This window comes from Heloderma suspectum, chromosome 2, assembly GCF_057233095.1.
Source record: "Heloderma suspectum isolate Gila_16-S chromosome 2, 16-S_ref, whole genome shotgun sequence".
Classification (NCBI taxonomy): domain Eukaryota; kingdom Metazoa; phylum Chordata; class Lepidosauria; order Squamata; family Helodermatidae; genus Heloderma; species Heloderma suspectum.
Window position 1 is genome coordinate 45,772,432 of NC_139459.1, and position 227,884 is coordinate 46,000,315.

The following is a 227,884-nucleotide window of genomic DNA, read 5'->3' on the forward strand; positions in this document are numbered from 1 at the left end:
CAGTTCCTTGTCTGTTTGAAAAATTGGAGAAATGATTAGTGCTCTTTAGCTTCTTTCAATTTCCCTTTGTTTAAGCTCTTATGGCTGCCTGATTTGTATTATCAGACTCTGACATATGGCATGTATGTACATTAATCATACACTTCAGACACTGTGCCCAGTCCCTGGGATCTAGCATCAGTTCTATGCATTCTGGGGATTAACAGAGGCCTCACTCATTTACTTACATATGTTCTGAGGCCTTTAAATCCTTTCAGCCACACTGGCTCTAACTTTTCCTGGAATCTCAACCCTTATTCAGAAGTTATTACTCACATGTAGACAAATGTGTGAGCGGGGATGCACTGACTAGCCCAGCCTCTGACACTTGGGCATAGCCTTGCCCCCTGCCATCCAGGCCTTGTGCAAATGCTCACGGGGAGGCTGCCTACATGACTGGGCTTTGTGCATACAGCTGTACATGCATAGGCTCTATCCCTGCAGACTTCAGTGCCGTACACACAGATGCCAGACGGTAGGGCTAGTCAGCCCGTGTGATGACGGGTGAGATTAGTCAGTGTATTCTTGCTCACACATTGGTCTACATATTTGTAATAACTTCTGAATAGGGCTTCAGTGTCTCTGATTATTATAGTACTTGCCTCTCTTTATTGCTTCCCATCAGATGCCATACCTTGTTGACAGGAAATGTCAGCAGGAACTAAGGAACTCTGGAGCTTGTAGTTCTTTGGAGAGCATCAAGCAGAGTGGTACAATTCTCTGTATCGCTCAAACCAGAGTTCTAGTGTTTCCTGTACAAGCTCTCTTCCCCACACCCTCTCTCTTTGTTCTAGATGAACATCAGAGCTACTTCGGATTGATTCTAGCATGGATCACAAGATCTAGATACCCCATGCAGGTACAAAGCTACAGGGAAATACACTTGCATAAATATCCTTAAGCGTGATCTACAATTCGGCCTGATTTTCCACCCGTATAGTAGCAGGCTTGTAGTCCAGGCCAGGGTCCCCTGCCCCCAGTAAAGTGTACCTATTCCATCCATGCTTGGGCCCTGTGGTCATCTGAGTCGCAAGGCACCTGTAGTGTAAGTAAACACGCTTCCTTTTCTACCCAGAAACTAGAAACGTTCAGAGAATGAAACAGATACATCTATATTTTGGTATTAGGCCTCTTTGCAAAAACCCCAATGCTTCCCACGTGAAATAGCAACTGCTGTACACCTACTAACTGGATGACGGTAAGCTACAGAAAGCTGGTCTTTTTATGTTTCCGCAAGTAGCTTTGGGTTGCTAAGCTGGCTGCTCAGGTAACTATGTGGGCAAAAGGCATACAAAATTCCTGAGTTTGGTTTAACCAAAACACTACAGTACATCTGTGATGATTCAGCCAGTTGTTGTTGTTTTGTTTGCAGTGATTTGGGAAACATTAAAAATAAAATAAAAATTGTTATGTGCTTGGAGACTGCACACTGAAACTTCAACTTTGTTCCGCAGCAAGGAGAAGGGAGGCAATCAGTGTCTTTCCCAGCCACAGGCAAAGGCCTTGGAACAACAACAGTGGCCCTCGCTATCGCACTGACTTGGAGGACCTCTGGCTATATGGAGATGAGTAGGATCTTCTGTATGACTCACAAAGCATCACAGCATTTTCTTTGATGTCCCAACCTGGAAATTTGTTGTTGTTGTTCGGTCGTTAAGTCATGTCCGATTCTTTGTGACCCCATGGACCATAGCACACCAGGCCTTCCTGTCCTCCACTCTCTCCCGGAGTATGCTCAGGTTCATATTCATTGCATTGGTGATGCTATCTAGCCATCTCATCCTCTGCCATCCCCTTTTCCTTTTGCCTTCAATCTTTCCCAGCATCAGAGTCTTTTCCAGTGAGTTTTCTCTTCGCATTTGGTGGCCACAATATTTGAGCTTCAGCTTCAGTATCTGTCCTTCCAATGAGCACTCAGGTTTGATTTCCTTTAGGATTGACTGATTTAGGATTGACTGATTAGTAGCCAGCAAGGTTATGCTCAAAATCCTACAAGCTAGGCTTCAGCAGTATGTGAAGCTGCTAGGCTTAAGCAGTATGCTACTTTCTAGCAGAACAGTGCCCTGAAATGACAGTTCAAGGAGTAAAGTGAAAGACAGTGATACTAATTAATTAACTCCAATCAGTGTTCAGTCTTATTCTCCCTTGATGCGTCAATCCTAAACAAACTGTTGTTGTAGTATGTTGCCTCACATGTGGGTAGATCTGGCTCACTGTATCCTTCTTGGAGTACTTACAATACCTTAGAGGACAAACAGAAAGTGGAGGAAGAAACTAGAAGATCGGCTATCCTTGACTTGATCCTAACTAACAGAGATGACTTAGTAGATAAAGTAGCAGTTACGGGAATTCTGGGGGAAAGTGACCATGTTATACTTGAGTTCTTGGTTCTAAAGGAAGCAAAAACCGAGTGTAGCCAAACGCATACCCTGGATTTTAGGAAAGCCAATTTTAATAAACTCAGAAAAATGATAAGTAAGGTCCCATGGCAAGTGACTCTAATGAGAAAAGGAGTCCAAGATGGATGGGAGTTTTTTAAAAAGGAAATTCTAAAGGCACAATTACAAACAATTCCAACAAGAAAAAAAGGTAGAAGACAATAGAAGAAGGCTTCACAAAAAGCTTAGAGATGACCTAAAAACAAAAAAGGACACATACAGGAAGTGGAAGGAAGGCCAAGCTACAAAGGAAGAGTACAGGCAGGTAGCACAGAATTTTAGGGATGGCGTCAGGAAGGCTAAAGGCTGAGAATGAGCTGAGGTTAGCAAGGGATGCTAAAAGCAACAAAAAGGCTTTCTTCAGATACGTGCATAGTAAAAGACAGAGGAAATGGTGGTTCAACTATTCAATGAGGATGGCAAAATGATAACAGATGACAAAGAAAAGGCAGAAGTTCCTACTTTGGCTCAGTCTTCTCCCAAAAGAGGGTCTATGAGCCCCCTGGCAAAGGCAAAGTACAGGCTGAAGGGGCAGGATTGCAGCTTGAGATCGACAGGCATATGGTCAAGGAACACCTAATTAATTTGAATGAGTTCAAATCTCCAGGGCCAGACGAACTGCATCCTAGAGTAATAAAGGAAAGGGCAGAAGAACTCTCAGAACCACTGTCTGTTATCTTTGAGAAATCATGGCAGACAGGTGAAGTGCCAGATGACTGGAGGAAGGTTAATGTTGTCCCTATCTTCAAAAAGGGCAAAAAGGAGGAACCTGGGAACTACAGACCAGTCAGTCAGACATCAATCCCTGGGAAAATTCTGGAGCACATTATAAAGCAATCAGTCTGTAAGCACCTTGAAAACAATGCAGTGATTACTCGAAGCCAACATGGATTTGTCAAGAACAAGTCCTGCCAGACTAAACTGATCTCATTTTTTGATCAGGTAACCTCCCTTGTGGACTGTGGGAATGCTGTGGACATAATATACCTCGACTTCAGCAAAGCTTTCGACAAAGTGCCCCATGATATCCTGATGAGCAAACTAGCTCAAAGTGGGCTAGATGAAATAAGTATCAGGTGGATCCACAGTTGGCTACAGAATCGGACTCAAACACTGCTTATCAATGGGATCTCCTCAAACTGGGGAGAGGTAACGAGGTAATGAGTAGGGGTACCGCAGGGCTCAGTCCTGGGCCCAGTGCTCTTCAACATTTTTATGAATGTTTCCCGCCTCCCAGTCTGTTTCCCGCCTCCCAGCTGAGCAGAGCAGAGCAGAGCAAGCTGCTCCAGCTGGTCCAGGGACTACAGAAGCAGGCAAGCTCCCAGAGAGCGAGCGAACAGAGCGAGCGAACAGGGGGAGCAAACAGGAGTTGGCCAGGGGAGTTGCAGTGGTTGAAGAGACAAAGGAGACAAAGGAGACAGAGGCTAAGAGGTAAGTGGGTTGCAGGAAGCCCAGGGCGCTGCCCTTTATCCTTCTGACTGGCTGTGAGCTCACCAGGAGCTTCTGAGAGCTCCAACTGAATTGGAGGGGTGTGGCCTGAGTACTCCCAGCAGCTGACTGGGCGGGAAGCTTCAGTCTGTTTCCCGCCTCCCAGCTGAGCAGAGCAGAGCAAGCTGTTCCAGCTAGTCCAGGGACTACAGAAGCAGGCAAGCTCCCAGAGAGCGAGTGAACAGAGCGAGCGAACAGGGGGAGCAAACAGGAGTTGGCCAGGGGAGTTGCAGTGGTTGAAGAGACAAAGGAGACAAAGGAGACAGAGGCTAAGAGGTAAGTGGGTTGCAGGAAGCCCAGGGCGCTGCCCTTTATCCTTCTGACTGGCTGTGAGCTCACCAGGAGCTTCTGAGAGCTCCAACTGAATTGGAGGGGTGTGGCCTGAGTACTCCCAGCAGCTGACTGGGCGGGAAGCTTCAGTCTGTTTCCCGCCTCCCAGCTGAGCAGAGCAGAGCAGAGCAAGCTGCTCCAGCTGGTCCAGGGACTACAGAAGCAGGCAAGCTCCCAGAGAGCGAGCGAACAGAGCGAGCGAACAGGGGGAGCAAACAGGAGTTGGCCAGGGGAGCTGCAGTGGCTGAAGAGACAAAGGAGACAAAGGAGACAGAGGCTAAGAGGTAAGTGGGTTGCAGGAAGCCCAGGGCGCTGCCCTTTATCCTTCTGACTGGCTGTGAGCTCACCAGGAGCTTCTGAGAGCTCCAACTGAATTGGAGGGGTGTGGCCTGAGTACTCCCAGCAGCTGACTGGGCGGGAAGCTTCAGTCTGTTTCCCGCCTCCCAGCTGAGCAGAGCAGAGCAGAGCAAGCTGCTCCAGCTGGTCCAGGGACTACAGAAGCAGGCAAGCTCCCAGAGAGCGAGCGAACAGAGCGAGCGAACAGGGGGAGCAAACAGGAGTTGGCCAGGGGAGTTGCAGTGGTTGAAGAGACAAAGGAGACAAAGGAGACAGAGGCTAAGAGGTAAGTGGGCTGCAGGAAGCCCAGGGCGCTGCCCTTTATCCTTCTGACTGGCTGTGAGCTCACCAGGAGCTTCTGAGAGCTCCAACTGAATTGGAGGGGTGTGGCCTGAGTACTCCCAGCAGCTGACTGGGCGGGAAGCTTCAGTCTGTTTCCCGCCTCCCAGCTGAGCAGAGCAGAGCAAGCTGCTCCAGCTGGTCCAGGGACTACAGAAGCAGGCAAGCTCCCAGAGAGCGAGTGAACAGAGCGAGCGAACAGGGGGAGCAAACAGGAGTTGGCCAGGGGAGTTCGGCAGGGGAGGTCAAGGGGGAGGCCCCTAACATTTTTTTTTAAATAACTTTTTCCCATTTATTTGTCTTGTAACACACACTTCCACACCAGTGGGACTCTGCTTTTAACCTCTACTGAGTAGAGGAGCAGGCACAGGCTAGTCTAGAACAATCACAAAGCTAGACACAAAAAGGGAAAAGGGGCTATGGAAGGACAAGACTCTCCAGTGGTGGTGACCTGCAAGGTGTGTGCCATGTTTGTTTTCTTGCCTGAGAACAACATGGCCTACACCTGCAACAAGTGCAAGTTGATCACGCTGCTGGAGGAAAAAGTAAGTGGACTGGAGCGGCGACTGTCAACCCTCCGGGGAATAAGAGAACACGAAGAGTTCTTGGACAGAATGGGGGAACTACAGCAGCAAAGGGCAGACCAGAAGCTTGAAGAGCAACAGCAAGATGAGGCAGAAGTGGGAAATGCTGAGGAGAAGAAAAATGGAGTAGAGGATACTCCTTGGAAAACGGTGACAGTTAGGAGAAGAAGAACTAGACGCCACTCTGCACCAGTGGAAGCGGTGGAGCTGTGGAACCGATTCCAGGTACTTGCAGATGAGACTGGAGGACAGCCTGCAGAGGACGAATCACAGGGGAACCTGCATGAGAGTGAGCAAGAGGCTAAAGGTCAGTCAAACAGAGGCGATGAAACCCAGGCCTACAAGAAGAAGAAGAGAAGAGTGGTAGTAGTGGGAGACTCCTTGCTGCGTGGGATCGAGACCCAAGTATGTCGCGAAGACCCGTGGACTCGCCAGGTATGTTGTCTCCCGGGAGGACAGATTAGAGACGTGACTGAAAGGTTGCCTGCACTCATAAAGCCCACTGACAGGTATCCCTTTCTTCTCATCCATGTGGGAACAAATGATACCGCCAAGCGGAGCTACGAAGAGATCACGTCAGACTTTGAAGCTTTGGGAAGGAAACTCAAGAACTTTGGGGCCCAGATAGTTTTCTCATCCATCCTTCCAGTAGTTAGAAGAGGGATAGAAAGGGAACGAAAAATACTCCGGGTGAATGACTGGCTACGAAGGTGGTGCCGACGAGAGAGATTTGGATTCTGGGACCACGGGCTATACTTCCTGGAAGATGGGCTGTTGGCTAGGGATGGGTTGCACCTCACAAAGGCTGGGAAGAATGTGTTTGGCCACAGCATGAAGAACTTCATCAGGAGGGCTTTAAACTGAATCCTACGGGGAAGGGAGATGTAATGTTGGGGGTAACAATGGACGTAGGCGCATGCACTCCAATGGAGAGAACAGCGCTGATAGCGCCCAATAATAGTCTTCAGACACATGTAGGAAGAAAGCCAGACTATGAAGCACATGGTCTTCGATGTCTATATACTAATGCCCAGAGTATGGGAAACAAACAGAACGAACTTGAACTCTTAATACAGGAGGGAAATTATGACTTGATAGGTATAACTGAGACTTGGTGGGATGACTCTCATGACTGGAATACAGCAGTTGAAGGATATAACTTGTTCAAAAAGAACAGGAGGAACAGAAAGGGAGGCGGGGTTGCACTGTATGTGAAAAATACATATCTCTGCACAGAAATACAGGAGGAGGAGCTTGGTAGCCCCATCGAGAGCATCTGGGTTGAAATAAATGGAGCAAAGACTAAAAGGAACCTGGTGGTCGGAGTCTACTACCGGCCACCCAATCAAGGAGAAGCCAAGGATGAAACTTTTGAAAAGCAAATAGCCAATGTTTTAAGGAAGCATGATGTAGTAGTAATGGGGGACTTCAATTTCCCCGATATTTGTTGGGAGACAAATTCTGCAAAACATGGCCCCTCCAGGAAATTCCTGACTTGTGTGGCGGATAACTTCCTCCTACAGAAAGTAGAGGAAGGAACTAGAGGATCGGCTATCCTTGACTTGATCCTAACCAACAGAGATGACTTAGTGGATAAAGTAGCAGTTACAGGAACTCTGGGGGAAAGCGACCATGTTGTACTTGAGTTCTTGGTTCTAAGGGAAGCAAAAGCCGAGTGTACTCAAACGCGTACCCTGGATTTTAGGAAAGCTGATTTTAATAAACTCAGAACAATGATCAGTAAGGTCCCATGGCAAACAATGCTAGCGAGAAAAGGAGTCCAAGATGGGTGGGAACTTTTAAAAAAGGAAATTCTCAAGGCACAATCACAAACAATTCCAACAAGAAGAAAAGGTGGAAGACAACAGAAGAAGCCAATGTGGCTTCACAAAAAGCTTAGGGATGACCTGAAAACAAAAAAGGACACATATAGGAAGTGGAAAGAAGGCCAAGTAACAAAGGAAGAGTACAGGCAGGTAGCACAGAATTGCAGGGATGGCGTCAGGAAGGCTAAAGCGGAGAACGAGGTGAGGTTAGCGAGGGATGCTAAAAACAACAAAAAGGCTTTCTTCAGCTACGTGCATAGTAAAAGGCAGAGGAAAGAAATGGTTGTTCAGCTATTAAATAAGGATGGCAAAATGATAACAGATGACAAAGAAAAGGCGGAGGTGCTCAATTCCTACTTTGGCTCAGTCTTCTCCCAAAAGAGGGTCTATGACCCCCCTGGCAAAGGCGAAGTACAGGCTGAAGGGGCAGGATTGCAGCTTGAGATCGACAGGCATATGGTCAAGGAACACCTCATTACTTTGAATGAGTTCAAATCTCCAGGGCCAGATGAACTGCATCCTAGAGTAATAAAGGAACTGGCAGAAGAACTCTCAGAACCGCTGTCTATTCTCTTTGAGAAATCATGGAGGACCGGGGAAGTGCCAGATGACTGGAGGAGGGCTAACGTTGTCCCTATCTTCAAAAAGGGTAAAAAGGAGGAACCTGGGAACTACAGACCAGTCAGTCTGACATCAATCCCTGGGAAAATTCTGGAGCAGATCATAAAGCAATCCATCTGGAAGCACCTTGACAACAATGCCGTGATTACTCGAAGCCAACATGGATTTGTCAAAAACAAGTCCTGCCAGACAAATCTGATCTCATTTTTTGATCAAGTCACCTCCCTTGTAGACCGTGGGAATGCTGTAGACATCATATACCTCGACTTCAGCAAAGCTTTCGACAAAGTGCCCCATGATATCCTGATGAGCAAACTAGCTCGAAGTGGGCTAGATGAAACAACGATCCGGTGGATCCACAGTTGGCTACAGAATCGGACTCAAAGAGTGCTTATCAATGGGACCTTCTCAAGCTGGGGAGAGGTAACGAGTGGGGTACCGCAGGGCTCAGTCCTGGGCCCAGTGCTCTTCAACATTTTTATTAATGACTTGGAGGAGGAGGTGCAGGGAATGCTGATCAAATTTGCAGATGACACAAAATTGGGAGGGATAGCTAATACTTTGGAAGACAGAAACAAAATTTAAAGTGATCTGGATAGACTGGAGTGCTGGGCAGAAAACAACAGAATGGCATTTAATAGGGACAAATGCCAAGTTCTGCACCTAGGAAAAAGAAACCAAATGCACAGTTACAAGATGGGGGATACGTGGCTCAACCACACTACGAGCGAGAAGGATCTTGGAATTGTCGTCGATCACAAGCTGAATATGAGCCAACAATGTGATGTGGCTGCAAAAAAGGCAAATGCTATTTTGGGCTACATTCATAGAAGCATCGCTTCCAAATCCCGGGAAGTACTAGTTCCCCTCTACTCAGCACTGGTTAGGCCTCATCTGGAGTACTGTGTCCAGTTCTGGGCACCACACTTTAAGAAGGATGCAGACAAGCTGGAGAGGGTTCAAAGGAGGGCAACAAAGATGATCAGGGGACTGGAAACAAAGCCCTATGAAGAGAGACTGAAAGAACTGGGCATGTTTAGCCTTGAGAAGAGAAGACTGAGGGGAGATATGATAGCACTCTTCAAGTACTTGAAAGGTTGTCACAGAGAAGAAGGCCAGGATCTCTTCTTGATCATCCCAGAGTGCAGGACACGGAATAATGGGCTCAAGTTACAGGAAGCCAGATTCCGGCTGAACATCAGGAAAAACTTCCTGAGTGTCAGAGCAATACGGCAATGGAACCAATTACCTGGGGAGGTGGTGGGCTCTCCCACACTGGAGGCCTTTAAGACGAGGCTGGACAGCCATTTGTCAGGGATGCTCTGACTTGGATTCCTGCATTGAGCAGGGGGTTGGACTCGATGGCCTTGTAGGCCCCTTCCAACCCTACTATTCTATGATTCTATGAATGACATGGAGGAGGAGGTGCAGGGAATGCTGATCAGATTTGCAGATGACACAAAATTGGGCGGGATAGCTAATACTTGGGAAGACAGAAACAAAATTCAAAGTGATCTTGATAGACTGGAGCGCTGGGCAGAAAACAACAGAATGAAATTTAATAGGGATAAATGCCAAGTTCTGCACCTAGAAAAAGAAACCAAATTCAGTTACAAGGTGGGGGATACTTGGCTCAACAATACTACAAGCGAGAAGGATCTTGGAATTGTTGTAAATCACAAGCTGAATATGAACCAACAATATGATGTGGCTGCAAAAAAAGCAAACGCTACTCTGGGCTGCATTAATAGAAGTATAGCTTCCAAATCCCATGAAGTACTGGTTCCTCTATACTCAGCACTGGTTAGGCCTCATCTGGAGTACTGTGTCCAGTTCTGGGCACCACAATTTAAGAAGGATGCAGACATACTAGAGAAGGTTCAGAGGAGGGCAATGAAGATGATCGGGAGACTGGAAACAAAGCCCTATGAGGAGAGACTGAAAGAACTGGGCATGTTTAGCCTTGAGAATAGAAGACTGAGGGGAGATATGATAGTGCTCTTCAAGTACTTGAAAGGTTGTCATGGAGAGGAAGGCCAGGATCTCTTCTCAATCATCCCAGAGTGCAGGACACGGAATAATGGGCTCAAATTACAGGAAGCCAGATTCTGGCTGAACATCAGGAAAAACATCCTGACTGTTAGAGCAATACGACAGTGGAACCAATTACCTAGGGAAGTAGTGGGCTTTCCCACACTGGAGGCATTCAAGATGAAGCTGGACAGCCATCTGTCAGGGATGCTTTGACTTGGATTCCTGCATTGAGCAGGGGGCTGGACTTGATGGTCTTATAGGCTGCTTCCAATCCTCCTGTTCTATGATTCTATGAAATATGCCACACCTATGCCCAAGACTTGAACCTGCAATAGCTCTGGCCAAAGAGGGGACCTTCAGGGAGACCCACTACAACAGCAAAGGACATCTCCTTGTATCCATAGGCCAGAACTGGTGAGATGATGTTTCCTAAAAGCTTCCAGGGCATGTCTGCTTTCTGATTTGAGCAATTAGGAGTCTTGCTCTTGCTGGTTGTAGACCACTCTCACCTGGTCTGACACACGCTGGCACTCTGTGTGTGTGTCAATAGCTCTATTCATACGACTACCTGGGTGCAAATGAATGCATGGAGGGTGAGAGAGTGGGATCACGGCAGCAGGCTCCTTCCCAATTTCCTTACATTCATTGGATCTATTGCACTCAGCCTATGTGCACAGAACCATGAAGGTTCCCAACTGCATGGATGGAGTCTGTGTCTACAAGTGAGCAAAAGAGCCAGTAACACATGGAAGTAGGGGATGGAGCCTACCACCGTCATTCTACATCCCTGCCCTCCTTGCATTCAGTGTAGCCAGTTGATTGTGTAAACAGGTTCCTGTTGATGCATATTTTATTTATTTATTTATTTATTTATTTCTATACCGCCCAATAGCCGAAGCTCTCTGGGCGTATGCGATGGAAAAGAAGGGTAGGCTCCCTTAAAGGGATGCAGGAGAAATTACCTTGGTTTGTCTTTTAATGCAAACTTACTTTATTTTGCACTTTCAAACTAACACATGAACTGACACTCAGTTATCCTTCAGAATTTACTTTTCCGAATTTTGCAGTGGAGTTCTCCAATCCAAAAATGTGTACAAAATGTGTATATTAGGAAAAATAACATTCAAAACACCTAATTATATTAGGAATATTGCTTCAAAGATGTGTCTATTAGGCAAAGATGCATACAAAAATGCATGTGTCAGGACACATGTGAATAAAAATGCTTATGAATTCTCATGCAAACTTAAAAAAAAAAAAAGCTCAACATTTGGGACAAACTGAACTTAAATTCTCAAAGTTCGAGAGCAACCAAAGTAAGATTGGAAAAATTAGAAACTTACAGAAACTGAAATTGACAAATTTATCCATCCCTATTATAATAAATAACAGACCAGTTATAATTTGTTCAATGAGCAATGCTATATAAACAATTGTAACTCTCATTCTCTCTCTATGTGTATGTGCATATATAAACAGTTCACTGTTGTCAAATACAAAAAGTCACATTGTATATCCAGAAATATACTGTACTCCTCCAAGGTCTATCCATAAGACCATATCAGACTTGCTGAACTCCAGATCCGCTGTGTATACTCTTGGCTCTGATTTTTGTTTAATCTCTTAATTCACAAAACATGTTATGCTTGTACTGAATACCTCATTACATATAGTAATCCATACTTCTAGTAGAAAGTCAAAATGGCTGACAAAATGGTTGTTTCCCAAATCAACAGGAGAAGATCCTGCACACAGAGCAATTGAAGATCAACTGCTTTGCATGGTCATGTTCTCATGTTCTCTTGTTGAAAGGACATGGGTTAGCTCTATGAAATCAGCACGTATTCTCCTGCCTTTGCACTTCTTTTTTAAACGTCTAAATATATTGCATGGCTATTTCACTAATTGTCAGCAGATGGGGCTAGTACTTTACTGAAGTTTTAGGGATGGCCTGCCTTGAATCTTGCATGGTCTACTTTTTATTGTACAAGAATCCCTGTTTTCCACCAATCATGTGGTTCAAGTATATGACACTGCATATTCAGGATAACTAATCTGCTATGTGACCCTGACTATGCACTCTTGCTTAGAGCCTCATGTGGCACAGAGTGGTGGGTGGCAGTATTGCAATCGAAACTCTCCCCACGACCTGAGTTCGATCCCAGTGGAAGCTGGGTCTCGGGTAGCCGGCTCAGGTCGACTCAGCCCTCCATCCTTCCGAGGTTGGTAAAATGAGTACCCAGCTTACTGGGGGCAAGGTAGTCACAACTGGGGAAGGCAACGGCAAACCACCCCACTATAGTCTGCCATGAAAAGGCCAGCGTAAGCAGGCATTCCTCTAGGGGTCAGTAATGACCCACTGCTTGCACAGGAGGAACCTTTCCTTTTTTAGGAACATAAGAAGCAGTGCCGGGTCCAGGTTTTTAAGGTTCCTTGGTCAAGACACCCTCAACGGGCCCCTTCCTTGCTTAGTGAGTCTACCTTCTTATCGCTGTTGCCACCTGCTGCTATTGCTCCTCACCCTCTTTCTTATCATTGCTGCCACTTGCTTGCTTATCAGGCAGAGAGCCAGTGAGCAAGTTGGCAGCAGCATCTACCTCTCCTTCTTCTCACCACCATGACTGTCTGGGCCAGAGCGAGAGGCAGGTGAACAAGCAGGTTTCAATGGTGAAGAGGAGTAGCAACTCCAGGGGGCAACTTGCCATTGCTGGGGTGTTGGTCCTTGAGAGGTGCCCAACCGTGCCCACCCTTGATGCTGACCCCAATAAGAAGTTTCAGCAATCTTTGCAAGAATCCCAGGAACCAGCAGGTGCTAGATGGTCCATCAATAGCCAGTGCTCAGCCTTCTTCCCACCACTACTTTAAGGAAGGCTGGGATGAGATAAGTACCAACCCTACCCAGGGCTTGTAGGCATGTTCTTGACATTATCATACATTGAGGGGTTAATATGTGGCTGCACATCCATGTTGTTACAAAAATTGTGTTCTATCCCTGGTAGACTCATCCAACTTGTTTACCAAGAACGAGAGGAGGTAGAGATCTGGTCCAACATGATTTTATTCTGCAGAATAAGGCAACCTTTGGGGCTAATGCACCAACAAAGACGGCAACCAAGTAATGTGATTCAGAAGCTTATATACACAAAGTCTTTGGGGGTTGTCTTATGCCTGCTCTCTACTAACTTCTTTGTCTAGCTGGCACAAACCACACCCCTCAACACTCAAGCATGCGTAGAGAGACAGCAGAGAGAGAGTCACGTACTCTTGCATACTACATTCTTGACATTCCTGAGTCTCTGATAAAGCACTATATCTTTGCTAGCATGGCAGTTTTATACAGAGGTAGAACACACACACAAATCTAGCTACATAGAACAGCTTAAGCTAAGCTAAACATATTAAAGCTGAAATTTCTATAACAATAGGATCAAAATAAGCGTATTATGGGTAGCTCTCATGGTGCTTACGACTTTGCCTGCAACAGACCAAGGTATGTCCTGTGCAATAATGTGTGCTAGCATTTCCCCGCTTATGTATCCAGATGGGAACACAAAGGTTTGGATCCAACTTTGATGTGCCTATGAAACAGATACCACTGGTGGAACAGAGGTTGTGCCTCCTCTCCTCCCCCCGTAGCCCCCCATGCACCCTCCAAATCTCATCCAGAAGGCTCCCCAACCCTCCGGAGTAGATCTGGAGGGCAAGCGGGAGAACTGCAGAGAGGAGGAGAACATCCCATTGCACCAGTTATATCTGTTCCACAGGCATAATGATGAAGTTGGATCCAACCCAAAGCGTGGATTTCCCAGGGTGCTCCCACCCTTGTGTCTAAAACCATCTTCTATATTCCCTTTTTCCAAGATGTCATGGTTATTTTTAGTTTTTAAAACACTACATGTGAAGTTGCCATATAAAGGCCTGGTTCAGACCTATGAAACAAGCTACAGGCTTGTATACTGTCTCTTCCTTTCACCTTGTGCATAACTTCACTTTGTTTCCTATTTTCTCTAACCCTATTTTGCTGTCACTTCTGAATTACACATTGGTTTACAGTTGCCCTCTCTAATCTAGAACTGGAAACCTGGATCATCTAAACTAGGCCCCTGGGAGCATCCAGACAAGGCTTTTATCCTGCAATCATCCTGCTTCATTCATGGATGAATGAAACCTGGGGTCCAGACAACACTGTCTTCAGTTTCCAACCCTCCTGTATTTTCCTACTGTGTCTTTTCGCACAGGCAATCATTAAGGAGGGAAAGATGAAATGCCTGCACACTTGTTTGCTATCGCTAGGAGTCCTCTATCTGAGTCAGACCATTGGTACTGCTGTTTCCTCCAACTGACAGTAGCTCTTTGGGATTTCATAGAAGTCTTCCCAATTCTGCTATCTGAGATACTTTTCAACTGGAAATGTCGCGACTTGAAGTTGGAACCTCCTGCATCCAAAACATGCGTGCTACTATTGAGCATATTGTTGTTGCTGTTGTTGTTGTTCAGTCGTTCAGTCATGTCCGACTCTTCGTGACCCCATAGACCATAGCATGCCAGGCCTTCCTGTCCTGCGCTGTCTCCCGGAGTGTGCTCAAGTTCATATTCATTACATTGGTGATGCTATCTAGCCATCTCATCCTCTGCCGTCCCCTTCTCCTTTTGCCTTCAGTCTTTCCCAGAATCAGGGTCTTTTCCAGTGACTTTTCTCTTCATATTAGGTGGCCAAAATATTTCAGCTTCAGCTTCAGTATCTGTCCTTCCAATGAGCAGTCAGGGTTGATTTCCTTTAGGATTGACTGATTTGACCTCCTTGCAGTCCAGGGGACTCGTAAGAGTCTTCTCCAGTACCACAGTTTGAAAGCATCAATTCTTTGGCGCTCAGCCTTCCTTATAGTCCAGCTCTCACAGCCATACATTACTACTGGGAAAACCATAGCTTTGATTAGATGGACCTTTGTCGGCAAGGTGATGTCTCTGCTTCTTACTATGCTGTCTAGGTTGGCCATAGCTTTCCTCCCAAGGAGCAAGCGTCTTTTAATTTCATGGCTACAGTCACCGTCTGCAGTCATCTTGGAGCCCAAGAAAGTAAAATCTGTCACGGCTTCCATTTCTTCCCCTTCTATATGCCAGGAAGTGATGGGGCCAGATGCCATGATCTTAGTTTTTTTAATGTAGGGTTTCAAACCAGCTTTTGCACTCTTCTCTTTCACCCTCAACAAGAGGCTCTTGAGATCCTCTTCGCTTTCTGCCATTAGGGTGGTATCGTCTGCATATCGGAGGTTGTTGATAATTCTCCCAGCAATCTTAATTCCGACCTGTGATTCTCATGATGTACTCTGCATATAAGTTAAATAAGCAGGGTGACAATATGCAGCCTTGTCGTACTCCTTTCCCAATTTTGAACCACTCAGTTTTGCCATGTCTGATTCTTACTGTTGCTTCTTGACCCTCGTACAGGTTTCTCAGGAGACAGGTAAGGTAGTCTGGTACTCCCATCACTTTAAGAATTTGCCACAGTTTGTTGTGATCCACACAATCAAAGGCTTTAGCGTAGTCAATGAAGCAGAAATAGACGTTTTTCTGGAATTCTCTTGCTTTCTGCATGATCCAGCGAATGTTGGCGATTTGATCTCTAGTTCCTCTGCCTCTTCGAAACCCAGCTTGTACTTCCGGTAGTTCTCGGTTCGCTTACTGCTGAAGGATTTTGTAGGATTTTGAGCATAACCTTGCTGGCATGTGAAATAAGCGCAATTGTGCGGTAGTTTGAACACTCTTTGGCATTGCCCTTCTTTGGAATTGGAATGTAAACTGACCTTTTCCAGTCTTGCGGCCATTGTTGAGTGTTCCAAATTTGTTGGCATATTGAATGCAGCACTTTAACAGCATCATCTTTTAGGATTTTAAATAGCTCAGCTGGAAGACTGTCATCTCCGCTAGCTTTGTTGTTACTAATGCTTCCTAAGGCCCACTTGACTTCACTCTCTAGGATGTCCGGCTCAAGTTCCGTGACCACACTATCATGGCTATCAGGGACATTCAGATCTTTCCTGTATAGTTCTTCTGTGTATTCTTTCCACCTCTTCTTAATCTCATCTGCTTCTGTTAGGTCCCTGCCTTCATTGTCCTTTATCATGCCCGTCTTTGCACAAAACATTCCCTTGAGATCTCCGATTTTCTTGAAGAGATCTCTAGTCTTTCCCATTCTGTTGTTTTCCTCGATTTCTTTGCATTGTTCATTTAAGAAGGCCTTCTTGTCTCTCCTTGCTATTCTCTGGAACTCTGCATTCAGTTGGCTATATCTTCCCCTTTCTCCCTTGCTTTTCGCTTCCCTTCTTTCCTCAGCTACTTGCAAAGCCTCATCAGACAGCCACTTGGCTTTCTTGCATTTCTTTGTCTTTGGGATGGATTTCGTTGCTGCCTCCTGAACAATGTTACGGACCTCCGTCCATAGTTCCTCAGGCACTCTGTCTATCAGGTCTAATCCCTTAAATCTATTCCTCACCTCCACTGTATATTCATAAGGGATATGATTTAGGTCATACCTGAATGGTTTAGTGGTTTTCCCTATGTTCTTAAATTTCAGCCGAAATTTTGCAAGAAGCAGCTCATGATCTCAGCCACAGTCAGCTCCAGGTCTTGTTTTTACTGACTGTATAGAGCTTCTCCATCTTTGGCTGCAAAGGACATAATCAATCTGATTTCGATATTGACCATTTGGTGATGTCCATGTGTAGAGTCGCCTCTTGTGCTGTTGGAAAAGAGTGTTTGCTATGATCAGCGTGTTCTCTTGGCAAAACTCTTATTAGCCTTTGTCCTGCTTCATTTTGTACACCAAGGCCATGCCTGCCTGTTATCCCGGTGATTTCTTGACTTCCTACTTTAGCATTCCAATCCCCTATGATGAAGAGGACATCTTTTTTTGGTGTTAGTTCTAGAAGGTGTTGTAGGTCTTCATAGAACTGATCAACCTCAGCTTCTTCGACATCAGTGGTTGGGGCATAGACTTGAATTACTGTGATGTTGAATGGTTTGCCTTGGATTCATACTGAGATCATTCTATCGTTTTTAAGATTGTACCCCAGTACTGCTTTTCCCACCCTTTTGTTGACTATGAGTGTTACTCCATTTCTTCTAAGGGATTCTTGCCCACAGTAGTAGATATGATAGTCACCTGAATTAAATTCGCCCATGCCTGTCCATTTTAGTTGGCTGATTCCCAAGATGTTGATGTTCAATCTTGCCATCTCATGTTTGACCCCCTCCAACTTACCTTGATTCGTTGATCTGACATTCCAGGTTCCTAAACAATATTGTTCTTTACAGCATCGGATTTTCTTTTCACCACCAGACACATCCAAAGCTGAGTATCCTTTCGGCTTTGGCCCAGCCGCTTCACTCTTTCTGGCGCTACCTGGAAATACCCTCTGCTCTTCCCCAGTAGTATATTGGACACCTTCCGACCTGAGGGGCTCATCTTCCGGCGTCATCTCTTTTAGCCTTGTGATACGTTCCATGGGGTTTTCTTGGGAAGAATACTGGAGTGGGTTGCCATTTCCTTCTCCAGTGGACCACATTTTGTCAGAACTCTCTGCCATGACCTGTCCGTCTTGGGTGGCCCTGCACGGCATAGCTTATGGCTTCACTGAGTTACGCAAGCCCCTTCGCCACAACAAGGCAGTGATCCATGATTGAGCATATATGTTCCTCCAAAAAAGGAAAACACCCACCTGGGGGAAAGTGGCATCTGAACCCATAGCCCGATGTTATATGCTAAAGGCAATTATTGCAACTTAGCAGCTGGTTACTCTTGTATGCTGGGCACCCCAAATATTTTCAAAAAGTTCAAAGCCATTTATTTTTCCTCCTTCCAAATGTCCTCCTTGTGAAAATTAAAACAAACTTGTTCTATTTAATTTATTGCAACGTTTTATACATTTTTGGCCCCAAAAGACCTCCCACCGTTCCTATCCTGAGTTACCTTACAAAAATTAAAACTATAAAAACAATCATCAAACATACAACATAACCTCCAAAAACTAGCAGCATCCGCCATAAAAGAAAGCACTACTATCAGACCTAAACTACATGCCAGTCTAGCAGCAGGTCCCATATTAACCCAAAGACCTACCTTACTACAAGCCCAATGTTCATTGCTCGACAAATGTTCATTGCTGGGAGGCCTTTCACAGTCACGGCGATGTGACTGAAAAGGTCCTGTCTCTTGTGCCCAACAACGTAACCTCTGAAGGGGTGCGGGGGACTCAGAGCAGGTTCTCGGATGTTCATCTGTGTATTGGCAGCAGCTGGAGGCCTTCATGTTGCTTTGAAGTGATCCCAGCTGTGTTATTTATTTTTTTGTTTTACAGGTAGGGTACCTTGGCAGGTGCCAAGAAAGGTGTTTGGGGCCACCCTGCTGCCTACCCCTGCCCTAACCTGAGCCGCTCCACTGCCTGCTTGCCGTTCCTGCCGCACAAACGCCCACTTCCCTTCCGACTGGTGGCAGCAGCAGAACTTTGGATTGATTGGAGAGGAGAGAGAAGGAGGCCTGGTGGCTAAGGTGTGCGTTTGCTGAGCTGCTGCATCAGGGGTTTGAAGGAGGGAAGGCCGGAAACATGAGGTAAAAGGGAAGGCCATGGAGAAAACAGAGCAGATGGATCTGTGGGGAGTGGAAAGAGAGAGGCTACAGCCATGTGCGGAAAGCCAAGGAAAGGGGGAAGCCAAAGCCATGGCAGGGAGGGCAGAAAATAGGGCAGATGGGGCTTGGGGTGTGTGTAAAAAGAACGGATGGGGCCATGTTAGGGGGGTTAGGAAAGGGGCAGGGCAGACAGGGCCAAAGGGAGAGTGGAACTGTCTGTCTGCGTATGTGTTTTCCCTCCCTATGGGTCTCTGTGTGTGTGTTTTCCCCTCCCTCTGGATCTCTGTGTATCAAGTTTTGCCCCGCTCTTTCTGTCTGTGCGTGTGCGCATATGCGCGCGCGCATGTGTAACTGGGCAAAGATTGCCAAGGGTAGACGTGGTTGGGCTCCTGCCGAGTGCCTACACCCCAGCTGGGGCCCACCAACAAGAGCCCCCTGGAGCTGTTCTTTCACCATTGAACTTGTTTGCTTGCCTCTCACTGTGGCCCAGACAATGGTGGTAGTGAGAAGGACGAGGAACAGATGCTGCTTGCTTGCTCGCTGGCTCTCTGCCTGCCAAGCATGCAGGTGATGGCAATGATGAAAAAGAGGAGGCGGAGCATGAGCAGCTGGTGACAAGGGTCGTGAGAAGGTAGACGCACTGAGGGAGGGGGGCCACTGGAGGTGTCTAGGCTAAGGGCCCTCAAAAACCTGGAGCTGGCACTATTGTATGACCTGAGAGAAAGAGACATGGGGGGGGGGATGTTGGATGGCAGAAAGAGAGCAAAGAGGAAGTTTATCTCCTGTGAAATGGGTGTTCTGCTGGAGCAGAAAACTGGGTTTAAACAAATCAGTGATTTTTTGTTTTGGGGCTCAGACCCTACTTGTTTTGTAATCAGATTCTTGGGAAAGTTACTCATCTCTTAGCCTCACCAGTTTGCCATCTGTGAAATGTGTGTTTTGTGACTGGCCATGTATACCACAGCAGCCATTTGGTGAACGGGCATGGCTCCCACGGCAGCCATTTTGTGATAGCATCCACAAAATTCTTTCAAAATTCCAAATGTGCCCATGCATCCAAAAAGGCTGGGAACCTCTGTTCTAAAAGATGTTTGGTCTTCACTTTTCTAAACAACTGAAACTGTCTTTTGGCCAGGGTGCGGCAGCAACATAAACATATTTAACACGTAATATCTGGGACTGGGAGAAAGGATTCCAGGACAAAAGGTGTCAGGCAGGCTTGAGGCCTGGCACAACTCCTTGGGAGAGCAATCCTATGGCCCCTAGACAGAGTCTGGGGGGCCCACAGGATAGTTCAGATTCCTACATCCGAGGTTGGAGACAGCGCTCCAACCTCGGACCCAGGAGTCCAAGCTCCTCTCCCCTTCACAGCTGGTGTGGAGAGAACTTTGCTGGCTGCCTCTCTGAGCTTGCAAAAGCAACCTCTGAGAGGAGGGAAAGGGGGCGGTTCTGTGGGCAGGGAGGGGAAGGGACTGGGGAGGCCAGCTTACAAAGAATCTTCTGGCCCCCCAGACTCCTTCTTTCCCCCTCCCCAACTGCTCAGCTAGATGGGCAAAAAAGGCCATCTAGCTGAAATGCAGAGCAGGCGGAGTACGGAGATGAAGAGCGCCTCTCCTGCTCCTCCCGCTCTGCATTCCCTGGCCTTAAGCCTCCAAGTTTGAAGGCTTACAGCCATCCCCATAGGATTGCGTCCGTAAATATTCTGCTTTGTCTGGAAAGGTTTAAAAAAATAACACCAGCAACCAAGGGTAAGCATGACATAATACAATTGATAAAAACTCAGCTGGCAACAAGGAAACGAAGAACAAGTTTATGTAAATTTGTAATATAATATGAGCAGTAAGCTAAAAACAGAAATTATTTTAGAAACTGGAATATGTTTCACAAAAACTTATTTTTGTATAGTTACATATATGTAACTATAACATGCTAAGCTGAATTTTTCATTCCTTCCATGCTACTCTTTTAAAAACAGAATGACATAGAGATGGCAACGCTAGGTAGGAAAATGGAGTTTCCCTTGGGAATTGGCATGGCTGTTTAAAGCCATTGTTTCCCAGTAAGGCCAGGGGTGCAGTGGTGGGGGGTCCCATCGGGATGAAAACCCGGGACTTTTTTTAGATCCAGGCCTCAGCCGGGTCCCTCCCACTCCCAGCTTACCGCTGTGGGGCAGGCGGCTGGAAGAGCCTGAGATACTGTCGTGAGCGGGTGCTGCTACTGCTACAGCAGCTACTCTCCCCAAAGCTCCAGGCCTGGGGCAAATTCCCCCCTCCCCTGTCCTGAGAGGCCTCATGGACAAGGCAGCCTCCCCTGGCAAAGGGTTAATTTACCCTTTCTTGCAGCCTGCCTTCTCTTGCTCCAAGGGGGAGGAGCTGCTGCCATGCCTGTGCCTGAGACTGCTCCTTCGCCATCTGGTTTCAGGGAAGGACAGGAGCACATGGGCCAGGCTAAGTTGCTTGCTGGAGACGCTGAACCTGATCGTCAATCCCGTGCCCCCAGCAAGCCCAGCCAGTTGTAGAGCGATGGCAACCCAGTGCGCAAACACAACACGGCGTCCGAGAATACGCTGGCCAACGCCAGACTCAATTGGTCAGCTTGGTCAGTTTGTTGGGTGGTGGCGGTGGCGACATCCAAAGGCAGTGGGGTGTGGGGTCGGGGCATGGGGAGGGCAGAGAGAAGGAGGAGGAAGTCTCTATGAGTGAAAAATAAATTAAATTTTAAAAATTAAATTAAAATGATAAGAAATACCTGGGAATAAACCCCATTGAAATCTATGTCCGAAAAGACATGCACATGGATAATTGGGAGACCTGATGCAGCAGCCGCCTCACCAGTCTCTGCACAGCTCTGGGCAGGGGCTGCAGAACTTCTCCATCACATCTCTCACCCAGCCTTTCCCAACCTTGTGTCCTCCAGATGTGTTGGATTGCAAATCCTATCATCCCCCCTCCCAGCCAGCATAGCTAATATGCTGCCTGGAGCCAATGGGAGTTGTCATCCAGCAAATCTGGAGGGCGCCAGGTTGGGGAAGGCTGCAGCCTGCTGCATTTCTTCTTGGCTGTTACTGCAGAGGATGAGGGCCTAAAGTGCACATTACCAGCAACCCTGATGGTCTTTAAATACATTTGTTAAGTAAAGCAGCTTTTCTCTTGTTCTCCCTCCCCCCATACACACAGTCATTTCCTCCATATATGTGCTTTGCGCTTACTTGAGAGTAAGCCCCATGTCCATGAGGCTTTATTCTATCCAGATGATAGGGTTACTATTTTATCTGAGGTAGAAAAAAATACACCATTACTGTGGTCCATATCTGATGTATTATTTATTTAATTAATTGATTGCTCACATAAAGCTGAACTGAGGTTTGTTTATGGTGGGGGACCTCATTACTGCATCACCCTTAAAACTCCTGATGGGGACGATCCCCTCCATGCTTCTCCTGCCCTGCATTGGATAGGTGGTCCAAATAGGCCTCTGAGTTTGGAGGCGGCTGCCTATCCCCATAGGATTGCGCCCTAAGTGAGTTTAGGATTGGTGCCTTTTTGTGCTTTACAATGGGGGTGGGGGGGTGGAGAAATGTTATGGAAAAGTTTCTTTCCCATCTTGATGAACATGAAAAAGAGGAAGGCAGATGGGTGGTGAAAATGAGAAGCAAGATGATGTCTTGTTCAACTATTGAATTATTAATATTCATTGTAAGTGTTGGTTTGTTTTTAGGATTTATCACACAATCCTATGCGAGTTTACTCAGAAGTCAGTCCCACTATGTTCAATTGCCAATTGGGCTTTCTCCCAGGTAAGTGTGCATAGGACTGCAGCTTTCGCTGCCTTCCCAAGATCTCTGTAAATGTAATTCGAAATAAACACTAATTGGATTGCACTGTTAGTTCTTGAACGTTAATTTCTACAGTAAGTGGAATTGCCAGATGCAGCCTGCTCTGTCAGCTACAATTTTTGGTACAAGGTTGGCATGTACCTGGGCTAACAAACCCTGGTGGAGAGGAGGGATGAGCAAAGGGCTGGATGCGCCTGATCTTGTCTGATCTTGGAAGCTAAGCAGGGTCAGCCCTGGTTAGTTCTTGGATGGGATTCCACCTGGGAATCAGGCTTCCTGCACTGAGCAGGGGGTTGGACTTGATGGTCTTGTAGGCCCTTTCCAACCCTATGATTCTATGATTCTATTCTATGAAACAGAAACAAATCACTTGCGGGGAGAGAAGAAAGAATGTGTATGTGTAGTTCAATCCAGCTGGGTGTGTGGACGTTTCTGTTGGAGGGGGAGGGGAGAGATATAATGAAGGAGCTTAGGGAAGGCTAATGGGTAATGTTGGGGCGCTAAGGGAGTGTGCAAGGGGGCTGTTTAAATGAGAAGGGATCTGTCCATGAGGGCTGAGTTGAGAGGGTGAAGCTTCCATAGAGTATCATATTTTGAAAACCTAAAATGTTTGTGTTTGAGTGAGTGTGTGAGTGAGTGAGTGAAAAAGTTTTTGACACCCCCGCATTTTTTTCTCAGACATCCAATTGAAATACCACTACCTTACTCTCAGCTGCACTGTTTTTGGATCCCAGTTGAAGGCTGTATATCTTACAAGGTTGTACAATCTTAGAAGGGGGCGTGGCCATGAGGGGGCGTGGCTGTGACTGTCACGGAGGGACCCTGCACTTCTGAATTTGCCACTACACTACTGAGTAAGGCGGTCTTTCCTTAGTTAAAATGTTTGAGGAAAATATGGCAGGGATTCAGAACCAGAGTGTACAATTTTGCATTTCTTATATGTATTGTTTATTGGCAACTTTCCATTACACATTCTCATTAAAGACTGTAGTAAATAATCTGAAAACTAACATCTTTATTTACCTTCCATTTCATTATGTTTGTTCCTTATGAACCTCCCAGTCCATAACTTCTGTGTATCCTATTTATTTTCGCTTGCCTCCTTATTAACATCTCATTAAGATAGGTGCTTCTCTGCGGTGACTTTTCCTTAGCCTGTTTCACTGCAGCCATTAATCCTTTCCATTACCCCTGCACTGCAGCTGAGAGGCCTTTGAAGCAGATTACAGTACGCAATTTTGGCCTCACACAAAAGGCGCTATCTTTAAAATGTAGAGAGCCAGTTAGTTCTGCTATGTATCTACCATAGGATTTTACTCTTTTGCCATGGTCCATGGGGTCACGAAGAGTCGGACACGACTTAATGACTGAACAACAACAACAGGTGCATAAGATTACCGGGGTATGTCAATATCTATACAAAAAAGAAAATCTGAAGGAGTTGGGCTTCATTACATTCCATAATACAGATAATTGAGTCGCATCAACCGGCTTCCTTTTATTTTTTGTTAAAACTTAGCAATCAGTCCTTAGCCCAGTTGCTAAGAGATGAGTTTACTTCTATTTTAAACTGCACAAGTTCATATCAAGCTTCTTAACACAAAATCATACGGTATTTATTAAAGGAGAAGTGTACTAATTTGTAGGACTTCCCCAATTAATTGCAGACCAACCGCTGCCTTGAAGCAATAACTTTGCATTCCTCTTATTTGATTTCTGTCAGTTTATATAAAGGCAGAAGAAATGTTGTCAAGGAGAATGAAAACAGAGCTGCCACTTTTTTCTGCAAAGGATCTATATATTTAGCAGTTTCCTGAAGGCAGAAATTCAGTAGGTGAAGTAGTTGCTGGCATAGAGGTGTAGTGATGGGATAGCTGGACTGTTGAGAAACAGACCATCAGTTAGGATCCCTAATGACAGATCTTTCCCCCCACTCCATCTCCCCAAACCCCTACATAGCTGAAGTTAGCAATGGCTAAGGGCCAAACCCTAGTGAGTGTAGTTACGCTTGTAGCCTTGTAGAGGATCCTTCCTGTCTGTTCAGAAGTACCATTATGTTCAATGGGATTTACTCCCAAATAAGTGTGTATACGATTACAGCCTTAAAGGAGTTGTGGGTCACCGCAGACTAAGTTCCATTTATTTTAATGGGGCATTGCTTCACTTCTGGTTGCCATGGCTCTTCATAATATTAATAATAAATATACTATGATTATATTACATTATTATTATTACTACATGTTTCTTGAATTAAAAGGACTAACCAAATAATATTTTCTAGCCAGTTGCTGGACATGAAGTGCGTGTGTGTCTGTGTTTTCTTTTCAAATGGGCCTTTTAATAATTCAAAATTAGGGTGACCAGATACTCCAAACAAAGTAAGTGATGGAAAGCTCATTTTATTGTATAATCTTACAAGGTGGTATAATTTTAGAAAGGGGTGTGGCTGTGAGGGGGCATGGCTGTGACTATCATGAAGGGACCCTGCACTCCTGAATTTGCCACTACACTACTGGTCTGAGGGTCTGCCTCTGCATGAGGCATTTATTGTGCATTCCTCTTTACTTATTCACAGTTATTTACAGATTCTTTAGACAATGTTGTGACTCTCCAGTTTTGCTTCTGTGTCTAACCAGGAGCCAATCTACGTGGAAACAGGTTTTGAGGCAGTTCTCTTTAGATACAAATTTTCATGAAATAGGGTTAACTCCTCCTGGGGCAAATGGTAGCCAGTAATGCGATGTATACATTATAAAAATCTATTTGCATGGGGCAAATGAGTAGAACTGAGCATCATCAAATGGGTAGGTGTGGGAAGCAAGGATGCTTGCTCTCCACCCCCACAATCAGTGAAGCTTTTAAAATCAGTAAGGGACAGGCAGCAGTTGAGCACAACAAGGCTGAAACAGCATCCTTTTAAAGCAGCTCCCCACTCCTGTGCTCAGTGAATATTTAAAGGGACAGGCAGGATTGAGTGCATGATTTTTTAATTTTTGTGAACTGCCCAGAGAACTTCGGCTATTGGGCGGTATAGAAATGAAATGAATGAATGAATGAATGAATGAATGAAGTCCTTTCAAAGCAGCAGGGCTGACTCCCATTCCCAAGGCAATGAAGTACTTCCTGGTAGGCATAAGCCCCACCCCGTACAACTCAGCACTGCTTCCACCAGCCCGCACTGAAGCCAGCTAAGGTTAGACGGACTCCCAAATGGCACTGAAGCCACTGTGACTGGGAAACCCACCACAAATAGTTTAGGGGGGAAAAACAGATTTAGAGCAAGAAACGCTGCATTAGCTAAGGGGAGAGGTGTGTGTCATCTGGCCTGATCGACTTGGGGTGGAGCAGAACTGGAGTAAAAGCCCAGGGTAGATGAGCTCCAGCACTTTTGGTGAGGTTTTTTTTTTTTTAAGCAGGGAAAATGCAGCATTTAATTGTAAAACTGCAATTTCCTCATGTGTATTTGCACTATTTTGCTGTACCATAGTGCCACCTAGACTTTATGTAGTGGAAAAGCAGGAAAGGAAACATTCTGTGTAGTGCTCAGAACTCAATTCTACAATGAAACTGATACAGTGGATTAACAGCAGCTTAACAGCATCACGTAGAAAAGCTCTTAGGGTGGCCATGTATCCTGTTTTGCAGAGGAGAGACCTCTGTTTGAAGGGCTGCCAGAGGACTATCCTTCGTTTAAAGGCATTCTCTATTTGAAAAGCTGTCCTGTCCAATTCTGGTTTAAAGATAAAGAACCGTAAGAACTGTTGCCCTCTCAACAGTTAGTACCTGGACAGCAGACTGAACAGGTAGGCACACAGGTCACCTACCACAATATGATCACTATGGTGAGATGTACTGTATTTCTATTTAAATTATACATTTGCATCTATTTATGCAAATTACTGCCCCTTTCGTCCTCTTCTTTGGTGATGCATTTCCTATTTTTTTGGCAGTTCATAAGTGGCCACCCTAAATAGCAGCCACAGAGCCCACTGAGGATTGGGACCACAGCATGTGGGGCAATTTTGGCATAAGGAGAAGGATTAAGCCCCCTCCTGCATGCCTGCAGTCCCAATGAGCATCCCTCACAGCTATTTTCAAAAACAACAACACATATGCTACATGTGATCACACATTTAACTCAATATGTAGTTTCACCCTAAGCCCCATGCAAAACAATTGGAGTAAATTAATTGCAACTAACTTGGTTTCTGCAAGAGTAGGAGGAGAAAAAACTATCAGGGCTGAAGCCTTTAAAGACTTTTAAAGAAGATGAACAATCATCGGTCAAACAGAAACAGGGGTTCGCGTGAAGTATTGGGCTACGTTCAACATCAGGCAAATGAATTTCTGCTTGCACAACAGGACTTCGCCTTCCTCTTCTCCCCCACAACACCCTCTCTGTGTGCCCCCAGATCTGCTCTGGAGGCTACCCCAATCTTCCAGAGCAAAATGGGGGGGGGGCGCAGGGAGAAGGGGAATTTGTTCCCCCAAGAGTGTCTGTTTTACTGGCAGATGGATACCATTGGATACAACGCTGTATTTATAATCTAATGTGGCATCAATGGCCAGAATCCAAACCCATGCAAGAGGCTCCCCCGTCAAGCGGCAGCCCCCACATCACCTGAAAAGCCCCCTCCTAAGGTGGGGCTCTCTGGAGCAACATTTCATATGGCACGTTCCATAAGGCTTTTAGAAGGAAATTTGCGCACCCCCCCCCCCGTGTGTGTGTGTGCTGAATCCTATCCCGTGTGCTGAAGTTGAAATTACATGCACTGTACCATATCAAGAATGTAAGATACAAAATGTAAAACTCTCATGAAGTTCAGTAGAAATAATAGTTCTTTTAAAATAGGGCTGAGAAATAAAGGCCTCACTGACTCTCTCCCCATCCAACTTGGACTTCTTAGGGGGGTCGGTGAGGCTGGGTGGGCCCGCCTCCACCACCAACCTTGGCAACCACATCCTCACCACCTGCAGGGAGTGTATGTGTGTGCAGCATGAGAAGGAGCTCTCTGCACATTCCCACTACAACTCTTCCATGGGCATCTCTACACCAGCCAAAATCCCGCATTTAAAATGGGGCTTTCTGCTTCCATTTTAATTGCAGGATCACAACGACTCCCTTTTTCACCCGCTTCCTTTTCCCCCTCCCCTTTCCCCCTCCTTCTCCCTGTATCTGAGTCTTCCATTAACTTTCATTGATCTCACTCCTCTTCTTGCTGCTTTTCCTCTTTTCACGGAAGGAACGCAAGCGGAACACAACAGGGTAATTTGATAGCTCATTATCTGCGATCTATTTAAAAACGGAACAAAGGGCATTTAGTGCAGGAGACGCCTTGGAGGTTCACAGCATCATGTAAAGAGCCTGCAAACTTCCGTGAAGGAGCAATCTCAATCGCAGAATAAAAGCTCTGTGTGAGTAAGATCCTGATTGGTTCACGATCCCAAGCTCTATATGCGTAGAGCACCTTCTCAAAGTAATCACACAAAGAGTTGGGTGTGTTTAGCAGCCACGCACAGCCCTTCCCCACACATTTTTGGAATGTGGATGGGGGAGTGGGGTCATGGGAAGCTCTCTCCTTTGTCTTGAACTCCATAAGAAAGCAGGAAGCACATGGTAGGACTGCCTGGTTAGACATGGGGGAAGTGGAGAGTGGTCCTTTCCTGCAAGGGAAACAGATCCTTCCTGATCACAGAGCACAAGTGAGCCTCCAAACTCTTTAAAAGTCACTCACAACATGGTTAAACATATCTGAGCAAACAAAGGAATGCTGTTGAGCAATGGGGGGGGGCAGAGGTGGGAGGAAGAGACTTTCACCTTCAAAACATCACAAACCTTGCCCACAAAGTACCAATGACACTTGCATAGCCACAAGCCACCTGCAATTCATATATTTTCTAGAAGATACACCATATTTTCCCCAGGTACAAAATACTTGGCTAAAACAAAAGCAAGCAAGACGGTAGTGCTGTGTAGTGGATACAGCATTGACCTTGGCAACCTGGAATGCTTCCAGACAGAAGACTCCTAGCGCTAACAATCAGATAGCATTGTGCAGTTATTCCATGTTTTCTTAATGGATTCTCCATGGTAAGAAAAAAGATGGGGGAAGCAGTGGGAAAACACAGGAGGGTTATAAGTGGAAGGGGACCTTGTTTGGACTCCCCATAAAATTTTGTGACTGAGGCAGGGTGATGGCTCCATAAAACCCTCATCTGGAAGCAGCCCTGCTTTCAAAAGTCCCCGCTCACCCATGAAACTCACCGAGGGGCCTTGAGCAAATCATTATCTCCCTCGATCTAATCTGTGTCACAGTGTTGTGAAGGTAAAATGGGACTTATGCTGTCCTGAGTTCCTTCAAGGAAAGGGTCATTTTATTTATTTACTTATTACATCGATTACTTGCTTGCACAGCCAGCAATGATCCAAGCACACCATACTAAAGTACAGATAAATTACAGTTTTTAAATTAATGGTGGGAAACAAATGTGACAAAGGAAATAAGGCCCATATAACAGAAATGCTTCTTCACCTGAGCAAAGTGTGTGCTACAAAAGTGAAACAAATTAGTCCTGACATTTTAAATTATCATGCGGAAACATCCTTGTCCTGACATGTCAAGCAGAAGCTGTTTAAGTATGTGGACAATGGGTAGGAATGGGTAGGTAATGCTCTTGTTTTAAATCTATCATCTGACTAGGGATGTCAGAGAATTTCGCCATGAATCTCAGGGAGGCCGAATGCCAGCGCATTCAGCCCCCTGAAATTGGTGGCGAAACGGTCTGCCACCCCCCTGCCCCCCCCGGGACGGGACTTACCTTTGGTGAATCTCCCTGGCGGCGGCGGCTCCGGCAGTGGTTCGGCGGCGGCAGCAGCTGCAGCGGCTGGTCTTCCGACCGGCCGCCACTGCCGCCATTTCCAGTAAAAAAAAAAAATAGTGATAGGCTACGTAAATGTTTACGTAGCCTATCACGGCTGAGTGGGGGGGGAAACCACGCGTACGCAAATGGCGGCGCCCATGGGCCCATTTGCATTCCTTATTTTGGCACGTGTAGTCTACGTAAACATTTACGTAGACTACGGCGAAAATAAGGGGAACACAAATAGCGTAGCATCTATGCTATTTGCGTTCCCCTTATTTTTGCCGTAGTCTACGTAAATGTTTACGTAGACTACATGTGCCAAAATAAGGAACGTAAATGGCGGCGCCCATGGGCGCCGCCATTTGCGTACGCGCGGGGTTTTTTTCCCACTCTGACGGGATAGGCTACGTAAACATTTATGTAGCCTATCACGGCTGACTGCAGGGACGCAAAGGGCAGCGGCTACGGCTGCCGCCATTTGCGTTCCCGGCCGGCCGGGATTCACAGTGGGAGGGACAGGGCGCCTCCCCCCCGGCCAGAATTTGGGGGGGGAGGGACAGGGCACCTCCCCCCCAGCCAGAATTTCGGGGGGAGGGACGGAGCGCCTCCCCCCCACCGCAAAGCAAATTTCGTCAAAGGTAAGTGACTTTCGTACATCCCTACATCTGACTATCTGTAAGGAAACAGACAAACTCTTGTGTCAACACTTGCTTGTGCACACGCAGACACCATTCCCACTACCAGGCTGCACTTGATACAGAGTGTGCAAAGCTGACATTGACCTAAAGCATTAACCTCTTCTTTTTTCTGGAATAGAAAAGTCTACATGTGATTTGTGGATCAACAGCATCTGTACTGCTAAGATTCTGGTTCCGCACTCTCTTGATGGCAGAAAGTAATGCTTCTGTCTTATCGTCAGCCATACATTTTCCATCTCAGGACCTAAGGATTATCGAGGCCAATCCACACCTATTGAAGTTTTGGCTTTCCGCTGACTTCAGTAGGCTTCAAATCCAGCCATGCTTGCCTGCTGTGGCAACTAGAAGAAGTATTTATGTGGAGTAAAAAAATGGCACTATAGGAAACAAAAAAGTGAGGCCAGAGGTACATCCTTAAAAGGGTGTTTTACAAATATCTAGGAATCTAGCCTCTGGCTGGAGTCAGGTGTTTCTAGTGTCAAGCTAGAGCAGAATTCCCCAAACTGGTGCCCTCCAAATGTTTTGGATCACAAGTCCGCCATTCCTGATATTTGGCTATCCTGGCTGGGGCTGATGGGAGTTGAAGACAACCTAGAGAGCACCTCATTAGGGGAAGGCTGATCTAGAGCCAGGGAGACCTCATGTTCAAATCCCTGCTCAGCTGTAATACTCACTGGTTGATCTTGGGCCAGTCACTCACTCGCAGCCTAACATAGGAAGCTGCCCTATGCCATGTCAGGCTACGAATCCACCTGGCCCCGAATATGAAAAGCTTGGTGAAAATGAAACCCCAGAAACATTCCTGAATACTGACAAAGGATTCAACAAAAGTGATTTCAGAAGATTACTTATTCACAAAGAAGAAATGTTACCCACTCGTTTAAAAAGTACTGTGTTTAATTTGATCATTTGTTTTTCTGGGCTATGACACAGAAAATAACATCCGATTATCATTTTTTTTTAATCCCATGTAAAACTATTAAAGGAGTACAAGAATTATTTTCATATTAACAACTTCCCTGGTTCAGTGAGAGCAGTGCCCATAAGGAGGGAAACTTGTACGCACACAACCCCTAGCAGATTGGGAACCCTGAGTGTTAAAATGTGCCACCCATGGGGTGCCCAGCTGTGCTTGCAGTTCAAGAGTAATGAGTGTAAGTGAAGTCGAGCTGGCCAGTGCTGTTAGTGACAATAGGTGTGTTGACCCTGCTGGAAGCAGGGGGCACTGAATCCAGCCTCCTCTTCTGGCAGCACCAACCATCTTGATCAGATTTAGGCCTGTGCAGGTCAATCCTTGAATAGCTGGACTGGGGCCTATAGGTGCATGCAATCCATTAATTTCTCCTTGGCGAGCCCTATTAAAATGCAGGGGAACTGTGCAAGAACACACTGGCGCTCTTGGGAGAATGGCGTTCATTTCATTTGTGCAGGAAACGTTCCTGGTACCTTTCACCCAGTGAATGTAGCATGAGCTTATCATTCCTTTGTTCTTTGCTTCAGAAAATACTTTGATATACTTTACAAAGTGCATGCAAAGTAGTAAGTGGTGAGGATTTATTTATGGTTTTGTTTGTATGCACATGACTCCAATGAACAGAAATAGCTAGTCCTTGGAGGTTGGTGGATAGGTTGTGATGGCCCTATCGGCTTTTCATTTTTGCTCCTAAGAAGAGCTTTTGATCTGCTTTTGAAACTTCCTCCAAGTAGAAAAAGGACTTTGTGATGGAGAGCAGGCTATGTATTGGGGGCAGGGGGGAGGAAAGTCCTATTGAGGCCACTGAGCTGTATGAGCATTTATCTGGATTATGGCTCTTATATATGAACATTGTTAGGAGGTTAAAAAACACCATCCCAATTTTGAACAAATCCCACTATTATTATTAATATTAATATTATCATCTTGCAGTTGGCTTGAAATAAAACTTCTAGCTTTGCTCCACAAACTCTGGTAGCTCCATGCCTGTATGCAGGTTAAGGACCCCTGGTTGTTCCAGCACAAAGGCAGGGTGTGCAGCTTCGGTGAATTTCTTCCTGATGGCAGACAGCACTTGCCCTCGTTCTGCGTTGAAAAATAAGAGTCTTCCAGTGTCATAGTCCAGCAGAATGCCAATCCGGGGTGGCTGTTCTGTCACAATCACATTACTGATCTCACCGTTGTGAAGGACTTTGTATGTCAAACTACAAAGAAAGTGGAAAATTTAATGTAAACAACAACCCATTGCACAGTCTATCATAGAATATTCCAGCGCCAGGCTCCCTACCCCTCCTGATTTTTATTTCTTTATGTATTTATTATTATTAAACTGGGAGGCTGGCATGTTGCAAAGAAGAGTACTGGCTTCTGGGAAATGAGTGTTTTGAGACTGCGCTCTCCCTCTCTCTCGCTCTCTCTCTCACTCACTCACACACACACACACACACACACACACCCATGACAGCCATTTTGTCACGTTCTCAAAATTCCAAATATTCCCACCAACCGAAAATGTTTGGGGACCTCTGTTCTACTGTATTCTATTTGCCAACCAAAAAATAATCTATTTTCACTCATCCCCTGAAAAAATGGTCAAAATTGTTCCCCACTTTCACAGCCTGCAAATATGGCCATTCAGATGGGCAATACTCTAATATGACTTGAACCAAGACTCAGCTTCCTCATTGAAATCTCAAAATTTCAATAGCCATTCTGAGTGACAAGCCTTTTTGTATAGCTTTATCATGAGGCCTGCAGGATCCCAAAGCATTCCAATGGCTATTTAGAAAGAGAATTCGTAGTATGGCTTTTCTTTTAGGCCTGCATTTCAGAATGCAGAATCATGGCTCATGTCAATGCAAGTCCATGGCTATTCAGGAAGACAATTATTTGTGGTGTACAAACCACCATACAAGATCATAACCTATCTTAATGCAGTCCTATAGCCATTCAGAAAGGCAAGCATTTATCTTGATTTATTTCCAGAACATTATACAATGAAAACAATACTAGCCTGCCTTCCATGGTTGTTGTAAGTTCTTTTGGATAGCCAATCTAGTGCCTTCCAAATGTTTTGGACTACAGCTTCCATCAGCCTCAGCCAGCATGGCCAATGGTCAAGAATTATGGGAGCTGTTGTCCAAAACATCTGCAGGTCACCAGGTTGCTTACCCTGGAGAATGCTAAATGTAACTATACGGTGACAAAAGGAAGCGAGGATGAGATTATAAGGATTCCACTGTCTTTGGGGGTGCCTTGTGTGTGCCTGTTACTGACAGTGGGACTCCTGATATTCTATACTGATCTTTGCTCAGTCTCCCCACAAGCCACATCAATGGGTTCCTATGGCCAGCTGGAAACACAATTCATTGACATAGCAACTGGCAAAGCTCGCAGGCACTTTAGCAGGATCCTTACTTCAATGCAGGCTTATGGCCCAATGTCCATGTGCAAACCCCTTTGATTTTTATGAGTATGAGAATGGAATGATGGGTTGCGGAGGAGGGACAGTTTAGTCAGATCCAATCTATCACAATACGTTTCAACAGACATTTGAGGGACAATATTTTTCCTAAGGATTTGTCCATTTGGAGGCAGTCCCTAAAACCTACCATGTACACAATCAATCACCCTCTGTTTAATGCATTCTAATGGCCATTTGGCCAATTCAGTGTATCTGTATCATCATTTGGAAGGAGCCCATGCATCCCAAGGGCCGTTTTCTGCCACTTGCTTTAGTATGCCATGCCTACCACCACCAGCGGAGCCACTTCTGCCAAATTTGATGAAAAAGAAGCCAAGGGTGCAATCTTATGCATGGTTAGGCAGGAAAAAGTCCTACAACTCCCAGCATTCCTCCAAGCAGACATGCTGGCTGGGGTATGCTGGGAATTGTAGGTCATTTTTCTGTCTAAACCTATATAGGCTTGCGTCCTAAGATGTCTTTTATCAACAATTTCTCTCCAAAGGCAGCAGATATTTTTGCATTTCAGGATAAATATTAGAGAGCTGTTAGTACTTAGCTTAGCTGATAGGTCTTTTAAATCTGGATCCTCCACAGTACTGATGGAATTTGCCATGATTCATTTGGAAGCCATTTTGGCTCCGGTGTGTTAATCTATAATAGGGAATATTCTGCATTCCATAATCTCAAATTATGGAAATAGCAAGAACGGCCTTTCCTTTGAACACTGAGTGGAGGCTTTTACTTAGTAAATTGTACACTTTCACACTGAATGGACAACCCTGCTTTTCCTTTAGCATCCTCAAAGAGGCCTCTATTGTAAATGGGTTTTAAAAAATAATGTGCACATTTATACACTGTTTTAGTGCAATCTGTTGAAATCCGAAATGATGAATCAACTGACATCAGCCAGCAGCCCTAGAAGAAGCAGAACAAGGATTTGGCCATTCTCGACAGCCGCCGCCTATTCCAGCTCCTACTTCCTGAGTGGGCAGGCTACTGTTCTCTCAGCCTCAGGTCTTCCCAGGGCCCTGACTCCTGCACTCGGCCTGAAACAGGAAGGTAATAGCCCTGTGCAGACATAAAAATAAGGAGGAAGAACTGGGCATTGCCTGCTGGTCCCATCCTCAGCCCCCACAGCAGGGGAGGGGAACCTCAGGCCCAAGGGCCAAATCCAGCCCTCCAAGGGTCCCAAGCCAGAGTTCCTCAGATGGCAATGCCTCTTTCCCCTGGCCCCACCCACTTTCCCCTGACCACCAATTGATTGGTGGTTTCCTGGCTTTTGTGCAATTTCCCCCATTCTAAAAGGTTGAAACTAACATAAGAAGTGAACACCAAGGGCCCATCTAGTTCAGCATTCTGTTCACAGAGGGGCCAATCAGCTGCCTATGGGAAGGACATGAGTGCAATAGCATCCTCCCCACCCAAGTTCCCCAGCAACTGGTGTACATAGGCAAACTACCTCTGATACTGGAGGTAGCGTATCAGGACTAGTAGCCATTGATAGCCTTATCCTCCATTAATTTGTCCAATACCCTTTAAGGCCATCCAAATTGATGGAGATCACTGCATCTTGTGGAAGTGAATTCCATAGTTTAACTGTGTGCCATGCAAAGAAATACTGCCCTTTTATCTGTCCTGAATCTCCCACCAATCAGCTTCATTGGACCACCCCAGGTTCTAGTATTATGAGAGAGGGAGAAAAATGTCTCCCTATCCACTTCTCCACACCATGCATAATTTTGTATGCCTCTATCATGTCTCCCCTTACTAGCCTTTTTTAGAAGCCCAAATGCCTCTCTTTAAGGCTTAGTTCTGGGCAGTAGGGATGTCAGAGAATTCCGCCACGGACTCCAGTGAGGCCCAGAATCCGTGGCGGAACAGCCTCCTCCGCCCCCTGGGATGGAGCTTACCTGGCGGCGGCGGCGGTGGTGGTGGTGGTGGCGGTGGCTCCGGCAGCAGTGGATCTGGCTGGTCTCCTGGCCGGCCGTTGCCAGGCTGCTGCGGCTGCAAATGGAGACCATTGTAACGGCCGCCATTTGTGTGCTTGCAGTCAGCCGTGATAGGCTACGTAAGTATTTACGTAGCCTATCATGGCAAAGAGCAGGGACACAAATGGCGGCCGCTATGTCATTTGCATGCTTGCAGTCAGCCGTGATGGGCTACGTAAGTATTTACGTAGCCCATCACGGTAAAGGCAGCCACGCGAATTTGCGTAAATACTTACATAGCCTATCACGGCAAAGAGCGGTGATTTGATTGCAGTCAGCCGTGATAGGCTACATAAGTATTTATGTAGCCTATCACGGCAAAGAGCAGGGACACAAATGGTGACCGCTATGCCATTTGCGTCCCTGCTCTTTGTTGCGATAGGCTACGTAAATACTTACGTAGCCTATCACGGCTGACTGCAAGCACGCAAATGGCGGCTGCTGTGGCAGCCACCCTTTGTGGCCACAGCAGCCCAGCTGTGGCCGGCCCTGGCCAGCAGCTCTGCAGAGCTGCAGCGGAGCAGAGCCAGCTGGGGAGGATTCCAGGGGGAGGGACAGAGCGCCTCCCCCCCCCCCGCGGATTGCCCGGCGTGGAGCAAGGTAAGTGTTTCATACATCCTTACTGGCAGTAAGAGCTTTATATTAAAATATCCTGGTATTTTTCACTCCACCCTTTTGCCTTTGGCACCACCCACTACTGGAACGTGTTCCTGAAAGCATCTCTAAAATTGAATCCAGCTCTCAGGCTGAAAGAGGTTCCCTACCCCTGATCCATAGTTTCAAAATGCCATTTGACTATACACAGGCTATCTATGCACAATCCATACCCTGCAAACTGGATGAACACAGATTGTGAGCTGGACGTCTGTGCACATTTGGGTATATGCTCATAGGTGCCTGTGCAAACCCAGTAGCTCCGCTACAGATGGATTTTGGAGCACAAGTCCTGCATCCTAGGGGCCCCTCAAACAACTGCCAGAGGACACAGTAGTGGTTCATGATGGGAATGGTGACAGCAGGAAGCAGCAGCAGCAGCATTAGCACCTGGAATGGGCAGCCACATACTGATCCCTGAACAAGTTCCTTTTTTCCCCTTTCCCCCTGAACATTTAGTTTGTCATGTGTGCTGCGTAGCAAAGTGCCTGTTACTGGGGCTCAAACCATTCCCGCCCACCATCTCCTTTTTCTTCTGCATTCTGAAGAAATGGAGATGGGGAAAGACGGTTGGAGCATCAGCCTGCAGCCACTTAGCTTTTGCAATATGCTCACCTACCTAAATACAATTATTTTTTTAAAGGACCACTTCCTACACAAAAGTAAACAACTGCACAGGACTATTAATGCTGGCCTGTCATACAGAGCTGTTGAAAAGATTAGTGAGAAAATGTATAGGATGTACTTTGAACATTTGAAATGTGTTACATAAATGTAAGTGTTACTATCGCTGTATTTCATGAAGTCAGCACCTTGAAATACAACATTACAAGCATTAACCACCACCTGCCATTGATGATTATGACTCTTCTACTAAAAGTCCTGATCAGATTATGGCAAGCAGAAGGCTGAAAAGTTCCACCATGTAACCTTATCTGCCAGTGTAGAGGACAGGGAGTATATCATTAGAGCACTATTCACAGCTACCAATCATCTGGAGTTTCAGAATTCTGGATTCATTCCAAAAAGAGTGCCTCTCATCCGCCCCGTCACCAGATAAATCATCAGGATGACCTCGAGTAAAGCAGCTATGGTAGACATGTATCATATACACAGTAAAATCAGACTGGGGAAAGGACAGGTGGCTCTTATGATTGCAGTATTCATTACAGCTACAAATTCCAGGGGCTCACATTTCTGCTCCTATTTCAGTTAATGAAAGTCGTACCATCCAGAAAAGCAGCAACAGAGTTTGGTTGTGGGATCTTGTGTGAACCATTGTAATTCATGGAGACAGAAGCTTGCATTCAAATCCAGCATTTGCCAGGATTCATTTTGGGCCCTTGGGCAAGCCAGTAGCAGTCAGCCTCAGCACCTCAGGTGTGGAAGAGTGGTGAGCTACTTTTCAAGGATGTTGCAAAGCCGCCAACGGAACCTTCCCTCTTGGATCTAATAGCAGCTTCTGGGATGGGGGAGTGATTTCTGGCATGACCACAGCACACAGCAAAAGAGCTAATTTCTCCCAATGAGCCAGAGAAGCCACAGACCTGATCCTGCTCACTAGAGTGGCTGCTTATAAACTGCCCCCAAAGAGGAGGCACATCACCAAAACAGTGGACAGGGATTTGCATAACATTTGCATATGCTGATATACATATGCAGATGCAAATTTAAAAACAGCTGTTACAATTTAATTAAAAATATAGTACATCTCACCATAGTGTGGAAGACCAGGTGTCCTGCCCTAGACCTAGACTTGGCTGTGGGTAAGCAAATAAAGGGAGCAATGCAATTGAATAGCCAAGTTGGCAAGCAAATGGCCAAGTACACAGGTTTCAGTCCAAAGAGGTTTAGGCTAAGGCAAGAGTGGTCAAAATCCAGGCAGAGGTCAGAACACAGGCAGGCAATGAGGATCAGGCAGCAGCGGCAGCAGTCAAAGTAACAAGCAAGAGATCAAACATAGTAAATCAGTCAGGTAAGTTATACAGTCCAGAAGCAGGGTTGTTAGGCACTCTAGAAGGTCAGTAAACAGAGCATCAATCACAGGGCACAATTCCAGAGACAAGGTGCACAGCAGAGGCTGGATGGACCAAGTTGTTCCAACACTGGCTGGGTTTCTCCTAAAGAATTTTAAGCCCAAAGTCAGCTGGACCCCACCCACAGCTCAGCTGCCGCAATCAGTGCTCCCTTTCCAGAGACTACTCCTGAGGAGTCCCTTTCTCCTGAGAAGACTTTTCTGGAGGCAAGCACTCCTTTGCACAGGAGCCCTACTAGCCTGTTGCTCGAGGCGATGACGCTTTCAGGGATCAGGGGATGGCTCAGCCTCTGCTTCAGGGGAAGAGCAGCCGAGGGCTGGGGATTGGGGAGGGGAAGTGGCTGTTATCTACCTAGAGTCCTTGGTCTTCACCAGATGCCCTCTCCGGGAGACCAAGGTTGCTGAGTGCATGTACTGGAGGCTGGGCCCGAAGGGCAGTCTGGGGATTCTGCTCGTGTACCGTCCACCCCGCTGCATGACTGACTCCCTGGCCGAGGTGCTTGAGGTGGTCTCTGATGTACGTGTACAGTCCCCTAATTTACTGGTGTTGGGGGACTTCAACGTACATTCGGAGGCCATCCTCACAGGAGCACCTCGGGACTTCATGGAGACCATGGCCTCCTGGGAGCTGCACCATATTCTAACTGGGCCCACCCATGTAGCCGGTCATGCACTAGACCTTGTGTTTGTTTCTGGAGAAGTGGGGAGTGATCTGGAAGTCGGAGGTATATCCACCACCCCCGTGTCATGGTCAGATCACTATCTGGTGATGTTGGACTTCTCGGTTCCACAACCCCTCCGCAGGGGTGGAGGACCCATTAAAATGGTCTGCCCCAGGCCTCTTATGGATCCAAATGGATTCCTGAACGCGCTTGGGGATTCTCTGGGGCATGCCAACGGCCACTCGGTCGAGACCCTGGTGGGTGGCTGGAATGCCGCAATCACTGGGGCATTAGATCAGGTGGCTCCGAAACGCCCTCTCCCCCTGAACAGGGCTCGGACTGCACCATGGTTCAATCCGCGGTTACGAGCTCTGAAACAGGAGGTGAGACAGCTAGAGCGCCGGTGGCGGAAGTCTCGCTCCAAAGACGATCAGACACGGGCTAGAGCTGTATCTTCAGCCTATCACGTGGTGGTGAGGGCAGCAAAAAAGGAATATTATGCTGCCTCCATCGCGTCTGCAGAGTGCTGTCCCAGGAGGCTGTTCGAAGTGGTCCGGAGCCCGGTCGGTCCTGTGGCTCCGGAACCACTGGAGCATTCTAAGGCCTCCTGTGAGGCCTTGGCAAGGCACTTTGCAGATAAAATTGATCAGATTAGGTGTGTTACTCTGCATGCTGTGGATACAGTTAGTGAGCAAGAGGCGGCCTGTGGCAAACCGGTTTTGTGGGATAGGTTCCAGCTTCTTCCTCCTGATGAAGTGGACAAGGTGCTTTCATCGGTACAGCCAACCACCTGCTTACTTGATCCTTGCCCATCTTGGCTCATTATGAGCTGCAGAGAGAGACTGGGTGAGGGGATCAAGGCGGTGGTGAACGCCTCCCTTGAGGAGGGAGTGATGCCATCAGCCCTCAAGGAGGCAGTGATAAGACCGCTCTTAAAGAAGCCCTCCTTGGATCCTCAAGTTTTGAACAACTTTTGCCCAGTCTCAAATCTGCCATTTTTGGGCAAGGTGATTGAGCGGGTGGTGGCAATGCAGTTGAAGGCACACTTGGAAGAAACTGATTATCTAGACCCATTTCAGTCAGGCTTCAGGCCTGGGCATGGGACAGAAACGGCCTTGGTCGCCTTGGTAGATGATATGAGGAGGGCTCTGGATAGGGGTGAATGCTCCTTCCTTGTTCTCCTCGACCTTTCAGCGGCTTTTGATACCGTTGACCACGGTATCCTCCTGGACCGCCTGGAGGGGTTGGGCATTGGGGACACCGGATTGCGGTGGTTCCGGTCCTTCCTCTCCGGCAGGTACCAGAGGGTAGCTCTGGGAGAGGAGGTTTCGGACCCGTGGCCACTTACTTGTGGGGTGCCACAGGGTTCCATCCTCTCCCCGATGCTATTTAACATCTATGTGAAGCCGCTGGGGGCTATCATCAGGAGGTTTGGGGTGCAGTGTCATCAATATGCGGATGACACGCAGCTCGACCTCTCGTTTAAATCTTCACCAAGGTTGGCCGTAGAATCCCTGTCCAAATGTCTGGAGACGGTGAGTGGCTGGATGGGGAGGAATAGGCTGAAGCTGAACCCTGACAAGACCGAGGTACTTTTGGTGGGAGACAAGAGGAGGCTGGGGGATGTTGACCTGGTGTTGAATGGGGTACGGCTACCCTTGAAAGACCAGGTCCGCAGCCTGGGTGTCATTTTGGACTCCCAGCTGTCCATGGAGGCTCAGGTGTCAGCTGTGAGCCGGACAGCGCTGTATCAACTCCATCTGATATGGCGGCTGCACCTCTTCCTTCCCAACCATCTGCTCCCATCGGTAGTACATGCCCTAGTCTCCTCTCGTTTAGACTACTGTAATGCGCTCTACGTGGGGTTACCCTTGAAGACGGTTCGGAAACTGCAGCTGGTACAGAACGCAGCGGCTCGCCTGATTAAAGGCAGCCGCCGGCGAGATCACATCACTCCAGTGCTGAAGGTGTTGCACTGGTTACCAGTTGTTTTCTAGGCCAAATTAAAGGTGTTGGTTTTGACCTTTAAAACCCTATATGGTTCCGGCCCAGCCTATCTTAAGGAGCGCCTCCAGCAGCACCAGACAGGCCGCTTAACAAGATCAGCCTCGGATGGCCTTCTCTCTGTCCCATCAGCCAGGACAGCTAGACTGGTGGGGACGAGGGAGAGGGCCTTTTCTGTGGTGGCCCCCACTCTGTGGAACTCCCTCCCTAGGGAACTCCGTCATGCCCCCTCTTTAATGAGCTTCCGTCGTGCATTAAAAACGTTGGTGTTCAGGCAGGCATTTGGGGTGGGTTAGGGTATTTTAGAAAATGTTTTTATTGTAGAATTTTATTGTTTTCAACTGTTTTTATTGTATGTTGTACATCGCCCAGAGTGGCTGGGTGACCAGCCAGATGGGCGATTAATAAATTTAATAATAAATAAATAAATAAATAAATGAGCCTCTTTCTCCTGCTGGGATGGCCCTGCAACCACTTCCCGCGAGGGTTCAGGCTCCTGTGGGTCTGGTGGCAAGCCCTGGTCTGGGGTACCCTGGGCTTCTGGGGCCTGTAGCTCCTCTGAGGAGGGCTCCTCCATTCAGGGCGTGACACAAGGTGACCTGTGTGCCTGCCTGCTCAGCCTGTTGCTGAGATGCTAACTGTTGATGGGCAAGAGTTCTTATGGTTCTTAAACTGGAATGGGACAGGACAGCGCTTCAACAAGAGGATGCCTTCAAATGGAGGGCTGTGCTCCGTAAAAGAGGACACATGGCCACCCTATGAGTACTTGCACACATATCCCACACACACATTGCTAGTACTTAAAGGACACAAAAGAAGTGCATGCTTCACAGGGCCTGCCCATCAAAGCCAGCCAGTGATGCTCTTTGGCTGAAGGTGAGCCCCAGAGTCACACAGCAGAGACAGTGGGAGCCCTGTCAGGGAAGTGAAGATGTCATCTTTCCCTCGCCACCCCCTCCCCAGCACTAGGGATGTCGGAGAAATCTGCAATGGAACCAAATGAGTTTGGATGTTCATAAATCCAACCCACGGATTTGGCAGCGGACTGGCTTCCCCCCTGTCGGGCAGATTCTGCAGACCTGCAGACCAGTTTTCTAACTTTTCCGAATTTTGCCCTAAAAAAATACGCAATTTTTTTTAAACACCAAAAATGTGCATTTCCCCCATAGGAAGTGTGAAACTGTGCATTGGGGGGGGGGGGGATTTGCGCATTTTCGCACATGCGCATTTGTGCACGTTCAGAAACCAAAAAAAAAATATGATTCTGTTAATGGGCGGATGTCAGAATGAAAGGCGCCTGACAGTCCACAAAACACAGATGGAGCGGCTTTTACACAGTCCATACATCCCTACCCAGCACCAGGCACAAGGGAAGGGCCCTGGCTGGAGAGAGCACCCAGTGGGACGTGGGCATTTAAAACATGTCAGTGCGGTTCATATGGAATCACGATTCACGAAGCAGGCATTTTGGATTCAAATGGCAATTCCAGCAAATGTAATGGAGATGCATTTTCCTGTCCCTGTGAGCTGAAATACTCCTGCATGTTACCACTGGCAGACATTTTCCTCACCTGGGAAATGAGGAAATTTCCACATTTCCACCTCTTCCACATGTGCAAAGCGGGGGGGGGGGTCTTTCAAAGAGCATGAAAGGATTGAAGATGTGCAGCACAGTCCATGGGGGGCAAGAGGCAATTTAAGCATCTCCAGTGAATTGCTTCACAAACTGATCCTAACCGTTTTTACTCTGAAATAAGCCTACTGATTTCAGGGCAACGTATTCAAAGTATTGTTACCAAGACAGTAAGCAGCATGTTGAGTATTTCCCTCACACCCTGACTCCAAAACGTTGTTTTGTCTGGTGAGATTCTCCACACACAGAGGAGAGAGGCATATGTAGCCTTGTCGTTACCTTGTTTTGCTAGGGCAGTGCAAGCACCAGGACGTAGTGTTCAGCCCCAGGACGTAGTGTTCAGCTCCCCTGTCTGGCCATACAGGGGAGTAGCAGATCCCAACCTTGTAAGCCGCACAGCCACTCACGGTGGTTTCCCAGTAGTGCCAGCCTCGAGCAGACAAGAGCTCGCCCAGGACTGGTGACATTCTGCACACACAGATGGGAAAGGCAAATGTGGCATTTCAGTATGTTGGCTAAAATTGAACAATACCTTGAAGCTCAGGCGTCGAAAAGGCCCAGTGTCTGAGACCTCACATGTAACACTGAGATTTCACCCCTCCCAAAGGACAAAACCAGCCATTGTTCATTTGCATATTTCGAGGCATTTAAATCAGGAGTATTGAACATCAGACTTGGGGTCCAAATCCAGCCCTCCCGAGTTCCCACATGACCATGCCCCATTCCCACCAAGTGGTCCCCTCTTTTCCCCCTGCTCACTGATCGTTTGGTGGCTTCCCAGCTTCGGCATATTTTTCCCCACACTCCAAATGGTTGAAATGCCTCTCCTACAGCTGAGTTACTGGCAGTGAGAGCTATAAACCAAAGTACGCTGGTATTTTGGTCTCACTGCTTTTGCCCATGGATTCTGCCTTGCCCACAACTAGAATGTGGCACTTGAGAGCTTCTCCAAAATTGAAAGAGGTGATGAAAGAGGTTTGGCATCCCTGATTTAAATGCATCCAAACTGAAGTTTAACCATTGTGTAATATTCACTGTGAGCTGTTTTAGTTTGCTTTAAATCCAAGTAGCCTAGCAACAACAAAAAAGAGACCTCTCAACAGTTAGGCCTTTTTAAAAAATGGCAGACTGTTGGCCTCATTTTGATAACCTTATGTGTGATGAAACATAGGAGAGGAAAAATCTCCAAAAGGAACAGGAAAACAGCAACACAGTACCTTGAGCTCAAATTGCAAAAAGAAAACACATCTCCCTCCTTTCTGCCTTCCTGTGTTAGCGATCTAGTTGGTACAGCTCCTCACTTCCTGTTGACAATGACACTCAGTAGTGAGGAAGAGTGAGTATGAGTAGTACTTACTTACCCAGTGAGTTTACTGTCCTCAGGAAGGCATATCATGGTTCCATTTGGTGACACTTGCAATGCAGGGTGAGCTGTTCCTTTCATTATGTGAAATCTAGTTCCTATTATGATTCACAGGCAAGAAATAAGCATCACTTGAGGAATGACTGCAATGCTAGTTTGTACTGAATCATAAAATTATAAGGAATGTAGCAATCACTGTCACTGAATCAACAGAACTGACTAGAAGGCATGCACATTTCACTCTGAGATGAGGCAGAAATTCTCATTTGGCAATAAGGGATTGAAGGCCAGACGTGCCAACTGTAATCTGTATGCTGGGTTGGCTCCTGCCTTCATAGATGGCAAGGGAGAGGTTGTGAGGCCACCGTAGCCCTAATGAAACTGAGGCAATGTATGTGAATCTTCGCTTTTCCCCATGCTGAGAGGGCATTTCTACATGAGGCTTTTATCCCACACCTTTTCAGAGACTTCTGCTTCCAGATTCTTCATGAGATTAAGATTGGCTCTTTTACACATACTTTTTTCCAGGGGTTTTCTTTCTCTATATGTTTCATTATACAACCACTAGATGGTGGTGTGGTATAACGGAATTGTGCAATTACATGAGACTCTCATTCTGCCATTTCTAAATAATACCAGACTTCCCTTATCAGGAAAAAAAAGAACCGTGATGATGGTTGCAAAGCAGAGGCCCTGGAGGATGACGACATTGTGTAAAGGACCCGCAAATTATCATGAGTGAGCAATCACAAGCACAAATAAAAGCCTTGTGTAGAAAGGCTCAGAGTCTGGTTTGAACTTCTCAACCTGGATCTGTTCTGTTTACTATAAGGAATGAGATGTGTGCTGATGATTGCTACGCCGTGAATCCACAGTTAGAAATACCATGTTAGCTGTATTTCATCTGCTTCACTCTTGTACACATGCCGAGCACATCAGCTATTCCTCAAGTGCTGGATCCAAAGAACTGCATGCTACTACCAGACTTGCGCTGCCAACTGCCACTAGCAGAAATGGCCTGCATTTTAAGTACCCTAAGGCTAAATATGAAACTAAGTGAAAACCAGTAAAAATAGTGGACCACAGCAGAGAACTTCAGGTCGATTGTTAGTCTATCCCTACATGCATAAAATAGAGTTTTCTTGAATTACTGTGAAATTTTCAGAAAGTCAGTCTCCGAAACTATGGCTATCAATAACTTCGTTTAGTAAGTGACATGAGCCAATTTACCTCCAAAAGTGCAACATATCCCTAAGTACCATTTTGCAGTATTCACTTCCAAGTTGTTCTGCCAGAATCTGTACCTGTGATCTTTTCTACATAAGGCATTTATTCTGCACTCATCATTCCCTACTCATGGTTGTTTACAAACTCTTTAGAAGACATTGTGACCCTCCAGTTTTGCTTCTGTTTTTAAAGAGCACTTTTGGCAAGTTTTTTTTTTTTTTAGAGCAGGGAAAATGTGGTATTATTTCTGAAAGTGAAAGAAAACACTTTTTCCACCTGTGTATTTGTGCTGTTTCGTTATACCACAGTGCCACCTAGAGATTATGTAGAGGAAAAGCAGGAAAGGAAACACTCTTTGTGTAGTGATCTCAATTCTGCGATGAAACCAAAAGAAGATACAGTAGATTAACAGCCTTGTGCAGAAAAGTCCTGTATGTTTTGTAGCTCTGAGAGAGTGGGGTTCACATTGGAAAAACAGCATGCAGGAAAACAGATAAACACACAAACTTACACACACCACAGCTACATTTACTCTTTTATAAAGTGGAAATTCTTGACCATGTATCTCCTGCTGTCTCATCTAGTTGTGCAAAATACAACCAATCCAGACAGACAAAACTGGAGTATAAAACCTGATGCTGCTTTGTGTACATTTTCCCTTGAATTGTTCACCAAGGGACTTTCTGCCAAGGTCCAAATTGTTCTCTAAAGTCCTTCCTGCACAATCAGTTTATTGCATGATAACTGTGCAACTGCTTAGCATTGTTGCATACAGTCCATACAAGGGACTGTGTGTTTCTACTGTGGCCATGTTACATTCCAAGCAATCACTTTCCCTGTACAAAATGCCACATATGAAGCAGCCTTTATATTGTTTCTTTGTGCCTCCATGCATCCTGGTTAGGTTACGAGGCTGCTTACAGGCCACACATCATAGTAAGCCATCAAATGGGAGCTGTGGTTCATACATAATGCTAACCCATGGTTTATTTAACCTAAAGTTTGTTGCCCAACCCAGGGTTTGACTGGCAGATGATCGAACTAACCATGATTTGTTTTCTCAATCCCTGGGCTGTTGGTTTCCCTCCTCTTTTGCCTACTTCCTCCCTGTATCTCAGATGTCTTTGCAGCAGTATAGTACTGGCATGAAAAGCAACTGCTTTCTTTGACCACTCTTGCTTACCATCTCTGTAGCCTGCCAAAGCAACCCATGAACAACCTATGGTTCTGGGTTCACATATAACCACAACTCATGGTATAAATAACCCAGAGTTCACAACCTGACAACAAACCATGGGTTCTCTTTCTGGGTTTGTTTGTGATTAACAAACCATGTTCACACATCACAACAACCCAGAATACAATAACGCAAACCATGGGTTAGCGTTATGTGCGAACCCAGCCACTGACAGTGTGAACCAGCTCTAAATCTTTAGCTCTTTACATATTTAGCAAACAACAGACAGAGAAATGGATAGAGCTCATTCTAGTAAGATTCAGTTAGCTCAGTTTTATAATAACACCATATTCCATTGGATGTGTTTCCAATGACATCTGGTGAACTACACTTCATTTTTACCAGTGTCAGTCTTATTACAGTTAAGCCTTCATTATGTTCGAATAAACTGACCATTTCTGGAGATAGAATCCAGTAATGTATTCTATAGAAATCATATTGGATTGGATCGAGAATTCTCATTCCACCAGTGGAGGAGATTCGGAGGATGTGCTGGGGGCAGTGGGGCTGCGGTGGGAAGAAGAGGATGCAGAAGTCCCATTTCAAAAGCAGCATCCTTCTGCTGGAGAAATGAGGATACTGGATCCAAGCCCTCATATTTGTGTGCATTTTCTCCCTTCCCCTAAAGTTCCCACTGGTTAGAAAGCATTTATCTACCTTTTGTTGAGATGAGAGCAGCTTCGCTCTGTTCACTCATTCCGAAGGTATTAACTGCTCTCACGTAGAAGAAATAATTTACATTTGATTCTAGGTGAACCTTCATTTCAGGTCTTTTAATTCCAGCTAGAGATCTGAAAAAGCAGTAATATATATACAGTAAACATATGTTGAATCCTGCGTAAGAAAATCCATAGCTATTATTCCTCTCAAAAACAGAAATGGGGCTCATACACTGTATCAACACAGGAGCAGGGACGCACCGACTAGGTCCACCCATGACACTGTGCACTCCGTGTAGTCTAGGTTGGCCATATGTTCTACTGTACAGAGGATGGTCTTCTGTTTGGAGGGGTGTCTTTCCTCTATTTGAAGGTGTCCTCTTCAATCCAAGTCCAGTTTCAAGATAAAGAACCATAAGAAGGGAGAGTAGGACCTTGAGTAGCCCATCAACTGTGAGCACCTGGGTGGCAGACAGAGCAGGCACACAGGACACCTTGCCACAGTCTTCCCCAATATGGTGAAATGTATTATAGTTCTATTAAAAGAACAGTAATGATTTCCAAATTTGCATATGTACATACAAATTAGCATGTGTAAATTTTTATGTAAATATGTGTCCTCTTTTTTGTCGATGCATAAGTGGCCACCGTAGTGTCACTCTGCCCCCTGACGTCTATGTGTACAGTGCAAACATCTGCAGGGGGGGAGCCTTTGCAGGTAGAGCTGTACTCACGGTGGCTGCCATGAGATCTGGAACTTCAATTGCCCCATGTACATGGAATCTACACATATAAACCTGAATGCATATGGGATCCTGTACGTGCATTTGGGACCTTGCATTTTTGCTCGTACGTGCCAAATTGCATGCATGAGCGATCACACATATTTGGTTGGACCCATGTATATTCCATGTACATAGGACCGCTGAATGCATGGAAGTTAGGGGTGGAGCTAACAAGCCACAAGGTCATCAAATGCCTGAAAAGTGCTATGATCCATTTTTTTAAATGAAGTATAGTGTGATAAATAGGAATAAAGGAACTAGATTATGCCTACAGTTCTGAAAACCACAAAAGCAGCTCCACATACTGAGCAGGTTCACACATAACAAGGAGCCACCATGGGGGAATTTCCACGGGGGGGTGTTTGTTGTGGCGGCAACCGCCACTTTGAATATTCAAGCTGAGGAAGGGGAGTACCATAGCTTGTCATTACATACAAACACGGCAAGGGTGGGTTGTTGGGGTGCTGACAAGCCACCTACAACCCTAAAGCAGCCCATGGGTTCTGGGTGGCTTGTCAACCACCCCAACAACCCACCCTTGCCAGGTTTGCACGTAACGACAAGCTGCAGTGCACCCCCACAGCTTGAATATTCCACACAGCTTGTGGCCACCGCCACAATGAAAAGCCCCGTGGGGAAATTCCCTCACGGTGGCTTCTCAATACATTGAAACCAGGTCAACGATCTGATCTTTTGGGCTTCTGCATTGCCTGTTAAAAAACACCTTTGAAACGGTTTCTGATACAGAAAAATAACACTTAAAAAAACTCACTGGATTAAAGCGGCTAGGTGCACCTCAAGTAGCAATCTGGATTGTGGCCTATTTAGTCATCTGTAGTACGCATGTCAATGATGGGCACTACTTTCCATAACACCACTGTTAAGCTGAAGGCATGAGAAATAGTTATTCCAGAGAGTTGAAGGCAGTTTGAAATAGGGATTGCTTCTTGGTGTGTGCACACATTCCCCTTTCCACTTTAAACAAACAGATTTTGCCTGTTGTTGTATTGCTTCAAACATCTGCAAACCTACTTGATCAGAGACAACAGTAGAGAGTAAATAAATTTGTGGCCACACCATGGTCAATAGAGCCTCTGTCATACCACATTCAGAGCTCTTAAACACCATTATCTGACTCTAGCCTTAGAAGCTGTTTTTTCACTAATGTTCCACCAGATAGCACTAGAAACTGAAGAATGAGGAGCACTTAGTTGCTGGTTTCTTTTCTAAGCATTACTCCTTGTTCATAAGTATAATCAAAATCCTCTTACTTCTTATACATTCCTTATGCCGAACAAACACAAGTTAATGTCAACACAGTTCTGCAGCAGAGAGCTTTGAAGGATTGGTTGCTACATAAATAGATGTCTCATTTATTCATAATATGTATTTTATTATGTCATCCTTTTGCCAGTAAAAAAAAAAAAGTTGAAATATATTCTGTCTTCAAAGAGAATTGTTTTAGCCAGAGTGGTTTTCAAAGACTTTCAGATTCTTCTGTAATCTGAACTGAGCCAAACCTTTTTATAAAGGTTGATCACTCTTATCCTCTAATCAGTACAATAATGATGTTAACTCAGCTTAATGGGGACTATAGTAGCAATGTGACCGTAAAGCCATGGCATATGTTTAATTCTAATCAAATATTCCCACTCCTGGTTGGTATCGATGGGGGAGTTCACCTGGCCAGATGAGGAACGGAATACACTGAATGTGTGGAGGGTGGGAAGTGGGGTCAGAGCGGCCAGCCCTGCCCTTGACCCCCACACATTCAGTGAAAGGCCTGAACAAAGCTTACATGCATATTTGAAAGGACTGGGCCCAGCATCTCTGTGGATGTCGGGTCAAGAGGCAGGAGCAATTTCGGGAAGTAAGGTGTTCCACAAGACTGGCCCATCAAAAGAGGTTCTTAGGGAAAGACCGTCCCTGAGGATGGGACTAGAAAAGCCACTCAGGTTTCGTACTGCTGGCTGGTTCCAGTTTCATTTCAACTTTCATAGCAATAGTGCATCCATCAAAGGGATCTTTTGGTAGTCTATGTAGTACTGTGCAAAGCTAATTAGAGATCTTTGTGAAAACTATTTAGAGATTTTTGTGAACTGCCCAGAGAGCTTTGGCTATTGGGTGGGATAGATGATATAGATAGATAGATAGATAGATAGATAGATAGATAGATAGATAGATAGATAGATAGATAGATAGAAATATCTTAGGTCTCGGTTGCTGGAGGCTGAGAAAGTCTGTAATCTGAAGCGCTCTTCATCTGGCTGATTCGCATAATAAAGGCTATTTACTAAGAGATCAGCTTCTTTCCCCTTCATGGATCACTGCCTTGTTGTGGCGAAGGGGCTTGCGTAACTCAGTGAAGCCATAAGCTATGCCGTGGAGGGCCACCCAAGACGGACAGGTCATGGCAGAGAGTTCTGACAAAATGTGGTCCACTGGAGAAGGAAATGGCAACCCACTCCAGTATTCTTCCCAAGAAAACCCCATGGAACGTATCACAAGGCTAAAAGAGATGACGCCGGAAGATGAGCCCCTCAGGTTGGAAGGTGTCCAATATGCTACTGGGGAAGAGCAGAGGGTATTTCCAAGTAGCGCCAGAAAGAGTGAAGCGGCTGGGCCAAAGCCGAAAGGACACTCAGCTGTGGATGTGTCTGGTGGTGAAAAGAAAATCCGATGCTGTAAAGAACAATATTGTTTAGGAACCTGGAATGTCAGATCAATGAATCAAGGTAAGCTGGAGGGGGTCAAACATGAGATGGCAAGATTGAACATTGACATCTTGGGAATCAGCCAACTAAAATGGACAGGCATGGGCGAATTTAATTCAGGTGACCATCATATCTACTATTGTGGGCAAGAATCCCTTAGAAGAAATGGAGTAGCACTCATAGTCAACAAAAGGGTGGGAAAAGCAGTACTGGGGTACAATCTTAAAAATGATAGAATGATCTCAGTACGAATCCAAGGCAAACCATTCAACATCACAGTAATTCAAGTCTATGCCCCAACCACTGAGGCCGAAGAAGCTGAGGTTGATCGGTTCTATGAAGACCTACAACACCTTCTAGAACTAACACCAAAAAAAGATGTCCTCTTCATCATAGGGGATTGGAATGCTAAAGTAGGAAGTCAAGAAATCACCGGGATAACAGGCAGGCATGGCCTTGGTGTACAAAATGAAGCAGGACAAAAGCTAATAGAGTTTTGCCAAGAGAACATGCTGATCATAGCAAACACTCTTTTCCAACAGCACAAGAGGCGACTCTACACATGGACGTCACCAGATGGTCAATATCGAAATCAGATTGATTATGTCCTTTGCAGCCAAAGATGGAGAAGCTCCATACAGTCAGTAAAAACAAGACCTGGAGCTGACTGTGGCTCAGATCATGAGCTGCTTCTTGCAAAATTTCGGCTTAAATTGAAGAACGTCGGGAAAACCACTAAACCGTTCAGGTATGACCTAAATCATATCCCTGATGAATATACAGTGGAGGTGAGGAATAGATTTCAGGGATTAGACCTGATAGACAGAGTGCCTGAGGAACTATGGACGGAGGTCCGTAACATTGTTCAGGAGGCAGCAAGTCAATCCATCCCAAAGAAAAAGAAATGCAAGAAAGCAAAGTGGCTGTCTGATGAGGCTTTACAAGTAGCTCACGAAAGAAGGGAAGCGAAAAGCAAGGGAGAAAGGGGAAGATATACCCAACTGAATGCAGAGTTCCAGAGAATAGCAAGGAGAGACAAGAAGGCCTTCTTAAATGAACAATGCAAAGAAATCGAGGAAAACAACAGAATGGGAAAGACTAGAGATCTCTTCAAGAAAATTGGAGATCTCAAGGGAACGTTTTGTGCAAAGACGGGCATGATAAAGGACAAAGAAGGCAGGGACCTAACAGAAGCCGATGAGATTAAGAAGAGGTGGCAAGAATACACAGAAGAACTATACAGGAAAGATCTGAATGTCCCTGATAGCCATGATAGTGCGGTCACTGAACTTGAGCCGGACATCCTCGAGAGTGAAGTCAAGTGGGCCTTAGGAAGCATTAGTAACAACAAAGCTAGCGGAGATGACAGTATTCCAGCTGAGCTATTTAAAATCCTAAAAGATGATGCTGTTAAAGTGCTGCATTCAATATGCCAACAAATCTGGAACACTCAACAGTGGCCGCAAGACTGGAAAAGGTCAGTTTACATTCCAATTCCAAAGAAGGGCAACGCCAAAGAGTGTTCAAACTACCGCTCAATTGCGCTCATTTCACATGCCAGCAAGGTGATGCTCAAAATCCTACAAGCTAGGCTTCAGCAGTATGCGAACCGAGAACTACTGGAAGTACAAGCTGGGTTTAGAAGAGGCAGAGGAACTAGAGATCAAATCGCCAACATTCGCTGCATCATGGAGAAAGCAAGAGAATTCCAGAAAAACGTCTATTTCTGCTTCATTGACTACGCTAAAGCCTTTGATTGTGTGGATCACAACAAACTGTGGCAAATTCTTAAAGTGATGGGAGTACCAGACCACCTTACCTGTCTCCTGAGAAACCTGTACGAGGGTCAAGAAGCAACAGTAAGAACCAGACATGGAACAACCGATTGGTTCAAAATTGGGAAAGGAGTACGACAAGGCTGCATATTGTCACCCTGCTTATTTAACTTATATGCAGAGTACATCATGAGAAATGCCGGGTTGGATGAATCAGAGGTCGGAATTAAGATTGCTGGGAGAATTATCAACAACCTCCGATATGCAGACAATACCACCCTAATGGCAGAAAGCGAAGAGGATCTCAAGAGCCTCTTGTTGAGGGTGAAAGAGGAGAGTGCAAAAGCTGGTTTGAAACTCAACATTAAAAAAACGAAGATCATGGCATCTGGCCCCATCACTTCCTGGCATATAGAAGGGGAAGAAATGGAAGCAGTGACAGATTTTACTTTCTTGGGCTCCAAGATCACCGCAGACGGTGACTGTAGCCATGAAATTAAAAGACGCTTGCTCCTTGGGAGGAAAGCTATGGCCAACCTAGACAGCATAGTAAGAAGCGGAGACATCACCTTGCCAACAAAGGTCCGTCTAATCAAAGCTATGGTTTTCCCAGTAGTAATGTATGGCTGTGAGAGCTGGACTATAAGGAAGGCTGAGCGCTGAAGAACTGATGCTTTCGAACTGTGGTGCTGGAGAAGACTCTTACGAGTCCCCTGGACTGCAAGGAGGTCAAATCAGTCCATCCTAAAGGAAATCAACCCTGAGTGCTCATTGGAAGGACAGATAATGAAGCTGAAGCTCCAATATTTTGGCCACCTAATGCGAAGAGAAAACTCCCTGGAAAAGACCCTGATGCTGGGAAAGACTGAAGGCAAAAGGAGAAGGGGACGACAGAGGATGAGATGGCTAGATAGCACCACGGATGCAATGAATATGAACTTGAGCACGCTCCGGGAGAGAGCGCAGGACAGGAAGGCCTGGCGTGCTATGGTCCATGGGGTCACGAAGAGTCGGACACGACTGAACGACTGAACAACAACAACAGCTTCTTTGTTTGACTGCCAACATACCAGGCGGTTTGGCATTCAACAGTATTTGAGATGGGCAACTCCCCCAAAGCTTTCTGGTTTTAATTCAGAATTGAACTGAGCACACAGACACCCTGCCGCCACCCCAGTTTAGAGGTGTGCAAACATTGAATGATCTTTGGAAGACCAATTGTCTTATATATAATGCTAGAATAATATCTTGATGAGGATTTTCTTCGGTAGATGAACATAGTATGAAGCATGATCCATCTTATTTTTCTCTTTTTAGTTGTGTGTTGTTGGAGCAGGATCCAACGGGGCACTCAGGCCCCTGCTGATTCTTTTCCGACCCGCTGATTCCGTACCACAAGCAGAGTCCTGCGGACTGCAGCGTACAAGCAGGACCCACCACTTGCACAAAGGAGATTTAGTGATTCCGAGATGAAGCCCTGAAACAATTGGAAATGCTTGTTTCTGGAAGGAGGCAAATTGGCAGAGCTCCCACATGCAAGCTCCACCAACCTGCCTCCTTCCAGAAATTAGCATTTTTGCTCGTTTTGGGTTGCCCCAGAAGCAAATGCAATCGGTGGGGCAGAAGAGAATCGGCAGGGGTGTAAGCACCCTGTTGGATTCTGCCCTTTGCCTTTTTTACACACCTACAAACAGCCTTCCCCAACCTGGTGCTCTCTAGATGTTTTGGACTACAATTCCTAGCATTCATTACCATTGGCCATCCTAGCTGGGGCTGATGGGAATTGAAGTCCCAAACATATGGAGGGCACCAGACTGGGGAAAGCTGCCTAGAAAGAAGCACTGTTCATAGGAAGTTAAATTTGAATATACAATCTACGCAAAATTAGAGGAACATTAATAAGTCTTGAGTGAAAACTACATACTTGTTTTATGTTCATTTTTGTGAGTGCTGAAAGCCACCTCCCAATTTTGGCAATTTTCAACACTTTTAATGAACATATTCACGTTGCTTCACTTTCCTCCTTCTTCTTCTTTGCCCTCACTGCCCTCACTGCTATTTAATTTGGTTGTGCCCACCCATGTGATTTTGTCAGTGACATCTCAGTACTATGTCTGGCACCACAGAAGCCCATAAATAAAATTGCCACTGACAGTCATAGTAAAAAGCAGAGCTGGCAATTGAAGGCAAGGACAGTGAGGGCAAAGAAGAAAAGTGGCAATAACAAAAGCAACAACTAGGGAAACAAAGTAGCAACAAATACAACTCAAATGTCCAACAAAGTGAGAGTTTTTAAAGTGCTACCACTCAGAAGACACTGCAGCAATTCTATATTCTTTTCCCTTAACGGATTTTCTGCAGTAAGGAAAAAGTTGGAAGTAGTGGTAAGAAAACATGGGAAGGTTATGCATGGAAGAAAATGTCATCCAGACCCCCTGTAAAATTCTGTGAACAAGGCAGGGTGATGGCACAACAAAAGCCTCATTTGGAAGCGCCTTGACTATTTTTTCGGTAATTTGGCTATGTCAGATGTGTTGATTTTATTGTATCTTTATTTATCAATTACATTTCTATACTGCCCAATAGCCGAGGCTCTCTGGGCAGTTTACAACAATTAAAACCATAAAATACAACATGACAAAAACACAAAATAACACTTTTAGAAGTTTAAAACTACCACATAAAACCAAAGTAAAACCCAGAAGCAGTTAGAGCCCAGGGAAAGCCTGAGCAAATAACAAAAACAGGCAAATAACAAAACCAGAGAATACTCAGAGCAGCCTTAATTGAAACTAGAGTGGTATTTGCGCACAGCCTGGCACTCCAATATCAGTGCCCTCCTACACACCATCCACACATCCACAATATTTTCACACAACAAATGCTGGATGTTCCGGATCTCCAAGCAAATGCCAGCATATGCAGTGAGCACAGGAAAACAAACTCACACTCTGTATGAACAGACAAGCAGTCTAATCCAGCCCACCCTCCCACATGGGGACAACATACAGCATAACTGTATGGCACACTTCAATATGGCAAACCATTTCATAGATTGTTAGCCACCTTGGATGCCTTCTTTTTTTACGGCAGTGAGGTGAGATATAAATGTTTAAGGGCACAACCCTATGCACGTTTCGACAGAAAAAGGGCCTACAACTCCCAGCATGCCCCAGCCATATTTTCTCTCTCTAAATATGCACAGGATTGTGCCCTAAATGAACAAAAATATAGGTGAAGCACCAGTAGTGGCAATTTGTACTATATCACTGAAAGCCTCCTTTTTCAGGATGTAAACAAGCTGAGGAGAAAATCTGCACTCATTGCCTAGTGCTTGATGCCGTTCTCCTTCATTTCAGGTGTGTGCTCGCTGGTTGTCATTACTCAGTGATGAGGAAAAGGCCTGATAACCATATTCCAATGCTGAACTCTTGCACTGAAAAAATATCACAGTTCGAAAGCAAGAAATTGCAAGTAGATAAATAGGTACCGCTTCGGCGGGAAAGGTAACAGCGTTCCGTGCACCTCGGTGTTCAGTCATGCCGGCCACATGACCACGGAAGCGTCTTTGGACAGCGCTGGCTCTTCGGCTTAGAAACGGGGATGAGCACCGCACCCTAGAGTCGGACACGACTGGTTGGGGACACCTTTACCTTTTTAAGGCATGGGAGCCCTAGAACTAACAGCCCGTCCGTCCGTCCGTTTGTCCATCCATCCATCCATTCATCCATCCATCCATCCATGTGTTGGAGTAAAGCAGCGATGCCTGTGATAAGTCATCTGAACCACTGGGGGCCAATAGACAAAAGGGAACTTGTTTTCTTCCTCCACTAGTTTCTTCTTGCAACTACTCTTTGAAGTAGATTGCAATTCTCAGGCTTTTCTTCCTTCCTTCCTCCTTCTTCATCAGTAGTACCTATTCGTTTGAGCAGCGCAACCATGATGGCTGCACTCAACCTTTTCTATCAGAAACTATATTTGTTTTCCCAGGAGCTATGAACTCCCAACACAATGCTGTTTGCTTTTGAAGTAGGTGTGTGTGTGTGTGTGTTTCTTTAGAACATAAGAAGAGCCATGCTGGATCAGACCAAGGGTCCATCTAGTCCAGCATTCTGTTCACACAGTGGCCAACCAGCTGTCGACCAGGAAACCACAAGCAGAACATGAGTGCAACAGCACCCTCCCACCCATGTTCCCCAGCAACTGGTGTACGTAGGCATACTGCCTCTGGTACTGGAAGTAGCATGTAACCATCAAGACTAGCAACCATCGATAGCCTTTTCCTCCAGGAATTTGTCTAACCCCCTTTTAAAGCCATCCAAACTGGTGACCTTGACTACACCTTCTGGTAGCAAATTCCATAATTTAACTATGCGTTGTGTGATGAAGTACTTCCTTTTATCTGTCCTGAATCTCCCACCAATCAGCTTCATTGGATGACCCCAGGTTCTAGTATTCTGAGAGAGGGAGAAACATGTCTCCCTATCCGCATTCTCCACACCACGCATAATTCAAGTCTCCCTTTACCCTCCTTCTTTCCAAGCTAAACGATCCCAGCTGTTGTCACCTTCCCTCATAGGGGAGATGCTCCATCCCCTTGTTCATTTTAGTTGCCCCTTTCTGCACTTTTTCCAATTCTACAGTATCTTTTTTTAGGTGTGGTGACCAGAACCATACATGGTATTCCAAGTGTGGTTGCAACATAGATTTTTATAGGGGCAGTATGATATTAGCAGTTTTATTCTCAATTCCTTTTCTAATTATGCCTAACACGGAGTTTGCCTTTCTTTTTCTTTTTTTTTACAGCAGCTGAATGCGGTTAACATTTTCATTGAGCTGTCCACTACAACCTCAAGATCTCTTTCTTGGTTGGTCACCACTTTCTATAGCACTTGCCTTGCACCAGTTATATGCTGAAACTACACAGCTATAACTTACCAAACAAATATAACTCTCTCTCTCTCTCTGTCTCTCTCTCTCATTCAGGTGATGCAGTACTTGACTGGGGCAACTGGGAGGAGTTGTAGCCACCAGCCCAATTATGTCCTTGAGATCCCCCATTTATTTTTCTCCACTTAATGGAATGGCTGCCATCCACCTTCCTAATGGGGAAAGTAATGTGCTCCATTTTGGGAAAACAATGAGTTGAGACAAGACCTCTGACAGCAGGAAGCCCAGCTTCCAGTGACAGAAGTATCCTGTGACGGAGGGGGGAAGTACTGTCTTTCTCATCAGAATGCAGCTTCAGGGTTGTGGGCAAGGGCCAATGTGTTTCTGAGGCTCTCCCCAAAGAAAAACTAGGAGCAAGAGTTGAATGGCAAAAGGAGAGACATCTTCCCCTCACCTCCCGTCTTGAACACAGCTTCTGACCTGGGAGATGTGCGGGGAGCATTCCTTAGCTTCTTCTCATTCTGTGTTTGGTTTGGGAAAAGCAGCTCAGGCCTGGCCTGGACCGCTTATGCATTGCCAAAAAGGAGAAAACACATCACCCAAAGAGAGGACACGTATTTGCATAAAATTTAGCATATGCTAGTGTGTGTGTGTATCTATGTATGTGTGAATTTGGAAAGAATTGTTGTTGTTGTTGTTGTTGTTCAGTCGTTCAGTCGTGTCCGACTCTTCGTGACCCCATGGACCATAGCACGCCAGGCCTTCCTGTCCTGCGCTCTTTCCCGGAGCGTGCTCAAGTTCATATTCATTGCATCCGTGATGCTATCTAGCCAGCTCATCCTCTGCTGTCCCCTTCTCCTTTTGCCTTCAGTCTTTCCCAGCATCAGGGTCTTTTCCAGGGAGTTTTCTCTTCGCATTAGGTGGCCAAAATATTGGAGCTTCAGCTTCATTATCTGTCCTTCCAATGAGCACTCAGGGTTCATTTCCTTTAGGATGGACTGATTTGACCTCCTTGCAGTCCAGGGGATTCGTAAGAGTCTTCTCCAGCACCACAGTTCGAAAGCATCAATTCTTCGGTGCTCAGCCTTCCTTATAGTCCAGCTCTCACAGCCATACATTACTACTGGGAAAACCATAGCTTTGATTAGACGGACCTTTGTCGGCAAGGTGATGTCTCTGCTTCTTACTATGCTGTCTAGGTTTGCCATAGCTTTCCTCCCAAGGAGCAAGCGTCTTTTAATTTCATGGCTACAGTCACCATCTGCGGTGATCTTGGAGCCCAAGAAAGTAAAATCTGTCACTGCTTCCATTTCTTCCCCTTCTATATGCCAGGAAGTGATAGGGCCAGATTTAAACAGAAAGACAATACTGTATATCTTGCCAGAGTGGGGAAGACTGTGACCAGATGACCTGTGCTATGCTGTCCAGGTCCTAAGTGTTGATGGGCAATTTCAAGACCCCTGTTCTTCCTTCTTAAGGCTCTTTATCTTTAGGACAGGACAGCCCTTTAAACAGAGGATGCATTCAAATAGAGGACAGTCCTCTGGCAGCCCTTCAAATAGAGGACTGTCCTCTGAAAAGAAGGGCACATGGCCACCCTATATGCTCTGCCTGCAGCATAGTGGTGGTGGCCTCGATAACTGACAGGAGGGTTGGGAGTGGGGATAGCCTGTATGGTTGTAGGGACTGAATGGGATGGAGAAAGGACTGGAAAAGTCCCCTCTACCCACTCCCCTGCCCTTCAGATTTGCTGGGCTTTTAGCTAGTGCAACAATAATGACAGTAAGGGAAAGAGATTAGATAATGTAATGCTAAGATATTGATCATGGCCAAGAGAACAAACAGTTGATTCATTTCTCTGTCCCTCTGGTCAGCTTGGGTGCTTAATATATCTTAAACTATCACAAACAGTTGAACCATGTCATTCCTATCATGGCAGAAAGGGAAGAAAATCAATTTTCAAAAATATGCTGAGCGTTAAGGATGATCTACATAGCAGAGTCTATAAAATACAGCTGCAATCTTTCCATTCTGCTGGAAATAGAATAGCTCCATTGTACTAGCAAAGCATGACAGATCCTGGCTGTGTTTCAAGATGTTTCCTTTAGGTTTTACGCTGTTGCTTGCTACAACAGTCTTTGACGGAATGCAGAGGGCATAAAAATTAAAGGGACAAAATAGATTTTTTTGAATTGTTTTTTATTATTGTATTCCTCCTCGTCCTCCTCCTCTAAATCAGGAGACTCTCAAGCACATTCTATCAATTTAGTACATTCTATCAATTTAAAACTTTTCCCTATTTGCGAGAATTTAACCTTCTTGCTTTTGGGTATGACCTACCAATAACCCATTTATTCCAGCTTCTCCTCTTCTTGTACAAGATTGGGGTTGGACTAAACAGCTTTTCAGGGGTCCCTTCCAACTCAGTAGCCCAGTTTGCTCATAACGACAACCCATGGGTTGTTTAAACCATGGGTGTCGGGGCTGTGAGTGAAGGAATGAGCATGCTGGCTTCCACATGCTTACCACCTCCATTTTAAATCAGCTTTAATCAACAACTCAGTTGCTTAACCTAGCGATCACCCATGGTTTAACCCAACCATCACCATAGTTTGGACATCACATCATACAACCCAGGAATGGGATGTTCCTGGGACTGAAGATGATTGAAAGCAGAAGCGAAAAGCATGTGCCCTTGCTTACAGCCCAACCAATTTATGGGTTAAACAACCCATGAATTGGTGTTATGTCTGAACCAGGTCAATAATTCTTGATTGTAAGAGTGGGGTATGCCAAACTGGTCGAACCAATAGGACCCTGGAGACTACCTTCATGGCTCTTGTGGCAGAATAATCAAGTATTTTTTCCTTTGCATCTCTACACCAGCCTAAAATCCTGCATTTAAAACAGGGCTTTCTGCTTCCATTTTAAATGCAGGATCACAACGACTCCCTTTTTCACCCGCTTCCTTTCCTCCCTCCCCTTTCCCCCTCCCCTTTCCCCCTCCTTTTCCCTGTATCTGAGTCTTTCATTATCCTTCACTGATCTCATGCCTCTTCTTGCCGCTTTTCCTCTTTTCATGGAGGAAACTCAAGTGGAACACAACAGGGTAATTTGATAGCTCATTATCTGCGATCTATTTAAAAACGGAACAAAGAGCATTTAGTGCAGGAGGTGCCCTGGAGGGTCATGGTGCAAAGAGCCCGCAAACTTCCGTGAAGGAGCAATCTCAATCGCAGGATAAAAGCTCCGTATGAAGAAAGCCCTTGTTATGATGATTGCTCTCAATAGCTGCTTTCTTCTGGAAGGAGAGAGCCATTTTGGGAATCAGGGCTTACCCTCCCGCTTGCCTCTGAGCTGTGGTGTGTGCTAATTTGGTGTCTGTGACAACAGGAGGACAATGCATGTCAGCTGAACATTTTCAGCAGTTGCAGTTTGGAGCTCGGGAAGCATCTTTATGGGGCCGAGTGCCTCCCCTCCCCAAATCTGATGGAGAAGCAGAGAAATTTGGGACATTTGTTGGGGTGTTAATACTGAGCCTACACCTATGCTCAGTCTGTGAAGGTAAAGGTGTCCCCAGCCAATCGTGTCCGACCCTAGGGGGTGGTGCTCATCTCCATTTCTAAGCCAAAGAGCCAGCGCTGTCCGAAGACGCTTCCGTGGTCATGTGGCCGGCATGACTGAACACCGAGGTGCACGGAACGCTGTTACCTTTCCCGCCGAAGCGGTACCTATTTGTCTACTTGCAATTTCTTGCCTTCAAACTGCTAGGTTGGCAGGAGCTGGGACTGAAGACGGGAGCTCACTCCGTCACGCGGCACTCGGGTCTCGAACTGCTGTCCTGCTGACCTTCCGGTCTGCAGTTCAGCGTCTTAACCACTAAGCCACCGCGGCCCCTGAGTCTGTATACCTGATGTCTGTATACCATTACAAAATGCCAGTGAGTCTCAAGTGACTGCATTCCAAGGAAAGCGAACACTGAGTAAGTGCTGGAACCCCGTGAAACTCATCACTTGGAGAACTGGGGCATGTAGAACAGTACAGTTTTTATCTTTTAGTACAACTAAACCAGATTTCCACAATCAGGGGCCCTCCAGACGTCTTGAGCTGCAGCTCCCATCATTGGGAGCCATACTGGCTGGGAATTATGGGAGTTGTAGTCCAACACATCTGGAGGGCACCGGAGTGGGGAAGGCTGACCTAGGCCCCATCTACATGGCACCACTTTCACCCCCACCCCATCACAACTGTGCAGCATTTCAGCTTCAAGGTAGCTTCTAGTAGTATACACTCGCAGTTTACTGTGCGCTTCCCTAACAGACTCCACCATGCCCTTTTTTTTGCCATTATACTTAAATGTGCAGCTGTGCAGTCCCATGAGTATGGGGTGCAACACTTCAGTGGCTGTTTTGTATTTTAGGGGCTCTGCTGTGTCTTTCTGTCCCTTGTTAGGTAAAAAGTTAATTTTTTGTGCTCCTTCACACCATCTGTTTGCCAGTTCCCCAGCCTGTGAGGGCCAATCTACATTGCGCCCGCCATTGCAATAAATTCGGTGTCCCGTCGGGTTAAATGCTCTCGCATTAAAACGTGATTATTCACACTCACCCATTTTCCCCGTTGCAGTGCTTCATCGACTGCACAAGCTCGGTTCACACTCGAGCGCTGTGCTGTTTTCCTGCTGTTTTCCTGTGTGTACTTGTCTGATCTCAGATGCTAAGCGGGGTCGGCTCCGGTCAGTAGTTGGATGGACGACTGCCTGTGAATCAGGCTTCCTGCATTGAGCAGGGGGTTGTTCTATCTCTTCAAATGAGACTAGGTTTTACCCCCTCCTATCCCCGCTCCGGATGTTTTTTTAAAAATTAAGGCATTATCCTCGCAGAATCGGGACTTCTCCGCGATGTTTTTTTTTCTAATTCAGGCATGATCTTCGAAGATTCCAAGTTGTGAAGCGGGGGATAGGAGCGGGGGATAGGAGGGGGTAAAACTTAATCTCATTTGAAGGGATAGAATAACCCCCTGCTCAGTGCAGGAAGCCTGATTCCCAGGCGGTCGACCATCCAACTACTGACCGGGGCTGACCCCGCTTAGCTTCCAAGATCAGACAAGCACGCGCACATCCAGCCCTTTGCTTTTTGTTGAGGAACCGGGGGCTGCTGAGGAAGCAATGCAATCAGTAGCTGGAAGAAGACATGGGGCCATCGAGAGCTGTGATTGGACAGGAGGGAAATACAAACACTGCCATATATGGACAGGCGGGGGAGGGGACTACAACCGGATACGGTAGTGAAGGTGGAAAATCAGAGCACATTAAGGGGAAATACCGGGATATTAGGGTATTGAAAGCAGGAGCACGGAAGTGGGAAATTCCAGTTCCAATTCGAGGCAGCTACTGTGTAGTGTGAAAGGTGGGCAGTGAAACCTCATTCGAAGCGAAAAAAGGCGGTAAGTGTAGATCCAGCCTGAGACTCTCACAATGGTTCACACTCACAAGCGTGAGCGGTACATACCTACCCATCACTCCGAAATGGTAGCTGGAGCATGTTGGTCCTCCCCCAAGACCCCCCCCCCCAGCCCTTGGGCACTGAGTCCAAAAGCAACCATTGCAAAGATATGAAGCTGCAAAAATGTGTGAAAGCATGATTAAATAGATGAAAACGCCTATCTGTGCCTCTGTAACTGTGCAGCTGTGAAGGGATGGGGGGAGTAAAGGGGCATCACAGAGCGACGCAGGCACTGCACTAGGGATGTACAAAACACCTACATGGCTCCGCGCCGGGCAATCTGCGGTGGGGGGGGAGGCGCTCCGTCCCTCCCCCCGGAGTCCTGCCCGGATGGCTCCGCTCCGTGGCCAAGCCGCAGAGCTGCCGGCTGGCTCCAGCCGCCCGCAGCCGGATGTCTGGCCGCTGGGCAGCCCTGCAGGGACGCAAATGGTGTCTGTCGTAGCCGCCGCCATTTGCGTCCCTGTATTGAGCCATGATAGGCTACGTAAATATTTACATAGCCTATCACGGCAGGGGGAAAAACCCCAGCGTACTCAAATGGCGGTAGCCGCTGCCATTTGCATACGCTGGGGTTTCCCCCCCCCCCGCCATGATAGGCTACGTAAATACTTACATAGCTTATCATGGCCTCCGCAGGGATGCAAATGGCGTCCCTGCATTAGCCGTGATAGGCTACGTAAGTATTTACATAGCCTATCACGGCTATGAAGAGGAGGAAGCGAATGGCGGCCGCAGGACGGCTGCCATTCGCAAAGCAGCGCGGATGGGAGCAGGTAAGTGCTCCGTTTCACGTGCCTTTCGTGGGGTGGGGGCGGCGGCGACTTCGTCCCGCGCACCTTTCGTGGAGTGGGGGGGGCTTCGTTCCGTGACGGATTTCGGGGGGCTGAATGCACTGGCATTCGGCCTCACTGAGATCCGTCGCAGAATTCTCTGACATCCCTACACTGCACACGCCTACAACACACCCACCGCAAAATGCAAAGTCAGTTTGGGGAAGGGACAGATGGCTCGCAACCACACGAAACCCACAGGAAACCAAAAACATCACAGCAAAATGTGATGTTCCGCCACCTCGGAAATCCGCATTTTCCAGGATGGCTGCAAAGTGGCAACTGCATTGTCTAATCAAAAGTACCTTGACTCGCACCCACCCCGGAGTAAAAGGCTCATGTAGATGGCCCCCTAAACAACTGTGAGGTGGTCAATACTTCAATGATTTCCAGGAGGACAGCTTTTGCAGTGCCACTCCCTGAGTTATCTGAGAACTGGGGGCAGGGGTACAGAGAAGAAACACAGTTATAGCGTGTCCTGTGTTTAGGGAGGATGAAGTTGGACTTCACAGTTGGGAAGAACTGCTTTATCAGGTTTGGAGTTCTGTAAAAAAATGGTGCCACTGAGAGCTTTTTTACTATCGCTATTTGCCACACTGGGGTGGGGGAGAACCATTTTATCATGACCATGGCTTTCTTCACATGGAGCTTTTATCCTGCGATTGAGATTGCTCCTTCACAGAAGTTTGCAGGTTTTTAACATGATGCTGTGTCCCTCCAGGGCGTCTCCTGCACTAAATGCCCTTTGTGCCATTTTTAAATAGATCGCAGATAATGAACTATCAAATTACCCCACTGTGTTCCGCTTGAGTTTCCTCCATGAAAACAGGAAAAGTGGCAAGAAGAGGAGCATGATCAGTTAAAGATATGGAAGACTCAGATATGGGGAGAAGGAGGAGGAAAGGGGTGGGAGGAAAGGAAGCACGTGAAAAAGGGAGTCGTCATGATCCGGCATTTAAAACAGAAGCAGAAAACCCTATTTTAAATGCAGGATTTTAGGCTGGTGTAGAGAAGCCTCATGGCAGGGGAAGAATGGGCTAAATCTCCCTTTTCCATGTGCTGTCGTCTCAATCCAGTGGAGGCTGGTGTCTCTGACGTCAGTGGGGCAGTGAATCTGCTCCGGGTTTCAGTCAGAACTCTAAAGGAGCTCTCCTATCCTAGATGCTAGCATCTTGGATAACTCCTTTAGAGTTCCTACTAGTTCTGACTGGAACCCAGAGCAGATTCACTATTCCACTGACATCAGAGCCAGCAGCCTCCAGCATCCCAATCCGAACCATCCCCCTGCACTTGGTGTTAATTTTTTTTAATTGATGTCTACACATTTAAAGTAACATGTAATTAGGCCCAGACCAACAACCGCTTCTATTGCGAATGTTAAGGCTGTTAAGATGCGGATGGGGAAAATGACTGGAAGTTTTACCAACACAAGAAAACCCCACATTCTGTGAGCCAAGGCTGCAATCCTGTGCACGTGTACTAGGGAGTATGTCCCATTGAATTTAATGGGACTTATTTCCAAGTATGTTCCATGTCTACATTGCTCCTCACCTTGCAACTAGCAGGTAAAGTATTCCCATGCATAGATAAATGAATGAAGATAGACAGATTCAAAATATGCTAAGGGGAAAGAGGCAGGCAGCATGTATCTCAAAAATTTAAGTACACCAGTCCTCTGGATAAGCAACTATTTCCTTTGTAGTACATCAAATAAACTTAAAGGAGCTGATCTGGTATCACTGATTTCTCCCCACCCCACCTCACCTCGAGGTATTTTTCAAAACTGTTAAGCATCCCAGTAGATCTGAGCCTTTGAGAGAATTCCAACAACAATTAGACAAATTAACAGCATATAAAACACACAGGAAGCCATGTTGGTCCATAAAGAACACACACACACACACCTCAAAATCCACAGTCAGACAGTATCTTTATTAGCACGACCCAAAATGTCACAAAATAGCGAGCAAGCTTTGGAGTACCTCAGAGCTCTCCATTAGGCTGGATGTTAAACAAAGCTGGGCAGGGGTGAGGGCAGGAGGGAAGCTGGCATGATATTGATGTTATGGAGTCTGCATTTAGTCTTAAGATGGAGTATGGGAGGAGATAGGAGATGTACAGTGCACTCCTATGTGTGTCTGCTCAGAAGTAAGATTCCAGTCTGGGTTTCGATCTGGTTATGGGACTGGATCAGCCTTGGTTGCCCCGATGGATGACCTTTATTGAGAGAGGGACAGGGGGAGTGCAACCCTGTTAATTCTGCTCAATCTCTCATCGGCTTTTGATATCATCAACCATGGTATCTTCCTGGATCGACTCTGTGGGATGGGCATCAGAGGCACTGTGTTACAGTGGTTCCGGTCCTACCTATAGGGCCGATTTTAGAGAGTAACACTGGGTGGCCATTTCTCAGCCCCTTGGCAATTGAGCTATGGGGTGCCGCAGGGTACCATCTTGTCCCCAGTGTTGTTTAACATCTATATGAAGCTGCTGGGAGTGGTCATTAGGGGATTTGGAACTAAATGCCATCAGTATGCTGATGACATGCAGCTCTATTTCCCTGTGACATCTGAATCAGGAGAGGCTGTGCAAGTCCTGGATCAGTGCCTAAACTCCGTAATGGGCTGGATGTGGGCCAATAAACTGAGACTAAATCCTGGCAAGACGGAAGCCCTGTGGGTGAGTGGTTCCTGAGTCTGGGAGATAGGCTCATTGCCTGTTCTGGATGGGGTTGCACTCCCTCTGAAAGATCAGGTTCGTAGTCTGGGGGTATTCCTAGATCCATCATTGTTGCTGGAGGCCCAAGTGGGCACTGTGGCTCGAAGTGCCTTTAATTAGCAGCTTCGGCTGGTTTGCCAGCTATGGCCAATCCTGGACAGGGAGAGCTTGGCCACAGTGGTACAGGCATTAGTAACCTCAAGACCGGATTACTGCAATGTGCTCTATGTGGGGCTGCCCTTAAGGCTGGTCTGGAAGCTGGAGCTAGTGCAGAATGCAGCAGCTCAGCTGTTGTCAGGAGCCGCCCCTTTTCAGAATGTAAGTCCTTTGCTGAGGGAACTGCACTGGCTGACTATTCCCTACCGGGCCAGGTCTAAGGAGAGTGGAGGAAAGGAAGGCCTGGCGTGCTATGGTCCATGGGGTCACGAAGAGTTGGACACGACTTAACGACTGAACAACAACAACAACAAAGCCCTAAAGAACTTGGGACCAGAATACCTGAGAGAACGCCTTCTTCTTTACCAACCTGCCCAGTCATTGAGGTCATCGGAGGGCGTGCACCTGGTGGTTCCACATGGACCTATGGCCCGGTTGGAGTCCACCAGGAAAAGAACTTTCAGTGTGGTGGCCCCCTTCCTGTGGAACTCCCTGCCTTTGGAGGTCAGGCAGGTGCCAATGTTGTGCTGTTTTCAGCGCCTCCTGAAGACATTGTTATTTCAAAAGGCCTTCCCTGACTGACCAGCTGCAGGTTATTAAGTTCAGAATCTGTTCTTTTAAAATGTTTTAATTGTTTTAATTATGGGGTTTTATTGTTTTATCCTGCTGTTCACTGCTCCAAAATCTTTAATGTGGAGTGGTATATAAATATTGTAAATAAATACAATAAAAATAAAGTAAGTCCCATTGAACCTAATGAGGCTTATACTAGGTAAGTGGGGATAGGATTGCAGCCTTAATTAGATTAGGCTCACCTGAAACCTGTATAGCACTTAGCAGAGATTGTGACATTTTTGGTTGATCCTAATAAAATAATTCCTTGACCATGATCAAAGCCACCCATTCTGGTTTTTCAGTTGGTATATGACATATCTACTAGTGGAGGCCATTTTCTATCATTCTAAATGGTGATAGAGTTATCCCATGATGAACTATTGAGGAGTCTATTGTCATGGGGTTTGCATGGCTTTCACAACAGCGTACACAGCCTTCTCTTTTTAGGGCTTTTCTACATGAGACATTTACCATGCACTCGTCATTCCCTACCCATGGTTGGCTATGGGTTCTTTAGACGATGTTGTGACCCTCCACTTTTACTTCTGTTTTTAAAGAGCACTTTTGGAGAGGTTTTTTGGAGCAGGGAAAATGCGGTATTATTTCTGAAAGCAAAAGAAATCATGTTTTCCATGTGTGTATTTGCGTTATTCTGCTATACCACAGTGCCACCTAGAGGTTATGTGGAGGAAAAGCAGGAAAGGAACGTTGATACAGCAGATTACCAGCTGATTAACAGCCTCATGTAGAAAAGCTCTTAGATAGCCTGGACATCAGGTACATAGGGTAACATCTTCCATATCAACCTGTTTAAAGTGACCTCCAGGTGGCAGCTATCTTATGTAAAACCAGCCTTACTTAAGAGAGGAAGGGACAGGGTATCAATTAAACGCCTGGATTAATCCAGTTCTGTCCCTTGTGTTTTACATAAACCTTCCTCTGAAGTGTCAAAGCATCCATTTGCAGCCCATCCATGCTTCCACAGAAACCTGAAGTCTTCATGAAATTCAGATTCTAGCTTCTTTTATAGAGTAGAATCCATACCCGCTATAGTCTCTCAACCAGCCTGCATCTACTTGGATTTTTAGGTTAAGACCATATTTCCCATTCAGAGGCTGGAGGCTATACCATCATATTCTCCCAGCTGCATTTATCCTACCGCTTGCAAAAAACAACAACCCTAATTTGCGGCTTACTTTGATGGTCCTATGACATTTACTTTTATTGCTGATTCACCTTTCCCTCTTTTCATATGAAAGCCACAAGGAATTATGCATTCCGTAGTGTGTTCCCTTTCTTTAAGAGAAAGATAACATAAAAATAAAAGCTAAAAACGCACACACCCTCTCCTCAGCTATTTCTTCTCTAGATATACATTCCTCCTCATGGACCTCTAGTGGAGGCAGAGCAAGCAGGACCTATAACATTTTCTTTGATGATGTTTGCCGCAATATAGGGGGGGAAACCCTACCAACCAAAACCCAAATATTTAATGGTTGGTACAGTTTGGGGACTAGAAGGCAATATTTCAACTGAGCTGTGATGGAAATGCCTCTGAATACCAATTCCTGGGGAACATGAGCAGGAGGGTGTTACTGCACTCGTGTCCTGTTTGCAGGCTTCCCATAAGCATCTGGCCAGCCACTGGAACAAGAATGATGGACTAGATAGGCCTTTGGTTCGATCTAGCACAGTTCTTCTTATGTACTGATGCCATGATACAAAAATCAAAGTATATTGTGAAAACTGTTATCAAAGCACCTTCTGTCGATGTAGGAGCATGCCAGCTTTCAATTTTTACCTGGTTCTTTGTCCAGGGAACAAATTTTCAGAGCAAGATTGATTTGCAATGTTATGTGTCAAAGCACAAAGTAGCAGCACTAACAATTCTAACATTCCACTCAGGTTTAAGTGCCACTTCCTTCTTAATTCTGATCACAGAGACAAAAAGTGTTTCTTCAGCAATCATTTCAGAGCCTGACATTTTGCTGTTGTAAGCAGTTTCACGTAGACAGATCTCTGTGGTTACACAAAGCTATAATAAACACAACAGATGCGGCAAGAAGAACAAAGAGCTTATGACCTAACTTCAACACACAAGGGAAAAACCTCACTAGTCCCTTCGTTCATAAATTCAGGGTAAAAAGCTCAGTCTTTCACCATTTCCCTCTGCATTATTCCAGCAATCTGAGATTGCCACCGGTTTTATCTTGGTTTTACCCTGTGCTGTTTTTATTAATTGTTTCATTGGGCAGTTTAAAAGTGTAATCAATCAATCAATCAATCAGAATGTTATTCTTCTGTGACTAATTTCCACTTACATGAGCATTGCCATCACTTATTGGTCTTAGTTGGATGTAACGCTAAGAACACAACCCTATGCATGTGTAGGCAGAAAAAAGTCCTACAACTCCCAGCATTCCCCAGCCAGCCATGCTGGCTGGGGAATGCTGGGAGTTGTAGGACTTTTTTCTGTCTAAACATGCTGCACCCTAAATTATGCAAACCAGTGATCTCCAGATGTTTTGGACTACAAATTCCACAATCTCTGACCATTGGCCATGCTGGCTGGGGCTGCTGGGAGTTGCAGTCCAAAACACCTGGAGGGTACCAGGTTGCCTACCCCTGGTTTGGCATTATATGTGAACAAGCCTGAGTGAGCATTGGGCTGCACCCCAACCAATCCCTTCTCCTCCTCTGGTGCAACCACTGGAGGACCATCACCATCTTTCTCCCAGGACTGGGCTCCTAGACTGAGAATGTGGCAGATCCTCCTAGAAGGGAGGCTAGTACAATTATATACCACACTTCCACCAAGGAACTCAGGACAGTGTATCCTCACACCAATCCTGTGAGATACGTTAGGCTGAAAAAGAATGACTCCAGTATCTGAAATGCAGGTCTCCAGTGGAGGCTCGTGGCTCCGATGTCAGTGAGGCAGTGAATCCACTCCGGGTTTCTGTTGGAACCAATCAGAACTCTAAGGAAGCTCTGCTCCAAGATGCAGCGTTATCCACCAGCCTCCATTGGGTATCTCTGGTCCAGGGCTAAAATTTTAGGCACACCACAGAGTGGACGTGAGTGAATAAGATTGATGCATGTGGTGTAGTGGCGACAGTGTTGGCCTGGGAGTCGGGAGATCCAGGTTCTAGTCCCCGCTTGACCATGGAAGCTCACTGGGTGACTTTGGGCCAGTCACAGACCCTCAGCCCAACCCACCTCACAGGGTTGTTGGTGTGAGGATGAAATGTAGGGATGGACGGAAGTCACTTACCTGATCCCAAAGCTTGCTTCGCAGTGGGGGGGAGGCGCCCCGTCCCTCCCCCCGAAATTCTGGCCAGGGGGGAGGCGCCCCGTTCCTCCCCGCCAAAATTCTGGCTGGGGGGAGGCGCCCCGTCCCTCCCCACTGAAATCCTGGCCGGGGGGGAGGCGCCCTGTCCCTCCGGCCACGAAACCTTGTCATCTGCCGGGACACAAATGGCGGCGGCAAATGGTGGCGGCTACTTGCGTTGCCCTTATTTTCGCCGTAGTCTACGTAAATGTTTACGTAGACTACACGTGCCAAAATAAGGAACGCAAATGGCGGCGCCCATGGGCGCCGCCATTTGCATACGCGCTTTTTCTTTTTTCTTCCAAGTCAGCCGTGATAGGCTACGTAGACATTTACGTAGCCTATCACGGTGTTTTTTAAAAAGCTAGCCATGATAGGCTACGTAAATCTTTACGTAGCCTATTAGGTTTGCTTGTTTTTTACTTGGAAATGGTGGCGGCGGCGGCCGGTCAGAAGACCGGCCGCCGCCGCCGCCAAACTGCCGCCGAACCGCTGCCGGACCTGCTGCCGCCAGGGACATTCAACCAAGGTAAGTCCTGTCCCGGGGTGGGGGTGGGGGCAGACCGTTTCTCCACCAATTTCGGGGGGGCTGAATGCGCTGGCATTCGGCCTCCCCGAGATTCGTGGAGAAATTCTCTGACATTGAAATGAAGAGGAGGGGGAGAATAATGCAAGCTGCCTTGGGCTCCTTGCAAGAGGAAAAAAGGCGGGCTATAAATGCAATAAATAAAAATAAAAGAAAAATTCACGCTAACCTACCCATCTTTGCATATCAGCATAGCAGAAGAGAAAGCAGAGTTTATAGAATGCTGAATGCTCAGCCTAAAGCCCCGTGCATTTAATCTAGCTCTGAATGATTTGGATGGGACCCAAGTAAGGTTTAGCCTCCCCTAGTTTTGTTCTTTACCAGCACAAATTAAAGGTATTTCTGATTTTCCAAGTAGAATCATGGCGGTTAACACAAAATGTTAATCACCATGCCAAAGCTGATTTCTTCCTTAGGAAGATCAAGACAGACAGAATAATCTTTCCTCGAAATAATCCTAACTCAAGAAAACTCCCTTCAGCTTCCATTCCAGTCTATTTGTATTCCAAAGCATGGGGTGGGGTGGCATGGGGTGAGGGACTTACCTGAGACCTTCCCCTTCAGGAGAATACTGTCTGCAATACTCAAGCGTGAAGGAATCTGTCACTTCTGGATGGCCGGTGCTCCATCGAATGGTGGCAGAGTCCCAACAGACAGTACATTCTTCAGCCTTTATTACAGGGGTCGGGGGAGCTGTAAAAGCAGTATCACATTAGCCGTAGTACAAAGGCTATGATGGCTACAGCATAGGGATGTGAGAACCCATCTCAGCTTGGGTTTTCCAGGTGCCCGCAGAAGCACAGCCCCGCTCACCCTTCCCCAGACCTGTGCTTGGGATGCCCACGAGCTCAGCAAGTTGCCCGGACTCAAGCGCGATCCTGTCCAATCAGCGCCTGCCATTTTCCTGCCTCTATTGTGTGCGCAAAAAGGAAGTTAAAAATGTGCATATTTGGGGTGCCAGGAAAGCTTAATATGCCCAGTATTAGAGGCATTATGCCTCTAATATTGCACACATTAAGCTTTCCTGGCCCCAAACAGCGCATGTTTAAATATGCACATTTTTTAATTTCCTTTTTGCGCACACAACAAAGGCGGGAAAATGGTGGGTGCTCACCGGACAGGATCATGGTGAGTCCTGGAGGATGCAAGAGCGGCGCAAGCAGGCATGAGCTGGGGGCAAGTAAGCACAGGGTTTTGGTGGGCACAGTCCAGGAGATGCGGGTGGGCACAGTCCAGGAGACACGGGGGGGGGAGGGGCGACGGACTCCCGGACTCAGTCTGACGCCTGCGACATCCCTACTACAGCGTATACATGCTGAAAAGACTGAAAACATCAGTTTTAATAATATCAAGATAACTAGCTTAGGATGTATTTATTTTTTTAAGTACAAGTTTTTCGTCATTTGTTTTCATCCCACAGGTGGTAGTAATTAATTAATTAATTAACAATGTTATATACCACTTCTCATTTGAAATAAATCCTGAAGCGGTTTACAAAAGAATAAAAACAATTAAACAAAAAAGACCACACACACACATGGTACAAGATTGCTTATGCCTGAGGGAAAGCCAAAGCAAACAGATATGTTTTCAATAAATGCCAAAAACACCGCAACTTTGAGACCTGGTATACTTCAGAGGTGAGATTGTTCCACAGGGTGAGTGTCACTGCAGAAAAGCTGTCTATAAACATTGCTAATTAATTCATTAATTAATTTATGTCACCAAATGGAAATCCATAGGCCGCAGCACAGATAACAGGGCCTCCCCTGTTATCTGTGCCCTGAAGATCATAGTGGCTTGGAGCCTGGTAAAGAGGAGACATTCCTTGAGATAATCTGGTCTTGAGTTGTATAGGGCCCCAGAAACAAAGTCCAGACAATATTTTTTTCTTATAAAGAGACCCTTTACCACCTCTTTGGTGGGAGGAATCACAGCCAGCAATTAAAACTATTACACTAAAAACACAGCAGTGTACTATTAGCCTAAATCACTAGTAATGTTGCAATCCTATGGTCCTTGGGAAGGTATCTGAGGGGCCATAGGATAGTTTGGATCTTGCCCCCTAAGGCCGGACAACCAAGGTCCATCCTCAGAGGAGGAGATTCGACTCTGGACACCCCTCCCAGACCCTGTGCAAACCTCTGATGTTCTTGCTGCTCTGATATCAGAAGAGGCAAAAAGAGGGAGGATCAGAAGCTGTGTTGTGGGTGGTACAGATCCAAAGCCCTCCCAGCCCACAGACACCCCCTGACGCAGGGTGTGTGTGTGTGTGTAGGGGGAATTTACACCTCCCCTGGAGCTATTATTAAGTGTTCCCTTAATAACTTTTGAACCACTGCTCAGAATCTCACCAAACCAATGAAGGAAACCCCTCCTCAACAAGCCCGAATAAAGTACATCAGTAATTACTGCTAAATTTGAAAGAAATATTTGATATGTCTGTTTAAAAATTGCAGTTAAATGGATAAATGTGTCTATTTCCAGCACTTGCTGTATGATTTTATCAGTTCAGTTTGAAATTTGGCACAACTGTAGACCTCCTCAAGTAGATGCCAAGTTTTACATGATTGGGTCAAAAAGTATAATACTTATAAACAACAGAATGTTGAGGCTTATAATGGTGGAACCTTTTTTTGCTACTTGTCTTAACTAAAAGGGCAAACTCCTGTGCCTCTTTAATACTGAGGTTATCCAGTTTCAATCCTTTAGCGGTCTCTGGATAAACTATAAGAAAAAATCACATCTTAAGCAATATGTAAGTAATATGCTTCTTAACTATTCTCAGCATGTCTTTGTAAATGAGGTGTTTAAACTGGATTCTGATGTTTTGTTGCTGATGACTGAGACACAGATCTTGCTCAAGTAAACAAAATATACATGCAGAAGAATGCAGGATGCAAACTGTGCAAGGTGACATTTTTGAATATTTCATTTCCTAGGCTGAAGATATGTGTATATGTGTGTGTGTGTGGGGGGTGTCCCTCTGCTTCTTTTTACAACCTTTTCCATCTCAGAATGGAAAAATGTCCATAACTGCCACAGGCATCCTGAAAAAGTGCTAAAATCTAGTTGTCACATCCAGAATAGTTTCAATATCAGCCCATAATAAGAGTATCAATTTAGTAATGTAAAGCATAGCTAGAAAATAGATATATTTCAGGAAGAATAAAGGGAGGGGCAGGCCTCAGGCCTGTGCTAATAAGCAATAATTTATTCTATGAAGAATGCCCAGGGATTTTAACCACAGGTCTTCCTGTGTCTAATTGTGATCCAGCAAAACGGATCCAGCAAAACTCATTCAATGTTCTTGAATGAGCTGCTCTTGCTAAATCGGAATAAGTCACCTGAAGACCCTTTGTTCTTGAAGAACTATAGCTGAAACACAAGGAGCAGTCTTCCAAGCTTTCTAGCATCAGCTTGAGGCCCACTTCTTCCTTCATTCTTACATTTTTTCATCCCTCCCTACTAGTCTTTCCTTCGATAAATGTTAGGCTCCAATGGAAATGCCCAATTTCCCCTGCATACTTTTTATGTGATTGGCATAGAAAAGTGAAAACCAAACCAACTATGCAATGGACCAGTGACCAGGTGATGGATTCACCATGTGGCCAGTTGTAATATGTATTGAAATCACTGGGCTGGTTCCTACATGCATGTTCATCATCTGATCACTGCAACATCAGAGCACCATGTGTACATAATCTTTGTGCATACAGTGATCCCACATGTGGGGATCTGTGTAGTAGGCTTGCAGTGGCCTTGATGTACATGCATTCAGTAGATCATCTCTATGGTCCCTATGTAGGTACAAGCTATACAACACAGTTGAGGACTGTGTTTTTTTGCAGGGTTCCCTGCGACGCAGTTCCTGAGTGTTACAACACTGTAACGCTCAGGGATGGTGTTTTTTTGCAGGATTCCCTGCAACACTCGGGGACTATACAGGTAGCCCAGTGAATGCACATACGTCAGGGGTATGGATTACTGTCACAAGCCCTCTCCCTTCCCCTTTGCATGCTCACGGTACGCATGGTGATTGTGTGATAGGTGCTCAAATAGCAACTTCCATGTGTGAATGACTCACGACAGATCAGACATCCCAGACAGAGCTTTCAAATCACCCAGTGTTACTACAAAATCAAAACTTGCCAAAGATGTCAGTTCACACATTTAGCTGCTGGTCATTAAGTGCTGAGTAATCAAGTACTGTATATGCATGTGTGGATTAGCCCAATCAATATGAGTCCCATAAAGAAATCCAGTTCTTGGAATAATCCCTAAGGGCACACTCCCATGGGTGCAAGTACAGAGCACATCCTAGTAGGGATGCACGGATTGTGTAACATCTGTTCCATCTGCATTTCACGGGTTCTCAGGCACCTTTCATTCTGTCGTCCACTCAGCAACGGAATCAGATTTTTTAAGTTTCCGCATTTGTGCAAATTTGCAGTCATGCAAATTTGTGGTTGCAAAAATGTGTGAATTCCCCCCAAATGTGCAAATCCCCCCCAAATGCATATTTATGCTTTATCCTATAGGGGAAATGTGCATCTTCAGCCAGGCTTTTTTATTTTGGGTAATTTTCTATTACCAAATTTGCGCAAAATTCTGGAAAATTAGAAAAACGGTTGCAAGCTGGCAGAATCTGCCCCACTGGGAAAATGTTGGTCCACTGCAGAATCCGTGGGGTGGTTTCATGAAAAAAATCCGAACTCCTTTGATTCTACTGCAGATTTGTCTGACATCCCTACATCCCAGCTGAGACCATTGTCTCTGAATCTACACAGAAACAACGCAAATAGGGAGGAAAATGGCCTCCCTTATCCCAAGCTACTTACCAGTTATAAATGTAGATTTGTCACTGGGGAAGCTACATCCTGTGTAGTTCACAGCCATAACCCACACACTGTAAGAGTGACCAGGTTCCAGATCTTCCAAAATGCAGTTGCTCTCCTTCACAGTGACACGATATTCTTCTACCAAGCCTAAAGCAAGTAAAAAAAAAAAAAACATGTGCAGGAAATCATAAGAAATGCTCGAATGGAACCATTTCTATAGTCTGCATGCAAGCCACGTTCAACCAATAGGTGACCAGGAATTAGCCATTCAGCCTTTCAATCACAGGTCTATTTTTTCCCCCCACAAGCCAAAAAAAGATGGTTGTAAATACTCCAATGGGGGGAAAATTAAACAAAACAAAGAGTTATTTGGGGTGTGGATGAGTAGAGAGATCATATTTTATTTCCAGTATTCTTCATATTATACTGGTCAAATAATGTTTTTCTGATATATTTCTCCAGATGGCTGTACACAAAATGAAATTGGCATCTTAAGAATATGATTTCAGTTGTGGCTATCCTTATCATATTTATTAAATGTATGCCTTATTATCAAAATGACGCGGGTTGCGGGGGGCTAGAATCCAACACATCTGAAAGGCACCAGGTTGGGAAAGGTTGTCATAAAGTATTCAAGATGCCTTTTATTTCATATGCTTTTCATTCATTCATCCATCCATCCATTCAAGAAATGCTTCATTCTCCATCCCCCACCCCCGCACCCTGTCTCTGGCTGCAAGACAGCATCGCTCACACACCACTTTGTTCTTTGCTTCCTGGGTATTCTTCCATACAATAAACCTGGAAGAAATCAATGACATCGTCTTCATTCACAGTCCAATACACTGCAATCGATGTGCTTGTAGCTGAGTTTGGATCCTGGGGTTGTAATTTGGGAGTCTGTGGCACTGGAAAAACACACACACACAATCAGTTATTCACACATTTCACTGCTGAGCACAGCATGTACCAGCAGGCAACCAAGTAACATGGCAGTTTAGCATTAAAGTGGCTAAGACTATGCTTATCCTGTTAATTTATTTGGGCTAGTAATGAACAGCACATGGACGGCCACTGCCTTCATAAGATTGGCAAAGCCCTCTCTATGAAAGTGCCTTTAGAGTCAAAGAGCCCAATCCTAAACATATTTTTTAAGGGCGAAAGTACACATGAAACAAATTGCAGTAAACAACACCTTCAGGGGCAAACAGAAAAGGGTGCATGGGGAGATTTTCACTAGGAAACTGTTCTGGGGCCCTGATGCAGATCACGTGTAGGTTCTGAATCAGCTGCTTTTTCTTCAAAATAAAAGCGCACACATTTCAAAAAGTGTGAAAACTGTAGTTTGGTCTTCAGGGCATATCTATGCTGCAAGCACATATCAGTTTTATACCAGTCTAATTGTCATTGGTTTCCCCAGAGCATCCTAGGAATTGTAGTTTAGGGCCAGAACAGACATTACTTTAAATGCGGATCTTGCAGTTACATTTTTTTTCCATTTTTGCTCTGTAGTAGGTGCAGTGGGGAGGAAGAGTTAAAGCACCCCTACCCACAACGCTAGGATCCTAATCTGGATAGGGGGCCCTTAATCTACTCTGGAGTAAAAATGAAAAATAGGACATAGCTGCAAGGTAAAGATTTAAATACCCTTCTTGAGGATATTGAGAATTCTCTGGTAGAAAAATGCTATTAAAATGTGCACACTGAAAAATTCAAGTTCAATGTACAGCAATGGTTTCTACCCATTCTTGCCCAGCAGAGGGATAACAGTCCTAAACTAGAGCACCCTCCCTCCCCACTGCTCAGGAGTTTGAGGCCTCACATATGCGATCCACATTGAGCTTTTATGGGGACAGGGTCAGGGGAGGCTGGTGGCTCCAATGTCAGTGGGGCAGCAAATCCACTCCAGGTTTCAGTCAGAACCTGTCAGAACTCTAAACAAGCTATCCAAGGTCCAAAGCAAAGTGCAAAGCACCTTGGATAACTCCCTTAGAGTCCTGACTGGTTCTGACTGAAACCCAGAGCAGATGCACTACCCCACTGACATCAGAGCCACCAGCCACCACTGGACAAGGTTAATATGATTTGCACACATCCCAGCTAAGTGTGCAAATACCAGTGGCTATTGATCCAAACTAAACTCATGAGAAGTGGGATGTCTTCAAAGGATGGAGCAAAAACACACACATCTCAATGTTAAATGACCAGTTAGAACAAAGGGGGGGGGGGAATCCTCTCCTTTTTGGCCTTTTCTTGGCAGATTTGACATGAGTTTTAAGAGCCACACAGAAAACATTTTTCTGCTTTTCCCATTATTTTCTGACGCAATCATGAACTCCTGTGGCACAAACAAAGCAAACGCTGACACCAGCAGATTCCATGTGATTAAGGAAAAGAGCTGCCTGTCATTCAAAAACATTCTTCCTTCCCATCTCTGAACACAAACTAGATTATTTATTTATTTACTTAGGCTGAAAACACAGTAATTATTTCAGAGACTATAAAAGCCTGTCAATTCCCAAAGGGCAGTCGAATGGGAGCAAAACTAGATGAGACAGCCAGACATTCCTGATCGGATCTACCACTGTTGGGGTTCTTTTAAGTTTAAGAGCAGCCACAGGAAGGGAGCAAACCAATCAGGACCACAGCATTGGGGGTGGGAATTAACCCTTTCCTCAATGCCATTTTTCCAACAAAAGTCCCCCCTGCAAACTGCTATTTGCCCTGTGGGGGTAATTTTTAATTGGGGAAAAGAGCAGAGGAGTGCTAAAGTAAAAAACAAATCAAAACCCAACAACACTTGCTCAATAGTGTCCTGCTCCCCAATCACATTTCCCCACTCCAACAGCTTCTATTAACCTTTAGTGTCCTGCTGCTCCCCAATCACATTTCCCCACTCCAACAGCTTCTATTAACCTTTAGTGTCCTGCTCCCCAATCACATTTCCCCACTCCAACAGCTTCTGTTAAACTTAAAATAAACACAACCAATTGGAGATTCTGTCATGAATCTTTGGCTGTCATGTTTAGTGGCATTCAATTGCCATTTGGGGTTAACAGATCTTGTAGAATTTCAAAAACCTGCAAGGTCTGTTTGACCAGAGGCAATGGCAGAGCAAAATCCAGGAATGTACACATCATGGGTACCATTACCTCTGCCATACCTCTTTTGGTTCTCTTACAAACCATTGTCTTTCTCCAGCCCTAATATCTGACAAATGTGCTAAGTGAATAGGTTTTTAAAAAGTGCTCTTTGCAGAGAGTAAGTTCATGGTTCCTCACTGCGGTGGAGACAGAAGATGGAGCAAGTGTGATAGGACTAAAACCAGCATGGCTTGTTACGCATTAAATAGGATTTCATAAAAGCATTTCCATAGGTATAGTGATGGGGCACTAATCCAGTTGAATTTAGTTTTTACTTAGTCATGCAAGACTGTTGCATTCAGTGGAAGCATCTAATTAAAAATGAAGGCATTTCTGATATATGCCCACCTAACTGAGAATCTATCAATGACTACTAGTCCTGATGCCTCTATGCTACACCTCCAGTAAGCCTATGTACTCCAGTTGCTGGGGAACATGGGTGGGAGGGTGCTGTTGCACTCATGTCCTGCTTGTAGGTTTCCTGGTCGACAGCTGGTTTGCCACTGTGTGAACAGAATGCTGGACTAGATGGGCCCTTGGTCTGATCCAGCATGGCTCTTCTTATGTTCTCATATTCTAATCTGTCAAAATAGCAGCTTCCCACACTACTGACACAGTGCTAAAAACTGCTAATCTATAAGTAAATGAAGTGATTTAGTGCTGACCTGGAAGTATAGTAAGTACAACTTCCTGAAAAGAGATATAAGGTTGTGCATGAATCCTTCATTTGGAGTAAATCACCAGAAGGAAACCCCCACTAAACCCTCTAGTCTTCCATTTGTGTTAGTCTGCATGTAACTTGTAGCTCTTGTACGTGCTGAATCAGCACAAAGACACACTCCCCCCCCTATTATATGAAACCACCTAAAGCAGGGGTGTTGAACCTCAGGTCCACAGGCCAAATCTGGCCAGTTGGGGGGGAGGAATCCAGCCAGCCTGAGGGAGGGCAGATCCCACCCTCTGGGGTTCCCCAAATGTCCTCACTCCCTTCCCTTGACCCCATCCCCTTTCCCCTGAGCACTGATCATTTGGCACTTTCCTGGCTTTTGTGTGGTGCGTGCCCCCCCGCAATTCTAAAATGTTGAAATGCCTCTCCTAAGGCTTAGTTACTGGCAGTAGACTAAAATGAGCTGGTATTTGGCCCTGCCCACCACTGGAAATATGGTCCCCTTAGACCTTCTCCGAAACTTGAATTCCCTTGGGCTGAAAAGATTCGACACCCCTGACCTAAAGAATCAATATTGTTGAGTTTATTTGTTTTTAATGGAAAGTAATATTTGGGGAGAAGATGTTGCCTCCATATAAAGAGATCTATTATATTTATATACAGTCTGACAGGCTTACCTATGGGCAAATCGCAGGTGACCGTTTTTAAAAAAAGTAATTTTAAAAACTGTAAATTTGATGGATTTGGTTGTCATCGCAAATGCAATTTGTAATTGTAACATTTTTAAACAGTTAACATACAAAACTACTTTTGACACAAACATTCACTTCTTTCAAGAGTGGCTTTTTTTAAAAAAGTGTAAAAAAAGAAAAGAAAGATGAAATCAGATGCAGGAGGAAAGGTGAATGAGTGGGTGGCCACAAATGAGCAGTTAGTTCTCTGTATTCATTTTTCTTGTTAAAATGCTTTAAAATAAAGCCAATGAAGTGAAGTTGATGGGGAAAAAATAAACGGCTTTCCATTGTCAACAAAACTAAGCTAATAAGTCTATGGTGCAAAAGGGCAGTCTTAGAATGGGACACGTCACCAAGGAGTGGGTTAATTAATTAATTAACTAACTTCTATTCCTCCTTTTTATAAGGTATTTATCATAGCTAATTTAATTATGCGAATGCTTCATAAGCACATGTACTGGAAATGTATATAATTGAGCTTCTGTAATTAATACTATATCACATGCCAATGTGTCCATACTTTTGCATTAAAAAAATGTGTGGTTCAAAGTGAGGATAGTACCATTCCCTAGAGATGGCTGAATTAGTCTATTTCCAGTCTGTGTCAGTCTGACATGTGTGAATTCATAAATCTGTTCCATCCCATTTCTGCATTAATCTGTGATTTAAAAAAAATGCACAAAGATTCGTATTTAAATATGTATATGAAAACAAAGATAGCTGTGCTGGGCCATAAAAAAAACTAAAGTCCACAGTTGGGCAATACCCTTTTTAGGACCAATCAAAATTCCATAAAAATGTGCGAGCTTTTGGGTTCTCTAGAACTCTTCATCAGAGTAGGTGGTAGAAAAAGTAGGGGAAGAAGGAAGAAATATAAAAATTTAAAAAAATGGCCAGCTGTTGTAGTCATGAGGTTTGGAGTTTAGATATGTTGTTGTTGTTCAGTCGTTAAGTCGTGTCTGACTCTTTGTGACCCCATGGACCATAGCACACCAGGCCTTCCTGTCCTCTGCTCTCTCACGGAGTGTGCTCAAGTTCATATTCATTGCATCGGTGATGCTATCTAGCCATCTCATCCTGTGCCATCCCCTTCTCCTTTTGCCTTCAATCTTTCCCAGCATCAGGGTCTTTTCCAAAGAGTTTTCTCTTCGCATTAGGTGGCCAAAATATTTGAGCTTCAGCTTCAGTATCTGTCCTTCCAATGAGCAGTCAGAGTTGATTTCCTTTAGGATTGATTGATCTGACCTCCTTGCAGTCCAGGGGACTCGTAAGAGTCTTTTCCAGCACCACAGTTCGAAGGCATCAATTCTTCGGTGCTCAGCCTTCCTTATAGTCCAGCTCTCACAACCATACGTTACTACTGGGAAAACCATAGCTTTGATTATACGGACCTTTGTCGGCAAGGTGATGTCTCTGCTTCTTACTATGCTGTCTAAGTTTGCCATAGCTTTCCTCCCAAGGAGCAAGCGTCTTTTAATGTCATGGCTACACTCACCGTCTGCGGTGATCTTGGAGCCCAAGAAAATAAAATCTGTCACTGCTTCCATTTCTTCCGCTTCTATATGCCAGGAAGTGATGGGGCCAGATGCCATGATCTTCGTTTTTTAATGTTGAGTTTCAGACCAGCTTTTGCACTCTCCACATTCACTCTCAAAAAGAGGCCCTTTAGATCCTCTTCGCTTTCTGCCATTAGGATGGTATTGTCTGCGTATCTGAGGTTGTTGATAATTCTCACGGCAATCTTAATTCCAACCTGTGATTCATCCAACCTGGCATTTCTCATGATGTACTCTGCATATAAGTTAAATAAGCAGGGCGACAATATACAGCCTTGTCATACTCCTTTCCCAATTTTGAACCAATTGGTTGTTCCATGTCCGGTTCTTATTGTTGCTTCTTGACCCTCGTACAGGTTTCTCAGGAGACAGGTAAGGTGGTCTGGTACTCCTATCTCTTGAAGAATTTGCCACAGTACATTGTGATCCACACAATCAAAGGCTTTAGCATAGTCAATGAAGCAGAAAGAGACGTTTTTCTGGAATTCTCTTGCTTTCTCCATGATCTGGCGAATGTTGGCAATTTGATCTCCAGTTTCTCTGCCTCTTCGAAACCCAGCTTGTACTTCTGGTAGTTCTCGGTTCACATACTGCTGAAGCTTAGCTTGTAGGATTTTGAGCATAACCTTGCTGGCATGTGAAATGAGCGCAATTGTATGGTAGTTCGAACTACTAGTCTTTCCCATTCTATTGTTTTCCTCGATTTCTTTGCATTGTTCATTTAAGAAGGCCTTCTTGTCTCTCCTTGCTATTCTCTGGAAATCTGCATTCAGTTGGGTATATCTTCCCCTTTCTCCCTTGCTTTTCGCTACCCTTCTTTCCTCAGCTACTTGTAAAGCCTCATCAAACAGCCACTTTACTTTCTTGCATTTCTTTTTCTTTGGGATGGATTGACTTGCTGCCTCCTGAACAATGTTACGGACCTCCGTCCATAGTTCCTCAGCCACTCTGTCTATCAGGTCTAATCCCTTAAATCTATTCCTCACCTCCATTGTATATTCATAAGGGATATGATTTAGGTCATACCTGAATGGTTTAGTGGTTTTCCCTACGTTCTTCCATTTAAGCCAAAATTTTGCAACAAGAAGCTCATGATCTGAGCCACAGTCAGCTCCAGGTCTTGTTTTTACTGACTGTATAGAGCTTCTCCATCTTTGGCTGCAAAGGACATAATCAATCTGATTTCGATATTGACCACCTGGCGATGTCCATGTGTTGAGTCGCTTCTTGTGCTGTTGGAAAAGAGTGTTTGCTATGATCAGCGTGTTCTCTTGGCAAAACTCTATTAGCCTTTGTCCTGCTTCATTTTGTACACCAAGGCCATGCTTGCCTGTTATCCCGGTGATTTCTTGACTTCCTACTTTAGCATTCCAATCCCCTATGATGAAAAGGACATATTTTTTTGGTGTTAGTTCTAGAAGGTGTTGTAGGTCTTCACAGAACCAATCACCCTCAGCTTCTTCGGCCTCAGTGGTTGGGGCGTAGACTTGAATTACTGTGATGTTGAATGGTTTGCCTTGGATTCGTACTGAGATCATTCTATCATTTTTGAGATTGTACCCCAGTACTGCTTTTCCCACCCTTTTATTGACTATGAATGCTACTCCATTTCTTCTAAGGGATTCTTGCCCACAGTAGTAGATATCATGGTTACCTGAATTAAATTCGCCCATGTTTGTCCATTTTAGTTGGCTGATTCCCAAGATGTCGATGTTCAATCTTGCCATCTCATGTTTGACTACCTCCAGCTTACCTTGATTTATTGATCTGACATTCCAGGTTCCTAAACAATATTGTTCTTTACAGCATCAGGTTTTCTTTTCACCACCAGACACATCCACAGCTGAGTGTCCTTTCGGCTTTGGCCCAGCCGCTTCACTCTTTCTGGCGCTACTTGGAAATACCCTCTGCTCTTCCCCAGTAGTATATTGGACACCTTCCGACTTGAGGGGCTCATCTTCCGGCGTCATATCTATTAGCCTTGTGATATGTTCCATGGGGTTTTCTTGGCAAGAATACTGGAGTGGGTTGCCATTTCCTTCTCCAGTGGACCACATTTTGTCAGAACTCTCCTTCATGACCTGTCCGTCTTGGGTGGCCCTGCATGGCATAGCTTATGGCTTCACTGAGTTACGCAAGCCCCTTCGCCACAACAAGGCAATGATCCATGAAGGGGCAGTTTAGATATACCCAGTCTCAAAATGAAGAATTATTCTTACAGCACCAATTAAAATTGATTAAAATAATACATTAAAATGCAATATAACAATGACAGAAAAAATATTTTTAAGAACAGCACCCAACCCACCAGACCCACTTTCAGGTTAAAGGCCTTCTTAAATAAAACAGTCTTTGCCTAAAGCAGATTTGCAGTCTGAATGAATTAGTCAGGCATCGGATTACACCTAGCAATACATTCTGGGATAATGAAGCAATGGCTGGTCTCCATTTCTAAAAAAACACAAAGGCCAGCTGTAACTCTGATCTGCCTTTTGCCTTGGGCAAAATGCACAGGAACCCCAGGAATTTGGAGAAATGCGAAATCCAAAGGATAACTGCATTGTGATCCACACATTTCTTTGGAAGCTGTGGATCAATTTGTTTGCTTTGAAACCTGAACTGAATGAAATCCGTCAACATCCCTGTCATTCACTCCTACACTCTCAATGCTGAATCTCACCAGTCCCATTCCTAGGTGATACACTACGGCAGCCTTCCCCATCTGGTGTCTTCTAGATGTTTTGTAGTACCAGCATCCCTGACCATTAGCTATACTGGCTGAGGCTGATGGGAGTTGTAGTCAAAAACATCCGGAGGGCACCAGGTTGGGGAAGACTGTACTAGGCTTTTATTTCCTAGATCATGGATCCTTGCCCCTCCTGGCTTATTAAAGAGGCCAGAGGAGGACTGGCTGAATGGATAACAGGGGTGGTTAATGTCTCTGGAACAACGTATTGTTCCATTACACTTAAAAAAGGCAGTTGTGAGACCTCTGTTGAAGAAGCCTTCCCTGAATCCCACCATACTAGATAACTATTGTCCAGTCTCTAATGTACCATTTTTGGGCAAGGTATTAGAGCATGTGGTGACCTCCCAGCTCCAGGGGTTCCTGGATGAAACAGATTATCTTGATCCATTTCAATCTGGTTTCAGGCCTGGGTATGGGATGGAGACAGCTTTGGTCGCCTTGGTGGATGACCTACTCTGGGAACTGGACAGGGGGAGTATGTCCCTGTTAGTTCTGCTGGACCTCTCAGCGGCATTCAATACCATCGACCATGGTATTCTTCTGGGGTGCCTTGCTGGGATAGGACATGGGGGTACTGTTTTACAGTGGCTCCATTCCTTCCTAGCGGGGCGAACTCAGAAAGTGGTGTTGGGGGATGCTTGTTCGACTCCGTGGCTGTTAGCTTGTGGGGTCCCTCAGGTTCTGTTCTGTCCCCCATGCTATTTAATATCTACATGAAACCGCTGGGAGAGGTTGTCTGGAGTTTTGGAGGTCGGTGCCACCAATATGCTGATGACGCCCACCTCTTCTACTCCTTTCCACCAGATTCCAAGGAAGCTATTTCTGTCCTTAACCAGTGTTTGGCATCAGTAATGGACTGGATGAGGGAGAACAAATTGAAACTTAATCCAGACAAGACAGAGATTCTCCTGGTCAGTCAAGAGGTAGATCAGGGAATGGGTTACACTCCCCCTGAAGACTCAGGTTCGCAGTTTGGGGGTACACCTGGATTCAGCCCTAAGCCTAGATGCTCAGGTTTCAGCAGTGGCCAGGAGTGCTTTTGCACAGTTAAAACTTGTGCACCAACTGCGCCCATTTCTGGAGATGTCTGATCTGGCCACAGTGACACATGCCTTAGTTACATCCCGTTTGGAGTACTGCAACGCGTCCTTCGTGGGGCTGCCTATGAAGAGTGTTTGGAAACTGCAGTAGGTTCAAAGAGCTGCTGCCAGACTTTGACTGGAGCTGGATACAGGGAGCATGCAGCTCCCTTGTTAAAACAGCTTCACTGGCTTCCAGTCTGTTTCCGGGCACAATTCAAAGTGCTGGCTATGACCTATAAAGCCCTATATGGCTCCGGTCGAGGTTATCTGAAAGACCGTATCCTCCCTTATGAACCTGCCCGTGTCCTGAGATCCTCTAGAGATGCCCTTCTCTCAGTCCTACCACTGTCACTGGCACGTTTGGTGGGAACCCGGGAGAAGGCCTTCTCAGTGGCTGCCCCATGGGTGTGGAACACCCTTCCCAGGGAGACTAGGATGGTTCCCTCCTTGATGTGTTTCCAGAGGTAGACTAAAACATTCTTGTTCCAGCAGGCCTTTGGGACGTAGTTGGAACCTGGGGGTAAGCTGCTCAAATGCTGTTTTAAAATGCTGTTTTAATATAATTTTAATTGTATTGTTAATTTATATTTTAACTTTTGTATATTTTCCTATGTTTTAATTGTACATGTTTTAATTTTTGTAAACCACCTTTTGTCCCAGTACTGGGAAAAAGGCGGGATATAAATAAACATAATACTAATAATGCTACTACTAATAATAATATTTAAGATACCATTTTAAAACAGGTTTTAGGGGAGGGAATGTAGAGGAGAAAATGGCCAACCCCTTTACTCTATCACTTTTGTTCAGGGAACTGTGCTTATGCAGAGAGAGAGCTCTTCCTACAACTAAACAGCCATGCAGTACTGACTGAAGGAGTAAGGAAACCCACGAGTATTGACCCAGCTTCAAGGAAAGGACTTAGCAGGACCTGGAACGTCTTGCAATCATCCACACAGATGATGATGCCCACAAACTGTTCCTGTTAAAAGAGATATAAACAGTACAAGTTGATCCAGAATGTATTACAGAGATTCTGGATGCGGCCAGATGGAAGGGCTCCTAGTACTGCCAATCAAAAGGCAATGTGCAGCTATTCTGTTTTTCCCTCCTTAATTCTGGTAAGAAATTGTATTCTGGCAAGAAATGAGACGGAAGAAGTGGTGGGAAAACACGCAGTGGGAAATTACAATAGAAGACATTGTCATCTGGGTGCTCCTTAAAATTCTCTGAATAAGGTTTAAGGCCTCATTCATTAAAAGCCTGCCCTGGAAGCACTCCTTTGTTCAAGGCAGGGATGTATGGATTTTGAAGGTAGGGATGTATGGATTTTGAAGGTAGGGATGTATGGATTTTGAAGGTAGGGATGTATGGATTTTGAAGGCAGGGATGTATGGATTTTGAAGGTAGGGATGTATGGATTTTGAAGGTAGGGATGTATGGATTTTGAAGGTAGGGATGTATGGATTTTGAAGGTAGGGATGTATGGATTTTGAAGGTAGGGATGTATGGATTTTGAAGGTAGGGATGTATGGATTTTGAAGGCAGGGATGTATGGATTTTGAAGGCAGGGATGTATGGATTTTGAAGGTAGGGATGTATGGATTTTGAAGGTAGGGATGTATGGATTTTGAAGGTAGGGATGTATGGATTTTGAAGGTAGGGATGTATGGATTTTGAAGGTAGGGATGTATGGATTTTGAAGGTAGGGATGTATGGATTTTGAAGGTAGGGATGTATGGATTTTGAAGGTAGGGATGTATGGATTTTGAAGGTAGGGATGTATGGATTTTGAAGGTAGGGATGTATGGATTTTGAAGGTAGGGATGTATGGATTTTGAAGGCAGGGATGTATGGATTTTGAAGGCAGGGATGTATGGATTTTGAAGGTAGGGATGTATGGATTTTGAAGGTAGGGATGTATGGATTTTGAAGGTAGGGATGTATGGATTTTGAAGGTAGGGATGTATGGATTTTGAAGGCAGGGATGTATGGATTTTGAAGGCAGGGATGTATGGATTTTGAAGGTAGGGATGTATGGATTTTGAAGGTAGGGATGTATGGATTTTGAAGGTAGGGATGTATGGATTTTGAAGGTAGGGATGTATGGATTTTGAAGGCAGGGATGTATGGATTTTGAAGGTAGGGATGTATGGATTTTGTAAAAACATTCTCTCAGACAAGAGTTGATTTTTTACTATAAAAAGTACCAGGATAACAGTACTAAATACAAAGCTTGGGCATGCCTACACTCAAACACATGAAACATTTAACATAATTCTAAACAAGGGTCCTACGCAGAGTGCAGTCGTTAGATCTCAATGATAATCAATATCAAGCTCACCAGGCTGATCCTGCAGGCAGCACATCCGGGAAGCTGATCCAAGTGGACGGCTCCCACTGTTGTGTGTTCAGGGTCTCCTTTATATATATATTTGGATGCTATAAAATATGTCTAGACTATTTCTACTACTTTATTTATGTTTCTTATCTAAAATTCTAAGGATGCACTTCTACCCTAAATCTTTGCATGTCTCAAAAAGGTTGTTGCATTTCAAAGCTTGTTATCAACATGAATGGCTGTGACAACATACTTATACAAACATTTTAGCCTTCCTTGACACGTTACAGGCATGTTTGTGAAACAATTTTTTTCCTGGATTGCCTCTTGTCTTGTGAGGTTGTTTTCTTATTACACATCTGCTGTATTTTATTATCTCAGGTGAGCCTTCCGGTTACTTTATCTGATGGCCTACCTGGCTTTGTTATGAAGCTAATTATTTTATAGTACCCAGGAAGACATAGATATAAATTTGACATGGGCACCTCTTTGTCTGGATTCCTTTCTTATCAGTAAAGGGTGCCAATGATCAGTCACTGATGGCCTGGCATTGCTGTTTCTCATCTGGCAAACCTCAGAGATGAGACTCCTTGACTACTTGCAGGTCAGAAGGCCAAGGTGCGTTGCATTGGCCATTGGAATCCCATTTTTAATTCCAGAATTCTCTTGGAGGCATTTGATTATAAATTTCCTAACTGGGCAGCAGGGGTTAGATGATGAAAATATGAAATATTTCCTGATCTGCCGCAATGGGTTCTGGGTGCCTTGTTATCCACAACAACAAGCTACCCTAGCCAGTTTCACATGACATGTCAAGCTGTGGTTCCAAGGGTAATTAGGCAAATCTGCCCAGCATGCAACCGACATGCACAGGGTGGTTAACAAGCTACTGTAGCTTGTTAATTGCCTGCCGGCTGTGCAAACTGGTCCATTTCCTGTTTGTATTTCCAGGGCAAATTCTTAGTGCAGGGATAGCTCCCAGGGGACAGGCTTAAGTTCTCCTTTTGCTCATGATCCTGGAAACACAAAAAAGGACTCACTTGTGTTTTTTCATTCAGCCCTTCCTCATAATGCATGAAAATACCCTCTGTAAATCGCTTAACATAATGAGTAATCCAGACCTGCAGGTGACTTGTCTTTTCAGTTATGAACAAGAGTGTTAGCTGCTTCTTCCCCAATTTTTTCCCACCATAATCCAGACACTTAGGCACAATCAAGCTTCACTTCAAACTCAGCTGATTACTAATTATATGCACACGCTCGCAACACCAAATTTCCTTTCCTAAGCACATTCCTTTTTTAAAGGTTTTCATACATCTTCAAGCCTTGCACCAAATAGTTTGCATAGATTCTTACCAGGCATGTGTTTTAAGGTCTGTTCACCATTTGCTGAACCACCTGCATAATGTTCAAACTGTGAGAATGCAGCAGGCATCTTTTCCAAAGTTAGAATATTCTCCACTGCAGAAAGTAACCTATGTGTAGGAAAATATATACATCCAATTTAAAGGCATTCTAATAATATCATCTGTGACCTGCAGTTCTCTAAATCAAACATGCATAATTTGGGAGTCACCAATCCAAACACAGCCAAATTACCTATGTATGATGGCCTGCCAGCAAACACCTGTTATTACTGCCCGCCTGGGACAGCAAGAACAGAGAGCATTGTTCACCAGCATGTGGCAGAGAAGGAAAGAAGAGAAAACATCAGCCCAGGAACAAAGGAGAGAGGAGACTTCAAAGGTGCACTGGGAACTATAGACCCAATTAAATTTGGGTTATAAGAATCTTCTTCAAAGTCAACTGACTTAATTATTTGGTTCAGATACATCAAACCATGGTTTGCGCTAACTGTGGTTTAGACTCTGAAACATTGTGTTCCAGATGTACAGAGAAACCATGGTTTGCTTCCGTCTTCCCTGGGAATCCCTGGATGCTATTCCAAACCATGGCCAGTGAGAGTGGAGGAATATCTCAAACAATGGTTTATTGTTTGATTATAATACCAAACCACAGTTTGTTCAAATTTTGGTGTGCAAACTAGTTTCAAATTGAGATTTCAGATCCTGATTTAGTGGACACTTGCAAATCATGACTTGTTGGATGGTGTTGGTTCAGAGGACATCATGACAAACCATGGTTTGGCACATCTGAGCCATCTCAGTCTCTTCAAGGAATAGCTACAAAAACCTTGCATGCTGCCTCGGACCACCTGAAGTGAATGAGTCAGATTGTTCTTGGACTATCTGAAGGTTTCTTCTCTCTTTTGTTTCCAAGCGTGTGGCAAGCCTTAATAGCTGGCTGAATTTGGATTGGTGAATCACACATTATGTAGGCCCACTAAATGGCTTGTTGTGGAGATTCCTAGACATTAAAGACCATAGAAAGGTGACAGTTTTTAAAACCAAGTAGGGCAAGGATGGGCAACCTGTGGCCTTCAGCCTAATTTCAAAAGCCCTCTATGTGTGATCAGTTCAGACCTCTGGAAAGAGTGATCTGTCCCTTCCCTGATGGCCTGTTGCACTTTGGGGAGGAAGAGAGAAAGAAGGGGGTGGCAGAAATAGAAAAGGGATCCACCCACTTTTGGCTCTGGCCCTGCCCACCACTGGGTGCCACCCACTGCCAATACACCCCCAACCCAAGAGATTGGTCACAAGGGAATGAGGCCTTTGACAGAAAAAAGTTTGCCCACCCCTGAAAACTAGTATGCTTGGTAGGTCTCAGCCTGGAATTCCTGCCTATTCCTTTACAGGTAGGTGGCCACTTATGCATCACCAAAAAAGAGGACACCAATTTGCATAACATCTGCATATGCTAATTTATATGCAAAATGCAAACTGAGAAATAATAACTATAATTAAAATAGAAACACAATACATCTCATCATAGTGGGAAAGGCTATGACCAGGTGACCCATGTGCCTGCTCCATCTGCCGTCCTGGCACTAACTGTGGATGGGCAACTTCAAGGCCCCTGAGCTCTCTGCTGTTAGGGCTCTTTGTAAACCAGACGAGACTGGGCTGCCCATCAAGTAGGCCTTCAAATAGGGGACTGTCCCAAGACAGCTCTTCAACAGAGGACTCTCCCCTGTAAACTAAGTCACTTGGCCACCCTATTTAGAGGTTTGTAGAAGAAGAAGAAGAAGAAGAAGAAGAAGAAGAAGAAGAAGAAGAAGAAGAAGAAGCAGCAGCAGCAGCAGCAGCACAACCTTGGTACCTCCTCACTGTTCTACCTTTGAGCCACTCTTTTCCCTTGCTTGCTGTAGCAATTTGGACCTTTAGTTATCCCCCCATTGCAGGCAGAAAAGACCAGGAAGAAGGACTGGTGTGAAGAAGAATGAAGACACAGCAGCCACACCTTCTCCTCCTGACTTAAAATTTAAAGGAAAGGCAGGGTTTCTAGATCAGGGGTGGGCAGCTTGTGGTCCTCCAGAGGTCTTGGCCTACAGCTCCAATCAGCCCTAACCAGCATAGGGCTTCTCCACACCAGGACTTTTATCCTGCAACTTTACTGGGGCTTCTGCTTCCGGATTCTTTGTGGGATTAAGATTGGCTTCTTCACATGCACTACCTCTTTTTTCCCCCAGGGACTGACTGTATCTGCAAGTTCTATATGTTTCATTATACAGCCAGTAGACAGCAGTGCTGTTATGGCACAATTCCCTCTTTACAAGAGAAAATTAAAATCACATTTTTTATTGGCTCACTATTTCCATTTCAAATAAAGCCACAGCAATGGTTGGAAAGCACAGGAGAGGCCCTGGAGGGTGACGACATCATGTAAAGGATCTGCAAACTTCCGTGAGTAACCAATCTTGATCACAGAATAAAAGCCCCATGTGGAGAAGCCCATAACCCATGGTGAGGGATGATGGTGTAGGCCAAAACACTTGGAAAGCCACAAGTCACCCACCCCTGGTCTAGATTGGCACCTACATGGAATTAATCATAGAATCATAGAATAGTAGGGTTGGAAGGGGCCTATAAGACCCTATAAGGTATATCAGGCATAACTGCCCAGTGTTAAAGTGCAGGGATGCTTGGGGCTTAAGTTCAAAACAAGCCCCATGAGAAATGCAGGAGTTCCATGGATGAACAATATCCTTTGAAGTATTTTTAAATGCAATAGAAAATTAACAGTAGCATCCAGGAAGCTGACATCCGGGAAGCTGACCAAAGATATAATGTAAAACAGCTGGTGGTGAGGAACTAACAACCCAAAAAAAGATGAAGGAAAAATGAAAGCAAAATGGATTAGAAGTAATTACCTCTTATTTGCTGAGCTCGTTACAGAGAGAGAAAAGAATATATTTTTAACTCTGAGACAGAACAAATATCAAAAGACATGAAAAGATGTTTATGCAAAATAATGGTGCATCATCTCTGCATATATTTATATATAAGCAAATGAATTATTGTTCAAATAGAACTGTCATAGACAATGAGTTTGCTTCTTCTTTTTTTAAAACTGGGACATCCAACAAAATGTTGCAGTATATCCTCACCCCCTAAAAAGAGCACTCTTGTTCAGGGTTCCAGTTAGTCATGCCTTCTCCCAGGATGGTATAAGGTGTAAGGGGCTCAGCAGTGCCGGCTCTCCCATGAGGCAGGGTGAATCTCCCACCCCAAGCAGCAGAGTGGGAGGAGTGGCGTGTTGTGAGCTCCCCACACACAGGAGGGCTCCCCGCCACCACATCACCACCTATGACCTTCTGCATGCAAAGCACATGCTCTGCACTGAGTCATGGCCAGCACTGCTACACATATAATCAGAGAAGATACCTTAGACCTCACTGGGGCCTCAAGGTGTCCTGAAATGGGATCTCCAGCACAAATGGCATGGGTGGCTCTACATGAGCAATGCTTTGTGTTCTCAGAGGGTAGACTGTATGGATGGGGATGGCTGGATTATAGATCATTGAGAGGGTTGAGCATTTTTTGTACGTTCTCCATGCGTAGAAAGAAGGGGGAGTGAAACACACCACTGGGCTTGTCATACTGCCATTGGCTATGGCCTTGAAGTTTGCCTTTCAGTGTGATACCTGCAAAGTGGTGATCTGGATCTTGACTGCATAGAGCACCGACAGGTGTTCAGATGTGCATACCTAGTAGCCACTCCTTTGCAGACATTGCACTGAACATGCGTATGTCAAAGGACAGGACCAGTGACATGTTAACAGTGTTGAGGGAGAGGCCAGCGACACCATCCCACTCCCCGCTTCTGCATGGAGAATGTATGAAGAGGGATTTGAATAAGCTTTGATAGGGTCACCACTGCCCATGATGTGCAGAGACTCTCCCCTCCCCATCCCATTATTATATCTGGTCTTGGAGGTTTTTGTAGTGCTTCAAAAACATGGAAGACTATTTGTCAAGAAACAGTAGCAAGGTAAAAGAAATAAGTTTTCACATCATGGGCAGTGGTGGCATTATCAGACCACCTTTCAACGCTCTGGAAAAAACTATTGTCTGCCTCTAGCTAAAGAATCTTTCCACTAAATAAAATGGTCCCTGGATTAATATTAATTTTATCACTGGGAGGAGTACTGCCACTGCAGATGACTTCAGAGGAAGAGAAAGCAGCTGAGGAAGTGGAAGCAGCCCTTCCACCGTGTTTACATTCAACTCCATGATCTGCTGAACTTTGCAACTAAGAATCTAGTGCCTTAGGGAGCAATCCTATGGCTGCCAATCAGTGGCTAGACCATAAGATATGTGGTTTTCCAGGAACCAACCTCGGAGCCCGCACTCCGAGGTCGATTCCCGGAGAACCGACATTCCCCCCTTCACGTGCTGCCTCGCAGGCAGCACGGAATGGCCCCGCGCTCCGTGCTCAGAAGAGGAGTGTGGAGTGGCCAAAACGGGGCATTCTGGGGGGTGTTCCGGGGTGGGGAAGGCGGAAATGCCGGTAGAACACATCCTATGTGTTGTCTGGCAGCCTCCTCCCCTGCTCTGCCTTCCCGCGGCTAAACTGTCTAGCTGCAAATGCAGGGCAGGAAAAGAGCAGAGGGAACGATCCCCTCCATGCTTCTCCTGCCCTGCATTGGGGAGGTGGTCACCTCCGAGTGCGGAGCCAGCAGCCTATACCCATAGGATTGTGCCCTTAATTTGCTTTTTCCCCCCCTCTTCCCTCTCAATCCCCTTTCCTTTTGTGTTGTGTCTTGTAGATAGTAAGCCTGTGGGCAGGGACTGTCTTATTTTTTATAAGCCACCATGGGAGCCTTTTTGGGAGTGAGATAAAAATGCTATAAAATTTAAAATAATGTTAAACTACACATACTTTGTGTCCAATCTTTCTGGTGGAGGAGGCAAAAATAAAAGACAGATTCAAACCTCACTAGGGCTGGAACCCTCCCTTTTACTATGGTCTAAATTTAGCTCTGCCTTCCAAACTGTCATCCAGGATCATTTCCATTAACATTTCCTCTGATATGGAAATTAAATCAGCAAAACATGAACACTCACAAATATTGACATTTTACAGAATGCAGTTGGAATTTTAAAATGGTTTTATACAACCATGATAAACACCTGCTTAAAAACATTTTTACAGATGCTACAGCAAAAGAGATGGAATTTAATAATGCCATGTTTATTAGTATTTAAATTATGAATGACAAGATGCATGCAGAATATCTCAAACACTTGCAGCTGCATTACCAAGCACACATTTTCCTCTTTAATATCTCAGCATTTCTAAAATGATTTATATCTCCAGCATGCCTCCAACAGAGCTTGAAAGTATTAAAGCATTCAAACATGCTGATCCTAATACTCACTACAGTGCACCAAAGCCACATTTCATATACCTTTTGTTTATGTCTTCTGATGACTATGGGAGGGAAAGGTTGGGAAGGAATGGATTAATGCATGTTACAAAATATACCGGACACCAAATCTATATAACACTCCACTCACTGACATACTCCCTCCAGGCCAAGTATTGTACCAGTACAAACAGCCAGAGCTTTCCTATCTTCATAGGGATTTTGTGCACTTACACCAGCAGAATCTTGCCCTCCAAACTCCCAGAACTGAAGGAAGAACAGCACCACAGTGAAAAACTGAATCTCTGCCTTCAGTCATCAATTCACACACTGTCAGCAGCAGTTGAGCCTTTGCAAGCTTCAACAGCTTTATATAAGTAAAGATCCCAGCCGCACATCCCTCAATCCTGTTGCATTTCACGTTACTTTTAATATAAAGTTATACGCCTTTTTTTCTGTACAAACAAGTATAGGATTGTGCCCTAATTATACAAATTAATTACCAATGCCTTTAGCTCCAGCTGCGCTTGAGAAAAGTGCTTCTTAACCAGTCCAGAGCTCTGGGGCCCTTCCCTTGCTGTGACTCAGGTGGCAGAGGTGGTGCTCCTGATGAGCGGCAGACGCAGTCTACCTTGAGGGTCTAACATCACAGCCCTGTCCATGTGAACAGCAGTGCAGTGGAGCCAGGGCTCACAGGGATGCAGGGCTCACAGGGATGCAGCACCAGCACTGTTTTATCATCAGTGACACTGACATCATCCACCGCACCCTTCTGAATTTTCCTAGCAACAATATATTGTTCCCTGTTATGATGCAAAGAATTTGGAGGTGGCTTGGTTCAGAACGGGCAATTAAGACCCATTTGCTTTGCAAAAGATCTGCTCCTATGAGAACTGCTAGGAATGGTTTGTTGATCGGGAACAACACAGCTGCCTGAATTTTTGGACTCTCCTTAGGGGAGTGGCTGTGGGGACTGTCATGATGAGCGCCTGCACCTCAAAATATACCACTTCACCACTGTATGGAAATCCTATTCATTTAGATGTAAGTTTCACTGTGCTCAGTGGGCCTTACTGACAGGTAAATGTGTACAGGATAGCAACCTGCTAGCACAATTGCAGTAGTGCTGCCAAGGTTGAGGGGACCTTGGGCAAGATGCCCTCCAGGGCCTTCCCACACACTGCCTCCCCATTTTCTGTTTCCTCTGTTTCTCCCGCCTCCATCCCCAGCATGCTTTTCACCTCACTCTCTCCCCTCCCCTGGAACATTCTCTCTCTCTCTTCATTCTTTCCCCCCAGTGCTCAGTCTTCCCCAGCTTTCCACCCCCACTTATGAGGCAGTGGCGGAGCCAGAAACATCTCCTTTTTATTCAACATAGAAGAGTTGAGGTGTGCTGCAGTCACACCCTTCATTTTGGTTTCCCAGAATGTCCCTGGGGCCAAGTGGTGCCTAGAGACCCATGCCCTGCCTCTTCTGTAAGTTAAAACAATAAATAAAACATGGCAACTACATTTGGGGGCCCTCTAAATTGTGAGGCCCTGGATTTGTGCCCGATGGTTTGTCCCCTAGCGGTACCACTTCACAATCCTATCTGTATTTATTCAGGAGTAAGTCCCACTGTGTTCCGTGGAGCTTACTCCTAGGTAACTGTGGACAGGATTGTAGCCTAAGCCGCTTTCTTCACCTACCTGCCAACACCAAATGTGAAGAGAAAAGCCAGAGGAGATATTTTAATATTTGCATTGGGGCTGCAAGATTTAAATGATAGCTCAGTTGTTTCTGGTGTATTCCTATAACAGGCAATGAAAAAGATGGCTTTTCCTTCTGACAATAATAAGTAGCTTTTGTTTGCCACACTGTAAGTTATTTCACACTTTTTTTCAATATCCCGAAAAGGCAGCTATGTGTGCCTTTTTATACCTATATTTGTCTATTTGATAACATACCACTTGTTCTATATTTTATAATATACACAATATCCATTAAATGCAGAAATTAATCAACTAAGGGCACAATCCTATGCATGTTTAAACAGAAAAAAGTCCTACAATCCAGTATTGTATTGATTTTTTTGTCTAAACATGCATGGGATTGTGCCCAAAGAATCTTTAAATCTGTTGACACTCTTAATTTGCACTCCTTCAGACCATATTCTTAAATATGTGCTAAATGCAAAAACATTTAAAAGCCATTCTACTTTGTGAGTTCTAATTTAGGCATTTCCTACAGAACTTTAGGGCATGGAGATAAATTAAGAAACTTTGCTAAATCTGAGCAGCTAAGTAGCTCAACTCTAAAGTCTTGCAACATCTACTTCCAGGATCTTTAATACGAATTATCAGCTTAGATCTAATAATTTTTTAAAAATCTGTAAAGGGACTTTGGGGAACTATGCCTTGTACTTAGGTTTTTCGGTAGGTTACTTGTCCTGTGTGACTAGCCATGCCTCCTATGGCAGCCATTTTGTGGTAGTGGCCACAACAATTTATCAAACTGTCAAATGTGGCCATGGGGCTAAAAAGGTTGCCTACCCCTGCTATACAGTGGCTGGATTCAGAAGAACTCCTAAAAAGACCACCCTCTTCTGATCAGTCATGCCACAGAACGTTCTTGGTATATCCATATTATTGATTTGCTTGCCTTCCTGATTGGTGAAACTTCATGGCAGTCTTTGCAGGGTTGATTTATTTTAAAGAAGAGACCACTGGAGTCATATGGTTGCTTTCCTACTAGGGCCATTTAGGGCTGCTGAGATATTGCTTTTTTGCAGTCAACGGTGGTTCAACATGGCACAATATAGTTCTATATTTCTGATATAAAATCTGGCAATGCTTATACCCATATGCAAGATCCTACTGCATGTTTACTCAGAAATACATAGCTCTAGTTCTAGGTTATTATGGCTGTTTTATTGATCCCTGTGGAGTTTACTGTTTATTATAGGATTCTTTTTTTATTCTTTTAAATATTTGTACTGTACTTTATATTTCTAAATGTGTTTTAAAATGGCAGATTAGTTTCTTAACTGGTTGTAATCTGCCCAGAAAACATTAGTTATTGGGCAGATTAGAAATATACTAAATAACAACAACAACAACACAGTTGTTTACAGCTGTGCTTACAAGGCAGTATCCAACTGTGACATTCCGCAAACTCAAATACTGCTAGTGGAGCACGCTGAATATGTCTATTGCGCAAGTGATTGTGCCAGCAGTTGCACAAGCGGGTGCACAATGGGTGCAAAGCAGTTGTGCAGCTGGTTACACAACAGGTTGCACAATGGGTACATAACCAGCTGCACAAACAGAATATGCAGCTAGTTGCACAAGGTGTCGCACAATGGGTCGCACAAGAGTTTTGCACAACGCATTGCACACACATACCGCAAAAATGCTTGTGCAACCATGCTTGCGCAAATGTAACTTTAGTAGGATTCTTCTCTTGTGCATAGTTCAGAACTTAGTTTCCACTAGTTCAACAGCATTTGTGCTAATGGAATGACACAGTTGGATCCTGCCCATGGAGGCAGGCTTCAGGGTAGTGCTGGGGGCAGGGTCCCCTCAACCTGGCACCAGCCCTGAATGGTGCTGTACTCTGTTCTGTAATCTTTTCTCTTCATACCATATACTTATTCTTTTGGCTACAAAATAGAATACACAGCAAAGGGTGGTAGTAGAAATGGAAAGTCACTCTCCTCTGTGCAGCCCCTGTCCTAGCCTGGTGGCCTCAGGTGCAGTGGAGGACACTGTCCCATCACCAGTGCCTAAGCCAGGCACCAGGAACCACAATGTGCTTTTAGGAAGTAGACAAGATCAACATGAAAATAACTGAGGAAAATGCTTTAGGGGTGGATGTTATCTTACAGCATAATCCCATACATGTCTACTCAGATGTAAGTTGAATTGACTTCAGTGGGACATAGGGTGCTTCCAGACAAAGCTTTTATCTTGCAGTCACCCTGCCCCAAACACGGCATTTTATGGGGGAGTCCAGACGTCGTCTTCTATTTGTAATCCTCCTGTGTTTTCCCACCCCTTCTTCCATCTTTTTTCAAACCAGAAAAAAATGCATTATGGGGAAAAGATGGAATAGATGCACAATAATTTTTCACTGGTGGTGCTAGGAATCCTCCACCTGGAAGCACCCTCACTTCTAGTTAACTGTGTGTAGGATTGCAGCCTTAAAGTTCTACCCCAGCCTTTTGACTGCTAAAAAGGGAATCTCTACTTCCATGTAGATGTATGTAAGAAGGAGTATAGTCTATGCACATTTCTTTTTTCAGCTGTCCAAGGGGTTTTCTTTATGAGGCTTTTAATCTGCCACTTTACTGAGGCTTTTGTTTCCAGATTCTTTGTGGGATTAAGATTGGCTCCTTTACACGTGTTTTTTTCCAGGGTTTTTCTTCTCTGCCTTTCTATATGTTCCATTACAGAAACACTAGGTGGCACTATGGTATAGCGGAATTATGGAAATACATGGAGAGTGTCATGCCACCGTTCAGGATATACCAAACTTTTCTTGTTAGAAAAAAACAAACAGCTAAAATGGTTGCAAAGATCAGGAGAGACCCTAGAGGATAATGGGGTCGTGTAAAGGACCCACAAACTACTGTGAGTGAGGAATCACTAGTGCACAATAAATGCCTCATGCAGAAAGGCTCCAAAACTTTGGAACATTTTATTAGCATGAACGTAGTTTTGTACATACCTCTAGGAAAACAAAATCATCCATTTTGTCAGTTTCCTTTATTATAGTCTCCAGAGTATCCTTTGCTCTATCGATATATTCTTGAAAATTCACCATCTGTTCATAAAGATACTCAATTTTTGTGTTCTTTACTTCCTCAAAGCTCTGTGCCTTTCTGTCATGGTGCCCTATCACCATCTTGACAATGCTTTCATTTTGCTCTTCTAAAAGCTGCTCCTGTTCCTTACAGTTTTCCTAGAGAGGAAAAAATCCACAATATTCCACATAATGGAAAAATAAAATTCATTGGTGAATGTTTCTTCTGAGCACTGCAGATTTCAGGGCTGTGTTTCCAGGTCAGATCTTTCAAAACAGAAGATGCTGTTTTGTACGTTCAATTGTCATACAGAAGTCACAACAAGTAAAATTCCAGGGAGGGAACGAGTGTGCAACGAGAAGAGCTGAAGCATGCCTTGAAAAATCAAGCCACTATATTAGATGTTTCTATCACTCTATGGCCATTAGGGAAGGGAGGGTCAATGTAACCCTGATTGTTCTCTCTCTGCCAGGGCCAGCTCAAGGAATTTTGCTGCCTGAGGACAAGATGATGCCCCCTCCCCCATTCCACATACAAAAGTCAACTGGGCTGTGAATAGAATTTTACTTCAACACCAGAGATGGGGCAGTGTCCCATCAGAGGGCAGCAGACTAGCTTAGGGGGTGCAGGCCAGGCTATGTGGCACACATAGATCTGACCTCCAACAGAGGGGAAATGCTGGGGAGGGGCTATTGTAGGGTTGTGGGTGGTTTGTTAACCATGTCAACAACCCTCCCTCACGGGGTTCAGACGACACGACAACATACGAATGGGGGTTGGGTTACGGAAAGGGTGTCCACACCGCAAACCATGGTGGCTTATTTAAACCACCATGGCTGAAAATGATGCAGACCAGGTCATTGTGTCCATCACCTGCTGACAGGTCAAACAGTCACCTCCAAGGGTCCATCCAGGTTGGTCATAAAAGGGAAGGGCCATAGCTCAGTGATATAGCACATGCTTTGCATGAAGAAGATCCCATATTCAATCCCTGGCATATCCAGTTAAAAGGATCTCAGAGACCAGGACTGGAACCATGGAGAGGTGCTGTCAGCCAAAGTTGAAAATGTTACACTAGATCAGCCTTCCAGATGTTTTGGATGACAACGCCCATTGAGTGCCATTTTCTTAATAGAAAGGTGGGGCACAAATCAAATAAATAACCATGGATGATTTGCCCTGCTGCCTGGGGCTGATGAGAGTTGTAGTCCAAAACATCTGGAGGGAATCACATTGAGGAAAGTTAAATGAAACAAGGAGGATAGTTGACTTCAAAGCTTCAGTAGCTTTTAGTTAATTTAATGTTGTTAACTTTGGTCTTACTAGGGGAGTGGTTAGTGTAGCTGTAATAAATCCAGCTGAACATGTCTGTCCTTGGGTGGAGGATAGCTTAAGAGCTAAGAATAGTAAGAAATCATCTTAGAGGCTTTGGCATGATATATGTTGGGCTTGACACTTGGGTGGTAAGTGTTGGTTCGGTATTATCATGTGTGATATAATTCCACATTAAGATATTGTAGCATTCTGTGGAGGAGGCTTTACAGCTGAAAGAGCACAAGTACTGCTGGATGAGTGGGAGGATTTCAGCCTGATAATAGGCACTACTGGATTCCAACAGAAAAGTTTTCCCCAAGTAATTATAATTAAACATATGAACTTGATAAAGACTATTGGTCAAAACAGATGTATTCCACAGTTGGGTCCTTTGTTGAGTATATTATTATGTATTTCAGAAGTATTAGTTTTTGTATATTATGTGTATTTTTGCATACATGTCTGCAATAAAAACGTTTTGTAGGTAATTTGGACCTTGTGCTGTGCTGGGATACTGATTCAATATAAGAAGCAACAAGGTCTACTCAATTCCCAAGGTCCTGAGACTGGAAGGACTACCCTCTCTGAAAGAGCATGCAGTGCTGACATCAGTGATAAAAAAAACCTATGTAAAACTGACTTATGCACTGCGTTAAAGATTAATCTCTCATCAGTCAGTGACTGACTTGTGCTATTCTGGAGGGATAGCTTACTGTGTCTCCTTAAAATCCTCAGAAGGTTTCTGAGGAGATGGTTACAAATATTGTAATACTGGCTAAAAGGAGGATAGTTGACTACGCTTTCAGTAACTTTATGTCAATTTAATTTTCCCTTCTGATAACAGGGCAGTATCCAGTATTGTCAGGGTACCTCCAGTAGCTCCATTGTGTCTGTGGGACCTACCACTAATGCAACAGAAACTAACACTTCCAAAAGCAACTGTGGAAATGAGCAGAAACACTTATTTCCAGAACAGGACAGGTCAGCAGAGCTCCTTTCTGTGAGCTCTGCTGATCTGCCCGTTCTAGAAATTAGCGTTTCCACTCTTTCTGGATGCTTCAGGAACTGCTGCCTTCCTATTGCGCCAGCAGCGAGTCCCTCTAGCACACGGACAGCATTGGATACTGCCCACAGATTTCTGCAAGGCAATATGGACACATTATACAACATTTGTCATGAGCTTTTGACTATGTCTGCATGCATGCAATCAAAAGCCACCTCTTTTGAAGAAAGACGAAGTTGTTTATACTGTGGCCCATCATGCTGAACAATGATAACTATGGCACAAATCTTTAAAAAACAAATCTTTGAAAGAGCTGAAAGTTTTGCATGTGAAGGCAAATGCAATACAACCATTGAGGGAATTAAATGGGACCTCCTTCTCACTGACAAACTCTTAGACTGGTGAGAGTTGTGACTTCCAGCCCTTGATCAGCTGACCTCCAGAGAGGCAGAAAAATGGTGGTGCCAACTTCAGCTGCCATACCCCCCCCCCGATGGTATTTGCCACAGCTTGGAGGGCCCCTATGCCACACTTACCTCAAGAGAATTAAACAGAGCCTCTATTTCACTGACAAACCCCTCAATCTTCAAAGACCTTTCTTGCAAAACATCTAGGAATCCATTTAATTGACCCTGAAATATAAAAGTTTCCACAACCATCTAAATAAAGTGGTCAGAAGGGCAGGGATAGGGTGCGGTAATGTTTTATATTTTTTTTACGCATAGAACTAGATACAAAGGCAATGTTTAATCTTTAATTAAAAGATCCCTCAAATGCAGTCTTATGGCTCACTGCTTCATTGTCACTATGCAAGGATCACGTGCATTGTCCTGGTAGTGCCCTTCTGCTTGGGATCCAGAAACCCCCACATTTGGGAATCACTGTCCAACATCTTGTAATTCATACTGAGTATAGTTGAGGAGGCTTTACTGGAATGCAAACCACACTGGAGAATCAGGAAAATAATACCAGTAATTGTGAAGAATTAAGATTAAATACAATTAAATACTATATAAGATTAAATACAATTGGAGGTACTGACAGGGTTTTCTACAATTTCCCTTTCTTTATGTAGTTTGAACGCTTTCATAGATTTAAGTAGCAGGTTAATCCATTAATTAGTTCATTAATTGAGGGGGTAAATTTTATTAGAGAGGTAAGTCTGAAAGGCAGACTGGAAAAAAAATCTTGGCTTTGGCACATTAGTTTATTTTCCATTCCCTATTAAAGTACCAAAGATGACCTTTGTTTCTAACAAGTGATAGCCTTTACTTATTAAGTGATAAAATGATATTGTCAAAAATATCATTGAGCTCAGATTGAGGTTTGGGTAATGTGCACATTTAATTAGATGGAATCAATGGAAGCAATCAATTTATATATTAAAAGCTACAGATGGCATCCCAAAAGGCCCGTGGCTTTCTTCAAGCGCATCCACAAGCATATAAGGTCAGGGGAACAGGCGGCTGGGTTTCTGTTCTAGCTGCAGTCAGAACAAATGCCATTCTGGAAGATCTGCTGTCCTTCAGGAGTGGAGTTTTTTTAGAGTGGTTTTTCAGGGCTGTGGGAGAAAAGAGGGCTTTCATAGGCCATGGTGTTGCATGCAGTCCTTTGGATTCCAGGCAGTGAGTTCAGCCAACTAAAATAATCCTTAAGCAATCAACAGCCCTAATTTTATTTGACCTGCTTTCCCTGAGCTTCTCAGAAGTTATGGAGGATTAGGTGCTTCAAATAATGGAGGACAACACTCATGAGTTATAACTATCTCTCCTGTGGTAGCCTTCCTTGACCTTCCTTTGGAACACTTGGCCCATCTGTTCAACAGCAGTTTGTGTTTCATAAACACCCTTGACGTTAATCAGATTTCTCTCTATACCTAAAAGGAAGGTTAAAGCAAAACATCTGCAAATTATAAAATGCATACACCAAATTGCAATATTTACACTGAGTGTGTGCATAAATACACAAAAAGCATTCTGCACTACCAAGGTGAACATGCATTTTGCAGGGAAACTTTTTTTAATAACCTCTATTAGCAGCTTATCACACTGAGCATATTGTGTGGCTGATGAAAGCTGAGGCAGTGAAAGTTCTGTTACCTGAGCACCTCCTAGAAAAACACAATAACATGTGAATAGTAGAAACAAGACAGAAATGGTTTAGGAATTAAAGCAATATTTTGCCTGGTGGACCAAGTCACATGGAAGCAGGTTTATTTCATAGCTAGTCTAGAATTAATTTTTGGCGCTTTTGCTCTCTGAGTAACAGTGCCAAGGAATGATGTCTTGGGACATGTTCAAATCCTTTGACTTTCAAGAAACCTGTCTAGGGATGAAACTGAGGCATATGACTTTTCTGATATTCTTAGCAGCTGCTTATCATTCACCGTTGTAGCATGGACTCTCTATAGGCTGAGAAGGGAGCAAACTGTATTACAGATCAATGGACGTTTTGTAATGGACCTCAATGAATTTTATCCTTATTTAAAAAAAAAGTTCACTACACTAACTAACAGGGCATTAAAGCACATGTTAGAAAGCTGGCACAATGCAGTGTTTAGTAGGGTCAGCTGCGGAGGCTGTGGTTCAAATCTCACCTCAGACTTCATGGCATTAAGCAAGACATTATGCTCTTAGCCGTCTTCTATCAACTGGAATATGGAGATATTAATACTGGACTACTTTACAGAGTTGTTGTAAGGCAGGGGTGCAGAACCTCAAGCCTGGGAACCAAATCTGGCCCTCCAGGGTTTCCAGATTGTGATGCCCCCTTTCCTCCAATCACCATTTGTTTGATAGTTCCCCTGTTTTTATGCAATTTTTTCCTCATTCTAAAAGGTTGAAATGCCTCTCTTAAGGCTTAGTTAGTGGCAGTATGAGCGTTAAGCTAAAATATGCTGGTATTCCTGCCCCTTTTGCCTTTGGCCCCACCCACCACAGATTCTCCAAAATGGAATTCGGCCCTTGGGCTGAAAGTGGTTCAACATCCCTGTTGTAAGGATTACTGAGACAATGTATGCAAAGTGCCTTGAACACTCAAAAATATAAATATGCAAATTTTTCTTGAATCAAATACACATTGGTCTGGCTTTGTTACTGGGGGCCCAATCAGCATCTGTGGCACAAAACACCTTCTACTCATGGACCTCCTGAACAGAAACAGCCTTGCCATGGTTATCCATGTGCTGATAACCTTCAGATAAGACTACTTCAGTGCATTGTACATGGAGCTGCTTTTGAAGACGGCCTGGAAACTATAGCAGTGCAGGCTACAGGCTTCTTCACATGGAGCTTTTATCCTGTTATTGAGACTGGTTTCTCACGGATGTTTGCAGGCCCTTTAGATGACATTGTCAACTTCTGGAGCGTCTCCTGCACTAAATGATCTTTATTCCGTTTTTTAAAAGATCAGAGATAATGAGTTACCAAATTACAGCACTTAAGTTCCTCTTGAGTTCCCTCCGGAAAAAAAAACTTACAATTAAGAGCTAGACCACAGTGCCATCTAGTGGCTGTATAATGAAACATATGGAAGTCTCCAATACGGGGGAAAGGAGGGGGGAAAGGGGAAGGCAGTGTGTGTCAAGGAAGTCCATCGTGATCCTGAATTTAAAATGGAAGCAGAAAGCCCCATTTTAAATGCAGGATTTTAGGCTGGTGTAGAGATGCTCTACATCTGTGAGGTTACTGAATTTTGGTGAAATTCTGGTAGAGCTTGAGCTTGATTTCATCATCTGCTGCTAGTGTTACGCTGTATTTGATTTTATGATCTTATCTTTGTATTAAATTGTTTTTACATTTAATTGTAAGCCATCCAGAGAACTTGCGTTATTGGACAGCATATAAATACCCTAAGAAAGAAAGAAAGAAAGAAAGAGGCATCAGGAATATATCTTGCCTGTGCTTAAATAACCCCTCTCACTCCCATTTCTTAGCCCACTTGAAAGTGCTGGTGATTTATCTTCAAAGCTTCACATTGCTTGGGATCTGGGTACATGATGGAACACTTCAAATGAATCTGCAAGATACAATTATGTCATGTACAGAGGATGTCCATCAGATGCCTCTGCCATCTGAAATAAGCTGGGTGGCACCCTTGCCTCTTCAGTGCTCTCCCCAGAGGCTCACCTGTATCTACTCTGATGTCTTTTTGGCACCAAATATCCCTTTATTTTCCAAGGTTATATTTTATGCAATTTTTAAACATTTAAATTCCTTGAATTTTTTAGGTAGCTATGATTTCTTGTTTTCCTTTACTGTTGGTTTGTTTTTTAATTGAGTTATATCCAAAGGTCCCCGTCTTCCAATCAAAGGAGCTTCCTCTGGAGGAAGAGCTCTTTCCTCTGGACCAAGGGTGTCTAATGTTTTTTGGTCCAGGGGCTGAATTCACACCCCCATCCCTACCCGACCAACCCAGCAGGCTGGCTGATATCAGGGGGCATGGCCTCCACTCATTTTGCTTTTCTCCAGGCAGAGAGAGGCACAGGGTTCTGTGCTTCTCTCTGCATGGAGAAAAGGACTCGGCCGGCGCATGGAAGGGAGGCTCTGCCAAGTGACAGCCGAGTCCCCAGCTTCGCATGCTGTTCATCATCCCAATTGGGACAGCAAGCAGCACACAAATGGACATGTCCGGTGTTGGGAGGAATGGCTCTTCCAAGTGCTGGCTGAGTTACTGGCTTAACACACCACTCATCATCCCAAATGGGACAACAAGAAGGATCCAAATGGGCTAGGCCAGCGCTTGGAGAAGCAGCTCTTCCAAGCACCGCCTGAGTCGCTGGCTTTGTGGCAGTGAAGACAAATCCCTAATGTTGTTTCCGATCCATGATCCAGAGCTACCCCTCTTATCCTAGCAGACTCTGCAGGCCGCAAGGGGAACCTCCACGGGCTGGATTAAGCTGTAGGCCAGAAGCTCCCCATCCCTGGTCTGAATGCAGGGAACCCTTGGATGGAACCCACTGAAATCATGTAAACCATCCTTCTAGAAAATAAATCAATCCGTATGTTAACGGTCTTATTACTTGGATTGCAACTGATGGTGGTGTTGCACTTGCAGAAAACACTTCTTCTTGCATTGTATTTTCACCAATCCCCCCTACCCACTGCAGCTTCCTATGCCCCTCAAAAGCTGCCCTTGAGCATGGGGGGACCCTTTTGAACAGTATGGGACACAGCACAGGGGGCTGCAGTAGGGAGGTGGGATTGGCAGAAATTAGGTGCCCTACCTTACTTGAGCGGAAGTGCTTTCTGCTAGCACAAAGTATCCAGAAGCACTACTGGATACAACTCTATGTGACTTTTCTTTCTCTTAGATATATCTCTTGCTTTGGAAATGATGTGCTAAGTTGATGGCCAGGACCCATCATACCATGGGATTTCCCACCCTTCAACACAGCTCCTTTTGACACAGTCTCCCATATCAAATTATGTTCTTGGAAGTCACCAAACATGATTTTCCATACAGAATAAAAGCCTACTCACTTGATAAGTTCCAGCACAAAAACACCTTGGACTTGCAGGACTCATACTGTAGTGCTTTGGATCCTGGGTGATAGTTTGTAGAAAGGGATACTCAAGATCTGGTTTATCTGAGGAAGTATTACATTGACTACATGCATTGGTACTTGCACTCAAGAAGGCCAGCAAAGGATCAAAGTTCTTGTTTAAAAGTTAAACAACTAGGTCTTCAAAATTCCAAACCAAAGCAGCTATAACTCAGGATATCCATGACTGGCTCTCCAGACTTCCTTATCCTATAAGGAGCCATGGGGAGGCTCTAATTTTGATCAAATCAGAGGCACTAGGGGAGGATGTTTCTCACTGATTACCTGTATTTCTTGCAACCACAAAAAGAGAGGTGAACCCCCAGCTTCTGAAAACCTACTTTAATTATGAAAACACTCCAATTAACATTGCACCTAATGCATTTCAAGCAGAATTGCTCTTTCTCAGAGGCAATGGTAAAGTAAATTAAGCACAATACAAGCTGCCTATATTAGGTCACTAACAATTATTTGCTCTTCTACTCCTGTGGTGTATACTCCATATTCCAGTGAAGCATCCTTAAGTAAATACCCGAGTTAATGAGAACACAGTTCAGTAGTTCCAAATTGTTAATTGCTTACCTTTATTAAAGTCACAGCTGTATCCAAGTCTGTCACGTCATGTTCTTTATGCTGCCCAAAAAGCCTGCCCTCACCAGAGATGGGACATTTACACTGGTAGCAATAGGTATCCAAATGTGCCTGTTCTATTTCTTTCTGTAGGATCTCAGTTTCTGGAACATTTCTTGGTAGCTTTCCAGAATCCATCAACTCAAATTCCTCTTCTTCAGCATACATACTTGCCTCTCTTTCATTCACAAATTCATAACTGTCACTAATATGATCCAAGGATTTTCTGTCGTCAAACAGCAGCTCTTCATGAGCTGCCTCTGAGCATGTTTCTTCCTGAAAGACATCATCTCGGGAAACTATTTCATAGTCCATGAGCGCAGCTAGATCTTCATCGATGTCACTGTACTCTTCTTCTTTTATTGAGTATAATGGATAGGTATCAAAATCATGTGACAAAAGAGAGTAGTCCAATTCCACAAATGGTTTATCATTTATTGCTTCTGGTGCTAGCTGGTCTGTTGCTTCTATGTTGTGTTCATTTAGATCATGGTCAATATTTTCTCCAACTGTTTTTTCAGAAGTTTGCCCCTCAGTGTCCCAACATGGAAGATGCTCATGATCTAAAGGATGTGCATCTTGTGCCATGGGTTCATCAAGGGCTGACATTAACTTGCTTTCTGGTTGTCCTTCACATTGCCAGCAAGTGTCAACATGGGGGAATGCTTCAAGAGAATGTGTGCTTTCTTCAACAGGTTTTCTGACAATATAATTATCAGTTTCATGAACGTCAGTTATTTCAGATTGTTGGCTTGGGTCAGCCACCAAACAAGCAATATCCTGTGATTCATCTGGCACAGGTGCTTCATTCTGATAGACAGTTGCTGCGTAATCAAGTATTGGACTAGACTCCTCATCACTCGTTTCCTCAGGTAATGCTTGGTCTGTTTCTTCAGACAAGGATCCTTCTTCTCTTCTCTGACTACTGTCATCATTGCTTGCGCCTGAGCTGTAGAACCCACTTCCAAAAGGAATTGCATGTGTTGGCTGGCAAATCCCAACTGTTATGTCGCTCACAATCTCAGTTGGCCTCTCTATCAATGTATCACTCAGACCCTCCACAACTCCACTTGGTAATAAGACCCCTCTTTGGGCATATGCTTCAGCTAGAATGTGAACAGGCTCGTGTTCCTTTTCATTTGGCTCCCATGCACTTTCTGAGACTCTGGGTTGGTTTAAAGCTTGTTCATTAATGGGATGATCTTTTAGAACTTTCTCCTTCTGGGATTCTTCCAAATTATTTGGAGTATAATCATCAGATATGTCCTTTTCGAAATATATTCCAGACCCATCATCTGGAGCATGCCCTCTAGTATGAAAAGGTATCTCAGTATACTCTGTTTCTTCACTGGGTGGACATTTGCTGCTGTCTTCTTTAGATTCTCCCACTGCTTCTTCATAGAGATCTTTATATAAGAATACCAAAGCAGATGGCACCTCTAGATGCTCAGGGTTCACTGCAGTGACAGGCAAGGGAATTAATGGAGATTGGGATAACACATCTTTTACTGTGTTAAATAAGGGTGCATCAGCACCTACTAAGTTAAGTTCACCCTCTGTGTTCTCATAATTTCCTCTGACAGCTTCATCTTCATTTAATATCTTTGAAATGTCTTCGTGGGTGTTTTCTTTCTTGGCTTTATCAAAGTCTCTTTCTAATAAAGAAAATTCTAAAATATTCTCTGAGCTTGCAACTGGAGATGTGCCTTCCTCAGAATTTTCATTTGTAACATCACATGGCCTCTGCACATCTTTGATAGACTGTTCTTTTCCTGTCTGGGTGAAGGAAGCGTCATCAATCAAGGTATACTTTGCCACATATTCAATACCAGTCGGATTTAAAATACCATCACCCTTGTTTTCTGGAACAACAGAAGCTTCCATTGTGGTTTCTGCACTTTCCTGAATACCTTTTTCTTTGACAAGTTCCTTTGATTCATTTCCCTTATTTTCACAGTTGTCTGCTTTTAAGCCTTCTGATGTTTTTCCACGTAGTTTACACACTGAAGATTCATGGTCAACAACCACATCTCCAGCATCATTAAATGGTTTTGTTTTCAGCCCTGGACCTGTTTCCAAGTGTTCTAAACTCTCTAGTACATGCTTGTCTTCTTTATCCACAGGAGAAATTAGTGGAGGAGCATGAATATTTACTACCTCGTAACCTTCCAAAATAGCAAATGTGTCTTTTCCTTGATCAATTTCAGGAGCAGGTATGGATTCTTCTCTCTCTTTATCATCATCTTTTAAGTTCTTTTCTTTTTGTAAGTAGTTTTTAGGCTCTTTCAAAGCTCTCTCCACATTAGGCAAACACTTTTCTTCTGTTTTTGCACGATTTTCAGCACTAATTACTATAGCCTTGTTGTCAGTTGCACCTGAGTCTGCTGAACTTACTGATGAATGTAGGTTGTGCGTGTGAGTATCATTTATGGGTTCTGGTATCAAGGCAGTGGAAGGCTCATTCAGAATGAAAGTAGGTAGTGTAGGAATATCAGAGATATTTTCCCTTCTATCTTCAAGGGAACATCCTGAAATAACATCTGGTTGGGGTTTACTAGCAAACTGTTTGGATTCAAAATGTGTCGTAGAAAGCTCAACTTCTCTCGTAATAGTTATATTTGTCTCAGGAGAAAGAGCTGAAGCACTTCCTGATCTTTCTGTCAACAAATCAGCTTCCTTGGAAGGAGGTTGAGCATCTAGATTCTCTGTTTCTGAAGTTACAGGAAAAGATGCATTTATTGCCTTTGCCTGAGAAATGAGGAATGCAGTGATGGACAAGGGCTCTTCTGGCATCACATCTGCTACCTCGGGAGGGCAAGGCTGAATTTGTTGTTTCTCGTCCTCTTTGGTTAGATCCAGGAGAGCAGAGTCGGATTGACTCCAGACAGATGATGATATTGAGGCAGCTGCTGGATGTGAATTAACTTCCCGCTCCTCCACTTTCTCGGTGAGAAGAGATGAAACTGATGGTGGCTGTTTTGAGGTTTGATTTTGTGCTTCAGATGAATAGAACAGTATTTCTGTGGCATAAGATAGGCCTAAATGTCCTAGATCCAGTGGTTCAGTTCCCAGTGGATGCTGGACATCCCCCTTTTCTTCTGTGGACAAAACAGACTGTTTACATTCTAACTGAGCAACTTCAGACAGTGGTGGATGAAGCTCTTGTTTCTTTGCTTCGTCCATTGACTCTGATAACACAGAAACTCCAGAACCCACTTCTGTAGTTTGAGGCAAGTAGCCCTGATGTTCCTGTGTTCCTGTCTTGCCAGCCAGGTGGGGTGAATGTTGAACAGCTGTAGAAGAATAAGGCTTAATTCCTTCTGTTGGTGATTCTTTTACTGATTGCAGTAACTTTAGGTGTTCCAATTCCTGTTGCATGATAGATGACTTTAAAGGAGTATCGTGCTCTTTTGAATGTTCAGCCTCCAAAGATATCCTTTCTTGAGTTTCTTGTTCTCCCTTCTGACATATTAATTCTTGATGTATGGGTGCTGATGGCACAGTGGAAGGTGAATATAGAGGAGTCTCTTGCTTCCTGATCTCTTCAGTGGAATTCAATAAGGTCAAGCCTTCTAGCTCCAGTTGTGTTGTCACAGGGCAATACAGCTTGATATCCTGGCTCCTCATTTCAGACTGTGCAGTAACAAGCAAATTAAATTGGGCATCTTGCATATCTGCTTTTCCAGCAGCCAGATACCTTGACTCTTCCTTCAAAAATGAATGAAACTGGTCTTGTTTCTCTCCTACAGCAGCATACAATGAAACAGTTTCATTAGTAAGTAGCTCTGCAGGCAAAGGGGAGGAAGGAGGAGTTATTTCCTTCACTTCTTCAGGAACAAAGTCTTCTGGAATGGAATTTGATTCCTCTGGCACAATCTTTGGGGCTATAGGTGAACACAGCGGCTCTTCCCTGGCTTCATCAATGGGTGAAGTTGTAAAGGACTGTGACTCTTCTCGCACCATTTTTGGAGTCTCAGCAGGAAAAGGGAATTGACTTCCTTCTATCTCAGCTTTACTCTTAAGATCTGGTGAAAGAAATTTTGTCTGTTCTGAGGCCGGCACTGAACTTACTATGGCCTCTCTGGCAACCTCCTGATCCTTTATTTCATCAGGAACAAATAATATCATTACTGGAGATGGTTTGGATGCCTCATTCAATGATCTAGCAAATGAATAATTTGGGCTTCCTTGTGTTTCCGGGGGAGCAGCAGGGCATTCCAATTTTGATATTGGAGTTATGAGTGAATAATGATCCATTTCTTCTCTCTCTCTTTCTGATGAAACTGGGTGTTCACCTTCCCATTCTGGAGTCACAGGCCAATGTGATTGAAGGTCTCCTTCCTCCGTGTTTGGAACTGGGAAAGATATATCTAAATGTTTTTCTGATTCAGATACTGAATATGACACATTTGGATAGTCTGGCTCTAACTCTGCTGTTCCAGTTTGAATAGTTTGCTTTGTCATATGTTTTGACTGGTCTTGTTTCTCCCCTACAGCAGTAGCATATGATGAAAAAGTTTCATGAGAAAATAGTTCTGTAGACAAAGGTGAGAAAGGAGGACTCATTTCCTTTACTTCTTCAGAAACAAATTCTTTTGGAATAGAATTTGATTCCTCTGGCACAATCTTTGGGGCCATGGGTGAACAGAGTGGCTCTTCCCTGGCTTCGCTGAGGGGGAAAGTTGTACAGGACTGTGACTCTTCTGGCACCATTTTTGGAGTCTCAGCAGGAAAAGGGAACTGATTTCTTTCTATCTCAGCCTTGCCCTTAAGAGCTGGTGAAATACATTTTGTCTGTTCTGAGGCCAGCACTGAACTTACTATAGCCTCTCTGGCAACCTCCTGATCCTTTATTTCATCAGGAACAAATGATACCATTACTGGAGATGGTTTGGATGCCTCATTCAATGAACTATCAAATGAATCGTTTTGGCTTGCCTGTGTTTCTGGAGCAGCAGTAGGGCATTCCAATTTTGATGTTGGAGTTATGAGTGAATAATGTTCCATTTCTTCTCTCTCTCTTTCTGATGAAATTGGGCGCTCACCTTCTGCTTCTGGAGTCACAGGCCGATGTGACTGAAGGTTTCCTTCCTCTGTGCTTGGAATTGTGAAGGATACATCTAAGTGCTTTCCAGATTCAGCTACTGAATGTGATACATTTGGATAATCTGGCTCTAACTCTTCAGTTACAGCTTGAATATGTTGCTTTTCCATATGTTTTGATTCAGGTTCTCTGGTGTTGTATTTCTCTGCTTCAGCTGTAGTGGATGGTATAGTTAAAGATCCAGAATCTAGAGCTGTTGTTTCTGTTAAAACACACTTATTTTCTTGTGTTTCCATTAAATAAATTGAAAGGTATACATTTTGTGCAGTTGCAGGCAAATGAGGCAGGATCCCATTTATTTCCTCTGCCACCTGTAACATACCTGATTCTATCGGTAGAACCATATGTGATAACTGCTGAGTAGTTTGCTCAATATCAGACTGTGCCTTCTCCTGTTTTTCCAGCGTACAGACAGGATGCAATGGATCTGAATGCAAAGGCTCACTGATGGGTTTATCAGGATGCCTGTCTTTCTTATCTCCTTCATCAACAGAATGCCATGCAATTGTTTCTTCTAACTGGGAAGATACAGAGGAATTCTGTTTCATAGTCTGCTTTCCTGATAGAGATTCAACTGAATGGTCCAGCTCAAACCAGCCTTCTTGCTGGCCTTCATTTATGGTGGGATGGGATTCATCCTGATCCTTAGAGCACAGCTTTGCATTTATGGATGGATACAGTTGGTTTTCTAACCTCACTTCTTCTTGGGACAGAACAGATGCTTCACTTATAGGTTCAGCAGATAAAGGTGAAACAAGCTGAGTTGTTTTCCTATCTATGGCAACCTCTGGTTCTCTTGAAATCGGCAGTAATTCTTCTGATGGAACCTCTGTGGGCAACAAGGGCTGAATCACTACTTCAGTTACTTCCACATTTTGGAGGGCCATAGTGGTGAATGATGCTTCTGCTGTCTCAGGGTGATGGGGCAGATTGTCTTGCTTCACCATTTGTTCAGTTGGGCATGGTAAAACAGAGTTTGGCTGTTTTGACAGTGATGTTGCAGTTACTGGTGAAGACAGCTGGGTTTCCTGCTTTTCTATGTTCTCAGTCAGAAGAGATGAAATAGATGGTAGCTGCTCTGACAAGCTGAGTGCTTCAGCAGGAGAGTACTGATTTTCTTCTTTACCTTTGAGATATAATGGATCCAAGGGTTCTGATCCCTGTGGTGCCTTTATGGGTACTGCACGTCCACTTTCTGACTGTGCTATAGCTGTAGAGTCTGAGTGAATTTCTTCTCTCTGTGCATCAGCAGTAGGGAGGGATGAATCAGGATGCCGAGTTTCTGGCTGTGCAGCCTGATTCTCTCCTTGGCCTCTTGAATGTGACACATCTGGATGTTTTGGCTCTAGGGATGTGGGCACAGGTACCTGCGCCTGAGTGGTTTGCTTTGCGAATTCTGGTTCTTGATGCTCTTTTTCTTTTTCTTTTTCTTCTGCCTCACCTGTAAAAGATGAGGGCTGTGGAAGCTCAGAGTGCTCTTCAACAGGAAAGTATTGCTTCACTTCTTTACCTTTGAGATCTGGTGGCTCCAAGGGTTCTGATCCCTGTGGTGCCTTTATGGGTTCAGAGAAAACTGCACGTCCACTTTCTGACTGTGCTATAGGTGTAGAGTCTGAGTGAATTCCTTCTCTCTGTGCATCAGCAGTGGGGAGGGATGAATCGGGATGCCGAGTTTCCGGGTGTGCAGCCTGATTCTCTCCTTGGCCTCTTGAATGTGACACATCTGGATGCTTTGGCTCTAGGGATGTGGGCACAGGTACCTGCGCCTGAGTGGTTTGCTTTGCGAATTCTGGTTCCTGATGCTCTTTTTCTTTTTCTTCTGCCTCACTTGTAAAAGATGAGGGCTGTGGAAGCTCAGAGTGCTCTTCTGTAGTTTTATACGAATCACTCTTGGATTCTTGTGTTTCTGTTCTGTTAGTTGTAGAAGCTAAATCAGTTACAGTTTCAAATTCTCCAGTCTCTGATTCTTTCACTGAATGCAACAAGTGCAGATGTTCTGACTCTGCTTGTAAACACATGGCCAATTGCTCCTGCACTTCTTCTTCTTTTGAATATCCCACCTCTGACTGTTCCTTTTTTTGCTCTTCTGCTTCGCTAATAGAAGGTGGTAATTTTGCCTGTTTGGGCATAGACCCTGCCATTTCAGGTGAGTAAAGAGGAGTGTCTGGTTTCCCTGTTCCTTCAGCAGAGTGCAGCAAGCCTGCACCTTTGATCTCTAATTGTGAAGGAACTGTGAATTCAATATCTTGGTTTCTAGTTTCAGCTAAAACAGGTTGCTCAGACTCATGCTGCATAGCTGCAGTATTATTTGGGTATTGCACATCCTGGGCTGTGGTTTCTGATAACACAGTTATTGTTGAGTCGGATTGATTCTCTGCTTTGCTCGCAGGGTAAGAACGGAGTTCAGCAGAAACAGGTGAGCAAGGCTGAGCTGTTTCCCTCTCTAGCAGAGTCTGTGGTTTTTCTGATCTATCAGTAACCTCTGTGGTCACTGGTGAATAATCTTGCATTTTCTGCTTCTCCGTTTCAGCAAGGAGGTTGGATGACTTTTCTGGCATGGCCTTTGCTGTACCAGGAAGAAGAGACTGCGTTTCCCTTTTCTCTGTTTTGTCAGGACGATCTGGTGGAGCAAAGCTTGCCTGTTCTGGGACTGCTGTTCGAGTTCCAGGTGAATAGGATTTGGTATCTGGCTTCTTTGCTGTGTCAGCAAGGAGTGATGGAATTGGTGGTGCCTTTTCTGAAGCCTTATTTAGAGTTTCAGGCAGAAAAGTTCGCCGCGCTCGCTTCTCATCTTTGTTGTAGGGAACAGACACACCAGACTTTGAAACATTTGTCTCTACATGCTTGAGATTATAACGCAGAATTTCCTTCTTGTTATTCTTATCTGTGGTGTCTCGTTCAATATGCCTTAGAGATACAGAGATGCCTTGCCTAGAGAAAATTTTGGGTTGTTCCCTTGGCTTCTTGATCACATCTGAAGGTGGAGGCAAATCTTTTCTGTTCACCCGCCGGAAAATCTTTTTATTTCTTTCTTCCAGCACTGCAGTGATGAGCTGAATCCTAGCTCTCACTGTACCTTGGAGAGGCAGCTCTCCCTTTTTCATCAACGCATTTTCTTTTTCTTCTGGCAATGAAGTCACCATGTCCTGTGTGATTTGTACCAAATAGTCTTTAATCTTTGAAGGTTGTACTTGGAAGGGCCATGAGTGCGGATGAGCAGGATCTAATTCTCTTTCTTGAGTTTTTATTTGCATTGGGTTTCCAGAAAAGTCATATTTTGTACTGTCCAGGATGATCTTCTCATTTAGAGACAATGGTGTCTGATCTGGTGAGTTGCTTCTTCTTTGCTGAACAGTCTTTTCTCCATCCATTGGAAACATAACTTTCCCTGGAGCACAATCCATGAATGAGTTTTCCATACTAAAAACACCAGATGTAGCACTAGTTTCTGAGGCTTGGGATGTGGAACATCTACTCGAACTGGTCTCCCATGTCAATCCACTGTCTTCACTTTGAACAGTATCCATAGCATCAGACAACTTGGATTTCACCTCTTCATTCTGGTTAAGTTTTTTTAAACTGCTAAAGAAACAAATATTAAGAAACTATAACCTTTTAAAAATAATCACGGAAGATTAAAATATATAAAGACAATTACTTCTTAATGTTATGTATTTTCATTAGAAAAAAAAGAATTTAAAACATTGGAGCTCAAAAACTGCTACAAGGATGTACTAAGGTGCCATAGGCATGAGTCTTATTGTGCTATTGTGCTAGGATTACATGATAATCTGAATGTAAGTTCTGGGGAAAAAATTCCTTCCTACCTTCCAACTAGAAATTCTGTGTGTGTGTGGAGGTGGGGAGAGAATACTCACCTGATATGTGTTATAAGCTTCTTCTTGGTGAGGTTGAATTTAGCAGCTGTTGATTTTTGTACTCATGTCTCTCAGCTAGTGTATTTTCTGCACTAGTATTTTCCCCAACCTGATGCCCTCCGGATGTGCTGAACTACAACTCCCATCATCCGGCTGGGGATATGGGAAGTGTAGTAGTCCAAGACATTTGGCGTGGACCAGGTTGGGGAAGATTTAGTTAATACATTGTTTAGATAAACAAAGAACTAAGCCCTGTTTGGTGTAGTAACCTTTGGCACAGACCATATTGTAAACTGATGGCTTTATACATAACATTCAAAAATGTGCATGGTGTGTCTTTTGATCTTGCTTAGTTAGGTCAAAAAAGAACAGGCTTGCTGGTATTGTTGGAAGTATTACAATTTTCCAGGAACCCAATTCAGCTTTTGTATATTGTCATCAGTGGTAGATATGGAAGAAATGTACCACTATTAATTATGAATTGTAAGTGTACGGCGGCAAAAAACAATATATCATCCCACTTGAACTCCAGCAAACCTGTATGCCTTCCTGATAGGAGAAGTAGCATTTATCAGAAACCGTGAAGACATTTGCAAGGTTTTTTTCTGGGATCCTGTAGAATTTTTTAAAATGCCTTCTAAATATAAGAAGGTCACGCTCAGGGTTTCTGTATTCCACATTAAAGCTCAATCCATCAAGGGAGAGTTGCCTGTGCAGACCGGATGTGAAGACAGGTGCAGTAGCTCACCCAGTGCACATCTGCATGTTGTAATGTGCATCTTGGTGAGATGTAGTTGGGTATCACTATCTGTAATGCATGTTGTTTCTGGGGATGTGCCTTACAATGCAGATGGAAAGGCGCATCTTGATACACTTTCTCACACTATGAGTTATGTATAAATCTTCTGCAGCGGGCCAGATTTAAGGTGTTGGTATTAGTGTATAAAGCCCTAAACAACTTGGGACCGGGATACTCGAGAGAGTGCCTTCTCCGTTATCAACCTGCCCAGTCGCTAAGGTCATCAGATGGCATGCTCCTGGTGGTTCCACATGGATCTATCGCCTGATTGGAGTCCACTAGGAGGGGAGCCTTCAGTGTGGAGCCTTCAATGTGGTGGCCCCCTTTCTATGGAACTCCCTGCCCCTGGAGGTCACTGAGGCACCAACATTGGGTTGTTTTTGGCACCTCCTGAAAACATCTTTATTTCAGGAAACCTTCCTTCCACCAGCCACGTTTTTTACTGGTATTCTGTTTTTAAAAATAACAATAGTTTAATAAGGTGAGTTATTCTTTTATCTTTTATTGTTCACCACTCTGGAATCTGTCTGAGATGCAGAATAGTATATCAATGTTGTAAATAAATAATTCATTTATTTGTAAATAAATAAATTATCTCCCACCAATCAGCTTCAGGGGTTGACCCTGGGTTCTAGAATTTTGAGAAAAGGAGAAAAATGTCTCCCTATCCACATTCTCCACACCATGCATAATTTTGTACACCTCTGTCATGTCTCCCCTTACCCTCCTTTTTTCCAAGCTAAACAATCCCAGCTGTTGTCACCTTCCCTCATAGGGGAGATACTCCAGCCCCTTCATCATTTTAGTTGTCCTTTAGTTGCCCTTTTCTGCACTTTTTCCAGCGCTACAATATCTTTTTTTAGGTGCAGTGACCAGAACGGTACACAGTATTCTAAATGTGGTTGCACCATAGTTTTGTAAAGGGCAGTATGATATTGGCAGTTTTGTTCTCAACTCTTTTCCTAATTATTCCTAACATTGAGTTTGCCCTTTTTACAGCAGCTGAATGCTGGGTTGACATTTTCATCGAGCTGTCCACCACAATCTCACTTGGGGGGTGTCTCCACGGGTGATTTGCTGCAAGCTGGCTGCGTTTGGAGGTTTTTCGGGGCATATGCAGGCTGCCATCCCACAGCTACCCCAGAGCTTTTAGCAGAAAACCCAGATTTCCTGAGACTGTTTAAAGTCCAGTTCTTGTCCTTAAGTCGGGTTCTCCATGCTATAGTTGTTGTATGCCCCAACCCCTGCATTTACTTTGGGTATGCTAGCCCTGCCCAGGGGTGTGCCTTTCACCGTGACCCAGGTCAAGGGGTATTTCCTGTCCCTGTGTTTCCCATGCCTGTCTTTCCCAGCACAAACATAAGTGTGTCTACTCAGAAATAACTCCCATTGTGGTCAATGAGGCTTGTTTCCGAAATGCACACTCCCAAAGTTACTGAGATTCCCATGAATCAAAATAATGCATTTAGGTGCCTGAAAGCTATGTCGAAGCTGCGTGTCTGATATTTGCTTCCTTGCTCTTTGGAAGTGATTAATTCGCAGCTTCACTCCTTCACAGTATCAGGAGCTTCAGGGGAAAGGAGAAAGGGGATTAGAAGCGGGGCTGGTTGGAGCCATGGTGCTTCAAGTATTCAGAGGGTTAACTCTCCTAAAGACTGTGAAATGCTGGCTCAAAGCTGAGTGTCTTTGATGTTTGCTTCCTTGCTTCTGGGAAATAATTAATTCACAGCTTCGCTCCTTTGCAGCATCGGGAGCTTCAGGGGAGGGAGAAGGCTGCAGCTGTGTTTCTCTAATGTTTGCTTAGCTGTAAGGAAGGAGCGGGGGAAGCCTCTCACATGAGAGGGTGGGGGAAGCCTCTTGCATTGGTTGATCAGCCCCTGTCAGTCTGATGACATTCACTGCAAACCCCCCATCCCACCTGGAGGTATGCTACTGTGAAGTGACTTAGAATGGTACAGTGCACTTGTTCGTGGAGCCCCGTGTGGACCAAAGCCAATTCTCTGAAAAATCCAGGTAATCCTCCATTTGCTTGTCCTCCTGTAGTCATGGAGATCCCCCTTTGGTCAGTCACTGCTAGCTCAGATCCCATCAGCTTATACTTGAAGTTGGTATTTTTTGCCCCAACGTGCATCACTTTAGACTTGCTTACATTGAACTGCATTTGCCATTTAGATGCTCTTTTCTGCATGTACAGTTCTTCCCTTAATCTTTATTAGGGGCAGATCCAGCAGGGTTTTTTGCACAAACAATTAATGATAGTCTCACAAGGAGCTGATGTCACTGTTTAGTGTTCCACGTCCAGACTTTGCTTGAAAGCTTGTACTTTAGAGGCATAAAGTTTCCTTTAATTGGTCTAGACAGAAGTTTCTCGCTGTCTCTCTTTGTGGCTTTTGTCCTGTCCATCCTGACCCACTTCATTATTGTTTTTCTCTGAGTTTAATCTGGAATTTACAACACTCATGTGCCTATTCACTGTTTTCACCAGTGTACCCATTCATTATGTTTCTTTTAGCAGAAGCTGAACTTGGGCTCTTCCCGGCCCAGGAAGCTGGTTATGTCATGCTGCTGTCTTAAAATCTTCCCCCCCACAACACCTTTTTATCACACTACATCAAATTTCTTGGGGCTTGTGCGTGGGTGTGTTGGGGTGAAAAAACAATTTGCATTGGAGGAGGAGGAGGCGGTCTACAATTTTTAGTAAACATGTGAAGATCAGAGCCAACTCTAGGTTTGAGGGGGCCCTCAGTAAAGTGCTACTTGAAAGGCCCTCTCCTCTATCAGTGGGCACCTCAGCAATGTCAAACCTCCTTTAGCCTGGGGGCCAAATTCAATTTCAGGGAAGCTCTATGGGGAGCTTCTCTGAAGATTCCAGTAGTGAAGATTCCAGTAGTGGGCAAGGCAAAAGGAGCAGGGCAAAAAATACAAGCATATTGTACCTTAAAGCGCCTACTGCCAGTAACTGTTAGGAGAGGCATTTTGGCCTTTTAGAATGGGAAAAAGCTGGGAAATCACCAATTGTCAGGGGAAAGAGGGCGTGGCCATTTGGGAAACCCTGGTGGGCAAACTGAGGTCCAGGTGGGCCAGATTTGGCTGGCAGGCCTGAGGTTCAGCACCACCAGTCTTACTTGGTGGTGGCGGCAGCAGCAGGGCTCTAGCCATTTCCAAGCAAGCGAATCTGAGAGCCGCCATTTCAACTTCCTGCAATGCCCCCGATATAGCTAACTGATTAACACTCCCAGCTATGTGGGTGCTTCTCAGAGTGCTAGAAAAATGAAATTGTAAAGGGGGTCCTAGGGCAGGAATCAGTGGTGGGCCCTGCAGGGGCCAGAGAGTGCAATGTGCTGAAGATTAGTACAGGAAATTGAGGAAAAAAACTGCAATGAAATACAGCGAGAATGCCAGTCTAGATGCATCTAAGGCTGGAACAAGCAGACTCATAATGGGTTCTTCACCGCGTTTCCTGGTACTATCTACTAATCTTACCTGAGTTCCCTGCATTCTGAATGTTCCCATTCATGAAACCAGCAACAAAGGAAGAAGAATGCAGAGGGAGAAGGAGCAGGAGACTCAGAACTGCAGCCATCAGCAGCTCCAGCCTCAGTGGCAGCGGGTTAGCTTGATGATCATCTCAAAACGGAAGAATCTTCTTGATATTCTTTACAAAATACCAGCCTTGCTTTCTATGCATATCTGTATCTATTTGAACAATAAAGCTCTACCAATGAGTAGCATTCACTGCACAGGAACAGTTAATGAAAACTAGTGGCTATTGACACTGATAAGAAGTACCTAATAGAACAGTTTGCTGCACTTTAAACTCATTGACTGCATAACACAGAATGGATCCCACATAATGGGATCTTTGTGGTCACTGTTCCTGTAAGAAAATGTCCTCATCATTCCCATTGGATGCGTTGCATTCAGGCACAGTGAATTAACTATGCATTCAGGCACAGTGAATTAACTATGTGCTGCCCTCTTAAGTACAGTTCAGCCTACCAACCTCCCTCTCTTCGGGGGGAGGGGCTTGACGCATTGCCAAAAAAGAGGAAATGGAGGAATCACCAAGAAAGAAGGCAAAAAAGCATACAGATTTGCATCAAAATAAAATGCTAATTTAGATGTATAGATGTGAATTTAGAAATACTTGCTCTATTTACAATACATCACGCCACAGCAGGGAAGTTTTTGAATAGGTGACCTGTGTGACTACTTAGTCTGCTGTCCAGACTAAGTGCTGTCAGTGGACAACTTCAAGGCCCTGCTGCTCTCTCTTCTTAGGGTTCTTTATCTTTAAACTGGAATTGGACTGGATAGCCCTTCAAATAAAAGACTGTCCTCTGTAAGATAGGACACATGACCACCCTAGTCCCTTCCCTTGGTGGCCATGTGTCCTCTTTTACAGTCCTCTATTTAAAGGGTGGCCAGGGGACTATCTTTTTTTTGAAGCTGTCCTCTATTTGAAGGGCTCTGTCCTGTCCACTTCCAGTTTAAAAATAAAGATCCATAAGAACTGTTGCCCATCAAAAGTTAGTACCTAGACAGCAGACTGAACAGGCAGGCCCCCATGTCACCTGGTCACAGTCTTCCACACTATCATGAGATTTACTGTATTTCTACTTAAATTATAATAATTATTTCTAAATTCACATCTATACATACAAATTAACACATGCAAATGTTATGCTAATTTATATCTCCATTTTTGGGGATGCATTTTCTCTTTTTTGTCAATTAAAAGTGGGCATCCTACTTGGAGGGGCCGCGGTGGCTTAGTGGTTAAGATGCTGAATTGCAGACCAGAAGGTCAGCAGGACAGCAATTCAAGACCCGAGTGCTGCGTGACAGAGTGAGCTCCTGTCTTCAGTCCCAGCTTCTGCCTAGCAGTTCGAAAGCAAGAAATTGCAAGTAGATAAATAGGTACCACTTTGGCGGGAAAGGTAACAGCGTTCCGTGCACCTCGGTGTTCAGTCATGCCGGCCACAAGACCACGGAAGCGTCTTCGGGCAGCGCTGGCTCTTCAGCTTAGAAATGGAGATGAGCACCACACCCTAGAGTCGGACACGACTGGTTGGGGACACCTTTACCTTTATCCTACTTGGAAGAAACCCTTGTATTCCACACAGAATGTTTTGATACGAAGTTAAAAACCGAAGCAGCAAAACAGTAGAAGACATACAAGATCACTAAAGAAATAAAGACACTCAGGGAGCAATCCTATGGCTGCAAGACAACGGCTAGACAGCCATAGGATATGGGGCCGGAAAGGGGTGTGGCTGGGGGCATTCTGGGGCGGGGAGATCGTAGCTGCCTGTACGACACATCCAATGTGTTGCACAGCAGCCTCCTTCCCCGCTCCGTGCTCCTGCGGCTAGACAGCTGCAATCAGCTGTCTAGCAGAAAAAGCAGGACAGGAGAAGCGCAGAGGGAACGATCCCCTCCGTGCTTCTCCTGCCCTGCTTTGGATAGGTGGTCGCCTCCAAGTTCAGAGGCGGACGCCTATCTCGACAGGATTGTGCACTCACTGATTATAATGCTTAGTATATCATGGTCATGCTTGTGGGACAGTTAGAGTAAAACAGCCGAAAGAAAAGCTCACTATCTAATGAAAGTCTGGAAACATTCTGCAAGCCCGTGTTTGGAGCCCTACCAGGAAACTATATATAACCCTGCTTAGGGAGCAATCCTATGTGGTTTGACAGTCACTGGGGGTGACCGCCTATCCAGTGCTGGCCAGGAGGAGTGGTGAGGAGCAGATCTTCTCCTCACTCCCCCGGCCCTGCTTTCGTGGCTAGACAGCCGATTTCAGCTGTCTAGCCATGGGACCTCGGAGCGCAGGAAGCAGCAACCAGACGACACATAGGATGTGTTGTACTGGCATTTCAGACCACCCTCCCCGTCCCATACCCGGAAATGCCCTGTTTTCACCGCTCCACGCTGCTCTTATGAGCGTGGAGTGCAGGGCCGATCCACGCTGCCTATGATGTGGCGCAGGAGGGGATGGGGGTTGCTTCTCCAGGAACCAACATATCCTATGGCCGCCTAGCCACTGGCTAGTGGCCATAGGATTGCGCCCTTAATAAACCTGTTATACCGACATATGTGTGGAGCCTGAATGAGTAATCAAGATCAACAGGCAACGAAACAATGACATTTTATAATAGAGATTCCCTCACTGAACTGATTCATCCCAAGACTACCACTTCCTGTCCATAATGGGGAATTATCAGGAATAAGTTCATCATATATATCTTTCGCAGTCACTGCTGTACGCTACCAGAAATCTCCTTGCTACAAAGCTACTAAGCTATCAGTGCTCTTAGCAACAAGCAGACTGAGGGAAGGAAAAGTATCAGGGCCTTCTATAGTTTTAAAGACTGCTGCCTTCACACCACAGCCCCCTGTTCGTTTGCTGTTGGCTTCCACACCACCTAACAACAGAGCAACAAGGGGATGCATTGCACAGGTAGAGGCAATGGCTGTAAGAATCAGCAGGCCTCAAACACAACTGTTATTTATCACACACAGAAGTGAAGAACCTAGCAGAAGCTCCACCCATGGTTGCTATTCCCAACTCTACAGGAGCTGCCAAGGTTCAAAACGATAACTAAGCCACAGAACCCCCACACCCCCCCGATACATAACAGGATGAGGGTTAAGGTCTCCAAACCAACAGGTGCCCAAGGCCTTGCAAAGATGGCAGACAGTACATGGCAGCCACAGTGGGCCCCAAGCCACTGGGCAGTGAGCAGCTGCCCAACCATGCCTACCTGTGATCCCAGCCCTGATTAAAGGACATGAGCAGGCAGGGGAGCAGCAGGCAATCCTGGAATCTGCCAATACTTATACGGAAGAGCGGCCATAAATTCATGAACTGCCCAACAGATTTATGGGGCTCCTTGAAGTGAGCAAAATTATTAATGTCTGCGCTATTTGCTGAACACCTTAAGGTACAGAATCCTGAACATCTTAAGGTACAGAATCCTGAATTATTCTAAGGATGTTAGGCTTCAGTTAGAACAAAAGGCTACAGGGTTATTAACCCAACTATAAACCAGACTTCTGTTGCTTGAATAGGCCCACATTTGGGGCTGTTTGGGAGTCCGAAAATAAAAGGAGAAAGAAAGAAAGAAAGAAAGAGGAAGGAAGGAAGGAAGGAAGGAAGGAAGGAATAAAAGCCACATGTATAAACAAACATGCAGAAGCATCCCACTCCTACACTGTCTCCCTTCTATCCCCACAATACACTAGTATAAGAGCTCTGGCTTAACTAAAAGAAATATTAACCAGGTACAGTAATAGTAGCAAATCTTCACACTTTTTAATGCGGTGTTCACTGCTGAACAGATTGCCCGGACCTGCTGCAATCGATCAATGTCTCATGCTTCACTGGCATGTCTTCTGCATTTTATTTTGAATGAACAAAACTTCCCAGTGTAGGACGACATGAGGTTAGCCAGCCTTGGCTCTGGCATGTAGTTAAGAGGGTAGCAGCAACACATTAGAGAAATTTCCCTCAAAATCAGGATTGCATCCAGGTCAGTGATCAAGCTACAGGTTAGGATATGGAAACCATGGAATCAAAGAGCTCTAAGAGATCAATGGGTCATCTTGTCCAATGCCCTCTCAAAAGGCAAGTGCATAACAAGTTATGCAAGTTGCATAACATATGCAACTCTATGACCCGTCATCTTCATGTTATGGGAAACAGACCTATTTAGCCACTCATAATGGATAGTTTCTATGTATAGAGAAGAGGGCAGAAAGACCATGCTGTTGGCCTTGCCCCAAACACTTGCAAATGTAAGGTTCTGTGCAACCAGAACCCTTGGGCATGGAATCAAGTTGCATGGGAGCCAGAGAGTGGGGCTAGTGCTATGCATAACATTGGAGCAGTGGCAAGTGGTAAATTTTGAAGTGCAGGAACTCATAATGACAATCCCCATAGCCACAACCCTAAAGAGAGTCCAAAAATGTAGGTAGCTGTTGATTTATATTTGTTTACGTATGTGTGTGTGTTATATACACGTGCATGGGTATCATGCCCCCACTGGAGGGATCCTCCTTCTCTTCGGAGGAGCTAGAACTCCCTGAGACAGATGAAGCCATGGTGCCACCTCTATCATGAGACATGGGGAAGCCTGAGCCCTCAAGGGAGAGGACCATGGGCTTGCCCCTCCCAGAAGAGGGGAGTTCTGCTTCAGAGGCAGAGGCTGGGCATCCACCCAGCCCCAGAGGGCACTGTCACCTTAAGAGGCAAATCAGTAAGACTCTTTTAAGATGAAGTACTCAACTCCAAGGAAGAACTCCTCAGGCATAAGCATTGTAATATATGGCAGCTGAGCTGTAGGCAGGGCTCAGGAGGCCCTGAGAATATAAGCCTGTATTTTCTGTCTGGACTTTGCTGAAGATGACACTGGTTCTCAGTTCCAGCTTCTATCCTGGCCTTAATTTATGTTTGGACCTCTGTATTATTGACCTTGGACTTCTGCCTGATGCTGCCTCTGGATTCTGATTCTACTTGCCTGCTATTCCGTGTGCTTGACCTTGGCTATGCCCCTGACTTATCTCTGGAAAATCCTTGTTTGCTGGTAAAAGCTCTGCTTCACTCTTGGCGTGCTTAATTGACTCCTCCATTTAACTGCATGTGTCTATTTGCATAGCAAGGAGCTGAACAGGACAATGGGATAGCTCACAACACTACATTGCTGCGGGGGAAATCCCAGCTAGTGTGAGGATTGCAGCTAAACTCAGGGGGAACCAGGAAATCAGTCAGAGCTGTAGGGTGGGTGGCAAATGACATCCTCCTCCCTGCTAATCAAAAAGTCCCAGTACTTCAACCCTGTGAGCCCTGGCTTTGCTACACCAGTGCACCAGAGGCAGGGACCTGCGGCAGAGGGAGGGGAAGGACAGAAAATGGAAATGCAGATTTTGGCTGCCCCTTCCCGGTCTCCCATAAAATGTAGTTCTGCCCACAGAACAGTGGCTGACACAACTAGGTCATAAGTATACTTAGGCTGCAATCTGATGCACACTTACCTGGAAGTAAGTGCCACTGACCTCACTGGGGCTTACTTCTTAGTATATATATATATAGGATTGCACTGTCAGAGTAGTTTGCAGCGAATAGCAAGGCACCTTGACTCTTCTGCTCTTGTATTCCTAATTCAAGTTGATCTTGTCCTAAAGATGAATTTCTGGCTAGATTTTGTAAAAAGCTATAACCACTATCATTAGAAGGAAGAAGCATGGGGATTACTTGGGCGAGTTCCCAGAGACGTCGAACGCATTTATCAAGTCACATTAGCCATTTCCATTAATCACATCCCCATTGGTCTGCGTAAGCTACACATACGACAGAGGGAACCCATTTTTCTAATTAAACAACACATACGTAATGCAATGCCCCACACACACACACACACACACACACACACACGAAAGCAGATATGATTTTACGAGAGGGGGCTAAATGCAGTGGAGGCTGGTGGCTCTGATTTTGGTGGGGCTGTGATTCCATTCTGGGTTTCAGTCAGTATCAGCCAGAACTCTAAATGAGCTATCCAAGGTGCTGAATTGATTTTAGGGATAAGGTTCATAACCTTGGACAGTTCCTTTACAGTTTTAGCTGGTTCCGACTAACACCCAGAATGGAAGCACAGCCCCACCGACATTGGAGCTAGCAGCCTTCACTGGCTAAACGTACAACAATGTTGAACGGGTTTTCAGTAGAGAATCTTCTTACTGCAGCCCTCCCCCCAAGCCGGTGCCCTCTAGATGTGTTCCCTATCTGGTACATTCTTGTGAACTGTACCCATTATTTTCCCCCCACAAAAAAAATGTCAATTCAACATCAAGGTGAACTCCCAGCCTAGAAAGAGACAATAACATTCCAGTCCTATGATAATGGTTATTATGAAAAGAAAAAAAAAAGTGGGAGTCTTTTCTTCTTTGGGCAGTTGACAATCTATTATAAAGTGAGTGGGACCCTATTTTTTGGGAGAAAACACCCAAATACCATTTGTGGTCATAAGTGGGAAGGACCCTTTCCCACAGAGGAAGTGAATAGCTTGGACCATGAAAAATTGCTTCCTTCTGTTCACATAATGAAGACACCCAGCCAACCTGAAGCTCTAAGAGACAACAACTATGCACAGAAGGAGGGCCTTCCTAGTCCTACGGGTACTTGGCAACATTTTAACATTCTTGTTTTATTTGTTATATAACCATTGTACAAAATCCTTAAGAGGTCTATGAAACTGAGGTGTGGGGGTTGAGAAGCAGCACAGCTAGAATTTAGGCACTACAGCGTTATTATTATTCATTATTTATTACATTTATATCCCACCTTTCTTCCATTGTGGAACTCAAGGTGGCTGCATGTCGTTCCCAGGTGGCCTCTCCTCCAAGCTTGGACCAGACCCAGACCACCTTAGCGTCAGCAACGTGGCTGCTTCGTGTGCCTTTGGATCATGTCTTATTATATTAGAAAGGAGACACCCAAGGTAACCGGTAGCATAAATATCAGAAGACCCACAGAACATTCGACTCAACAGTGTTACTGTGCAGTAATCCGCTTTACAGAATGCTGGGAGGATTAAGGGATTGTAAAGTGTTCTGCACACAAGAAGTACAACAAAAAGAATGAGCAGCAGGCTGAAGTTGACTGAATCTTATCTGTGTTGCCTTGCACCCAAATGTAATGTGGGCCTGTTACAAAAGTGTTTTTTTTTAATAAAAGTTGTTTCACAGCTGTGATGTCAAACTTAATTATCTTTGCACAGTAACCTTATGTGCAATGTCACTGCAATATAGCACACTATATTGTAAACCACAAGGCGCTCTGCTATCTTTACAAAGAGTCCTTTGGCATCTTAATTTACTGCTTGCCTTTTTCACAGGCAAAAACCTCCTTTCTTAAAAGGATGAAGTGGACAAAGAAGAAGGCAGCAGGTAGATATAAAGAAGGACAGAGGTAAAATAAAAAGAAAAATTATTTATTCTGCAATCCTGTGCATACTTGGGAGTTAAGCCCCATTGTTTTCAGTGGGATTTATTTCTAAGTAAATGAACATGATGTCATACATTATTATCTTTACATCAGGATCCTATGTATGTTTGCATATTGAATGCAGCACTTTAACAGCATCATCTTTTAGGATTTTAAATAGCTCAGCTGGAATACTGTCATCTCCGCTAGCTTTGTTGTTTCAAACTACCGCACAATTGCGCTCATTTCACATGCCAGCAAGGTGATGCTCAAAATCCTACAAGCTAGGCTTCAGCAGTATGCGAACCGAGAACTACCGGAAGTACAAGCTGGGTTTCGAAGAGGCAGAGGAACTAGAGATCAAATCGCCAACATTCGCTGCATCATGGAGAAAGCAAGAGAATTCCAGAAAAATGTCTATTTCTGCTTCATTGACTACGCTAAAGCCTTTGATTGTGTGGATCACAACAAACTGTGGCAAATTCTTAAAGTGATGGGAGTACCAGACCACCTTACCTGTCTCCTGAGAAACCTGTACGAGGGTCAAGAAGCAACAGTAAGAACCAGACATGGAACAACCGATTGGTTCAAAATTGGGAAAGGAGTACGACAAGGCTGCATATTGTCACCCTGCTTATTTAACTTATATGCAGAGTACATCATGAGAAATGCCGGGTTGGATGAATCAGAGGTCGGAATTAAGATTGCCGGGAGAATTATCAACAACCTCCGATATGCAGACGATACCACCCTAATGGCAGAAAGCGAAGAGGATCTCAAGAGCCTCTTGTTGAGGGTGAAAGAGGAGAGTGCAAAAGCTGGTTTGAAACTCAACATTAAAAAAACTAAGATCATGGCATCTGGCCCTATCACTTCCTGGCATATAGAAGGGGAAGAAATGGAAGCAGTGACAGATTTTACTTTCTTGGGCTCCAAGATCACCGCAGACGGTGACTGTAGCCGTGAAATTCAAAGACGCTTGCTCCTTGGGAGGAAAGCTATGGCAAACCTAGACAGCATAGTAAGAAGCAGAGACATCACCTTGCCAACAAAGGTCCGTCTAATCAAAGCTATGGTTTTCCCAGTAGTAATGTATGGCTGTGAGAGCTGGACTATAAGGAAGGCTGAGCGCCGAAGAATTGATGCTTTCGAACTGTGGTGCTGGAGAAGACTCTTACGAGTGCCCTGGACTGCAAGGAGGTCAAATCAGTCCATCCTAAAGGAAATCAACCCTGAGTGCTCATTGGAAGGACAGATAATGAAGCTGAAGCTCCAATATTTTGGCCACCTAATGCGAAGAGAAAACTCCCTGGAAAAGACCCTGATGCTGGGAAAGACTGAAGGCAAAAGGAGAAGGGGACGGCAGAGGATGAGATGGCTAGATAGCATCACGGATGCAATGAATATGAACTTGAGCATGCTCCGGGAGAGAGCGCAGGACAGGAAGGCCTGGCGTGCTATGGTCCATGGGGTCACGAAGAGTCGGACACGACTGAACGACTGAACAACAACAACCTATGTATGTTTACTTGGAAGTAGGTCCCCAGATGTTCAGTCCAAATAAGTGATTCCAAGTAAGTTAGGACCATCGTCTTTGTCGTACCCCATATCTGTGCCAGATTACAGTACAGCAGCCTGATCTGCCATTTAAATTGCCTCTTGGCTTGCTAACATTGGTCAGAAAGATGAAGTGGAAAACATACAGACTCCATGATCTAGAGCAGGGGTAGTGAACATGTAGCCCTCCAGATGTTAGTGAACTACAACTCCCATAATCCCTCACCAATGGCCAGGCTGGATGGAACTGATGATGAACTGGAGTCCAACAATATCTGAAGTGCCACATTTTCCCCAGCTCTGATCTAAAGGATCAGCTGCTTCTGCCAGAGCAAGATTGCATGGGGACACTTACTAAGGGGTTAGTGCCCCAACAACAGGGTAAATTGTTGCCAGGAGAGTAAAGTTCTGCTGACATTTTCTGTGTTCAAAAGCACTTGACTCCCAAAAGGTTTCATTTTGTCTGAAAGGGTGAGCTACACAGGGAAAAAAAGCTGTACTCGAAATTTCCAGCTGAAACTCCCTCTTGGCATGGATGGGGGGTTGTCTCTACCCACTATTCAGCTAGCATGGGACCATAAGCACAAAACCTTCTTCTGGTTCTAATCTAATCAAACCACACCGTACTACCCATTTAATTGAAAAATGGGAGTCCTAAGAAGTAAAAGGTACAGAATAAGAAGTACTGTACACCCCACTGGTCGCATACATTCTATTATTTTGTTAAACAAATACAATACAATTATCTTCTTTTTCTGTGCCTTCCAGGAACCACCCCATTCCCTTGCAAATGTTTTTTCACCCAAACCTATAACTGATCTAGGAACTCCTGGGTTCCAGTGCATTCTTCTTGTAGTCTCTCTTTCCCTTCCCCCTGAACTGTCCGTCTCCCTTATGTCTGTGAGTTTCCAGCTGGGTGTTAGCCATACACCCTTGAATCAACACCTTCTTGTCCAGTTTCCTGACAGAGCAATAGAGAAGGACTCATAATCTCTCCTTCTCCCTTCTTTTATTCTTCTCTCCAGCTTTCTTCAAAACCCACTGCAATTCTTTCTTCCCTCCCCTTTCTCCTCAGAAGCCAAAGCCACAACTTTCACCCCACAACCCCTCTCTCTCCTGCTGACTCTCCCCTCTTTTGGCAAGCCTCTCATAATCAATGATTCAAGTGCCATTTGTTATATTTTATCAGTAAGCTTCATTTTCTGGAAAAGTTCTGATCTTATTTCTGTTGCCTCTCCATGGGTGCCTTCCAAGGGCACTCCACTTCACAGACTAAATGATCTCAGTTATGTATGCTTGGCTCCCTGTACTTTGGCTAAAAGGTGCTAGCTTGAACCAGCTTTGCCAGAGACACAATGGCTAGTCCCCCAACAGAATAAAGTGAGGGTTACATCGGGAAACGGTTCCTCAGTAAATGCTCCCCCAGTCATTCATATTCCAAAAGCCTTATTCCCTGTATACAGAAAAAGTAATCTGCAGACATACTTAGAGATACATTGTCCCAACTAAGTGTGGTAACAGAAAGGAGAAATGGTTCATTCCAGTAGATGAGAGGACAATTTCAATACCCACTGTGGCAGAACCGCCCCATGGTTTTATTTGTTTAAACACAGTGTTAAGGGTTTATAGCTTCTCCATGGGGGTGTCTCCACGACAATGGAAGGAGAAGCGAATGGTGGCTTACCCGGATTTTTCAAGGAACTAACTTTGGTCCCCACAGGGCTCCACAAACAAGTGCACCTCACCATTCTAAGTCGCTTCACAGGAACATACTTCCAGGTGGGGTGGGGTGGGGAGGTTGGAGTGAATGTCATCAGACTGGCAGGTGCCGCTCAACCAATAAGAGTCTTCCCCCCCTCCAGGCTCAACCCCCATCTCATTTCCCTGAAGCTCCGGTAATGCGAAGTAGGGATGTCAGAGAATTCCGCCACGGATCTCGGTGAGGCCGAATGCACTGACATTTGGCCCCCCGAAATCCGTGGCGGAATGAAGCCCCCCCACCCCACGAAAGGCACACGAAACGATACACTTACCCGGTGCCGTTTGCGCTGCTCTGTGAATGGTGGCCGCATCTGCGGCTGCCATTCCGTTCATCACTATAGCCGTGATAGGCTACGTAAATACTTACACAGCCTATCACGGCTAACGCAGGGACGCCATTTGCATCCCTGTGGAAGCCGTGATAGGCTGCGTAAGTATTTACGTAGCCTATCACGGCAAAAAAAAGGGAATGCAAATGGCGGCAGCTACGGCGGCCGCCATTTGCGTTCGCTGTTTTGTTTTTTGCCGTGATAGGCTTATGTAAATATTTATGTGGCCTATCACGGCAAAATACAGGGACGCAAATGGCGGCGGCTATGGCAGCTGCCATTTGCGTCCCTGCAGGTTGCCCAGCGACCGGATGTCTGGCTGTGGGCGGCCCTGGCTGGTGGCTCTGTGGAATCTCCACGGAGCGGAGCCAGCCAGAGAGAATTTCGGGGGGAGGGACGGAGCGCCTCCCCCCCACCGCGAATGTCACCCTTCGAAAAGGTAAGTGACTTTCATACATCCCTAATACGAAGGTTTGAAGTTTCACAGTAGTTATTTGCTTACAACAACAAAGCAAACAGTAAAGAAATGCAGCATCGATATTTAGGGAACAAGCCTCATTGAACACAATGGGAGTTACTTGTGAGGAGACCCCTGCTTCCCCAACCTATGCCCGATTCCGCCAATTTTGTTTTTATTTCTTTTCCTCCCCTATCTCACTATTGCACATTTGTCAGCAAGTCCTATAGCCCCTATCTAGCAAATGCACAATAGTGAGATAGGGGCTATAGGACTTGCTAGCAAATGCGTGATAGTGAGATGGGGGTGTAGATATTGCCAGAGAAAAGCACTATTTTGCTTTAATGCATTACTTTTTTTAAAAAGTTAGAGGCTGCCCAGACCACACCTATACTTTGCGGGGATGGCCACCAGAGTTTAGTAGTAGGCAATGTGAAGTAAATGCCATGAGGTAGCTCAGAACTTTGATGGCCAGCCCTGAAATGGTGGAAACATTGGGGAAATACAGGTGGGGGAAACATTGGGGGAAACACCCCTTGACTGGGGTCAGTGAAGTCATGGCCAGGTGAAAGACACACCCCTGGGCAGGGAAATCATGCTGGAGTAAATCAGAAGCGGGTGCACACCGTAACAGAAGCGCAGACAAGCCGAATTAAGGAAAACAATCGGACCAAAAGTAGTCCCAGAAGAACCGGTTTTTCAGAGTGAAACGCCAGGGTGGCTGTGAGATGGCCACAACGTCATGTGCCCCGAACGACCTCCAAATGCAGCAATCTTGCAGTAAGTCACTCGTGGAGACACCCCACATATATTGTAGGTTGCCTGCTGGGTGTGTGAGAATGTATGGAATGGTGTGAGTGGCTGAGTGCCTGGGGCCATGTGATTGGTCAGTGAGAATGCTGATGGGAGGGGGTGCTGGAGTGAGTGAGTTAAAAGAGGCAGTTTGAGGAGAGATGAGAGAGGGAGGGATTTGATCTCTTAGATAAAACATCTCCTGGAGATAGGGAGTGGTGGTTAGTGGTTTTAGGCCTTAGTTTAGCTTAGGTTAGGTTAAGAGGATAACATATAAAGTAACTAAGAAAAAAACATCATATTCAAGAAATCTTTTAAAGTTCAGTCTTTATAATAATCTAAATAAATAATTTTGATTCTTTTACATTGCGTCTGTACTTAATTCTTCATCACGCTACTTCTGCTTAACCTAGGTAGAAGTTTAAAAAGGGTACAACACACACACACAATTGTACTCTAGGAAAAAAGGAGTATAAGCAAGATGGTTAAAGGTGGAGGTGGGTGGGAACAACCTGCCTAGGTGGAAGCAAAGGCGAACCCCCCGCCCCGTCTTGAGGGGCCATAGGCTGGGTGAAAGGAGGGGTTTTGTCACACCCACCCTAGAGCAGTATCATGAGAGGATCCTGAGCCAAAGTAGCAAAATTTAAGCAGAGGCGGGATTGCAATCCGTCACGGATGCTGTCAAGTTGCATCCAGCATTGTAGTTCTTGCATTGAGTGAGGGGCGGGGGGGGGGCGGCTGGACCCGATGACCTTCAAGGTCCCTTCCAACTCTATGATTCTGCATTATGAGTCCCCAACTCCAGCAATTCAGGTCACACTGATTTCAGTGCTAGTTTTTGTATGCAGTCAGAAATGATGGTGCCTTGTTTCCACAAGGTAGAACAGGGCCAGGGAATCAACATGGTAGGTAAAGGGTCCCCCCCCACCTCCCCTATCATGGTTAATAATTAGAGCCTAGGTTTGTGGCTGAGACCTTTCTGAGCAAAATTATTCTGTATACCGTAAATCAGTGGTGGGCAAGGTGTGGCCCTCCAGATGTTTTGGTCTGCAGACTGCAACTCCCATCATGCCTCACCATTGGCTATGCTAGCAAGGGTGGATGGGAGTGGTAGACCCAAACATCTGGAGGGCCACAAATTATCCAACCCTGTTATATCTACTTCTACTATCATTCCCTTCCCAAATGTTGTTCGTCCTTAGATGCAAAGGTTGTCTTATATTTAGACCTACTCTATCCAGCAGGTGTAGAGCCAAAATAGGCAATTGTCCCATTTTTAGGACAACTTGCTATTGGACTGAACAAATCATGCATAAGAGACATGAAAGTAAATGGCCTGCAGCCTCTAATCTCAGTCACAAAACCACCCCATTTCCTTTCCAAAAAGCAAATTGATCCCTAGAGTGTGAAGTTCTCCCACACCTTTCAACGCACAGAGTGTTATGGTATGTTTAGCAGAACAAATTAAAGGCCTGTTTTTCGGACCCAGCCATTTTACTCGCTCACTCACTCACTGCACCCCTACAGTAACCGAGATTGATATGTAATGAAGAGCCAGCTAGGAAGGGAGGAGCAGGAGGGGATGCCAATCCAACTGGCACAATGCAGGATCCTTAAATAGAAAATGCCTTTGGTGCACTGATCACGCTCTTTCAGAATCACAACCAGCTGCATTCAGGTTCATCAGAAAACTTCCCTCATTCTTAAAACTTGCATTTCCTTTGATGCCATCCTGGAATTCCACAAAGCCACTTTTCCCTTTTAGCTTCCCAGAACTTCTCGACAGTCAGTACACTGTGTTTGCTTGTTTTTGAAGATACAATACCTTCGAGTAAGCTGTTCTTCTCGGGGTTCCTCTGCATCCTCTTCCTCCTCCTCTTCCACAGAGACATCAGGTGATCCATCATACTCTGAGTTGCATTCAGACTCCATTTTATCGCCAGGTCAGTCCCCTTGCTGTGTTCTCTCCCCTCTACTCAGTGGTCTCCAGGGTTGCCCGAAGCAAACTGTCATCCACAGCAGCTCAGTAGTCCTGACTCAGGAAAGTCTTTAAATAGAACAAGGGAAAGTTGAAATATCAAACTGCTGCTGCCACCTTGGACTTGCTGCTGGGTCCTAACACCACCTTGTTTCTAGAGCCAATATGCAGTCAACATGAGGCCTTTGATAAACAAATGGCAGACCTGGATGTTGCTGGCCTTGATCCAGGTATAGTAATGGGCCACTAGTTATACGTCGTAACTGGTGGCCCTGGAAACTGGTGGCCCTGGAAACAGGTATCTTTGTTTGCATCAAAGGAAGCATCCAGCAAGTTCATTAGGCCTCGGTTGAATATCACCCCCCCCCCCCCTCCGGCTGCATTTAAACGATTGTCAAGTTATATATTGCATTGCATAGGAACTTTGCAAAATCCATATTAATGTAAAAGCTTTATTAGGCCGATCGAAAGATCACAAAAATGGGCAAGCTTTCAACATCACCAGGTGTCTTAAATCAGGCAAGATGTTACAAAAAGCAGGTTGGGAGTGGAGGGAAAGGAAGAAGAAGAAGAAAAGTTGACTTATTGAAGTCATGGTGTCTGCAGGATCACAATCTTAAGATGTAATGGAGGAGGAAGGGTCTGCAGTCATTCAAATATGGCTTTAGCAGAACTTAATGTTCTCTCTCTCTCTCTCTCTCTCACACACACACACACACACTTACACTTTTTATTAAACTACTGTTCAGCCATGACTCAACAAACTGAATGAGGCCAATCACCATGCACGCTTGCTCGTTCACTCTCCTTTAGCCTTCCCATGTCATCTCAGTTTTAACTATCTGGTTGGAGTTGGGTGAGATGCAAGAGGCAACTAAAGCTGGAGCTAAGGATTGCCAGGCCCTATACTCTTGAGGAGGGACCACAGTGGCTTAGTGGTTAAGATGCTGAACTGCAGACTGGAAGGTCGGCAGGACAACAGTTTGAGACCCGAGTGCCGCATGACAGAGTGAGCTCCCATCTTCAGTCCCAGCTCCTGCCAACCAAGAGTTTGAAAGCAAGAAATTGCAAGTAGATAAATAGGTACCGCTTCGGCGGCAAAGGTAACAGCGTTCCATGCACCTCGGTGTTCAGTCATGCCAGCCACATGACCACGGAAGCGTCTTCAGACAGTGCTGGCTCTTCGGCTTAGAAATGGAGATCAGCACCACCCCCTAGAGTCGGACATGACTGGCTGGGGACACCTTTACTTTACCTTTATACTCTTGAGGAAACAGACAGACCTCTAATTTGCTGGCATCCTCAGATTCCTACACCCTCAGGGGTAAAAGTACAATTGCTTCAGGTCAGCTATGTATTTGGGAGCTCAGTTAGATATTCTTTTTACAACCTTCGCCTGAGAAGGCAGCAAACCTTTGTCTCTCCTCCCCTGAAGCTAGTCTTCAAATTTGTTTGGGTATTGTTAAGAAACTAACAGCTGCGGACCAGCAGTGGGGTTTCCTGGAGCATATTGCCCCAGCAATCCAAGAACAGAATTCATTTCTTCTTGCTTTCTAAGCACACTTCAATCTAGTGTGACTGCTAGATGCCCTGGAGAGTTATGTCCCATCTTTCTTTAGATTTTGCACTAAATTCCACTACAACAGGGGTGGGCAAGACGTGGCTTGTGCTGCCCTCCAAAAGTGTAAAATTAATTTATTTTAAAAGGTACCCAGAGCAGCCATTTTGCCCCCTTTTTGACACTTTTAGTGCTCTGTAGCTACTATGGAGCACCAAAAGGGTAAAAATTATCTTGCAAACAAGCTAATGACTTGCAGTGACTATAATGTCTACCATCTGTCAGGGCCAGCCTCTTTCAGTACAGTCTGAAATATAAACCAGCGTCATGTGCAGATTTGTATTTTGGTGTGGCTGCTACATAGCTTGTGTCCCAGGGCAGGTTTACCCCTTTTACTCCAGGCTTCTCTTCAGTTGTATGTTTACAGCCAATCCAGACTGGTAGTTTCAAACTGACTGCCCCTTCTGGCGCAGCACTAGTCAGAAAAGTTCCACTACTGGCACTTGCTCCTGGGTTATCACCAACGCACCATTTTGCCCCCACACTGCTCTTCCTGGAGAACCAGCAGAAAAGGATGATACAAGAACCAGGTGTGGACTGGAGAAAAGAAGATTGAACTGCAGGAAAGAGCAGAAGCATTCAGTCAGGGTTCAGGCCAGGTTTTGGCACAGAAACAGCCTTGGTCACCCTGTATGATGGCCTATGTCGGGAGAGAGACAGGGGGAGTGTGACCTTGTTGATTCTCCTTGATCTCTCGGCGGCTTTTGATACCATTGACCATGGTATCCTTCTGGGATGCTTGTCTGAACTGGGAACAGGAGACACTGCATTGCAGTGATTTTGCTCCTACTTGGATGGTCGGCTCCATAAGGTGGTTCTTGGGGAATACTGCTCAGCCCTGTGGATTCTCCAATATGGGGTTCCATGGGGTTTGTCCCCCATGCTATTTTACATCTACATGAAACTGTTGAGTGCGGTCATCTGGAGTTTTGAAGTGCAGTGCCATTGGTATGCTGTTGACATACAGCTCTGTTTCTCCTTTTCATCATCTTCAGGTGGGGCTGTGGATGTGCTAAATTGGTGCCTGGCTGTGACAATAGACTGGATGAGGGCTAATAATCTGAAACTCAATCCAGACGACTGAGATACTGTTGGTGGGTGGTTCTCCTGACCGGATGGTGTTCAACCTGTTCTGGATGGGGTTGCACTCCCCCTGGAGCTGATTCATAGCTTGGGGGTACTCCTGGAGCCATCGTGGTCACTTGAGGCCCAGGTAGCCTCAGTGGCACAGAGTGCCTTCTACCAGCTTCCGTTGGTGGCCCAGCTACTCCCCTATCTGGACAGAGATAACCGGGGTTCAGTTGTCTATGCTCTGGTAACCTGCAAGTTAGATTACTGCAATGCGCTCTTTGTGCAAAATGCAGCAGCCAGACTGTTAAGGGGGACCAGAAGGTCCAAACATATAAGACCAATTCTGGCCCACTTGCACTGGCTGCCTATATGCTTCTGAGTCCAGTTCAAAGTGCTCGTTTTGACTTATACAGCCTTACACAGCTCGGGACCACAATACCTGACAGAACACCTTTCCCAGCATGAACAGACCCATACACTATGCTCCGTGACTAAAGCCCTCCTCTGGGAGCCTCCTCCAAGGGAGGCTTAGAGGATAGCAACAAGGGAAAGGCTGTACTCGGTGATGGCCCCCCAGTCTATGGAATAATCTCCCTGACGAGGCCCACCTGGTGCCAACATGGTTATCTTTTCAGTGCCAGGTTAAAACTGCCCTCTTCTCTCAGGCATTTGGCAATATATAAGGAGTCTCTTTGATTGTCTCTGGTTGGTTGTTTTAAATTGTTTTAGATATATGTTGTTGTTGTGTTATTTATTCTATGTCATTACATGAACGGTTTTATACTTTATATAATGTATTTTAATGTTTTTTAATTTTTGTGAACTGCCCAGAGAGCTTCGGCTATGGGGTGGTATAGAAATATAATAAATGAAATTAAGCATTTGAGCCGTATCCCTTAGTCAGAGAGGTTGCACAACACCAGGACCACCATTTCTCCTGTCACCTGTATCCACTTTCTTATTGAAGAGCATGGGCACCTCCATCTGCAGTTCTTTTGTGGTTGGCGACACCTTTATCCAAAGGAAGCCAACGACAGACGCCAAATGGTACAGGCCAAGTACAGGATACTTCCTAGACTCTGCCCACATCCCAGACTTGACCCAGAATTGTGTAAAAGCAATCTGTTTCAGTGTGGACATCAAGGAGGTTGGGCATATACCCTGGTAGATGCTGCAACTCTTTTTCTAGAGAAGCAGAGTTCCAATGCTGTGTAAATTAAAAATATGGGATTTTTACTTGGTTTTGGAATGTCTGTAGATTTTTTTAAAAAAAATGCTAATCTGTTGTTGTTGTCCACATTGTATATTAAGGAAAGGGACTCTCAGAAGTCTTGATACTTATGAAATTGTTTTAATGAAATTGTTTTTAGCTGTTTAAATTGTTTTTAAATGTTGTATATTTGAATTTTTATGCTGTATTTTATCTTGTGAATTATTGTGAACCACCCAGAAAGCTTCGGCTATCGGGTAGTATAGAAATGGAATTAATAAGAAGAAACACACACAAACTGCACTCCCCCTTGTATGTGGCCCCTTAAGATAAACTGCACATTGTAATTGAAGTAGCAGTTCCCTTGGTACCACAGACACTGGAAAATCCTGATGTTTGAATTGAGGACAAGAACAGAACACACCAACGAATATATCAACACCAGAGTGCCATAGCCATTTATTCCTAGAAAGGAGTGTCTGTTCTATGAAATTGTGACTGCATCCACTTGGTGCAATATCGTGTGAATGCAGCAGCCCTTCTGATTGATTTGTAAATAAATTCATGAGCTCTGAAGCAGCTTTCATTGCTCATAGGTTGATCAAAGGAATCAGAAGGTACCAATCCTGCAAAATGGTAACTTGGCAGATGGCCGTTTTCCAAGAGACAGTACATGCAAAATCTATTCGCTATTACTCAGCCAACTCTGGGGAGTATCCAATGTGACATGAACTCTAATATAAACTATGTTATACTAGCGTAATTGCAACACCAATAGTGTTAGCTGGCATGACAGGCTTCCCCAGAAAACCCATCACACCAGTTACCACTATTGCCTTTGCACTGGAGGTCCCTTATGCTAGTGCCATGTAATTTACATTACACTCTTGTTGCACTGGATACTGCCCTCTGCTTCTATACAATTGCTTTATAAATGTCTAATTTAGAAAACCTACTACAACCAGACACTCGGGTATAAATTCATGTTACTGATGCAGCATAATTATTGCTGAAAAACCACTTCCCTGTAGCTGAACTTGATGTTGTGTTAATTGTGAATCTGCAAGTATCAATCATGAGTCACATGGATTACTTGGTCACTTTCCAGGCCAGTATCATGCCCGAGGCTACAAATTATATGATTAGAGTGACCCCTATCACTGGGACATGCAGTCCATTACCAATGCAACATGAAGCCCAACCAACAAGAAGTTAAGATTAAAAGTTGTATGTGTGTCAGTATGGAATATTGACAATATGGAATATGTCAATATGTTTTATCAATAGGCCTAATAACACAATTGTAACTTATCATAGTTAACGTCAACACTGACAAAGCCTGGTGTGCAAAGCTAAAAAGGTTTAAATCCAAATTATTTATAAAAATAATAATAACTACTTTGGTTGTTAAAGCATTTTTCACAATATTACTAGGCAAACCACCAAACAGACTCAAGCAGCTAAGTGGAAGAAAAAGATGACATATACAAAAGGTAGTTTTATTTCAATACAGAAACTTTATTCCATTTAACACAATAAAAATATTAAACTTAAAAGAGAAAAAATGAGTTTGACATCAGTGAAAAATAACATCTGTTAACATATGAATTGGTCTGCAATAAATATGAGGCACAAATTGTGCTACAGCAGATCTAAAAGAAGTCCCATACTTCTTGAAAAAAAGTTAAAAATTAAGATTTTTAAAATCCCAATTTATATTAGCAGCTGACCAATTTACAAATATTTACACAAAAATAAGAACAGAAATTAAAAAAAAACTTGGCTTACTGTAGCAGCTATTTTTAGCAGTCATCACTACTACTTTATTTGTAAGGAAAAGAAACTGTAGGAGAGAGCCTCACCCAGGGCGGTCTTGTCTTGTAAGAGATCTTACAAGCCAGAGGGGTGTGAGGAAGTGCAAGGGAGTTACATTTCCTTACACCTATTCTGGTACACGAACATTGGAGGGAGGATGTACAAGCAACAGTACCACCTTTGCAATTTTATTTTCAAACAGTACACTGGAAGTACAGTTAAGAGGAACAAGAACTTTTGCTTGTGCTTCCTTTCGCCTGCTTCAATGTAGTGTTCAAAACTGCCACTGGTCAGAAATGAGTATTAAGCATACACTACAGAGAGTAGTTTGCCACTCAATCAGGTCTGCAGTGCCCATGCATCAAGCTGAACGTAGCCCACCAGCCACACTTTATGTGGCATGCAAAGTGCCTAACATCCTGGATTTTTTTGCCCAGGAGGGCAGAACACACAGAAGGTTCATCAAACTCCTGGTGGGCTATCATAGACAGCTGATAGGATGCATTGCTACCATAAATGACTGATAGGCTGCATGCTACAAGCCTAACAGATTATCCAACTGCCTTCCTTGTAGTAGCTCTGGTACGTAAAAATTCCAGTTAAGATTACAATGCCTGGTATTTAGAAGTTCTCAGTGAGACGGCAAACCTGCGTCCAAGTTGTGCTACTTTAGACTGAAGGTGAGGCCTCACACAACTGAATGATCCTACCAAAAAATCCATTATCATAGAAAACAGAAAAGGTTCCAAGCTAGCTTTCTTCCTGACATACAGTTTTACATGTGGAGGGAACTGTGTCATATGGCGGAACATTCAGTCATGTCAACCCTCACATGCAATCTAACGGGGTACAGCTCTGGCACAAGCTTACCACCTCACTGAGAATGAAGCCAAATCAACAAGACCAAGTCATTATTTTGCTGTAAAGTTGCTGTTTGTTACAAGTCTATTAAAAACTGGAAAGAGCCAAAGGGAGGCAAAGTGCACATTGCATTTAGCAGTTGTAAAGCAGGGACTACTTACTCTGAAGGAAATGTGCGCCATACGCTATTCTTTTAGGTCACAGCCTGGTTATTGTACATTACAAAACTCTTCATCTTTACATTTCAATATTCAGTGTGGCTGAGTCAACCACTATATGTTAACAATAAATCAAACTCCCAACAGATTTGCAAAATTTTGTATTACAGCAGTCTTTTTATTGGTCACTGATTCAATCTGTTTCAGAAAGCCAGTCTTATTGGTTTTAATAAATTTCACAAAGGTAGCCTTTTTTTTTTTCAATTTTTACAAAATTTTCCTTAACAAAAATCTGAAAGAAAAATCTCCTCTTAAAAAAAAGTACAGTGGGGAAAGGAGAAAAACTGCATCCTGGGGTTTTGATAATGTCCTTCGTATATTATATTTCAGAAGAGTTGACTTACGGGGAGACAAGCCAATCACCTTTTCTGTATAGTTGCTCTTAAAGGTAGTATACAGTTCAAGTCCCTCCTGTCTCTCAGTCTCTGCCATGACTATGGAATAGAACAAAATACATCATGAATACATTGGTATCTCCATACAATTAAAGTCATCATTATAAAATTGACAGTAACACTTCCAATCAAAATAAGATTAAAGTACTATGAAAGACTGTGTCAAGGGCTTGAGTGTGCCACTGCAGTTTTAGACTTTTTCCTTCTGAAAGGCAGACCTTCATGCTATATCAAACTGATTTTGAAACTCTCAAGTTTAAAAAACAGGAGGAAAAAGTCCAACGGTGTCCATGTGCTGGCACTATTGATGTTGTGCTAGTATAAAATGAACTCTTGTGCAACAATAGTGCTTGATAGCACAACGGGCTTTCTGGAAATTGTAAAATAATTTCCATGTATTATTATACATTTCTGTCATTCAAACAAGTTCCTGTGCTTACACACAGTCAAAATAGAATAAAAATATAGCACAAGGGACGCAGATCCAGAAAACTCTTGCTGTGCTTAACTAGCTGTGCAGTTCTTTGGATCCAGGCTAAGAGGTCATACAGCAAAATGACTTTCAAAGTTAGGAATCCAGTTTTATCTAACTCTTGCTACTCTATAAGACAAATGAAATTTTGCAACAAATTAAAGGAGGTAATTTCCCCTTAGGGCAGGATTAGGCAGCTTGTGGCCCTCCAGATATTCTGACCTACACAAAAGCTTTTGCTAAAATACATTTAAGTTGCCACAAAATTCTTTGTTGTTTTGCTGCAACAGATTAACATGGCTACCCCTATGGAAAATGTACTAAAGATACTATACTCTGATCACAGAGACAGTGACATGAGAGTAATAATGACTTGATTACAAAGGAAGTCATGAGGCCAGGATCCAAAGAGTTACTTTGTGTGCACCTAAAGGATTACGTATGTCCAGCATGAATTTTTATTTTCTTCTTCAAACAAGAGACCTATTTGTCGTAAAGCAAACTGCTTTGAAAGCCCTCCTTGACTTTGCAAGTAATTTGTCATGTGACACTGGAAGCTGCTGCCTAAAATCCCAAGATGCTGTTCTTTGGATCTCAGCCATGAGAAAAAAAGCCAAGCATTAATTAATGCAGGTTGGCTACCTGTAACTGTGGTTCTTTGAGTGGTCATCTGTGCATTTACACATATGGGCTCTGCGCCTGTGCAGAGCCTCGTTTGGGAACATTCTCTAAGCTGAGAACATTTTTGGCAGGAACCCTCCCTCACCATCTACTGCACATGTCCAGTGGGTTCCCGCTCGTTCCATCAGTTCCCCAGCTAAATGGCCTTGTTACCGAGGAAACTACCTCACTCTGACATCAACCACAATAGTGATGTCGACATTGCAGCAGGGACAATGGGTGGGTTGTGTGAATGCACAGATGACCACTCGAAGAACTACAGTTACAGGTAAGTAACCTGGATTTCTTCTTCGTGTCTCTGTGCATCACACATATGGGCGATTAAAAAGCTGACTTACTGGAGGTGGGTAGGAGAGTTGTCATGTCATATTGGAGGAACAATAATAGGACTGCATGGCCAAAACTGCAATCCTCCCTTGCTTGAACATCCAGCCTACAGCGCGAGATGAAAGTCAATGGTCTCTACCACGTTACAGCTCGACATAAATCCGGTAATCGACACTCCTCTACTGAATGCTGTCGAAGTGGACACGCTTCTAGTGGAATGTGCTTTAATGGGACCGTTGAGTTTCAATCCTGCAAGTTCATATGCTAGCTGTATAGCATGCACAATCCAAGAGGTGAGCCTCTGCAAGAAGACTCGCAAATCCTTCTTAGATCCTCCATAACAAACAAAAAGTCTTTGGGATTTATGAAACAATTCTGTCCTGGCCTTGTAGAAAGCCAGCGCCCTACGTACATCCAAAGTATGGAGCACTGTTTCCAGCTGAGAGGATGGTACCGGAAAGAAGGTGGGAAGAACAACATCCCGATTTAAATGGAAATCAGACACAACCTTAGGTAAGAAGGCTGGGTTGGGTCTTAACACCACCTTGTCGCTATGAAAAATAAGGTATGGTGCATCTATACAGAGGGTGCATAACTCACTCACCCTTCGTGCAGTAGTTATGGCTTTTAGGAATGTCACCTTCCAAGAGAGAAGTCGAAGGTCAATCTTAGCCAAAGGTTCAAAAGGCTTTAAAGTCAAGATCTCCAAAACAACGCATATACTCCATTCTAGGATGAAAACTCGAGTTAGAGGAGCTACATTTTTTAGACCTTGCAGAAAATGACATGTCGTTGGGTGTGTAAACATTGTAAAACCCTCCACAGGAGGATGAAAAGCTGAGATGGTGGCTAAGTAGACTTCAATCAAGGCGAACTTCAAACCTCTTTGAAAAAGACTGGGGAGAAAGGTAAGTACAGCCTGTAACGATGCAGAGTAGGGATCGAAGTCCTGGGACACTGCGAAAGTGGAGAAACTCTTTCACTTACTGTCAAATGCCCATCTTGTAGATGGTTTGAGAGCCACGTCCAACACTGTTTGAACTTTTACTGGCAGGCAGGCTACCTCAATTGAAGTCTCCATGCCGTTAAACACAGGATGTCGAGATCTGGATGATGGACACGACTGCGATCCTTGGTCAGTAGCATTGGTATCGACAGCAGCCATAAGTAGCTCATGTTTGCCAGATTGAGCAGGGAGCAAACCACAGTTGCCTCAGCCACCATGATGTTATTAGGATACAGGCTGTGTTGTCCATCCAAATCTTTTGCAACACCCTGGAAATCAGAGGAAATGTGGGGAAAATGTAGAGGAGACCTTCCGACCAATGAATCTGAAAGGCATCCCCTAGCAATCCTGCGCCCAGGCTTCCTCTGGAGGAAAGGTCACATACTGTGTTCTGGCTGGTGGTGAAGAGATCTGTCTGTGGTCTGCCCCATTTCTGGAAGAGCAAGCTGAGGAGGGGAAGAGACAGCTGCCGCTCGTGTGACAACTGATAAGTTCTGCTTAGAGAATCTGCCAGATCATTGTCGTTCCCTGGGATGTGAAAGGCTGTAAGTGCAATTCCTCTTTTGATTGCCCAGTTGACAAGTTCGACAGTCATGTTCACGGGGCCCAGGGAATGACTCCCGCCCTGTTTGTTCAGATAACACAAGACCATGGTGTTGTCTGTTAGTGCCTGGATATGCCTCTGAGAAAGGTGAGACTCGAAAGATTGGAGTGCTTTTCCTCACTGCCAAGAGTTCCAGAGTGTTGATATGTAGCGCTCTGTCATGTATCTGCCAAAGACCTTGAATCTGCAGGGGGCCACAATGGGCTCCCCATCCTAGCTGAGATGCATCAGTCACCAAGACCCGAGATGGAGGTATTGGTGTAAATGGTATCCCTGCTGTCAGGCTGCTCGGTTGCATCAATCAAGTCAAACTGCTCACTACATTGTCCGGTACTATTAAGTGCACTCTACGAGTGTTGGCATCAGGGTCAAAAGATCTCAGAAACCAACCCTGTAGGCACCTCATATGGAATCTCACCCAGGCTACGACGTAAACTGTGGATGCCATTAGTCCCAATAGTCGCTGGATTTGAAAGGCCATTGTCCTGCGGAAGTGAGAAATGTTGTAAGCCAACCCTATCAAACTTTGACATCTGTCCCAAGGTAAGTAACCCCTCACAGTTGTTGCATCTAACACTGCCCCTATGATGGAGATCACTTGAGTAGGTTCCAATCTGCACTTTTCTTTGTTTATTATTCGCCCCAATGACTTCAACAGGTTCCTGATGAATAGAACTGCTTGAGTTTGACGATGTTTGGATGACACCACTATTAACCAGTTGTCTGGGTATGGATAGACCTCGATGCCTCGAGTGCAAATGAAAGCACACAGCACTGCCATACATTTTGTGAAGACATGTGGTGTGGTTGCCAAGCTGAAAGAAAGAACTGTGAATAGGAACATTTGATCTGTGATCACAAAACAAAGGTACTTTTGATAATCTTCCTGGATGGCAATGTGGAAGTAGGCATCTTTGAGGTCTACCGAAGCAAACCATACACCTTGGCAAAAAAGAGGGATGACAGAGGCTAACGCAGTCATTCGAAATTTTCTTGTCCTGCTGAAGTCGTTCAGGCTCCTGAGATCCAGAATGGGATGAAGTCCTCCATCTCTTTTCGGTACCGTAATGTAACGGGGGGAAAATCCATTCCTTGTTTGGTAAAGTATAGCTCTTCTGATAGCCCCCTTCACCAAAAGCATAGATCTCTCCTGCTTCAGAACTTGTGAGGCTGGTGTAATGTGGGTGGTACCGAAAGGAGGGAGGACTTCGAACACTATCCGGTAACCAAACTGGATGATGTTGAGGACCCATTTGTCTGGTGTTATAGTCATCCAATTTCATAGAAAACGACATAGGGGAGAGCCAAAAATGGGGAGGAACAGTGTCGAGATGAATCTGATAGAGGGCTAAGTCAAAGCCCTCGTTTAGAGGAGTTGTCCCTCTTGGAACGTGGCTGGTGAAAACGGTTAGAAGGGTGTTTTCTCTGAGGCTGGTGCTGATAAAATTTGGAAGTCTTATCCTGATATTGGCGAGGTTGATGGAACTGTTGCTGACTGAACCATCTCCTCTGCCTATAAGGTTGCCACTGGTACTACACAAGGATCCAATCTTTTCCCATAAGAAAAGTTGATATCTCGATATTGTGGCCTCATAAGTTAGCCACACAGAGACCAAGTGCAGATGAAGAATAGATCCTTCTGCCTCGTAAATCCAACCTGCAACTTTCCTTATCAGCTGGCGAAGCATGAAGTTTTTGAGATTTCTCCTGTGATTATTCTACTATAACAGAATTTGGGTGTGGATGCGTGAACAAAAACCCAAGTCCTTCTCTCCCACCCTGTAGAGGGATTCTAAACGTTTTGACATGGGGGCCATTGAAAGGGCTTTCCAGGATTCCTTAACAGTCTGAAGCAGCATAGGAAGAAACTGAATGGAGACTGGAATCGAAGCCTCCATGTATATGACATCAAAGACTGGGTCTTGTAGCTTCTCAAGACTTGTGTTGTTGGGTCTCAATTCCTAACAACTGTGCCATCCTCAATATTTGTTCAGTAAATTGGTAAAGATCCTTGGAAGACAGCGCTCCTTCACGAGCCCCTACCATATCCTCTGGGGAATAGACTGAAGGCAGTACCGAGGATACTGATGTCGAGTCTGAGCGATAGTCCTCAATAGACAAAACTGCCCCTCGATCCTGATCCTTCTCCTTAGGTATTGAGCTAGGTGGAGGTGGGAGAGGACAAGATGGGAACAATCCCACTGCCTCAGAAACTAGTGGAGTCGATGGCCTTACTGCAGGCTGTGTGTGTCCTCTCAAGTCAAGCGTGCCAGGACTGGTGGAGGCAAAAAGGGGTCCTCTTGTGGAGGCGTCAAAACTGTTGCCAAAGATGCTGAACAGTGCCAAGGGGATGTTGCTACTAAGTACCTAGTACGATCATGAAAGGTATCATGATGAAAATGCCAGTCATTGTACTGATAGTGCATTCTGGGCGGAAAGAGCCAGTCACCATATCTGTCCCAGTCTTGTATTGGTGAACGGGATCTGTAGCCCACATCTCTCTCATAGCAGTCACGGCAGGGTATACCTGATCTCTCAGAACAAAAGGAATCTGGTGAGGTATCCTTATAGAAGTGCTCCCTCAGTGCCAGGGGAGGAGGCAGCTGAGTTTGGTGCGGCGAGATGTGTGGAGCTATAGGTGGCAATACTTCTCTGATTTCGCCTTCTGACGTCAATGTGGTGTGGAGCGGTTCAGCGATACTGAAGTTGCTCTCAGTACCAACAGCAAAATTGATGGAACTCTCAGTATTGGAGACTCCAAAAGTGGCAGAGGTGATGGAATAGAAATTTGGCATTGATCAGCAGACTGAGAAGGAGAAAGACTCATGTTGTGGACTTTCTTTTTCTTCTTCTTGGGAGCCTCAGACACTGATTTAGATGCGCTTGGTGTCTTAGCCTTCTTAGACAGCTTTTTTGCTGTAGCCATTGTCACAGACCTGCCCGGGGTGGGTGGATCAGTTCGACCTGTGGTTAGAGTCGAAGACTTGGCCCGCTCCCTTGCCGGCGATTGAACTTTCTACACCATTGCCTGGGGCTGAGAGGCAGATGGCTTTGAGTGTACTGAATCAACAGTCTCCAAGGCTTTCTTCCACAGAATCGCTTTTAAGAGGTCCGCTCAATGACGCTTAGTTAGTTTAATAAGATTCATGCGATGTCAGCAGGTCTCCACCACATGAGACTCCCCCAGGCAAAACAAAGAAAGAGAATGCCTGTCAGTGGGCGGTGGTTTACTGCCGCACTAGAGCACTTATGAAAAGGGGCCTTAACGGCCACACATCACAAAATGGCAATCAGAGATTGCAAGAACACAAAAAATATAACTATCTAACTTTTTTGTTTTAGAAAGAAGACAAGGGAAGGAGAAAAAGGAAAAATAAACATCTCCCATCTTCCCTCAGCGAAAGCGGAAAAGACTCAGAAGTCCCAACGAGGCGTCCTTTCAACAAGGCAGTTGAAAGAGAGCTGAGGGAACAGGCGGGAACCCACCGGACATGTGTGGTAGACGGGGGGGGGGGGGGTTCCCGCCAAAAATGTTTTCCTTGGCTAGAGAATGTTCCTGAACGGGGCTCCACACAAGTGCAGAGCCCATATGTGTGATGCACAGAGACCACGAAGAACTTAGAAAAATCAGTGACGCAGAAATATGCACTAGATCTTTCAGTTTCAGAGAAAAAGATTTCCCCCAAACAACTGTTTATATGCAGTAAGTTTTGTGAAAAGCTTAATTGGAATATTGCATATTTTTACCTTGCGAAATTCATCTATGATAATGTCAAACTTCTGTTTTTCATGAACTGCTCTAGCAGTGTTTGTTCGATCAAAAGGTTCTGAAAAGGTTAAAAGAGGATTATAAGTGATAACGCTTTTGCTTGCTTTAAGCTTATCTAAAGAAACAGTCCTATAACTATTCATTCATGAGAAGCTGTACTGGAATCAATGAGGGTATACGAAGGTGAACGTCTTCAGGTTATTAGCCTTACATTTAGTATATTTTCTTTTCCGAGAGGGGGTCAAAGTGAAGTCTCTTTCCACTGCAGTTGGTTAGGTGGTTACATCTCTCCACTTTGGCATGTATGCATTTGCACACAATCGGCCACACTCATAGAAACAATGTTGAGTGATCTGAACATGTTCTGTAACCTTCTGTAAACATGCAATTCCAGTGCAGTTACGTATGCATATCTTTATGCAGCATATAAAGAGAAGCAGCACATACATCTTACTACAAGATGGAGTGTGGCTACCGCATGAATGGCTTTAAAAGGGTATTAGACCAATTCATGGAGGATAAGACTATCAAGGCGTACCTCCAGTATCAGAGGCTGCATGCCTCTGTATATCAGTTGCTGGGGAACACAAACAGGATGTTGCTGTTGCAGTCATGCCCTACTTCTGGGCTTCCCATGGGCAGCTGGTTGGCAATAGTGTGAACAGTATGCTGGACTACATAGGCCTTTTGCCTGATTCAGCATGGCCCTTATGTTCTAATAAAAAGTTGGATCCTATTCAGGAGATGGATTCTCTAATTTCAGGAGGGATTAAGCACTGCTTGAACGAATGGATGAATGGAAACACCAGCAGCACATTCCTGATTGTCCCAATTTTGCACAATTCTTCAGGAGACATTAAAAGTGATAATCTAAAAAAGTGGAACAAGCAAAAACCACACCAACAGGTGAAAGGAGAAAACACTACAACGCTTTGGGGCAGCCTTTTTAGCATGGGGCAGCCCATGGCTGTGTAAAGATTATAGTTGTTCAGAACTGAAATGCATTTAAATGTGTTGTGTGGCTATTTATCTGTGGGCACTACTGTTTTACTTTGCTTTAAAGACGGCTCAAGTTAAAAGGATATCAATGCTATTTTCCAAAATGCTTTCTTCCTACATTTAATTTCAGTTGTCCCATTAGGCAGAACTGGGTTAGAAGAACTTAGGCCCATTTGCCCCATACAACCCCAGGAAAACATCAACTAGAGAGCCTATTATTTCCAGTATGATACTTAGTATGCCCTAAATGTCTGGTCTCACCAATCAGGATTGCCAGGAAACATAAAACATGCCTATAACATGGAAAGGCATATATGACGTTTCAGCGTCATACAAAGCCCTAGAAACAAAATGCCACTCTTACAATTATTAGGATTAAATAACATTTGTTCTGAGAAGCAAAGGATGAAATACTCACGAAGTGTCAAAATTTAGTAAAGGGCACTTCTTAAGAGGTCACAGTATTTAACATGGACTAAGGAATGTCTCCAAAGACAAGTCAGTCATTCCCTACTTTTATTCTCTCTGTAAAACAGCAATAGTAGTACTATGGAACAGGAATGCAGCAGGGTGCAGCTCTGGGACTTCTTTCAGAGCAGGTATGATGACGTCATCTAGCAGAGCAGCAGAGTCATTGAAGGACCCTCCTTGCAAGTGAATGAGGTGATAATGATAACAAGGATTTAAAGTTCTACTACTGATTGTGATAGCTTAGCATAGAGGAAGACAGAGAATGAGGAAAATCAGTAGAAGTGCGATACTTCCTTTTTCTTTGATGGAGTTCCTGCTTCAAAGTAGCAGTTTAAATGGTAACACTATTTTGCAAGAATGTTTAACTTTATAATTAAAAGCTAAAGGACGCATTTCAGCTGGCTGAAGATCTTTTGTTAAAGGTCTTTGTGTTTTAGAGTCAGAAGTAAGCACCACTGAGTTCAATGGAGCTTACTCCCAGGTAACTATGCATAGGATTGCAGTCATGCTTCAAACTTAATTGCAAGATCAGCAGTTAGTTTTGAATGTTTGTATTTTATCATGGAGTTTTTAATCAGAGTGTTAGCTCCTGTAAGTATAAATAATAAAGAAGCAGGATATATGTCTTGTGGTCATGAGTGTAGATTCCCATTGGGGGTGTAGCTATGGGCGTTGTCATGATGAGCGCCTGCATTTCACACTTTACTACACCACAGGTCATGACTTCGTTTATAAGAATGGAGCAGGGTTGAATTGGGTAAGAATAGTGAAGTACTGCAAATACTAAAATTTATCTCAATACACTGGGGCTGTTCAGATGTAATGCCAAATGATGGATTGGACTTAGAAGAACAAGCCTTTAGCTTGCACATTCTTCACCCTTTGTCAATTACTAACCTCCAAATCCCTCTTTTAGGGCAAATCCTAGTTACCCTGTTTTGATGAAATGACAATGATTTGTCACAAATCAGAATTGGAGGTTACTAATCACCACACATAAGGAGAGGAGAGAATGTGTGAGCCTGAAGCTCCTCATTGCTTGTTCACGTAACACCAAAACATGGTTTGGCGTTATGTCAGTAAAGAGCCCCAGTGCAAGGTTCCTCAGCTGGCAAAACACCACCACCACACAACAGGTTATTTATGTATAGCCACCTGCTACCAGAATACAAAGCTGCAAAACAACAAAACTGCAGAATTTACCTTCTACACAAATGAACTTGTTTCTCCATTCAATACCATCAGGTCTTGGAATGGCTTTGGCTTCACGAATTGAAATCATTTGACTGCTCCAACTAGCAAAGAGAAAACAATTTTCAGAAACTTTTGAATACATGTGATATTGTTTTTTATAAGCTCACACATTAAAACTGGGGATAATCCTTACTTAGTATGTAAGCGTAGGATTTTGATGCAGCAGATAAGAAAGGAATACAGTCCCTAGAAATGTAGTAGCAAAGAGGGAGAAAAACAGACCATTCCTGATCATGTGCCTTAGAAATACCAGTGTGATTACTGTAGCCCATGTAGATGAGAGAAACCAAAAAACGTTGTTATTAGGGCCAAAGTTATTAGGGCCACAGGAACAAACTACATGAAACCAGGCAGAAATTCAGAGAGGGCTACAACAGTTCTAGGATTTCCCATTTTTGGCTGGATGAATTCCATTAGCAAAGTTTCAATAGAAAATGTAGGTCAGAGAAAAGGGAAATGTTACAGCATCATCTGGCTTGTATCCCAACTTGTCAATAAATTTAAGAAAAATAAGCTAAAGGGAAGAGTTACGTAACAGAATTAAGCAGATCACAGCAGGCAGTAATTCCATTCTGGTGCACACTGAACTAAACTTTTTTTTCTTTTTCTTTTGCAGAATCCATCTGGCTTGTAAAACCACTCAAAAAAAGCAGTTGCATCTTCACAGCACATCCAAAAAGCCAAAATACTAATAAGCGACTATTAATATGAAGTGTTTGGTGCCAATTTACATATCTACTTCAGGGAACAAAAGGAAGAAATTTCTTTCATAACATCTTCATTAAGCAAAAATGTAACCACTTAATGGGATAAAAGAGCCAATTCTACTCCAAACGAAGTGGCTCTCCTCTGCTGTTCAACATGTAAGGGAAACCATGTGAAACTTACAAAGCTGAACAGGACTCACTGGATTATGCAGTGTAACACAACCCTTTGCCCCAAGCCCTGAAGTACCCTTGTTAGATGGGTGCCTAACCATTTCTTGAAAGCTTACATAAAGATTCTAAAACTTTGGTTGATTATTTCATGGGTGAACTGTTCTTACAGCTAGGCATTTGGCTTCTGTGTTTAACCTAAAAAGCTACCTCCCTAAAATGAGCAATAAAACACCCCTCATCATGACAGACAAGGGAAAGATGAAACGACTGTATACTAGAGAACACCACAACAAAGGTAGCAGCTTCCCAATTATGCCTGGTGTGTGTGTGTGTGCACGCGCGTGCACATATGTGTGCTAGTATGGAAGTGCCATGCTATATATGAACTGGTTACGCTCATCTGAGTATCAATTAAAGCTTTTGAGAACTTGAATCCATGTATACTAGGGGTGTGCACTGACTACAAGATTCGATTCAGACCCCAATTCGGCAATTCAGTTCAGACCCCAATTCAGAAAACAGCCCAATTCAGCAGCCACCCGCTTCACCTTGGGTCCAAATCCAAATATCAGTTCGGAAATCCAAATCTTCATGCCTCCCTTTGACTATAATTGGAAATCAACAAATGACTAACTTTTCCCCAGTTTGTAAGAACTGGATGAAATTTGCAGGCATAGTAGTTCTTTATGGGGGTGGGGGTGTTACGCCTGCCAAATTTCAGATAAATAGATGCAGGCAGTGGTTGTGCTATGAGCCTTTAAATTTTGGTTTTGGAAGAAAGGAAACTGCTGATAACTTTATTTCTTGGCAGAACTGAATGAAATTTGCAGCCCTTTTTGATGGAATCATGCCTGCTAAGTTTCAGATGAATCGCTGCAGGGAGCTTTCGGCAAGAGCAGTCTCCACAGTCTGGGGGTTTCCCAAAAAGGTTATCGCACCAGCAACCTGCAAAATTTCAGAAGGATAAGTGCTGTGTTTTGTTTGTTTTTGAAGCGGAATGCTCAAACTGGTAGTGGGGGAGAATGATTCACTTCTCCTTAGTCCCCTCATTGGGTTTTCTGGCAATTTATATGAAAATGGCATACATCAAATGTATCCATAGAAAAGAAAGCTGCAGACATTCAGAAGGATAGGTTCAGGGGCTAAGTAGTTATGATCAATCAAAATCAGTTTAAGACTTTTTTGTTTTCTGCACAATCGGCATCACAGTGACAGAAAGTGCAACAGGACAGAGGTCGATGATAGATGCAGAGCATAAGGTAAGAGGCAGAAGGACTTGAACATTCAGCATTTTCCAAGCAAGCACAGACTGTTACAGACTTGACCAAATCTCTTTTAACTTTTCTGTTACCGGAAGAGAAAACTAACCAAGAGCACTAAACACTGGATCAGTCCTGCGATATATTACTTCAACATCCATCCACCAAATCACTTGGATTAGAGTGTCCTGGTAAAATCATTCACTGTGATTGATTTATTAATCAGTGGTACATATATACCACTTCATACAGTAAAATCTCTAAGCAGTCAGAAGCTAGAGCTGCCGGTCACAAAATTAAACCACTCCTCTCTCTCCCTCCTCTCCCCAACCTGGTATTTTCCTTATATGAAGAGCTTGGGGAGAAATATATCAATTTTTGGAGACACACTGTCTGTGTCTCTGCGTCCCTCCAAATTCCAAATCTTCAGGCGTGTTCAGATTTGGATTCGATCTGTTTCGGAGGAGATCCTCTTTGATTTGGGCATCTCCTGAATCTGTCAGTTTCGGCTCTGGATTCGGATGAATCCGAAACACACCCCTAATGTATTTGAATTTTGCGTTTGCTAGACATATCTGGCACTATTCTGTCTGAGAGACTGGTCAATCTGGCCCTTGCCATTCACATAAAAGGCCATGTGGCAAATCATACTTATTTTTGTCTAATCTATCCAGATACAAATTCACAATTGGATGACCTTAAATCTGAACCTAACAGTCTGTTATGTAACTCAAAAATAATAGCAAAAAAAGAGAGGATTTTATAAATGCCTCAGCTGAACATTTTGCAACCATTTTACATCATGCACAAATGAAGGTAAACCCTGTGCCAGTTTATGAAAGCATTATTGCTAAATATACTTCCAAATGTACAAGCGTCACAGGATTTCTTATGAATGTTTCTTAATACAAATTTAATTATTTTGTAGCTGGACTATAAGGAAGGCTGAGCGGCGAAGAATTGATGCTTTCAAACTGTGGTGCTGGAAAAGACTCTAACGAGTCCCCTGGACTGCAAGGAGGTCAAATCAGTCCATCCTAAAGGAAATCAACCCTGACTGCTCATTGGAAGGACAGATACTGAAGCTGAAGCTCAAATATTTTGGCCACCTAATGCGAAGAGAAAACTCTCTGGAAAAGACCCTGATGCTGGGAAAGACTGAAGGCAAAAGGAGAAGGAGATGGCAGAGGATGAGATGGCTAGATAGCATCACTGATGCAATGAATATGGACTTGAGCACGCTCCGGGAGAGCGCGCAGGACAGGAAGGCCTGGCATGCTATGGTCCATGGGGTCACGAAGAGTCGGACACGACTGAACAACAATTATTTTGTAAAATGCCAAGTTTGCTTTTAAATGCCAATTTTAATTGAGGGATTTTTTAAGGGGGAAAATGAATTTAACCTTCATTTTACTATAGTAAACCTCACTGGATAGAAGGACATTTGGATCAACACTTGCTTTGCTATTGAGTGCCAAATGAAAAACCTGTTACCTTTCCATAAGAAATGCAGGAGAAGAAGGGCATTCCACATTTCAAAAATGTTTATAAACATAGAAGGATGTCTTCAAGAAGCTATTCATTTCCCCATCCCTCTCCAGAATATATTTCTAGGCAACGTTTAATCGAACTAGCATTTTTGTGTAAGTCATTCACAAAAGTTAGTACAAACAACATTCATGCACATTTTTAGTTGTGTGCGCAAAAGAGGCAAAATTAATCTTGAATTCATACTTAAAAATTGTACAGTGACAGTGTTTTGCCGATGCTGTTGTACAACTAATTCCAGTTCTGCTGTGGTGTTCAGCAATATTTATTTTTAATCCTGCCAAACTAGATAGTTCAGACTATTTTGGCAGGTTACAAAAATATATGTATTATCACAAAACAGAAATCACAATTTGCATTAATGGAGATGTTGCTCTAGAGCCTCTGAGAGCTGAACTGCTTTGAGAGTGGAGACAGAAGCACCAGCTAGAGCCGATCAGCAGGTGGGAAGTGCTGGACTATGGAAGAAAACCAGGTCTCTTAGGGAAGAAATGCCATAACTACGGCACCACAACAAAGAAGGGCTTAGATCTTACTGCTTCCAACTTAACCTCTGCAGATCTCCTGCACAGATCTTAAGACACATGGGTACAAATGGAGAGGATGCTCCTTCAAATACCATACACCCTGACTCCATTTCAATGAACTCTGAACTGGAGACCGCCAAATTATTTCTTAAGAGCCAAACCCAAGTACTCCCCCATTGATTTCTTAAGTTTTGCTAGATCATGTCGTACATTTTAAATCTGTCTCTACATGTAAACTTTTAGCCACAGAGCCTTATACTCTTAGTGTGTGCACGCACACGCGCCTACGCTATAGGCGATTTTAATTAAAAAGGAAAGCATTCCCACTTAAATGGAAATACAAGTCCTTGAATTCATTTGGAAACTGCAGTCAGTGCAGAACCAATGTGAACTGCCAGAGCAAAGCAGGCACAGAGGGGTTCATTGAGATGAGAAGCTGATCACTCACTCAAATTCTGTAGCATAATATTTCAGGAAGCCCAGCAACAAGTCTCCAAGTGTTGATTCGTTTTTTGAAAGGTAAGGAGGAATGGTGCACGGGGCTTGATGCACAAGGTGCAGCTGCATAGTGGGATCAAAAGATTCCTGCAAAGACAGTAAGACACAAACAGAGAACATAGTGTTATTTAATGTCTGTGCCATGGTCCTACAATCTGTTAAAATGCTATCAAAGGTAAACATGCATGTGACTCATGGCAAGGTAAGCCCCATTCAAATCTGTAGCACTTACTTCCAACTAATATGTAGTTTGGATCAGTACAAATCTTTGAAAAACTCAATGTAAAACCCTCAAAATCGAACAATAATAAAAATCTAATAGATATGATCATGTTGTTGCTTGCTTGTTAACAAATGGTCATATTTGACTGCAATGGAAAAGCAGAATCTCTTCAACAGAAATCAAAAAATAAAACTGCTAACTCAGCTTCCTAGCCTCAGAAAGATCCTTTCCAGTCCATGCCATACACCATCCTGCTGTTTGCAAGTTGACCCACCCCTGCTTTTCTTGAGTGCTCTTCTGTCTGTCTCTCTTGTATACATATTCCTTCATCTTTAATACAAAGAAAACAACCTACGCACATATCCTGCCATTTTGCTGTTTTACACAAAGCAGCAGTAGTTTTCTACTCTACCAGGTAATTAAAGATGCCAATTAAAACAAGGGGGTAAAAATGGGCATCTTGTTTTAATATTTTTAAAAACTAAATTGTTTTAATGGGCATCTTTAATTATCTGGTAAAGCAGAAAACTTTCCCTGCTTTCTATACATGGAATGTTGCAAAGGTTTTGCTTTTTAAATACAAGAACACATGATGAAAAGGGAATGGGATTCTGAACTTCTACAATATTTGAACCCAGGTCTCCTTGGTCCAAGTTAGTATTTCACAGCATAAATTTATTTCCTATAGTTGTTGGGCTAAAATGAGAAATCCTCACGTATGCACGCCTGAGTATCTTTGAAGAAGGGAAGGATACAAATCTGACAAATACCTTCTAGAGGGCAGTAGTGTTTTGTTATTTTGCTTTGGTTGAGTCTTCCCTGTAGCTTGGCATTAAAATGAGAACCCTAATAAGGTTTCCTGAGTTTGATAAAACTGTTCAAGGCACTTAACAAACTGGCAGGTGGAAGCAGGAAAGGAATGCCTGGGGATCTCCTGTACTGTTTACTCCCTGTGTAAGGAAGGTGAAACTTGCGCTGCTGTAATTCCACCTTACTATGTACCCTAGCCAATACAGACTTTTACTTCAGATTAAGCAACCTAGATCTGCACATGCAATCACTAATGCTGGATTAGATCTCACACTTCACCCATAAGCTTTTATTGAAAAAGTTAGGAGGGGGCAGAATTCAGGCTTTTACCACTCCTTAACAAACCTGGTTTGCATATGACAGAGTGAATCAAGTGTGGTAAGCAGGAAAGTTCATAACAACTGTTGCGCCTTGACAGAACAGTGTCTTAAACCCATGTTATTAATCATTTACATAGATAGCATCTGAGCTGCAAAGGGCATGGGAATCTTTATTTTGCTTGTCCTTACGGGTACCATGAGGTCCATGACTAGTCTCACTGTAATTGGGGAACTACAGCAAAGAGTGACAAGCCCAAGTCAAGCCACAGAAAGTAGGGGTGGTAGGATTTTAACACGGGTTTCCCATGTCCAGATTTACTCCTATTAACAAAAGCAAAGTATTAAGCTAAATAGCACCTTTGTGCCATTCTAGAACTATTCCTTTCATTCCTTCCCCCATGCCACCCATTACAAGGCAAGAATTTTTTAAAAGCCCTTGAGACTTTCCATGAACCATTAAGTCTCTGAATTATCAGCACTGGGCAGACTTTGGGTAAATACAGACAATGATCTAATTATATGGTAACTTAACAAGTGTTTAACTTGTACTCTGTGTACTAAGCCAGCCGTCTCTACTCACCTGTCAAGTGCTGAAGGGATTCGCACTGGATCGCCTATAACTGATCTATGGGGCAACCATGTGTGGAAAACTGTGCGTAGTTCTAGTCACCCCATTTTTAAAAGATCATCATACAGCCTGGTGCAGAAAAGGGGCAATCATGTGATGAAGGGGTCAGAACATCTTAATAGGAAAGGTTCGGCTATTGAGAGCTTCAGAGAGCTTCGGCTATTGGGCGGTATAGAAATGAAATAAATAAATAAATAAATAAATAAATAAGGCAAAAACATTTGGGACTTCAGTTAAAAAAGACGATGACGGCAGTGGGGCATGATAGGAGATCTATGAAATTATGTATGATGTGCAGGGAGGTCTAGTTTCTCCTCGAGAGGGAGAGAAACGTAGTGTGAAATGCATCTCAATGTGTACATTTTTAAACATTGCAGACAGCAGTTGCTGGGGGAGGGGATAATTATCAGGATTGCAATAGACAGGAAGGGGGAATTTAACCCATTCTTCCCCTGTTGCAATCCTGACAAAAATCACTCCTGTAAAACTGATATTTGCACTGGGAGGAAATCCCCAATTGGTGCCAATATATCTCAAACTGATGTCAATTTGCGTTTTCTAAAAATTTTATGTCACATCTAGTGTGACCCATTCCTGGGGGTTGACCCTTTCAGCCCAAGGGACAAATTCAATTTCATAGACGCTTCTTGTTTTCAGCAAATCTAACACATTCTGGCACTCCAGTGCATAAGCCCATACAAATAAAAAAAAAGAAATTACCCATAACATGCAGCCAGAGCCTCAAAATACTCAGGATTATGTATTAGTATAAGTTGCACTCGTTCAAGAGAGCAGCTGAGATATTTCAGATCAAGTAAGTGACAAGCCATAAGACTTAGTCAGAATTTTTTCCATTCAGTATAAGTGCAGTGAGTGTCAGGCTCACATCTTGCTCTCTCTGGTAGAAAGTAATGTCTGATCTAACACAAAACAAGGTTTACCAGTATGCAGGATCCCCCTGAGAGACATGCGCAAGCATGAGCCAGAGACATGCTCTGCTCACCTTTCATAGTGAACTTTTTTTGCTTTTCTTTTGCAGAACTCCTTTTTTCACTGACTCTCTATAATACAAGCATCATAAAGCAATGAGAAAGCAGATATTCAGTCCAAACCTTCTGGATACCAGATGCTAACTAATCAGGTGTACATCTTCTTCTGGTACATGCACATCTGATATGCAAGTTCCAAAGGCTCATCCCTCTCATCAGTGCTCAGATGTACTTGTGTGCCCTTGGATGTGGTATATAAAATGAGCCAGGCATTCTAAACCAACAAGGTTGACTTCCATGGGATGTGGGATAGGGAGGGGGGATGAATCGGAAGATGTTCCTCCTTGGATAAAAAATGCACTCTGCTGCAAGCTTTTAAAAGAAGTTTATTTTTTTATTTATGAAAAATGAAGCACTAGGTAAGCCAGCTCAGGGAATGCCAACTGGCCACTGAAGCAATGGATATAAATTTTAGAAATAAAATATGCAAGTAGGAGTTGCTGCACAAAAACCCTATATGGAAATTGAACAGGAGATTACCATGCCAGATTACACTCTCAAGCATATCAGACATTGAAAGATTCAAGTTATTTTAATTTACACAAGAGTGTAAGCTCACAAATGTGCTGAACTAGCTACTCTTTACCAAGTACATGAAGCTCAGCTAAGCATCAAATACTAAATGTAAAGCAATCTAGTTAAGTCAGAATTACATTTTCAAAAATGATTAAAAAGAATCAGATCTATTGCAACATTAGAATGCATATGAAGATACGAAATGAAACTACAGAGTACAGTAGCTAAGTAGTTAGTAAACCACAGAGAAATGTTAAAACACTGTATTAACACTAACCTAAGACATGGGGTCAACTGAAATAGAGCTAAATCTGCTTATTCTAAACAGTTACCATATGTTAGAAAGTTCTCCATTGTTCCTTTGCTAGCCTTTAAAAAAGAGGAAGAATGTGCAATTGCTGATGTTAGAGGCCTAACTGTGCATAATCATCATTTTTAAAAACAGATTTTCAATGTGAGGTTGATAAACATATGCAGAGGGCGTGGATGCCTTACTGAAGAACTGAGTCAGCACAAATGAAAATAACTAGTAGAATACCAATATGGTGAACACTCTCTCTCTCTCTCTCTCTATATATATATATATATATTCTACACATATGTAAGTTGTGCAGGGCTACAGAAAATAGTCCCCCCTTCCAACACCACCACAAAAGAAAGACAGTAGAAAGATTGAAACTTTTAAAAACCTTTGTTTCAGCCTGTGTGCATTATTAGGTTTTTTAAAAGATGGCTTTATCTTACAGCAAAAGGAATTATTAAATTGATTGCTAACACAGAACATTTTAACACCAATTTTAATCCATCCTTAACCCCCTCTGTTCAACATATCATACAACATCCACACTCCCCGCCCCCCATGTGAACTTAATTATGGCATAAACTGTGCCCAAACAAATGGTAGTACCTTCTTGGTGCTCTTACTTTTGCCAACCGAGCCTCTGAACTCAGTAACTTTTGAGCAGCTACTGTGACATAAAGGGGGTTCAAGTGAGGTTGCTTCCACATTAGCCCTTTTCTTTGGAACTGCCATTCTTTGTTCACTCACTCTGCCAACCACCCGTTGCATACATCAGTTTCTGCAGGAGGAAGGCTTTAATTACTGAATTCCTCTAATTTTTGTCCCCCCCCCTTTTTTTTTAACAGCAAACGGGTGCTATTTCACTGTATTTTTTTAAAAATGCAGGTAAAACAGTAATTACCCCCCCCCTTCATGGGAACACAAACACTGCGGCCATTCAAAAGCTATTAATCTCTACTCCCCTAGCTGTGATCAACAAGAAGAAATGAAATGGGTAGCGCCTGCAATTAAAAGATGTTTAATTAACATTAGAAGAGACCTTTGCTAAATGGAATTGTTGTATCTTACGCATATGGAAGGGAGCTGCTGAATAACGAAGCTCTATGAAGTGCTGTGTGGCACCTCCATTTTAATTCTAAATCCAGCTAATTATGGAAAAGCAATGCTCCAGCAGCACTATAGGACTCTACTGGGGAATAACCTTATTAATTTCACTAGATTCTGTATTCATGTGTACTCTGGGTAGTACTAAAACATACCTACAGCATTCTTGCATTGCTTGACCTTTTGGACGCACTTTAAGAATAAAACAAAATAACTACCCCCTTCACTCTGTACTTCGTGTGTAAATCTCTCTCTCTCTCTGTCTCTCTCTGTCTCTCCCTATCTCTCTCTCTCTCTCTCACACACACACACACCTACCTAATCACTCATGTGACCACTTCATGCATCTGATGAAGTTGGCTCTGGACCATGACAGCTTCAGCCACACTGAATGTGTCACTATTTAAGGCCGTGGAAGCATCTTAGTTATTTTTGCTACAATAGGGCTACCCCCCTAGAATTTGTCACAGTGGGTTAGCTCCCCAAGTGTCATGATTTATCACTGCCATTAACTCAGTTGCCAAGAGGCATACAGCACAGAAATGGGTTATTTGGGCAAGTGGGGAAACCCAAATTACACAGCAAATGTTCCTTACTGATGTCAAGGACTTCTAAACATGCTGCAGATTGAGTGAGCAATCTCTCATTCAGAGTCTTTTGAAAGGGGCAAAATTCCCTAGATCAGCCTTGCCCTCCAGATGTGTTGGACTGTAACTCCCATCTAACAAATCTGGAGGGCACCATGTTGGGGAAGGCTGCACTAGATGCTTCTAACAGTGCATTAAGAGTAATAATCAAGAAACATCTTCGGCTGTTTAACAGTTCTGGACACACTGGCCTAGATTTCATTGAGGCGGTAGAAGAAAAATCCCTCAACACAGAAAACTAAGCATGGTTAGTTTTCTATGTGCAGGGACTATGTGCAGGGATTTTGTATGGAGGAGCATTCAGTCATTTGAGCCCTCACCTGCAATCTAAAATGATATAACCCATTCATGAGTTTACCACCTCCATGAAATTTAGGCCATTACATTAGGATGTTTTCCATCTGATTCACAGCAGATTCTTTTGTTTGTTGTTCCTTGCACAAACCTGTGGCAACTGTGCTATTGTAATATAACAAATACTCAACCGCACACTAGCCACAGGAGTTAAAATACTATCTAGGAGGGAGGGAGGACAAGCAATCCTTATCCACACAGTATGTAAAGTGAACCTACTTAACATGACCTAAGGCACATGGATACCCTTGGAAATAAGATTAACTTCAGAAGTATGTAAACTGCAAAGGCAAAGGCTAATGGGGTACAGAGCATTAAAACCTAGAACAACACCAGGAGGAGGCGAGGTAACTCATCTAGACATTCTCTACATGCAGAACAGACCATTAAGTACAGTAGTACATTTGAAAACAGTGGGCTGCAAACCTAAGCACACTCAGTTGGAAGTAAGTCCCATGGAAATAAATGGGTGTTACTTCCTAGCAATGGAACATAATCAGTTCTGATCTGTAAAAAAGTTAGTTTGTATGAAACAAAGGTCAGTCTGCAGGGGAACTTTACACACACGGGCACACAGTGGTGGCTCACTATAGACTTCTAACAAACATGGTCACAGGCATATTTTGCCATTACCCAAATCTAATAGTTAAATAGCAACATTCATATTGTAGGTAATAAATATGTAATAAACATATTATGTAGTAATTTATAAGAAGCACTTACTGGGTAATTTTTTTGGAGGGATGGAAGGATAGGTTCAGGTAGGGCTATAAAAAAAAAGTTTAAAGTCGCTGTGATTCATGTACTTCACAGAAAACAACATACCAGCTACACCAGTGGTGTGAACTGAAGGTCTAGGATAAAATGCTTACTCCAAATGTAAATTTCTAGGCCTTTTAAATTAAGCAGAATTACCTCCCTAAATTTATGTGAAATGTGGTTAAACATTCTAGAATAGGAAAGTTATCCATTTAGCCAAAGTTGGTTATAATATATTTGATTTTATACAGGGGCATGTGGACATTTTTCACTATGAAGACATTTTAATTCGTTATAGAAAACTGATCTTTACGCTTCTGCTGTAGAAATATAGATACTGAACTATCAAAATACGATGAAGTTGTGAATGACGCTTAATATTACCTACTTTTCTGGATATGGAAAGCACAATCTGCCCCCAACTAACCACTACTGTCAAAATAAATATTAAATAAAAAGCTGTCTTCCTAAGTATACACATGTCTTTTTAAAATACCTACTGGAACCCCAAAACCAAATAAATATTGTGGATATTGCCTTACAAATTACGCACAGTTGCTATAAATGTCCATGTTAAAAAAATGTTCATCTTCCAGCTGAGTTATGTTTTACACACAATACAGTTTTAAAACTCTTTAGTTGAATGTCCATTCTGTCCCAAATGCTCCTATTTAGTAGCTGACAATAGGTGGATATTTTAGTAACTGTTCTCCTAATTAAGAGATGATCTATACAATTGCATTGGGGCAGTGATCTTCTAAACTGCAGCATCGAAACACTTAATTGGTCTAATAGGGAAGATTTTTAGAAGTACAGCTACTTTTGCCCTGGTCAAAGCTGGCTAACAATATGATATTTATTTATTTATTTCAAATATTTATATTTCCTATTGAGGCAAAACCTCTTCAAGGCAATTTACAAGGCAGAAATTTAAAATAAAGTAAAATTCAACTAAAAAAGCACCGTAACACATTTAAAACAGAAGCAGTAAAATATTAGATAACAATGGGCAAAAAAATACAAAATGGGCATGTTACCACTTTAGTGCTCAAACTTTTTCATTCTCTGAGAAAAGGCATGAGTGAATGAGGTCCATCTTATTTTTAATGCATATAAAATTCCCCCTTTAATTTAATTTTAAAAAACAATATATTTCTGAATTCTAGAATTCAAGACACTTTCAGGTAATTTATGTTACACCTCAACAAGTTCCCTAAGAATACCGGGGAGACTATTATAAAGTAGATGCTTACATTTCCTAACAAAGCTTTGGTTTATTACTACTGCATAGCCATTATGGACTATGGTTTAAAAAAGGTTAAGGGCACAGTCCTTTGCATGTTTAGAGAGAGAAAAAATACGACTCCCAGCGTTCCCCAGCCTGCCATGCTGGCTAGGGAATTCCGGGAGTTGCAGGACTTCTTTCTGTCTAAATATGCATAGGATTGCACCCTAATGCTCATAAATAACCACAACCTAATTGTTAATGAAAGCTTCTCTAATACAAAATGAGCAGGTGCAAAGAAAAAAATTACATTTCCCACTTTTCTTTCCTTAATCGTACAAGTAAGATTTCTGCAGCAAAAGAACCTCCTACCAGACTCAAAATCTAGTATTATTTATCACAATCTTATCTTGTCCTTCCTTCAATAAGCTCACGAGCTGTGTACATGAACTTCTGATGTTAGGGTTGGATCCAATGCTGGCTGTTCACCAGTGGAACAGAAACCACAGGCAGAATGGACTCCGCCCCGCCCCCCCTCACAAGAGCAGCCCTCTGGGCACTCCCCAAATCTGTTCTGGAAGGTTGGGGGACCCTCCTGAGCAGCCTGAGGAGCGGGGAGGAAAGCAAGGGGAAGGTCCTACTGCATGATGTCCGTTCGTGCAACATTGGATTTAACTATTAAGTTTATGGGTTGTATCCAACACTATTATTCTGCTGACAGAAGCAGTTCCATCAGCAGATTCAGGAGGGGGTGATTCTACCACATCTCCTCAATATCTGCTCCTGAGGGCTGGGAAACCCTTTGGAGCATGCCTGGAGGGCTGTTGGGGGGAGGAGAGAGGGAGAAAGTCCCATCTTCTTAGCAGACCTCTGCTGCCATGTTGGATTAAACCCAAAGGAACCAAGCTTTAAGGATATAATTAGGTGAAAACTAGAGAACAAACATGGTGCAGTGGAAAACAAATGAAGGACTTGCACCTTGGATCAAATCTTTGTTGAAACAAGAACTGACTGGCCTGGTTCACATAATGAAACAATACATGGTTTGTAAACGATGGGTTGTTTGGGAGCAAGCAAGCCTGCTGGCTCCCGACTGCTCACCTGCTTCTGATGCATTAAACAACCCAGGGATGCTCCAGCCCTGGGTTGTTCTCTGTGATGTCCAAACCCGAAACTCTGGGTTCTTGAGAGAGAAACGATACAGAGTTATATCCCAAGAACAAACTGGGAGCAGGCAGAAGACTGCATGCTTGTTTGTTCCCGAGCAACCCATGGTTAACAAACTATAGGTTGTTTCATTGTGCAAACTGTATCACTGGTAGCCACCATCTCATAGAATCATAGAATAGTAGAACAGTAGGGTTGGAAGGGGCCTATAAGGCCATCAAGTCCAGCCTCTCCTCAGTTCCCAATCCATTAAATGGGTGTAATAGTTGCTGGTCTCATAGCATTTTTAGGAATATAAATAAAGCTTGAAACACTTTGCACATAAGTGCTAGAGGATTAGCAGGATTAGCTGCTTTCCTATATTCAGACCCTACTTGAACTTACAGTTAGTTACAAGACTGTTAAAGTGAATGGCAGATTTTCTGTTTCCTGCTGCTAGTTGTATTTAAGAGACAGCAAGAAACGCAACAATCATGCTACAGTATTTTTTCATGAAAGCTAATACAGTAGGTCACAAAAGAATGTAATCCATAACTTCCTCTGAGAGAGGAAAAATGAAGTCCAGTTTACCCTTGGTATGTTTAACAGGAAAATAAACATCTTCTGTGGATATGTACCAAGAATATGGCACTAGGTGAAAGTAGTAAAAGAAGACCCACCCACCCCTTTACCTAAAGATACGCCTAGCAATTTTAGAACAGTTGCTAATCATAAAGTTATGTTTAGGAGAAAAGCCAGTCCAAAAGCTGAATATATACTTACTTTGTAAATAGTGCAAAACCATCAACACAAGACTATAGCTGCTTAAAGTGCCTCGACTGGCGTCATTTATGCCACGAAAGCTTGCCCACTTCTTTACAACCAGCACTAATGGACGCACTCGACTCTCAACTGTAAACAAGACAAAGATTTCAGGCAAAGCAGTTAGGTGCTTGTCTAATGAGAATGGTCACCAAATGTCTAACTAAGGCAGCACTGCCTTCCCAACCCAAACACATTTTTACTGGATATATAGCCTCTATTGGAAAACTGTGGCTACCCAAAGGTCTTTTGCTTTTAAAATAGTCTGTGCCTGTTCTCTCTTGCTGTTGCCTAATGCTTGGAGCTCCCCCTATTTATGTGGATCCACCTCTCTCCACACTCACCTTTATCATAAAGCATTAACAGAAATAAATATGAGTAATAACGTTCTTTCACATTCATCTATTTTGTTATCTTGAACTCTCCCTTTCCTCCCCTCTCTCTACTGTATCCTAGTACTGTTCAAATTTAAAGATAGTAAGCTGCTTGGAGAAAGGCCTGTATTTTTAGCTTATATTCTTTAAAACCCCATGTACATTTATGTGTGTGTGTGCGCGGGCACAAATTCATTCTTCAAATATATATCCCTGTGTAGCTAAAACAGCACCACATACACACACAAGAAAATAGTAATATCAGGCCTGGGGAAACCCCAAGGTTTGCAAAAGTACAAAGTATATTTAGATAAAACCTTAAGTGGACACCCCCAAAACACCTCAATAAAGACTGAGTGGGCACGGAATGCTGGGCTGCTAGAGAAAATACCAGAAAATTAGGTGGCAGGGTAGGGGGAAGTGGAATGATTCTGGAAAGGGCATTGCTGGCAGACATCCTGAACAAGAGCACTCCATACTGCAACATTTTGTTGCAGGTCCCAATTGTTGTAGCAGTTCTATCTTTATCAATTATAGTAGTGGAAATAGTAGTCAAAACTAATGAGTAAATTATAAAGGTAATCTATATTAGACCTAAACGATGCTGTTAGGTCCTTATTTTTTATTGAGTGGTGAATAAGGAATAATATCACACAGTGATTAAATTCAGGCACATTCATTACAAAACCCCCTTCAATGTGGTTTGAATATGTAATAAAATGTACAGACTTACTGTATGCATAGGTTCTGAGAAGGAATGTATTTCTTATTCCTACAACATTGTTTACATTCAAGTCAAACTCCACACAGCTGGGGGGGGGGGGGGAGAAAAGAAATCAAGTTTATACAACCACTTTACAAACAAATCTATACTAGGTTATAATGAAAAACACTGATGGTGAAATTCTGATATTCAAAGATAAGCCTATTTTGCCAGTTAGAATACCATCTGTGTTTCGTGTGTGCACAAATGTAAAAGAAGGCTAGTATTTTCAGTATTTAGTGTCACTAATCTTAATAACTGGCTTTAAACCCTATAATTTATTGGAACAGCATGCTGTCATTTGCATCCTGAAATAATGTAGTTGGGCAATAAATTCAGTGTTCTTTCCACCATAAAGCATTTTCCACTTGACTGGGATTGCCCAGCTGCTCCACATTTTTCTGGAGTGGCCATAGATGCCTAGGATTATGTATTATTATTATTAGCATTTCTATACCACCCCATAGCCGAAGCTCTCTGGGCAGTTTACAGAAGTTAAAACATTAAATACAATACAAAAAGTTTAAAAGCCATTTACAAAAAAGCACATAAAAGCACACAATATACACAAAGAACATATATTAAAAAACACTGAACTATCAGAAATATCTAAAGACACATCCAGGACCGGATAAAACTCATCATATGCTGCCAAATGCCTGGAAAAAAAGAGGCAGGTCTTAACGTGGGGCTGAAAAGATAATAATGTTGGTGCCAGCCGGACCTCATCAGGGAGCTTGTTCCACAGAGGGGGGGCCACCACTGAGAAGGCCCTCTCCCTCATTGCTGCCTTCCGAGCTTCCCTTGGAGGAGGCACCCAGAGGAGGGCCTTAGATGCTGAACGCAGTGTACAGGTAGGTTCATTTTGGGAGTGGCGTGCCATCAGGTATTATGGTCCCAAGCCATGTAGGGCTTTATAGGTTAAAATCAGTACCTTGAACTGAGCTCGGAAGCATATAGACATATAGGATGAAAAGCTAACATTGGAAAGACTTGTACGCATGTCTAATCACAAGACATAAGGATATGGTGAAATTCCCAGATTTATCTCTGTTTAGCCATAACCATGTATAATTTTTTCATATATTACCATTACCATTTCCATTCTTATTCAATTTAATGAAAAGCAGAAACATCCCTCGGTGTGTAGACAATATCAGGATGAATGTCCAAGCTAGAGGTTTTTAAATCAAAAGGTGTTCATGGCAGCCTAGACCAGGCACACTCTGGTCTGGAAAATCTGCCCCTGAATTCTAGATAGCACAGTTGGGCTATGGACAGTCAGTGGTGAAGGAAATGCACTTGGCTTTTGGTCAAAGACACACAGTTTTATATGTTCCACTGCTGAGCACAGGCAACGATTAAGTGCTGCTCACAACCTGAATCTCAATTTGCTCCATAGCAAGCCACATATATAAGCAGACACATCATTTATCAAGGTCTTGGGAAAATGGATTCTAATGAATTCTAAAGTAGGATTGAACAACTTAATATAATTAAAGTGTAATGGATTGATCTTAGTTGGAAACAAAGCTTCTGACAGTTGTAAGTTATAATAAAAGCACAAAATCCACTTCCACTTTACTGAGATTATCAGGAAATCTTGACAAACCTTGAGTAGCAGAGATGCTAAAAATAATCAAATAAACTGACTCTGCTGTCGATGCCTGGTAAAAAGCTAAGAAATAGGAGGAAAAGGCACTTAATCACTGGGATTAAGTCAACTGTGGATGTTGGAGGAAAGCAGGAATTCCCCTCACATACCCGCAACAGAAATGGGGTGGGGGGATGTTTATTTAGCGGTCAAGGTAGAGAGATAGAATGCAGCAAGCATTCTAGTTAATGTAAATTTTAATCAGAACAGATGCTTCAAAAATGAACATGTTATATTAAAGGTCTGAACTGTAGGGAAAAATACCATATGCCTCTCTCTCAAGAAATAAGACCATCACTTTACACTACCAAAAACCATTGCACTCTCTCATGTCTTCAATCATATAATTTGAATTGTCTTATGAACATAGGAAGGTGTCTTATCCCAAGTCAGACTGACCAATCTAGCACAGCGTTGCCTAATCTAAGGGTAAGCAACCTGGAGCTGTCTAGATGTTTTGGACTGCAGCTCCCAAAACATCTCAAGGACACCAGGTTGCCTATCCTGGTCTACTCTGACTGGCAGCAGTTCTTCAGAGTCTCATGCAAACAACTATCTCATCACTTGCTACCTGATCCTTTTAACCAGAGATGTCAGGGGTTGAACCTGGGACCTTCTGTGTGCAAAGCATGTGTTCTACCATTGAGTTACAGTATAATGAATATTATCTGGTACATCTGAATGGATGCAAAGACATAGACGCAAAGACTTAAGACAGAAACGTTTTCAAGGATTAGGATAGATGGGAATAATCTGCAGGAACAAACAGAAGTATGCATCTCCCATAAATAATGCAAATCAGATATAAATTTAAACACGATAGCTTATATTTTGGGCACACTCGGCTTCTGGTGGAGTACACCCTCCCCAATGATGTACAGGGCAGAAAGGAGGGACATCCTCTCCCCTCTGCCCCCCGCCCCCAGTCTCAAAGTTTCCCACCCTCTCCTGACTGTCAGGGGTAGATAATACCCTTATCATGAACTGCAGTCCTTTTATATTTTATTAAAATAGTGAATGGAAGCCAGTTTTATTGGGGAAAGTAGGTCAGTCATTATACTGACAGCACTTCACTATAAATAAAGGCATACGAAGAGAGTACAACATAATACCAGAAAAAATAATGCACATCTTCAAGCCCCAAGAAAATCTATGAAATAGTAGTACACATTTGATTCACTTCCCATTGTCATTACAGCAGTGCCAAAAAGCAGACTGGCCAATAGTAACTTATCTAAAGAAACATACCCGACAATAGTGAAAAAGCACTCAGCACATTTTCATCTTATATTTTTTAATTCCTTCCAGAACTAAGACCTAAAAAAAATAGTCATTACAGATACTTGCCTGACTTTGTCCCTGAACTTCACTATTGGCACTTTTGCTCGAATCAGTTGAGGTCTCTCAATGTAGTTCGCTGGGAGGGGGGAAGAAAAAGTCCACTGACATCTAACAGATACACTAATTTGCAGTGAGCAAAAACACAGACATATCTTATGGAGTTCCACATTGGTCAGATAGAAGTAGGTAGCTTAAGGGTTTTATTGTATAGCAGCTCCCAGGCCATATTGCATCCAACATGAATACATTGCAAGTAGTTGTTTCCATCCATGCATGGATAAAATTTTGTTTTGACAATAATCAGATATCATTAATTCTCAAGGTCAGAACAGGCTGCAATTATTAAAACCATGACGAAAGCACACAGTTTAATGGCAGCACCTAAAAATGAAGCTAAACCCATATGATGCAGATTGGGTAGCTGAAACAGACACACACACACTCAATTCATAGAAACGATCAAGTTTACTCTTGTGAAATTTGTCAACTTGCAATTGTCAAATTTTACAAGGCATCCCTTACCACAATCCAAATTTAGCTTTGACTAAGGGCTGCCTCATGAGGGCCAGAAGGTATGTAAAGCAGCTTGTCACATGGAGTCTCTCCATCAGCACTGTATGTTCCTCGTGGCATTAGCATGGACAAGCCAGAGGGGTGATGCAAATGGCAACAGGCTTTAAAAAGTTATGCCTCCAATGTGAAGCCCCTGCTATGTACATCTTTCAAAGTCTGTTTTCATGCCCTTAGGCCTACTGTGACACTGCTACATCAGAGCAGGAGTTCGGCAATCCTGCACATTTGCTTGTGCCTCTTTTGGTTCCTGTATCAGGACAATCTTACAGCTCTTGTTGGTCTTAAGTGGCCAGCAAAGAAATGAGACAAGGGCTTAATTCTATATGTTAACTTGTTGACCTTACCTTTATGTCTAAAGCGTCACCTTTGTCTGGACATCTGAGGCAATATTTAAAGGTAGGTAAGATTTATCAGTGCATTATCCTACTTTGTTCAGAAGAAAAAGGATAAAGCCAACAGCTGGCAGTTGTGATGAATGAACAGCCCCTGCTACCTTGTGCTTTTGGCCATTGCTCCTTACCAACAGGTAAGGCCAACAGTAGCCATCTCTAAAATTACTATGAGATAGCACATGCACAGCATTGGGCCTTTCCTTTTCCTAGGACAGACATTCATGCCAGATCTTCTGCATGTGGATAAAGCATTTTTTTTCTTTAAAATGGACCTTCAGTAGTTCTAGATCTCTGGGGACGCGATGTAGCATGGGGGAAAGGAATCAGTTCCAAAATACTGTCCTGAAAGTCACCCCCAATACTTCAGAGAATATAAGGAGGAAAGTACTGGATGGAATTGGGGTGGGAGAAGAGAAGTAATCCTTTTCTTTTTCATAATGGTCAATATTCCCAATTAAAGCAGTAAAATTGCTCTACATCACTGACCTAAGTTAGAAAATGTGGTCGATCTGTGAGTCTGTGGTCAACTACTGCAAAAGAAAACTAATATGCATTACAATACCACATAACAATGGCCTGGTTCACACATCACGCTAAGCCATGGTGATTTGTTATCATGGGTGGTTGCAGGTGGCTTAGTGTGACATCCAAACTTGGAGCAGTTCTTCTGTCATGAGTTGTTTTTTGCAAACAAGCCACCATGAAACCCATGGCATGTAGTAGGGTTGCTTAGGACACTTGTGCTCAGGGTGGTTTTTAATGACATCTGAGCCTGGCAGGGCAATTTTATTGTGAGTTGTTGGGAACAGCCAGAGTGGTGAAAACCCCTAATGCTCCTCACGATCTCACCATTCTCCCTCATCCCTTCTCCGTGCCCTCCGCCTGAGGATGGATTAAAAAAAAAATTCTTATACAAATCTTGCAGAAGGGACACCAGAGAGAGTCCTGAATTTTTTTTCCAGACCCGCGCAAGTGCACAAGAGTGAATGTCTACTGCTAGGAATTTTCTGTAATTTTCCCCTCTGTTTTACTGCTCTGCCTTGAAATTTGTGCAATTTTCCCCTCCTCTTTACTACTCTGCTATGGAATTTGCATATGTTTACCCACTCAGTCCCTGCTCTGCCTTGAAATTTGCATAGGTTTAGCGATCTCACACACTGCTCTGCAGCCCTCCGCTCTGTAACCCACATGTATGTGTGATAGCTAGCAATGGAAACTAGCGGAGGAAAGCGATAATCACAATTGGGGGAGGGCAGTGGGGAGCCAAAAACAGCTGATGGATGTAGGAAAGAAGGTGCTTTAGGGGTAGGCGTTATTACTACAGTAGAACATGAAGCCTTAAAAAAAGATGTTTGCTAGCAAGGGAAGCACTGAATTAGAGGATGAAATTGACAAGAACATTGACAAGAGCGGGATATGGCTAATCTAAGCTCAGTGGCGGATAGGCAATTCTGCAGCTCTGTGCACTTGCGCAAGACCCCTGAAATATTTTTTTAAATGTTTGCAAATGCATTCATAACCGGTCAGAAACTTAAAACCCTTCAGCAATCTGATACAAGAGGGGAATTCCTCTCATGAGCTGGCAACCCCAGTGGACCAATTGCAGAAAGGGTGCTGACATAGGAAACAAGGATTTCTGCCACAAAGGCCCCTGGAATACATGTCAGCAGGAGCCAGGAGGACTGAGGGAGAAACAAGCCATGGCAAGCTGCCAAGAGTCTGTTGTGAGTAATGGACAAGCCACCCACCCACTGTGGCTTATTCTCAGGGTGGCTTAGCATGATGTGCAAACTCGCCCAATGTCTGCCCTGTACTGGGGGGCGGGGGAGAAGGGAAGGGGAATTATATTCTGCTTCTCAGTAAAATGCACCCAAAGTGGCTTACAAACAAATATCCATTAAAAAGTATACAATAAAAGCTTTCTAAAACATTAGAAAGCATATAGTTGATAGAAATCTAGATGCAGGCCACTCAAGTAGGCATAAACGTAGCCTTAATTATTTAAACCTTTTCATGCAAGTATTTCTCTCCTGTTAGTGAATACTGTAAAAAGATCACCAACAACAATTTCACTATGAAAGTGGTCTAGAACTTACAAAGCTTCCTACAGAAGTGTCTTTGGAGTAAGCCGAGTATGTGTCTTGCTTCAGTCTTCTGATTCATCTGAAATAATTTACCATCATCAATACTTGGACATGTATAGAAAATGATTGAATATTTTATTTCAATTGGAAACATCTAGCAAAATGAATACATAATACCGAGCAAATTTACAAGATCAAAGTGTATGCAATCTTTTCCCTTCATGAAGTGGTAACTGCACAGAAGGCAGTGAGTGGGTGCGAGTCCATTGGCCTCAGCCCTCACCATCACTGTTCCTGCAGCCTCCCAGATATTGGGGGCTGAATGTCTGCAGCAGGGATCCTTTTCTACTCGAGTAAGCTCCCAGTAAAATTTAAAACCCTAGAAGATCAGGGTTCTAATTGCGCTGGGAGCCTTCCAAAGTTGAAAATCCCTGGTACTGCAGAAATTTAGCCCCCAACACCTGGGAGACTGCAAGAATACAGATATGCAGGAGGGCGTGGGACCAATAGGCAATGGTAATCAAGCAATGGTAATCACATGGAGGATGGAACATCTGAATACGGCTTGTCTTCTTTACATCCACCTTTACAACATTATTACTTTGCATTTCATGTTAAATAATAACTCTGACACCCATATGCCCACTATAAAACAAGACCAAAGGACTACAGAACTCATTTAAGAAGTATTAATCTTTTTCCGTATTTCACCTCAAGATATTCATCATAATACCATACTTCATAAGAATAAAACAGCCAAATTAATGGATAAACCAAGATCCCGGCAGTTAGGTTGCAGTTCCTAAAACACAAATTGAAGCCCCTACATATAAGGTGTATTTCACATAACTAGCACTGCTACTACACTCACTCATTAGTGGCTTTTGCAAGTGATGTGAATGCAAGATTTTTTAAAATTGATTAAAGCTAATGTAGCATGTAATGCAGGAGACCAGCACTTTTAATTTAAGTGATTGTACCCAGAAATGTGATTATTTTATACAAATTATCTGGTGGAGCTGCATTTTCCATTCCGGTAAACAGATAGCATTTGAAAAGATGCACATTATCCATCACTAATTGCCCTTATTTTGTTTCAGAAGCACAGAATGCAGGTCGTGCTCCTGGGAAGTGTGCCTCTCCAGATGTTAAAAGAACTGGTGGATGTTATATCGCACTTTTCTTCTTCAAACGGAGGAGTGCTTCTATCATACACAGAAGAGAATATGCACGTGAATTGTACAAGTGTGTCATGGAGAGTCTGATTGTCCACCATGCAGAGAGGACAGCCTGGTAACTGTATGAACTGGTTCTATGAGTACAAAATTATAAACATTTGACCAGGTATAGTATAATTTGGGGAAATATCATGCGGGGCAAAAAATGCAAAAAGAAACATTCAGATTTAACCACTGTTTGTGAAAGTAGCTTTAGGATTCCTTTTGAAGGAATATCCATTCTCTTTCCAACAGACATAGGAAATCTAGATTTTATTCCTGAATTTGTTAACAATTTTTGGCATCATTTCTCCTTCCCACAGTAGCTCTCCTTTATATCTTGCTCTCAAAAGAAACACATAAATTACCAATTAGTATCTTTATAAGTCATATCCATTGTGTGAACAAGTTTTCCTTTTTGTACTTACTGGCTCCTCTTTAACCACTAGGCACAAGTCACCATCACTGCTACGAGTACCAAATCCATTTAGTGAGGATCCAACCAAAAATAGCCTACTATCTGCAAGGCAAGAACCATACAAAAGATCTAAGCCTATGTCTTTAGAGGTCACTCACTAAAAGTCTGATTATTCAAGTGTGTAATAAATATGGAGAATTACAACATACTTGGAAAGATCTGCTGAATTTCCCTTTGGAGTTGTGTTCGGCAAAGCTCTTTTTTGTTCAAGTCATAGGTTTGTTGTTGACATGCTTGAAATAACTCCAGTACTTGCTGACTTAGCTTTACATATACAAAACACAAAATTACATTTACAAGTATCAGTATGATCTTCTAAATATATGTAGAGCATGCGTTTGTGTATACACATACACTTTTTAGAATGCTGCTTTCCCCAAAGTCATCAGATTCACAGAAGAACTCACTGCAAGCAAAGACTTTAGCCAGACCCTGATTAGTAAGCTTAGATATTTCTAGGCAGGGCAGGCTAATTTTGCTATTCTATAGATTAGTCACCGAGTCAAGGAACCTCTATCTTTGGAAGTCATAGGCCATCAAAGCTCAAGTTTGATGTTGGCCACAAACACACTAACCTTGCTGCAAGAATACATGGGTGCATTGCATTCCTATTGCTCCTATAACACAATCAGTACCAGAGAAGTTAGGTCAGAAGACACAGGGTTGGATCCATAATTTGCCTTCTGCAAGAGGAAGGGCTCCAGTTGCAGAAGGTCCCCCCATCTGATTTTTCGGGATCCCCCCTTGCCCCACACCACAGCTCACACATTCAACACAATCTGATTCTCCATGGAGCATTTTCAGGGAGCTTGAGGGGCTGCCATGGGAAGGAGGGGGTGGGGAAGTCCATTTCCACCAGCAAAATTGATCCAGCTTAAATCTGGATCCAATCCAGTGTCCTTAGTCAGTAGCTTTGGAAGGCAGGATTTCAACTAGAGCACAGGTAGGCAACCTGGTGCCCTCCAGAGTTTTGGGCTACAACTCCCATAAATCCCCAACCACTGCCCATGCTGGCTGGGGCTGATGAGAATTTAAGTCCAAAACATCTGGAGGGCACCAGGTTGCTTACCCTGGGCTAGAGAACAGTGATTCAACTAACTCGGGGCATATTTGTTTCCCACATTATTTTCTTTTAAAGCCTTACACCAGTGTTCCACAAACAGGTGACACCTGGGACAATGGCCCGAATCCAACAGGGCGCTTATGCCTCTGCCAATTCTCTTGCGCCCCACTAATTCTGCTGCACAAGCAATGTGTCCCGCTAATTCCATTGCATCAGCGGGACCCACTGGTGGCACAACAGATATTTAGTGCTTCTCAGAGGAAGCCCTGAAACGATCGGAAACAATCATTTCTCAATTGGAACAGGTCGGCGGAGCTCCCTTACGCAAGCTCTGCCAACTTGCCCAATTCCAGAAATGAGCATTTTTGCTCATTTCTGGTTGCCTCAGAAGCACCAAATTTTCCTTCTGCAACCAGTGGGTCCCGCTTGCAGACAGGATTTGGCAGGGTGTTAAGGGAATCAGCAGAGGTGTAAACGCCCCACTGGATTCCTCCCATAAATTCCCCATTCCCTTTCCCTTATTTGACTTGGAGACACACTTCACTCTGTCGAATATATCATCCTATGTGTTTTTTCAATCCACTTCTAGAACGGAGGTAGGCATCCTCCTTGCAACTGCAGAGTAGCCCAGTTACCATCACCCCTCGGAATTCTGCCATTCCCTTTGCAAGCACTCAAGGCTCAAGGAGGTAACTGTGCTTTCTTGGCAAAGCTGACACTTCAGAGTTTCCCCTGCAACTTTCAGCTGTAGGGCCGAGTGTTTCAAGGAATCCCAGTCCACTCTTCCTTGCTCAGGATGATGTCACTACCTTTACATTGACAGACAGCAGGAATTGACATCAATACTACACAAGTTTAACTTACTCTGAGAGTCAGTGTGGTGAATACATCCAACCATGGATAGGGATGAATTTCGTTTGCTACATATTTTTAAGCAAACTGACCCAACTCTCACTTCCCAAACTAATATGGGGATGGGGACAGAGTTATCCTTTGGACTGTATACTACTCAGAATTTTGGGATGCTGTTCTTGGCTCCAAGGTTACAAACAAAAATGTGAATGTTAGGGAAAGTTGTGTTCAAAATAAAAGTGAACTTCTATGCATTCTTTTAAAAAAAATATTTGCAGACTGAATACATGCAAAACTAACATGGAGTTGATATAGAGTGATTCATCCATCACTACATCCAACACATTGGCTCAATTTTTTTAAGGCACGCTTCAGCCACGCTTAGTAGCACAATAGTGAGCTCTACCACAGAGTTTGTGAGTGGCTGCTTAATGCAGAAAACTTAACTAGAACAGAAGGCAAAACAGGACCTGTTATCAATCTTACCTTATCTTTGGCCACAGGGAGTGCAGTTTCTGCAGGGTCAGGAAATGAAGCTTCTCGTAAGGGGGGCACACATCCCGTCAAATCAGAGATGTAATGCGCTTGAAATAATGGTGAAGAAATTGATCCAGGAAATGAATGCCTGTGATCTTCAGGTAAAGGCACTAGTTGGTTAGATGAAGCTGATCCACGGTGAGGTGAATGAAATCGCTGACGCTTTACTTCATAAGGAACACTCTGTTCTTTTAGCCTCCTAAAAATGTAAGAAGGGGATTGGCTACTCCAGTTTTGCTCCTTAAAATATGCAACAAATGTTAACCGTAGAGACTTCAGTTGTAAATGCTACCAATTAATAATTGTGATTATTCCAACAAGACTGTGTTATTATCCTTTTTAAAAGAGGGATGCCCAACTTTGATGCTAAGCAACTAAAGTCTTAAACAGGGAACTCAAAAGAATGCAAAATTGCTCAGTTTTTGTCCCATGGAAAGACAGCACTAGATCAAAATGAAATACAAGTTTAAGCTACCCAAAGTTGAAATCTGACCAAGCCATTCTTGTGCAGAGCTGGTATAATTTTCTTTCTCAAATACTCCCTGTTCAAGAGAGTAATTCTGTATCTTAAAAACAGTGCTTCAGTGAGAAGTTCTGTGCAATGTGTACCCAGTGATAAAGACAGGAAGAAAGAGGGGAGAGATGGAAAAAACTTACCAAAATAGCCATTCAAAATGTAGAATGTGTCTGTGTAGGTTTAGATTGTACAGACAGTAAAGTGTTTGATCTGGGCAAAAAAGATCAAAGAGGTCTTGATCTTTGATCAAAAAGATGTCATTTGGCAATACAGATTAATGCAGTTATAGTCAACTTGTATTACAAAATGTCTTGCCTTCAACAGCCATTGTCAGTTTGGTATGATGTCGTTACTTTCAGAACAACAACGTGGATGATGAACACCACCCTTACATGGATCGCATTAAAGCTGGTTCACACATTCTCAACTCGGGAAATACTGGCAAAGGTTCCTGCCACACTTGCAGGAAACATAGTCATCATATTTCAATCATAGCTGCAGCCAACTGCTTGTAGGGTAAGGGATCGCAGACAGATCATAATGGCAGTCAGGCCTCTAAATGTCACTAGAAGGGCTACTAGAGTTTGTCAGGAGAAGGGGAAAATGCACCAAACTGGATGAAAGGAAGATTCCCCAGAAAAGCTGATAATCAGTGTTTTGAACTGATCATTAGTGCAACTTCAGAGAAAGAATACTGGGGTCCAAATCCATTCAGTGGCAGGTTAAAATACTCATGCCTAAGAAACATCTGATCATCCAAATCAAACAAGGAACACAGTGTATTTTCTGAGATAAATTTACCCTTATTGGCATTAACATTTACGGAATGAAAATTCAGCCAAATCTAATAGGGAAAAGCTTTCTGGAATTCTTCTGAGGCACAGTCATTGCTTTTTCAAGACATAGTTCTATCAGCAGTTTAAGATATACATTTACACAAATGTCATCCCTGCCCCCAAGAGCAAAGGTGGAGGTTTCTGCCATGGAGTTGGCAGCCTTTCACCAACTGGCCTGTTTGCTAGGGCCAACAAAAGCCATTAAAATTTATTTATTTATTTATTTATTTATTTATTTATTTATTTATTTAATTTCTATACCACCCAATAGCCAAAGCTCTCTGGGCGGTTCACAAAAATTAAAACCAAACAGCACACAATAAAATGCATATAAGTCTTATGTTATTTGTGTCACTTTCACACATAGCTGATGCTACATTACATTGAATACAAGCATTTTCTATCTGCAAGTCTCAGTCAGGGTTCAGCATATGAACCTCTTTAAATACTGAATTAATTTATATATTTGCTTTTGAAATTAGCCAAGGGCTATATCCAATGTTATGGGAGCGTACTTCAACTTGCAAAATGGGACTTCACCTTCCTCTCCTCCCCTGCACACACCCCAAATCTGCTCTAAATGGTCCCCCAACCCTCTGGAGAAGATCTGGGGACATACAGAGGGATGAAGGTGGGAGGGGAAATCTGTTCCACTTGCAGACGGATACCACTGGACACAAACCCAAGTCCTGAATATGAATCAACAGAAATTGGATTCTGAGACAAAAAGATTCCTCTCCCACCTCCTCAACAAAAATGCCATCTTTTATTATAGGTTCAGACAGCAATTCTACTTTAACCCCAAATACTCCCACACATGTTAAAAAAAACTTAGCCTATTATGTTGGTTCAAGTTACATGCAAACATAAGATTGTCAAACAAGTGCCACAAGCTGAAAATCATAGTTCACTCACTACAGTGCATATAAATAAGAAAACCACACATATAAGATGTCTTGATATAGCTGGGATAGTCACATTTCATTTCTCACAGTTTCATACCAGCCAGGGGCTGAGGCACAGAAATGCCAAGGTCTCCTCTCTTTATCTGCATATGACATGACTCCATTATTTTCAGGAAAGGCACAAAAGAAACAAAATAGATGTCTATGGTTATTTTCCTTTGTAGTTATGGGAAGGAAGCAGTCTCTCCCTGGTTTTTTCCTGCTTAGTTAGAAAAAGATGCTGGTAGAAGCGCACTGAGTAACTTAACTGAGGGATGAGCCCATAGGTGTAATGAAATTCTGGATCCAACCCGAAGGCTGCATTTGGCTGTCACATTAACCCATGGTTTAGCTTGTTGAAAATAAGCCACAGTGAGCCTCAGGCTTGTGTGCTGCCTCCGTCACTCTCCTTCTCTGGCACAGCTGCAAGGAGAAGTTCAGAAGCTTTCACTTCCAATTTCCATAACCACAGTTTAGCGTATTGTCTGAAACCTAAATGATGGTTTATCTTAACTATGGTTTGTTTAAACAATCCAGCTTCATAACCCATGTCTTGAAGAAGCTTGTTAAAACAAACCATAATTAAGATTAACTAGTTTGTTGGGGCTGGACATGACAAGTTGGAGTTATTCCAAAATGGAAGCAAGAGTTTCTAAATTCTTTCCTGTGGCTGCACCAGGGGAGGAGAGCAAAGGGAGAGCTGAAGGCTTGCTGCAGCTTGTTTGTGCTCATCACATTAAGCTATGGCTTGCATGATGCCCGAAGATGGCCACCATAAACAAACCTAAGTTTTTAAAACATCAAAGATGCATATGCCTAATTTTTAAAAGCTATTTTATTATTAGATTTGTATTTTAAATTTTATTCTAAAAATAAAATTTTGACTACAGGAAATAACCCCTCTTTTGTCTTATCCATAATTATCCATATGACATACTTACTTTCTTCCTCGGAATGATGCAGGCGCAGCTGATGCATGCACTGGGCTGCCATTTCTATAGGCAAAGGGTGGTGGTGAAACCGGTGGGATGATTGGAAGATTGCCACTCACCAGAGTCCTAGAAAGATTAAGATGTCATATTATTACTCATGCAAATTACTGTTTTAAAAATATAATCATATAGTTGTTTAAGTAATAATGTGTTCACATGCATGCTACAATTCAATACTTCAACTCCTTCGTACAAGATGCAACACAAATTACTCAAGCAGATTATTCAAATTTGATCTCCAGTAATGGAAGACAACTGCAAAGCCCACCTGGACATCAAATAACTTCTCTGTGATGGTTTGTATGATAGGTTTTAAAAATCCTAAGAATTGTTTTGAGAACACAAGCCTTTCACCCTTCAGGTTAAAGTCCTACCATACTTACGTTGTACTCTGGAATTGCTGGTGAAAGAGAACAGGAGGTACGTTCACTGGAAGATTAATGAAGAAGTTGTACTGTTGCCGTTCAAGTGGAAAGGGTGGAGGACCCAAGTTGGAAGAATTTGGGAACATGCTCTTCTATGCTGAAAGTGAACATGTATTCTTCTACCTAAATCAAATATTTTTTTAAAAAATCTGAAATTAGACAACTAAAAACATCCACTCACAATGCTTACATTTGACAGCTGCTACCCAAACTGATTACTTCAGTGTGATTTTTGGCAATCAAATAACAGACTGTTAGAATATCACTTATCTGTGAATATTTACGGGCAAAAATATAAATTAGCATTTACTATTTTCCAAAAGTTCTCGGAAATCAAAGTAGCACCCCTCTTCCCATTCAGAATTCATCTGTGTTACCTTCAAACTACATTCTCATGAAACACCCAATATTCATGAATAGCATCCACAATGATGCTACAAACCAGAAAGACTAATTCCCAAAGAGGTAACTGTGTTATGGTGCCAGAAAGACTAACTGACCCTAAAAATATTTTAGAAGCCTTTATTTGTTGGCCACTATAAACATGACGTTATGTGTTAGAAAACAGTAATTCACCCCCCTCCCCTTCAAAAATTAAACTTCTATAGAATGTGGTGGAATCTCCCAATTCAATAAACAAAAGAAGATGCCCAGCCAAGTTCCACTTTTACACTTGACAGTCATTGCCTACATTTGCATTCTTCTAATGACCCTCTTCCCCTGCACATACATGTTTTGCAGATACATAACCAGAAAGTAATATTCCCCTCCACCATGTAGAATATGAGAGGATCCTGCTGAATCAGACTCAGAATCCATGTAGTCCAGCAGCTTATTTCCAACAGAATGCAGACATGCTCACAGAAGCCTATTAGCAGGGCATAAAGGGAACAACCTCTCCTTCTATTTATCCCCAAACCGAGGGTAGGCTCCCTAGGCTCCTTTTAGCCATTATGCTTAATGACCGACCTGTCCTTCATGAATTTGTCTAATTTTCCTTTAAAACCAGCTAAACTAGTGGCCATCACATCTTGTGGCAATGAATTCCATAAAATGATGATGTGCGGTGTGAAATAATGCTTTATTTTGTCTGTCGGGAATCTATCACCACTCAATTTTCACTGGGTGATCCCAATTTCTAGTATTATGAGAAAGAAAATGTGTGTCTGTCCCATTTTCTTCACAACATCCATAGTTTTATAAGCCAAGTCTATCATGTTTTCCTTTAGTTTTCTTTTCCCTAATCTAAAAAGTCTAAAAGGCTTCCTCACAGGGTATTCTAATCCCTTGATCATTATGGGTGTTTTCTACACCTTCTCTTGCCCTACAACATCTTTTGAGATTGGAATACTGTGTACAGTTCTGGTTGCCCAAACACACTGCACTAATTCACTCAGTTTGTAGCACTTTGCAATTTCCATAGGTTTTCACAATCCTGAAGAACTCAGTGCCATCTGCAAACTTGACTAAGCGCTCACCACTTACTCCAGATTATTTATGGTTATGTTAAACACCAGTTCCAGTACAGATTCTTTGGAGACTGCTTACTTCCCTTGAAGTAAGCAGTCTCCATTTATTCCTACCTTATTCTTCCTGTACTTTTAACTAGATACTGATGCCTTAAGAGAACCTTTTCTCTTTTTTATGACTGCTAAGTTTACTCAGAAGCCTTTCAAGATGTATTTTGACAAAAGCTTTTCAGATCACTCCAGTTCACACACTAGCTGACCTTCACAAAGAACTCCAGAAGGCTGGTGGGGCAGTACGTCCCTTTGGTGGGTATCACCTCATTTTGATTCCTCTTCAGTAAAGCTTGTTCTGTGTTTAATAATTCTGGGTATAATAATGTTTTCCACTAGTTTACAGAGAACAGACATTAGGCCAACTGGCCTATAATTTGCCAGCTCATCATTAGGAAAGGGATCAAAAATTAAACAGCAATATCACTGATACTTTTATACAAATCTATGGTATGACTGTGTACAGTTCTGGTCCTACATCTAAAAAAAATGTACAGCTGGAAAAGGTAAAGAAAATGGCAACAAACTGATGGAAGGATGGAGCAAGGAAAGGTTTGGGGAGTTTGAGTTTAGAAAAAAAGGCAAGTAACCAGGGACATGTGAAAGTTATATACAATTATGCATGGTGTAGAGAAAGTGGACAGGGATATTTTTCTCTTATGGGCCCCTTCTAACCCTACTATTCTATGATTCTATGCATCTCCTTTTATAATATTAGAATCTGAGGTAATCCACCAAAGCTGAATAGTGGGAGTAACAGGGCAGATGAAAGGAAGTAGTTAACACAGCACATAGTTGAACTATGGAATTCACTACAAGATGTGGTGATGGTCACCAAGTTAGATGGCTTTAAAGGGGGATTTGACATGTTTGTGGAGGAGAAGGCTATCATAGGCTACCAGTCATGAGGGAAATACCCTCGCCCACTACTGCTGCCCAGCAACTGGAATTCAGAGGCATGTTGCCACTGATCCTGGAGGTAGCACATGCCCATCATGTCCTGCTTGTGGGCTTTCCATAGGCATATGGTTGGCCACAGTGAGAAAGAGGATTCTGGACTAGATAGGCCCTTAGTCTGATCAAACAGAATTCTTATTTTCTTATTCCCTTCCCTGTTCTTTCTATATATCTCATTAGTGGTCAACGATTATGGCTTGGCTTACAAGCCAAAGCCATAACTTTTGTCACTGCTGACACTTCCCTGAATCCATGTGCAGAGAACTCAGGCAAAGAAGGGGTGCTTTCCCTTGCACTGGACTTCTGAAAAGGTGAAAAAAAGAGTTTGCTGCTGCCCACAGCAAACGGCCAATGGGAAGAACGAGAAACTACTCCTCTTCTACATAGTGTGTGTGTGTGTGCATGTGGGGTTGTTTCTCTCCTGCAGAAACACTATCCTCATGCAGAAAGTACCAGCAGTACGTCACTGCTGCTGCGTCTGCAAAAGCTCAAAGGAAGGGGAAGGAGAAGTCACTCCTCAATCCTTTTCTACAAGTTTTCCTTTGAGCGGAGTGTGCAACTTATGGGGGCCAATTTCTCCTCCTGGAACCCACTGGGGGCCACATGACTTGCAATACATTTGCTACCAAAATCTGGTGGCCCAGCAGCAGCAAAAGCCTTTCTGCTGCTAAAACTCAGTGATGTGGCAGCCAAAACCATGGTTTCCTTCATTGAAAATAAGGAGGAAATCTGGTTACGTGTTGCCCAACTCTGCCATAGAGAAAAGGGACTTTTTCTTTCCCTTCTTATTGGGATTTTGTTAGAGGCAGCCACAAGGGACTGAAACATACAGAAGACACCTCTCCCTTCTTTCCTATTCTCTGTGGAGGAAAGGAGATGTGATTTTGCAACAAGTAACTGCTTCTTCTTGCAAAATCTAATGAGAAGGGAAAGAAACAGGGAATAAAAAAGTTTCCCCTTACATTAAGTGCCAGCATGCCTTGCAACCATTTCTTGCAAAAACTCAACAAAAAGGGAGAAAAATGAAGGGAAATTCTTTTCTTCCCCATTTTTCCTCACAGTTCCCATTCAGTTTTTGCAAGTAACAGTGAGGCACGGTTGACGCTCTCTTTCAAAGCCCAATGTGCAAGATAGAAAGTTCCTCTTCTATACACCCTATTCCCTATGGAGGAAAGAGTTTTTCTCCTGATAGTTATGTTTTTGGAGAATGTGCTACCTTGCTGCTGCTCCCTGGAAAAAAAAAACTGAGTAGAAGGGAAAGGGAAGAAAGGGTGTGTGGTTCCTCTTCTACTGAGGCTGTGCTGGTCCTTTTTGCAAATGCCCAGCACCTTTTCTTTCCTCTGTGAAAAGGAGAGGATGCAATACAGGAGAGGAGAGGATGCAATACAAGCTAGGCTTCTGAAAAAAGCAGAATGGATAAAAATCAATGCTTTTTGTAAAAAGAAAAAAATCAAACTTTGGATTTTTAAAAAATTAAACTGATTTTTAAAAAAATCATAAATAAAATATTAAATTTATCACTCAAAAATAACATACCTACAATGAGCATTAATTTCAGTTTTTCATCACAACAAAATGACTCTGTCCAGCTTAACTAACAACTCTTGCTTTTTTTTCTTTTCTTTTTTTAAAGTTCTGGGCTTTCAGTTTTTTCCCTGACTAAAGTCACATGAGCAAAAGCTAGATGGGATTGTTGTTGTTCTGTGCTTATGTGGTGGTGATGCTGGGCCAAGTTAGTTATGACAGAAAGTTACGATAAGAAAAGAACTGTTGGGAGACAAGGCTGAAAGGAATACTGGGGTGGCCTGGGAAGAAAGTGTACTATAGTGTTTGTATATGTGGTTTAGTTCTTACTATTCCTAATGTACTGCTGCAGCATGTGCAGCTTGACAGAGATAATGAGTATTACATTCTACTTCCAAATTAATAAAAATCATGTTGTCTAAAAAATTTACAGAAAATATACCCTCAGTGTTGTAAAATGCTGTACTGAGTTGTAAATTAACATGTTTTAGTGATCAGATTTGCACCACTGTTTAAGAAATATGTGAACTATCAATGACAACTTGGCTTTTCTTGTGGCTATTTAAATTTAAATAAATGAATCAATTCACCTTGACGTAAGACAATCCCTTCTAGATGGAAGCACAGTGTTGCACACCAGATGAAGGAATGACCCTCACAACTGACAAGGAGGCAAGTGGGTTTGTTGAACCATGCATCTAGGAATGGCGGAGAATTTCTCCACCAATTCCCCCAAAATTGTTGGGGAAATCCCCCCCCAGGATGGGACTTATCTCCTTCGAATGTCCCTCTCGGTGGCGGGTCCCGGCGGCATTTCGGCGACAGCGGCAGCCGGTCTTCCGACCTGCTGCCGCCGCCACCATTACAAAGTAAAGTTAAAAAAAAACCACACGTGATAGGCTACGTAACGATTTACATAGCCTATCACGGCTAGATTTTCAAAGTCAGCCGTGATAGGCTACGTATATCACGTGATAGGCTACGTATATCACATAGCGTTGCCCTTATTTTCGCCATAGTCTACATAAATCTTTATGTAGACTTCCCGTGCCCAAATAAGGAACGCAAATGCGCTTTTGCGTATGCGCTTTTTTTCTCTCTCTCAAAGTCAGCCGTGATAGGCTACGTAACGATATACGTAGCCTATCACGGCTGACTTTCAAAATCTAGCCATGATAGGCTACGTAAATTGTTACGTAGCCTATCACATTTTTTAAAAAACTTTACTTTTTTATTTCGTGGCCGGGGAGACAGGGAGCTTCCCCCCGGCCTGAATTTTGGCCGGGAGGGGCGGGGCGCCTCCCCCCTGGCCTGAACTTCAGCCGGGAGGGGCAGAGCGCCTCCCCCCTTGCCAAGAATTTTGGGGGGAGAACCGAAGCGCCTCCCCCCCACCGCAAAGCAAGCTGCGGGACCAGGTAAGGGACTTTCGTCCAACCTTACATGCATCTCATTTTGAATGGCAACCACATCTCACTGATTTCGCCAGATTTCTGATATGGACGCTATAGTTATGATCACCTTTTAAGTTACTACCACTAGCATCTAAACATGCATAAGTGGTGTGTCTTCCTCCACATCTTCTGCTGTGTACAATTTACAATTCTTTGGTCTCTTTAAACAGCTGTAATCATTTTGAACGCACTTTTTGTCAAGTTCTATTCCATGCCATTCTGATTACCTTAAACATTTATACCAATAGCCATAAAGAACCAGGTAGTCTCCACAGCAGTTAAAATAAAAAATGAAATGCCATCTAGCAGATTAAAGCAAGGTTTTGCAAAGTCTCTTATCTACCATCAGTCAATAGTGGTGGACAAAGCAGTACTTCCCAGTAACTTGTCTGCAATTACTGGTCCTCCAAACAGTGTTCCCCTTGCCCAACATAGTTGAAACCCCTGGACAGAGGATTGAGTAACCCACCAACAAAGCCTAGAACTTCTTTGTGCACATTCAAGTTATTCCTTCACACAATTTTAGTAGTTTGGAAGCATTTGCAAGGCTCCAAAGACAACACAAGCCCTAGCAAACTAACGCAGAACACATTAGGGAAGGGGTAAACTACAGAGAAAGTAAAACCTTGAAAAACACCACTGACTTCACATATGACCCACTGTTATTTGGGGCACGGTATAGCCAGGAGTTGCAGGAATTGACACATGCAGCTTGTCAGGCTTCTGAGGACACCATTGACCTACTGGTGCATCTTGTGCTCATTTAAAATCTGAGATGTTTTAAATGAACTGTAATTGACTTAGGGCACAATCCTATGCATGTTTAGACAGAGAAAAGGCCTACAACTCCCAGCATTCCCCAACCAGCTGGCTGGGGAATGCTGGGAGTTGTAGGCCTTTTCTCTGTCTAAACACGCATAGGATGGCACCCTTAATGCGGCTTTATAATTACGGCGATTGCATTTGTTTGTTTTGTGAACCGCTTCGAGCACACCGTATTGCAGAAAATGCGGTATACAAGTACACTGGCTATGACTGTAAATAACCGGCGTCACCGCAAGCCAACCGCGACTCCCTCGAAGATCTCACCAAGTCCCCCGGCGAGTACTCCCAGCACCGCCTTCGCATCGGAGCGCTACCCACCCCAGCGCCTCATCGACAGCCGCTCCGCCACGCCTCAGAAACGAGCTCCTCTTCCTTCTCCCGTCACCTCAAACCCCGCCGGGCCTGGCGCTGGGCTCGCCGTGAAATGGAGACCAGCCGAGCAGCCTGCGCTTGGCCGAGCAGAAGCCCAGCGGCGGCACACGCCCTCGCCGCCGCCGCCGCCGCCCGAAGAGGCTCGTTCAACTTACTCCGGCGGACACGCGGGGGCTCGAGAGAGGCAGCCGACTGGGCAAGGCCCAGCGCGCTCCGAAGCCAGCGGCCTCCTCTGTTTTCCTTCCCTCCTCTCTGGAAAGGAAAGGGAGGTAGAACCCTACGGAAGCAAGCCGGAAATGCTCGCATGAGACCATCTCTATGGCTGCGGCCTGGCTCTGCCCCCGGATCCGGAGCCAACGGGCCGGAAGTGGCGGCGTCACAGGGAGCGCCCGAGCGCGCCCACGCTGCGATTCAGCCGCCTCCGTGGCTTCTAGCCCCGCCCCGCCCCGCCCCGCCCCGCCCCGCCCCAGCCTCCGCTCCGTAGTCTCGCTCTGCGCATGTGCCACAGCCGGTGTCTCCGTAGCGACACGCTGAAGCGCTCCTACCGAGGCGGAGAAGCGGCGCTGGAATCCCAGCTCTGAGCGGCGGACGCTTTATTTCAGGCTTAGACTGAAAATACAGTGTTATCCATCGTTACAATATACGCGCGAATTATATGGGTTTCCTTTTCAGAGCAAGTGAGAGAGTTGTTATTGGGTGAGTGGAACTCGCTCTTTAACTTCACCTGCTACGATTTTATTACTCGGCTTGCGCAGCCCAATCAAATGCACATTTTCTCTTAAGAAAGTCCCAACGGGAAGGGCCATAGTCGCTGGCGATATATTATTTCCATGAGGTATCTTTTACGTGCCATGCTTCTTGTTTTCAATATTTTGGGTTTCTTCTTTTGATTAATATTGTGGAGAGGTATGCTCCCTTCAGCGTGTTAAAAACAAAGTGGAACGCAGAGATACTAATGAATTAGAAATAATAGTATTAACATGCACGGTCTTTGATTATGTATGAGAAGAGGCAGACTGGCAACCAATCTTTAGCCTATCTCTAGTGGGTATTTAACCATATTTGAAATTTCTTTATGCCAGGAGCGGGCGATGTAGCCCTCCAGGTGTATTGGCTTAAACCTCCCATCATGCCTCACTGTTGGCTATGCTGGCTAAGGCTGATGGGAGTTGTACACCAAAACATCTGGAGGGCCACAAGCCCCCCCCCCCCATGCTGGAGATTAAACCTAGTTAACACAGTCAATTAACAGTCATAACAATGAATAAACAAAAGCACAAATCAACCTGACCCTAGTCCACTGTTGGTTAGATGACAAAAGAGTAGGTTATATATAATTAGCTCGATATCTGTCCCAGATTTGTTTCTGTCTCATCCCCTCTGTTCTTCAGTTGCTTTCCTTTTATCTGATGTGATGTCTATTTTCTTTTGTTTGTCTTCCTCTTCTCCCTTCGGTCTCCCTCTTTTCTTCTGCTCCTCCTTCCCCAGCTCAAACCAGCTGTCTTATTCTCAGCTTGCCTTTTTCTGTCATTCTACGCTGCTTCCTTTATTTGCCTGGTATTCTGTGACCCTCACGGGTATTAAAATAGAGCACACATTTTGTGTGCACATGGTGCAAGGTCTAATCGTTGGCATTACTAGTTAAAAATATCTCAGGGAATAGGGTTGGGAAAGACCTCAGCCTGTGATCTGGAAAGCCACTGCTATCAGAGTCGATTGCACTGTATTATTAGCAGGCTGCTCAGCGGTAAGGCAGGTGTGTTGGCAACGTTGGAGGTGGCCACTTTAAGAAAACCTTGTCTAAAGGAAGCAAGATAAGGGTAGGGAAAGTGACAGCAAACTGATCTTGCCTAATGGCCCTGAAGGTCATGTATGCAAGACCATGTCTAGCAAAATCAGTCTAATCAGAACTGCAAATCATTACTTCTAGGATGAGAACATGCAAAGGCAATTATATACGCATTTGCCAGCCCCAAAGTGAGCTTTTAAGGTGTGATTAAATCAGTGCCCATACACTACCAGGTAGTTTTCAGTGTTGTAAAAAAGGACACAATCTTTGAATAGCTGCAGGCTCATCCCCTTCATGGATCACTGCCTTGTGGCGAAGGGGCTTGCGTAACTCAGTGAAGCCATAAGCTATGCCGTGCAGGGCCACCCAAGACGGACAGGTCATGGCAGAGAGTTCTGACAAAATGTGGTCCACTGGAGAAGGAAATGGCAACCCACTCCAGTATTCTTGCCAAGAAAACCCCATGGAACGTATCACAAGGCTAAAAGAGATGACGCCGGAAGATGAGCCCCTCAGGTCGGAAGGTGTCCAATATGCTACTGGGGAAGAGCAGAGGGTATTTCCAAGTAGCGCCAGAAAGAGTGAAGCGGCTGGGCCAAACCCGAAAGGACACTCAGCTGTGGATGTGTCTGGTGGTGAAAAGAAAATCTGATGCTGTAAAGAACAATATTGTTTAGGAACCTGGAATGTCAGATCAATGAATCAAGGTAAGCTGGAGGTGGTCAAACATGAGATGGCAAGATTGAACATCGACATCTTGGGAATCAGCGAACTAAAATGGACAGGCATGGGCGAATTTAATTCAGGTGACCATCATATCTACTATTGTGGGCAAGAATCCCTTAGAAGAAATGGAGTAGCACTCATAGTCAACAAAAGGGTGGGAAAAGCAGTACTGGGGTACAATCTTAAAAATGATAGAATGATCTCAGTACGAATCCAAGGCAAACCATTCAACATCACAGTAATTCAAGTCTATGCCCCAACCACTGAGGCCGAAGAAGCTGAGGTTGATCGGTTCTATGAAGACCTACAACACCTTCTAGAACTAACACCAAAAAAAGATGTCCTCTTCATCATAGGGGATTGGAATGCTAAAGTAGGAAGTCAAGAAATCACCGGGATAACAGGCAGGCATGGCCTTGGTGTACAAAATGAAGCAGGACAAAGGCTCATAGAGTTTTGCCAAGAGAACATGCTGATCATAGCAAACACTCTTTTCCAACAGCACAAGAGGCGACTCTACACATGGACGTCACCAGATGGTCAATATCGAAATCAGATTGATTATGTCCTTTGCAGCCAAAGATGGAGAAGCTCCATACAGTCAGTAAAAACAAGACCTGGAGCTGACTGTGGCTCAGATCATGAGCTGCTTCTTGCAAAATTTCGGCTTAAATTGAAGAACGTAGGGAAAACCACTAAACCGTTCAGGTATGACCTAAATCATATCCCTGATGAATATACAGTGGAGGTGAGGAATAGATTTCAGGGATCAGACCTGATAGACAGAGTGCCTGAGGAACTATGGACGGAGGTCCGTAACATTGTTCAGGAGGCAGCAACGAAATCCATCCCAAAGAAAAAGAAATGCAAGAAAGCCAAGTGGCTGTCTGATGAGGCTTTACAAGTAGCTCACGAAAGAAGGGAAGCGAAAAGCAAGGGAGAAAGGGGAAGATATACCCAACTGAATGCAGAGTTCCAGAGAATAGCAAGGAGAGACAAGAAGTCCTTCTTAAATGAACAATGCAAAGAATCGAGGAAAACAACAGAATGGGAAAGACTAGAGATCTCTTCAAGAAAATTGGAGATCTCAAGGGAACGTTTTGTGCAAAGACGGGCATGATAAAGGACAAAGAAGGCAGGGACCTAACAGAAGCAGATGAGATTAAGAAGAGGTGGCAAGAATACACAGAAGAACTATACAGGAAAGATCTGAATGTCCCTGATAGCCATGATAGTGCGCTCACTGAACTTGAGCCAGACATCCTCGAGAGTGAAGTCAAGTGGGCCTTAGGAAGCATTAGTAACAACAAAGCTAGCGGAGATGACAGTATTCCAGCCGAGCTATTTAAAATCCTAAAAGATGATGCTGTTAAAGTGCTGCATTCAATATGCCAACAAATCTGGAACACTCAACAGTGGCCACAAGACTGGAAAAGGTCAGTTTACATTCCAATTCCAAAGAAGGGCAACGCCAAAGAGTGTTCAAACTACCGCACCATTGCGCTCATTTCACATGCCAGCAAGGTGATGCTCAAAATCCTACAAGCTAGGCTTCAGCAGTATGCGAACCGAGAACTACCGGAAGTACAAGCTGGATTTAGAAGAGGCAGAGGAACTAGAGATCAAATTGCCAACATTCGCTGCATCATGGAGAAAGCAAGAGAATTCCAGAAAAACGTCTATTTCTGCTTCATTGACTACGCTAAAGCCTTTGATTGTGTGGATCACAACAAACTGTGGCAAATTCTGAAAGTGATGGGAGTACCAGACCACCTTACCTGTCTCCTGAGAAACCTGTACGAGGGTCAAGAAGCCACAGTAAGAACCAGACATGGAACAACCGAGTGGTTCAAAATTGGGAAAGGAGTACGACAAGGCTGCATATTGTCACCCTGCTTATTTAACTTATATGCAGAGTACATCATGAGAAATGCCGGGTTGGATGAATCAGAGGTCGGAATTAAGATTGCTGGGAGAATTATCAACAACCTCCGATATGCAGACGATACCACCCTAATGGCAGAAAGCGAAGAGGATCTCAAGAGCCTCTTGTTGAGGGTGAAAGAGGAGAGTGCAAAAGCTGGTTTGAAACTCAACATTAAAAAAACTAAGATCATGGCATCTGGCCCCATCACTTCCTGGCATATAGAAGGGGAAGAAATGGAAGCAGTGACAGATTTTACTTTCTTGGGCTCCAAGATCACCGCAGACGGTGACTGTAGCCATGAAATTAAAAGACGCTTGCTCCTTGGGAGGAAAGCTATGGCCAACCTAGACAGCATAGTAAGAAGCAGAGACATCACCTTGCCGACAAAGGTCCGTCTAATCAAAGCTATGGTTTTCCCAGTAGTAATGTATGGCTGTGAGAGCTGGACTATAAGGAAGGCTGAGTGCCGAAGAATTGATGCTTTCGAACTGTGGTGCTGGAGAAGACTCTTATGAGTCCCCTGGACTGCAAGGAGGTCAAATCAGTCCATCCTAAAGGAAATCAACCCTGAGTGCTCATTGGAAGGACAGATAATGAAACTGAAGCTCCAATATTTTGGCCACCTAATGCGAAGAGAAAACTCCCTGGAAAAGACCCTGATGCTGGGAAAGACTGAAGGCAAAAGGAGAAGGGGACGGCAGAGGATGAGATGGCTAGATAGCATCACCGATGCAATGAATATGAACTTGAGCACGCTCCGGGAGAGAGCACAGGACAGGAAGGCCTGGCGTGCTATGGTCCATGGGGTCACGAAGAGTCGGACACGACTGAATGACTGAACAACAACAACAGGCTCAGCACCCTCTAACTGAGCACCCATCCCAAATCACCCTCTTTTGTACTTGTGATGACTCTGTCCAGACCCCATTGTTTCAGCCCAGAATTCCTATTGAGGCTGCCTGGGAATCCTTTTGTAGTTTGTGTTTTTGTCACCACTGATATGACACCCTTTGTGCCTTTGAAACTGGTTTGAAGTGTATAAAAGCTTCCCAGCCTTTAGTGCCTCCCTCCCTGATCCCAGAGCAAGGTTCCATGCTGTTAAAATTATTGAAAGTCTGGCCACTGTAGGCAGGTCCCTATTTGCTGAAATCACTGGCACCTATTCACTAGATCAGTCCCACTCCCATCTTAGTCTCCTGACTGACTTGCTATTGGCAGGAGTTCCATCCAATTTTCAGAGCAAGACAAACTCCAGGGTCCCATGGGCAAGCCCAGAGAGAACCAGTGAAAAGGCATGGGACAGCGCTGTTGTTTCACTTTGCTACATTTTGCCGAGGCCCAGTAGAGCCTGACCCTTTGATTCTCACTTCAATGCAGGCAGAGAGCTGCTGAAACCATTCATTCATTTAAAACAGGCCCATTTTTCCTTCATGCACTGAGGAGTTTCAATGTGACCCAAACATCAGCTGCAGGAATGGGTTACTCAAACCCAAGAAGAGGTATCATTATAATTCTTATTATAGAATTATCTTATTATCTTATTTTCAGGATGTTCTTGTACTAATTGTAGCCCCCTGCTCTAAACCCTCTTTTCTACCGGGGGGGGGGGGTGTAATTTGGTCTACTTTGGAACAGTGATTGCACCCCCACCCAAGTAGCACTGCTTTCCTCTGGCCATCTAGTGGAAAGGATTGCATCCAGGAACCCTATTTTCCCCTCATTTGTCCCACTGTGATCAAGCCAAGTTCTGAGAAAAATGGATTGCTACACGGTGGTGGGTGGTTCCCTTATCAAAAGGAGCAAACAAGTAGAAATTGCACACAAGAGGATGGAAATTAGTGTGTGTATGTCTATGTATGTATGTATTTCAGCCTAGGTAGCTTCCTTCCCCTAGCCCCTTTTGTTACTGTGACCATGCATCAAGGTCAGCCTTTGGCAGGACAAAGTTCCTCAAATTCTTTCTTTCCTTCCCACTCTCATAAGTTTACACCGAACCTTTCTATCTCCCAATAGTGTTAGGGTCTTTCCATTTGCTTATCCCCAACCTCCTTGGACCAACAAGCCCTGCCCAGATCAACATAATTATGTCCGTGGCCTAGTTCATACAGCGGAACCCTCAATTTAGCAGCCACTTAGAGAACTATGCTAATTTCCCCATTCTCTTTGGTGCCTTGTATGCTTTGCTTGTTTTGATTTCTAAATGCTCTATAAAGTTAATTTCCTCAGTTAATGAGTGTACCTTTTTAAATTCTTGAGTGTACCTTTTTAAATTCTTGACTGCACCAAATAAATTCCCCTGTTCTTGAAGAAGCCAGTGTGTGAGAGAGATTGGATTCTCTCTTGCCAGACACCCTATTGCTAAAGTTAAAAGATCCCTTAACAAATACATACTTGGAGAACGAACACAAGTTTGTACGTGTTTTCACAGAAACCTGACAGCAAAAACTTCCATGATGCTAGTATATACTTCTATTTTCTTTGACCAACAATCATTTTATAGATTATAGTGTTTTCCTAATTTTTGCATGTGATAGGCTACAAGATTTGTTTTATTTGATTTTATCTCTTCTTTAGTTTTTTCTTTGTTCTGATTTGGTGTCCTGCCAAAATCCTTTTGCAAAGTACCATCTTTGCTACTGCAAAGTACCAAAATTCTCCACCCTATTTGTGGGCAGAGAAATGGGGAGGGGGGCAATTTCACCTAATTTCTCCAGGGGGAGGAGAAATTCTCAGCGGTTTCTAACAGGTAGGGCTCACCATTGGCAGGGGCTGTAGGACAGCTTCTTCCTTTTTCATAACGGTTTTTTGCGTGTTTTTTGCACTACCAGTGCAAGTTGCAACAGCATCAGCTGTGCTGGCAGCCTAGTCCCAATTTTTCATCCTTCACTATGAAAGTGTGAGGGTGGCAGTGTTGGGAACAAGGTGGAACTAGTGCCTTGCCAAAATCTGTCCTCCAATTTCCTGAAAGTTTTATTCCCCCATGAAAGAGGCTTCAATTTTTCTGCCTCATTCTCAGAGCATTGTATAATTTATTTTGAATTTATTTTGGTAGTGTTTTTGAGCGTACCTAATCACTGTGAGGTGGCCAAGGGTGCTGTGTGTGTGTTTTATCTTTCTGCTATACATCTCTCCATTGCTCTGCAGCCTTCCAGGCTGCCTGCATTTCCTGATCTGAAAACGCCCTATGGGAGGAATTACCTCATGATGTTTTCCCCAGGGCTTTAATTGAAGCCAAAACAAATATTCAGTGTAAATAAAGCAAGGACAGGGAATGTGTAGCCCTCCAGATGTTGTTGGACTGCAACTCAGCCCTAGCCAGCATAGCCAAAAGTGAGAGATGATGAGAGTTGCAACCCAATAACATCTGGAGGGCCACACATTCCCCACCCTTGCTTTACACTGAATATTTGTTTTGGCTCCTGTTTCAGAACCCAACCATTTTGCTGTGTCTTGAAGAAAGGAGAAAAAGTGCCTTGCCACTCATCCTACGAAGACGAACAGCTCAGCCTGGAAATAACTGGGTATTGTGAATTTCGATTAACTAGCAATAGCAATGTACTAATTCTCCTGAGAAGACTCTTATGAGTCCCCTGGACTGCAAGGAGGTCAAATCAGTCCATCCTAAAGGAAATCAACCCTGAGTGCTCATTGGAAGGACAGATACTGAAGCTGAAGCTCAAATATTTTGGCCACCTAATGCGAAAACTCTCTGGAAAAGACCCTGATGCTGGGAAAGACTGAAGGCAAAAGGAGAAGGGGACGACAGAGGATGAGATGGCTAGATAGCATCACCGATGCAATGAATATGAACTTGAGCACACTCCGGGAGAGAGCGCAGGACAGGAAGGCCTGGAGTGCTATGGTCCATGGGGTCACGAAGAGTCGGACACGACTGAACGACTCAACAACAACAACAAATTCTCCTGAACATTGATAGCCTGAATTGGCAATATGGCTATGAAGTCCTTTCTAATAGATATTCAGGGCAGCTGGGTGGGCGGGAAGAAAAGCAATACAAAATATTGAAAACAAAAATATCAGTTAAACTTGGGGGGCAGGTGGATCAGATTTCAGTGGGGTGGAGATTCCATTCTGGGTTTCAGTTTCAACCAGCCAGAAGTCTAAAGGAGCTATCAAGTGGCTGGACTGATTTTGGGGATACTTCCTTTAGACTTCTGGCTGGTTGTAACTAAAACCCACCCCCTTTCCTGAACGCTGATCGTTTGCTAGTTTCCCAGTGTTTGTGCACTGCCCACCCCATTCTAAAAGGTTGAACTGGTTCTCCTAAAGCTCAGTTGCTAGCAGTAAGAGCATTAAGCTAAAACAGGCTGGCATTTTTGGTCCTGTCTTTTTTGCCTTTGGCCCCACCTGCCACCGGAATGCTGTCCCTGAGAGCTTCTTTGAAATGGAATTTGGCCCTTGAGCTGAAAAAGGTTCTGCAATCCTATGCATTTTACTCAGAAGTATGTCCTACTAATGTCAGTGGGGTTAACTTTGAAGAAAGTATTTATGGTTTGGGGCCTTTGCACCATCGGGTTTAGGGGCATTTAACCCATAATGCTTGTGTTAAGGATTTCAGCCATGTAGTCCAATCCTACTCATATTTACTTCACAGTAAGTCTCACTGAGTTCAGTGGGGCGTATTCCCATGTAAATGTGCATAGCTTTAATAAGTCACATCTTTTTTTGTTGCCCATTTGCAGTAAGACATTTTTGTAATTATTTTTTTACCTATAATTAAATTTATACTATTATATCAGGTGGACCAATGTGACCTAATAAACCTAAATGTATCGAACACTCTATTCTAGCAGCACAGAAATAAATGACATTAATTAGGTTTAATTTCGTTCACTATGCGCAGGGAAAAATGCAGGCCTTTAAATAAAATACCCATGTGAAGTACTTTGAAGTTCATTCTGGGATGGAAGCCAAAAGATTGGCTTAGCCGTAAAGGAAATTTTCTTTACCAATGCGAAAGTATCTTTCTCTGAAAATGCAATTAGTCTTCAGTAGTACAAAAATGCAATTCTAAAATGTCATTTTAAGAAACGGCAAGAATAATACAGGGGGGGAAATCAAGGCTGCTAAATGGCAATCCAACTTTTGGGAAGGATACCCTCGGGGCCTGATCTTGTGTTTTTCTGTACATATTGCATTTCACATAGCATCAGACTAAATGTTCCCAAATACCTAAATACCCAACAGGCTAGGTATTTGGGGCTTTCCTTTTGCTAAAAGCAAGTCAGAAGGGAGTGTCCTGTCCAGGTCTCTTCTCTGTATCTGGCTTAGGATGCTGCAGTAGCTGATGCAGAGAGACACAAGCTTCTGTTTTGAGCAACTACAGGTGCAAGATAGGACTGGACCAGATGGCCAAAATGCATTCTTATAAAATTGCTAAACAAACTCTGTGTGTGTGTGTGTGTGTGTGTACACACACTACATTGATACACACACACCCAGTTTGTTTAAGCTACTCATGAAATAATGTAATTGTTAGTGTTGTGATCAATACTTTTCATGTAGGCACTGTAAGAAATATGCTCTTAAAGCTGGAATGGGCATCCATTGGGTGCTGCACCCACTGTACACGTACACCTGTTGAATTTCCTGCAGCTGTCAAATTTTCCGCTGCAGCAGCGGCAAAAATCACAGTGATTTTGCTGTGAAGAAGCAGAATCTTTCCAAGCAAAATTGTGCTTCTGGGAAGCTTCCAGGAGCATGATTCTGCTTGTAAGACTTAAGGGGCAATCCTAAGTATGTTTATTCAGATATAAGTCCCACTGAGCTCAGTGGGAAAGTGTGCTTAGGACTGCACTTCTAATTTTATTTCTTCCCCTCCAAGTACTTAGAATCTAGGTCCTAGATTGTCAGTAGTGCCAGATAACTGTGGTAATCTTAGATGTTATAAAATAAATTTTAAAAGACATTGGAGATTATATGTATGCTGTATAAAACAACAAATGAAATAATTTTTTAAAAATTGGTGATTTCCCACAGCATAGCTACTCCCCCTGCAAGAACGTTGCCCCCATCCAACCTATCAGGATAAGATACTGTGCTAACTAGCCCAGATCAGACTAGCATTACTTTACTTCAGTCTTCACTTGTGCAAACAATTCATTCCTGAGTTGAGAGCATGCAGTGAGACCAGATGTACTAAGCTTTCAAGGAGCTGGGTCAAGCTGAACTATTTCAACAGCAAGCAATCCTTAATACCTAGCAGTTGGGATCTCCTGACTTTCCTTAAAGGGGATACGTTCTGCGCATTTCTCTTCACAGCCTTTCCCAGGTTCTCTGGCGTAAGCTGGAAGAGATTTTGGTAGGCTTGCCTCCTGAACCACTGAGGTGTGGGAGATCCCTGTAGGAACTGGACTGGGTTTCAAGTTCCACTTCAGTGATAATTGGCAGAGATTCTTTGGTGGCAGAGCCTGTTGGTATCTGAAGTTTAGATAATTCCTCTTCTGCCCAGAGCCAGCATGTAAAGCAGGGCCAAGGAGTTCCCTACCTCCAAGATCTTCCTTTGAAGAAGATATCATTATATTTCTCAGGGGAGTCATAAAAGAACTCAGGGTGTAGTTTAGAGTTAATTTTCATTCTAGAGGAAGTGGATAATAAAATAATACCATCTATCTATCATATTTTTAGGACACAATCCTATGCAAGGCTGGCTGGGGAATGCTGGGAGTTGTAGGATTTTTTCTGTCTAAACATGCATAGAATTGTGCTCTTATACCGCTTAATATATTAAAATCCCTATGCAGTTTACATTAAAATACAATATAAAAAAGCTAAAATAATAAATAATTAAAGACAATTTATAACATTAGAAAAATTGCATCATCAAACAATAAAACAAGGTAGTAACAGTCTTTCACTCGTCAGGGAAAGCCAATGTGAATAGGCGTGTTTTCAAGAGGTGTTTAAAACTTGCCCCTGTTTCTGCCTCTCACATCACACATGGGAGAGCGTTCTAAAGGTTGGGTGCCACTACTGAGAAGGCCTGCTTATGTACCACAACCTGGTGACATTCCACTGCCTGCAGAACCACCTGTAAAGCTTCCTCAGAAGATCTTGGGGGTCTCCTGGGTGTATATATGGGAAGTCAGTCAGCTAAGGATCCCGGTTTCAAGTTATTCAGAGGTTTGTATGTCAGCAACAAAACCTTGAACATGGCTAGGGAGCTAATAGGCAGCCAGTGCAGTTCTTCTAACACAGTTGTGATATGTGTATATCTAGATGCTTCACTGAGCATCCTAGCTGCTGCCTTTTGCACTAGCTGCAGCTTGCAAACCAGGCATGAAGACAGCCCCACATAGCACGCATTACAGTAGTCTAACTGTGAGGTTACCAGTGCATGGATTACAGTGGCTAGGCTAGCCCTGTCCAGCAATGGGTGTGCTTGGCATACCAGCCAAAGCTGAAAATAGGCACTCTGAGTCACTGAAGTCACCTGGGCCTCTAGTAACAAAGATGGATTCAGAAGCACTCCCGGACTATGTACCTGTTCCTTCAGAGAGAGTGCAACCCCATGCAGAACAGGTAAACAACCCAATTGCCAGACCTGGGAACCACCCACTCATAGGGTCTGTCTTGTCAGGATTCAGCTTCAGTTTATTAGCCTTCACCCAGCCCACAACTGAATCCAGGCACCAGCTTAGAATGTGCACAACCTCTCCTGATTCAGATGTTACAAAGAAATAGAGCTGAGTATCATTAGCATACTGATGACACCTTGCCCCAAAACTCCTAAGGAGTGCTCCCAATGGCTCCCAATAGATATTAAATAACAGTGGAGACAAGATGGTGCCCTGTGGCACCCCAGAGTTCCACTGCCAGGTTGCTGAGGCACACTCACCCAATGTTGTTCTCTGCACCAGACCTCCTAAATAACAGCCAAAACACCATAAGATGGTCCCAGTACAAGAGGATACAGCAATCAACGGTATCAAAAGCCACTGAGAGATCAAGAAGAATTAACATGGCTGCACTCCCCCTGTCCCTCTCCCAAAGAGGATCATCCATCAGGGTGACTGAGGTCAATTCCGTCCCAAAACGGGGCCTGAACGCAAACTGGAATGGATCAAGATAATCTGTTTCATCCAAGCCCACCGGCAGCTGAGATGCCACTGCTCTGTTGAGCACCTTACCCCAAAATGGGGTATTTGTGACTGGTTGATAGTTAGTATAGATCTCTGAATCAAGGGAGAGTTTTTTCAAGTGTTCACACCACCACTCCCTTTAAGACAGTGGGAACCACACCATCCTGCAATGATGCATTCACCACTCCCCTGATCCAGGTGGCCAGTCCACTATGACTAGGTCAAAGGAGCTATGTTGGGCAGGGGTCAAGAGAGCATGTGGTGGGTCACACAGATGCAAGCGTCTTGTCCACTTCCTTAGGCTTCAGAAACTGAAACTGAGCCCACAACACAGGACAAGACGATGCACGGGACACCAGAACACATACTGTATCAATAGGGGATTTCCTACGTACTCTGCAGCTGTTTTGGCGATTTTGGATTTACAGTCTGTGGTCAGGTATTTTTCTACTTTCGCTTTAGTCTAGTGATTTTAAGCTTGCACATTTCCCCAGCACAGGTGCAGATGGGAAGGAGGAAAGTTCCTTAATGAAGCTGGTGCAACTGAAGCTTTAAAATGGCTACCAACTTTGCATAAGTACATCAAAGACAGATCATCCTGAAGCTTTTGTGAGCTGAGTATTAATATTTCCACTTTTTATTATTTCAAATGTTCTGCAGATTAACTACACTGTTAGACATATTAAAAACATCAAGGTCCTAAATCCAAATGTATTCAGTGCAAAAAATATCATGTTAATGCAGTACAGAGGCTAAAATTTTAAACCTGCAAATGGAAGAGAATGCAAAGTTAAGGTTTCTATAGCAACCTTAACTTGAGCGCTTAATATATGCAATATGCTATGAGTTTAATTACTCCCTTTATTGATCAGCTTTATATAACATCCCTGTATTATTAATTTCATTAGCCAATGTTTAAATACTTCAAATAGACTATTCACACTATTATGTTTTAATTGCTTTGTAGATATTTGTTCATTATAGACAATCTTGTATTTTAAAAATCTACATAATGCCCAAAAGCTTAAATAACTGTTAAATAATTGTATTCATTCTATGGACATAAACAGCGTATCTTAAAATGGAGTTATAAGCATGGCAGCATAGCAGGTGCTATAGGTATTCTAAGTAATAGCCAGCACTATTATAAAGAGACAAGTGGGACCTTCAACAAAAGGTTGCAGTATGGGGTGCACCTGTTTAATGTCCAAGAGAATCAGCCATGCCTTTCTCCAGGATACTCCATTCCATCCCGCCCCCACCCCCTGCAATCATCAGTCAGCATTCTTTGCCCACTGTCTTCATTGGGTTTCCCCCCTAAATTTTCCTTGTACTTCTGCAAACCTTGCAATTCTCCCAAACCAGCTGATACCTTCCTTCTGTATGTGGATGGTGTTGTTTTGACCAGTGGAGACTGGTGGCTCTGACATCAGTGGGGCGGTGAATTCGCTCCAGGTTTCAGTCAGAACTAGCCAGAATTCTAAAGAAGCTATCCAAAGTGCTTCATGAAGCACCTTGGATAGATCCTTTAGAGTTCTTACGGGTTCTGACTGAAACCCGGAGTGGATTCACTGCCCCACTGACATCAGAGCCACCAGCCTCCACCGATCCAATGGTAATGGGGTGGGGTGTCCAGAGTTAGGGATGAACCTATTTCAGGCCCATTAGATTCCCCAATTCTGCAGGTTTCCTGGGCAGGATATTATCCTGGGATATAGTCTTAGGGGCTCACTGTAAAAAGATACGAGATACAATGTCTATCTACAATGTACTAAATCATTTTATATTAAAACTGTTACAGCCCATAAGGTAAGCAGACTGGAATTCAGCCTATATAATGTTTTTCCTTGGTTCTACTATTGACCTTGTTTTCTGCAACAATGTTTTCAGATCACTGGGGAAAGAGAACTATATAAAAGCTTAGTATTAATAAAAACGAGCTGAGATATGTCCTTCCCTGAACCCAACAAAAAACATAAACTGTACTGATTTCCCCCTCTTAAAATCTAGTTAACAAAGCATAGTTGGGAACAGAGATTTAGCACCAGTTTGTGAACTAGAGGAACAAATTTACAATCTCATTTCAGACAGGTTGCTTACCTGTAACCGTAGTTCTTTGAGTGGTCATCTGTGCATTCACACATATGGGCTCACCTGTGCAGAGACTCATTCGAGAAACTTCCAAGCTGAACAAGTTTCAGCGGGAACCCCTCCCCCACAATCCATGGTATATATAGCATGGGTTCCTGCCTTCCCCTCCATTCCTTAAGTCCGTAAAGCAGTCTTGAGCCTGAGGAGAAAAAACACCTCAGTACCAATAAACGATCACATTGACACCGAAGTGGGGACGGTGGGAGGGTTGTCTGAATGCACAGATGACCTCTTGAAGAACTACACTTGCAGGTAAGCAACCTGTCTTTCTTCTTCATGGTCTCCGTGCATCACATATATGGGTGAATAACAAGCTGACTTACTGGAGGTGGGTTGGTGTTTCACTGCAGTACTGATGACAGCACAGCCCTGCCAAAGGCACAGTCTGCTCAGGCCTGAACATCTAGTCCATAGTGTCTTATAAAAGCAGAAGGGTTAGACCAGGTAGCTGCCTTACACAAGTCCACCAGAGGCACACCTCTTGTAAAGGCCATGGAAGTTGATAATCCCCTTGTCGAATGTCCTCGGATTTGAGGCAGTAACTCCTTCCCCGAGAGGTGGTATGTTAACCTAATAGTCTGTACTATTCAGGAAGCTAGTCTCTGGGAGGAAACTGGTAAGCCTTTATTATGTCTTCCGTAGCACAGGAATAATCATTGTGTCTTACGGAAAGACTCGGCCCATGATTTATAAAAGGCCAGGGCTCTTCGGACATCTAAAGTGTGCAATCTCTTCTCCAAATCGGAAGTCGGAGAGAGAAAAAAAGCAGGGAGGACAACTGGTTGATTTACATGGAAGTCTGCCACCACTTTAGGGAGGAAAGCGATGTCCGGCCTATCTTTTCCCTGTGAAAAATGGTATAAGGTGAGTCTATTCATAAAGCAGAGAGCTTGCTCACCTTTCTCAAGGTTGTAAGCACTACCAAGAAGGCGACCGTCCAAAAACGCAGCCTCAAGTCCACAGTAGCAAGAGGTTCAAATGGTGCGGACGTCAGGCTGTTGAGTACTAGCGACAAATCCCATTGAGGGATGAGGTCTCTCATGGGGGAGCTAAGTTTCTACGTCCTCGTAAGAATTGTTTGCATAAGGGGTGACTGAAGATGGAGCACCCGTCTATGTTGCCCCGGATATCACTGAGGTATTTACTCTTATGGAAGAATATTTCAGTCCTCTACTATATAAACGTTGGAGAAAACATAACATATCCATAAGCGAACAGTCATTTGGATTATATTTGCTGTCCGTTGCAAACTTAACAAATGAAGCCCATTTAGCTGAGTAAGAGCAGTGCGTTGATGGCTTTCTTGCCACATCTAGTATTGCCTGTACTGTTGCTGGGAGCGGTGGGGGAGCGGTGTCCAGGTACTGGGTCCTCCATGCCGTGAGCTTCAAGGTGTGGAGATTGGGGTGGCGAATTCGACCTTGGTCTCGAGAAATTAAGTTATCTATTCACAGGAGCGGTAGGCAATGTCCCTGTGACAGGTCTCTCACTATTTTGAACCAAGGGTGTCTGGGCCACCATGGGCTGATTAAGATGCAATTCATGGTGTCCTGTCTGATTTTCGAGATCACCTTCGTCAGGAGCGGGAACGGAGGAAAGAGGTAGAATAGCTGTTCCTTCCATTCCAGGAAAAAGTCATCGCCTAGTGATCCCTGACCGACTCCTGCTCTGGAGCAAAATTTTCTGCAGGCAGTGTTCACTGGAGTTCTGAAGAGATCTATCTCAGATCAACCCCATTTTCTGAAAATCAGCTGTAGGGTTACCTTGGCCAGCTGCCATTTGTGGGAGCACCGGAGAAGACTACCGAAAGAGTCCGCTAAGACATGGTCTTCCCCTGCAATATGGAGAACCGTCAGACGAATGTCCTTTGTAACGGGTCGGAGGCCTCCTTCCCTTTTTGGTACGGTGAAGTACCTGGAGGGGAAAAAAAACCGTACCGAGGTTTAGATGAATACGCTGGATAGCTCTTTTCCTTAGGAGAGATTGTGTTTCCTCCTGAAGGACCTTCAAGAATGGGGTGGTCCATACCGAACCCAGCGGTGGAAGTATATTGAATTCTATTTTGTATCCTCGATGGACAATAGTTAGCACCCAGTTGTCTGACGTCACTCTCCTCCAAATTGAGTAAAATTTGCTCAGGGGATCTCCAAAAGGTAGTTTGCAATGGTCGGTATGGAGGGGAAGAAGACTGGAGTCAAAGATGACGCTTAGAGAATCCATCGCCCTTCGCCTTTTGCTGAAACTTAGGAAAAAGATAACTTTTCCTTTGTTGCTGTTGTTGCTGATGTTGATATCTAGGTGCTCGACCCCCAGGTTGTTGAGGGGCGTAGGTCTGGTGTTGTTGGTACCAGCAGCGCTGATAAGGGATGTGTTGTTGTTGTTGCTGGACTTGGCCGATACACATTTTACGAGCAGTTGTTCTGGCCTTCTGAGTCCATTTGCTCGTCTGTTTTCGCATTAAATAAAACCTCACTGTCGTAGGGTAAATCCTCTATTCTAGATCGGGCTTCAGGCATTAGGCCCGCAGAACGGAGCCAAGCATGTCTCCTTAAGGCGACAGTTCCTATCATCACCTTAGCATTGCAGTCCACCTGATGACGGGCGGTATTGATCTGCTGACGGGATAGTTCGGATGCTTCCGCATGAAACATTCTTGCTAATTCACATTGATCCTCAGGAAGGTAAGCGATAAGGGAGTCCATTTTTTCCCAAAGGAACAATTGGTACCTGGCCATCATTGCCTGGTAATTTAAAATCTGAGGTCCCAATGCTGCTGTAGAATAGAGGCGGCGTCCCATGAGATCGAGCTTATGGCCCTCCTTATCCACAGGTAGGGATGGCGGAGAATTCCACCACGGATCTCAGTGAGGCCAAATGCCAGTGCATTCGGCCCCCCGAAAGCCGTGACAGAACGAAGGCCCCCACCCCACCACCCCGTGAAAGGCAGCAAAACGAAGCACCTACCTGGTGCCGTTCGCGCTGCTTTGCGAATGGCGGCCACGTCTGCGGCTGCCATTCGCTTCACGATTTTTCCCGTGATAGGCTACGTAAACACTTACATAGCCTATCACGGCTAACACAGGGATGCCATTTACGTCCCTGCGGAGGCTGTGATAGGCTCCGTAAATATTTAGATAGCCTATCACGGGAAAAAAAAGGGATGCAAATGGCGGCGGCTACAGCAGCCGCCATTTGCAACCCTGCGCAGCCCAGCAGTGGCCAGATGTTGCTGTGGGTGGCCCCGGCCGGCGACTCCGTGGAGTTGCCGCAGAGTAGAGCAAGCCGGCGAGGATTTCGGGGGGAGGAACAGAGTGCCCCCCCCACTGCGGATGTCATGAAACGAAACAGGTGAGTTGTTTCGTACATCCCTATCCACAGGTGAGGCATGAGGTTTTTGAGAGCAGCCCTGAGCAGACTCTATGATTATTGAGTTTGGTTTCGGATGTGCAAAGAGGAAAGAAGCATCCGTCTCTTGAACCCGGTATATAGATTCTAGCCTCTTGGACGTCGGGGTCAAGGATGAAGGCGCTTTCCATGGAATTGGAGGCGGCGGAGCTTGACAGTCCCGACAGGATTGTTGTAGCGTCACAGATGTAGTACGTCTTGGTACCGGAGGAGAAGGACAGAAAATGTCCTGCATTTCGAACCATGGCCATTTTTCAGGTTGAAATGGAGTTTATGACGGAGAGGTAGTGATCCAAGAAAAGGTCCCAATCCCTCCTAAGTCTCCAGTCCGCATGTCGCTGCGGTCCATGGGGAGGAGCCGACGAAGCAGAAAAATGATCCCAATCACAGGATGGACAGCGAGAGTGATCACGGTCGTATTCTCCATGCCGATGTTCCATACAGTATCGATCCGGAGATTGGTAACGAGGATGCTGCCAAGGAGGGAGTGCCGGTTGATAGTGAGGTGACTGTATATCATAACAGCGTGCTGTTGGAGACCTAGATCTCTGTTCCTGAGCTGTCTGAGCCAGGTGGGGTGGTGGGGTTGGCGTGTCCCTCAACTCACCCTCCAAGACTGTGGAGGCTGGATCCAAAGCCACAGTTTGTGTGGAAGGGGCCACAACATGAATGGGAGAATCAAGTAGAGGAGGGGGAGGCAGAATGTCCCGCTTTTTCTCCTGCTGTTTAGAGACTTTCTTTCTCTTTTTCTCTGGTGCATCCACAGCCAAGTTAGGGCGTTTTGCCTTTTTTGAAAGTTTCTTAGCCACTGAAATAGTTAGGTTCCTTCCCAGCGTAGGTGGGTCTACTCGAACCAGCTCTGTGGTTAACACAGGGGAAGACTGAGCCATGGAAGCCGCTCCTTTTGCACTTGCTGAAGGAGCAACAGTGGGCTGTTCTCAAGGTGTTTGGGCCTTAGGCATAACAACCACTGGAAGGGCCTGTTGCCAAAGGATCGCCTTTAGTCGATCTGCCCTATTCTTATAAGCCTGCTTCAATTAACGATTGGCAGCGGTGGCAAGATTCGACTTTATGGGATTCTCCCAAACAAATTAGGCATAAAGAGTGACCATCCAAAGAAGGCACCTTACTGCCACAAGCTGTACACTTTCTGAACGGAGCTTTTTGGGCCATAAGCCGCAAGATGCGTCGCTACTGAGGCGAATGACGCTCTCTGCCACCGCTCTCCTTTTCTCTCTCTCTCTTTCTCTTGTTTTAGATAAAGAAGAAAAAAGATAAAGGAAGAAAAAGGCAAGGAAGACAAGATAAAGAACAGATGTGCTATTTAGGCAATAAGGATATGGTATCCTATGCTGCGGCTAGTTCCAGTTTCACCACTACTCTGGAGCTGGATGGCAGTCAGTGGAGAGTAGTGGACCTAAGTCCCAGATTTGTTGTTTACTGAAACAGACACATGGAATCTATACAACTGAAACTATCATGCGACAGAAGCTACTATTCCATGTTACAAGTACCCAGCTGGCAACCAGTACCATCCACAGAGAATGATGGAGTTGGAGGGAGTTTAGTTAGTTAGATTGGATACAGTTGTTTATTTAGTAGACGCCTTTTCTTTTTCGTTTTTCTTCTGGGTGTTTTCCCTTTCTCTAGCACAGGAGACACTTGGCTTAAAACACATACATACATACATACATACATATCTGTGGTTATGCTGCTCTTGCTTGGCAAGATCACAGTCCATTCATTGCAGAGAGAAAGAAAATCACATGGTTGACCTAGATCACTATAGCTCATCTTCCCCAACCTGGTGCCCTCCAGATGTCTTGGACTACAACTCCCAGCATTTCTGATCACTGTCCATGCTGGCTGGTGCTGATGGGAATTGATAGCCAAAACATCTGGAGGGCACCAAGTTGGAGAAGGCTGATGTAGCTCATATGACCTGCTGAGAGGTTTAGGGGAGTTCTTTAATAAGCTGGAGAAGTTCTAGTTGTCTGTGAAAGACAATAGACAGTGCTGATTTTACTAAAGCTTTCCATTTGCAATCTTTTTTAGTTGCCAGCAGAGAAAAAGGATGTCCGTTTCAGCATAATTAGTTCATTGTTCATAGACCATCATGGCCAGCAAAAGCATCCAGAGCTGGTTTGGAGGTAGTAAATGCCTCCTTGAGAGAGGGTGTGGCACTTGCTGTCCTTGAAGAAGCAATAATATGGCCCTTCATTAAAAAAACCCCCAACTTTAGAACCTCAGAACATAGACAACTACCATCCAGTCTTTAACCTTCCTTTTCTGGGTAAGCTGTGGGAGAGGGTGGTGGCCCCTTAACTCCATGTGGTTTTGGAGGAAACTGATTACCTAGATCCATTCCAATCTGGGATAGAAACAGCTTTGGGTGGCCTGGTGGATGACTTATGTCAGGGACTAGATGACGAGAATGCAAACCTCTTGGTCCTGCTTCTCCTCTCAGTGGCATTTGATACATTGACTATAGTATCTTCCTATCCTGACTATCTGACCTGAGCTTAGAGGGCAGTACTACAGTGCTTCTGAACCTTCCTAGATGGTCAGTTACAGAGAGTAGTATTCAGTGATTTCTGTTCTGCCGTATGGTCTTTGGATACGACGGTACCATAGGGTTCCATTGTATCACCAATGCTCTTCAATATCTATGTGAAGATGCTGGGAGAAGTCATCTGATTTTGATGTCATCAATATGCTGATGACACACAGGTCTATCTCTCTTGTATCCTGGCCTCTCCAGCCTCCTCCCCTCCCTGCCCACCAGAATGCCCCCTTCTCAAGGTCGAGTTCCTGACCTCAGAGAGCAGCCAGCATGGTTCTTTCCATGCTGACTTGGGGGGGGGCAGAGCTCCGATTCCCCCCTCCACAGTTGGAACGCTGTCTCTGACCTCAGATCGGGGAATCTGAAATATCCTATGGCCCGTGAGACACTGTCTACGGGCCATAGGATTGCTCCCTTACTGTAGTATTTACGTGGTCCTTGACTGATACAACAGCTTATGGCAGCAGAGCAGCCTTACAAAGTAAACTCTGTTCTGATGTGATCACCTTTAAATTGTACGTTGTCTCTCTCACCTTTTGTATATTGCTTTGGGTAGACATAGCTCTTAAAAGCGGCTTAAATATACTTGAAATAAATAACACAATCATAAAGAAATAACTTAAAAGCTACATGTAAACCTGGAGGCCTGTGCACACTTACATGGTAAGCCTCCTTGTGGGACTTACTTCTGAGTTAACATGAATAGAATTGATTTTAAATATTCTAGGGAAGATACTATGGTGACTTGGACTGCAACGCTTTTCCAGGTATGACCCCAATTATTATCGCATGGATGGGTAGGAGTCAGTCCTGTACAATTCACAAATGGAACATTCATTTTAGTTTCTTTTTCTTCCAGAATTATATCCATCATTCAGTTTCAGGGCCAAAAAATGTTTTTCATTTCCATCTGTTTTAAGCTCTGCCTTTGTATCCTCTTGACCTCAGCTGTAAGGTTACAAGATGTGTCCCAAACTATATTAAACATAATTCAATTAAACTGAGCCTAATAACACGATAGATCTAAAAGGTATGGGCTTTGAAGGTAATGTCTTTTATCCAAACATGGTGTCTGGGAAAGTGCCAAACAGATAGAATTGTATCTATTTCTTTACTTGATCTTGCTATGTTGATTGTCAGAAGACTTTTAAACTATACATTACCTTTTCTAAAGTCTTAAAAGAAATAAAGTAATTTTTAAAATACTGGGAGCTTTTCTACATGAGGCTTTTAACCCACCACTTTACTGAGGCTTCTGCTTCTGGGTTCTTTGTGGGATTAAGATGGGATCCTTTACACAAGCCTTTCTACATAAGGCATTTATTATGCATTTGCAGATGCATTATACAATGGCAGCATCCACCAGGGCCTCTCCCGTGCTTTGCAACCATTATAGCATTTTTTTTTCTAATGTGGAAAGTCTGATATTTCTGTGAATGGCGGCATGAGACCCTGGTGTATTTGCACGTTTCTGCTATACCACAGCACCACTCAGTAGTTCTGCAATGGAACATATAGAAAGGCAGAGAAAGAAAACCCCTGGGAAAAATACATGTAAAGGAGTCAATCTTAATCCCACAAAGAATCTGGAAGCAGAAGCCTCAGTAAAGTGGCAGGTTAAAAGCCTCATGTAGAAACGCCCCATGTTTTTTTCTGGGGCTTTTCTTTCTCTGCTTTTCTATATGTTCCATAACACAAGCACTAGGTGGCACTGTTACATAGCAGAATTGGGCAACTAAACTAGGGTTTTATACTGCCATTTCCAGATAATACCAGGGTTTCCTCAATTTAAAAAAAGCTGCAGAAATGATTTCACAGAACAGCAGAAGCCCTGGAGGATGATGACATCATGTAAAGCACCCACAAACTACCATGAGTGAGGAATCACAAGTGCACAATAAATGTCTTGTGTAGAAAGGCTCTACATATTCCCTTCTCATTTCCTCTTCCGGATTGTAATGCCACACTCCCTTACTCCTGTTTTTTCCCCATTAAAAACCCAGTGCAACCAGAAAACCTTGGAGTCTCACAGCACAATCCTATAATGCCTACTCAGAAGTAAGTCCCATTGAGTTCAATGGGGCTTACTCCCAAGTAAGCAGGCAATTGCAGCCCTAGGATGTTTCTCGTTTAATTTATTAGATTTAAACTGCCTTTGAGCCTCTCCCATGCTATGTTATGTCAGGCAGAGCAATTCTCAGCATGGAGAGCTGCTGCGAGCGAGAGCCAATGAAGTCACTCTGACATAATAAGCACTTCACCACATATTGGCTCCTGCAGGCCATGGAGGGGAAGGGTAGCCATCAGGAAAAGAAGAACAAAGTAGGGGGCAGGGAACCATGCCTGATGCATCCATAGAAATTACAGCGACAGCAGCTTGTTATAAGCCACTACCCACAATACACACACAGCCCACCTAGGAACGCAGCTAGCTGATGAAGTCCCACAAAGCACCATACACCTTCTTGTTAATGGCGCCCAAACACACACCGCCTCACAGAGCAGACAAAGAGCATCTCTACCCCAGCCTAGAATCCTGCATTTAAAACAGGGCCTCTGGCTTCCATTTTAAGCGCATGATCACCACAGACTCCCTTTACACGTGCTGCCTTCCCCCCCCCTTTTCCCCCTTTATTTGAGTCTTCCTTATATAGCTGCTAGATGGTGCTGTGGTCTAGCTCCTCTTATTGCAGGTTTTCCTCTTTCCACAAGGGAACTCAAGCAGAACTGAAGCGTGGTAATATGATAGCTCATTATCTCCGATCTTTAAAAAAATGGAATAAAGGTCATTTAGTGCGGAAGACGCCCTGGAGGTTGATGACATCATCTGAAGGATCCACAAACTTCTGTGAGTAACCAATCTCAATAGCAGGAAAAAGCTCCATGTGAAGAAGCCCAAAGAACCTGCGGGATCATCAACAAGGTAGGTGCACATTGTCACCCTCTAGTACTGTAGCCACACACAGTATCATGACGAAGCTGATTCAAATCGTACAGGGAGTCTTTTCTGGTCACCTGACTCCACCAGAAGTTATAGGCCCTAGCCTCTTGAAAGTCCCACAGCCCCCACTCAAACACACACAACCCTCCACAAAGCACACAGAACAATATCTAGCAGTGCAAAGACTACATGTTTATTGTGAAGTGTGCAAGATAAATATCCCAGGCCACACCCCTGGAATACAAAACCAGCCCAGGGCAGAAAACCAAAGCATATAACATTCTCTGCCCCTTAATGAACTTTCCCCAGTCATGCCTCCCTAGTGATTTCCAAGGATGGATGGCAGGACAAAACTGATACAGACGGCATACACCGGTCGTTGGGTAAGCAGGAGTTAGGGGACTGCTGAGGGTGAAGGTGGAAGGCCAGGTTTAGCATAGCAATCATGGGGAGGTCAGACAGGTCATGCACACTGCCAGAGGGTAAAGTAACCACTATTTGCAGTGAACAGGTGGGGTATAAATCTAATAGATAAAACGTACGCCTTTGCCAAGACAGGTGGCAAAATGCCAGTCACCCACATGGGCCTGCCAGTAAAACCATATTCTTTGGCAGGGCCCAGTCTCCTCTTCTGGAAAAGGAAATGGCAACCCCCTCCAGTATTCTTGCCAAGAAAACCCCATGGAACGTATCACAAGGCTAAAAGAGATGACAATGGAAGATGAGCCCCTCAGGTCGGAAGGTGTCCAATATGCTACTGGGGAAGAGCAGAGGGTATTTCCAAGTAGCGCCAGAAAGAGTGAAGAGGCTGGGCCAAACCTGAAAGGACACTCAGCTGTGGATGTGTCTGGTGGTGAAAAGAAAACCCGATGCTGTAAAGAACAATATTGTTTAGGAACCTGGAATGTCAGATCAATTAATCAAGGTAAGCTGGAGGTGGTCAAGCATGAGATGGCAAGATTGAACATCGACATCTTCGGAATCAGCGAACTAAAATGGACAAGCATGGGCGAATTTAATTAAGGTGACCATCATATCTACTACTGTGGGCAAGAATCCCTTAGAAGAAATGGAGTAGCACTCATAGTCAATAAAAGGGTGGGAAAAGCAGTACTGGGGTACAATCTAAAATATGATAGAATGATCTCAGTACGAATCCAAGGCAAACCATTCAACATCACAGTAATTCAAGTCTACGCCCCAACCACTGAGGCCGAAGAAGCTGAGGTTGATTGGTTCTATGAAGACCTACAACACCTTCTAGAACTAACACCAAAAAAAGATGTCCTCTTCATCATAGGGGATTGGAATGCTAAAGTAGGAAGTCAAGAAATCACCGGCAAGCATGGCCTTGGTGTACAAAATGAAGCAGGACAAAGGCTCATAGAGTTTTGCCAAGAGAGCAAGCTGATCATAGCAAACCCTCTTTTCCAACAGCACAAGAAGCGACTCTACACATGGACATCACCAGATGGTCAATATTGAAATCAGATTGATTATGTACTTTGCAGCCAAAGATGGAGAAGCTCTATACAGTCAGTAAAAACAAGACCTGGAGCTGACTGTGGCTCAGGTCATGAGCTGCTTCTTGCAAAATTTCGGCTTAAATGGAAGAACGTAGGGAAAACCACTAAACCGTTCAGGTATGACCTAAATCATATCCCTTATGAATATACAGTGGAGGTGAGGAATAGATTTCAGGGATTAGACCTGATAGACAGAGTGCCTGAGGAACTATGGACGGAGGTCCGTAACATTGTTCAGGAGGCAGCAACGAAATCCATCCCAAAGAAAAAGAAATGCAAGAAAGCCAAGTGGCTGTCTGATGAGGCTTTACAAGTAGCTGAGGAAAGAAGGGAAGCGAAAAGCAAGGGAGAAGGGGGAAGATATATCCAACTGAATGCAGAGTTCCAGAGAATAGCAAGGAGAGACAAGAAGGCCTTCTTAAATGAACAATGCAAAGAAATCGAGGAAAACAACAGAATGGGAAAGACTAGAGATCTCTTCAAGAAAATCAGAGATCTCAAGGGAACGTTTTGTGTAAAGACAGGCATGATAAAGGACAAAGAAGACAGGGACCTAACGGAAGCAGATGAGATTAGGAAGAGGTGGAAAGAATACACAGAAGAACTCTACAGGAAAGATCTGAATGTCCCTGATAGCCATGATAGTGCGGTCACGGAACTTGAGCCGGACATCCTAGAGAGTGAAGTCAAGTGGGCCTTAGGAAGCATGACTAACAACAAAGCTAGCAGAGATGACAGTGTTCCAGCTGAGCTATTTAAAATCCTAAAAGATGATGCTGTTAAAGTGCTGCACTCAATATGCCAACAAATTTGGAACATTCAACAGTGGCCACAAGACTGGAAAAGGTCAGTTTACATTCCAATTCCAAAGAAGGGCAATGCCAAAGAGTGTTCAAACTACCATACAATTGCGCTCATTTCACATGCCAGCAAGGTTATGCTCAAAATCCTACAAGCTAGGCTTCAGCAGTATGTGAACCGAGAACTACCGGAAGTACAAACTGGGTTTCAAAGAGGCAGAGGAACTAGAGATCAAATCGCCAACATTTGCTGGATCATGGAGAAAGCAAGAGAATTCCCAAAAAACGTCTATTTCTGCTTCATTGACTACGCTAAAGCCTTTGATTGTGTGGATCACAACAAACTCTGGCAAATTCTTCAAGAGATGGGAGTACCAGACCACCTTACCTGTCTCCTGAGAAACCTGTACGAGGGTCAAGAAGCCGCAGTAAGAACCAGACATGGAACAACTGATTGGCTCAAAATTGGGAAAGGAGTACGACAAGGCTGCATATTGTCGCCCTGCTTATTTAACTTATATGCAGAGCACATCATGAGAAACGCCGGGTTGGATGAATCAGAGGTCGGAATTAAGATTGCCGGGAGAATTATCAACAACCTCAGATATGCAGACGATACCACCCTAATGGCAGAAAGCGAAGAGGATCTAAAGAACCTCTTGTTGAGGGTGAATGTGGAGAGTGCCAAAGCTGGTTTGAAACTCAACATTAAAAAAACGAAGATCATGGCATCTGGCCCCATCACTCCCTGGCATATAGAAGGGGAAGAAATGGAAGCAGTGACAGATTTTATTTTCTTGGGCTCCAAGATCACCGCAGACAGTGACTGTAGCCATGAAATTAAAAGACACTTGCTCCTTGGGAGGAACGCTATGGCAAACCTAGACGCATAGTAAGAAGCAGAGACATTACCTTGCCGACAAAGGTCCGTATAATCAAAGCTTTGGTTTTCCCAGTAGTAATGTATGGCTGTGAGAGCTGGACTATAAGGAAGGCTGAGCGCCAAAGAATTGATGCTTTCGAACTGTGGTGCTGGAGAAGACTCTTACGAGTCCCCTGGACTGCAAGGAGATCAAATCAGTCAATCCTACAGGAAATCAATCCTGACTGCTCATTGGAAGGACAGATACTGAAGCTGAAGCTCAAATATTTTGGCCACCTAACACGAAGAGAAAACTCCCTGGAAAAGACCCTGATGCTGGGAAAGATTGAAGGCAAAAGGAGAAGGGGACAGCAGAGGATGAGATGGCTAGATAGCATCACCGATGCTATGAATATGAACTTGAGCACACTCCGGGAGAGAGCGCAGGACAGGAAGGCCTGGCGTGCTGTGGTCCATGGGGTCATGAAGAATCGGACACGACTTAACAACTGAACAACAACAAGTCTCCTCTTGGCTGGTCCCCCTGGATAGGCATGGCCAAGAAGAGCCACTAAGGCCACTCCAGCCAGCCAAAGGAGATAAGGCAACATGAAGAATGTCACTACCCTTGTCTGAGGCTGTTGCTAGGCCCAAAGGAAGATGTAGGGAGATAAACAGCAACAGGGAGAGCTCTCAAAAAGATATCTGATTCTAAGCTGAAAATGATTTACCTGAGCATCAATCAGAAGCATAATTTTTAGTGCAGTGTTAGTCTGTCTGTGAGCCCTTCATGCCATTGTTCCCCCTTTTCTTTTTATGTACAAGATGTTTTTGTTGGCAACAGTGGGGGGCAGATCTGACAGGAGAGGGAACTGAAAATTATTTTGTGTTTTTCAAATCTTCCTTACAAACCTTGGGTTTTCAAAAGCACTCTAAGGGAACACTCAAAATGCCCAGATAGTTTTCAAGGCAAGATAGATGGTGATGACAGAGCTGCTCATCACACATCACTGCTCTTCACAAACATCACCTAATAAACTTTACCAGCAGCAAAGGTGAATAAGATCAACATCATTTGTATGGCAAGATCTATCAAATAATATGTAAATCCAGCCATGTCAATATATGTTATCTGGTATGTTTAAATTTAGTAATGTATGGCTGTGAGAGCTGGACTATAAGGAAGGCTGAGCGCCAAAGAATTGATGCTTTCAAACTGTGGTCTGCTGGAGAAGACTCTTACGAGTCCCCTGGACTGCAAGGAGGTCAAATCAATCAATCCTAAAGGAAATCAACCCCGACTGCTCATCGGAAGGACAGATACTGAAGCTGAAGCTCAAATATTTTGGCCACCTAATGCAAAGAGAAAACTCTCTGGAAAAGACCCTGATGCTGGGAAAGACTGAAGGCAAAAGGAGAAGGGGACAGCAGAGGATGAGATGGCTAGATAGCATCACCGATGCAATGAATATGAACTTGAGCACGCTCCGGGAGAGAGCGCAGGACAGGAAGGCCTGGCGTGCTATGGTCCATGGGGTCACGAAGAGTCGGACACGACTAAATGACTGAACAACGTTTAAATTAATCCACGATCGCAATTCCTTGAATACATAATGCTTGTCCATTAAGGGCACAATCCTATACATGTTTAGACACAGAAAAAGCCTACAACTCCCAGCATGGCCCAGCCAGCAATGCTGGCTGGGCCATGCTGGGAGTTGTAGGCTTTTTCTGTGTCTAAACATGCATAGGATTGCGCCCTGGCACGTTGAAGTGTGGCTTTACAAATATTTCAAATAATGTATGTTGACATGGCTGCTTAGCAATCAGTTTTAGAGGTTCATAAATTTGATTGAAATGGGACCATTACAGTGTACAACACTTCAAAACTACAAAAACTGCATTGCTATTGCTAACAATATGTGGATTATTCTGTAGCGCTTGAAATGCTTTCAAGACATGCATCCATTAACAGAGCCTGATGCCAAGTCTCCTGATGCACACAATATATCGTCACCTCCTGAAGGCTCTAGAAAATAACCAAATGAAGTAAAGTATGCCATTTGAATATGAAATGGGTCAAAACAAATTAAAATATTGTCATAAACTGGCACTTCTGTGGGTTGCATTTGACATGCAGGTTTTGCAATGGCTAGATAATAATGAACAGCAAAAATAATTTCCATATTCCTTTACTATGTTCTGCAATATTTTCAGTATTTCTTGAATGATAACAAGTCTGTTTGGGGGTAATTCTAGATTCTCCATGTACCATATTGCCTTAATAGATAATTCATCACAAGTGACACATGTATTCCAGCTTTGATACATGGATGTTCTGGCAATTTTAGAGCACATCTTCATAGAAAAGGGAATCAATTCTCTACAGGAGTGCTTCCAGATTCCTAGTGCTACCCATCAAAAGGCATTGTGTAGCTATTCCATCTTTCCCTCCTGGATTTTTGTGATAAGAAAAAATAGGGAAGAACCAGTGGGAAAACACAGAATATGATGTCATCTGGACCCCCTGTAAAATTCCCTGAATGAGGCAGAGCAGTTGCACAATAAAAGCCTTGTCAGGAAGCACCACAAGTCTTTTCCATTTTGAGGTGGTACTACTGCTAAGTTGCTGTATGTGAAGGTTTTCAGTGAAAACTGTAAGGTTGGATGTTATTGTGGAGGTTCATATGTTCCAAGACATGTCTTTAAAGGTTGCTTGCCGAGATCCTATTCGAAATGAAGAAGAAGTCAGGGCTGTTTTCTTTTTGAAACAACTGGATCAGAATTACCTCTGAAGAAAGATTTTAACACTCAAAACACATTGGGCAATAAATAGTCTTCTATGCACTTTTGAGATCTCCTCCCCTTTCATTCCTGCTTTTGGTGCCTTCCCTTCTTTCTTCCATCATATTTAGTTACCACTTTTATTCCGGTTAACAGGATTACATAGGATATTCACATTTTACAAAAAAGAAAAAAGAAAAAAAAGATTTGTCATATAATTTCAGACATAGCTCAGTGTCAAGACTAGGCATAATTGGGCATCTGCCTAGGGCCCATATCCCAGCAGGGGCCCGAGTTGCTCCTTCACCACTGCAACTTCCTTCTTCATCTGCCTCTTGCTCTGGCCCTGGCAATAGTGATGGTGAGAAGGAGGAGCAGTAGATGCAATTACCTACTCACTCCCTGACTTTCTGCCTGTCAAGCATGCAAGTGGTAGCAATGATGAGAAAGAGGAGGAGTAATAGCACCTGTTGACAATGGTGGTGAGAAGGTACACTCACTGATGGAGGGGGCCCACTGAGAGTGTCTTGCCCAAAGCCGCTCAACAACCTAGAGCCAGCACTGATTTCAGTAACTGTGTATGGTTTGGTGTAGAGGCATAAAACAGGACAGATCTGTGTACAGGTAGTCTAATGATTAAAAGGAAGTGCTTTAGGGCGCAATCCTATGGCTGCTAGTCAGCAGCTAGCCCGTGCTCCGAGGTTGGTTCCTGGAGAACCGACCTCCAGCCCCTCCCACGCTGCCTCGTAGGCAGCGCAGATCGGCTCCGCACTTGTAAGAGCAGCGCGGAGTGGAGTCAACGGGGCATTCCCGGCAGCAGGCCAGGTCAGGGAGGTCGGAAGTGCTGGTACGACACTTCCTATGTGTTGTCCGGAAGCCCCTTCCCACGCTCTGAGGTCCCACAGCTACACAGCTGAAATTAGCTATCTAGCCACGAAAGCAGGGCAGCGGGAGTGGGGAGGAGATCTGCTCCTCACCACTTCTCCCACCCTGCACTGGATAGGCGGTCGCCCCCAGGTCTCCCTTTTATTTATTATTTATTTATTGCATTTATACCCCGCCTTTTTTCCTCTTGCAAGGAACCCAAGGCGGCTTACATTATCCTCCTCCTCTTCATTTTATCCTCACAACAACAACCCTGTGAGGTGGGTTGGGCTGAAAGTCTGTGACTGGCCCAAAGTCACCCAGTGAGCTTCCATGGCCAAGTGGAGACTAGAACCCAGATCTCCCAGCTCCTAGTCCAACACTCTTGCCACTACACCACACTGGCTCTCTCAATCTCTTAATCTCTTTATATTTTAATGAAATAAACAAATGTAATCAAGCTTTTTAAAAAAGTGCCTATGTGTTTACTAGTCATCCCAGGGCCATTTCAGTGACTGGCCAGAACAATGGAAACTGGAAACAGGATTCAGTGATGCATTTGGGGCAGAGGTCCAGGGCCCTGCTGGGTGAACCACCCAGAAATCTTCAGCTATTGGGCAGTATAGAAATGAATGAATGAATGAATGAACAGCAGAATGAGGAAGAGAGCCCCAAATGCAGCAAGCCTGGCTTACCACATTTACCATCTAAAGAAGGGCCCCTCGTAAGACGATTGTGCCCGGAGTCTAAATTTACCTAGCTGCGTCATGGGCAGGGTTACTGAGAAACAGGGTATAGTACTGTGAATGTTTTCCCTTCTATCTCAGTAAGCAAATAGGCTAGAAACTTACTTTTTTACTTGTATGTAAAACTGAGAGCTGAACATCCCTGAGACAGCTAGGCACCCGCTGGTTCGCCTGTGCTACTGCTGTGGTCCTGGGTATGTTATGAATTAACATTAACGAATTGATTCTGCACTTCATTTCAACCACTATGTATAATGTTGTGTTCCATCACCAGGAACGCTTAAGGAGTACCTTTTCATATGTCCCAGGGTTTGCTCTTTCCAGCCCTACCACCTGACAGATCTTCGGGTGAATAAATCATCCCTAGCTTTTGGACTAACAATAACTCCCTGATTAAAGAAAATTATACTCAGCTTCCTCTTGGCTTGGAGTATTGAACATATTCTGCAGGGGTGGGCAACCCATGGCTCTTGGGCTACATGCAGTCCTCAGCTTAATTTCAAAAGCCCTCTGCAAATGATCAGTTCAGACCTCTGGCAAGAGTGATCTGCCCCTTCCCTGGCAGCCTGCGGGCTGGGGAGGAAGAGGGCTGTTCAGAAAGAGTGAGTGAGAGAAGAGGGTGTCAGAAAGTCGATCACAAGCTGAATATGAGTCAGCAATTTGATATGGCTGCAAAAACAAAACAAAATTATAGGTTGCACCAATAGGGGTCGGTCACACCCCACACCAATCAAATGCAGGGTGGGTGGGATTATAGCTGTTGTAGGGCTCATTCTTTGCATGAAGAAGATTCCAGGTCCAATCCCCTACATCTCTAGTTAAAAGCATTAAGTAGCGAGTGATGGGAAAAAAAAACTCTGAGACACTGGAAAGCTGCTACCAGTCAGAACACAGAATGCTGGGCTATGGACAAATAGCCTGAACTGGTAAAGGCTGCTTTTGATGTAACCTTGTGTTCATTAGACTTCATTTTGCTTTCATTTGTACATAGTATTGTAATACACCTACAACTATCTCTGTTTTTGTTTGATGTTTTGGTATCAATTTGTTAAACACACACATACATTTCTCTTCTTTTTTCTGTATGCAGAATACACACACACACACACACACACACACACCAGCATAGGTGACCAGGGTATGCATCTGAAGGCATGGGCCCTGGCTCACAAAGGCTTGTGCCACAATGAACGTGTTACTCCTTGAGCAAGGTGCTGCAGGACTCTTCACCATACACCAGGGGTCCCCAACTTTTTTGGACTGGTGGCACATGTGGAAATTTGAGAAGGTTCGGTGGGCACCACCACAAAATGGCTCCCACAGAGGATGTGGCTAGTTACATAATGGCAGCTGTGGAGGCCTGGCTAGTCAAAAGAAGTGTGTATGTGCAGTGGGGAGAGAAATAGCAAGGCTAGAGGCAGGGAGCAGGGAGAGAGAAGAAACAGCAAGGTAAAGATGTGGGAAAGAGAAATAGGAAAGCTAGAAGCTGGGGTGGAGGGGGAAACAGAAAGGTAAGGGGGTAGAGAAAGAGCAAGGCTAAAGGCTAAGAGTGGGGAAAACAGTGAGGTGAACAGGTGGGTGGAATGGAAATACTGAGGCTAGAAAGGGAGAGGAAGAAGACTGCCTTAACATTTTCCAAGGATTTTATTTAAATAAAATTTTTTGAAGGGGCACAGAGTAGAGAGCTTCATAGACACCCTTGGAGGTGCGCACAGGCACCGACCGCACTGGGAACCCCTGCCGTACACCATACTCGCATATCTATATGGACAGAACCAAATAGCTGTGTGGGTCAAGAAAAGAACGCTGAGGTGTATCTTCTGCACTTGATATCTGTTAGCTGGTCATTGCCAGTCTGCACGCAGAGGCTCAACTTCAGCCAAAGTAGAAAGCACACAAGAAAAGCTATCTTGTGAAAGAAAATGATTTCCCTTCAAACATGGAACAGCTTTTTACCAGGTGTTGTGATTTATTGCCTGAAAATGTTGTCTAGGAGATGTTGTCTAGGAAGAGCAAGTTATAATAGAAGAGCTCCAATTAACAGATAAAGACTAAGTTCAAGATAACAGAGGAGCACTACCAGATACTAAAACAAATTTCTTATTTACAAACCTGTCCCTAAAAGGTAAACAGGAGAGGAACCCTTTCTTCAAAATATGGTTAGTTAATTGCTATTGCTAGGAAGTGTCAATAGCTCAGGAGATGGAGACCTTTCTTACCCAAGTTAATAAATACACCTGCAGGCCAATCAAGCTTTGCATTTGTCCCTCTGATACCCTGAATGTGGTTTTAAGGAACGAGATAGACACATTATCCCCTTTGTTTGACTAGCAGAGAATACTTCTAGAAGACTTCACCAGCTTTTTGATGTTTTATCCCTGTAACCTATTTCAGTCAATCTGTTGTAATTTAACAGTAATTGTGTTTGCATGGATTAATTAGTGCTTCCCCCACCCCTGATAACATTGAAGATTCTATGCTTAACCTGATGTCAAATAGAAGAGATTTAAGCATGTTTGTCTCAGTTGGTTGTATCCAACATTACTTCTTAGAGTGGACCCATTGAAACGAATGGGATTTAAGTAAGTCATGACTAACTTAGGTCCCATTCATTTCAATGGGTCTACTCTAAGTAGGACTAATATTGGATACAACCCAATGAAATAAATGGGGCTAAAAGTGCTCAGTGTTGATTCATGCATGTTGTATCCTATTTGACTTTCAATAGAATCATATGTCTTTTCCATGGGGTTCTGTTCTGCTATTAGCACCTGTGTTTGCTGTAGTGGTAATTCTAGCAGTTACAACCACACTTCTAAGGGCCAAACTCAGATGTGAGATTAAATGCATATTTGCGTTTAATGTTTAACTTTTAAAAATGCAGATAGCATCAGCTGGCGGGTGGGCTTGGGCTGATAATTGTCAGAATGCCAGCAGGCATGAACTGGGAATGCAACATTTTTTCTTCCCCCTTCTGGAAATGAGGAAATTCCCTCTTCTGAAGGAACCATTTTCATTGGGAGGAAATCCCTCATTGGCACCAATGGGAGATTTCCCACCAAACCAAATACCAGCTTCAGAAGATGGAATTCCTTAAAGCTGCAGCAGGAATTAAAAGGGTTAAATTCCCCCTCCCTGCGTGCTGCAATCCCGATAATTAGCAGACACACACACACACACACCCCTGATGCTATTTGCATTTTTAAAAAAATCTGGACATGAAATGCAAGGGCTAGAGGGGACAGCAAAGAGAATTTGGGTTAGCCTCTATCTTGGACTGGGCCTTCAGGTTAAGCTGTTTAGGGCACAATCCTATGGCCGCTAGTCAGCGGCTAGATGGCCATAGGATACGTCAGTTTCCAGTAACCAACCTCAGATCCAGTGCTCCGAGGTTGGCTCCTGGAGAACTGACCTTCTCCACCTCCTGTGCTGCCTTGTAGGCAGTGCAGAATGGACCTGCACTCTGCGCTTGGAAGAGCAGCAAAAAGGGGGCATTCCGGGGCGGGGAAGGCGGAAATGCCAGTACGACACATACAAAGTGTCGTCCAGCAGCCACTTCCCCTGCTCCGCCTTCTCGCAGCTGGACAGCTGAAATCGGCTGTCTAGCCACAAATGCAGGGCGGCTGAAGCGCGGAGGGGACAATCCCCTCCGCGCTTCTCCTGCCCTGCATTGGATAGGTGGTCGCCTCCAAGTTCGGAGGCAGCCGCCTCTCCCGGTAGGATTGCTCCCTTAGTTAGCTGTCTAGGGCAAGGGGAAGCTGCTGTGAATCTTGGAGAAAGAGGGACAGTAAAAGCCGATGGGTTTTGTTATTAATCTCACCCTGCTGCCAGGTAGATTTGATAGCAAGAGTCATGGGGAAAGATAGGAAGTGGTTTCACCAAAACTGCAGAATGAGCTTGCTGCCAAACATATGTAGTTGCTTTTTAAGGGGGAAAAGATGCCTATCTGTGAGACTTTTGAGGCCTTTGAGGAGTCTGCTGGTGCCTTATTAGTCTAGTGTTACTACTATTCCCTTTGGGTTAAAACCAAATGTTTTGCTAGAGGACTTCCTTCAACCTTCCAGAGTAGATTTGGGGAGGAAGTGGGGGAGCTGGAACAGGGAGGGGAAATCTGCTCCACCTGTGTTTTGCATTCCGCTGGCATATGGTCAGCATTGGATCCAACCCTTTGTTTTTTTTCCTTTAGAGGAGGTTTAGGATTTGCTTATAGCTGGGGTCTCTCAACATAGTGCCAGTGGGCACCAATGTGCCAATGGATACATCCCTTGGCGCCCACCAGGCTCCCACCCCTCCTGATCTTAATTTTATTTCTTAATATTTCTTTGTTTGAGAGAAAATGTAACTGGGAGGCTGGCATACTGCAAAGCAAAGTGCTGCCCTCCAGTGTTATCTTTTTGAGTTCAAAAGAATGGTTTTGTGTTTTGGAGCTCAGACACCACCTCTGTCTTGTAATTAGGATTTTGGGCAAGTTGCTTTTCTTTTAGCCTTACCAGTTGCCTTCTAGAAAATTAGTGTTTTGTGACTGGCCATGCCCACCATGGAAAACCATTTTCTGAACGGACAAGCCCCCCAGCGCAGCCATTTTGTGACAGCACCCACAGCACTCTCAAAATTCCAAATGTGCCCACTGACCTAAAGATTTTGGGAACCCCTGGACAGCTGTACTGAGCTTTTATGATTGTTTGTTTTATAATGTGGTCAGCTGCCTTCTGCAAGGTAGAAAACACGTGTGTTTTAAAAGGCTATGCAGCTAGTCCCACATGCCTATAACTTGACCAACAGCTCCCAATGTCATATAACAACCACTCTGAAACTGAGGGGAATTTCAAAAGCAGTTTGTGATATGGCAATGAGGCTCTGCTATTCAAAGAAAAAAAGTCAAAAATTCTATTGGGCATGGATCCCATCTGGATTTTATAGTAGGAAAGAGCAGGTGTTTGGGGCTACATTGGGTGAGGCATTAAGGGCGCAATCCTATGGAGATAGTCGGCAGCCTTCAAAGTTGGAGGTTGCCGAGTATCCAATGCAGGATAGCCAGAGCACAGAGACAATGCTTGCCTCCATGCCTGTCTAGCTACAGTGCTTCGGAGCAGGAAGGAAGGAGGCTGCGGTGAGCATAGGAAGCTGTGTAATGCGTAATGCAGCTTCCTTGGTCTCCTCCCCTCCACCCTGACTGCCACCTTTTCCCTGTCTCCGCGCTCCATTTCAGAGCATAGAGATGTATTCAGAACCACACTGGCTACAAGATGGAGGGGAGAGCGTGGTTTCTGGGCTCAAGGTCAGACTGTTTCCAACCTCGGATCCCAGAACCCAAACAATCCTATGTCCCTCCAGATGCTATCTACAGGGCATAGCGTTGCTCTCTTCACTACAGACCCCGAATGAGAGATAAAACTAAGTGGGCAGCTAACAACACACTTCCCAACTATTTCAAAGTATCTGAAAATATTTATTTATTTAATTTGTGGCATTTATATAGGCCACCTAGTAACATTGTTCTCTGTGTGGCTCACAAAGAAATTAAAAAATACACTATTATTAAAATAAAAAAATACACGGGATGGGGGGAAGGTCGGTTCTCCAGGAACAGACCTTGGAGTGCAGGCTCCAAGGTCTGTTCCCAGAAACCCACATATCCTATGGCTGTCTAGCCACTGACTAGTGGCCATAGGATTGCTCCCTAAATGAATGAAATGAATTATTATTTTTTATTTATACATTGCCTAAAGTTGTCTTGGCGCTGCCCAAAGATTAAGAAACAATGCAGGCCTTGCTTACAGGCTTTCATTCTAATAGACATAATACAAGAAGAAAAAGGGGGTGGGGTATGAACAGGAAAACAAGGAATGTCAGGCACTTTCAAATAAAGTTACACACATCTTTAATGATGTCTTGGCATGGAGACTGAGGGAGATGTTTCTTAAAGAGGAGGAGCCAAATGGCAGGTAACCCCAGGTGAGCTGATGCAGCGGCCATGCTTTCTCACTTCTCCCTCTGTTGCAGCCAGATGGAATGGCTGTTCTAGGAAAGGTGGAGACAAATGGCAATTGGCCCAAGCCAAGCTGATAGATGGGTCATGCTATCAATATCTATTTATTTAAAGTATTTTTATGCCACTTCTCAGCCAAATAAGCTCCAGGAGCAGTTTATATATAATCAATTAAACAAGACAGTCCCTGTCTGCAGGCTTACAATCCAAAAAGACGCAACACACAAGGAAAGAGAAATGGGGAATGAAGAGGTGAAAAATTCTTTCAGAAGGGTTGGTGGAGCAGCCTTGCTTCTCCCTCCGTACAGCCTGAAGGAGGTCTTCAGCAGGGCTAGTGGAAGGGTCCTGCTCTCCCTTTCATCTTCCCCAGCTCAGCCTGCTGGAATGGCTGCTGGTGGTGAAAGTTGAGGGAGGAGGAGCCTTCTTGAGGCTACAATATAATATAGGACAGCAATTTATTTGACCAATTTGGGGTTCAAATAACTTCAAATTTGCTGCTAGTCAGGGCAATTTCTTTTATGCAGATGAAAAGATAGTGACCAGTTTTAAGGTTTACCCTTTTGGTTTATTTATTTTAGGTATTTATATACTGCTTTTTCAGATGGTTTACAGCACTAAAACAATAAGCATTAATTTAAAAATATACAACAAAACAGAAAAGATGAGGAACTGGGTGGGTACTTTTTGAAAGCCTGATCATTTTATGCTTCATTGTTAAATAAGGTTCTCTCCTCTCCCTGTAGCAGCAGTTGGAGGAAGGAGAGGCTGCTTTACTTGGTACCATACAGGATGGTGGCAACTTACCAAACTGTTTCTGTCTCTTCTAGCCTCCCTCAGGGCAACACGGTACTTCAGAGATGGAGGAGCTATCTTAGCTGCTGTAGCCAGGAGGAATAGCTATTGATGGAGGCAGTTTTGGAAGAGAAGGAGCCTGGGTAGTTTGCCCCAGCTGAGATGATGGCCTGTGCTGTGCCATCTCTCCCCCAGCAGCAGCCAGGTGGAATGTCTGCTAAGACATGACAGTTCAGGAGAAGAAGGGTTTCTAGTTGTTGATTTTCCAAAGAGAGAGCTTAATTCTTAGTAATTCATAGCATTGCCCCCCCCCCTTGTAACACAGTAGAAAGGGAGCTAAAAATGAGGTGGATATTCATAGGTGGAGAAGGTGGCCTACCTCCAGAGACCTCCTCACTGCAGAGGCCAACATACATATAGCATGCTGTAGTGGTTAGAGCGTTGGACTGAGACTGGGGGAGACCCATGTTCAAGTCCCAACTCAGCCATAAAGCTCACAGGGCAACATTATGCCAGTCACTTTCTCTCAGCTTAACCTACCTCACAGGGTTGTTTTGAGGATAGACATGGTGGTAGTGAGAATAATGTCTACCACCTTGAGAAACATGGGATATACGTGTAATTAATAAGTATCAGCAGCTTAAAAAATGGTTTTACAAAAACAAAACCCAGAGATGACCAAGTCCCAGTTTTTCATAAAAATGTATAAGGATTTAAAACTAAATTAGACCTTTTCTTATCTCTAAACCTTTAACATTTTTGCCATCATATCTTCTAATTTAAGCTACAAGCCACCTTCAATATAAATAATTTTATTTGTTTGCTTATTTCAAGCTTTTATAACTTGCTTTTCTAGGAAAAGTCTCTAAAGCAACATACAAAGTATAAAAATAGCCTATTATATGATGTGACCATTTCCCTTCTATGGAACAGATTATAGCACTAGGATCCCACTGGTGGCTTCAACAGTTGTGAACAGACAGCGCAGAGAACTGCAATAAATGATCTGCCTGGCTTGCAATTCAAATTGCAACGCTGATTTCTAGCACCAGAACCCGGATTCGGTTTGCTGCAGGAAAACATACTTACTGTTTTCACGACACACTTTCATTTTTGGAGGCTGACGCTAAAAACGAAGAGAAAACACCTAGTTTCTTGACACACACACAAACATTTTTTGA

At 44.0% G+C, this 227,884-nt stretch overlaps 2 protein-coding genes across 4 annotated transcripts; both read right to left on the minus strand.

Annotated features, from left to right (window-relative positions):
- Window positions 1–30,940: 30,940 nt before the first annotated feature.
- On the minus strand, window positions 30,941–135,776 carry CMYA5 (cardiomyopathy associated 5). The gene is given in 13 exon segments (XM_084829647.1): window positions 30,941–32,236; window positions 42,754–42,942; window positions 43,836–43,935; window positions 46,959–47,092; window positions 71,407–71,554; window positions 75,703–75,849; window positions 76,461–76,610; window positions 89,331–89,449; window positions 94,786–94,808; window positions 99,451–99,684; window positions 102,380–102,475; window positions 107,968–116,701; window positions 135,508–135,776. Coding segments are annotated over 13 exon segments (10,515 nt in total). The 5' UTR covers window positions 135,696–135,776; the 3' UTR covers window positions 30,941–31,983.
- Window positions 135,777–141,038: 5,262 nt separating this feature from the next.
- On the minus strand, window positions 141,039–188,990 carry TENT2 (terminal nucleotidyltransferase 2). Of its 3 annotated transcripts, none has more exons than XM_084833389.1 (15): window positions 188,683–188,990; window positions 182,046–182,210; window positions 181,612–181,728; window positions 178,323–178,572; window positions 176,071–176,185; window positions 175,872–175,963; window positions 174,239–174,305; window positions 171,184–171,253; window positions 168,153–168,229; window positions 167,007–167,135; window positions 163,817–163,860; window positions 157,092–157,228; window positions 152,381–152,472; window positions 149,686–149,765; window positions 141,039–142,887 (listed from the first exon to the last, which is right to left on the minus strand). In XM_084833389.1, exons 2-15 carry the CDS (start codon window positions 182,171–182,173, stop codon window positions 142,813–142,815), a joined length of 1,473 nt encoding a protein of 490 aa, XP_084689515.1. In that variant the 5' UTR covers window positions 182,174–182,210; window positions 188,683–188,990; the 3' UTR covers window positions 141,039–142,812. The 3 variants fall into 3 exon arrangements, with proteins under 3 accessions (XP_084689515.1, XP_084689517.1, XP_084689516.1); XM_084833391.1 differs by having other exon boundaries at window positions 141,041–142,887; window positions 188,892–188,990; XM_084833390.1 differs by having other exon boundaries at window positions 141,041–142,887; window positions 188,629–188,990.
- Window positions 188,991–227,884: the final 38,894 nt, after the last annotated feature.

What these genes read in the sequence shown, in the direction of transcription:
- TENT2 (XM_084833389.1), bottom strand. Translation starts at nt 182,173, where the DNA reads ATGTTCCCAAATTCTTCCAACTTGGGTCCTCCACCCTTTCCACTTGAA. An exon ending in GCATCATTCCGAGGAAGAAA is followed by an intron (nt 178,573 to 181,611) that starts GTAAGTATGTCA and finishes TTACATTTTTAG; the next exon opens with GAGGCTAAAAGAACAGAGTG. An exon ending in TCTCAGAACCTATGCATACA is followed by an intron (nt 167,136 to 168,152) that starts GTAAGTCTGTAC and finishes TCTTGTTTACAG; the next exon opens with TTGAGAGTCGAGTGCGTCCA.